The following is a 288358-nucleotide window of genomic DNA, read 5'->3' on the forward strand; positions in this document are numbered from 1 at the left end:
GTCAATCGTGGATAGTCTAAGGGGAAAATGTTGGGGGTTAGGGGTTGACACTACTGAGTCCAGTAATGAGTTCCACACTTCGAGAACTCGATTGTTAAAGTCATATTTTTTACAGTCAAGTTTGGCGCGGTTAACATTAAGTTTGAATCTGTTACGTGCTCTTGTGTTGTTGCGGTTGAAGCTGACAGGCAGGACGTTGCAGCATATGATATTGTGGGTAATACTTAGATCGTGTTTTAGGCGTCGTAGTTCTAAGCTTTCTAGACCCAGTATTGTTAGTCTATTTTTGTAGGGTATTTTGTTTCGAGTGGAGGAGTGAAGGGCTCTTCTGGTGAAGTATCTTTGGACATTTTCGAGGGTGTTGATGTCTGAGATGGGGTATGGATTCCAGACAGATGAGCTGTATTCAAGGATGGGTCTGGCAAAAGTTTTGTAGGCTCTGCTGAGTAATGTGAGATTGCCGGAGCAGAAGCTGTGTAGGATCAGGTTAACAACTCTAGAAGCCTTTTTGGCGATATTGTTGCAGTGGGCTTTGGCACTTAGGTCATTTGATATTAGAATTCCAAGGTCTTTTACTCAGTGTGGGTTGGCTGTGATATTTTGTTTATTCAATTTATATATGAGGCTCGGGTTCTTTTTGCCAATGTGGAGGGTAGAGCATTTGTTGGTTGATATTTGAAGTTGCCAGGTGTTAGACCAATCTGAGACAAAGCTGAGGTCTTTTTGGAGAGTAGATGTGTTGTCCGTGGTGTTGAAAAGTTTTACATAGTCGGTGAAAAGAACACAGTTGCTTGTGATTTGATTGCAGAGGTCATTGATGTAGAGAATGAAAACAGTAGGACCTAGTACGCTGCCCTGGGGAACGCCAATTTTGACAGGGACGGGGGAGGAAATGACACTTCCAATTTTGACAACTTGTTGCCTGTTTGACAGGAATGCAGTAATCCAGCTGTGGAGGAATCCTGAGATGCCATAGGATTTGAGTTTTAGGAGTAGTTTGTCGTGGACCACTGAGTCGAAGGCTTTGCAAAAGTCAATATAAATTCCATCAATGGATTTTCCTTGATCTAGCTGGGTATGTTTTTGCAGTGAAGTAGTTGTAGGTTGCAGGATAATTTCTTTCTGAATCCAAACTGTTTGTTAGAGAGTAGGTGATTAGACTCTAAGTAAAGGGTGATAGATTGATTTATAATGATTCCATGATTTTACATGAGACGCAGCATAGTGATATTGGTCTGTAGTTGTCAACAAGAGAAGGTTCTCCTTTTTTGAAGACGGGGATGACTACTGCTTTTGACCATAGTTTGGGGAGTGTGCTGGTCCCGAAGGATTTTTGGAAGATAATGCTTAGAGGTTCAGCTATAGCAGAAGAGAGCTTTTTTAGGAAGTATGCACAAAGACCGTCTGGTCTGACTGATAGGGAAGGTTTGAGGTCACAGGTTGCTTTTTGAACGCGGTCTACAGTAAAGTCTATTTGGGTTAGGTTGTTGAGAGAGTTTGAGGTGCGATTTGCAAAGATGGGGGACGAGCCATTACTGTTAATAAAGACAGAGCCAAAGAAAGAGTTGAAGAAGTTAGCTTTGGATGGATCATTGTGGTATTCTTTGTTGTTGGGTCCTACGAGAGGTGGAATATGTCTAGAGTCATTGAGTTTGTTGTTGACGAAGTTGTCTGCTCTTTTTATATTGTTTACATTGTAAGGAAGGAAATGTAGAAAATAAGCCCCCACCCATCTGCTAGAAGAATGAAATATTTTAGGAAACATTAAAAAGGCAGAATATTATACCTCCTTGGATGAGAAAAGAAGAACCATGCTGTTGGAAAGCAACCCCAAACCTTTGTTAATAGCTCCAGAAAGACTGGGCCATCCTATCTACAAGACAAAAGACCTTCAGCTCCAGGGTGATAGAATAAGAAAGAAAGAAAGAAAGAAAGAAAGAAAAAGAAAGAAAGAAAGAAAGAAAGAAAGATAGATAGATAGATAGATAGATAGATAGATAGATAGATAGATAGATAGATAGATAGAAAGATTCTGTCTCCTGATTCTAAAACTTCCTACAGATTTAACCTCTGCTAGCTGGGATGCTGGAGGAATGGGGATGTTTTGGAGCCAGGTACTTTTTTCGGCATTCTTTTTTTTATTAGAAATTTTATTTACATATAAAAATACATAATGACAATACAAAAAGATACAAACACGTAAAATTAAAAACATAATAGAAGCCGGCAAGCGTGAAACAGGTCTGTATAGTAATATGAACTATATACATTCTCTATAGCCCATTATAGATAGCATTCTTCTGACCATGGTTGTAGATTGCAACATGGAGCCTTGGGATGGGCGTGGGAGGAGCTGTAACGGCTACATGAGTCCAGAAGCTGGGCAGTAGAGTGAGGTAAGATCTGGATAGATGCTGTTTGTGTAAGTAGACAAAATCAAGGCAGCCTGCCTTTTTCTCCCCCTTGAACTACATTGTGAAACCAACTAACTACTGATTATAAGGATTAAGATCAGATGTCCTGAAATGCCTTGCGTTATAATGAAAGCTGAGCAAGGATTTGCTTGTGCCCACAATTGGGGAGGCACGATGATGCAAGAATAAACCCAACAGGAACAAGCCCAATGCTGTGAAATAAAAAGTCCAGCTTTACTTTGGTTTCCAATGAACTGACTCAGAACCAGAAAAATAACCGACTGAGCCCTTAAGACAAGTGGTTGCCCAGGGACTGGTAGGTGCAAAGCCAGTCTGAGCAGGTTGTACAGGGTGTGAATGGAAGGATGATTAAAAAGGAAAAGAAATCAGAGCTAGTTTTCTTTTTTCTTGTGGCTTTCAGACTTTAAAAAAAAGTCCTCTCTGCAATCCATATGATTTATATTGACAGTATCATTTGGCTCCTTGTGTATAAGATCAAAGATTGAACAGTTCAGTGATCAATTAACTCAGACTTTTGTTATTCTTCCTGATGAATCACTGCTTGCTTTAACTGATCACCCTTGCTCTGAATCACACTACACTAGACTAGCTTCCTTCTCAAGAAGAAAAATATGAAATAGAGAGGAACTCTCGCATCTCAGAGGCTGCAATAGTGGATCTCAGTTTTCTAATTCGGTATCAACTAGCCTTTCCCCCTCAATTTGGAATCCTTAAGAAAGATTGGATTTTAATTTCAATTTCCTGACTATAAACTCTGAATTGCAGGCACTGGTGTTTATTTATCTTGAGGGTATCAGGCAGTAGTGGGTTCTAAGACCCGTTGCTACTGATTCACACTCTCATGCAAGATGCTTCTGCACATGTGCAGAAGTGTCCTGGGTGGATGGGCGGAGCCTCACACCATCAGCGCTACCAGTTTGCAGCTGGTATCAAGTTGGGGTAACCAGTAATCTGCTTTGTTAACCTGGAAATTGTGTAGCTAGGAGACCGTTTTTAAAAAGCCATTGATATTTGCATGGTTTTGTCTTGTACCCACAAAATGTTCTTTAAAAGCAGAACAGATACATTTTACCTCTTGCAAATGTAGTCGCAGGCATTTATTGCCACAATCCCTGAAAAGTGCTGCCTTAGAAGTAGAACCAATACATTAATCATGCTACTTACCCCTCTTAGAACCTTGCACAGGATCTGTTCCCCCAAGAATATGGAGATAGAGCTTATGGGCATCTAGCCTCAGTTATCTACCTTTCTCCTCTGCCAGCTCTCGTTTCCGGCTGTTCTACCAGCTGCCTTTCTTCTGCACCTGCTGCTTCTGTCCTACATATCATTGCCAGGCTTGCCTATGCATTGATGCAAATGATGAGGTGTAACTGAAGCAAGAAGCCAGACACTGAGCGATAATTCCAAATGGAATGGAATAACTTGCCACAGCCAACTTGCCGTGGCCAAATCACCACAGCCAACTCATCGTGGGACAACTCATCGTGGGACAATTTAACAATTCTATCTAATAATTTAAAACAAACAAAAATAATTTTAATGTTTGCCATTTACATTTCATTCTGTCCCTTATCTTGCATCATTTCTTTAATGATTCTATTCTACTATTTCTTTGGTATTAGTGTAACTTTTGTCCTGCAGTGAGTTGGCTGTTGACGAGTTTTCCTGGAGTGAGTTAACCACTGCAAGTTGGCTGTGGTGAGCTGGACATGGTGAATTGTCATAAACCCAACTCAAAAGTGAGTTTCAACATTGCTGAAAAAAAATATGGATGTGTTTTCGCCATGCTAAAGTAAGCCAAAGTATTTTGTATTATATTTAGTCAGTGCTGCTGTCTTTTTAAAAAGCTATGTAGTTAGGAAATAAATCTTGTCTAAGTGAAGCAGGAAAAGGAATGGGAGAAATGCGGCTAAGAGAGAGATAACGGACCGAGTGATGTCTGGAATGTATTGAAGTACAGGAGAGCAGAGAAATAAACGGAGTTGCTTTATTCATGAAATGATGCATTTAATGAGAGTTATTTGTAATTACTAAACTTCTACCAGAAACCAGAACAGTAGGTAGCCCCTGTGAGCAAGGTGTCCTCTACCACACTATCCTCACTTGGGATCCATAAGATTCTTTGACTGAACAATCAAGGGCCTGGGCACAACTACAACTTCTCACCTGAATATACCTACTTGCTTTCCTAAATTCCTGAAGTTTGATTAGTAGAACAGAATTCTTTGTTTTTCGTTGCAATTTCTTCTATTTGAAATTTCTCCTCAATTGCCCCAAAAGTGCTTTTTTTAAAGAGGCAACTGGACTTTCTGGTTTTTCTTTGAAGATATTTGGCTTCTCTGGAAAAGCTTAGGAAGCTTCTTGGATGAGAAGCAAAACATCTTCAAAGAAAAACCAAAAAGTCCAGTTGCCTCTTGAAAAAGCACATTTGGGACAACCATGACACGGGTGACTGAAAATCTCCATAGACATTCTCCTCAGTTGTTTCTACTTATCCTATCTAAAGTCTGGCAGGAGGGGCATGCTTTGCGTCCCATTGGCTAAGCAGTGTCACCTGATGAGACCCAGAAAAATAGCCTTCCTGTTATGGAACCTTCCTGTGGAACATTATTTCATGAGAATTTGGCCCCAATTGTGTTGGCCTTTTCTAAGGCCCTCAAAACTTAGTAGTGTGCTTCAGCTCCCAGGTGTGTAAAAGTGTCCAATTAATGGCTTTGGCAATGGCAGCCAAATATCATACAGATGTCACATATGTGAGATGGGTGGCTGCAGAGGTGGGCTACTGTCTGGATGGGGGGTGGAGAATGCAGTGGGGCAGTGAAAATGGGGCTCCACCCCAGAGCACCCAATTTGCACTGAAAGATGTTGAAAGAAAATGCAGGGTGTCCTGCATAAGCCACGCCCACAATGTGGTAGTAAAATTTTTGATAGCCCTTCACTGGGTGGTTGTATAAATCAAATAAATACATAAATAAAGTGGGATTAGGGTGGAAAGGGAACAACTTGAATGGAAAGAACAAATGCCCCACTGCATTTTGCCACTCAATGGCGATATTTAGAGTGTGTTTTTAGCAGAACAACTCATAACTTAAGGTTTTTGGACACCAAGAATGGTCATCCTAAACAAGTCTGTAAGAAGTCTTCCATTTCACTGTACTGTTATTTTTAATTGCAGGGGTTTTCCATCATGTCTAACAATGTCCATTTCTCTCTTTCATATCCTTCCCACTTCCTCCTTTGTTCAACATCCAACTTGACAAGCTGGTAGGCTTACTCACTTCTAACAGTCTAGCTGGCCCTAATAAAGCAGCATCCTGTTATTTTACTCACATAGTCCTAGTTCCAATCTGAAGGTCTGCAGAACATTCTTATTGGTTCTCGCAAAGAAGAAAACAGTAAGAGTATGTTACTTAGTTATTTAGTTATTTAGTTATTTAGTTATTTAGTTATTTAGTTATTTAGTTATTTAGTTATTTAGTTAGTTAGTTAGTTAGTTAGTTAGTTAGTTAGTTAGTTAGTTAGTTAGTTAGTTAGTTAGTTAGGTCTAATAGCTTCCAGGTTCTTTGAACATATGCTTCATAGGTTAATTCAAATATTTCTGGTTTTTTTAATCAGATTTTTTCCCCATCCAAATAAGTACAGAAAATATAAAATATTTTTGCGCATGAATGTTCACAGATGCGTTGGATAAATTTCTATGTCAGTTTTAAAAGGTGAGGCAAAGGGCTTGCCCCAGGATGACAGCCTACTTAGCAGTTTTGAAGACAGGAACGTACAATGATATGCTCTACCTTGAGTCATGCAATTGGTGAACCAATGAAAAGATGGAGTTTCTGTTTCTGTTATTTTTAACCAGTCCACTGATGAACCAGTGAAACAATGCATTTTCCTTCCTCTCCCCCCGAGCCCCTTTGCTTTTAAAATTGCCTGGAAATAACTTAAACCCATGTTTTGTCAACATTCTGTGGCCTGCACTGGTTGTCGATTAGTTTCCCAACACAATTCAAAGTGTTGGTGATGACCTATAAAGCCTTACATGGCATCAGACTAGAATACCTACAGGACCGCCTTAGGCTGCATGAATCCCAGTGGACGATTAGGTCCCACAGAGTTGGCCTTCTCCATGTCCTGTCAACTAAACAATGTCGTCTGGAGGGGCCTAGGGGAAGAGCCTTCTCTGTGGCAGCCCTGGACTTCTGGAATCAACTCCCCCTGGAGATTCGAACTGCCTGCACCCTCCTTTCCTTTCACAAGACCCTGAAGACCTATCTATGTCACCAGGCATGGGGTAACTAATGTATCCCCTTCCCTGACCATTAAGAGTTATGTGTGGTTATGACTGTATAGTATTGATTGTTTTTTAAGATAGCGGGTTTTTAGTTATAGTTTTAACCATTAGATTTGTATTGTATTGTTTTATTGCTGTTGTGAGCTGCCCCGAGTCTTCGGAGAGGGGTGCATACAAGTCTAATAAATTATTATTATTATTATGTCAATACAACACAGCAAACGAGATCACTATGCATCACTATGTATATTTCATCACCAGTCAGGCGCTTCCCAAGCACCTATGGCAAGCCGATCCCAGTAAAGAGGCCTTTTGCAATTGACAGATTGAGATTTTGTCAATTCCGATGGTTTTCAAATGTCCGCTGAGATCCTTTGGCATTGCGCCCAGTGTGCCAAGTACCACTGGGACCACTTTCACTGGCTTATGCCAGAGTCGTTGCAGCTGGATTTTTAGATCTTCGTATTTCACTAATTTCTCTAGCTGCTTCTCCTCAATTCTGCTGTTCCCTGGGATTGCGATGTCGATGATCCATACTTTCTTTTTCTCCACAGTCAGGATGTCTGGTGTATTATACTTCAGAATTCAGTCAGTCTGAAGTCAGAAGTCCCACATTGCTCATTTTCGACCACTTTTTCGGGCTTATGATCCCACCAGTTCTTTGCCACTGGGAAATGGTAGTTTCGGCACAAGTTCCAGTGGATCATCTGTGCCACAGCATCATGTCTATGCTTGTAGTCAGTCTGTGTGATCTTTTTGCAGCAGCTGAGTATGTGATCGATTGTTTCATCTGTTTCTTTACAGAGTCTGCACTATTATTATTACTATTATTATTATTATTAAAAGCAGGGAAACAATAAAGGGGCAGGAAGGTGGGGTAGCAATAGCAATAGCATTTAAACTTATATACCGCTTCACAGAGCCTTGGTGGCGCAGTGGTTAGAGTGCAATAATTGCAAGCTGCTTCTGCTGATCACCAGCTGCCAGAAGTTTGACAGACCAAATCTCAGTAGGTTCAAAGTTGACTCAGCTTTCCATCCTTCCAAAGTTGGTAAAATGAGGACCCAGATTATTGGGGAAAATATATGCCTACTCTCTATAAACCGCTTAGAAAGGGCTGTAAAGCCCTGTGAAGCGATATATAAATCTAAATGCTGTTGCTGAGATTCGATCTGCCAAACTGCTGGCAGCCGGCAATGAGCAGAAGTAGCTTGCAGTACTGCACTCTAACCACTGGACCACTCTAACCCCTGTACCATCAAGGGTAGCTGGTGGCAGAAGTGGGATAGGGACTGCAAGAAGAAGAGGTTGCAAAGGAAAGGATTCCCCGTGTGCATATGTGTGTACACACTTGTGTGAGGATAAGAAGGTGTTTGTGTGGGTCAATAATGTACAGCAAGAAAGCAAGTGAACTCTCAACCCCCTCCTCACAATCATAAAGAGGCAGAACAAAATAATTTCATGTTTTTTTTCCAAGCACAAACCTGCCTTCCATTAGAATCCAATGACAGCTTGGCTTTTGGTATCTCTCCTAACAACTATCCCAAAGACATTTCTATAGGATTGGCAGCAAAATCTGGGATGAAATTGACCAATATTTGTTAACTTTCAGGCTTAAGTGACAAGGAAAATGGTGAATTTTCTCCCACGCCACCCCATGACCTGGTTTAATTCCCATCCTGAGCAACCACTTCCTGCATTGTCTTCACAGGTTCATCCAACAAAAGGAAAGAGATTGGTGCTTGCTTTCGTGACAGAAATGGCAGAAATAAGCAATCACAGGAGCCATCAATTGGGGAAAGCTGTAATTGCTGCCTGGATGGAACACCTTAGAAGCATCATTGGTAAAGCTTGAAATTTGGATAGAGATTACTGAAGCCAAATTTGCATTTCAAGCCTGTATCAGCATGAGAGACAAGTGCCTTGGGCACTGAAGGAATTGCCTTAGGACCACCTTCCTAAATCAGTGGAAAAGCTACAAATATTCCTGGTATGGGAGGTAGGGTGGAAAATCAAGTTTCTCCTTTTATATTCTACTGTTCTGTGAAGATATGAAGGACTCTTTCACCAGGTCAAACCATTTAGGGCAAAAAAAATACTCTTTATCATAATTATAACCATATTGCAGCTTCATGGGGCCGGGGGTGGGGGCAGAAAAAACAATAAAGGAGAATATTTATAGCTCGGGATTGAAGTGAGGGGTCCTTGGTACTCTCTGAGCTTGCTTGGGTTTTTTTTCAAATGTTTCATTATCATAACTAGGTAATGAACAATGCACTAGCACTGATGATGTTATCTAGTTAGGGTAATGAAACATCTGCAAGAAAGCAAACAAACTCAGAGACCACCAAACAGCAGAGGTGGGTTCCTCCAGATTCAGACCAGATCACCCAAACTGATAGCAACCCGGTGGTGATGCTTTGATGATGTCACGGAACTGATTCGGTCAATGCAGGTCCATTGGCAATGAAATCTTTTTTAACATGTTTATTTTTATGTGAAAGGTCCGCCCTTTGCTTGCAGCGCTGCTGCGGCATCCTTTTTCGTAAAAATAACAATGTTTATTTTTACGTGAAGACCTCCCTTTGAAGGAGCTGGGGAATCCCTCCCACAAAGAGATTCCGGAGGCGGAGCCTTGACATCACCAGCAGGTTGCTAAGGACGCCAAGGTGATCACCTTGGCGTCCTTAGCAACCTGCTGGTGACGTCAAAGCTCCAAACACCAAACGCGACTCCAAACTTTGCCCGAAGTTTCAAAAAATTTCGTGTTCGTGTTCGGCATACCGAGCATCGCAAAATTCAGTACGGACCCGAATTGTGCGGGTTTGGTTCGCCCATCACTAGTCGCCATCTTGTTTTTGGCTGTTTTTAAAAAATTCATTTTTTCCTGGTTTTTTTCCTTCTGGACTTGCGCAGAAGCCGAGTTTCCGGTAAGCAGTTGCCATCTTGTTTTTGGTGGACGGGGGTTGAATTTTTTTTTCCTTTGCCACCAAAAATACATGCACGCATAAATCATGTGCATGCCCATGAGGCACACCCATGTGGCATGAAAGATAGTGAAACAGAAATGAGGTAAATTAGAACCCACCCCTGCCAAGGACCCCTCCCCCCAAAACCCCCCCAGAAAAGAGGGCAAATAGGAAATGACAACTAAAATTGCTACTAAAAATTACAGGGATATATTACAAACCAGAAAAACTTTGTTGACCCCCTCCCTGCCCCAAAATTAACTAGAATGGGAATCAATGTTAGAGACAAGCAGATCCAATGATCAGTTAAGTCTGTGAGATCTGTCCAGGCTTGAAAAACTGACTAGGCACATAGACATCTGCAGCAAAGTGAGATGCCATCAATTTAATTATGTGTAGCATGTGTGGTGACATCAGAAAGCAACCTTCATCTTTCCATCTTTGCGTTCCAACATCTAATGTAAGTACAAGGCGTTGCATCATCTGATGCAAACTAATAAGAATGTATGCACGTGCAGCAGCAGACAGATGCTTTCCCAGGACATCTAGAAAACCAAAGTAATGTCCTGTTGTGACACCCCCCCTTGGGCAAAAAGATCCTTCAAGAGACATGGGAGCTAGGGTCAGAAAAAGAAATAGTTGACCTAGTTAGATGGAGGCTGAGGCTAAACAGAAGCTGGACAAAGATATTGGGACTTTCTGAAAATGCAAGATATATTTCCTAGCAGTACAGAATCTAAACCAGGGGTGGGTTCCTCCCAGTTCGGACCGGTTTGCTCGAACCTGTAGTGACTCACTGGTGACATCATGATAACATTACCGACCCGGTTTGTGGGTGCCACCATCTTTTTTTTAAAAAATCCATTTTTTTTTCCTGAGCATATTGTGGTAATATGTACAGTATATAGTTTACATAGCTACTATGTATTATAAGATAATTAGTTATTGGAACAATTAGTTCAATAGATTTGTAACATCAAAATAAGATGTGAATTTGATGAGCTGCGATTAATGCATAGGTTATCATAATGTTTGGATAACCTTGGATGGAGGAAAGGTATATTTTAAGAGGTTTATGAATATATAAGATGTTATATGTTTGGAGAGTCCTTTTGTGAAAGAAAGAGATACAAGAGCCTCCATTGAATGATTACAAAGTAAAAAGAAAAAAAATGTATATTTTTGATCCTGTGTTGGAAACTATGTATCGTTTCCTATTCTATGGTAGAGAAAATTTTAAAAAATATGTTTAAAAAAAAGTGCATGCACACCCATGAAGCGCTCCCACATGGCCTGGGAGGAAGCAAACTGGTAGCGAGGTAAGTTATAACCCACGCCATATCTAAACTTACTTACTTACTTACTTACTTACTTACTTACTTACTTACTTACTTACTTACTTACTTACTGATTTGATTTGATTTGATTTGATTTGATTTGTATGCCGCCCCTCTCCGTAGAGACCATCAACATTTCTGCTCTTCCATCTATGACCAATTCTGAATTCTTGGAACGGTTCTGACAGCGAAATGAAGCTTGGAATGCTGCTCTCTCCCACCAGCAGGCTTTCTAATTCTTTTTTCGCCTTCCTCTGCTATGCCTGAGTAATCAGAGAGTATCAAATCACACATCATACTTGTGATGGCCCGTGAACAATCCAAAGCCTTTACCGAAAACCAGAATTGTTGGTTATTCCGCCTTAATTCCTTCTTAGAGATAAGACTGCCAAATCTGCAACTCTTTGCTGCTATGTAGTGGTCGCCCAGATTTTTTTCTATCCACAGTTGGTATCTCTATTTATTTTTAAAATGTTTTTAAATTATTAGATTTGTTACGAATTGTTCTATTGCTGTTGTGAGCCGCCCCGAGTCTACAGAGAGGGGTGGCATTCAAATCAAATCAAATCAAATCAAATCAATCAATCAATCAATCAATCTGATGAGGGTGTATTCAGATGAGGCTTTGCCTTTCATCTTTAATAAGTATTTGGCATTCAAACCCTATTTAGGAATCTTTTTCAAAAGCAAAATTTAAAAAACAATCATGTTAAAATCAGAAAGTAAAAAGCGGACATTCTGATAAAAGGTTCCCCAACCCAGTGAAGGACTGCAAATTTTTTTACTACCACACTGTGGGCGTGGCTTATTTAGTGGGTGTGGCTTGCCAGCCATGTGACCAGGTAGGAGTGGCTTGAAGATCATGTGACCGGGGTGGCTTAAAGGTCACGTGACTGGCTTTAATGTTACTCACGTCAAGGGTTAGGGTGCCTGGCCTCTCCTTGCATTTTCCTATCTATTTACTATTTCTGAACATCCAAAATATACTATTTAATCTATGTATATATGCCATATGTGTACCTACATATTACACACAGGCACACATATCTACTATATAAACTGTATGTAGTATATACACACACATGCACAGCTCTTCTAAAATTATACACATTCAAGCTCATTTACTGCGATAGGAAAAACATACCCAGAGCCTGACTGTACCCGTAGGAGCCCATCACCGTCCCCGCCCAGTTTAACCACTGCTTGCTTGTTCTGCTTCTCCCACGCAAGTCAGTTTCTTCCATGGAATTACAGTGGGTTTTTCCCCCCTTCCCCCTCCATCAAGACACACAATGAATACATTTCTTCATGTGTATGTCCTAATCATCCACTCCCAACCGTCCCTGTTTCCTGTGACTAAATGGCAACAATCTGTGCTGTGGTTTCTTTCTTCTTTTTTTTCCTTTCTTTCATTTTATAATAGTAGCAAACAGGGAATCAAAGTGAAGCCAGCCAGCTCCTTTTTGACCTCAATTTCTGCTGTCATAAGGTTTCACCAAGTGCTCATCCTTCTGCTCGTCACAGCAGCTGTCGGTTTCTACTTAGAAAATGCTGACCGTTTCTCTCGCTGCTGCTGCTGCCTCGGCTTCTCCTGCATGCGTTTTGCCTGCCAACTTGAAAGGGTTTTTGTGTTTCCAGAGTCCTTACGGAAAAGTACAAACAGATAATGACCTATGTGTTCCCTTTTCTTGTTTATCTTCCTCCATCAGGCAAAACACGACCAAAGGCTTGTTTCTCCATGCATTCCCTCCTCTGTTCCCCCTCAACCCCTGCAGTGGGAATCTGCTGACTGCAAATTTGTATTGGCATAATGCAGATTAAGATCTGACCTTGAGCGTTTGGCCCACATCAGCTTCTCGGAAAACCGGGGGGTCCCACTGGCTTGTTTGTATCCGCCGACGGTTCAGAGTTGGGCCAGGATGGCAGACATGAAAATAGACCATAGTCTAATAGATATGGTAGTACAATCCTCTCTTGCCACAAGTAAGATTTTTTTTGTTTGGGTTTCTTTGCTCAGGCATAAGATCCAGTATGAAGAGCATCCACAATGTTGCCCATACTAAATACTAACACTCCTCAAATCCTAGTCTAAAATTGAAAGGATGAGACTGGCATAGGATTGCAGTTCTTGCAAGCTTGTCAAGAGTTTGTATTTTATGTATATATGTTTATTATTGTTTTGCTTGTTAAAAGCAAGTTAGGACTTCCTGCTTGCAGGGAGACCTTGGCTGGGATTCAGAGGCTTCAAGCTTTTGTCCCTTCTACATATTGGAATGCCAATCAACTCTTCTCTTTTTAAGAACATGCTCAGGAGGCAGAGAAGCAGCACAGTTATCTGCCACAATCTTATTTATTTATTTGTTTGTTTGTTTGTTTGTTTGTTTGTTTATTTATTTTTCTTTCCATCTATCTATCTATCTATCTATCTATCTATCTATCTATCTATCTATCTATCTATCTATCTATTTATTAAATTTGTATGCCGCCCCTCTCCGTAGAATCGGCGGCGGCTCACAGCAGTGATAGAAACAATGTACAATACAAATCTAATAATACGAAGTTAAAAACCCATAATTTAAAAAACATGCACACAAAACACCATACATAAATTATATAGGCCTGGGGAAGAGAAGTTTACGAAAGGCAAGGAGGGTGGGGGCAATTCTGATCTCTGGGGGGAGTTGGTTCCAGAGGGCCGGGGCCGCCACAGAGAAGGCTCTTCCCCTGGGTCCCGCCAAATGACATTGTTTAGTCAATGGGACCCGGAGAACGCCAACTCTGTGGGACCTAACCTTAACCTTACTTTGAAACCATTAGGTAAAACTGCTGGTTTTGAATAGTGGCTTTCAGGCTATCTTGGGGGGGGGGGGGGGCGGGAGGGAAATCTTACCAAATGGGCTTGGTTTGACTATATAATTTGTTTGTGCCCTAAGTCCAAAATTGATCAGCTGCTGCCCGGCCTTAATTCATAGAAGCATAGAAGTCATTTGGATTTGGTAGCTAAGGTTTGGCTATTAATGGGAAATTATTTCTCAACCTGACAAGAAGTGAATAATTTCTGTGGCAACTTAGATACTGCAGCTGGAAGCTCTGATTGATGCCAATTCATTAGTTCCCTTCCCTTTAGCTGTTGCCCAGATATAGACTCATTGTGGAGACTCAATAGCTTTATGTGTGAAGTGCAATATTAAAAGAGAGAGAGACAGATTTAAAACAGCTTGATGAACTATTGGAAAAAGACTTTGGGTGGCTTGATTCAATAAGGCACCTTTTGCCTCAGGTTGTAAGAGATCATATTGACACCACGAAGAGATGAATATCACAGGAATGAAAAGGGTGCCATTGTTTATTGTGGAGTTTTGGGTTTTTTTGCAAGCAGAGTGTTTAAACTTTCTTTTTGCATTTCTTCACAGAGGCCTAAGATTCCATTTAGCCTAAGAAAGGCAGGTATGTCTGCATGATAGCTTGCCCTGAAGAAAGAAAAGAGAATATTCTGGTAAGCTGCTGATTATCCAGTAGAAGCACCTGAGAGCTGAAGTGTCTTAAAACAACCCTATTTTAAATCAGCAACCATTTATCTTTTATCTGCCAAGTTGAATGTTTAATTGATAAGTTAATTTTGGGGAGTAACGCATGGGTAATAGAAGTGGTATGGTGACATATCAGCATTCTTGGAATGGATGGGGGTTGGAGGCTTTGTTTTGGAAAATTATATATATTGATAGGTTGGTTAACTGTTAACACACACATATCCTTCCCTACTCTGTCTAATGTTGGTGGAAAATCACATCTCCAGAACTGAAGGATGTCCCACCCAATCTTAATCAGAGATTATGGGAAGGGCAACATGAAAGAGGCTTGGGTTACATAGTTCCCTCTTTGCTTTGAAAGATAGCAAGAAAAAGAAAAATAGCTCAGTAACAGACGGAGGGAGTGTGAGTGGGCACTTTGAACCATGTGCTTACTTACATAGCAAGCTATCTGCGTAAGGGGTTGAAAACACAGGGGTGCTACACACAGGCAACCTGAACAAAAGTCTGGAGCACTTTTGAAAGGGAATATTCATCAGGAGTGTTATCTGTGGAAAATGGGAAACAGGAAAGGTCAGCTGGAAAGACTGTGTTTGCAAGAACCTCACAACAAGAATATAAGAGCAGGTATGAAGAGAAAGTCGCAGCAAAAGAGTAGCATTCTGATATGATCCCCTGCAATAAAGATCCACTTCAGAAAAGGCATCAAAAGGATTTTGCACCTCGGGGACTCTATAAAAATTCAAGCAGGAAGAAGGCAGGGTAGAGGAATGGCTTTCTAGAAATAGTGATCAGATATCTTGGTGAATATAATAGAGTAGGGTAGGGTAGAACAGTAAAGTACAGCACAGAACAGAACAGAACAGAATCAAATTTTTATTGGCCAAGTGTGATTGGACCCAGAAGGAATTTGTCTTGGTGCATATGCTCTCAGTGTACATAAAAGCAAAGATACATCCATCAAGAATCATAAGGTACAACACTTAATGATAATCTGGGTACAATTGCTTGGAATTCCACACCAGAATTCGACAGAAGTAAGAAGAATACTGCTTTCAATCCCTTTATCTCCAACTAAGAAAGATTTCTCCTAACTAAGAAAAAGTCCCCCAAAATGCTCTCACATAGCTGCATCATGATTTTCCCATTTCCTAGTCTTTTCTGGACCTGAAATCAAAATGGCCAGAGAAGACTGAATAATTTCTGCAGAAGCAAATAAAACCAACAACTCTGCCTCCAATAGTCTCAAGGGGCCAAAGGGACTCTGCAGAATTTCAACTCCCTACTGTGTTATCAACTATATTGTTGATGGAAGCATGATAGATCAGATTCACAGCCAAACCTGAGGAGAAGAGGGAAAATACTTTAACCCTTAGAGTAGCTAAAGAAAAGTTTAAATTGCCTCCGGTGTAGATTGAGAATGTGATAAAGGCAATGATCAGGAGATGTGGTACAAAACCAATTGCAAGGATCTATTCGTGTCACCATTAGGAGAATGTGGGTATAAGCATAGAGTTAGGTTTGGAGTAAAAGAGAGTTCAACTTTATGCAGAATCAATGAGACAATATTGGGCTTTATTAAACAATAAATGAAAGCAAGAAATCATTGTCTGGAAAACCCTAAGGCTGAACAAGTTATAAATTATTTAAATTAATAAAAAGAGCAGGTAAAAGTGCCAATCAAGTCCAGAGAGGGCCATTGTTACAAACAAAATTTGCAGTGCCATGCATTACTTACGATAGTGCATCTTTGTGGTAATTTTAACACAATCTATGGTATATTCTTTGTATTAGTCACATTTTACTTAAGGCCTTCTGCACCAGCAAAATAACAAGATTTTAAAGTAATAAAATTACTTTGCAAAGGAGAACATCACTTGCTATCTTGAGTGTCAGCATGTGTAGTCAAATGTTATGTTGCGTAGTCGCATGATTTATGTTCTGTCTGGGTTCCCCCAGACCTCAACACCAACTGGAAAAAACAGCCAGACACTCTGGTAAAAGCAAAAGTACTTTATAGCTTACAAAATAAACACAGAGGAAAACCTGTTCTTCCCAACAGACAGGCAGAGCAGAGTCTTGATGTCCAGACAATACAGCAAGCTTCTTGCTGGCACACCCACCCCAAGGTTTCAGTAGTCAAAGGCACAAACCAGGATTCCAAGACGCCAAAGTTCACAGCCAGGTCCCAGGACTCCCAAAGATAATACTCCACAAGCCAGGAAGGGTGGGTCTGCCTTTTAGCCTTTCCAGAGAGCACCACACCCAAATCCAGCTGTTGCCTCTTTAGTGCTGAAAGTACCTAGCCAATTGGTCCCTTCGCTGTGTAGCTCTTCTCTGTCGCAGATCAATTATGGCTTGTGCATTTTCCTCTAAGGAATCCAGGCTGCTTGCTGGGGAGAGCTCCCTCTGGGGGGACTCTGGCTGTCCTCCCTCCTCCTCAGCCTGGGATTCCTCCTCCTCGTCTACCTGCCCCTCCTGTTCCTCATCCTCCCCCTCTGAGCTGGAAACCGACAGAAGATCAGCCGTTCCCTGATGGGCCTCAGACGGAACCACAACAGATTTATGAACTAGGTTTTATACCTCTTAAGTCAATAACTTCTCTGTGATCATAACTCTACGGCCATATATTCAGATATGACAGCTCACCTGCTGTATACCTAGACCCAATTATTCACAAACCAGCAGAATGCCCAGAATTAAAGTCTTTCTGCCTGAAGCTGCATTGCACTCAAATGCAATGGGAACGTACACGTGTGAAGAATATTTGCTTCATTTACCACTTATAATTTATTGGCAAAAAATTAAGTTTGATTTTAAAAATCCCATTCTGGCTGGAATGTGCATCTGTTAAAAATCTACTATCTCTATTACTACGTCAATCATAGTTAACATGTAGAAGAATGGAACACATTTTTAGAATCACTTATGAAAATGCCATTTGAAATTAGAGCATGAAGAATAAGAGACTCTCTTTCCCTTCTTTCTTTTGCCCTATTAACTTGTTGTTTACACAACTTTACTATTTGCACTTTATACTAGTGTGGGGTTTTATTAAAGTTACTAATTTTAACAATGGTACTGTTTATTCTCCTGAAACAGCTGTATGAATTGTTGCATAGTCCATTGAATAAGGTTCTGGGATTTTTCTCGCTGTTCTTATATCTGCTAGGGAAGGAAAATTGGAATATTAAAATCTTAGATCATTGTTTGATTAAACAATCTTCCTTTATTTACAGTCTTTGAGAAAGTAATTCAGCTTTATAATTTATTTATTATTCATTTGATATGGATTTATTCAAACAATCAATATCATGTACATAAGCATTTTTTTAGTAACAGCTGAAAATAATACAAATCTGAGTGTAATTAGAAAATAATGAAACTTGTCTCTGGATAATACTGAATCTTCTTCAGATATGTTAAGTTGTTCATTATAGAAAGCATGCCAAATTAACCATACATTTATGGTTATTATTATTGTTGCTTGTTGCACAGTAAACCAGATGTTCAGACTGGATTTAGCATCTTCATCCATCTATTGAGTCTTTCCCAAGGACCTGGGATAGTCAGATGTTGATGTTTGATGGTGTTAGAGGTATTATGAGCCTTGGTGGTGCAGTGGTTAGAGTGCAGTACTACAAGGTACTTCTGTTGATCACTGGCTGTCAGCAGTTTGGCAGATGGAATTTCAGTAGGCTCAACGTTGACTCAGCCTTCCATCCTTCCAATGTCAGTAAAATTAGGACCCAAATTGTTGGGGGCAATATGTTTACTCTCTGTAAACCGCTTAGAGAGACAGTAAAAGCTATTGCTATTGTCATAGGACAGTGATGGCAAACCTTTTTTTCTTCGGGTACCATACCCATAATTCAATGCCCGGGAGGGTGAAAACAACTTCCCCTGCCCCCCGGATGCTCGCTGGAGGCCAGAAATGGCCTGTTTCCCAAAGACACTCTTCCCCCATCACCCAGGAGGCTCTCTGGAAGGCAAAAACGCCCTTCCAGAGCATATGTGTGAGCCAAAAATCAGCTGGCTGGCACACACATGCACGTTGTAGTTAAGCTAGGGCAACAGCTCGCGTACCAGCAAGATATGGCTCTGCGTGCCACCTGTGCCACAGGTTCTCCATCACTGATATAGGATATAAGCTGTTCTCAGTACTGTCACCTTTTGCAATTGACTGATGGTGATTTTGTCAATGCTGATGTTCCAGTTGTTTTGTGATTACTGTTACCTTTGGCATTTCTCTGCTTCCTTTTCTCATGGTCATTCTTTCTATTTGCAGGTCTTTGATTTATAATTATTATTATTATTATAATTATAATAATTATTATTATTATAATTATTATTATTAGTAGTAGTAGTAGTAGTAGTAGTAGTAGTAGTAGTAGTAGTAGTAGTATTAGTATTCGCTGCCCATCTCATGGTTCAAGAAGAAGTCATTTATTTCATCAAGATGATGTGGAAGCTGCAACCAATATTATTTATTATTATTATTATTATTTATTGGATTTGTATGCCGCCCCTCTCCAGAGACTCGGGGCGGCTAACAGCAATAATAAAACAGTGTACAGTAATAATCCAATACTAAAAATGATTAAAAACCCATTAATATAAAAACCAAACATACATACAGACATACCATGCATAAATTGTAAAGGCCTAGGGGGAAAGAGGATCTCAATTCCCCCATGCCTGGCAGCAGAGGTGGGTTTTAAGTAGCTTACGAAAGGCAAGGAGGGTGGGGGCAATTCTAATCTCTGGGGGGAGTTAGTTCCAGAGGGCCGGGGCCACCACAGAGATGGCTCTTCCCCTGGGTCCCGCCAAGCGGCATTGTTTAGTTGACAGGACCTGGAGAAGACCCACTCTGTGGGACCTAACTGGTCGTTGGGATTCGTGCAGCAGAAGGCGGTCCCCATATGTAATAATGGAACCAAACATGCTCCCCCATTGTGCATCAACTCCTTTTCTTCCATTTTTCTACTATTACTGTGTTACCATTGATATTAATTAACTGCTTTGCCGAGTATTCTTCTGCTTATCCAACCGGATCATTTGGAAAAGATCATGCTAAGAATTCCTTCCCCATCTGCTGGACAGGATGTGTGGGCTAACTGTTAGGATTTCTCTTTAATAGCTCCCACCACCACCACCACATTCCAAACTTCCTGAATAACTGCAGGTTTGAACCTAGGTCTTCCTCTGTCTTAGCATACTCATACTGGACCTCCTAACAGTGAAATTGGTTAAACTGGGTGGTGATAATAGCCACAATCATCATAGGAATCATGGGAATAGCCCAGGAATCATCATAGATGGAAAGGCTACATTCCATTTAGATGACGCTAAAGTAGCATCATCTATTGCTGATTACCGTATTTTTCAGAGTATAAGACACACCCTTTTCCTCCCTAAAAGAGGCTGAGAATTTGGGTGCGTCTTATACTTTGAATGTAACTTTTTAAAGCTTTTTCCCCAAGCTCTGACTAGGGGCTAACAATCTTCCTGGCTTCCTATTCCCTCCAAAGAAGGTTTTTTTTCACAGCCCTAAGTCTTTGCAGGCTTGTTTACATTCCTACTCCCTCTGAAAAAGTTGTGCTTTTCAACCCTAATGCGGTGCTAACGATTTTTCTGGCTTGCTGCATTTTTTTTTATTCCTACTTCCTACGAATCAGTTTTTTCTGACCTAAGTCTTTGCAGCCTTGTTTTCATTATTACTCCTTCTGAAAAAGGCTTGTGTAGCCATAACCAGGGGATAAAATAATGTGCTGAAGCTGAACAGACTAAGGACACTAGCCAGATGAATACTTGGTAGGTAGATCCCCACCACCACATTTTCCTCTCCCAAAACTAAGGTGTGTCGTATACTCCAAAAAATATGGTATGTTATCATCATTGCCTTTTAGATTGCAGGTAGACTCCATGGCCTATAGCAATAGTATTTAGACTTATAAACAGGGATGGGCTGCTGCCTGGATGGGGGAACAATGCAGTGGGGTAGCGAAAATGGAGGTCCACCACAGAGCACCCAGTTTACACCAAAAATTGTTGAAAGAAAATGTAGGGCATCCTCTTTGGGCAGCCTCTGCATTCTCTCCAAAAGCATTTACAAACCCCAATGCTGGCGATTCAAACTAAAGTGTCTAGGAAAAGTACAAGGAGATAAGATCTGGAATTAATTCTATGTGATCTGGGTTTCTGTCTCCCCCTCCTTTCCAAATGACTATAGTACTCTCTAGAACAGAGGTCTTTATAGCTGGTTGAAATTCACAAGTCTTAAAATTGCCAAGTTTGGGGACCCCTGCTCTAGAAAATAAAATGAATGTTTTAAACCTAATGTTTTGTCAGAAACTTTCATTTTGTTTGGTAGTCTGCAGGAAGGAGGGTTAAGAGTCTTAAGACTGTTATATGGAATGGAGCTAGATTGTTGCCTTTGATAAGTGATTGTTTTGTGAGTGGACATTTTAATCATGAAGGGACCTTTATGACAAAATGTGCTTTCAAAATTCTAAGTGAGAGGTTTCTGTCATTTCACTGTTCTATTGTTGCTCACTTCTAGGATGTGGGTGAATTCAATGACCTGCTTGTTTTGAGTCCATTGATATGGGTATATTTTTGAGGTCTTGGAAAATCCTTGGTCAAGTCACATGATTGTCAAGCCACTCCCACCTGGTCACATGACCAGCAAGCCACACCCACAAAATAAGCCATGCCCACAGTGTGGTAGTAAAAATTTTGGTAGCCCTTCACTGCTTATAAACCAGTAATACACCACATTATAGCCCTCTCTAAGTGGTTCACAGAGTCAGCATATTGCCCTTATTAATCTGGGTCCCCATTTTATCAACCTCAGGCAGATGGAAGGCTGAGTCAACTTTGAGCTGGTGAGGATTGAACTCCTGGCAGTTTGCAGAATTAGCCTGCAATACTGCATTCTAACTACTGTACCACCATGACTCAATTATAATAAGCCTGAAAAAGGATTCTTTATGGCTTTACAACTCTTCTGGACATCAACATCACACTGCACCTCATGGTTATGTGATTATGATAGGGATGCTTGATAACCCATTCATACTTACGACCAGTTGCCAAGTAAGCATGTGTTCACTATTTGCAATGTTCTCTGCTTGCTCTCCCCCCAGAAAATAATGGCGACCCCTACAGGGAAAGTTGCAAGCAGTAGTCACCTGCTGAGAGGACTCTCTCTCATCTTGGCTGCCTGTTGAGGGGAGCTGGACTCCAATGGGAGGAAAAACAGAGCTCAGATCCTGAAGATTTGAGCTCTATTTATCCATCCTGAGGAAGAGTTGACATTCTTCAATAGGCAGCCCTTTTAGTCAGCTACTAGAGACAAGGGGGAGGTAGTATCCAAGCATGATTTTCTAAGTGGAGAGGCAGCACAGTAAGGTAAGGAGCATGGGATGTCTCAAGTGGGTGTGGGAGGACCTGGGATGCCCAATGCAGATCCTGCAAAAGTGCCTCTTTCTTCAGGGGCTGAAAATAATGCTTGGATATTGGCAGGAAGGATTTACAATTCCTGAGCAGAGCCTACCAGAGCCTCCTATCCCCCAAAGGTACCTTACCTGGATTTCATCTACTTAATAGACTGTGCAATCATTTAATAACCACATCTGGAAGTGTGTGAATTCTAATCACTGAGCAAAGCAGTCACATGAGCAATCATATGATGTTTCTCCTAATAGCTGCTTCACGCAAGGACTCAAGATTCTAGTCCCAATAAATGCTGGAAGTGCAAAACAGCCATAGGAACATATTATCACATCTGGTGTTTATGCCCGGAAGCAAGAAAATTTTGGACTAGAACTCAGAGCTGGCTGAGAAATATTGGAATATAAATTAGAAACAAAACCAGAAATGTATTTATTAGGAATAATCAGAGGTCAACACAGCAAAGAAGACTATTATTTAATAACACACATGCTAACATCAGCAAGATTGGCATTCGCACAAACTTAGAAACAAGAAAAGACACCAAATGAAGAGATAGTGATTAAGAAAATGTTAGACTGCGCAAAATTAAGTAAATTAACGTATGAATTACAAGATAAACAAAATAAGAACTACTACAGAGTGTGGGGGAAACTGTATAACTGTTAGAAAAGAAAAAAAAGAAAAGGAATTAGTATTAAGGAAATATAATGTAATAAAAACAGAATTGTAAAATATTAATTATTATGCATATAGATAAGTATAAATGTTTAATGTTGTTTGTATGTTTGTTGGTATAAAATAAAAAATAATTGAAAAAAAAAGATTCCAGTCCCAATTGTGGTTTCTAGATGAGGATTTCCAATGGCTGCACAGGCACATCACATGAGTGCATTTTGGGTTCTTATGTTATAAACAAAAATTTTAGCCACCCTGTTGGTGGTTCTTTCACTCCTTCTGTTTGGAATTTCAGTAAAAGTGTGTATATCATAGCAATTATATGTTCATCATTTGTACCCAATTATATATTAAAATTTAGTTTTACAATGTTCAAAACCAGACATTCTTTTATCTACTTTCTAATAATTATAAGTGAACAATTGACAACTATATCCCTCTATCACCAGTTCATTCCTTGATTTTATTTTACATTCCTCTTGACAAAATTCTAGTATCTTGCGATAAATTAACCAGTCATATTTATCTAATATTTCTCTTTAATAAAAATGTTTCTTGTGCCTAAATCCACAAAGGTGTTTTGGGGGAACAACCTCGATTTGAATCTATTCTATGTTCTTACCATGGCATGTCTAACATAAGATTTTTTAAAAATCCACGTTAACCTTGACTCTATCGTTCCATAAATATTCACATCACCTGAATCCCAGTTCATGTCCTTTTAAATTACCTGACCAATGAAAAAAGCCTTTTCAGCAACAGTCACTCTGTCATCCAAACTAAGCAGCAAGCTGCAAAAAACAATTTCAAATAAACCCAATCCTTTTCTTTCCCTTGACTCTTATAACATCTTATATTTAACTTGTGTTTTTCCCCCTGCCATACATATTTAGATATATTCTTTTGCCAATATTTAAATCGCAGTTCAGTTGTCAAAACAGGTATTGTGTGAAACAAAAACAAACAAACATACAAACACCATCATGCTAGGCATTTTTCTCACAGAAATTCTTCCCAACAATGACAATTGTAATTCTTCAAATCTTAACGTGCCTTTTAACTTCATTCCATGTCTTATCAAACTAATGTACAATTAATATTTGTCACAGTGATACCAAAATAGTTTACCCATTTCTCAATCTTAAATCCTGTTTTATTCATCAATTCTGTTTTATCTTCTATTTTCACATATTTTGTTAACATCTTTTCCTACTTTTTGTTAATCTTGAAATCTAATAATCACCACATTTTTAATTTGTCCCTTAATAGTTCCTTTCCCTTTAAAGGATCTTCCAGAATCAACTTTAAGTCAACTGCAAACTTGATTTATATCTCTCTTGTAATTGCCCCAATTGTCTCAACTTGTCTAATATTTCAAGAACCAACATAAACAAGAGAAGAGAGCGGGCATGCTAATATTTTTGATTTTTGTATTTCACTGGGTTTTGTTAGAGCTTCATTAACACTTATTTGTGCTTTTTGTGAAGTGTAGATTAATGTTACCCATTTTATAAAGTTTCCTCCAAAATTCATGGCTCCTAAAACCTTGAACAAGAAAGTCCATTCAAACTATCAAAGGCTTTCTCTGCTTCGAAGAAAATCAGCATGAGTTGTTTTTCATTTTGTTGCTCCAAATAATCCAAAATGTCCACCACTTCTCTAATATTGTCCTTTAAATAAAAATCCACATTGTTACTCATGAATAAATTCTTGCAAAATTATTATCAGTGTCAGATAGAATTGTTGTGAATAAATTGTATTTATTCATTTATTTATTCAGCATTGCCAAAAAAGTATTAAGAGTTGTTACTTTTCCAAATCCTTGGAGAGGGGTGGCATACAAATCTAATAAATTATTATTATTATTATTATTATTATTATTATTATTATTATTAACCTAATTTTGTGAAGCTTTTTCTCTGGTAACGTTGTATTGCTAACTAGGGCATACAAAACCTTTGCCAGACCAATTCTTGAATACAGATCATCTGCCTGGAATCCACACTGTACATCGGACTTTAACACAATTGAGTGTGTCCAGAGGTAAAATACATGGGAAAATCCCCTGAGGAGGGGGAGAGAAGAGTACTCCACTCCTCTAGTCACCATAGAATCCTTTATGTGACCAGGCTTAAAATTCTTGCCTTGGACAATCTGGAACTCTGCTGCCTGCAGTCTAAGCATAGTACACAAAATTGGCTGCAACAACATCACACCTATCAATGACTTATTTGGTTTCAACCACAATAATACATGAGAAAACAAACTCAAGGTAAACCATTCCAAACTCAATTGCAGAAAATACGACTTCAGCAACAGAGTAGCCAACACCTGGAATTCTCTACATGACCCCATTGTTACAGCCTCAACCCCTCACAGCTCCAATCTTAAACTACCGTGATCCTAACCCCATTCCTAAGAGGTCCATAAAGGGGGGCATTCATAAGGGCACCAGCGGGCCTACTGTCCTTGTTTTACTGTTCCCATTTATCTTATTTACTTTCTTTGTTTATGTTTATACCTATACCTACTATTTTGTACATGCTTGACAAACAAACAAACAAAACAAACAAATATTGGTCTATAATAACTTCTTGTTAGGCAAAGTCAAATCTTGTTCAGTATCGTGTGTTAATATTATATTGCCCTTTTGTCAATTCTCTGGCATCTTTCCTCCCTGCAGTACATAATTCATCATGTTTTGTAAAGGTTGTAAAATTTTATCCTCAAAATATTTACAATAACAATCTGATAATCCCCTCAATCCAGGCTAGTTTTTGATTTAATATTTTTTATAGCTTCAGGAATTTATTTTAAATTTATTCATAATCTGTCTCTGTTCCTCTGTAATCTTCAATAAATTTTGTATCTTTAACTACTCATTTATTTTCTCTAGAGAAATATCATTTAATCTATATAAATATCAATTATATAAATGGAATGCTATTGACAAAATGCTTTTGTATGGTTGTATTATCCACTAATAATAATAATAAACCCTAAGGTGCTTTGGAGAATAGGTTGACTCCTGCCATAAAGAAGGAGTCAACCTATTCTCCAAAGCACCTGAGGGTAGAACAAGAAGAAATGGGTGGAAACTAAACAAGGAGAGAAGTAACTTAGAACTAAGGAGAAATTTCCTGACAATTATAACAATTGATCAGTAGAACAGCTTGCTTCCAGAAGTTGTGAATGCTCCAACACTGGAAGTTTTTAAGACTGGAAGTTGCATAACCATCTGTCCGAAGAGGTATAGAGTTTCCTGCCTAAGCAGGGGATTGGACTAGAAGACCTCCAAGGTCCCTTCCAACTCTGTTGTTATTATTATTATAATACAGAATATAATTCCAATAATCATGTTATTTTCTTTTTCTTTTTTAAATTATTTTGTAAATTCCCCTTTATTTTATTCCCCTTTGTCATATTATTAGCATTGATAAACATTATTGTGTAAATACATTTTTTTACTTATTTTATAATCTTAGGAAAATTCTTTAATTTTTTTCTCCTTATTTTATTCAAAATAGCTTGTACTTTCTCTTGACTCTTCTTTGTAAGTTCACTATCATATTGTATAAAATAACTCTACTAAAAGCTTTAATTGCATCCCAAATGCATCCCAAACCACTTTTAAATAAGTTCCTTAACTAAATTATTTTTTTTAAAAAAATCTTTTTTTTACAATGCTCTACAATTGCTTTTTTCTGTAGCAACATTTCATTTAGTCTCCACCTAACATAATTAGATTTTCTTTTATGAACCAAATTCACAGGATTATGATCTAAAAAAGTCTTTATTAATATCTCTACCTTAGTAACAATATTCTTTGAAGTCCAAATCATGTCTGTTTTTGAAAAGGATCTATGTCTTTCTGAAAAGTAGGTCTATTCTCTTGAATGGCCATTTTTATGGCTCCATATTTCAAGTGCCCCATAAAAAAATAAATTACAATTTATGATTTTGATAGACAAGATTATAGAAAAAAGTGAGTTATGTAATTAAAACTATAGAGAAAAAAATAACTTACAATTACACTATTAACTTTTGAAAAGAATATTGAATGCTTCTTTCTGTTTCTTTTTTTCTTTTCTATTTTTCTCCGTTTCTTTCCCCTTATTGCATTTGGTTTTCTCTGAGTTCTTTCTTTTTCTTTTCATTTTCTTACTTTATATTAGTTTGCATTGATTTTAAGCTTCCTTTAAAAAAAAATCCTTAATACATTTTTTTTAATGCAAAAGACTTTGATTGCATTCCATGACAAATTGGCCTTGGAATAGCCTTTCCCAATTTGGCACTTCCATATTTGCATTTGCTGTTTTTATATCTTGGCTTTGAATCTATTCTTCTGCACCATCCCGAGTCACCTTAGTTGAGATATGCAGTATATGAATTTGAGTAATAAATAAATAAATAAATACACTTTTTACGTGAGTCTCCCAAATCAGTCCAGATTTGTATTAGGAAACTGATTCTAGTACAATAGTCCTCCAGGTTCCTGGACTATAGCAATAGCAGTTAGAGTTCATAGTGCTTTACAACAGTTTACAGAATCAGCCTATTTCCCCCAACAATCTAGCTCTTCATTTTACCAATTTCAGAAGGATGAAAGGCTGAGTTAACTTTGAGCCGATGAGAATCAAACTTCTAGTAGCTGTCAGAATTAGCCTGAAGTACTGTGTTTTAACCACTGCTTCACCACAGCTATTCTCTAACTCTCCTCTTTCCCAGTAAGCAGTGCATTGCAATTCCAAGATAGCTATTGTTTTGGGAGAATTCTTACACTGTTGCAGATTTTATTAGATACAAATCTAATAAATTATTATTATTATTATTTTCAAAGGGGTGTGGGGGGGAATCCATAAATGGGGAGAGTAATGGGCAGCCAAAAATTTTACTGCCACACTGTGAGTGTGGCTTATTTTGTGGGTGTGGCTATATGGTCATGTGACCAGGTGGGAGTGGCTTAAATTATCATAATCATTCAAGTTAAGTTCTCGACTTACAACCTCACCAGTGTCGCTCACTGGGGTGACAATTTGCTTCGCATTTCCCGTGCTCTTCTTCTTGGGTCGCCCCCTGCCTCAGGCTGGGTAGCTAGGCGAACGGGTGCCGATCAGCTGTTGAGAAAAGAGGGGGGAGGATATGGCCCCCCCTGCAACTCCTGCTGGTCCCCCTGCCGCTTTCTGAGGAGGAGGAGAAGGATGGGAGGGGGGATTTAAAAATATTGGAAAGCTGAGGGAGAGTTACAAGGTTATTATTGTGGCACAATGCCTTTTCATCGCTTCGCAAGGGGAAAACGACTGCAGCCTAGACCGCTTTGGCGTGGTTTGGCTTGGCTCAGCTCTCCTTTTTCCCCTGCTGCTGCTGCTGCTGCTGTGTGTTCGTTTTTTTCCTCTTTTCTCCTTCCTGGCCTTGGGAGATGGCTGCATGAGGCTGTGAGGGAGCTAGGCAGAAGAGGGAAGCTCGTCCAAGGCCAGGAAGGAGGAAGGAGGAAAAAAGCAAGGAGAAAAGACGCAGCAGTAGCAGCAGCAGCAGCAGGGGGAAAAAGGAGAGCCCTGCCGAGACCAGTAATCCTGGAAATGACTGCTGTCAGTCAGCTGGAGCTGGGCATAGAAACATAGAAACATAGAAGTCTGACGGCAGAAAAAGACCTCATGGTCCATCTAGGCAGGCAGCTTCATTTCCACCGGTGGAACTGTGTTCCACCCCGTCCTGCCTGCTGTCCACCCCTGAATGGGAGGAATGAACACTTTCTCACATATCAGCAAAATTGGCACTTTCATATTTGCATTTGCATTAGGAATGACTTTTGCTAATGTATAGATTTAGTGGATATGAACTAATGCAGCTCATTTTTCAATAAAAATAAAAATAAATCAGATGAGTATTTTTAAAGCTCTGCATGAATATTTCTTAGATTAAGTACAACTGAAGAATCAGAATTTATTGTTGAGTTTATGCATTTGCAAGTAGTTCAATTTGGGTAGAGCCATGGTTTCCCTTGTAATTTATTTTTCCCTTGAAATTTAAACACAAGTGTCTTTGTTTAACAAATGTTTGGACATATAACAGCAATGAGGAAAAAGAAAAAATGTAAGGCCATTCTTTGCTTTTATGACTTATCACTTATCAACCAAGCTACCAGTTTCAGTAGTGGTAGCTTAATGAGGGCTACCTGTAATAGATAATTAAAAATCAAGGGGTTGAGTCAGGGGAGAGAAATAAAAGCTTGTTGTGGGAAAATAGATTATGATTTCCAAATTATATTCATGTGGAGCTCTTAATCTTTTATTTGTTTGTTTGTTTGTTTGTTTTGTTTTGTTTGTTTGCTTGCTTGCTTGTTTTTTTGTTTTGTCACATACGTATTTGGTATACAAAGATATAATAATTATTGTTCTGTCTGGGTTCCCCCAGACCTCAACACCAACTGGAAAAAACAGCCAGACACTCTGGTAAAAGCAAAAGTACTTTATAGCTGGAAAAAATAAACACAGAGGAAAACCTGTTCTTCCCAACAGACAGGCTATAATACTTTACAGCAGAGTCCTGATGTCCAGACAATACAGCAAGCTTCTTGCTTGCACACCCACCCCAAGGTTTCAGTAGTCAAAGGCACAAACCAGGATTCCAAGACGCCAAAGTTCACAGCCAGGTCCCAAGACTCTCAAAGATAAAACTCCACAAGCCAGGAAGGGTGGGTCTGCCTTTTAGCCTTTCCAAAGAGCACCACACCCAAACCCAGCTGTTGCCTCTTTAATGCTGAAAGTACTTAGCCAATTGGTCCCTTCTCTGTGTAGCTCTTCTCTGTCGCAGATCAATTATGGCTTGTGCATTTTCCTCTAAGGAATCCAGGCTGCTTGCTGGGGAGAGCTCCCTCTGGGGGGACCCTGGCTGTCCTCCCTCTTCTTCAGCCTGGGATTCCTCCTCCTCATCTGCCTGCACCTCCTGTTCATCATCATCTCCCTCTGAGCTGGAAACCGACAGAAGATCAGCCGTTCCCTGAGGGGCCTCAGACAGAACCACAACAATTATATGCATGATACTAGTAAAGGAGAAACATTAGAACAAGAGAACGGAAGGCACTCTGATGCACTTATGCACACCCCTTACTGACCTCTTAGGAATCGAGAAAATTCTTTCTTTCTTTCTTTCTTTCTTTTTTGGGGGGGGGGATATTTAAAATGCTTTTAGCTTTAGAAACTTGCATATGTCTAGCCAGCAATAAACATCTGGATGCATGATAAACAACAATCCAGTATCTAAGATAAGGCAATAGAGAACCATCCTGGAATAAATGCCAGTTATTTCTCTCAGCAGAGTGAAAAATTCCTTGCTAGAGTTTCTTTTCTGCTATTACAACCCAGCCAGTATTTCACAGCTAGCAGTTATGGCTCTAACATGCACTCTAACTGTACTTCCTTTTGAAAGGTAATACATTGCCTCTTTTCTTTTCTTTTTTCTTTTTCTCTTTTTTTAGAAATAAAACATTGCATTCTTATGGTTTGACTTCCTGCAAGGGATAATTTGCACTGCTGCTGCAGGATGGCATCCTATTACATAAGATGACAGGACAAACTGTAGTTTCTGCTGATACGCCAGGAAAGCCTTGTCTTTTCTGACACTGTCAGTTCCATCTGATCTCCAATGATCTCTTTGTAGTTAGTTTATAATTCATCAAACCAAGCCGAGCCATGGATATCCTCTTTAGGGTAAAGAGACCAAATCCTCTTTAGGTTTCCAGTCTGGGCCTGGAAAAAAATAAAATAAAGGATCCTATTGTGTTTGACCTGACATAGTCCAAATTGATCACGTGTCTTTGAAAACACCTACTGCCGATGGGAAAAGCTATCCTCGACTTCTTCCCTTTCCCTTCTTGGTCTCTCATCTCTAATTTCTCTGAATGTATGAAGTCACCCGCCACCCCAAACTGAAGAGCAATGGCCAAAAGTAAAAGGAAATCAGGATTGGGGATATGATCTACAGTTAAGATTAAACATATGACCAGCATAAAAGCAAATAAGGCTGAGTTGGAAAGAAAGGAAATTAGGAAATAAGTATTGCTGTTACTATTTTGGACCAGTGTTTTGGAATGTTGTTTTATATATCACACCTCTAGAATTAGCTCCTCCCAGAGATTCATACTGCCCCACTCTCCTTGCCTTTTAAAGAGTCATCTATGCCGCCTGGCTTAGGGTCATTTATTCGACTTCTATGCTGCCCAATACCGAAGGACTCAGGGTGGCTTACAACAATAATAAAAATACAATATAAATAGATACAAAGCGATAAAAAGAAGTTGAACATTATCTAAAACTAAAACATTATCTAAAACTAAAACCCCACAAAAAAGTTATTTAAAATGCATTTAAAAAGCCCCCTGGCCGACGAGTGTGCTGTATGTTAGTTGATTGAATGGGAATGAGTGTTTTTTTTTATATAATGGGGATTTTAGATTAGATAAGTGGGTTTTATATTAACTGGATTTGTATTGTATTGTTTTTTATATATGCTGTGAGCCCTGGAGAGGGGCGGCATATAAATCCAATAGATAGATAGATAGATAGATAGATAGATAGATAGATAGATAGATAGATAGATAGATAGATAGATAGATAGATAGAGAGAGATAGAGATAGATAGATAGATAGATAGGTAGGTAGGTAGGTAGGTAGGTAGGTAGATAGATAGATAGATAGATAGATAGATAGATAGATAGATAGATAGATAGATAGATAGATAGATAGATAGATAATGTTGCATTTTTTGTTTTAATCCTCTGGACACCATGTAAAGTCAGAATTGTGAGACCAGCAGTTGCATGTATTGTTCAAATAAATCAATATTAACCCTATTTATTATTATTTATCGATGAAACAAATTTATCACTCATATTCCTAGATGATTTCAGTGGTGAGCTAAGAAAATAAGAAGCCACTTGAGATCTATGGACCATGAGACAGTTGTCTAAGTATAGAACATGCTTGTAACTATTTTGGATAGACTGTGATATTTGCTACTATTTTTTGGTAGCAATATTTTGGAGTCTCCAGGAGTGACAAAGTGAGCCTGAGACTTAATGCAGCTACATTATGTGTAGCCAATATGTCTTCCCTGCTTCACATACCTTCTGTAATGGTGGATGAAACCTTTTCGCTGATAGGTGAATTTCTTTTCTGGCTGAAGATAGAGCAAGAACACGCTGTCCCAATCATGGCGTACTTGTCAGAACAAAGAGACTGTAAAAGTCTCTGTATCCCCACCCTTGGGAAATTCTGACACCAGCACGCCTCCCTCATATATCTATCAAGTTTTGTCCCTCATGGTTTTTAAATCTTTCAGGACAATTTTATTTCTCCAGGCTGTCAGTTCTAAGGTTTTTGGGCATCTGAGTTTAAAAAAAAGAGGTTGATTCAATACTATGGGTTTTTATTATTGTTGTATTTATCATTTTGAATACTCTTGTAGTATTACTCAAGAGCTGTGGTGGTGCAGGAGTTAGAACATAGCACTGCAGGCTAATTCTGTTGACTACCTGCAGTTCGAATTTCACTGACAAGGTTGACTCAGCCTTCCATCCTTCCGAGGTCAGTAAAATGAGGCGCCCAGATAGTTGGGGACAATATGCTGACTCTGTAAACTGCTTAGAGGGGGCTGGAAAGCAGTGTGAAGCGGTATATAAATCTAAATGCTATTGCTATTGTTGGTTTTCACAATTTTAACTTTTTGCAACCTGTCCAAACTCTTTTTATATATGCAGGCTATCAAATCAATAAACTAAATAAGTAAGATAAAAATCGCCAAACTACCTTTGGCTCTGTGGCTGATGATTGCATTCAGAGTGCAAGTTCCCTCTGCATGGGAGAGACAATTAAGCTTAGCCCATGTTTCTGTGTTCTTGGTTCCTCTTATTGCTCTATCCGCTTTAATGCTGATCATATTTGCTTCTTTTGGGATTGATTTTACTGTATATTCTTATTTTCTATTGTGAAATAAAAGCATTGCAAGCTGCTGCGTAGGCCCAAATTGTTCTATTTGTGAGAGATGCCTTTTCCACTTGAGGAAGGGGAGGGGAGACAGCAGTTCAATATTGGCTTGTTATCTGCAGAGCGCTCATCACATTTTGCAGTCAGATGCCATAAATCCTGCCAAACAAGCCAATTGCTATTGAGCCTTTGAATATTCTTAGAACTTTAGAATACACAAGGCCAGGACAAAAACAGACATGTTGAGTTATTGAAAGAACTCATGGGCAATGCCATTTGTAGCTTGATTACTGAAACCAAGAATGAGTCCCAAATGGGAAACTAAGTGAAAAAGCAAGAAAAATAGCAGAAGGACCTCACTTCCTTAATTCCAGACTCATATTTTTTTTTGGCCGGCTTGTAGGGAAGATAAACTTTCCTTGGAAGATTTGATAGAAAAATGGCTTTTTAACACAAAAGGAGGCAATAATACTTAGCAGCTTTAATAATACCTCTTCAAAGCCGATGCTGCAGTAATAATATAAGGGAAGCTTTACTTGAAAATGCCTAGAGTGAATTCTTCACTCACCAGGGAAAAGATAGACACCTCATCAACTATGTCATCTAAAAGTGGACTGGACAAAGCTCCAGAATAATATCCTGTAGTAAACAACCTTTCCTTGCCTCCCAGGAGATTGACAACATGACAGCCTTAGTTGCTGTTTTAATTCCAGATCCTAAAAATAGGAGGAGAAAAAAGCCTGTAAATTTTAAGTCACACACCAACTTTAAGAACGACTGGAGAACTGAGGAAAGCCAGCCAAAGGAAAGGCATTGGATGAAAACAGCTTTTTCTTACTAGGCCAAGGAATCATAGAAATAGAAAAGTAAACTAGGAATTAATTATTAGTCACTCTAACTATAATAAGGATCCCTAAAATTGTTTCCTTGTTTTTCTTTTAATCTAAATTCCACAATAGCAAGCAGAGAAAAAGAGTAAATCCCTGCCCACGTTGTGCTGCAGACAAATACATATTTATATGTCGAACTATTTTTTGCCGAATGCATACTACACTGGTAGAATTCACCAAACACGATGCAATGATGGCTGCCAACTTTTATTTATTTACAAAAATTTATCTATGGCCCCCACATTCTCTAGTAGCTCTGCATGGCTTGCTGTGATGTAATAAAAGCCAGAAATATTAAATTAGAAATATTAAAATTCTAAAACCTAATACACTTGTAACATGGAGCCAACAATGGGCCACCATTCCCGGCGCTACTGGAACGGCTGGGAGCGGGCGCCCGCATACACCCAGCACGGGATTCGGAGTCTCCTAGTTCACCAAGTTGGCACAATATGAAATATTCTATATTGGCTGACAGATCCAAATATGACTTTTAAGTCACCACCATTCTATTGTGGAATTTAGAAAACAGCAAAGAAACAATGGGGATTATTAATAAAATGGAATCCTTTGAAACCCTCATAATCGAAATTGGGAATGAATCCACAGTACAAGAAGAAAGACAAGGAGATTCAAGAAACTTATCTATTTCCCCAGGAGACAAACTATGAAACAAATTAAGGTTACTAGAGAGTTTGGTGAATACCATTGGATACTATCACTCAACATGATAAAAAAAGCTATCTGTAACCTTGCTGGTAATGGAGTGCCCAAACTATTCAAAGCAATTCTTACGTGTGACATGGACGCTAGCCAGAACCACTATAAACTGGGACATCTGCCCGACTGCATTCCTCTTTGGATGCAGTTAGAAATCAGACTTGTTGCCTCTGATATTAAAAAGGAACGAGACAAATTAATCAATAGTAACTCAATCAATAATTGGTTGCTATAGCGTTATATTTTACCCCACAGGAGGACTTTTGAGATAAGCTGCTGGGACATGGGCCGGGGATGGTGCCCTTCCTCAGATCTTGTTTCTTGACTTCTCAGAAGCCTTTGGATGGTCAGATTGATGATGCAATGTGGTTTTTTTTATTTATACATTTATTTATGTGGAATGTTTTTGCCTTTCATGAGAAGTATTGATGGCCCCCAAGATCCATCACCTTCCTCCCCCTAAGTTAAGAAAGTCAGCAGCTAGCACAATTTTTGATTGGGTTTAACTAGTGGGCAAGTTATGGTTTTTCTGAAGTTAGGGGATAGTGACTCATTCCCTTATTACCTCCCAGGTAGTTTTCTATTACCATGGTCTATATGGGTTTGCTTTTGAAGGTCACTGAAAGCTGCAGTTAGTGCAAAATCCAACTGCTCCCTTTCTGTCTGCACTGTTGTTACAATCACATTACACACAGTAAAGGGCTACCAAAACTTTTACTACCACACTGTGGGCGTGGCTTATGCAGGATGCCCCGCATTTTCTTTCAACATCTTTCAGTGCAAATTGGGTGCTCTGGGGTGGATTTGCTACCCCACTGCATTCTCCCCCATCTGGGCAGCATCCCACCCCTGATTGCACATATTGTGTGGCTTCACATTAGATTTCTAGGTGCAATTCAAAAGGTGTGGTTTGAATGTAATGGCTTAAAACCAAAACTCCGAACAGTGCCAGCTCCAACTTACCTTCTCAGGAGAAATGGTAGTGGTGCCCATTTTTACTGTTGAGGGAGGCTAAGCTACAAAATGTTTTTCATGAAGTCTATACTTTAGCAAGTTCCCCTGTATATCTTAAATGGTTCCCTTGGTAACAGCCTTCTTGGAAGCTAACAAAAGCTGAACTATTCTGGAGGATTTGGGGATGTGATTGTTCATCATGATTATTATGTTTTATTATGATTTATTTTAACTGTTGCTATTATTGTAGCATTTTGCTTTATGAGCTGCCTTAGAGCTTTGGCATTATAGGGATTGTGGGCTAAATTCATTTACGTACATGTGTGTGTATATTTATAACACTATTGTGGATGCTTTATTGTATTTTTTTATGGTTGGAAGCTGCCACAAGTTACAATGAATCAGTGGCATACTAATGTAATAATAAGCAAATAAATAAAATATCTGATTCTGGTCAACGTGAAGAGGTTTCGAAACACATGAAAACAATAAAATAAGCTCAACAACGGAATACCATATGCATACTATCTGAGTATTATAGACAACATCATCCATATGGATTTGACCACCTTTAAGAATATGGAAAGGAAGATATTTATTTATTTGTTTGTTTGTTTGTTTGTTTGTTGGATTTGGTTCTGGAGAGTCCTTTTGCATGGCCTATACTGAACAGATTGGTGCAGGTGGTCCTGGAGATAGCTAGGTACCAGCCAATATATTTTGTTTGTTTGTATGTATGCTGCCTTTTTAATTTTTACAAATAACTCAAGGTGATGAACATGTTCAACATACCTTCCTCTTCCTATTTTCCCCACAACAGCAATCCTACAAGATGAGTTACACTCAGAGATTGCTTTTATGATTAAGGTGGGACTTGATCTCATGATCTCCCACTTTCAAGGCTCCTATGCAGAGTACTTGAAATTGTCCTTGGAAGCCTATTCTAACCATTGCAGTGCTCACCACCCCTCTGTTGTATAGCACTGTTGGCTTTCACCATCCAGTAAACAGGCTGCTATCCTCTAAATGAATGGCTGCTTTTAAGTAGTCTTAAAAGGCAGCCCCAAGTAAAACACACTGAAGTAGTTTATCTATGAAATTCTTATGTTTTTAGTACTGGAAAAATAGTATACACTACACAGATGGCATACCACATTAACACAGCTGCCATGTGGAGCAATTTGAATTGCAAAGCTGACATTTTGATGGATGGGTGTGTTCATTTTTGTTGGAATTGCAATAGAAGGGAGTAACATTAAGGAATAATGGAAGATTTTTTTTTCTGAACATCTTAAAATAATGTGCTAGCAAAAGTTGATACGGGTTGATTCAAACTGCAATCCTAATTAGGAGCCAAGTTTTCATCTTTCCTAGCCACAAGTAGTATTGAAGCGTCTTCAAGTATGTAATGTTCTGGTGTTCCTCTTGGGACCACATTAGGAGCAGGAACAAAGAATGACTGTGATTGGCCGTTCCGTTTGACAGCCGACTATAAAAAAGGAGCTGTCAAATGGTGTTACCTCAGATCACTATTACTAGCTGTTTCCAAAGTTCGTTGTGTTAATAAATGTTATGTGTTAGCTCATAACATGGTGTCACCTCAGTTATTGCACCCAGCCTGGCTTGCCCTAGAGAGCAAAGGATATCAAGTATAAGTTTTGAGGGGTCCTTGATGCTTTCTGAGCTTGTTTGTTTTCTTGTAGATCTTTCATTACCTAAACTAGGTACATCATCAGTGCTAACAGTGCTAGGTAAAACATCTGCTAGAACAGAGGTCTCCAACCTTGGCAACTTTCTGAGTTGTGGACTTCAATTCCCAGAATTCCTCAGCCAGCCATGCTCATGGACTCAGCTAGTCCATTCTGGCTGAGGAATTTGGCGTCTGCCAGAGCAATGTTAGTTTATGAGTCCAACAGGTCAGAGTTAATCACTCAAATCAGCACAGAAGCCTTTCTGGCTTAAGTCAACCAAATAACACGGCTTAAGTGTCAGAGTGTCCAAAGATATCCAAAGCAAGCACAAAACCACGATTCATCAAAGTCTTTCTCTAAAAACTGAACGATAAATTCCCACAATGTCATCTGTAAAACCTCCCCTTTTTCAAGGCTGTGGCAGCGTCTTTCATTCCTAACACCTCTGACCTAGAGTCTGTTTCTGTGTTTGCGCAGCTGCTCTTGGTGTCCCATCATTCTCGTTACCCGGACATTGAGAATAGGATCGTTCATTATGTCCTCCCCATCTGATTCAGATGAAACTCTGTCTAGAGATCTGACCGGCTCCATTTCCCTCCCTGCCTCTCCAGCCCCTTCCTCACCTCTTTCTCCTTTTGGTTCACTGTCTGACTCCTCATCAAATCAGACAGGTCTTCTGTGAACGGATGGCTCCATCTCCTCTGAGTCAAAATCAGCAGCCAGAGGAGCTGGCCTAAAGCCAACCACAACAGTCACAAAACAAATGTCTTTTGAAAATTGAGCAAAGTCATGACCAGGTAGTAATCTGTCAGGTTGCTGTGACTTCAATATGCAAGTCTGCTGAACATTGCTAGTGAGCATATCTAAAGTTCTTCATTGGGTTCTCTGGCTAAAATTGAGATTGCAAGCATAAAACCAAGAAATAAAAGACTAATAATCAGCCTTTTTGCAAGATTTAATATTAGGTAACTGATTCTTAGTCCATCTGCTATTTGCCAGGCCTTTTTAAAAATGCATCTGCAATAGCTCAATTGACACCAGGGGAGAAATAATCAGGAAAAAGCAGAAGGCATCACAAGGTTCCAAGGCTTTGTTATAAATAATAAGAGCCATGTAGCTTCTCAGCAGAGAAGAGAATGATCATCTGTGCTTATGTACAAGCTTCAGGTTTGTCCCACCCCACCATCTGAAAGAATAACATCTGTGCAAGCAAGCGATGGAATTTCATTAAACTGAGCAAGCCCTGAATAACGGAGTAAAAGAAACTCTATTTTTCTAGATTGTGCAAACACTCCAAGAACAACAGATAGGCTTTAACTTACATCTGAAATATTTCTGCCCTCCCTTGATTGTGGACTTTTACAAAGAAATTGAAAACACATTTGCATGAGTCTCCTGCATGTTTCGAATAACACATAACGTGACTTTCTGAATGTCCCTAAATCACTGGTGATTATTTTCACAGAGGGCATGAAAGTTCCAGATTAAGATAATCTATTAGCCTACTTTTTGGTTTCATTTATACTTAATTTTAAAATCATGGTTTGTTGAACAGATTTGGCAACACTAAGCCTAAACGAAAGGACTGATAGTGTGGCTTAGTCTTAAACAAGAACCATGACTTTTTGTTAAGAGAACATCATCAAGTCAGACCGCAGCAGTGACTTTTCTGATGGCTGCCAGAAATTTTCAGTATAAACTCCATCAGTAGATTTAACTTGCTCATACAGTGGGGATGAGATTTGTCCTGCTTTGTATTTTTTTTAATGTAGAAAATTTCACTCTCAGAAGCAACAGTAGTTAATTGCTTTATACTATTGATTTTATTTATTTATTTATTTATTAAAAATAAATAATAAAATAATTTAATTAATTAATTAATTAATATGCTGCCCAACTCCTGAAGGACTCTGGGCAGCTTACAACAGGAAAGAGACATCTAAAAAGACAATTTGAAACCCCTTAAAAATCATACATATTTTTTCTTTTGGGGCCGGATCTAGAAGGTGTATCATTTGATCAAAGGCCAACTATTATCTCATAATATTTTCTCTGGTTGTTTCTCATCTTTCCCCCAACTAACCTCAGATTGTGCCCCCTTGTTCTTGTGTTCACTTTGCTATTAAAAACACTTCCCTCCTGAACTTTATTTAACCCTTTAACATATTTAAATGTCTTGATCATGTCCCCACTTTCCCTTCCGTCCTCCAGACTATAAAGATTGAGTTCATTAGGTTTTTCCTGAAAAGGTTTATGCTTAAGACCTTCCACCATTTTTGGACCCGTTCAATTTTATCAATATCTTTTTGTAGGTGAGGTCTCCTGAACTGAACACAGCATATAATAATAATAATAATAATAATAATAATAATAATAATAATAATAACAACAACAACAACAACAACAACAACAACCATTAGAACAAATGCTGTCAAAGCCAGAATTGAAAAATCAACAGACAATCCAAAGTGCAGACTCTGTAAAGAAACAGATGAAACAATCGATCACATACTCAACTGCTGCAAAAAGATCGCACAGACTGACTACAAGCATAGACATGATGCTGTGGCACAGATGATCCACTGGAACTTGTGCCGGAACTACCATTTACCAGTGGCAAAGAACTGGTGGGATCATAAACTCGAAAAAGTGGTCGAAAATGAGCAAGCAAAACTACTGTGGGACTTCCGACTTCAGACTGACCGAATTCTGAAGCATAACACACCAGACATTGTGATCGTGGCGAAAAAGAAAGTATAGATCATCGACATTGCAATCCCAGGAGACAGCAGAATTGAGGAGAAGCAGCTAGAGAAATTAGTGAAATACGAAGATCTAAAAATCGAGCTGCAACGACTCTGGCATAAACCTGTGAAAGTGGTCCTAGTGGTACTTGACACGCTGGGCGCAGTGCCAAAGGATCTCAGCGGACATTTGAAAACCATTGGAATTGACAAAATCTCCATCTGTCAATTGCAAAAAGCTGCTTTACTGGGATCGGCAAACATAATTCGCCGCTACATCACGCAGTTCTAGGTGCTTGGGAAGCGCCCGACTGGTGATGAAATACGAAATCCAGCATAGTGATCTCGTTTGCTGTGTTGTACTGACATAATAATAATAATAATAATAATAATAATAATAATAATAATAATATAATATTAGATTTGTATGCCGCTCCTCTCCGGAGACTCGGAGTGGTATTCCAAATGTGGAATGTAATTCTCTATCTATTTTGAATTTGATTGTGGAGATACATGATGACATGATGATGATCAAGAAGAAGAAAGAGGAAGGGTTGTGAAAACAGCCGCCTAATGTCAGCCAGATTTTAACTGGATCTTAAATGAATGTAGCACGGAACCCACCATTCTACTATACATAACACCGTCACCAGCCTGGGACTTGACCAATTAGTAACTAGTAATACTAGACTAGATAATTGTCTGGATCTCATCTTCTGCAACAGCAAAAGTGCAATATATGGCTTACAAATAATAGAACCATTTTCCAACAGTGACCACAACATGATAAACTTCAATCACAACCTAAGCCACACTAAGATCCACCCAATGAATGCGACACTGAAATTCAATTTCAAAAAAGCGAACTATGAACACATTGAAGCCCATCTCTCAACATTAAACTGGCAAACTATTTTCTCTAATTGCAACTCTACTGATGAACTCTACAACACATTCTTGCTCGAGATGAAAATAATTATCAGACTTCACATACCACTAACATCTACCTTAAACAAGAAAAACAACCTTCCCATCTCAATAAGAAAATTACAAAGAAAAAAAATCTCTCTGGCAGAAAAACAAAAAAGGACAAGTAACCAACTTCAAAAGTCGTTATAAAAGCACATGCAACCAAATAAAAGCATAATGTCTCAACTACCACAGCAAACAGGAGAAAAACCTCCTACACACTAACTCTAATCGAGCTTTCTACAACTTTGTCAACAACAAAGTTACGGACTCTAGACCTATCCCACCACTCAAAGGACCCAATGACAAAGAATACCACAATGATTCATCCAAAGTTAACCTCCTCAACTCATTCTTTGGATCTATCTTTGTTAACAGTAACAGCTCATCCCCCAATTTCATCTATCGCACCTCAAACTCTCTCAATGACCTAACCCTTATATACTTTACAGAAGACCAAGTTGAAAAAGCATTATGTGACCTTAAACTTTCTGTATCAGTCAGACCAGATGGTCTATGTGCATACCTCCTTAAAAAGCTCTCTTCTGTTATAGTTGAAACACTAAGCATAATTTTCAAAAAATCCTTCAGTACCAGCACACTTCCTAAGCTATGGTCGAAAGCAATGGTCATCCCCATCTTCAAAAAAGGAGACCCCTCTCTTGTTGATAACTACAGACCAATATCACTATGCTGCATTCCATGCAAAGTCATAGAATCAATTATAAACCAATCAATTACCCTCCACCTTGAAACTAATAATCTGATCTCTAACAAACAATTTGAATTCAGAAAAAACTATTCTGCAACCTACAGCTCCTCCACTGCAAAAACATATGGACTACTGCACTGCAAAAACATATGGACTACAATTTGAATTAAGAAACCTACAGCTCCTCCACTGCAAAAACATATGGACTACTCATCTCAAAAAAGGGAAATCTACAGATGCAATATATATTGACTTCTCCAAAGCCTTTGATTCAGTGATCCATGACAAACTACTCGTAAAACTCAAATACAAATTGTTGTGGTTCAGCCTGGGACCCCTCCGGGAATGGCTGATTTGCTGTCGGTGTCCGGCTCAGAGGCTGAGGACCAGGAGGGACAGACTGATGAAGAAGCTGAATCCCAGGCTGAAGATGAAGGACAGCCAGAGTTCCACCAGGGGGAGCTCTCCCCAGCAAGCAGCCTGGATTCCCTGGGGGAAGATGCTAGTGACTTCATAGATATGCGACAGAGGAGAGCTAACGAGAGAAGAACGCAATTGGCCAGATATTTCCAGCATTAGGGGTCGCAGCTGGGTTTGGGTGTGGTGCTTGGGAAAGGATAAAAGGCGGCCCCACCCTTCCTGGCTTGTGGAGTTTTATCTTGGAGATTCGTGAGACCTGTTTGTGAACTTTGGTGGCTACAATCCTGGTTTGTGCCTTGGACTCTTGAAACCTTGGGGGGGGGTGCCAGCAAGAAGCTTTTGGAATTGACTGGACATCAGGACCCTGTTGTAAAGTATTGTAACCTGTCTGCTGTGAAGACAGGTTTTCCTTTGTGCTTATTTTTTCCTGCTATAAATTACTTTTGGATTTTACCAGAGTGTCTGGCTGTTTTTCAGTGGGTGTGGAGGTCTGGGAAAACCCAGACAGAACAGAAATCAGGACCCATCCACAGCTGGATTACAACATTCCTGTCAAACAGAAACAAGTGGTTAAATTAGGATGCATCATATCTACCCCTGTCCCTGTTAAAAGTGGTGTCCCCCAAGGTAGTGTACTGGGACCTACACTCTTCATTCTCTACATCAATGACCTTTGCGATCTCATTACAAGCAACTGTGTTCTCTTCGCCGATGATGTAAAACTCTTCAATACCACCGATAACACAACTACTCTCCAAAAAGATCTAGACTCTGTTTCTGATTGGTCTAACACATGGCAACTCCAAATCTCAAACAGCAAATGCTCTGTCCTGCACATTGGCAAAAAGAATCAGAACTCCAAATACAAACTGAATAATCAAATTATCACAGATAACCCCCACTCAGTTAAGGACCTCGGAGTACTAATTTCAAAAGACCTAAGTGCCAATCCCACTGCAACAATATCGCCAAGAAAGCTTGAAGAGTTGTTAATCTAATCCTACGTAGCTTCTGCTCTGTCAATCTCACACTACTTACCAGAGCTTACAAAACTTTCGCCAGACCCATCCTAGAATACAGCTCATCTGTTTGAAACCCATACCGCATCTCAAACATTAACACCCTTGAAAATGTCCAGAGATACTTCACAAGAAGAGCCCTGTATTCCTCCCCCCATAACAGAATACTGTATGAAACTAGACTTACAATCCTGGGCCTAGAAAGTTTAGAACTACACCACCTTAAACATGATCTAAGTATTGCCTACAAGATTATATGCTGCAATGTCCTGCCTGTCAACGACTACTTCAGCTTCAACCACAACAACACTAGAGCACATAACAGATTCAAGCTCAACATTAACTGCTACAAACTTGATTGTAAAAAATACAACTTTAGTAATAGAGTTGTTGAAGTGTGGAACTCATTACCGGACTCCATAGTATCATCCCCTAACCCCCAACATTTTACCCTTAGACTGTCCACAGTTGACCTCTCCAGATTCCTAAGCGGTCAGTAAGGGGTGTGCATAAGTGCACTAGAATGCCTTCCAACCCCTGTCCTATTGTCTCTCCTATATCCCATATATCTTCTCTTCTATCCCTTTATCTTTCTTCTATTCTCTCTTTGATTTATCTTACCCTGTACTCTCTCTTCTATTCCTTATCTAATTTTTTCCTCCTTGAAGGTGTCCTTTACTACCTTCATTGTGTATTATTGTGTATTGCACAAAATTAATTAATTAATTAATTAAATAAATAAAAACTTTCAAAGGGAAAATTCCACCTTTTCTTTGAAGAGTTCAAAGTGGCATTTTGGTTCAGCCTTCATTTTATACATACCTGCAACAAGTAGGCTGATGCGAGCGAAAGATATTATCTGAATCTCATCTGAGGAGCTTCATGGCAAATGGAGATCCCAATATTGTAGTCACTACAGAACAATCTTTGCTATATAGGGACTTCAAAACTATCAGGTTCTCTCCCTCCCTCCCCCCTCTCTCTCACACACAATTTCATATTCAATGAACATTGTACACTCATTGAATTAATTTTTGAGTGGACATTTGGAATTGGATAAAATGTAATCTGAACCTTTTCTGATAATGGGATTTACCAGCTTCTTTAGGGCAACAATTTTACACAGCCTTTGCACTGGAGAAGTTTTGATAATTTTCCTGAGGAGTCAAAGGAAATCAAAAATCTTTCACTATTCTTGACAATGGATCCTGTTGAGCCAACAGACTACTTTGTTCTCCAGCTGTAATAATTTATTTATTGAAAATAAGAAAATTATTCCAGATTTTCAGGTACCGCTGGATTCTTCAGTCATAGCTTTTTTCTTAATGACTCTCCAAGTCTCCTTGGCTTTTCATCTGAGATTCAAAGTTCACCAAATATTTTTTTTTCTCATTTGTTTATGATCATAACAGTGGAATACACATTTTTTAAAATAATTTGGAAATTCCAGGTGGTACAAAGCAAACAGCGTGAAGCTGAAAAGGCACTGAGGAAGCAGTCTTCCAATAATTACTGGGTTGTCTTTAAGATGATGAAAATAAAGGAATTTAGAGGCAATTTCACAACAAGTTGCATTTTCACAACAATTTTGGATGCATTGGATAAGTGCCTGTAAACAAACCAATGCATTCTTTAAAAAGTGGTCTGTCCCTCCACCCCCCTCTCCCTCTCCCTCTCCCTCCCTCCCTCTTTCTCTCTCTCTCTCTCACACACACACACACATATCTATCAATCTAATAAAGACTGTTCTAACACTAGTTTATCAGTGTTCTGAAGTTCAGTAACATTCAGTGTTTACATCCTGTTCTTAAGACATGGTTAACATTATGAAGTGGGAAATAATATTATGTACAGAAAGCCATGGCTACTCAGAGAATATAGGAGAAGCTCAGCATCTTTTTCTTCATCAACATTTTAAAAACTCTGTCAGTGTTTTACTAACAGGAGTGTCTTGCTGGAGAAATTCCATTACTTGAAATCTCAGCATGAAATATACTTTGTATATGATCCTTAATATGCTGATTTTGGATCCCTGAAGCGTTAACCCTTATGACCGAAATGTTATATATTTGACTATATGAAATATTCATGATAGGCACAATCTGGCCAAAGCGAACAGGCTGAATTTTGCTGATTTGAGCTGAAGAAATTTGTGCAAGTATTTAATTCTTAAGAGAATTAAATTAAAAAGTCCACATGTCTCTGTATAAATGATTTGTGTTCTTTGAATTTTCTTGTTTTTCAAACCCCATAGGGAATATATATATATAAAATGAAGAAAATGTTAACTTATATAAAAATTGGATTTCTGAATTAGGGTCATATTTCAATTAAGGATGACTTTAATACGTTTATTGTATCTAATCCCCTTCCCACTGCCATCTTTTGAGAAGCCGAAAAAAAAAAAGAAAAAGGAGAGACCTACTATACCTTCTGTTTTTCAATTCTGGGTGAGCACAGGTTTTTTAAAATCCAAGAATAATCTTATTTTTCTTTTTGCAAATATACTTTTTTCATAGTAAACAGTTGTAAAGGTAATATAATAAATAAAAACTATGAAAACACTCGCATTTCAACATATGATGACTTCTTAACAATTCTGTGTCATGACATTTGTCTGCTTGTAGAAGTGCTCTTGTCTATGTGCCTATTCTCTGGCAATTTTCCATGTGGAATTAGGTGTGGAATTATCTTAACATTTTGATAACCTGGTATAGCGTCAACAAGGGGAAGCATGTATTATTATACAGACGTGGCCACATACTGCAGTGATGCTGTTTCTGGAACAAAACACTGCACTTGAATGAGTCATCCACAATTCCACCCTAACCCACTGTGCTCACCCACTCATGCAGTTTTGTGTTGAATGGCAAAATGAGATTGCTTGGAAGCTAACTTCTGATATTTTCTCTGTTGCACAGCACTAGTAATATTTCAGAAGGTCCAAAATGTGGGCATTTGATTTTAAAAAATAAATGGAATTTGACAATCCCACAAAGAGTTAAAGCCAAAAATGATGTGAATGAATTTCTTTCCTATGAATATTGTACAAACTATGTGTAAAATTGTGAAAACTTGTGTAAAATAACTTGGTTTCAGCAGGAAATGCCCTCTGCTAAATGTACTACACTGAATTGGTTATCTACTGCTGCAAATTCTAGTTATCAATGATTTACTTCTATGCTTGAGGGCCTCTAATGATACATAAGGTGCCCTTGTGCAGAATGCCATTTAACTATCCCCAAATTCAAAAATTATTAAATATAATTCTAATTATGTGATACAACAGCAAAGTATCCATGCTTGAAGGTGGGGAGGGGGGGTTGTATTGTTGCTATTGTGTCTCCTCTCTTTTTTTACTTGCAAATGGAGACCAATTCAGGTAGCACAATTGTGTGGTGACAACTTGCACACTAGATGGTTTATTTATTTATTTTATTTATTTGGCAAGCATATACAAAGTAGTAGGTATTGGTATAAACATAAGCATTAGCAAGGTAGGTACTGGTAAATTAGGCAATAGGACAGTAGGACAGGGACAGTAGGTACAATGGTGCGCTTATGCACGCCCCTTACAGACCTCTTAGGAATGAGGTGAGGTCAACTATAGATAGTCTAAGGTTAAAGTTTTTGGGGTTTGGGGAAAAAACCACAGAGTCAGGCAGTGCATTCCAGGCATTAATTACTCTGTTGCTGAAGTTGTATTTTCTGCAGTCGAGTAAAGAAAACAGATATATTATAATCCATATTATTACAGCCGCATGGATTTTATATGCACAATTTTGGAAGCAAGAAAAAAACCCAACTACTCTATCACTCTTGATTAAAATAATGGAATGCGCAGAAATGTCCAAACTAACAATGGAACTGCAAAACAAGGATGAGACAGATTTCTACAAAGCTTGGGATAAATGGTACCTCTGGTTAAAAAAAAGGAATTATCTAAAAATTATTCATCAAGAAAAATATCCAACAAAAACAACTTGAAAAAATAGCAATTTACATCACAAATCATAACATCAAATTGAAACAACAAACTGTAAACATCGATCGACACGAACTCCAACTTTACAAAGAAAATAAACCCCTAAATGAATTATATATATTGGCACTAAAAACTACATTCAAAACATATCGATAAAGCCTTAGGGTAAAACACACCAACTACGAGCTCAAACTACAGGCCGCAAATCATGAAAGACCCAGCTCTAACGCTGGTTTTCGCTTCTCTATCCCCCCCTTCTTTTACCTATCCCCCTTCCTTCTATATCTACTTCCCTCCCTTCACAACCCCCTTCTCCCACTCCCCAATTACTACATAAGTAGAGTGTAAAAAATGTACAATATGCATATCTCTTTTGTCTTTCTGTATTTGGTTTTTATTGTATATATTTAATAAATTTATTTTCAAAAAAAAGAAAAAAAAGAAAATATTTACTGACCCCTAGCATCCTGGACATAAACTGTTTCAACTCCTACCCTAAAAACGTCGCTACAGAGCACTGCACACCAAGACAACTAGACACAAGGACAGCTTTTTCTTGAACGCCATCACTCTGCTACAAAAAAAATTCCCTGAACACTGTCAAACTATTTACTAAGTCTGCATTACTATTACTGCTAGATTTTTTTCTCATCATTCCTATCATCCTTTTCCTCCCACTTATGACTGTATGACTGTAACTTGTTGCTTGTATCCTTAAGATTTTATTAATATTGATTGTTTCCTCATTGCTTATTTGACCCCATGGCAATCATCAAGTGCTGTACCTCACGATTCTTGATAAATGTATATTTTCTTTTATGTACACTGAGAGCATTTGCACCAAAGACAAATTCCTTGTGTGTCCAATCACACTTGGCCAATAAAGAATTCTATTCTATTCTATTCTATTCTTGTCTTTGATTTCCTCTGTATGCCAAAACTCTTATAATGGCTCCATCTTTATTGCAGAAGTGATTTCTAAAGTACCCAGTCAGTGGACTCAGGATCAACCCTTAGGTGACAAGACTGTTATGTATCTATGTAAATAGGACTATGTAAATAAGTTATATAAATATCTGTTTAAATCCGCTCATCTGCATAGCCACCTGCGGATTGGCCAAGCCGCGGATGGGAAAATCCAAATGGCTGTCAAAGCCGCACCTATAGAAAAACCCTTTAAATTTGGATACCTGTGCGGCGCGCCTTACTTTTTACCGTGATCTTCAATAGAGATACTGTTGCTTGTTACTTTGTTACACAGGCTGATTCCTAATAAAGATGAATCCGGCAGCCATGTGTCTTCTAGTTATCCAGATCTAACAAAGACGTACACAGGCATTGCATGAGCAACTCCTGCTCTGTGTAAGCATCTTGCCTGTGCTATATAGACACTGTTTAAGCCCACTGCTCATTTTCTGCAGCTGAGCTTTAATCTTAACCTCTGTCTCAGTTTGCCTGTTTACTTATGTGCTTTGCTGCTTTGGGACCCAACATTGACACATTACCCCATGCCAACTTTTGGCTTATAGCCAAGTCTCAGTGGTCTAGGAATATGTCCTTTCTAAGGCCACAGAAGGAAATACAATAAGAAATAGAGACTTTATTTGCTCTCCCTGGGGATGACTGGGGTGTGTGTGTGTTATTGCCATTACATGAACAGTCAGTTGATGTAACAATCAAACAATAGACAATCAGTAGATTTTTAAATCCTCAGCTATATCCAACTAAATAGGAAGTTCACAGATGTTGGTGATATACAATTCACCCCACCTCCATCAAATGGATTTGAATTGCTGAGACATGAATGTTGCTAGGTTTCACATTTTCAGTCTCTTAGCTTAGATTTAGATTATGCTTTCAATGATTGAAGCTGCCTTTATTTAATGTTCATTTACCAATTTTCCATAATACACACATTTTTATATCAGAAAATAGTAGCTTGAGAATGGCTTACTTCATTATTTTTCTACCCTTTCATTGAAGAGTTTTCTGGCAGACAACATGGCACCTTAAAACACAGGGAGTGGATAATATAAAGAAGGCACTTGCAGACAGACTGACTTAACCTGGACATTTGCCGCATCCTTTGGCTCCCAACAACAGCAAAGCTTACAGAAAATTCTGGGAACTGAAATCTCTACTTTTAGAGGATTTCCACACTGGGGAAAGAAACACTGGAATATTTTGTAGCCTGTTTGAAAAAAAGGCTACTGCTCAATAGAAGTCTTCAACACGCTTCCATCACAAGAAGACACAAAAAAGCAGAGTTGTATAAGGGCTTCAACTAAAGAGCAACTAACAGCCATATATAGCAATTGTATAAATTTTTGTTATTGCTATTTTGACCTCTTGAAATTATTATTGTCCTCAGATATGGCTTTAATAGCCATATCAAAATGTTGATAGCCAATAATTCAACAAGTACACCTTTTTCTTATAAGCACAGAGAAGTTATTGGAGCAGTTCTTCCTCAACATTTTAAATGATACTCGACACAAACTCCTGAGAACAGATCTCTTGCCATTGCAAGTCAATACAACCAAAAGGTTGCTATATGGAGGTTACCATATGAAAGAAAGAGAAGGAAAGGAATACTGTACAAGGCTTTGGTATCAGTATCTATTGTACTTTTTAAAAAATTTTTTATTTTATTTTGTCCAATACACAATGAGGATTTTAGTGGATATATATCTATATACACATAGTAAAATACATGATGACGGTTATAGAGGAGATACTCATAGTAAAATATATCTAAGAAATAATAGAATAGAAGATATAGGAATAGAATATATCAATGAAAGAATAGAAGAAGAGATATAGGAATAGAGGAAAGGTAAGGGAGATATAGGAGAGCAATAGGACAGGGGACAGAAGGCACTCTAGTGCGCTCTACTTCTCTGTGGTTGCGTATGCGTAACCAGACAATTAAGGTTTGATGAATCGTCTGTTGTTCTTTCTTTAATATATTCATTTTTCTTTGTGAATGTTTGCTACATTCTGGTTTTGCTTTGGTTTGTGGTTTTATTTTTGAAAGGGTGGGTTGGGGGGGGGTCCTCATATGTATGTATATCCCAAAAGTGGTTTTTCAAGACACAACTGGACTTTCTGGTTTTTCTTGAGAAAGAAAAAAAAACAGAAAGTCCAGTTGCCTCTTGAAAAAGCCCCTTAGGACAACCATGACCTGGATGACTGAGAATCTCCATAGACATATATATGTATACTTTTCCCCCAATATACATACTTTAGCAAGTTCTTTTTCAAAACAAATTCCTTTTTCTGCACAATTTGTTAGCAAGGTATACATTTCTAAATGTGGTGGTGTGGAAAAAAGCAGTTTCAGTGATGAATGAATTGTTCCATTCCATTTTTGCCCATGAAATTCTCAAAGAATATAATAACAGATTCATATGCTGTGTACTTCAATAACACAACTAGTTTAGGAGTGCTGTAGCTATTTATGTATTTATTTATTTATTTTGTCCAATACACAATAATACACAATGAAGGTTATAGAGGATATAGTAGAGAAGAAATACGAGATATAGGAGAGACTATAGGACAGGGGACGGAAGGCACTCTAGTGCGCTTATGTACGCCCCTTACTGACCTCTTAGGAATCTGGAGAGGTCAACCGTGGATAGTCTAAGGGTAAAGTGTTGGGGGTTAGGGGATGATATTACACAGTCGACAACCCGATTACTAAAGTCATATTTTTTACAGTCATGTTTGGAGCGGTTAATATTAAGCTTGAATCTGTTGTGTGCTCTTGTGTTGTTGTGGTTGAAGCTGAAGTAGTCTTTGACAGGCAGGACATTGCAGCATATGATCTTGTGGGTAATACTTAGATCATGTTTAAGGCGTCATAGTTCTAAGCTTTCAAGATCCAGGATTGTAAGTCTAGTTTTATAGGGTATTCTGTTTCGAGTGGACGAATGAAGGGCTCTTCTATTTAGGAGGAATTGGAAACCTTCCGTTAATGTTAAGGCAAGTAGAGACTAAAATCCTGTATTTGTAACTATGAATTCCCATTTTGGGGGATTCTTTAGCATGTATCATCCATGATCCCTGCTTCTTGCCACTATCACTGCTATTTGATTTTTGTTTATCCCCTGCTCTGTTTGGTTTAGTACTGAGGAGACACAAGGTATTAAGTAGATGCTAGTAATCCTTTTCTTTGCTGTTCCTGTTCATATGCACAAATAAAGATGAGATGACCAGCCTATAAAAGTAGAAAGAGATATTAGGGTTACAGGACTGTCTTGCAGGCCTTGTCATGTCCTGGATAATACTGACCTCTGATAGCTCCTTCCATTGCTCCATCTGTTATCAATCATAGCAAAGCAAGAGAGATTGAGTAAAAAAAAATCTTACAGTAGAAAAGTTTTGGTCAAGACTGTTTACTCTGGCCTTATTATAGGTAACAAGGTGGCTTGGCGAATGTTGCAATGTATATATGCACATGAGACACAATCACAATGTTATCAAAGCGCAGCGTAAAAAACACTTTTTGATGTGGTGAGGAAAAGAGACATTTCAAAAACTCTGTTAGAAATTGCAGTGATAAGAGGCTGCGCTTGCTATTGTGCAAGACTGTTTCCATATAACACATACTTGTAAAAAAATCTCAGAATTGCTTTTGCACCCCAAAATCCATAATCAGCTGAATGAAGAATGTGCAGCAGGAGAACAGCAGACAACAGAGGAGGACTTCAGAAGAGCTCAATTGTCTGCTGAGTTCACATATCAAAGGCAGGAAAATCACTAAAATCAATTGGAAAAGCCATTTACCAGGAGAGGAAAGTAGAATTTATTTAGGGAGAGAGCTTATGTCATTTCTTATATTCAGGCAGAACACTTCCACTCAGCATGAGGTAGTTGTTAAACCTTAGGGGATCTGCCTAAGATCAGTGCAACAGACATTTGGGTTGAAATGTCACATATTTTCAAAACCTGTACTGTAGTTTTAACACTGCTTGCGTTGGATGGTTGCCATGAAGTGAGGCGTTTCCTCTTGGTACTGGCCAATTCAACTATCCTGGATAAGAACATGTAGTTTGTTTCCGTTTATTGCCTAACCAATCTCCCAAATACCTTCCTTGACAATGAGGAAGGGTTCTGTACATTATTTCAGAATGTACTACATGAGTATTTGGTAATTATAGTGTATTAAGTACAAATTCTAATAATATTATGTAACTAGTACCAAGAGTGCCACAGACTCTTCCAAATGGATCCTGGATTAGGTACACAAATGTTTGACTTTCGGGGAAAATAAAGAGAGAGGCTGGGCAGGCTGACAAGAGACATGTGTAACATGGCATATTCCAGGCATGTCTTATCTGTAGTCTTCTAAATGTACAGGATTTGGGATAGATTGTTTGGGATAAAAAAATCATAAGGTGACTACTTCTGCTTTAACCACAACAATACACGTTCGCACAATAGATACAAACTTAATGTAAACGGCTGCAAACTTGACTGCAGAAAATATAACTTCAGCAACAGAGAAGTTAATACCTGGAATTCACTACTCAACTCTGTGGTTTCTTCCCCAACCCCCAAAAACCTCAACTTTAGACTGTTTACTGTCAACCTCACCCATTCCTAAGAGGTTTGTAAAGGGGTTCATAAGTGCGCCAGCGTGCCTACCGTCCCTGTCCTATTGTCCTCATTTATCTGAATTTACATTGTTTATGTTTATACTCATACCTGCTATCATGTATACATGTTTGATTAACAAACAAACAAACAAACAAACAAATTGGTTGGGAATTTTGGAAACTGTAATTGGAATACATCTGGAAAGGATTAAGTTGTGGATTAATGTCATAAACTAGGCTGAACTGGAATAAATACTGTATAATAGTGAGGAGGTGGGGGGAGGAGGAAGAAGAAGGAGGAGAATGTCGTAACAAGAAGATTCTCAGGTCAAGCTTCCCTTTAACCAAAATAATTCTGCAATCCTATACATAGCAAAAAGTCTTCATGAATTGGGATTCACTTCTAAGTTAGGATAGTCCTGAAAACCTTTTGTGCTTTATGGAAGATGCTTCATTTCACAGTGACCTACAAATGCTAACAATATTATGACTATGGTACAAAGTTTGAATATGCCTTTTCTCTTAGCAGGATTGCCATAGGTCTTCTTGGGGTGACGTATAATGCAAAACTACTCTAAGAGCAATAAATAAATTATTGTGCTTTATCTACAATTATTATTTATTAATATGTATTTATATATATATTAATATATAAATATATGCATATATTATAGCTGAGAGATAGTTTAGTGTAGTGGTTAAGACACTGGGCTAAATACTGAGAGAACATGAGTTCTGGTCCCGCCTTAGGCACAAAGCCAGTTAGGTGATCTCTCTCTCTCTCTCTCAGCATTAGGAAGGAGGCAAACTACTTCTGAAAAAGCTTGCAAAAGAAAATTGCAAGGACTTGTCCTGGCAGCCTGCAAGAACTTGACATGATTGAATAGAAGAAAAAAAAACCCCCATCCCTATTATTAATCCATAAGACCAGAAGCAGAGTCTTGCTTGTGCAATTGAACTTTCTTACATTCTTCCTCCCCCAGCATGGCAAACAACAAAGAATACTCTTTTGTTTCAATCAGTACGTATTAACATTATTATTATAATTTCCTTTTGAACTTTCATTTTGTGCTACACTGCGGCAGGTGTTATTTATTTATTATAATAAAAGTTTTCTCTCTTTTCAGCTAAAAAGAGAGTTCTCAAGGTGGTTTAAATGATCAAAGCTTGGAAGGAAGATGATAAAAGCAAATGCAGGCACAAGTTGTTAGTTACAAAGATTTTACAATGACGTATTTGGAATGAAAAAGTTCAAGGAAAGGAGCCAAAAGTTGATGACTTTCTCTCTGATCAGCTAACGGAGTAGTTCTCTTTCTTTTCATTATCCTAACCCGAAGGTTAGGATAGTGTATTTGATGGCTGTTTCTTTTTCATGGAAGGGGTAGGAGGAAGTGCCCAGATGTCATCCTGTCGTTACATAGGCTGGATATCCCGCTTGGATTCTCTGGATTTGTTTTTCCATAGCTTTTCCTACCTGCTAGTTGGTTCTTCACGTTTGAGGAGGTAGTTGCAATTGCAATGGAGATGCTGTTGTTTCTTCTGCATTAGCACCACAATGTGTCTTCCCGTCAATCCCCAAATTAATTTTCCTAATAGGAAGATGCTCAAGGATATACTAGAGAAAGGAGGCAACCCTTGACTTTGTAATTATTATTATTAATTTATTTGTCATACAAATATAGTATTGTATTGTAGTATGTTTAACATAATATAAGTATAAAGTAGAGATAGAAAAGATAAAAAGACATTAGGACAGGGATGGTAGGTACGAAGGTACACTTATGCACGCCCCTTACAGACCTCTTAGAAAAGGGGAGAGGTCTATTGTAGATAATGTAAGGTTGAAGATTTTGGTATTTGGGGAGGAAACAACAGAGTCCGGTAGTGAATTGCAGGCGTTGACCACTCTATTGTTGAAATCGTATTTTCTGCAGTAGTTTGGAGCGATTTACATTTAGTTTGAATCTATTGCGTGCTCTTGTGTTGTCGTTGTTAAAGGTGAAATAGTCGCTACAGGGAGTACATTGTGATATATGATTTTATGAAGAACAGTTAAATCAGTTTGGAGGCGGCGTAGCTGTAAATTTTCTAAACAAAGTAATTGAAATCTGAAGGAGTAAGGTAATTTTTTGCGTGAAGAGGACATAACTTTGTTTTGTTTTTTTAATATAGGCTTACTACTTCACTCCTAGCTGTGTCCATCTACAGTAAAACTGAAAAGCTTAGAGAAGAAAGCTTCATAAAACTCCCAGACTAGAATGGGCCAAATTTCAAGCATGTGAAAGATGGAATCTTCCATTTAATAAAGGAATAGGAGCAAAGTTCATTCATCTATCATTCTATTCTGATTCCAGATCTGCTCTCTGGGACTTTGGATAGTGGGAAGAAGACAATGTGGGTCAGCAATATTTCTTTCCAAGTTTTAAAGGAACTTTTACCTAGATCTACTCAATGGATGTGTAGTCTGAGATGAAATGGTATCTTGTGGGCTCTTGGATAGTAGGGTGTCCTATTTCAGCACTTTTAAAGCAAACCTCTGTGCAGCTATGGGCATTGTTATTTTGGGAGGTGGGTAAGGAGAGTTAAACTTGATTTGTTTAGCAGCTAGGAGAATATGCAATTGAGGTATTTTTCAAAACATAACTGCAACTACATAAATAGTAGCTGGCCTTTTTTTGCACCTATGGCAAATCCTTTCCAGCAGCATAGCAGATGACACAAATGTACATATACCAGTACATCAAGACAAGTCAGTTCATACATTGTATTTTATATGATGCACATAAATAGATCACCAACAATCAAACCTAATGTGTGTAGAAGACAAGAGAGATGAGAAAGCATAACTGCAGGATTTGCACAACAGTAGCAAACCAAGTCTGTTCCCACCTACTGCCTACAAAAGTCATCTTTAAGGCCCTCAACTGAATCTCTGCTTTGAGTTGATTCCATAGTTGGGCAGAAGACACATCATGAGGTTATGTCTACATTGCTTGAAGATATTCTGAGGACAGCATACTGATTGCTCCTGAGGATCCTTTGAAGCTGCTTACAGCAAGGACATAAAGTTAAGCTGTTTACGTATACTCAAGATGGGTATTTTTCATCTTTCTTTGGTATTCAGCTGAGATATGGCCAACATTGCAAGGCAGTTCCTCCTCCTTGTTCCAATTTCAGTTATATCAAAGCGCTTATTGAACCTTGTTTCTTTTCATATCTTCAAGGGAGCAAGGATGTTATCTTCTGGAGAACTTACTCTGGTCTACCATCTAACAATAGAGGTCTGAATAGTGGGGGAGGGCACTGAGACCAATACTCAAAAGTAGATGTTCTGATTGGACCGTAACTTTAGTACCACCTTCATCTACAGATGCACCGAGCAGTATGCTCATGACCACACGTGCTAATCATGTAATCACAAAGATGGCTTGGCAGTATCGCTTCAACCTCAATCCCATCCATTGGCAAAGAACAGACTCTACATATCTTAATGCTACACCAAATTGACCTCATTTTATCTATAGGACAATCTAAATTTTATGAACAAATATGCATGGATTCTGCTATACAAGAGCTCAGAAAGCCCACACTGAAAGCACTAGCATCATCTAATTTAAATCAGCATTTTGTGCTCTACTGACAAATTTGACATTTGTTTCCCTATGATCCAGTTCTGTCCCTTTATTTTAATCAGAGTACACTTCAACTGCTTTTATAATTACAGTACTTCAGTGTCCTTGGGCTTTTTTTGGCATTGTTATATCACTAACAATAAGGTGTCAATTAAACTCTCCTCCCACCTTGTCAATTTCTTATGCAGTAAAGAACAATTGAACGGAGCGGGGGGAGACAAGTATTTATTGTCTATTAAAGAAATTTATTGGCCACCCAACTCACACAAAGTGACAGGATGCAGTGTACAGCAATGTAAAACCACAATATAAAATTTCCAAATTTCCCCACCTGCTCTCCGTTTGAGCAGTAACAGACACAATCCAACAAGCCACTTGGTTGGTTACATCTCCAACGTCACAACCATGTCTTCATAGTTCCAAGGCCCTTTTTGGAAAGTAACAAGCTGGAATGTGATTTTATTGGGGACTGATGTTCCACAGGGAGGGAACCACTACAGAGAAGATGCTTTTCCTTGGTCTCACCAATGTATTTCCTCAATAGATGATATGCCCTCCCTTAATAAATAGGTAGATGTAACTGGGGAGAGATGGTCCTACAAATAATGCAGCCCTACAATGCAACTTCTGCAATAGAGGTGTATATTGGGGTTTGCGCAAAAATATATGTGCATATTGGGGTTTGCGCAAAACAATGTGCGCTACTGTGTTTTGAAGCAACGGATTTTCCAGATACTCTTCAAGGCCGACCCACTTCACAATATATTACTCTTATAGAGTACATTATAATAGTCTGAATGAAAGTTCATATTGTTCCCCTTTGCGGAACCTGGGTGGGCGTGGCCTGCATGTGACGCATCCCACCAGGGACTGCCAGTTTGACACTCCTGAATGGTTTGACTGGAAAAATGGACGGTTGGATAAAGAAAATACTTGGCCCTACATGACCAAAAAAGCACCATAATGAAGATGATCAACACCAAGGGAAAAAAGCTTTGACCACACCTCAGAATGCGCCCATAGGTGGCAATGACAGGAAGAGTGATTTAATATTGCTGCGCCAAAATGAGCCCACCTTCTTTTTCATACTGTCTTGCCATGGGGAGACCCTGTCAGTTTAAGCAGGAATATAAAATGGTCACAAAAGACTGCTTTAATTCTGAGCTAGCGATTTAATAAGCCAGTGTTGTATAATCAAGTAGGGATATCAGAACTTGCCAGGGCACACTGGTGCTGACTGCAAGTGTAGAAAAGGAGTTTAAATCTGTATGTCCAAGGTAGCCCTTTGTCATTGTTCCTTGTGGCCAGCCATGGCATTCAAATGACATTCCTGCAGCTGTGCCTGGAAACTGCAGCAACTGCTGTTGCTAAGAGGCACTTTAAGCAGGAAACCAATTATCCAAGCATGATGTGTTCATTTTAAATAAATGAGAGGGAATTCTTGGGAGTGCATGATAGATTGCAAAGGGCTTCATAGACAGAGCTGCTGGGTAGGCCAGTTTTTGCTGATCTCCCAGAGGGCAGGAATTCCAATTCTCAGAGAAGAGGAAAAATGACTATTGATAACAATGCAAAAGTGTCATGGTTGTCTCTTGGCAGCAAATATCTATGGAAAGGGATGGGCCATAGTTATTTGATTGTCAGCATACACAGTATTTCATATATCATTGTAAGCATAATTCAGACCATATCTCTCCAAAATAAACTCAATTTTGTATGAAGCTCTTACAGATTGATACAACACCTTCCAAGAGCCCCTCCCACTGATCAATTTGAATAAATTAAAAAGCAGGTGCCTAGTAGTAATATCTTATCAGCTTCAAGGTAAAATAAAAGTTCAGTTCTGTTCATTTTTCATATTTATTTGCCAGCAGCTGAAAAACTGAAAATATTTCCTGGTCCCTTTCTCTAAGACATTTATACTTAATTACAGAAAAGAGAAAAAAATTAGTTGTCTCAATGTTTTGGAAGGGAAGCTATAGCATTATACCCCACAATGATCAGTTTTGAATGTAGTCTAATACAGATAATCCTCTTAAGTGAGACATTCATTAAGTGAATTTTGTCCCCTTTTATAACTTTCTTGCCACAGTTGTTAAGTGAACCATAGCAGTTGATAAGTTAGTAACATGGTTGTTAAGTGAATCTGACTTCCTTACTGGTTTTGCTTATCCAAAAGGTGCAAAAGGTGATCACATGAGCTGGGGACACAGCAAGTCATAAACATGAACCAACCGCCAAGCATCTGAATTTTGATCATATAATCATGGGGTGCTAAGGTCATAAGTGTGAAAAATATAGTAAATCACTTTTTTCAGTGCCGTTGCAAGTTTGAACAGTCACTAAATGAACTGTTGTAAGTTGAGGACTACCTGTAACTCATTCTATCTATCTATCTATCTATCTATCTATCTATCTATCTATCTATCTATCTATCTATCTATCCACCTACCTACCTACCTACCTACCTATCTATCTATCTATCTTACACACACACACACACACACACACATACATACGGTGGTCCCTTGACTTTCACGATGCTTGAAATGACACTGTGCTGCGGGCGGAGGCTACCGGAGGGTTGTGACGGGCCCACCGCAAGCCATCCCTGCTCCTCTCCCCTTGGGCGAGTTAGGGTGGTTTTGTCCACCCGCAAGGCTCAGCTTCAAGTGGAGCATACCAACGCTCCGAGAATTAAAGGGGAGGGATCGGGAGGCTGGGGCGGAAGTGGGATATACCACAGGTTTTGAAAATCCATAGTATAGCCCTTCCACAAAAGTTGGACCTGCGAAAGTCAAGGGACCACTGTATGTGTGTGTGTGTGTGTATTTTTCTCTGTAAAAACATTATACATGTACACATGTTTTTCCAACCAAAATATATATAAGGCCCTAGGTTGGGCCTACAGGCAAAAAGGAGCTGTGACGTTCCTTCAATATACCAGGGTAATCCAACAGAAAAAACATATAGCCCCTCCCTGGTACAAAGCTGAAGGGATTAGATCTAGTGGCCTAGAGGTTAATTCTCTGCCTTACAAGGCAGAGGCCCCAGGATCCCATCCTAGTAAGGGTATGGCTAGCTGATGAGGCCAGAACAAGGCTGAAATAGCGCTATCCTAGTCTCCCTTAATTTTAAAAATTCAGCAAAAGCATGTGATACATACATACATACACACACACACACACACACACACACACACACATATAGAGAGAGCAGCATTACCAGCAATAATATCATTAAAAAACCATGCATACATTACAATCACTCTGGTTCTAATTCCAGGCCTGCCAGCATTGTTTGGCAAATGGACCTGAAAAAGTGAGATCTGCAACATATCTTCCCTGCCTGACCAGGTGGGATGGGACAATATAATCAGGTCAAGACATTTCTTTAGGTACTGTAACTTGGTTCTACTTCAACTAAATCCAGTTCAGGTCCTACAAAACAGAAAACAAAGAGATTTGGTTCACACCAGTAGTTGCATAAAAGTGGCTCAAACAGAGAAACCTAAATGTGTATCCTAGTTTGAAATTGTACTTGTGTAGGACTAGCATCTGTTCCTACATGAAATTCTCCATTGCTGAACTGAGAGAATCAAGGTTATTTAAATTTACCTGAAAGAAATGCATTCCTGAATTTAAAATGATCCACACCTAAAGAGAATATAATACACAGAGAGAGGTAGGAGGGGGAGTGGGAGAGATTTTCAAAATAAACCAAGAAACCAAGAGTGCAAATATATTTGAAGAAAGAGAATGGATTGGAAATTAATGGGCTCCGCCAAACCTTGTGAAATCCAGAAGGCAACCATTGTCAGGGGACCCTATGGGATCAAAACTGCCTTGTAAGGGTAGCAAAAGGAGAGACACTTCGTGGACCACAAGAATTTGCAATTTCCTTGTTAGGTCCGAAGCAAGCTTTCCCAAATGACAGCCGTCCCCATTTTTGGGAGTCGCAAGCTGGGACAACAAGGATTTAAGATTTATGCTGGAATGGTTCATGGACAAGGCATTGAAATTGCTGAGAACTTCCTCCACGTGGATTTGGTTGTTGTTGTTTTTATTTCTTTAAACAAAGGGCATGATGGACTTTTCCTTGTTAAAAAGGAAATCAACTCTTTAATTTGTTTTTTCTTGTAACCAAGCAAAAAGGTGACAAAAATTACTTGCTACTTATTTTCCATTTCTATGAAAAATATTATCTTAGAACAATGTTTCTCAATGTTAGCCATATTAAGATGTGAGGATTTCAACTCCCAGGATACCTCACTCAGCCAGTGGTATTCTAGGAACAGAAGTCCACACATCTTTAAACAGCTAAAGCTGACCAACACTACCATAACCAAGTCCTGCAGAAATCTTGAAAAAGCAAGGTTTCTTTGAACCTTCCATTGATTTGAAATAATTTTATGTAAGAGGAGCTCATCTCGAACAGAAAACTATTTTAACTGAATGATAGAAATGTTCACTAAGACTAATAATTTGGCCATGGTGCTTTAGTTCTATTAATGTTAATTATATAGTTCTGCAAATGAATGGTGTAACAATCAAAATATTAATCATGCAATACCTCTAATTAGAATTAACCTATCTTCACAATGTGTTAAGGAAACATACCTAATGATGTATCACATTGCTGATTTAGATATGCTCATAGAGAGAGAGAGAGAGAGAGAGGGAGAGAGAGAGAGAGAAGGAACGAAAGATATAATAAGGAAACAACTTGCAAGGTTAAAACATTTTAAAAGTTTTTCAGGGTGATTATATGAACATATGAATTAAATATTTTGCCATCTGATTAAACATGCATGGTATCCCTGTAACAAAAGACAAAACAATGAAGTTAGGGTTTGTAATATGCCTGAACAATAGCTTTTTTGTGTTCCTGGTTGGGTGATGTATAGCTGGTACTGTAGGCTGCTAGATCTGGAATGCAAAACTCCTGATAAGCACTACATACCAGTAAATGATACACAGAAAAATCTGAACCCTTGATGTCATTTAATGGTTGTATGGATGTTTGCATCTTAGATCTGTATTTATGTAGCTATTTCTGGAAAAATGACATTGGACACTTTAGTGTTCTTAAAGCTGGAAATTTACCTTGATGGTGTCTACTAATCCTGTATTGTTCCCTGTGAATTATACAGAGTATGGTAAATGGAGTCAGTGAAAGAAATGTATCCATATGAATATGTCCCTTGAGATAATGTGATAGTAAGAATGTCATAGAAGATTTTAATAGGAAAACTGGCCTTTTTACACCCAGGCAATCAATAGTACTGCTTTCAGTCTCACATAGCCCTCTGTACCTAGCCTGGATACTTTCCATCCTAATGAAGATTTTGACACAGAAATGCCAGAAAGAATCCACCGTTATGGTAGGTGTTACATTACCAGTGAATATACAAGAAACTTGATTTGTTTTCTCCCATAAGAATTGCATGGATCATATCAATGATTTCATGGCCTAAAGTTTATTAAGATTTTGCCAATTTTCGGCACCAAACCACCGAAACCACTGAAAATCGGCGAAATCTCTTGTGCGCGAGTGTCCTCATGCAGGATTTGGCATCCTACACATGCGCAGAAGCCAAATATCACGCCGATGCACATGCACGGCCACCGGTCAGATGGTATAACTTTAAATTGGACTAAAATATTTATTTTATTTATTTATTAGATTTGTATGCCGCCCCTCTCCGTAGACTCGGGGCGGCTAACAACAATAATAAAAAACAGCATATAACAAATCTAATATTTAAAATTTCTAAAAACCTTATTAAAAACCAAACATACACACAAACATACCATGTATAAATTGTATAGGCCTAGGGGGAAGGAATATCTCAATTCCCCCATGCCTGGCGACAGAGGTGGGTTTTAAGGAGCTTACGAAAGGCGAGGAGGGTGGGGGCAATTCTGATCTCTGGGGGGAGCTGGTTCGAGGGCCGGGGCGCCACAGAGAAGGCTCTTCCCCTGGGCCCCGCCAAACGACATTGTTTAGTTGACGGGACCCGGAGAAGGCCCACTCTGTGGGACCTAACTGGTCGCTGGGATAACATGACCATTGAGGATCCTTGCAATTTTTTGCATAAGCTCCTTTTTGGAATCAAATCACAGGCTGATTTGAAGTCCATAAAGATTGCAAAAATGGAGATTCGGGGTGCATTTTTCAGTTACATTTTTCTTATGGGGCCAAACCGTGGTCCAAGATTGACTATTCCCTTGTAAACCATCCCTGAAAATATCCTCTGGAAGCCACCATGAGTTTTCGGAGAGGGGCGGCATACAAATCTAATAAATATTATTATTATTATTATTATTATTATTATTATTATTATTATTATTATTATATTATTATTATTATATTTTCACTTTGGACCCAACCCAAACAGTTTTAAATAAACATATTTTGAATATAATAATAATAATAATAATAATAATAATAATAATAATAATAATAATTTATTAGATTTGTATGCCGCCCCTCTCCGAAGACTCGGGGTGGCTCACAACACGATAAAAACAGTATTATACAGGCACAAATCTAATATTAAAAAACAAAACAAAACAAAAAACCTAAAAACCTTATCATAATTAAAAACCAAACAGCACATACATACCAAACATAAATTATAAACATAAATTATATAGCCTGCTTACTGTGTTAAGCAACGTAATAGGTCTGTAACTGTAAGGGTTAAGTTTGTTCTTATAGATTGCGATGGCTATGGCCTAATTCTACTCACACGAAAAATGTGCTGTGCTCTTAATATAGGTAAATAGGGCAGCATTGGAGCCCACCAATTTTTATTTTCCCTTAGCAACTCTGGAAGGATGAAATCACCTCCAGGAACTTTACCAGATTTTAACTGTGCAATGAGATCTTAAACCTTGGCTGTAGACACAGGCATTAGGAGATGCATTAGAATGTGGGACCATCCCTAGCTGCTTTTTAATAATTCTGAGCTGAACATGGATTGAAAGCAATTCTCCTAAATATCTGCTTCAAATCTGAAGAAATGGATAGGGTCCTTGTTGAATATGTAAATATTTAAATGTACAAAAGTTACCAAGAGTTCACATTTGCATGATAAATGTTGATTGGCTACCCTGTCTGAAGCGGGAAAAAGTAACAACTGTCAAACCGCGCCTGTTGCTGGGGGAGAAAGTATAAATAGTTAAAGACACCCACGCTTTCCCTCAGATTTTTCGTGCCTATTTGAATAGAGCACTCCTGAATAGAACTCCACAGCCTGCCTCCGGTGTATTTATTTCAGTTCTCTTTGGAATAAATTTGGCCACTTGTAAATTAGTTTCTTGCACCTCTTGGTTTATACAAGTGGATTGAGAGAGAAAGACAATCTGGTTGCAGGAAGTATGTTGTGGGAGTAATCCTGTCAGCCAGTTTGCTGTCTCCTCAAGAAACCATCTTGTGACCCATTTGTATTAATAAATTATTAACTTGTTTTCAACCTACCATTTTCAAGTAGAGTGGTTGGCAGTGTTTTCAAGGAAACCAATTATTTGGATTCCTTCCTGTCTGCGCTTATGCTTTTGTGACTATTTTGCAAAGGGATCACATGAAAGAGACAATTCTTTCAGTACTATCAACCATGGTATCACCACAAATGTTGGTAATTGAAGTAACTGCTCTACAAAACATCTCGTCATTCCTGATTGAGAAATTCCATCAGTACCAACTGAATAGAATGTGAACCCTTGAGCATTTCAATGAAAGGTTAGCCTGTAATTGGTCGTCTCACCTGTATTTTTCAAAATCTACATTTAAACATTAACAGATTTCTTTATTAAATCTTCAATACCATTCCATGGCTCCAATAAAATCAAAACTAAATCATCAGTAACCCCCCACCCTTAGTTCGAAAGTCTCTTTTTTAAAATTTTCAGGCCCAGAGAACATCCTTGTCTTGTTCCCTTCTGTATCTCACATAGTTTATATAAATTTCCTTTGACAATAAGATGCGCCTTCTGGGATGTATGCATCGGTTTGATTCATTGAATAAAAACTCCCCCCCCCCGAGTCCATATTTTCCAAAACTTTAAAAATAAAAGATCAAGTCATGTGATCAAAAGCTTTCTCAATGTCCAATCAATCAATCAATCAATCAATCAATCAATAAAGTTCTGCAAAATCTTTTCATTTATCAGCCAACATTGTGATAAATATTTTATAATCATTATTCAACATTGAAATTGGTATATAATTCTAAGCTGAAATTAAATCTTGCCCTTCCTTTAGTAATAAAGCAACATTTAAACTCTTTCTAAGATTCTGATATCCATGCAAAATAGCATTCATTGTGCTATAAATTTTAGTCTATAAAATGCTTATAATTTGGTAGCATTCAAAGGCTAGTTGCTTTCCTATTTTAATTTTTTATGACCTCTGATATTTCAAGAGATGCAATAGGCTTATTCATAGTTTGTTTCTGAGATTATGAAAGCTTTGGTAAATTTTAAATATTCATTATCTTTTCCAGGGGACTTTTTACTGTCTCTGATATAAATTTAAGTAAAAGTCATGGAAGGATTTCTAGATACTTGCATAATCTATTAAAACAGTACAGTATTGTCTTCCTGAATACTTCCTTAATTTCATTTTTCTGTTTTTTCCCATTTCTCAGTTTATATAACAATCATGTCCTGGTTTATTTGCAAATCTGAAGTTTTTCTGCTTTACTTATTTTAATTTAGTCTATTTCTCTCACAGTTGATATAATTGTTGGTGTAAACATTTAATTTGAGACAAAATAGTACAATGTATTGGTACTTTCTGTAAATTTTTCTTTTCTTTTGTTTTCTTTTTCACGTTTGTTGCAATTTAATAAAGTTTGAGAAAAGAAAACATAAAGATTACCCACTCACCCATACTATCAATTGCATCTCTACTCAAGGCCAAACAGAGTGATTGAACATTCTAGACCAGACTTGGACAAAATCACATAAGCTTACACATAATATGTTATTAGAAATTATAGGAAATATAAAGAAACAGTGATGATGAGAATTCATTTTGCTGGCAAGCAGCTACTTATAATCACTTCCAGGAGGAACTAAGTCCCAGACTGGAAAGGAGTAGCAAATGGAGTGGGTACTTATGGCCATTTATGTCATTTGCTTCTAGTTCCTCAACTTTGTCATTAAGGGTAATTCATGATGTCTTACAAAATAGACTGATGATTGGATTTGACATACATACATGATGTGTCAACAGATTGCAGTACCTGGTCCACTTTGAGCTTGATGTTTAAGATAGACCAGTCCTGGTTGAAATGTGGGCAGGAAACCTCTTGGGAATAATACCAAAAGTTAAATATCTATGGAGATTCTCAGTCATCCAGGTCATGGTTGTCCCAAAGGTGTTTTTTTCAAGTACCAACTGGACTTTCTGTTTTTCCTTTGAAGACATTCTTCAGAAACGTCTTGGATAAGAAGCAAAACATCTTCAAAGAAAAACCAGGAAGCTCAGTTGCCAGTTAAAAAAGCACCTTTGGGATCCAAAGTTAAACTTGACTGAGAAGTTTGGGGGTAAAAAAACCAAAACAAACTTACACATTCTTACCAAGTAAGCCACATAAATATGCTCATAAAGTCACCAAAAGCTGAATTTAGCTTAAAAGAAACTGTAGTTTATTTTACTCACTTTAAATCACAATCTCAGGTGATAAAGCAACCAATCTAATTTGTTCTATTCAAAGGACAAGGGGAAACCCAAATAATTTCTCTGCAGGACCCAAAGCACTGTTGTTGAGCATGACTACAAGTTGTTTTCTTACACTTAACGTGTCCTACAAATAGATATATGCATGCCCCATCTCCTGCTGTGTCCACCTGCACTGAGAACGCAAAGCTAAACATGCGCCGAGAAGCAATAGCGATGATATTTTTATTACTCCAATTAGTTAATGTTTATAAAGTATTCAGTGATACAGAACAATTAATATATAAGTCCTGAAGCCAAGACCCTGGCATGGAAACATTGGGTTTTGAAGTCTGATTAAAGTGTTGAATATTTTGGAGTTGTGTTGACTTTGGAATTCACTGAATGTTTTGGGGCCTCATGTGATCACTTCCACAGCCTGCAATAGAAAATTACAGAGGGGGGAAAAAAATCATTAGTGAAAATTGCTGGGCCAAAGCACAGCAATTTAAATTTAGATTTCTGGATTTGTAAGTTCAAAGATAAAAGGAGAATGATGGCTCATTGTTCCATGGACAAAGATATAAAGTGAGAAAACAAGTGCCCCTTGCTCCATTTCTGAATTACCAGAACTGTTTTGTAAAGTGTGTGTGTGTTTGTGTGTGTGCGCTCACATACACACGTTTGAACATGTTAGAGGACATTAAGACATTCCACTGATCATCTCCAACTAAAAGCAAACTCTAAAAGCTTAAAGAGTCTCTTCTTAAGAACCATTTTCTACTTAAGAACCAGAGCCCGGAAAAATTTCCCAGGAAATTTGACAGCGGCATGAAGGTCAGGCAAATTTCTTGCCATTTCCCCTTTAATCCCAGCCATCTTGGGCTTTTCTGGGCTGCCAGAGGAGCCTTTCGGTGGTGCTTAAGGAGGGTTTGGTAGTCCAGAGTGAACGAAGCATTTTCGTTTCTCTGGGTGCTTGGAGAGGGAATAAACCTCTGCCAGCGCCCAGAGAAAAGAAACACTCCCTTTGCTCTGGGCAGTGACTGTCCTCCTCCTCTTCTTACTCCTCTTCCTCCCACCCAAATTCTGAGCTTTTATTTTTTTCCTAATGGGTTTGCACGCATTATTTGCTTTTATATTGATTCCTATGGGAAAAATTGCTTCTTCTTAAGAACGTTTCTACTCAAGAACCTGGTCACGGAATGAATTAAGTTCTTAAGTAGAGGTACCACTGTGTGTGTGTGTGTGTGTGTCTATACACTGTATATATGTATGTGTGTGCGTATACACACACACGCACACATATATTAAGTAGAAAATGTAAACTCCAGATGGAAAGAATGCATAAATTAGATATGAAAGACTCAATGTTTCTCTCTCAAACATTGCAATTTATGTTGCACTAATCTTGAAGGTCTTCAGTAAATTGAAACTAGCCTATAGCAATTAAGGTTTTCACTCCAAATTGTTCTAATTACATGCAAACAAAAATTACTTTGTACAGCATAAGCAAAATCTCCCCAAAACAGATCAGTTTGCTCCAGTTACTTACCTTAAACACTACAGAACTGTCTCATCAGGGTGCTTACGGAAACAGAACATCACTCAGCTAAATGAAATAAGAAGTTTTAGTCTCAATTGGATTTCCACTTAGAGTATACAGTTGCTTTCTGGTATGATCAGTGTAATGATAATGGGGGGGGGGGGGCATCCTTTAGAATAAACAATCTGTTCAAACATCTGTCCCAGACAAGGTTCAGAAGTATTGTCTATTTGTAGGTCTCATTTTTGTTCAGACTTCATGACTTTTTCTTCCCAACTATACCACCTTTCTCTGAAATTCCTTTTGAAAAATTGCTTTACGACATCCTTTTTCCTATAATGTAATTCCATTTGCTGTAGCCACAAACTGTACACCTCTGGATTCAACCATAAAACATTACAGTGCATTATATCGCTAGGTTCACAGAATACATTAACTCCAATCCAAACATAACACATTATGGTTTATAGAGTGGATGAACGCTAGCTAAAAGACCTTGTGTGGAAAGCTCAGTGGAGTTACATGAATCAGAATAGACAATATTGTATTAGATGTATCAATCGTCTGCCTTAGGACTCACTAGCTTCAAACAGTCATATCACTTTTTTGGTCGTTTTTCATTAATAAAGCGTGCATAAGTGCATAAGGGGCGTGCATAAGTGCACCAGTGTGCCTTCCATCCCTTGTCCAATTGTCTCTCCTTATCTCATTTATCTTTTCTTCCTTTCATATATGATCTCCTATACTTTTATATCTTTTCTTCTCTCCTTTTCTTCATTTATATTACTACATATCTATTCTCTTCAATGTGTATTACGGTATGTATTGGACAAAATAAATAAATAAATAAATAAATAAATACATAAATAAATAAATAAGCTTGATCTGTATTGTTCTTGAAACTTAAGGATAATATAGATACTTGTGGCCAGTTCTTTCTTCATGCCAAAGCTTTTGCACTGAAATCATATACCATATATCAAAGCAAAGCAAACTCTGTGACAGAGTCAAATGCACACCTATTGTAAAAGAACAAAATTTGTAAAAATAGCATGTACACGGTGCCGGAAGAGAATTGTACTAGCCATTAAGAGCAGATGGCTAAGTAAACTGATTGCCTAAGAAGCTAAGGGACCAGGGTTAGGCGAGGGAAAGATACAGCAGCAGCATCAAATATTGCATGGCAGCACATTTAACACTGTAGCACAATGACATCAATACAATATGACAAGCAACGTAAGCTGAGTGTAATAGCCTGCAGTGGTAACGTACAGCAGAATAATCAGAGTTCATTTGAAGGTTGAAAGACTGACCGACTGAATTGTTTGGGTAAGATACTCTGGGATGTGGCTAGGCTTGGTCACTTAAAAGTAAATAGCTTTCCAGCCCTATCTACCTAGATCTCCTTCAAGTCACTTTAGAGGAGGATTAGGGGAGAGATAGAAAGAAGAAATGAAAAGGATTGGTGCTTTCAGAGTGTGACAAGGACACAACAGATTCTCCAGACGAAGCCACAAGTCTCCCCTTAATTAGGAGTAACATAAACCTTCTGATTGCATCTGAGATAAGGGAAACTACAAAGCATGGAGTCAAATACATTTATAACCCTAAGACATTGTACACAGCAAAACAAGAGGAATCTAGCTATGCTAACAAATCATGGGGGATGGGGTGGGGGTAGGTGGGGAGAGAGTATTTGATTCCTCTCATTTCGGGACTAAAGTTGCAAGAAGGTAGTGATGGACCCACTCATGTTTATCTTGTGCAATAATTAGTAATCCTTTCTACTATCCCCTTCTATGAACTCTGCTGAAAAATAAAATAACACAAAGACTCTAGAAAGAGTGCAGAGAAGAACAACAATGATGATTAGGGAACTGGAGCCTAAAACATATGAAGAATATGTTATGCAGGAACTGGGTATGTCTAGTTTAATGAAAAGAAGGACTGGGGAGACTTGATAGCACTGTTCTAATATATCAGTTATTGGAAGAAGAGGGAGTCAAACAATTATCCAAAGCACATGAGGGTAGGATAAGAAGCAATAGGTGGAAACTAAACAAGGAGAGAAGCAACTTAGAACTAAGGAGAATTTTCCTGACAGCAATTAATCAACAGAACAAGTTGGCTCCAAAAATTGTGAATGCTCCAACACTGGAAGTTTTTAAGATGTTGGATAACCATTTGTTTGAAGTGGTGTAGGATTTCCTGCCTAAGCAGGGGTTGGACTAGAAAACCTCCAGGTCCCTTCCAACTCTGTTGTTGCTGTTATTGTTATTATTATTATTATTTTGTGTTGTTTGTCTTGGATCTGGCTGGGAATAAACACTTTTCCAAAAATGTAAAAAAAAAACCTCAAAGACCAGTGTCATTCCATAAAAAATATGGGGCTACCTCTGAAGAGTGTTTGGAAACCACAAATTGTGCAGAACGCAGCCATGCGAGTGGTCATGGGCGTGCCCAGGCATGCCCATGTCTCTCCAGCACTCCGCGGTCTGCATGGGCTGCCAATTGGTTTCCGGATTCAATTCAAAGTGTTGGTTATGACCTATAAAGTTCTACATGGCATAGGACCAAATTTCCTGCAGGACCACCTCCTGCTGCATGAATCCTAGCAACCAGTTAGGTCCCACAGAATCAGCCTTCTCCAGGTCCCGTCAACTAGACAATGTCGCTTGGTGGGACTTAGGGGAAGAGCCTTCTCAGTGGGGGCCCCAGCCCTCTGGAATCAGCTCCCCCCAGAAATTCGTACTGGCACCACCCTTCCCACCTTTTGTAAGAGTCTTAAGACTCATTTATGTTGCCAGGCTTGGGCCAATTAGACCTTAGCCTCTGGTCAACGAATGATTGTATGGTTGCTGTATGAATGAGTGTGATTGATTTTAATATAGCTAGGAATTTTAAATAATTATGCAATTTTTAATTTAATTGGATTTATTTTTATTGTAATTTACTGTTTTTATATGTTGTAAGCCGCCCTGAGTCTTTGAAGAGGGGCGGCATAGAAATCCAATTAATAAACACCGTATTTTTCAGAGTATAAGATGCCCTGGAATATAAGATGCACCTTAGTTTTTTGGGAGGAAAATAGGGGAAAGAATCTGCTTACCAGGTATTCATCTAGCTATCGTCCTTAGTCTCGTCAGTTTCAGCACATTATTTTATTCCCTGGTTAAGGGCTTTTAAAAGAATTATTCTGAGAGTAACAATGAAAGAGCTTGCAAGCCAGTAAGAGCTGCAAACATCATTAGCACCTGGAAAGAAACGGTCTGAGCAAGTAGAGCAATGGAAAAAACTCTGCAAAGACTTAGGGCTTACATTCTTCGCAGAGTGTAACAATGGAAGAGCTTGGGTACATTAATAGCACCTGGTTAGGGCTGGAAAGAAATATCTGGAGCAAGTAAAGCAATGAAAAAAAAACCCCCCTAGAAGGACAGGGTTTGGAATACATTCTTGGCAGAGAGTAACAATCGAGATTCGACTACTGCAACGCTCTCTACGTGGGGCTACCTTTGAAGAGTGTTCGGAAACTTCAGATCATGAAGAATGCAGCCGCGTGAGCTACCATGGGCCTCCCTAGGTACGCCCATGTTTAATCAACACTCCACGGCTTGCACTGGCTGCCGATCAGTTTCCGGTCACAATTCAAAGTGTTGGTAATGACCTATAAAGCCCTACATGGCATTGGACCAGAATACCTACGGGACCGCCTTCTGCTGCACAAATCCCAGCGTCTGATTAGGTCCCATAGAGTTGGCCTTCTCCGGATCCCGTTGACTAAACAATGTTGTCTGGCGGGACCTAGTGGAAGAGCCTTCTCTGTGGTGGCCCCAGCCCTCTGGAATCAACTCCCCCCAGAGATTTAAATTGCCCCCACACACCCCATCTTCCACAAGATGTTAAAGACTCACCTATGCCGCCAGGCATGGGGGGGATTAACTCCCCCCTCTCTTCTGACTATAGCACTTGAGAATGGTATGACTGTTGCATTGATTGTTTTTAATATTAAGGGGGTTTAATTCTACTTTTATTAATTGGATTTGTATTATTGTTTACTGTATTTATTGCTGTTGAGAGCGGCCTCGAGTCTTCAGAGAGGGGCAGCATACAAATCTAATAAATAAAATAAAATTAAATTAAAGAACTTGCAAGCCCGTAAGAGCTGGGAGCATTGTTTGCACCTGCTTAGGGCTGGAAAGAAACTTACTCCGAGCAAGTTAGAGTAATGAAACAAACCCTGCAAAGACTTGGGGCTTGGAAAACATTCTTCACAGAGAGAAACAATGAAAGAGCCTGCAAGGTAAGAGCTGGGAAGATTGTTAGCAGCTAGTTAGGGCTGGAAAAAAAGCTACATTCAGAGTATAAGATATACCCTAATTATCAGCCTTTTTTAGGTAGGAAAAAGGTGCATCTTATACACCAAAAAATATGGTAAATAATAAATATGCCCCAAAAGGAATTGGATTCCCATCCCTGTCTTTAACATTTATGCTAGGATTAATATATAAAGGCTAGAGAACTTTGGTATATACCATATGCAATGGTCTGGGATATTTTCATAATAATTAAAATGATATGCCATGAAAGCTTTAAAAAAAGGCCAATCAAGAAATTTGGAGAATGTCAATAACCAAATATTTCTTAGCTAGGACCATAACAGGCATAAAGTTGAATCTTCCTTTGGCTGTGGAAAAGAGGAAAAGAAAATCACCAAAATTATGCCTGAGAGATTAATAGATTGGGAAACCAGCTTCACTGCTAGAAATGGCTCCATTTATGGTGTTATAGTAAAAATTCATTCACAGCTGAGCTTTGTTGAGTTTCCAGGAAGCTTCAGTCAAGTTTTAGCCTGCCAAGGAGAACCTGGCAATTACTTCTCAATCTAGCCTACAGTTCTGGAATTCCCTGGCAGTCTACTATTCAAGTACTAAGCGCCTGACCGTGATCTGCTTCCAAGGGCAGACAAGGTTGTGTCTAAATATATGAAACCCTTTGAGTTTGAAGTTTAGACCTGGAACTTCCTGTGAAATGAACATTTAAGAGGGCCCAACACAAAAGTTTTCAAACTACAGAAAGGCCTCTATTTGTGATCTAAGTAGAACCTATGGAAACATTTGGTACTTCCTCTTAAATTTCAATTATTCAATGTGAACTGAATCGCTATTATTATCAAACTAATAAATAAATATTAGAATTAAAGTTCTAATGCTGTGGTTATTGCAAATACGGCATATATAGGCATATCTCAGAGTTAATGACCAGCCTTACTACAAAATGTTTTAATTATGAACCTGTTTGATTAATTTTAGCTATTTATTTCCTTAATTTCACATAGATAAGTCATCAAACTTCCTGAGCCAATTTTTTTCCTTTGCTTCCATTTGCTTTCTAGTGGTTTGAATCAAATGCCTGGAATGACTTTTTCTTAGGAACTCTACTAAACATGCTGAAAATTCAATTTGGACACTCATGGGTGTTCTCATTTCCTGCAAACTCACTCCAATTCAAAAGGGCACTCTATGACTTCTGGGAGGTTTTTTTTTTCCAATTTTCCATTTGCTATGACTTCAGCAGCTAAGCAAAACATGTTCAGACCCTGAGTGACCGCAAAATCATATACTGAAGTAAACTTAATTCAATATATTTCTAGTTTTTAGATGTGGCCACTGCCTTCCCTATGCTGAAGAAAAAGGTCATATTGGAGGCACTATCATCTACCAATTATCAGAAAATCAGTTATCTTGGCTCCACAATATGTGCAATATAGTTGCCCAGTTGACACATTTCCATCATGTTATTTTATATTCTAATAAATCCAGTTACATGCTGGTTAACATCCAGGGAATAATATAAAGAATGAATAAGAATCCAGTAGTGGCTAATCTTTTCCCCCAAGGAAAGTAGGGCAGGCCTGTAATTAGTACTTGCAAGGAAATTTGAGATAAATAAAATTTAGACCAGAGGAAATGTTTATTAATGAGGTTTTTCAGGTACCTGAACAAGAATTTGCTTTTGTTTGTTTTGTTTCAGCAAAATCAGAGTATATAAAATCTTTAGCAAAATGACAATGGATTAAAAATTGGATTATGATGGACATTTAAGTACGGATGTTGTAATTTTGAAGTGGTCACTAAACATTTCTGCCTTTCATCACATATCATCTGTTATTACAACATCAACTTCACAAGTATCAGTGATGTCTGTAATCTGAAACCAAAGCTGTAGAGTTTACATAGCATTTGGGGGTGTCTCCTGCTCAAGTGGTTTTCATTGGTTCCTTTTTCTGAGTTGTACATTCAGGCTTTGGTAGGCAAAGGGTAGAGATAAACTCTCCTGACCAGTGGCCTAGTGACATGAGGTGGTCTCTGAACTTTATTATTTTGAAAGGATGCTGGCAGACTTTCCTATTACATTTCAAATTGTTAACTTTATACCCAGTCTCCCTGAGCCTAGATCGCATCGCAACAGCTGGCTGCAAAGCTTTTGAAAATTGCTCTGGTTACAATCCATGACTCATAACTCACTATAAAATTATAGCCAAGCAAGATGATCTGAACATTTTCTGTAACACCCAGAAGACCAGGCAACACCTGACTCAGGATGTCTTGTGGTCTTCTCAGGATTATGGTGGTGCGGTCATTCATCACAAGAAAGATTACTGGACCCAGAAATATCTGAGATCCGTGTCAAAGGTATTCATAGTTAAAAATTCATTATCCTTTTATTTTCAGATATGCCTGGAAGCAGCTTAGCTTTTTTCACAAAGGCAGGAGATAAACATCTTTACAGCACTTTCCTTCTTTAATTTTTTAAACTGGCACTGTCGCCTCAAGTCAAGTGCAGAACTTTCTCTGAATATTGCAATTATTCCCCACTATTATTTTGATAGGTAGTTAATTTAAAATGGAAGGCCATGAAAATTCTCTATCTTAGGCAGTCCCTAAAGTCAATCTGAACATTTTTTGTGAGCTATAAAAAGACGAACGTAAGAATAATCTCATGGTACTTTTGTTGCTCACATTTCAATGAGATGTGGCAAGCAGCTAATTAAAAAGTTCATTGTACAATTCTACATGCAGTAATCACTACTGTTTCTGTATCTCTTCACTGACATCTCTATTCTAACTTCCACCCGCTAAGAACATTTAGATAGATGAACTCAAATTAGGGTGAAAACTTTGCATTTTCTAGAAAATGTGATTCACTATAGAACAAGATGACAAAAAAGAAAGGGGATCCTCTGGAAATCCAATGGAAATCTTTGCTCTTGGAAATAACATGAACTATGGGTGGCGAGTAATGAAAGGATTAACCCTTTTTCTTGATTTTCTCCATTTTACTCATGTATATTCTTTTAAATAATAATTAAAAAACATTTCATGCAATACAGGTAGTCCTCAATGTATGATTACAATTTGTATACAATTTGTATGCCGCCCCGAGTCTTCGGAGAGGGGCGGCATACAAATCTAATAAATTGAATTGAATTGAATTAGCCTAAAATTGCTTACTGGAAGTTTGCAGAAGGATATCACATGACCCTGAGACACTGCAACCATCATAAATATGCATCTCATGGGGAGGTTGCAAGCGTGAAACTGTGAAAAACGGTCATAAGTCACTTTATTCATTGCCATTGCAATTTTGAATGGTCATTAAATGAACTATTGTAAGTCAAGGTCTACTCTATACAGTTTGGCCTTATACTTTGTCTTACATTTTAACTCTGCCCATCCCACCAGATCCAGAGGCAGGACATGGTACAGGTCCCACTGGCAAGAGAGTTTCACTTGCTGACTCCTAGGTGGTATGCTTTTTCTGTGGTAACCCACAATTTCTGGAATATTCTTATCTCTTTTAACTTTCCAAAAGTTCCTGAAGATCTGGTTGTGGCATGAGGTCTGGAAATCCCAGGGGACTGCTTAAATTTTGAGATGGCTCCAAGGTAATTATTATCTATCTATCTATCTATCTATCTATCTATCTATCTATCTATCTATCTATCTATCTATCTATCTATCTATCTATCTATCTATCTGATTTTTATGCCGCCCTCCTCCTTAGACTCAGGGCGGTTTACAACATGTTAGCAATAGCACTTTTAAACAGAGCCAGCATATTGCCCCCACAATCCGGGTCCTCATTTTACCCACCTCGGAAGGATGGAAGGCTGAGTCAACCTTGAGCCAGTGACGAGATTTGAACCTCTGACCTACAGATCTACAGTCAGCTTCAGTGGCCTGCAATACAGCACTCTATCTGCTGCGCCACCCCGGCTCTAATACCTCCTCTTCACCCAATAATTTTCTTTCAGTTTTGTACTTTTTATAATTTACATTGTTAATAATAACTCTTAATACTTGTTTGTGTATGCTTTTAGTTTTGTTGTATCTGTCCACAGTGATCTGTTTGCGAGATGGTCGGCTACATAAATAAGATAAATAAATAAATATATTTTGGTAAGTCAAATAATCATTCTTAAAATATTAAAAAACAACATATTAATGAAAACCAACTTTGGTTAACATACATGTGTCAAAAAACCACATTCGGGCTGTTTCAGATCTGATTTGGTTTTCGCAGCATGCTTTGTTCATTGGATCATGGTGTTTAGAATAATCAGTGATGGGCTACGATAATTTTCACTATCACACTGTGGGTGTGGCTTATGCATTTTATTTCAACATCTTTCAGTGCAAATTGGGTGTTCTGGGGTGGAGCTCCATTTTTGCTAGCCCACTGCGTTCCCCCCTGTCCAGGCAGTAGCCCACTCCTGATTATCTACTATATAAGGTGTATGTACACACACGCATGCACAGCTCTTCTAAAATTATACACATTCAACCTCATTTACTGTGATAGGAAAAACATACCCAGAGCCCAGAAGGGGAAAAAAACAAAACAGAACAAAACTCAAAATTTTACTACCGGTACTGCATACCTGACCGTACCCGTAGGAGCCCACCAATGAGAATAATCCACAATAGCATACGTTCATATATTGTGCTAAGAAATAAAACATGGTTTAAAAATTACAATGGTCAGATTGATATAACATGTTAAATCAAAAACAAGCAAACCACTAGTTTACTATAATGTGTGAGACCAATCTATATGAACATTTATATATCAACATAAAGACTGCCTCACTGTCACTCACGACACTGCAGCCTTATAAGAACTGATCTGAAACACATAAGCCATATTATATGGATATGAGTGAATCCCAGGATCAATATTCAGGCAATAAACCTATATTATGGTTTGACCTACTGGTATTAAGCAATCAAAACTCTGAAGTATCTATTGATAAATTTGTTTGTTTATAGTCATTAATCTTCAGAGAAATAGTATTAGACCCGTAGCAGAATCTTCACAAATTTAAATTCATGTTCACTCCCTACAAAAAATTGAAAGGAATGTTTTGAACAATCAAGGGACTTCGGGGTGTGTGTGTGTGTGAGCATTTTCCCCACCCCATTCAGATAGCAACATACAGTCAACTCTGGCTGAACTTGAAAACTAACTAGATCATCTCTACTTTGCAACTGCGTGAAGAATTGTTTTTTTAAAAAAATGCCAAGGTAATAGACTAGATGAGGAAGTTGAAAAAAAAACCTGCTGGAAAAAGTTTGCTTGTCTAAAAAAAAGCATAGCCCAGAGGAAAGATTTATTATTAACACCATGCAAAAAAAAAAAGAGAGAGAAGGAATATCAAATTTTGCCTGACTATGATTGGCTATATTCTCTAGTGCACATTTGCTGGATGAGTGTAACTACAGTAAGTACATGCTTCCACCTTAACAATAAATTAGCATAAGAAGCCTGGAAAGTTTATTTAATAAGTTACTCCCCTGCAATCCTCGTTACCTTGGAGTAACACTGGACTGCACTCTGCCCTATAAGATATATCTAAAGAATACAATGGAAAAAATGAATACTAGGAATAATTCAATAAATTATGTAAATTAGTTCTTTACAGCCCTAAGTAGTTTACTGAGTCAGCATATTGCCCCCAACAATCTGGGTCCCCATTTTACTGACCTCGGAAGGATGGAAAGCTGAGTCAACCTTGACCTGTTCAGAATCGAACTCTAATGAGCAGTAATTTAGCCTGCAGTACTGCATTCTAACCACTGCACCGCCACCACTCTAGTTAGACGCCAGATTCAAGGACACCACGAGGATGATAAGTGGATGCATATTAAAACCATTCTGACTTGCTGGCTTCCTGTTCTGACCCATATAGCACCATCAGCTATACAAAGGCAAGAATGAGCAAATAGTGAGAAAATACAGGAAAATTGTGAACAACTCACTCCTACCAGTGCATACTGGCCTTTCTCATTTATCAGCCAGAAGACTCAAACCCAGGAAGTCCCCACTGGTATTTGCACAGCATCTGTCCAACATCTTTAACAATCAATTTATAATGGAAAGCCAAATGGGTTGCTGAATGTCCAGACAAAGGTCGATACTGTCTATAAATGGTTCCACAAAAAAGGTGCCAAGCTTTGAACTAACAATGAACAATCCTGAAGAGGATTTGCACAGTGTAAATGGGGCATAATGCAGTGTGATTTTGGGATCTTATGTCAAATTGTAGATCACATTGTGACCTTATATAGAGCGCTGGTGAGACCACATTTGGAGTACTGTGTTCAGTTCTGGAGACCTCACCTACAAAAAGATATTGACAAAATTGAACGGGTCCAAAGACGGGTTATAAGAATGATGAAAGGTCTTAAGCATAAAACGTATCAGGAAAGACTTAATGAACTCAATCTGTATAGTCTGGAGGACAGAAGGAAAAGGGGGGACATGATCGAAACATTTAAATATGTTAAAGGGTTAAATAAGGTTCAGGAGGGAAGTGTTTTTAATAGGAAAGTGAACACAAGAACAAGGGGACACAATCTGAAGTTAGTTGGGGGAAAGATCAAAAGCAACGGGAGAAAATATTATTTCACTGAAAGAGTAGTAGATCCTTGGAAGAAACTTCCAGCAGACATGGTTGGTAAATCCACAATAACTGAATTTAAACATGCCTGGGATAAACATATATCCATCCTAAGATAAAATACAGGAAATAGTATAAGGGCAGACTAGATGGACCATGAGGTCTTTTTCTGCCGTCAGTCTTCTATGTTTCTATGAGGTATATACAGTCCATGCTTAAATGGTTAGCTGGCCTAGACCTGTGGTGGCGAACCTATGGCACATGTGCTGAAAGTGGCACACAGAGCCATTTCTCTGGGCATGGCAGCTGTTGCTTGTTGCTCTTCCGGGTTCCGGCATGCACATGCATGCTGGCCAGTGGGAATGCTGGAAACTGGAAGATCAGGTGACTGCCGCGCATGCCAGAAACTGGAAACCCAGCTTCCCAGCAAGCGCATGTGTACCAGGGAACTGCCCTTCCAGTTTCCGGTGCTCCCGTTTGTGCGCGCTCCCATTTTGCCACTCAGTATCAAAAAGGTTCGCCAACACTGGTCTAGACGTTGATGTTTGAACAGATTTTTTGAACATTTATATTTTATTATGTTCTATTAATCTGGGTGAAATGTTAATATATAAATGTTAATATATTTATTTAATTTATTTATTTATTAATTTTGTGGATTTGTATGCCGCCCCTCTCTGGAGACTATATTAATATACATCTAGTGAAATGTTAATAAATACTGTTAATAGTAACATTTCACCTAGATTAGCTCCAAATGTGATATTCCATGTGCTAAATAAATAATAATAATAATACTGGATGAGGGTTTTAGCCATGGTTAATGCATGTCTGGGGAATGCAGTATTAAGCTAAGAAAAAGTTCATGACATGTACTATCTTCTTCCTAGTCTGGGTTCATGCCAGTGCAATGCTATTATTTTAAATAAAGAAGGCAATTTGTTACTGATCTGAACTCCGAGTATCTGCTCCAGAAAGGTAGAGTCTAGTTAGAAAGTAGGTCTGTTAGTGAATCCATTTTGCACTTGGCATTTAAAAAATGCCGTAAGAAATCTCAGCGGTCAGTTCTGTCAGTAGTGTTGTCAGAAGATATTTACACCCATTTAAGTTCCTTGGTGCCTCAAATGATTTTCTTCTTCTGATTTGCCTACCTGCTGTTTTACTGTCGCAGGATGGCAAGTGACAAGAGGGGTGAGGCAGATAATAAACAGAAGAGAAATGGGTGAAGGGGCAATGTGGTAATGCTTGGCTCTTGCGGCACAGATAATTTAAAGTTATAGTATAGGTTTTTCAGATGCTGTCTTACCACTGTTCTTATAGCATTGGCTGTTCTTACTTCCAAAGAATGCATTCCTCATCTGATACCGGTGCCAACTCTGTGGAAGGATTCATACATCCCCCAAAATACCAATAACTGTCAAATGTCATTTATTTTACTAGATTGCTGGGAAATGTTCCCTGTTTTTATCTGTTAAAAATTATACATACTTGTGCCAACAATCATATTTTTTCCCAACACTTTCACACGCTTACTTTAATGTAAAAGGTAAACTGATGAAACTCAATAATTGGGGACATTTCCTTTGGGAGTATTTTCCTCAAGTTTACAAGGTTTCCTCAACTATTTAAACATGTTGCAAAAAGTAATAGATGTTTGCAATCTGGATTTGCTCCATAGAGCTGACTCTATTATCTCTGAATTAGAAAATGTCTCTCTCTTGACTATGATTAAAGTTTTCTAATATGTTTTTTTTTTTAAAAAGCCTCATTATCATTCTGCATCTATCATCAAAGTGAGTTTAGAGATGAGATTTATTAATCCTGTAGATTATTCCTTTCTATTTTAAGGAAAAAAAATAAACTATTGATAAATATGAGACACTGAAACCTATAAATCAATTGGGAGACAGTAAAACAGGTCATATTGTACATTGTGACATAACATCCAGACTTCAAAACTTGTTTTTTGTTGTCAAGTTTGAGTTCTTACCCCAAGGCACATCAACAGGAATTGACACTGGAAACGAAATGTATCTGTGATACGAATTTCTGTGAGTCCAGCAAGTTATGCTAATAAAGCCTTTTTGTGCCCTTGACTTATTATCCATGTAGTTTCTGGCAAGATTTTTGGGCCAAGAGAGAATGACTGATCCAAAATCATGCAGCTGACTGTGGGTCTTAGAAATACCGTACAATTTACAGTCTCCCAGTTTCTAGCCTGGTCCACGGTAACCGAAATTCATGGGAATCAAGATAGATTTTTGAATACATTCACATTTATTGTAGTTTGCAAATATATAAGCCAAGTGAGAAACTGCTTCTAGTCATTATCTCAACATCATCAACAAAGTTTTTGACTTTACTATCCCAAGCAGTCATGAAACTCTGAGGTTATACACAAATTATTTTGCTTGGTGGGTTACAACTCTTTACCACTAATATAAATTGCGTTGGTGATATTATATTTCTGCTCCTTTTTCCTCTATTCAGAATACCAAAGGTCCATTTCTAATCAGCAGCTGCCCATATTCATTGCTGGAACTGAAACACGAAGCTTTCTCTAGATCTTTCAATATAATTAAAGGCATATACTACTTCCATTCTGACTTTCTGCCTATGGCAGAAATGCAACATTTAGGTCATTGAGAGATACACTATATGAAAACCTTGTCAAAAGACATTTGTGCAATGTTAATGTTGTTATATCTTTTGATAACTTGAATAGATTGGTCGATGGGTAGGGACCTGGCATAGCTTTATAATGTGATATTTATAAGAAGACTGTTTTAGCAAGGACTTTTTTTGTTGAAATTTCCAGATGGAAGGCTTGAGCACTAGCAATCAAAAGGAGCCTCCTAGAATTTTATCTTTTCATTCTTAATGGATTTAAAAATTCCAAAGAATGGAAGAAACTATGCCTAGAAACAGCAAACTTACAAATGGAAAGCAGGAGGGACAAAGATTAGATACCGCACTAAACAACAACTAGATTTGTTTAACATGTTGCATGAATCCAACCAATTGCAACTTAATAATGTGAAGGTTAAATCATGATTTAATGAAAGGTAGGAACCTGGCAAAGAACAATTGCAAGAGTACAGCCAGGTGATTACACAGACTTCATCTAAAAGTCAAAAAAGATCAGGAGATATTGCAGCTGTTGATTCATTTTAAAATATTTACACATTCCCTTAATCCATCCACACTGCGCAGTATTGAACAACAACAAAAATTCCTTATTTGCCAAAGCTCCATTAAAGCAACAACTACTGTAGGTGATATCCCAGACTAACTCATGATGGGCCAAATTAACTCAATTTCTTCTTTGTGGAATTATATCAGCACTTTGCCCATTCAACAAAGAATATACAATGAAGAACAATTTGAAGGGGTATCATAGGCACTTTAGAATGTGCCTGGGTTTTTTCCCCTAGTAATCTTATAATTTACTGAGAAGTACAGTACTTTAATCTCACTGAAGAATTGGGAGCTGGAGTTGAATGTAGCTTATCAAGAGATTTAACTGATAATACCTGGTATATCTTGCAATAGCAGAAAGAAAGCAGAGAAACTATGCTGATACTAACTTTGGTTTACTAAAGTTAGTCAGTTTAAAAAAAAAACTGGTTCCATGTTATGTCCAGAATTGAAGATTATTTATTAACTGCCCTGTCATCAAGTAAAAAGGGCCATAAAACATTAAATACTTAATGGACATATTTTTCTTTATTATGAAGACTTTTTAAATAAAATTCTGAGTAATTTTACTATGCTGGTTTTAAAACCTGGATATCTCTCTTCATACTTTTATTCTGTGTTCATAGCACGAATGATGTGGGTAAGGCCTACAGCATTAATATACGAGTTAGATGTGTTCACCATGGTGTATGGAAGTAAAATAACAGAACCCTTAAAGTCCTATCATTACTGTATTATTTATAGGCAGCAAATGTCAGTTAAAACAGTGCTAAAGAGTGAAAACTTGATTCCATAAAACTTCAAAGGAAAACCATAATTGGTTTTCCTTTGAAGTTTTAAAATTGCTGGTGACAAAGAATACTAGATTTAAATATTAGATTTGTTACATGCTGTTTTTATTATTGTTGTTAGCCAACCCGAGTCTATGGAGAGGGGCGGCATACAAGTCTAATAAATAAATAAGTTAATTAATTAATTAATTAATTAAATAAACAAACAAACAAACAAACAAATCCTAGGACAGGGATCTGCAACCTTAAACACCGAAAGAGCCATTTGGATCTATCCATTTCCCACAAAAAAGAAAACACAGGGAGCCACAAAGCCTGGGCGTGGCAACACGTCACTCAATCTCAGTCACATGATGCCCCCTAGCCATGCCTACCCAGCCGGTCATTAGGGCAGACAACTGGTTGTTAAAAAACACCAGGGGCCACAAAACCCTTTTGACATCTCTCTCTCTTCCTCCCTCCATGTCTCTATCTCCTCCCTTTCTCCAACTCCCTCTCTGTATCTCTTTCTCTCTCCCGCCCTCTCTCTGTGTCTCTCTCTGTATGACTCTCTCCCACCTCTGATTCTGAAATGAGGGGTTGAGCAGGCCATGAGGCACTCTTGCATTGCCTTGCACCGCACAATCAACTTTAGTGCATTTCACAATGGGGAGATAGGGTCCCCTCCTCCTCCTGGAGCCCATTACAACAATGCAACCCTATTCCACGCATCCCTAGCAACAGGATGCGCCTACCACTCTGAGCCCAAAGTGGCAGGAGGTGAGGGTTGTCTTGAGCCAAATGTGGCTTGAAGGCAAATATAGGGCCACTTTACTCCTGCACTAGAGCTACGGCCTTTGCCTTGCCGGGTTCCCTCTCTCCCAAGCAGCTCTTTGGCTGAGCGTGGTGGGTGCAAGCTTCAGCCCCAAGCAGCAGGAGGCAAAGGACAAATGTGGCACAAAGGCACGTACAGGATGACCTCACTCCTGCACCAAGGCTCTGGCGATCCTCTTCCTCCTCCTTTCCTCTCACAACTCCCTTGCCGGTGGTCACCTGGCTGGGAGGATGCTTAGCAGCGGGAAGACCCTCCTCAAGCGAGTGGCAAGATTCAGTGAAAGCGCAGAAAAAACGCACATGGGGTGGGCGGCCACTCACTTGAGGCCGGTCTCCCTGCTTGTGCGCACCCTCTCGGCCCCACCACAGCCAGCCAGGGGATCACGAGATGAGAAGGAGGGGAAGGAGGAGGAGGGTTGCCCACTGTGACTTGTGCTCTTTCCTTAGCTAGCCTGGATTTCCAAAAAGTTGCCAAGAAGAAAGGAGTAACGAAGAGCCCCAAGGAGAACTCGCCATGTTTCCAAGAGAGAAAAGACAAAGAGACAGAGAGAGATACAGAGATACACAATCACACACACAGCTTTAATTGATAAATTTTGCCAGGCGGCGAAAGTTCCCTGTGCACGTTCTAAAGCCAGTTGGGTGCTGTGACCTGTCCCCCTTTCTGTCACCCCCTCTTCCTGAATCCCATTCCCATCCCAACAGTTGCCACGATAGTGAGGCTGCAGTGTCAGTCACAGCTGGGTAGGGCCAGTGTCTCGGGTTGGAGAGCAGGTTGCATATTTCCCCAAGCGACCAAGGCATACCTAGCACCAATAAGGGCTGGAAAAAGCTCCAGCAAGAATGAGGTGCCGAAGAATCAGCCCCAGTCACTTCTCCATTCCCCCGCCATTGCCCTTAACTTCTCAGGCTAGGCAAGTAGTGACTGGGAGGGGAGGGGCTGACAGGGAGCCACAGCAGAGGGTCCACAGAGCCCCATGCGGCTCCGTAGCAGCAGGTTGCAGGCCCCTATACTAGGACTATAAAACATTTCACTAAATAACTTCAAGCACAGTACACAGAAGCACATATTTTAAAATACAATCCTTTATGTACATCATTATCATATTGTCTGATAAGTATCTTGGGAGAAAGATAATCTAGCTTCAATTGCTTACATCGGCTATTGTTCAGGACAGTTGTATATTGACAAATTAAATTATTAAGGAGCCTACATTGTCAATACTAACTTAATTTTAGTTGCTTGGGATAAGCAAATGAATACAAATTAAAGGTGGTTTCATTCCTACAAATTAAAGATGGTTTCATTCCAGTCATTAACTCATTTAGGGGAAAAAAACCTCACTACTTTACATGGATTAAAACACGAGAACTGACTCTGAGAGATGAAAGGATTGTCTGGCCTACAGACAAGACAGCTACTAGTTGGTGAAAGCCCTGTTCTTTGCTGCTTCAGTTTAGCTCTGCACACCCTCTATTCAGCTTTACAGAATATTCAACAGCCATTTTTCCTGCAGTTATTGGCACAGTACTCCACACATACAAGAAAGTATAATTATGGTATGCTTTTATATGCTAAAAAGCAACAAGCTTTGAGCTTCTGGCTGTATACCAGCAGCTAGAAAATTTGATCTCTTCAGAAGGACCTGCTCTGTCTATGTTTATGGGTCTACATTTTATTTATAGTTCTGTTCAATGAAGAGAAACACAGAAATCAAAGAGATGTTTTGGAAAACTTTAAAGAACAATCAATAGGAAGAGGTACATGTGCAATCATCTGTCCCTTAGAGCTAATACATGCAAAGTGAAGTGATCCTTGTGTGAGTGTCTGTGGGAGGGAGAGACGGCGCAAAATTAAGCTAGAAGTCAAAATTCTGATTGTGCCCTAACAGCACTAAATATCTTATGAAAGCACTGTATAATTAGCTTCTAGGCAATGGTACAAGTAAATATGAAAGAGAGTAGCAAAACACAAAGGGGAGAGGGGAGGTTATATTAAAATGTAATATTTGCAATAAATGTAAGTATTTTAACAATCTAAATGAATGCTTTTATATAGAAGAAAGTAGCAATGTACATTTGTTTTTACTGTAATAATTACTTCTTTTTTGTTTGCACATGATTAAAAAAATGTAAGACAAGATCTAGAACTACTATATCTAAATGTTTGGCCCAGAAGAAAGATTGAACATTTCTAAAAATGGAACAATTGATCAAACTTGATTACTTGGGAACAAAGGATGGGGAAACTGTGCTATTAGTGGATGACTGAGCACTAGGACAGTACAGGAAATATAGTGTCATTACTCAACTTAAAACAGTTTCCTTTCTAGAACCAGTCCTCACTTTTGACTAAGGGTTAGTTCTTCCATTATATGAAATGAAGAGATTGTGTCAGGTAGTGAATACTGCATACTGTAATAAGTAAGTAAGTAAGTAAGTAAGTAAGTAAGTAAGTAAGTAAGTAAGTAAGTAAGTAAGTAAGTAAGTAAGTAAGTAAGTAAGGAAGGAAGGAAGGAAGGAAGGAAGGAAGGAAGGAAGGAAGGAAGGAAAGAAGTGTTTTTGCCACTTGATCTTTAGCTTGCTGGTGCAACTGCTACCAAGAGGCAAAGGTTAGTTCAACTGTCACCTCCATGTGGAATACAGAGGAGATGCCATCTTGTTTTTTTAACTCAAGATGAATACAATAACAATAATTAAGCCGCATAACATGCACAAAAAAGTAATTAGAATTCTTTATTGGCCAAGTGTGATTGGACACACATGGAATTTTTTCATTCGTGCATAAGCTCTAAATGTACATAAAAAAAGGATACATTTGTTAAGAATCATGAGGTAAAACACTTAATGATTGTCATAGGGTACAAATAAGCAATCAGGAAACAATAAATATTAATATAAATCATAAGGATATAAGCAACAAGTTACAGTCATACAGTCATAATTGGGAGTAGATGGGTGATAGGAAGACTAATAGTAATAGTAATGCAGCCTTAGTGAATAGTTTGACAGTGGTGAGGGAATTATTTATTTAGCAGAGAGATGGTATTTGGAAAAAATGTTCTTGTTCCTTGGTGTGCAGTGCTCTATAGTGCTGTTTTGAGGGTAGGAGTGAAAGTTTGTGTCCAGGATGTGAGGGGTCAATAAATATTTTCACAGCCCTCTTTTTGTTTTTTTTTGTTTTTTTAAATATTTTTATTTTATTTTATATGACTTACAAACATTTAGACATCAAACAATACAACATTAAACATTTACACTTAATATATTTACAAGATTTATTTTTTAACAATTCTATTTACTATACCTTTTTCTTGATTTCCACCCAGTTGTAAATTTTTTCCCACACTTTGTAATAGTCCTTATTTTGTTGGTTTTGAATTTCGTATGTTAATTTGCTAAATTTGGCGCAGTCTAATATTTTTTTAATTACCGTTTCTTTGTTTGGAATCTTATCCTGTTTCCAGACTTGTGCATATGCTAATCTTGCAGCAGTAAGTAAGTGATTTATTAAGTAGTAATTTTCTTTGCTATGTTTGCCTCTAATTATGCCCAATAAATACATTTCCGGTTTTATTTCAATTTTATAGCCTAATATTTCTTCCATCCATGCCCTAATTTGAATCCAAAATTTTTTTGCTTCGTTACATTGCCACCATATGTGGTAGTATGTTCCCACTTCTTTTTTACACTTCCAACATTTGTTACTAATGTTTACATTCATTTTGGCTAGGCGTGCTGGCGCATAATGCCATCGGAAGAACATTTTATAAAGATTTTCTTTATATGGTGTTGACAAAGTCATCTTATAATTAACTGACCATAGTTTTTCCCAGTCTTCTAGCTGAATTGCATATCCAAAGTTGGTCATCCAAGATATCATGTTAGGTTTAACAATTTCTTCAATGTTTTCATAGTTTAATAGATAAATATACATTTTAGTTATAAATTTTTTGTCAGATCCTGTCAATATTTTGTCTATTTCATTTTGTTTATTACATATTCCAAATTGTACCAAGTCCCTTTTATATCTACTTTGAATTTGATAATATGGAAGCCAATCTATTACTATACCTTCCTCTTTAAGTCTTTCTCTAGTTTTAAGACTTCCTTTAGTGTTTAATAGGTTCACAGCCCTCTTTTTGACTCTTGCAGTATACAGGTCCTCAATGGAAGGTAGCGTCTCACGGTGGAGAGCAAGTTGCATATCTCTCTAAGTCAGTGTTTCCCAACCTTTTTTGAGCCGCGGCACATTATTCACACTTACAAAATCCTGGGGAACATTGAGCGGGGAGGGGGGGGCGAGTAGGGGGGGGCTAAAAAGTTTGGACAAAAAACCCCTCTCTTCCTCCCTTTCGCCCTATTTCTCCCCCCTCTTTCTTTCCCTCTCTCTCTCCATCCCTCTTTCTTTCTTCCTTCCTCTCTTTTTTGCTCTTTCTCTCACCCTCCTTCTCTCCCTCTTTCTCTCTTTCTTGCTTTCTCTCTCTCTCTCTTGCATTCATTCTTTCTCTCTCTCTGTCTCTCTTGCTATCTCTTTTATTCTCTCTTTTTCTCTCCCTTGCTTTCTCTCTCTCTTTCTCCTTCTCTCTTCCTCTTTCTCTCTTGCTTTCTTTCTCTCTCTTGCTTTCTTTCTCTCTCCCTATTTCTTGCTTTCTCTCTCTCACACACTCTTTCTCTTTCTGTCTCCCTTGCTTTCTCTCTTGCTTTCTCTCTCTCTTTCTCTCTCTTGCTTTCCTTCTCTTTCTCTCTCTCTTTCTTTCTCTCTCTCTTCCTCTCTCTCTTTCTCTATTTCTTGCTTTCTTTCTCTATCCCTTGCTTTCTCTCTCTCTCTTGCTTTCATTCTCTCTTCCACTCTCTCTTGCTTTCTCTCTCTCACACACTCTTTCTCTCTCTTCCCCCTTGCTTTCTCTCTCTCTCTCTTGATTTCTCTCTTGCTTTCCTTCTCTCTCTTTCTCTCTCTCTCTCTCGTGCACCACGCCAGCAACAGAGAGAAAGAGAGAGAGAGTGGAGGGCGGCTTGCCGGTCCGCGGCCCCCTTGGCGGCCCCGCATGGCCCCAGCGCAAACTCCACCGTTGCCTCCACCTCCGCCTAAGAAGCAGCAGCCACATTCAACCCTTCGCCCTCCCAGGTGTCCATGGCGCTCAGCGCCCGGCCACGTGCCACCTCCGCCTCCCGGTACCCCGCCCGACTTCTACCTGCAGGAACGGGTGATGGGGCGCCATGAAGGGCGGCACTTGGAGGCCACCACGGCACCGTTGTTGTCATCACGGCGCAAAGCCACACAGTCCCGGATCGCTTGCTTCTCCGGCCAGCAAACCGGCTGCCTGGGAAAGCGGCACGCTTTTTAAACGCGCGCTTTTCAAACGCGGTGCTTTTCCTGGGCAGCCGACTTTGCTGGCCGGAGAAGGAAGCGATTCAGGACTGCGTGGCTTTGCGCCACTTCAAAAATTTCTGCGGGGGGGAGGGTTCCTAATGGCTGCGCGGGCGCACGCCCATGCAGCTTAGAAGCAACAGTGGCCGGCGCCCTCCCACCGGGCCCCAAAAGCTCACTTCCCGTCACCGCCAGGGAAGCTCCAGCCAGGCCGGGCTCGCAGCACACCTGACCATGTCCCGCGGCACACTAGTGTGCCGCGGCACACTAGTTGGGAAACACTGCTCTAAGTGACCGAGGCATGCCTGGCCCCAACAAGGACTGGAAGAAGCTCCAGCAAGAATGAGGCACCGGAGAATCAAACCCAGTCACTTCTTCATCCTCTGCTATTGCTCTTACCTTCTCAGGCTAGACAAGGAGTGACTAGGAGGTGAGGGGAAGTCAGTGATGGGATCACCAGACAGAGAGCCATAATAGGGGGCTCAAAGAACTACATGCAGCCTCAGAGCCGCAGGTTGCAGACCCCTGGTCTATCACAAGTACAGTAGTACCTCTACTTATGAATTTAATTCATTCTGTGACTAGGTTCTTAAGTAGAAATGTTTGTAAGAAGAAGCAATTTTTCCCATAGGAATCAATGCAAAAGCAAACAATGCATGATTGGGGAAAACACAGGGAGGGTGGAGACCCTGTTTCCTCCCAGGAGATTCCTAGAGAGGCCCCACAGAGGCTTCTCCCCACCTTTTTTGGCCCTATTCCTTCCAGGAGATTCCTAGAGAGGCCCCACAGAGACTTCTCCCCGCCTTTTCTGCTTACAGTTTCAGAGGCTCGGGTTTGTAAGTGGAAAATGGTTCTTGAGAAGAGGCAAAAAAATCTTGAACACCCAGTTCTTATCTAGAAAAGTTCGTAAGTAGAGGCGTTCTTAGGTAGAGGTACCACTGTACTTGGCAAGAACTCAATAGGTAGACAAAAATGACAAAACCAATCTGAACATCTGGCTGACTCTGCAATGAACCATAATAATAAAAAAGACTGGCTCTGCCCTGAACTGCAAGCAATGTTGCACATGGAATGACATGGAACATGTCTACTGAACATTTCAAGGTTCTATACATCATTATACCATGAGTTCTAGACCAGCGTTTCCCAACCGGTGTGCCGCGGCGACATGGTCAGGTTCATTCTTCGCGCCTCCTTTTTCCTGCCTTCCTTCTTTGGGGCCCAGCAGGAGAGCGCCAGAAACCGCGGCATCGGGCAGGAGCCGGGGGACAGCTGCGAGTGGGAGCTCGGAGCCACCGGCAGCGCCCCGCCCAGCTGGAGTTCCCTGGCATCGGCGGCAAGTGTCCTTTGGGGCCCGGCGGGAGGGCACTGGCGGTGGGAGCGGGAGGGTGCCGGCTGCAGCGGCCACAGGCGGTCGCGGGGAGATGGGGGCGGCGAGAGGGAACTCCAGGGCGGAGGCACCGACTGTGGCGGTTGGACGTGCTGCTGGACGCCGTACATGCTGGCGCTGCGGGGCTGGCATATAGGGCGTCCAGCAGCACGTCCAGCTGCCGTTGTCAGGACTCCCGCTTGCAGTCAGCCGAGAGAGAGAAAGAAAGAGAGAAATAGCAAGAGAGGCAGAGAGAGAGAGAGAGAGAGAGAAACATAGCAAGAGAGGCAGAGAAAGAGAGAGAGAGACATAGCAAGAGAGGCAGAGAGAGAGAGAGACATAGCAAGAGAGGCAGAGAGAGAGAGAGACAGAGAGAGAGAAAGAGATATAGCAAGAGAGGCAGAGAGAGAGAGAGAGAGACATAGCAAGAGACAGAAAGAGAGAGAAAGAAAGAGAGACATAGCAAGAGGCAGAGAGAGCGAAAGAGACACAGAGAGAGAGAGACATAGCAAGAAAGACAGAGAAAGAGAGAGAGAAAGAGAGACATAGCAAGAGAGGCAGAGAGAGAAAGAAAGAAAGAGAAACATAGCAAGAGAGACAGAGAGAGAGACAGACAGAGAAAGAGAGAGATAGCGAGAGGCAGAGAGAGAGAAAGAAAGAGACATATAGCAAGAGACAGTGAAAGAGAGAGAGCAAGAAAGAGAAAAAAGCAAGAAAGAGATAGCAAGAGACGGAGAGAGAGAGAGAGAGCAAGGGAGAGAGAAAGACATAGAGGAAGGGAAGGAGGGAGAGATAAAGAGCAAAAAAGAGAGGAAGAAAGAAAGAGGGATGGAGAGAGAAAAAGGGAAGGAAGAGAGAGCAATAGGGAGAAATAGCGCGAAAGGGAGGAAGAGAGAGATTTTTTTTGTCCAAACTTTTCTTTAGCCCCCCTCCCTCAATGTTCCCCAGGATTTTGAAAATATGAATAATGTGCCGCGGCTCAAAAAAGGTTGGGAAACACTGTTCTAGACCACCCTTAAAGGGAGGGGAAGCCATCTGGATTGCTCACTCACCCTCAGCCCAAGGCCTCTCACAGGGTGAGGAAAATAACAGAGCAATGGTAGGCTGGCTTGAATCAAACAAAAAATGATATAAAAGAGTAAGTAAATAACTAAATAAATGTGCTTACATTAGACACACTCCTGGCTAACTGAACCAGGGATTTCATACAGTACAGCATCACAAATACTGCTTCATACTTGCTCTCACCCGAGGGTACAATATTTACATATCATTCTGGGCTTATGTGGCCCTCCCTCCATCCCTCCCATACTTGTGGTTCCAAAACAGCATGTACAAATAGATTTTTCTTTTTTAGTGCTGTCTCCCTTTTTCTTGTTCTCATCTAAAATATTGATTGAGAAGAGTTGCTGATCACATTCCATGCCTCAGAACCACAATATGTTAGCTCAGCAAGACTCTGAAATTCAGTTACTGGGGAAAGAAGGCATTGTATTCGGGGAGCAGGAGAGAGCATACTGCATAGAAACATTACCTGCAGACTTCACTTTCCCATCACCTGTGTGAAAAATACTTACAACAGGTTCTCTTTATATGGGGGGCTGCGGCATGAAGAGCAGCATCTGTTAACTGGCTTAATTATGACACTTGATGCTTTTGACTTTCTCAGCATAACAGATGTTTATTTTGCGGCTGAGTAAAAATGGGAGCACACTGACTAGACTTAATTCCAACGTCTAAGAGTGAAGATTATTGGCTCACTTCGACAGTAACCCGGGATAAGAATTGAGAAAGTCAGGTGAAGGTTTACGTTACAAATAACGTTACAAAGATCGCGCCAGACGGAATTACTTAAGGGAACAGTGAGAGAATTAGGTAATTTCAAGTCTCTGAACTCCATGATCTTACTGAGGCAATCTCTTTCAATGAAACCTATCTCTTTGCTTGCTTCAGTCGTCATGCGTATTCTATTAAGTTCCGCTGGGGCTTTGACCCTTTTCTAAGAAAGAAAAATAGCGGAGTTGCTATAGCCTCGGGAATAAATCCCACCGTGTGGGAAAAAATAATAATACTGCTTCTTCAGGGGGGGGGGGGGGGAACGGAAACGTCTCTTGAGGCACACCGCCAAGGAAGTCCCCAGGAGTGGAAGAGGACGGTTGCTCTTCCCGAGTATCTGTCTCTACCCAAACTTCCTTCCACAACTTATTCCGAGATAAGAGCGGAATTTGGCCGTGCGCAAGAGCCGCCTAGGACTTCGGAGCATGTGCGCATTTGCTTTCCTCCTCCCCGCTTTAGTAGAGAACTACCGATAAAGCGCTGGGTGAGGAAGTGGAATTGCAGGACTACTTGCTCCGGCTCCTCGCTTCCCCTTTGAGAAGGCGGGGAGGGGAATCTCTACTACCCCTCGAGGAGCCGACAGACAGCAGAGACCGCCCCACACATACACACCCAAAAGCACTTTGGGTGACCTCGGGGCCACGCGCTCGCCTCTTGCGCTTCCTTCCTTCCTTTTCGAAACCCGCGCAGACGCGGCCCTGGGCAACCCAAGGCCGCGAGTCCTCTTTCTCAGGGCGGGAGCTCCGGGCGCCTAAAGCGCGCGAAAGAAGCAGCCCTGTCGCTGTTGCTTTTGCTGCTGCTGCCGCCACTCTGCCCTACCGCTCCCACCAAGCCCGGCCCAGTCCAGCCCAGCCCAGACGAGCCTCCCGCCTGCGGGCTCCTCCTCCACCACTGACACCGACGCCGCCCATTTCCAACCGGCGGGCTCCAGGCTCCGCCTCGCCCCGCCGGCTGCCCGGTTTGGCTGGTTTCTGACTGTGCTTGCTGTTGCCGTTGCCGCATGCTGTTTCGTGCCGTTGCCGGAGGAGCAGGAAGATGGCGGAACCGGAGCCGGACTGCAGCGCGCTTTTGGATGAAGAGCTTTCCTCCTTCGTCTTCAACTATCTCTCCGACAGCCAGGTAGGGCTTCGGAGCGCCGGCTTAGTCTGGGTGTGTGTGTGTGTGTGAGAGAGACCCTCACCCTCCCTCCTCCTCCGTCGCCCGACACGTTCGGAACAGTCGCTAAATGGACCGTGGAGCCTCCAGGAGGGGAGAGCCTGGAGCGACAGGGTGCTAAGCTTTTGGGGTGCAGAGTATTCCGACCCCCCCCCCCTGCACCGACCGGCACATCTTCGGCTACAGGGACTTCGGAGCCCATGAGTCATTCGGGACCCCCAGCTCTGCGATCTGTCAAGAACGGGCGCGGGGGGGGGTGTTAAAAATTCCGTGCGCCGTGAAATTTGGCGCTGGGGGGGGTGTTCCTATCTGTCACGCTTCGCATGGGATGTTTTACGCAAGCGGGGTGCTTGATCCGACACGCACTCGAGTTTCGGGGATAAAGACGCCGCATGCCCGCATTTACTCTGCAGAGAATCCGGGGGGATGAGGGGTGTGTGGTTGCATTCAGACGCAACTTAGAAGTCTGGTGCAGAAGATCCCGAGAACAGCCATGCCTTTCCCCCCCTTTTTCTTTTAAGTGCTAACGGTGCAGACTTGCGACCTGCGAGGCAGGAGTGAGAGATCCCCTTAGAGAGCGCGAAAATGCGCGTTGTGTATATATAGGGCCTGCGTGCGTAAGCGTAAGGACTTTTAATTTTCCCCTAGCGGATCTTTTCCCCTCTCGCTCACGGGGAGAGGAAAATGGAGAGCTCTCGCTAGATTGCCCGGTGGGTCTGACACATTCCAATGCACCCAGGGCTGGAGAGCCGGGAGCGCGGCCCTTTCGAGTGCTTGGGTTCGTTCAAACGGCAGACGGAATGGAGGAAAGTAGGGAGGGAGGTTGTAGGTTGCCAAGCTTCCCCCCCCCGCTCCCCCCCAGGCCCCACCGCGCGGGAAATTGTTGGAAATTAGATAGGATCCGGCGGAAAAGAAGAAGAAGCGTTCTTTTTTGGAGAGGCTTAAGTTGAGGATGGCTCTGCGCACCCCTTTTCCCCCATCCACATTGCTCTGGAAACCCATCCGAACACTTTTCAGCACCACTCACACGTGGACGAGTGGATCACTCTGCTGGCGTCCCAGATAACGAGTCTTAGCTTTTGCAGTGGTGCAGAGCTGTTCCTTTTAACCTTATCCCCCCCCCCCCAAAAAAAAACCCCGGTTCCTCCACCCCCAGAATTATAAACTCTGGATGGAGGAATGGGAGAGGCGGAGGGTGCTATCCATGGGAAATTTAAGAGCAGGGTACAATGTTTATTTATCCCCCCCCACTCCCTTCCTTTGGGCTTGCTGTTGCTTTTTTTTTTCTTTTATCGTGGGGAGGCAAGATTGGCAGCAATTCAGTTTGACTGTGGGAAAACAAGGATAAATGGATGCTGACACCCCCCCCCTTTCCATTTTCTCTTAGCGATTTTGCTGGTGGGAGCACTTAATGTCTTAGGGTTGTATGTGTGAGTCATTGCTGATTATATACCCGCAGCTTTAGGGTGAGGGTGGTGGTGGTAATCATAGTTGCTTCAAATAAGCAATTTTGCAGATTGCTGCCCCTTTTGGACCTAGTTGCATGTCAAAATCAGATTAAGGCTTTTTTGGCAGTCCTTGCTGATCACGAGCGGGTTCCTGCTGGAAGGGCAGCAGGCTGCATTCCTTTCCATGAGGAGAAGCAGAAGAGCGAATGCTTCAAGACCATCATACATAGCTCAAACCCTGAGCTGTTGCAGAGTTTTCCATGGTTACAATTCCATGCCTCCCTTGCCTTCCAGGTTTCCCCATAAGTAGAAATGGCCCTAATTTTGGGAGTGGCATATAATAATATTCCTTCTTTCCTCCTGCCCTCTCTCAGGTTTCTTCAATTGATTAGAAAAAAGCTGAGGAAAATTCCTTCTGGTTTGGTCCTAGACCAGCAGGAATGGCTTTGTCTCAGTCACACCAATTCATCCAAAACATATTTGTGTTTATCTGGGAGACTGAACCAGGTTAGACCAGCTCCAAGCTTGTAGTCTGTAGTCTGAACACTTCGATTCTAGGGACAGTACTGGAGCTTTCCAGTTTGTCATGCAACACTGTTGGCTGGGAAGGAGGTGAACTTTTCACAGAATTAGATACAAAATGGTGACATCTGGATTAGAGAAAAAGGAAGAGAATATTTTGTAAGTAGGGATTTTTATCTTGCAAGGGGTTATTTAGGTGATGACAGATAAAGAGCTTGGAAATTCTCATGGATCAATATAAAAATGTGTTTGCTTTCAGAAAATACCAGCAACAAAACCCTCAGGCAGAAAAGTTAAGAGATTTGTACAAAACCCTCTGGTTGTGTTCTTATAGATGAAACACCTGATATTCTGCAGCTAGTAAAATAGTTGGTACAGTTAAAGGTGGAACTGTTTTTATAATGATAAAAAACCCTGAGATGTCTGACCTTGTATATTCTAAATTTGCAAATGTAAATGAAGGTACCGGAATCTGTATTATTTTTCATGTTGCATATGAAAAAACAACAACAACCCCAAGTATTTCCTGAAAATCTAACCATGTACAAAGACTATTTTCACAGCTATATATAATAAACAGCTATTTGTATCTAAGTAGCATCAGTACAAATATTGTAATTTAGAAGGTGCATCCCCAAAATACTTTTGGTAGGTTAATGTGTGCTTTTGGTGCATTATTAGAAGGTGTTGTTAATCTCTGGATTACTTTTTCTCTTCCCTTGTGGGTACACAAGGCTAAAGTCTGAATCTAAAGTGGCATGTGATTGCTTTGGAAATGATTGAAGTTGTAACTGTGGTTTGCACTTGTACTTTAACCTCTGACGAAACTGCAGTGAAGGCTCCAGCCTTGACTGCTGTCACATGCTTTGCTTGCAACTAGAAGTGGGAGGTAGTTCCTAGGCTTGCCTCTTGACGTCACTCTCCATTATTACTACAATACTGTACTGAACTTGCCTCTGCTTACAGATGGGCTGCTGAGTTCTCAATGAAGTGAGAAAGCTGCACAAGATCAGATTATTTTACGAGGCTAAAGTGTCAGGAAGCTCCGAGAGAATGAATGTTATTCCTCTTTTTCACTGAGTCTCTGAATTATTTCAGTTCTTTTCTGTTACTTACCATGAATGTCTTCTTCCCTTTTTTCCTTCTGCAGCAAACATTGCAGAAGGAAATGTATCTCAAAGTCTTGTGAATGTAGTACAGGAAACTGGAAAAAGTATTTAATTTTATTTATATAAATACCTTTTATGTCTTGTTGGAGAAGATAGTTCCCAAAATGACTGCATTGCAACACTTAGATAATAGAGCCTGCAGGCTGGTTACTCATTGGAATGGGCCTGCTGAGAACTGGACTGATACAGTTTATGCATTAACCAGCAGGTTGCATTCTGTGCTGCTAGTTTTTAGTTTGTACCTGATGCCGATGCAATTGTTATTGCAAGATTTCTGGAATTTTTCTGTCTTAGAATAATAAGAAAGGCTATTTCCTTTTCTATATATTATTATTTAAAGGAAAAATCAAAACACAGGCTGCCCTGGAGAATATTTCTTTGCTCTACAACATCTTGATAACAGCTCCATTAATTTATAGTTGGAAATGTAAAGTGTTTGATTAAAAAAAACGCTTTAGCTTCTGTCAGATAATGTCCAATGAATTCATAGATTTTTAATAACGGGTCTTTTGATTCCACAAGCTATTGCAATTGGAATGACTGTCTTTATTAGTTGAATGAATAAAAAGTGTAGGTTTTTTTTAATGAATGGTATAAAGTTTTCTTTAGGAGAACAATGTGATCTTTCTAAAAACTGTCTTGATTCATTGAGCAATGATTTAAGAGGAAGGTAAGGGACATCAGGTTCTTCACCTGTTTTACATATTTCAGCTCTGATAAACAAAACTATGGGAAAGCCAGCAAATCAAATTCTGGACTTTCATAGTCTCTGTTAGTGAAGCGTTCTATTTTTTCTTTTCTTTCTCTCTCTCTCTTTTGTGTGCCCTAGATTTTTTATTTGCATTCTTGGGAGTGACAAAGTTGTCTTTTATTATTGTTCTGATCAGTATTTCATTTATATACATATATACACTATGGATTTAAACTATATTTTGTTCTTCCATCCGGAATAAAATTTTTGTTTTGCCATTCCAAAATAAAGCATGAATTAGAAAATAGAGGAAGTAGCATTAATCAAATACAAATATATATTTTGTACTGACTAATATTTTCTTTCTGACTTAAAACTGAAAAATCACTCTACTGTATGTATCCAACCTCATGTGATCCAAACAACACCCAACTCATATAAATTTCCATAAAACTTTCTGGATTCTCTCAAATTCATGCAGTTTTCCTTGTCTTCAGTAGTTCTTCTAAAAATGCCTTTTCCATTTTTTATTGAACTATTTTTATATAATAAATTAGGACTTGGATGTCTGGTGATTTTGAATGGGGCTGGAATTATTTCATTTTTTAAATTCTAGAATATACTTAATGTTCCAGACAGGAAAGCAAGCAGCATTATATACTTAACATTGCTTGCTTTCCTGTCTTTGGCAAATGTCACTGCACATTGAAACTAACAGAGCAACAGTATATTCAGAAAACGTCATAGAAAGAAAACTCCTTTGGAGATGTATCACTTGTGTTCCAAAAGTTAAATCCTGTTGAAACTAGTGGGATTTATTTCCAGTTAAAAGTGTATATGCTTTGAATATAAAGCTGAAATGATGTGATTATGGAAAGGCAAGAGGCAGAATTTTTAAGCTGTGGAAATAATACCTTTGTGTGGCATTATATTTTTAAGTGAAAGTTAATCTAAATTGCTTTTCAACATGGATTCCACTCAGGGTGTAAATTTAGTGCCAGACAGCTGTATAGATCGGATCCATTTGTTTATTTTGAGAGTCTATGAAGTGTGGGCAGTAGTCAGCAGGCATCTTTCTCCACAGCAAAGTTATGCCAAGTTTTGCTGAACCAGAAATCTCAGCAGAATAATACTGTGAATTTAATCTTTGCAAGTTTGGCTTCTGGACTTCTTTTTATCAGAATACTTAATAAATGATCTTAATATTTATTTATTAGTAGCATTTATATGCCACCCAATTCCAAATGGATTCTAGGCAGGTAACAATAATAGAATAATATAAAACATAGCTACAATATAAACAAGAGCAAAAACACCAGAAAATATATTAATATCTCTACAAACCATACATACTCTCAATCATTCATGGCCATATCAGGGTCACAATGATCCCAGGCCTGCCGGAAGAGCCAGGTTTTAACGGCTTTCCGGAAGGCCAGCAGGGTGGGGATAGTATGAATCTCCAGCGGCAGTTGGTTCCAAAGCATCGGAGCTGCCTCATAGAAGGCCCTTTCCTGCAGTCCCACCAATGGACATTGTTTGGTTGACGGGACCTAGAGAAGGTCAACTCTGTGGGTCCTTATTGGTCACAGGGAAGTATGTGGTAGCAGGTGTCCTGTAAATAGTCTGGTCCTAAGCCATGTAGGGCTTTAAAGGTAATAACCAACAAGTTGAATTGCATCCAGAGACCCACGGGTAGCCAATGCAACTCGCAGAGACTTGGAGTAATATGTGTGTACCTTTGTACACCAATGATAGCTTGCCCAGCTGCATTTTGAACCAGTTGAAGTCTCCGAATGCTTTTCAAGAGTGATATATGATAATATATGCACCAGGTTGCTATTGGCTAGGAACTGATCATGACAGATGACTTTTATGATAATAATTATTTGACAATTTACCAAACCATGGATTTAGAAATGCATTGTGTCTAATAGTACAGCCGATATCCTTCAGCTGAGTAACTAAGAACCAAAAAATCTCCATAAAATGCATCAGGTTATAATAAATACAAATAGCATCATTAGATAAACTAAGCATAAGCATCATACCATGCATTTTTCATGAAAGCTAATCATTTGCAAGGGGGAAAATATTTTAAAATGACCTAGTCATTTCACTGGTTTTGGAGGTAGTTTGTGGCACTGAACACCAATATCTTCTATAGCCGGTGTTCATAACTCTTCATTTATGGTTTTGATGAAATATGTGATAACACCTCAAGGAACAGTTGGATGGGTCTGGAGCCAGTACCCTTGAGAAGAAACCATTCACCATACATATCTCAAAAAGCAACTGGACTATTTTTTCCCTCGAGGAAGAAGATGACAACATTTTACTTCATCAGTTTTGATAGCAGAGAGAATGGAAGGTTCACCACCATAATTGATGAAGCTTCTTGGATGAGAAGCAAAATATTTTCTTCTTCCTCAATGTTGTGCTTAGTTCTGGCCCAGCTCCTGCCCCAAGGACTGTGGATGTGGGGGAGACATCCACATGCTGCAGGCCTGTTTTACCTCCCCCCCCTGGTGGAATCTGCTGATGAAGGCTCCTCTGACCAAGAAGACATGAGTGACAGGGAGGAGGAGAGTGTGGCAGACAGCTCAGAAGGAGATCAATTATCTAGCTCCTCCTTGGATTCAGAACAAGAGTTAATGATACAGCCACACATGCAGAGAGCGATGCATAAGCAACAACAACTGAGAGATTATTATCAAAGAAAATGAGGCCACCTGTGGTTGGGTGGGGCTGTGGTAATTAGGGAGGCTGCTATAAATAGCAGCCTGTGGGTTTGGCCATTGTGGAGGATTATCTGATCGTTGTGTTTCGTGACTGCTTTACTGACTTGGACCTTTTGTGTGGTGATTTTTCCCCGCTTTGAAACTAAACCAGGGCAAAGTGTGTTTCACTTTGTGAAAAAAGAAGGACTGTGAATTGCCTCACAGCTGCAAGCTAAGTATCACAGAACTGATAAGGGACTTGTACAAATTACCAGTTTGTTTGGAGACAAGTTCTCTTTGCTATCCCAAAAGAGGGCTTGGTTTAAGTGAATGTTCATTATAAAGAACATTGTTTTGAATTTTCAAACGTGTGTGTGTGTCTGAAATTTTATCTGTGCATTTTTGGGAGGATTCTACCAGAGAGCTCGACAGAACACTCAAGAAAAAACAAACAAAAATAAAATCCGATTGCCTTTTTGTAAGAAAAGGCACCTTTAAGACAGCTATGACCTGGAAGACTGAGAATCTCCACAGGCATTCACCATAGAACTTTACAAATAGCCGATTGTCAGGATTCAGAATTGTCACCATTTAATTATCAGAAGGCATTTTTTATCTCCAAGACTAGGGATTGACTGCACTGGAATGACTCCAATTTAATTGTTTTGTACTTGCAATGATTGTTGACAGGCATTTTATGAACATGTCCAGGAGGAACAGCAGGGTCTGAATGAATGATAAGAAATGAAAAAGAGTGATTAATATTAGTCTAAAAGCGCAGCCTTATATGATGTGGACAACAACACGGCACTTTCAAATCATATGAAGAGAATATGGCTGACTGGGTTAACAAATGCTTTATGTTCATAGTTTTCATTCACTGAAGCTACTGCCGGTTTATATGGCCTTAAAAGTAAGAGGACAGTTTTACAAGGAATGGATATAGAACGTTTCTGTTAACCAAGGCATTTTAAACTGTCTAATTTAGAAACAAAATAGTACCTAATGTTGTATCTCCATAATCAATATTAACTGCAAGAGTTGCTGGGAATTGCGTGGTATATTGCTATGTATACAACAATGCTAAATTATAAATGCCAGTTGTTTATTTCATTGGCTTCTAATTTGTTTCAATCTAATGAGATTTTATTTATTTATTTATTTATTTATTAGTTGGACTTGTATGCCGCCCCTCTCCGAAGACTCGGGGCGGCTCACAACAAGTAAAAACAGTCACAACAATCCAATTAAATAAAATATTTAACGATTTAAGAAAACCCCATGTAATAGCAAACACACCATGTATAATTAACATGCCCAGGGGAGATGTTTAGTTTCCCCATGCCTGACGGCAAAGGTGAGTCTTAAGGAGTTTTCGGAAGGCAGGAAGAGTAGGGGCAGTTCTAATCTCCGGGGGGAGTTGGTTCCAGAGAGCCGGCGCCGCCACAGAGAAGGCTCTTCCCCTGGGACCCGCCAACCGGCATTGTTTAGTTGACGGGACCCGGAGAAGGCCCACTCTGTGGGACCTAATCGGTCGCTGGGATTCGTGCGGCAGGAGGCGGTCTCGGAGATATTCTGGTCCGATGCCATGAAGGGCTTTAAAGGTCATAACCAACACTTGAATTGTGACCGGAAATTGATCGGCAGCCCAGATTTATTTATTTAGTGTCTTAGTCTGTGCATGTATCTTATATTCTTGTTTCTTGTTTTCAGAATTATGCATATATTTAGTAAGGTACACTGATTTTCCAGATCAAAGATTTATGGGATGTAGAAATAATGCTAATCTGGTTAAAACCTATCAGCCTGCCATGAATTCAGTCAGAATGTAGAAAAAGGTACTGGTATCTATCAGAAATAAACCTGGATTATCTACATGACTCTTTTTCTGGCTTATTTGTACTTTTTCTTCACCAACCTCAGAGTGGAAAGAGAGCTGCTTCCATAGAAAGATTGAGGGCAATGGGTACATATTGATTGGCTTAGGTATTCAGATTTACGGAATGCAGACTTCTAAAGATTTATAAATGAAAAGTTGCATTGATTTAGTTTTTTTGCTCCTTTTTCTTTGCTCTGTATATGAACAATTTCTTTTGCATCTACATGAGTGTTCATATTATGGCGCTGGGCCTATTTTCTAATAACAGAAGGGAACTTTTTCAGAAGGCAGTAGGGCTCCCAATGCCCCACCTACACAATCCTCCCACTTGGACAGCCTTGTTCCAATATTAATTGGTGCAAATTTAAGAAGGGGCTATCAAAAAACAAATATATTGATTAAAATGTTGGCTAAAAGAAAGGGGATCCAGGACCAAATCTGTCCTCACCCATGGTAAGTCACTAGGTGACTTTGGGTCAGTCACTTGTTCTCATGGGGTTATTTGGTAAAATGGGAAGAGGGAGCATACCACCATGAATTCCTGCATGAAAGTGGGGATATAAATGTGATAAATTTTTTAAATAAATTCCTAAGTGGTTTCCTTACAGATCATGATAACAGAGTTTTAAAAGTTAAAAAAATGGAATCTTTCCTGGTAAATTGCAGTAAAACAATGCACTGGAAGCAAAAGTGGCCAATAGTATTGATAGCCTGGAATAATATACATATAAACATACATATTGGACAAAAAAACAAAATGAAAACAAGATAAACAGAATAGTCACAAGCAGGAAGAAAAAAAATGCAGTACAAGGAGTAGCAACTTTATTGCATGCTTGATTTACTTGTTTCTATGTACCTCTTAGAGGCAGCTTGTAGCCATGGTTTGAAGTAGTTGGCAACCTAACATAAAGATCTGGCTAAACGTATTGGTACCCACCTATTTCCCCCCAAACACTTTGCTTTTGATATATGACTTACCATATTATCATTGATTATATAACATACACACACACACACACACACACATACACAAATTATATAACATATAGCATTGATTATTAATTGAATCTCTAAGCACTATCTATAAGGTATCTTCAGAACCAGCTCCTTGCTGGACCTCAGGTCTTTAGCAACGGTCATTCCTATCTTCAAAAAGGGTGACCCCAGCTTAGTTGAAAATTACTGACCAATTTCATTGTCTTACATCATCTATAAAGTTATGGAATCAATCATAAAGCAACCCATCACCCTCCACTTAAAGACAAACAACCTACTCTAACAAGCAGTTTGGTTTCAGAAAGAAGTTGTCCTGTAATCTGCAACTCCTACACTGCAGAAACACTTGGACCACACAACTCGACCAGGGTAAAGCAATAGATACAATTTACATAGACTTTTGCAAAGCCTTTGCAAAGCCCACGACAAAACTAAACTCATACGGCATTTCTGGATCCCTACACAAGTGGATAGCTGTGTTCCTGTCAAACAGGCAACAAGTAGTCAAAATAGGGAGTGCTTATCAAACCCTGCACCAGTTAACAGTGTTGTCCCCCAAGACAGCATATTAGAACCCACACTCTTTCTGCTTTACATAAATGTAAAGTGTTCGGAGAGGGGCGGCATACAAATCTAAGTAATAAATAAATAAATAAATAAATAAATGACCTTTGCAATCATATTATAAGCAGCTGTGTCCTCTTCACTGATGACGTAAAACTTTTTAACACCACGGACAATACTGTTGCCCTACAAAGTGACCTTAACTATCTGTCAGAATGGTTGAACAATTAGCAATTCCAAATCTCAACTAACAAATGCTCAGTCTTACACATTGGCAATAAAAATCATAACACCAAATACAAGCTGGGCAGATATGACCTCATAGATGATCCTCACTCTGTCAAGGACTAAGAGTACTTATTTCAAACAAACAGCCCCAGAGTTTACTGTAAAGCATTGTCAAAAAGGCATTAAGAATTGTTAACCTAATTTTGTGAAGGTTTTTCCTCTGGTAACACTGTAGTGCTAACTAGGGCATACAAAACCTTTATCAGACCAATCCTTGAATACAGCTCATCTGCCTGGATTTTGTACTGTATATTGGACTTTAATACAACTGAGCAAGTCCAGAGGTACTTTATGAGAAGAATACTCCACTCTTCTGCTCACAATAGAATCCCTTATGACACTAGGCTTGAAATTTTGGGCTTGGACCCACCTTAAACTTCGCTGCCTATGGTCTATAGTCTGTCTGCTAAAACTTCGCTACCTGTCAATGACTACTTCAGCTTCAACCACAATAATACACGGGCAAACAATAGATACAAAATCAAGGTAAACAGCTCCAAACTCCATTGCAGAAAATATGACTTAAGCAATAGAGATCGATCCCTGTAATGCTCTACCTGACTCTGTTTTTACTTCCTCAAACCCCCATAGCTTCAACCTTAAGGATGACAGATGGGACGATGAGAAGCCTCATTTGGAAAGATCAAATCTGAAATGTAGTGTTATGCATCCTTATGCGTATTGATGAACCACTTATATACACCAAGAAAAATCAGCATCTGTAACTGCACTAGCTTTGCTGAGGAATGCTGAAATAAATTGTTTTGGATTGTAAATATGTGTAGGCATTTGGACAATAAAACCCCCAGTAAAACCTCTGTGTATGGAAGAGCAAGAAGGAAAACTGTAATCATTATTATATTGTTCTATCTCAATGAAATATAGGGAAGGCTTGTGATCTGCTTTCTAAGAATAACATATCCCCTGCAGCCTACTGAAATTCCTACATCTATAGTAATCAAGATGGTACAGGTAGAAACCAGTCCTATCATTCCTATAATTATATCAGATATAAAGTAATTCCACTAGATCTACAGCAAATCAAAGAGAACATTGGGACTATTCTCTGTACTGTTCTGAACAGAGAAAAATCAGACAAATTATAGTTGTAGCTCTTCCAAAGACACTTCTGAGGTTTTTCTGCCGTGATGCGGGGACAATATACATCCTTGTCTCACTCTCTTTCTCTTCTGAATGAATCTGTTTCTCGAAATTCACTTCTTACAACAGCCCCTTTCCATTTCAAAGTTTTTGCAGAAAAATAATCAAGCATTCTGACATATCCATAAGTCTTAATACATTCCATCGTCAAGATCTGCATAATCAAAGATTGCTGTACTATAGTCAATAAATGATGGATATCTTTTTGATACTCACTTGGTCTTTTCACTATCCATTTTCTGCTAATTGGTCTTGTATTCCTTTATCTATTCTGAAACTGCCTGCTCACTTGATATTTCTCATTTCATTCCTCTTAGTTTCTCTTTGTAAGAGGTTAAGCAAATGTCAAGCAAACTGAACTGATGAGGTATGCCAAAGTGGTTACTGAATGCTTATGTATCTGAAATCAAATCAGATCAAAATAATTTCAATCGTAGTTGAACTTGAACAGCTAAAATATCTTTTTATTCCCTCTTTCAGAGGACAAAAATGAATGTTCACTGATGTACTTTAGCACCCATTCATTATTTGCATTTTCTCAACACATGAAATGGTCTAGAACAGTGTTTCCCAACCTTGGCAGCTTGAAGATATTTGGACTTCAACTCCCAGAATTCCCCAGCCAGTGAATGCTGGCTGGGGAATTCTGGGAGTTGAAGTCCAGATATCTCCAAGTTGCCAAGGTTGGGAAACACTGGTCTAGAACTCAGCACAATACCAGCAATATCATTTGATGCTAAAAGCTAGGAATATAGTCCAACTCAAATTTGGGGTTCTTTTGTGATTAGAGATTAAAGACACCCCTTGCACACGGAAGTTTTATAAAACTAGAAATACATTATTATCCAAGAATCTTACCTATTTCATAGAGTAATTCCATGCACTTTACCTGACATGAAGCCTTGTATATAAAACAAGGTTAGAAAAAAATATCAGTGACTGGGAAAAACTTAATATCAGAAAAGGTAAGGAGCTTTAAAAATCAAATTATCTTCATTCAAAATGATTAATTCTTTAATAAATGATGTTGCTAGTGATGCTATTGAAGAACACTATGAATGCATAAATACAGATTTTGTTTGCCGTTCAGTTCTGTTAAATTTTTCCAACAATTATCCTCCTAAGGCATTCCTTATCTGAAATAGATGAAATCTGCATGAAGTGCCTTTAGCCTAGGCAGGTGGCTCAGGAATTTGCCCATTGAAGGGATTATTTATTCATACTATTGGATGTATGTACTGTACAGCTAATTACTTTAACATGCATTTTTTTTAAAAAAAAGATAATTTGCTGGGAAGCTACTTAATCAAGACCATCATGATTAACTCAAAGGAGTTTGCTCTTGTACCTTAGTTTGTTCATTTCCAGTCTGCTTACAGTAAAATTGATATGGCCTCAGAGAAAGACTAGTGAGAACTGGAGCTTCTCATAGAATCACCTTTGCTGGTAAGGCCAAAGGAGGGAGTTGAGGCCTTGTATAATCTATAACCATGGGGAAAGCAAGTGAGGCTCTACAGGTGCAAGAAAATCTAACTCCTCCCAGATCAAAGAGGTGCAAAATCAATTTTAGAAGAAGTCACTGACAAAATTCCATTATAGCTCAGAAAAATATAAGGCCCTGGCTGAAACATTTAAACACACTTCAGTGACATATAATAAAACTTGGATGTCAAAAAGTAAAGTTGTTGAATAGAATTATGACATGGCTAGATAGTCATGCAAAGATGGAGAAGTTCAGTTCGGTTCCCCAGACCCTTTCAGACTATGGAATTACAAAGCCCCCACTGTCTCACAGGGACAGATCATGAAATATTGGTGTCAAATATATAGATTAAACTTAGAAAATTAAAGAGGTTAGTGTGCCAGCTAAATCCTTTCTGGAAGAAATAAAATCAGAATATAGGATCAAGAGAATAAACAGATTCAGTACATTTATTTTATGTGAAAGAGAACAGGGGAAAAAAAGAAAAGAAAAGAGACATCATGCAAACTGAAACATTTTTTTAAAAAAAATATTTAAAAGTAGCTTTCATAGCAAATACACACTAATAAAAGATTAAAACCTTGACGTAAATGAAAGGCATACGATAAGTGAACCCAGATTTCCAATATCAAGTGAGAAAGAACAAAGAAGGATATCAATGTCAACAAATAGAGTTCCTAGGAATGTAAGGCGGGGAATAAAATCACACAAATATTCAAGAATAATCACATAAGACAATGATGGCAAACCCATGGCATTGCATGCCACAGGTGGCACATGGAGCCATATCTGAGGGCACACAATATGCATGCTGACCAGCTGATTTTTGGGCTTCACTTTGGCCATTTTTGTCCTCTCCAAGCTTCAGGAATTCCTCCTGAACACTGGGGATAGTGAAACATGGGCCAATGGGCCAACTGGAAGGCTTTCCTGAATCCTGGGGAGAGGGAAAAACAACAGCAGCAACAACCCTATGGGCCTACCGGATCTCCGGAGGTTTCAGTGGGGCTTGTGCACATGCACTGGGGGGGGGGGGGCAGCATGGGGTGAATGTGTGCATGCGCAGGAGGGATGGGGTTGCCTTATGGTGTGGTCACATATGCATACTATCATGTGCGCACGCACCCTTTTGCACCCGAGCCAAAAAAGTTTCGCCATCACTGATATAAGTGTAAAAAAGACAATGAGGTTTTTAAAAAATGGAAAATCTACCAAATCCCTTTATAAAAGGGAATTACAGATTAACAAAGTTGCAAAGAGATATGTTCAGAAACCTACTCCTCTAGAAATAAAGTCTGGCAAGCAATAGACCAAGATTTCAAATTGTTAGTTAAAGTGCTAATAGCTCTATATTTTATACAGCAAAAGACTGACTTAAAAAGTAGAAAATATACAACTACAGTGTTCCCTCGATTTTCGCGAGTTTGAAGTTCGCAAAAAGTCCATACCACGGTTTTTCAAAAATATTAATTAAAAAATACTTCGCTGTTTCCCCCCCTATATCATGGTTTTTCCTGCCCAATGACGTCATATGTCATCGGCAAACTGTTGTCCACCTTTAATAAATATTTTTTTAATAAACTTTAATAAATAAACATGGTGAGTAATAATCTAAATGACTGCTAAGGGAATGGGATATTGTAATTTAGGGATTTAAAGTGTAAGGGAAGGCTTGTGATACTGTTCATAGCCAAAAATAGTGTATTTACTTCCGCATCTCTACTTCGCGGAAATTCAACTTTCGCAGGTGGTCTCGGAACGCATCCCCCGCGAAAATTGAGGGAACACTATATATTGAAGAGTAAATATAAAAAATAAATTATTGAATGATTACATTCTTCATGTACACAGAGACAGACACACAAGCACTCCATATATTCTGACACTTATTATTATTATTATTATTATTATTATTATTATTATGTCAATACAACTCAGCAAACGAGATCACTATGCTGGATTTCGTATTTCATCACCAGTCGGGCGCTTCCCAAAAGCACCTAGGACTACGTGATATAGCCGCGAATTATGTTTGCTGATCCCAGTAAAGCGGCCTTTTGCAATTGACGGAGACTTTGTCAATTCCGATGGTTTTCAAATGTCCGCTGAGATCCTTTGGCACTGCGCCCAGCGTGCCAAGTACCACTGGATCACTTTCATTGGCTTATGCCAGAGTCGTTGCAGCTCAATTTTTAGATCTTCGTATTTCACTAATTTCTCTAGCTGCTTCTCCTCAATTCTGCTGTCCCCTGGGATTGCGATGTCGATGATCCATGCATTTATTATTATTATTGTTGTTGTTGTTGTTGTTGTTGTTGTTGTTGTTGTTGTTGTTGTTGAAAGGGACCTTACAGGTCAACAAGTCCAACCCCCTGCTTACGCAGGAAACTTGTTTCACAGCAGCCTGCAGTATGTTGGAAATTAACCAAATATGCAAAAACAAAGCAACCCAGTGTTAGTGTTTACAAATATGTCCTTTATTTCTACAGTTTAATTTCAATTCTTAAATTAGAGCTGCGTATGTGTAGAACTAAGCCGCTGTCACAAGGAGGAAGTAATTCTGCTTCAGCTTAATATTTTCCAGGCCAAAATCTTGGCTATTATAATGGTAAGAGTGCAGAAGCCTGTCCAAACTGTCCAAATAATTTCTCAGAGACATTGCTTTTCTTCTTTATATTCTTTCAGATTGTGATATTGGTTCTTGCAGAGCCATTTATCAAATTAGTTATTTGTTGTTTGGATGAAGTATTACTGTAAACTAACAATGTGGTTTTTCCTCCTTCACAGTTGTGTTCTAGCTCAGATTCAACAAATGCTTTCTGATAACGGATCTGTTTCTGTTCTGGCTGTGAAACAAAATCAGAACGTTTATTCTGGGTCTTTTTTTTTTGGGTTCAGTTTCTGTTTGACTTTATGGTTGTAGGGAGACAGTTGATTGTCAGATATTTGTCAAGTTTTTAAAAAGCTTAAATTCCCGCTAATTTAGAATCTGCGTTGCTTTCAAGAAAATTTAATGTTTCCTAATAGTACTTTTTCAACTTCAGCAATTGGCAAATGAGAAAAGTGAAAGAGAAGCTGGAATCAAAACCAGAATTTTCTTTTTCTTTTATTGTATCTGTGTATTTTTCTCCCACTTGCAGCCATCACTAAATAATTCACTCATCAGGATGTATTATATTTTGCTTGATCAAAGTATACAGGTTTTGATATAGGTATTAAAGGGAAAAATAACACCCAAAAGTTATTAAAGTTATAGATATGTGTATATAATATATACTATATATGGTATACAGGTCAGAAGCAAGACTGACATTTTGCAGAAAACTAATATACAGTTGCAATTGGAAGGCTAAAATTTATCAGCAGTTCCTGTTTCATTCCCACAACTTTCAGTAAATAATGGATATTTGAAGATTGCTAGCTGGGAAATGATCTTCAAATGTGGAAAAATAACAATTTAAATAAAAATTTAAACAAGGTAAATAATGATTGATGACTCTTTATTGATGACCTTTTTAGAGAACAGACAATGCTCTCTACTTATGAATAGGTTATGTTCCAAGAAGCTATTTGTAAATCTATTTTATTCACAATTCCAAACAAGCATCTATACGTATACGACATGCTGTAAACTAATATTCTTCTGAGTTCCAGGACCTTCTAGGCTGGACTTGTGGGCAGGTTTGTACATATTGGTGAATGTTCGTAGCTTGAAAATTTGTAAGTCATGTCTGAAGCAATTTTTGATTGGCAAGATTTGACTTCAAGGATCCTTGGTCTCCTTCATTTTTCAGTTTGACTGAGTACAGTAGTCCCTCGCTATACCGCGCTTCACCTACTGCGGCTTCACTTCATCGCGGGTTTCTGAGGAAGCCGATCGGCAGATTTAAACAGCCCGCCGAACTCAATCGGCAGGGTTTTTAAAAAAAATATATATCTAAAATTGTAAATACTGTACAGTATTTAAATACTGTATCTAAAATAAATACTGTGTGGGAAGGGTTTATAAACACTTAAAACAATGAAAACTTACCAAACAATTACAATATAAATACTTAAATAAGTACTATCAGTCGATAAATTCCCCATCGCGGATTTCACCTATCGCGGCCAGGTCTGGAACGTAACACCAGCGATAGGTGAGGGACTACTGTAGTTCAAAACATTCCCACCAGGCCATGATCAGAGGGCTAGGAAAGTATGAAGAAAAGCTGTTCCTTCTGTTTTACAGAAGAAATGGGAGCATTTTGAAGCAATTGTGAAGCATCTGAAAGGAAACATTCCCCTCATATCAAATGTTCCAACAGATTCTTTCTGGCTTTTTTTGTTCTGTCTGCCTCTATCTCTTATGAATGATTCAGTACTGTTCCTCATTAGTCCATTTTGGTTTATTGTTTGAAGACTGAACTGGCAGCATCTTTATTTGCTCATTGCTCTGACTTTTGAGGCAAGGTTTTAGTGATGTTAGTTTCTCACTTGCCCATGTCTATTTCACTTACTGAGTTTTTATATCTGATTTATGTGGCTTCTGTCTCACAGCAGTGACTCTTGGCAACATATAAGAAGCAAAGCAACACCCTTATAATTTGTTAACATGGTACAGGTAGTCCTCAACGTACGACTACAATTGAGCCCAAAATTTATATTGTTAAGTGAGAAATTTGTTGAGTGAGTTTTGCCCCATTTTACGACTTTTCTTGCCACATTTGTTAAGTGAATCACTGAAGTTGTTAAATTAGTAATACCACTGTTAAGCCAATTTGGCTTCCCCATTGATTTTGCTTGTCGGAAGGTTGCAAAAGATAAACACATGACCCTGGGAGACAGCAACTGTCATAAACGTTAATTAGTCATCAAGCATCTTAATGTAAATTACATGAGGATGCTGCAATGGTTGTAGGTGTGAAAAATGGTCATAAATCACTTTTTCAGTGCTGTTGCAACTTCAGTCATTAAATGAACTGTTGTAAGTCAAGGACTTCCTGTATAACATTGAAGTTTAGTCTAAAAGCTGTCACTGGGATACCAAGATATGTGTGTGATGGCAGGGGCCTCCCCTGCTCAATATTCATTCATTCATTCATTCATTCATTCATTCATTCATTCATTCATTCATTCATTGAGTCAGTCAGTCATTCATTGAGTCAGTCAGTCATTGGATTTTTATCTCGCCCCTGGGGTGGAGAAAAACTTCTTCAGAGGGAGTAGCAATGAAAAGAAGCCTGCAATCAGCACCTCGTTAGGGCTGGGGAGAAAAGCTTCAAAAAAGCTACATTCTGTGTATAAGATGCACCCAAATTTTCAGCCTCTTTTAGAGGGGGGAAATGTATGCCTTGTACTCTGAAAAATATGGTAATTACTGTCCAAAAACGTGATTGGGATAGTTTACAAATATTGTAAATGAATAAATAAGTATTAAGTGGATAAATATAACAATTTAACATAAAATACTATCACCCTAAATAAATAAAATTACTATCAATAAAAGATCAGTAAAGTGGTTTTATTTCAAGATAATAAAAGTTATTAGAATTATGATGGAAAGAATATGATCTGCATACCAGACGGATTATTGCAGGCTTGTTTGGAATGATGATTTACAACCGAAGTATCATGAAAATGCCTGTCCCTATTATTTATTACAGTGTGTCTTGAATGAGACATCTAAGAAGAAGGATACTTAGTCAAATACTCCAATCCTGATTTATTTAATTTCTTCTGCAGATCATAACACTAATTCTATTACTCTTTTCTTCTTATGCAGCAAACTCTGAAGGTAGAATATATAGAACAAGGTTTGCACAACATTATATAGCTTCTTTTTCCCTGGATGTTTCTAATAAGGGCCAGAGGCAGTAAAGAGAAAGAGATTCTGTGGTATGAAGCACATAAACACCATACGCCATAAATCAGGAAGTTAGTTTAGCTGAAGGGTAGTCTTGTGCTTCCAGGCTCTTCAGTTACTCATAGTGAGTAGGTGTGTAAATCTGACAAACATATCTGTGAATAATGTGCAGAGGCTTACAATACTTAGATTTCTGTGAAGTTAAAGCAAATGGACTTTGGAGACCTTAGAAGTATTTGTTGGATTTCTTGTGCAATTGCTTTATCTGCAGAGGCTGATCCATAATACCAAATCATGACTTGAGGATTGTGTTACTTTATCACAGTAGGGCCTTTTTCAGATGTGCAACAGAAAGTCAAAAGCAATGATTAGAATTTTTTTCTGCCTCTAGATCTTTCAGAATTACCTTAGAGGAGAAAGCCCCATTCAACAACTCCTTCAAAACTAAGGAAATATCTGATTTCAATCTTTCTCACAACCCCTTATGATTTTCCAAATCTGTTATTCCTCTCTCCCACTGTCCTTTGTCCTGTTGGTAAGTTGGAAAAAATATTGGGAGTCATACTATTAATTTAATAACTGAGGAAAGCATAACTATTTGCTACATTTCATATTGTAAGCCAAAGAACAATAAAGCTTGATGACACTGCTAATCTATATATATAAAAGCCAAATACCATTCACTCATCATGAAATCCTCAGAAGTGTAAAGCCTACAGATTTGAAAATTGGAACGTATATTCCTCTTGGCTTCTAGGTGCTCATTAAGAAAGGATTTTTCAAAATGATCATCAGATCACTAGTATTTCTTATATTACAGTGTTCCCTCGATTTTCGCGGGTTCAAACTTCGCGGAAAGTCTATACCACGGTTTTTCAAAAATATTAATTAAAAAATACTTTGCAGTTTTTTTCCCTATACCACGGTTTTTCCCACCCGATGACGTCATATGTCATTGCCAAACTTTTGTCCACCTTTAATAAATATTTTTTTTAATAAACTTTAATAAATAAACATGGTGAGTAATAATCTAAATGGTTGCTAAGGGGATGGAAAATTGTAATTCAGGGGTTTAAAGTGTTAAGGGATGGCTTGTGATACTGTTCATAGCCAAAAATAGTGTATTTACTTCCGCATCTCTACTTCGCGGAAATTCAACTTTCGCGGGTGGTCTCGGAACGCATCCCCTGCGAAAATCGAGGGAACACTGTATATTAATTAACACGCTGTAATGCTAAGGAGTTAGATGTTTTACTGTCTCTCCCCACCTGAAATTGCCAGTTGCCTTATATTAACACACTCTGATGCTAAGGAGTTACACATTCTACATAAATTTTCAAGCTTTGACTGTCAATTTATCAACTCGATCAGATAGTTTCATAGCGAAGCACGGGTATCCAGCTACTAGTAGTAATCAATAAGATACTTCAACTACAACATACTATAAAGCCTTCTCATTAAACCCAAATTAAATGGTGAATGAATTTTAAAATACCCAAAGTCCTGCCCATTTTCTCGGCCCCTCTTTTATCATTTCTCATATTTTTGTTTTATTGTTTCACTTTCTCTAATGTTAAACATAGGAGCAAATAGTTGTTACTTCTTTGGTTGTGCTCAAAGATTACAAAGGTCAAAGTGCCTCTTTCTCCTCTGGGTTTGGTACATGATAAGGCTTCTGAAACTTAAAGAAACAATAGTTTGTTATCTCAGCTCACAAGGTTTTTTTAAGACACTCAGAAATAGTGTGTGAGATTTTGGATGTTTGTCTCTCACCTAGTATGAATCAAGAAGCAAGAGATTCTTCAATCATTCTGCATGCTAATCAGAGAAGGGTGCAGAATGATCTCAGATATTAGTTTACCACTGTTAACTGCTGTTAAATTAAAAGGCAAATAATACTTGAACAGAAAATTTTCTTCTTTCAAACTAATAAATATTTGAGTTTCCTAGTACACGTTTTAATCAAAATTATAGTATTAAAAGAGAAGCAAAAGGAAAGTAGAAACCAATCAGTATCAAAATGGGAAGTTTGACATTTTGATGATTGTCCAAAATTTAGATTAGATTAGATTAGATTTATTGGATTTATATGCCGCCCCTCTCCGAAAACTCGGGGCGGCTCACAACAATTTATCATAAGTTATAAAAAAATAATTACTACCCATGAATTGAAGGAATCCTGCTCTGTAGTTTAATTGCTGTATATATCACCCATGAATTATTTGCTCCTTTGTTCTCCACTTTCTATACTTTTGCATAACTAGAAATGACAATTGTTACTTTCGAACCTTTCTTCTCTATATACAAGATAATACTGATTACTTTTCAAAGGTATACTCCCTTAACCTACTGTTTAAGCTTTTCTTTGGCTATTGGTATTTGAAAAATGGCAATTTCCTTCTGTTCTTAATGACATTAGTGAGGTTAACAAGGCTTTCATGGCCATGTTATACATAGTCAGTTAATTGGAGACCAGAAATGGGGAATTTGAAGACAGGGCTAAGTAAAACAAGTAAAACATTCAATACTGTATATGGCCTTGAAGCACTTGAAAATGTTCATGGGATTTCAATTTCATTTGGCAAAGATAATTCAACATCTTTCTCTCAAATGTTGACATAGTATGTCTCTTTGGAGTAGTTTCATTCTACCAATATTCAGGAGAACATAATTTTCTTACTGGATAAATATATCACTGCCCTTCCTTATTGCCATGCAGTTAAAAATCCCAATTGGGGTTATTATTAGGGGATGTCTTATTTTGGGGAAAACAGGGTAAGACATGGGTGAATTCCATTTGATGTTTTGGACAGGGTGTTATTTATTGATGTTCAGTGTTGGAAATTGGATGTTAGGAGAACATTCTACTTCAAATTCAAACTTCAAATTCTCCTTCTTCTGTCTGGTAGGATTAGGCATTGTCCACAGCATTTAGCAATGGTTCTGGTTCTCCTCTTAAGCTGTGTTCAGAAGATACTATTAGACAGTGAAGGGTTACAAATTTTTTTACTACCACACTGTGGATGTGGCTTATTTTGTGGGTGTGGCTTGCTGGTCATGTGACCAGGTGGGTGTGGCTTGATGGTCATGTAACCGGGGATGGCTTAAAGGTCGTGTAACTGGCTTAAAGGTGGCCAACTTGACATCACTAACGTCAAGGGTTTGGGTTAGGGTTAGGGCGCCTGGTCTCTTCTCGCCTCAAAGAGATTCAATTTCCATATCTATTACTGAACATCCAAAATATACTATTTAATTCTATATATATATGCCATATGTGTACATACATATTACACAAAGGCATACAAAAATATACATTATCTACTATATAAACTGCATGTGTATGTACACACATGCACGCACACGCAGCTCTTCTAAAATTATACACATTCAACATCATTTACTGCGATAGGAAAAACATACCCAGAGCCCAGAAGGAGGGTAAATTTTTTTTTCCTACCGGTTCTACGTACCTACCGTAGCTGTAGGAGCCCATTACTGCTATTAGGAGAATTCCTGATTGGCAACTAGTCAGATAGCTTATCTCTGCACTGGTCATATCTGTTTAAAACATCAAAGTGGGAGATATTAAGAAGTTTTGGAATAGAATTTTATCAATATGCTGATAATCTCCAGTTTGGTTACTCTTTATTCCCAGTTCTAAGAAATTAGTTGGTACTTTTGAACATTATGCAAGTTTAACAATTAGCTATATGAAATAGAACAAGCTGCAGTTGTATTCAGACAAGACCGAAGGTATGATTCATGGATTGTTTAGCTTGTTTTGAAGAAGATTGCATTCTTGGTGTTGGGAAGTCCCAACTGCTTAATGTAAGAGAAGTTGCTTCTTGATATGCAGCTATTGCTGAATTTAAGTATAATGGTGATGATGAGGAGTGGTTTGCTGGAAGGATGGCTAGAATGTTGATTTGGCCCTTTCTGGGATAATTGGGATTGGGAGCAGTTAGTCCACAGGTATCAAACTTGTTGCATCATGTTTCCATCATCTGATGTTTCATGATGTTTTTCCCATTCACGGAGCTGGAGTCGAAATGGCCTGCATGTGACACATCCCACCCATGGCCTGCCAGTTTGACACCTCTGAGTTAATCATATCTTAATTGTTTGTATGTATGTATGTATGTATGTATGTATGTATGTATGTATGTATGTACGTACATACTTATTTATTAGACTTGTATGCCGCCCTTCTCCAAAGACTCGGGGCGGCTCACAGAATACAATACAAAAAAAATATATGTACAAATCTAATAGTTAAAAACTATAAGCTAAAATCCCGTTACATTAAAAAGCAGTCAATTAGCTCAATCACATCCACACATAACATTTAATGGTCAGAGAAGGGGGGGCATGATCTATCTGCCCCATGCCTGGCGACCTAGATGGGTCTTAAGGATCTTGCGAAAGGAGAGGAGGGTGGGGGCAGTGCGAATCTTTGGAAGGAGCTGATTCCAGAGGGCCGGGGCCGCCACAGAGAAGGCTCTTCTCCTAGGTCCTGCCAGACGACATTGTCTGGTCAACGGGACCTGGAGAAGGCCAACTCTTTGAGACCTAATCGCTGGGATTCTGTTTTATCCCGTTTTGTTTATTGCGGTGTGCTCTGGGATACTTTATTTACAAAATATCTGGAATTTGAAATTGCAGAACTAATTAATCAATTGCTAATTCATGTATTTCATGATGTCTTTATTGAAACCTGCAGTGGATGCCAATTGCTTCCTGGACATAATTTTAGAAATAGGTGCAAGTCCACATAGTTTGGCCTGATTATCCCAGTGATTGCTTTGTGATGAACTTATGTTCATCTTCCAGCAGATGTGGTAGATAAATCCACAGTAACTGAATTTAAACATGCCTGGGATAAACATATATCCATCCTAAGATAAAATACAGAAAATAGTATAAGGGCAGACTAGATGGACCATGAGGTCTTTTTCTGCCGTCAGACTTCTATGTTTCTATGTTTCTATGTAGCATTTAAGAGTGGCAGAGAAGGATTATCTGAAGACACCCCTGATCAGCAACTTGGTTTTTTACCTGTATAAGATTTCTCCCCTATGTTGCTAACAGTCCATGGAATATAATTCCACAAGAGTTGTTTCTGGCAGCAGTTAGAAAATCTGTAGCAACTTATTTCATAGATTTTTACAGATAATCAGTTTGGAACTTAATGTTAATTTATATTTCAACTTAAATAAATCTTAACCACCTGAATTATTCACTTTAGTAGCAAAATGTCTAGAATCGAATACCAATTAAGGATTGACCAATTAGTCAATAAATTGAAGCAGCATCTTTTATTTTATGAATCAGTTAGTATCTTGTTGCAGAGATGACTTTATTTGTAAAATGCTCATTCAGCATTTTTGATGCTGGTTGTATATATCTTTTATTAAAATGATCGCTTTGGGTTTTTTCATTTACTCCATGGTATGTTTCTCCTTCACTGCTATTTTTATACTTACTGCTGCAGGAACTATTCCATAAATGCCACCGAAGGCATATTATTTCAGTTCGGTGGTACCAGTACTAATTTGACAGATATACCTTTAATTTTGGCCCAGGCCTTTTGGGTAACCATTTTCTCTGGAGAGAAGCTTCATTTAGTGTTGCATATGTATCAATGCAGAGAGAACAACTGGTGAAATGGCACACTTTTTGCTGCCTGCAACTCTTCAACTATCTATCTGCATGTGTTTGTGTGTGTGTGTGTATAAATAGAGATACCTTCCTTTGTGGCGCAGATATTCCAGCTCAGGCTTTCCTGATTTAGATTCTGTTCTTCAGCCAAGCTGCTTGAAGTGCTAGCTGATAGGTCTTGTGATTTGGTCTCTGGCTGACTGGAGTGTGCACAGGATAAGGTTTGCTCTGTGTTTTCCATAGGGATGCAGAAGATCTCTTGGTTACTTGACTGTTTAGCTATGTGATATTCCTGTTGTTGCCTTTTAAAGGCATTGGTCTGTAAGTAAAGGAAAATATATTCAGAGTTTTGATTTGCATGGCCTGTTGGCCTCTGTGAAGCATTCTCTCTACACACAAACACACTATCCTCTTTTTCTGTTTATGGCCAGATTATAACCGTAAGAAAAGAATTGCTGCAGTACATTTTTCAGCATCATCATGTTACCAGTGCTACTGAACTACGTAGCATGTGTGTGAAAAAACAGACTGAAATCACTGAGCTTATTATCCTATGATTCTGTTTGAGCTGAGGTCTTAATAAGAGAGTCATTCTATTCAGTGACTTGTTAACTTTTGTCCCTTTTCCGAATGGATTCATAAAATAATCTAAAATAGCTTTTCTCAGTTTTGTGAGAAATTGTTATTTTGTTAAAAAAAAAAAATTAAATAGTTATGGCAGCAATAACCATAGCACCTAGACTTATATACTATTCCATAGTTCTTTACAGGGGTTTACAGAACCAGCATATTGCCCCCAACAATCTGGGTCCTCATTTTATAGACCTCAGAAGAATGGAAGTCAGCCTTGAGCCAGTGAGAATCAAAATGCAGTTATCTTTTGATGTTACATAAATGTTAATTTATCATATGGTCTACATTAATAAGATGAATAAATAATGTAAAATAATAGCAATACATGCCTGAAGGTGAAATTCTTTTTTTTTAAAAGTGAGATTGGGTAAGTCATCTTTTTTTCCTCTTGAAAAAAAGACCGATTCAAAACAAAGCCTACATAATAACCTACATAATAGCAATTCACTATTACGTTTTACTTGAAATCTTGGCCTTTCAATGTTGTACTACAGCTCTTTTGGCTATTACAGATCACAATAAATTATTTTTATTCTTGATAAATTTCAATGTCTGGATATACAATTAAGTAGAACATACACATTTATGATAAGTGATCAGTATAATGCCACTGTCCTGACCCTTTATCAGAGTTTTGTGACAAAAATATAATAATAGTAGAATAACACAATTTATATAAATTGATGTTCTAGCTCTTAAATTTCATTTCTAGTAACTTGACATGGTACTGCAAGATACTAATACTCACAAGCAAAATATTATATTTGCTGCATTTTAAGATAAAAAGACTAGTTTAATAGTTTTTTTTAAACATAATATCTCTGATTTATGTAATAGGATACTTAAGCTTGTTATTCCAAAGGTCACATAGATAACTAATATCAATTTCATCTATTTTAACTTCTTAGCCTCAGTTAATTCTCCCAAGACTTTTAACAAATATAGAATTTCAGAGGCAGCAATGGTATCAGGATCAAAGAGACCAAATAACTAATACTTAAAATTCAATTAACAGTCTCAGAAGCACCCTTCCTGAGCTTTGAGATCTACTAAAGGTTTAAAAAAAGCTTTCAGCAGTTCAGAAGTGTCCAGGGTAATGTTATGAAGCCCAATTTTACTCCCCACCAAGATGTATTGGTTATTTATAAATTGGGTCTGTCTTAAAAACTATTCATAAGTGAAGGTGTCTGTTCTGTGAAATGTTAATACTGTAGCTATATTGTTTAGTGATTATAGAAATTTTTGACAGAACTGGCGGGCATTGAGTTTTGAGAAGGCTGATCTAGGTTATTTGCTGCAAAAACATATCATGCAGAATTTAATTTATGCCATGGCTCAGTTCCAGCATCCATTGTAAAGAGCAAGGATCAAATCAGAAATATTTCAAATAAATAGAGATGAAAGTATTCCTGTGTTAGAACAGAGGGCATTTTTCTCCCTACTTAATAAATATGTGGGACTTCTCATACATTCCCTCATACTGAGGCAAAAGCCTACTAGTTCCGATGGATATGCCCCTGGCTTTCTTAAGTTACCTTAGAAATTAAGTCATATGATCATAATCTCTTCGATCCTGTTTTCTTTCCCCCATGTAGCACCTTAACAGATGTAAAATGCTGAAGCTATACCTTCGTTCTCAGTAGACTGAATAGAGAGGCTAAGCAAGCCTTACGCAATCAGAATCCATCATGCGTACAGTGCATTAAATAGGGCAATAAGCTTTTTATGAAGTCTATTTCCACACTTGAATCTGGGATTTAATGCATGGTTGCTTAGAGAGAGACTGAGGATTTCAGAGGTCAGCAGGGCTAATTGCAAGGCTGAGAGCTGCTCAGGACAAGTGGGGACAGAGGTTACCACATATGCTAAGGGAAGTAAGCCAATCAACTGATGAACTAGTTGGAATCTCTCCTGCAGGGATCAGACTATAAGCTTTTAACTGTTTGAACTTACAGGGAACAGGGACATGTCTGTTGTATCATTCAGAAGGTGATCAGAAGGGTGAAGTTAAAAAGGAAGCCCCTTTTAGCCTGTATTCAGTAGATTGAGCACCACTTTGGAGTGGTGGTATAATACTACGGCATTGTCTACAGTCATAGATTGTGGAGAAAATACCTCGCTGTGATTTTTGCTTAAGGGCAAATGTGTCTCAATATCAGGTTGTTAACAAATTTATGTGGATGGGGAGAGGTTAATGTGAGAAAATAGGATACATATGTGGATCTGAGACCTACTTTAGAATCTTACATTTGGAGACTCTGAACTATCAAGTATATGTAACATATCAATTTTATATCTAGTGAATTATTGATTTAACAGACCGTTCATGTATGGCTTATCTCATAAGCGTTTCTTGTTTAAAAACACGGGTTCTGGTATATTTTATTTGATGTCATCCAGACTGGATTTCTTTTTGAAGAAATCTTTCCCTAAGGACAGATATGTTGGGCTACCTATTATGAATAGTCATACACTGAAGATTCAGCAGGAATTATGATTTAGGATAACCTTGTTCAAAGTTGTGGCCAGGTAGGCCTGCATTAGGGAATAGAATTGTCATATTGTCATTTCTTGTATAGTTCCAAGAATCATGTTTACTGTAAATACATAATTTATATTACAGTATATAAATATGTAGCATTCCTTCATTAAACCTGTTTCTATGCTTAAGACAAGGCACACTAAAGAACAAATCTTGAACATCACTAGTTCCATTATGTGCTTTGTGGTGAAAGAAACACCACTGAAGCTATTTTATTGAGGGCAGAGTAAGTACATGTGGTTTATCAGGAAAAGGATTGACTTTTCAAAACATATGGGGGCACGATGGCTCAGTGGTTAAAGAGACTAAGCTTGTCTTCTTGCAAGCTGACAGCTTGGATGTGATACCCAGCGTTGTGTGATGGGATGAGTGCCTGTTATTTGTTTTACAAACCTAGCAATTTGAAAGCATGCAAATGTGGATAGATAAATAGGTACACTTTGGTGGGAAGATAACAACGGAAAATGAATTTATTACCATCATCTTTGTGAACAGCTGCTATCCAAGGCAGTTGCTAAACAAGGATTACCTGTACATGATTTCCAGTTTCCAAGTTTTCTGCACAGAAATCTTATGAGGTTAAAAGAAAATGATTGGACCTAGCACATGCATCCTTCTACTCTATGCCTAACCCCATGTTCTACTGAAAATCATACAAGCTGTCATATAGTTCAAGAAAATATGGAGGTTAGCACTTCTTTGAAATAAATGTAACATCAACAAGGATGGGTGCCCTGAAAGCCAGATAGATCTTTGACATTCTTTTCAGTGAATTGTTTTAAAAAAATGGAATAACTCCCAGTAGAGAGACTGGTAAAAAGATTGCTGTGTGGTCCACTAAGTATAGACTCTTAGGTATATCCCAGTCACTTTTTCACTCTAATTTCTTCTTTCTTTATTTTACTTGACAATCTTCAGCTGTCTTGTGAGAAGTGATGATGTTGTCATAGCAACCAACATGACTGCAATCTTGTTATGCTGCTCCCATGCAAGACACAACCATAATCTAAAAATAATAATCCCTGCTCATTTCTGTGAAGAACTGATCTAGATTTTGTCATAGGGTATGAAAAGCAGATGTTTAGAAAGAGGTTTTTAAGTGTTCAGTTGAATACTAGAATTAGTAATTTTGGCAATACTTTAGAATGTCAACTTCAACTCAAAACAAAGTGGCAAAATGATAACGCATCCCAGAGTTAACAATTGTCGATAAAAAGACAAAAAAAAAAATCTGGATAATGGATATGGCAATATCTGTAGACAACGGAAGAGAAGAGAAAGAACTGGAGAAGTAACAAAATACAAAGACTTGCAAATACAAATAGAATGGCTGTAGTAAAAGAAAGCAAAGATAGTAGAAAGAGTAATAAGTGCCTTTAGTGCAATCAAAAAGATTTGAACACCACTTGAATTAAATTGGCATTGACAAAATCACTATCAGTCAATTGCAAAAAGCAACTTCACTTGGAACCACTTATATCCTTATGCCACCAAACAATATCTGCTAAACTAGATTCTTTGGAAGAATTTGATAGGTAAAAAAAAATTCAAAATCCAGTCTAAACATCTACCTCATTGTGATGATGATGATGATGATGATGATGATGATGATGATGATGATGATAATAATAATAATAATAATAATAATAATAATAATAATAATTCAGAAGCTTCTTGGGTGAGAAGCAAAACGTCTTCAAAGAAAAATAAGTAAGTCTAGTTGCATCTTGAAAAAGCACCTTTGGGACAACCATGACCTGGATGACTGAGAATCTCCACAGATATTGTTTATTTAGGGATGTTTTTGTAGATAGTCAAATTATCTGTATATTTATTTCCAATTTCCTTATTGCTGTATTGATCATAAAATATTTATATTGTTGTGTCAGTCTAAAGTAATCCCATAGGTATCTAGAATTTGCAAAAGAATTATCTTTCTTGCCTCCCATCCTGCTCGTTATATGCCAACATTTTTTCCCTTAAGCATGGGAAGCAATTGCTTTAAAAGAACTCTTTATCCAAGTGGGAGAAAAACTGTGTTTTTTTTCAAAGTAGGTTTTCTATAAATGATTAATCACATGGGTGGTTTTTTTTTATTCTTCATTCTCTCCTAGAAGGTGCCATTTTTTAACTGTCCCTGAGAGAATCATAGTGCTAGGAGCATTTGTAGCAAGATCAGTGCAGCAGAACTAGGGCTTTTTAAAAATATCTCTAGTTGATGTCTTTATTAGACCAGAACTTCCCATGCGCTAGACTGTGATCATGCAAGTCTCTAATTTTGGAACACCTGGAAGCAAAAATACCATGTATCGGCAAGAGGGTGTCTGCAGGTGCAGTTATTGAAACAATCCACTTTAAATTGGATTACCTTACATTTATTCCAAAATCATGAGTTACATTTCTTGCTCCCATTTTAGACCTAGGTAGTATTTGGGAGATTGATTGACATACTTGGAATTTTAAGGACATCTCATATTCTTGGTCACAAATGACTTCCGAAGTGACTTCCACATTCATCAAACGTCAGCTGTGCTAAGGTAAGGTGACCAGATTATAACTTTGGAAAAGCGGGATACTATTGGGAGTGGGGACGGACGATGGATGACTGAAAAATCTCTACAGACTTTTACCTCAACATTTGTTTTTGTGTATTGCTTCCCAGTCTGGCACTACTATCAATTTATGATCTTTCCTGTTTCTTCGGAGAGGGGCGGCATACAAATCCAAATAATAAATAATAAATAAATAAAAGCATAAAACAGGACTGCTCCGGAGTAGTGAAATGAACAGATTTGTGTTCTAAAAGAGTATTGGGCAATTCTGATGGCTTGCGTCCTGTGTTGGATTTTGAGTGAGGGGCTACTTCTAATCCTACCATTCTGCTTTTGTTTCAAATTTCCTGTCTTGAGTGGATTACCAAATCTGCGTTTCTAAAAGCTGGCCTACTCAGTTTCTGCTTGGGACAGGGAAACTGGGACTAGGCTGGTCCAATCTTTCTCAATGGGCACAAAATATCTACTGGGGGCTATTAAGAGAGACTGTGTCTGCTTTCTGTCTTTAAGAGCATGTTTCTTCATTTCTCCTTTAAGGAAATATAATATTCTGCCTTTTTAATATTTCCCAAAATATTTCATTCTTCTGGAGGGTAGGTGCTGACTTTCTAGTTCCTTCAAATTTTACTCAACAAACCCAATTTAAGGTTTGTTTTTTTCTTTGGGTGTGTTTTCCAAACAAAGATCTGAACACCAGCCACTTCCTCTGAAAATACTGTAAATCAGGGGTCCTGTAACTTGGCGACTTTAAGACTGGTGGACTTCAACTCCCAGAATTCTCCACCAGTCTTAAAGTTGCCAAGTTTGAGGATCTCTGCTGTAAGTATAGAACAAATTTTGGGACAAAGCACTCTTGGAAATAAAAAATAATCCTGGCCTGTTATTTTTAAAAAGTAACAAATATGAAGAACCTGTTGTGCTTTAGCATATTTTTTGGGGTGGGCGGAAGACAGACAGACAGACATATAGACGAAATATTATTATAAAATTATGGTTTAAAATTAAGTTTTAATTTTATAAAAGGTTCTTGGATATTGCAGGGATTCACGTAATCTGTAATTGAATGCATGTTCAATTTCATTATTCTATTTCTTCCTCTTCCTATGTAGAGTAACCTTTTGGGTCATCAGTTTCACAGCATATAAACATCTTGGCATATTAACAGCTACATCCAAGAAACAAAGTTTTGCTTAGTTATAACCAACAGTCAACATGTGACATCCCCCCCCCCCCCCCCCAGTCACTACAGGTCTTATGGCCAAGGTCTGGGCATAGTCATCCATAAAATGAATGCCAAATTCCCCAACTTTGCATAGCATTAAAACCTAAAGGCTATATGTTTTTTTTAACTTTGCATCACCTTTCTTTATGCTATTAGATGTCCCAGGGAAAGTGTTTTCCCTTCATGAATCATGCAAATGCTCGTACTGTAGTAATATTTTAAAAATCAGGAGTGCTTTGAGGGTTAGGAGAGAAGAAAGGTAAAAGGAGGTTAGACTGTAATAAACATGGTATAGCTGTGTCTTCCACTATAGAAATGGTCCAAGCAAATTAGAAGGGAATGCCTTGCAGATGTTTCTCCTGATGTCCTCAATATTTTCTGTCTGAGGCATTTACTACATCTGTCAAATTTGAAGTCAACTATGCTTTATAAAATAAAGCATCTCTATGCAAATATATATGTTTGTCATATGGCAATCCTACAATATAAAATTTGCAAGCACAATTAGAATGCAGATGCACTACTTTGTTAAACATCAGATTTAGTGGGGCTCACTTAAGGCAGAACTTTCTGCAACACAAGCTATATATATTTGAATATTATAATATTTTGCCTGTGGAAGAACATTTGCACTTAGATATGCAAGCAGCAGCATGTATATCTATATATCTATACAGTATACAGTATTTTCCTCTTTCTATCGATGTGTGTTGTAATGTTCTTGCTGTTGCCAGTGCCATAATAGTTTGCAGCATGATTTAATGAACAGCTTTGGGAATTGGTTCCAATTCCATCTTCAATCTGACACTGTAATTAGTGCCACCTGCTTTCTTTCCTTATTCCTTTTCTGTTATTTAGCAATTGAACAAGCAGAGGAGAGTAGGGTTCTTAGGCAGACTTTTAAAACTAAGGTTCCCATAGGGCTAAGAAAGGAAATGTGTCTACAGAAAACATGGAAGAACTACAATCCTCACGAGTGGTTTGACAATATGAATATGCGCTTCGCTGAAAAGCCTCTGAAGATATATGATTTCTTAGGGACTTGCTACAATTTGATGAACTTAGGTTAACGTAAAGTTTGCGTTAACAGAAAACAGGCAAATACAAGCCCTACTTCTGGTTGGAGTTCCCACAAATATTATTGCATTCCCCAGAACTTTTTCAAGTTTGTTATCAAAAAAAGTTTTTAATGTGATAGAAAAGATTTTTAAAAATACTTGGGGTGGAATCACATTAACTATATTTTATCAATGTAATTTAAAATGATATAATTTAAGATAAGTAAAACTTAATTTTTACGTGGTCCAACATATTTTCTTATTTTGGTCTTATGTACTATTTGAAATAGTCCCCCAAAGTTTCTTGAGATCACTGACTATGGTCCCTGGCCAAAAATAAGTAGCAAATCTGTTACCGGTTACTGAATTTTAATAAGGTAATGTGACTTGCAAAATGAATGACATTGCTCAAAATTTGTTCCTGGGCACCCAAAGTCTTTATAAGATGGGCAACCCTATAAACCGAAATAAATAAATTTAAATAAATAAGCAAACCAGACTTTTTCATACTAAGGTTATTGTTAATGTCAAATGTGCATTTGCAAGGAAAACATGAAGGGGACTGCAGTGCTGGCAGGAAGAACTGAGAACATTAGTTGCATTATACTTCAGTCTCTGAGGAAATGGTTTGAGCATGCTAAGTTTTAAATAAATGTTGGGTATGGATAACATCTTCTTAGCATTGGTTTCTTGCATTGAGGCATTTGTGAACTCCATAGAATGAGGTTCACCTTTCTTGCAGATCTTCAAACAGAACTGGGCAGCAATCTTGTACGAGTGCCCTACTTAGAATTTTCTGCATTTAGGAATGGGTGGATAGCCTAAATAGGCAAGTCTTCTCTCCCAGATTCTGTAAAACTCAACATAAAACAGAATAAAACAAAACCGTTAAGCAAAGCTATATTTAAATCAGACATTTATCCAAGAACTGAGTTGTCAGCTTTTTATTAGCTTTGCTCCTGTTTCTTTAAAAAACTGCAACACAGAAATTGAGCTTATGTCCTATCCTTGAAGGTATAGCAACACACTCACAGTCACGTGATTGCAATTTGAATAATAATAATAATAATAATAATAATAATAATAATTTATTAGATTTGTAAGCCGCCCCTCTCTGAAGACTCAGGGCGGCTCACAACAATAATAAAAGGCAATATAACAGTAGAACAAATCCAATATTAAAAGAAAAAGATATATAAAACCCCAACAATTAAAACCATACAACACATACATACCAAACGTAAAATATAAAAGCCTGGGGGAGGTGTCTTAGTTCCCCCATGCCTGGCGATATAGGTGGGTCTTGAATAATTTATGAAAGACAAGGAGGGTGGGGGCCGTTCTAATCTCTGGGGGTAGTTGATTCCAGAGGGCCGGGGCCACCACAGAGAAGGCTCTTCCCCTGGGACCCGCCAAGCGACATTGTTTGGTCGACGGGACCTGGAGAAGGCCAACTCTGTGGGACCTTATCGGCCGCTGGGATTTGTGTGGTAGAAGGCGGTTCCGGGGGTATTCTTGTCCAATGCCATGTAGGGTTTTAAAGGTCATTACCAACACTTTGAATTGTGACCGGAAATTGATCGGCAGCCAGTGCAGGCCACGGATGCTTGGTAACCAGCTCATATTTGTGATGGTTGTGGTCATGTGATCATGATTTTCAACCAGATAGTTTTGGAAAAGCAAGGCCAATTGGGGAAGCTGAATTCACTTAATGATTATGGTGGTTAGTTTAAGAACCATGGAAAAGTAGTTACAATGGGTCTGCTCATGTGATGACTTGCCTTACAGCCACAAAGATTTACAGGGGAAACTCTAGTCCAAATGAGGGTTGTAAGTTAAGACCTGTCTATACAGAGCACACAGGTACTATTAAAAAGGAATTATTGCATATACTTGTGGATAAGCCCATCCACAGAGAAATCCAACCCAAAGTCTGGGGTATATTTTGGCACTTAAAATAATGAGCTTAGCTGCAAGAATGTGCAGTAAATTATCATAATAAGATAGGATCAAATATATATGGCTGCCAGCTTTTGGTGGCGGGAAGTGGGTTACTACTAGCGTCTAAACCTAGAGAACCAAACACAGAAATTAAATATCTTAATAAATTTAATATAGTGTGTGGATGTGTGTGAACAAGTAGTTCTCATGACAACTATGAATTTTCCTGTCCCAATTGTCAAGTGGTGTGGTCATTAAGTGAGACATCACATAACCATGGCTTATGACCTTCCCTGGTGGTTTCCCCATTGATTTTTGCTTGTTGAAAGCAGACTGGGATGGTTGTAAATGACCACAGGATGCTACAATTGTTATAAAGGTGAGCCTGTTGCCAAGTGCCTGAATTGCAATCATGTAACTGCGGGGACCACTGTGACAGCTATTAAATGCGAGGAGCATTTTAAATGCGAGGTCATTTTTCAGCACCAGCATAACTTTGAGTGATCACTGAATGAATGTCTGTAAGTTGATGGCTCCCTGTACCGAAATGGGTTTGAAGTATTATTCTTGTTTGAGCCCCCTTATTATTGCATAATATGCAGATGTTTGAGCCCCCTTATTATTGCATAATATGCAGATGTTTGTCTTAATAGTTCTGTGCCATGTAGAAATTCAGGTGCTACGGTTGTTTTTCATACCTATCAAATGCATTTTATAACTCCTAGTTAAGGCTTTAAGTATTAACATAGGATTTGCCAGGTTGTACCAGTGCTTTCCTTCCCTACTTCCTTGATCAGAAATTTGGGTGTGTGTATATGAATGAGTGAGGACAAGCAGGGACAAGGTCAGACAGGTACTGAATAGTAGCTAGTCATGTGAGGCCAAATGTAGTCTTGTTACAACCTAGTAAAATATTAGCACTGAACATTGTAAAACTCTTGAACTTTCACCTAGAACTAGTTGCTCTTTACTCTGTAGGAACAAGCAAAACTGAAAACTATGGCAGAGTTTGAAAAACAAGTAAAAACAAACAGAAGATGAAAGATTCGCATGTTGGGAAGCTCTTTTCTTTGTAACGCGTTCTGTTCTTTCCATGATTGACATTTAGACATGGTGGAAATGATTGTGACATCTTTTTCAGAAGCCTTGCTGTTTGAACGATATGAGAATTTGCAGACAGTGAATGAAAAAGCAGGCACAAGTGGTTCATTATTTCTGCAGTGGATAAATTTCTTGCCCAATGTGATTATGCCTTGCAGGATAGAAGAGTTTGCTCCCAATCTGAGTGTGTTGAATAAAGAGAGTACGGTAATAGCTTCAAAGGTTAACCAATGCTGAAAGTGTGAATGGTGTTCGGGATTGCTTTTAGTATTCCTTTTGTTTGTGGTTACAAATCCCCTCACTTTTTTTTTTAAAGTATGTTTCTCATCCTGGCTGGAATAGTCTGACCACTGCAGAGATTAACTCTTTGGAGACTTCAAAAACTGATCCCAAGGAATCTCTCTTTGCCCCCTGTTTCCTCTTAAAACTCATCACCGTTTAATACAGCTAAATCTAAGCTGTTCATTCTTGCTCCCATTCCTTTTATAGCACAGGCTGCTTGTCTAAGAAAATTCAGTAACCTTTTCTGTCCCATTTCTTTCCTTCTTTGGCTGTCCTGTTTGCTTGATGCCCTGGCACCTATTCTCTCTTTCCATTGTCTGCATCTAAGGCTGTTCCTTCCACTGCAGACACAAATAAAAGCAGTAAGAGAGGAAATGGATCCCAACAAGTGCTTATCAGCTGTGTAGTTCTGCCTGTCTCCTAGAGTATAATTGGAGACCAACAAAGAAGATAGAGGATTCCTCTATTATTGATATAAGCTTGGTTGCCAGCACTTAAGATAGATGCCAAGTTGCAGCCCATTTGGCATTTCGGATTCAGAAAACATATTTTTTATTGCAATATTATACCATCCCCCCTTCCTAACATCATTAAAAAAGATTTGACTTGAAGCTTAGTAACTGGAAACTACCTTCCATTGTGACATCACCATAAGAAAAATGAATTAGGATTCATTTTTGTTTTGTTTTGACAGAACTGAATGCAGAATTTCATATAAATATGGATTTAAGTAAATTGTATCAAACAGAACGATGCTTCTGAATAAAAATTCAGATATATAGATTTGAGCTTGTGACGTATCTTTTTATGTCTCAAAACCTACAGAATAAATAATTTACAGTATTGTTTGTGCCATAAGATGCACTTTCTACACACACACACACCCAAATGGGTGGATATGTCTGTGCGTCTTATGGAGCGAATATCACAGCCAGGCGATATGCTATAAACATTTAAACCAGGTCAAGAACTATGGGAATGATACTTTTACCCCAGGAAACAGGGCAGCAGATTCTGTTTCTTCTAAATTCTACACTGCCGGCCTGCACCTGGAAAGGTTTTAAGAACAGTCAGAATGTCCTGACCCTAAATAATAGGATCGGTCCATGCATGTTGAAAAAAAGAGAAGACACTTTTGTGTGGAGCTTCTCCTCAATGGCTATATTTACGCATCCGTGGTCTCTTCTTGGTTATAGTGCAGAGATGATTTGTCCTAATTTCTTCAATTTTTTAAAAAAACTCCCCCAGCCTAGCTTTCAGTTCAGACATTTCTTAGTGATGTCCCACCTCTGCACTAACCACATCCAACCCTGCATATGTTTTGATCTCTCAAGCAATGCTTGTGCTATTGAGATTACTCATCCCTTGACTCAAGCCTATAGCAATTTTAGGTTTTAGCTTTATTGTGCTATTTACAATGACTGTCTCAAAAAGATAATAGTATGATTCTTTAAATGTTAAAATCAGCCTTAAACACAAAGTATTTGCTGAGTAATCCTAATTTAATAACAAAAACAACAATAACAACGAGTTGGAAGGGACCTTGGAAGTCTTCTAGTTCAATCCCTACTTAGGCAGGAACCCTACACCACTTCAGACAAATGATTATCTGACATCTTCCTAAAAACTTCCAGTGTTGGAGCATTCATTACTTCTGGAGGCAAACTGTTCCATGGATTAGTTGTTCTTTAACTGTAAAGAAATTTCTTAGTTCTAAATTGCTTCTCTCCTGGGTTAGTTTCCACCAATTGCTTCTTGGCCTTCCCCCAGGTGCTTTGGAGAATAGCTTGATTCTCGACATACCCAGTTCCTACAACCATTCTTCCCTATGTTTTAGACTCCAGTTGCATAATCATCTTTGTTGCTCTTCTCTGCACTCTTTCTCAAGGCCAACTTTTTTACATTGTGGTGACCAAAACTGAATGCAGTATTCCAAGTGTATTCCAACCTTCAACAGGTACCTTGCAGATATTTTAGTAACTTAAGTATAGGTAGTCTTCAACTTACAACAGTTCATTTAGGGACCCTTTGAAGTTACAACGGCACTGAATAAAGTGACTTATAACTGTTTTTCACACTTACAACTATTGCATCATCTCCATGGTCCTGTGATCAAAATTCAGATACTTGGCAAATGTCTCAGATTTATGACAGCTGCGGGGGTCCTGGGGTCATGTGATCACTTTTTGCAACCTTCTGACAAGCAGAGTCAGTAGGGAAGCTAGATTCACTTAACAACCATGTTACTAAGTTAATAACTGTTGCAAGAAAAGTTGTAAAATGGCGCAAAAACTCTCTTCATAGATGTCTCAGTTAGCAACAAAAACTTTGGGCTCAATTGTGGTTGTAAGTTGAGGACTACCTGTAATTTTGTTTTAAGAGAACTCTTACTTTAAGAAAAAAATAAAAATCTGTTCACAAAAGTAGCCGAGGTTTGTTTTGCACCTTGTTAGTTGGTTATATAAGTTGCAAGCAGTCAGGAATGTGCTGCTTAGCAGGAGGTCCGTAACCTCCTGAGAATCTTTCATAATTCTTCCTCCACCTAGAACTAACCAGTGGTAGTCTGCCTTGGGTTGTTGGGGGTCATTTTGAACTCAAGACTGCTTTGGGGTCTCTGAGGGAATTACATTTCAGTGGAAGAGGAAAACAGTTTGTCTTCAAGCTTCAGAATTGAAATGTCACATTCTGAAATAAACGAAGATCAGGTTTTAGTTTCAGGTTGAACTTTTAACTGAAGCTCATATCTCACTCAGAGCCCTGCAATACGTTTTTGAAAGTGAAAGCAATCTTAGTTGTAAAAAGGGGCTTGGCTTCCATTATCTTCAGATTGTCTCTTGCTTGAAACTGTTAATTGCTGTGGATTTTGAACATCCGTTTTTCATTTTCTTTTGCGAAGAAAATAGCATCAAGGGCATGTGATCTTTCAAAAATGGTCTTCTCAATACAGCATGGACCAGAGCTCCAAAATCTTGGGCTGTGTTTGCATTTGTCAGCGTATACATATTTTAACCTTCTAGCTCTCTTCCGTCTACCAGTCAAATCCTTTTTTCCTCAAACATCTGGATCCCCATGTAACCAACATTGTTTACTTGGAGCCATGGGAGAATTTTTGGAGTGGGAAAATTTTTGGAGCATGCGTAGCTGCATCTTTGCTTTGAGGCAGGAGGAAAGGTTGCTAAACAAAATGTGAAGTTTACAAATGAAATGTAATGTAATTTTGTACGGTCTACAAATTATTATTTATATTTTCTTCCCAGTTTTCTTCTCAGCCATCCTAGAGAGCCAGATGAATATTTTTTTGTAAAGCAATTTGGAAACAAGAGAGTCCTTGTGGTGTTTGCAGCAGTGGTGTTTATCTCATTGGAAGCACAGGAAGGTTTTTCTTACTGGGAGAAGTGAGACAGGTTAGTTGGAACTGACTGTACCACCAGTGTTTAAGCCCCCCATTTTAAAGCCAAATGGCCATTCCTATTCTCTGCCTCTGTTCCTGAGCTTTTAGAAACAACTGCTCTGCCAATTCTTAATCTGGTTATTGTCTTGTCATTTCTATCTATCATATGACTATAACAGGGTTGAATAGAATAACAGATTTGGAAGGGAGCTTGGAGGCCTTCTAGTCAATCCCGCTGCTCAGGCAGGAAACCCTATACAAGTGATGGTGAACCTTTTTTGGTTTGCATGCCAAAATGGGTGTGTGTGCGCGTGCTAGCATGTCACGTGCCCACATTCCTTCCTTCTCTCCCCACGCATGTGCATCCTCTCCATGCTGCCCCACCCGCGCATGCGCACAGGCCTTTCGGAAGCCTGGTAGGCAGTGGTGGGTTCACACCAGTGTGGTCCAGAGAGACGCATCGGTGTGAATCCACTGATTTTGGCATTTTTTTTCCCTAGTGTCTCCGTGTCAGAAGAAGCTCTCCCACGACCAGCCCATCTTAATGCTGACCTTTACTCTTCATCCGAAGCCCAGCTGAGGGCATCTTCTACACGGAGATGCTGAGGAAAAAACCCGCCGAAAATCATTGGGTTCAATACTGGTGCAGTTCTCCGGACCACACTGGTATGAGCTCACCACTGAAAAAAAGATGCCTAAATCGCCAAACCGGAAATGCATTTTTCCTACTTCTGGTTTGTCCGTTGAGGGATATTTTTTTGCCTCCGCGGCTTCAGGGAAGCTTCCCTGAAGCATCCAAAGGAAGGACCTGCCTTTTCAAGGACCGAAAATCTGCTGGCCACATGCATGCTGGACCTGAAACATAGAAAAGTCTCATGTGCCTCCATATGACTCCGCATGCCACCTGTGGCGTGCATGCCATAGGTTCGCCATCACGGCCCTGTACCATTTCAGACAAATCGTTGCCAATCTCTTCTTAAAAACCTCCAGTATTGGAGTACCCATAACATGAGGCAAGCAGTTTTACTCATTAATTGTTCTGTCAGGAAATTTCTCCTTAATTCCAGGTTGCTTACCTTTTTGATTAGTTTCTATCCATTGCTTCTTATCCTGCCTTCAGATGCTTTGGAGAATAGGTTGACCTCCTCTTCTTTGTGGCTGTCCCTTAGCTATTTGGAACACTGCTGTCATGTCAGCCCTAGTCCTTTTCATTAAACTAGACATACCCAATTCCAGCAACAGTACTTTGTGTACTGTTATTTTAGCTTCCAGTCCCGTAGTGGTCTTTGTTGCTTTCAAAGTTAACTGCTTTGTTTCCTACTTTTCAGGGTGTTTTTTTAAATCCATTCCCAAATGAATGTGAAATTGTGAAATTGTCTCTCTGGTGGACCGGTATGACCTAGCTATAGTGAACATCTCATTTTCTCCTATATTCATGTTAGTGATGCAGATTTCAATTCTGGTGAATTTCAGATTTCTTTTGTTTTGGTAAATCTTACACATTAATCTTTTTTAGCTGTCTTAATTTCTTTGCCTTAATTTATTTACCGGTCCCTGTTTTTACTTGCACTCAATTCTCAGAAAGCTTATATTGTGACATGGATTTAATATGACTTAAATTTTAATGATAACCATAGGAATCGTTTCACATTTTAAAAAAATGAAAATATGGAAACAATTCTCCATTCCACTCACTTAAATCAGTTAGTATAATTATGTGAGGTGTTTTTTAAAAATATTTTTAATTAATCTTTTGAACAACACTGTCTGCTTAACTATGTTGTATATATCAACACTAGAAATGTATATTCATGTGGTTGAAGAGTTCACTCTGTAACTCTTACTTTAACATCTATGCATTTGTTATCATCTTAATATAATAAAAAATTCTCTTGTAGCTGTTATGTTCTCATTAAACCCATATTTTGGGAGGACATCCATAATTAGTTACATGCTAACTTGTATTGTCTACTTTGAAATAAATGTTTTTGCAAACAACTTTCTTTGCAATCTTAGACAGTTTTATATTAACATGCCAGTGGTCAAGATATTAAACTTTAACATTAAGCTTTGTAAGGGTGTGGTGAGGTCAGTGACGTATGTTTATAGGAGACAGAAGGGCAACAACTGAAAGTTTCTTTATTACTGTACTTCTGTGTAATTTGTGCTTGTTATCCAAGGTATCAAATAGCATTGCAGCCTTTCCAGATAACAAGGAATTGATATTGAAAGGACAAACTCAGGGAGACACTGATTAAGACCTGTATTTATAATTACACTGAATTAATATAATAATTAATCTCTTACAGTTACAGGTTATTTATCAATTCGATTTCTATGCCGCCTTTATACAAACGAATAATAAGGAAGTGCTCTGTAAACTTTCATTCCTTGCAGCATCAGCTTGGAAATTATTCTTTCCCAAAGTACTTTTCTTCAGGAAAAACAGACTTCCTATTATGCATTTTAATCCTCTTTCTCTTGTTAGGAGTCCCTTGATCCTACACCAGAGGCTAAGAATGGTGACTTGTTAAACAATGTCATGTTGAGAGAACTATTTTTGGCATAGAAGTAGACACATAATAACAACAACAACAACAACAACAACAACAACAACAACAACAATAAAAACAACAACAACAATAACAACAACAATAGAGTTGGAAGGGACCTTGGAGGTCTTCTAGTCCAAACCCCTGCTTAGGCAGGAAACCCTACACTACTTCAGACAAATGGTCATCCAACATCTGCTTAAAAACTTCCAGTGTTGGGGCATTCACAACTTCTGGAGGCCAGCTGTTCCACTGATCAACCGTTCTGACTGTCAGGAAATTTCTCCTTAGTTCTAAGTTACTTCTCTCCTTGTTTAGTTTCCACCCATTGCTTCTTGTTCTACCCCCAAGTGCTTTGGAGTATAGGTTGATTCCTTCTTCTTTGTGGCAACCCCTGTGATATTGGAACAGTGCTATCATGTCTCCCCTGGTCCTTCTTTTCATTAAACTATCCATGCCCAGTCCCTGCAACCCTTCTTCATATGTTTTAGCCTCCAGTCCCCTAATCTTTGTTGATCTTATCTGCACTTTTTCTAGAGTCTCAATATTCTTTTTACATCGTGGCGACCAGAACTGAATGCAGTATTCCAAGTGTTACCAAGGCCTTATAAAGTGGTATTAACACTTCACATGATCTTGATTCATAAGATGGAGTTATGTTATGAAATGCTGTGTGAGTCTGTAGCTTTCACCCAGAAATTCCTTACATGTATATGGAAAATGGGTGTGTAACTGTATATGCAGGAAAATATCTGTGAACTTTATTTCCAGATAAGAAAACAGGTGCCCAAATGTTGAGATGTGACTCATACATATCTACTTTTTAATCACATGGGATAATGGAAAAAGAACTATCCTTGTGCCCAAGAAAGCTGGCTTTGTGGTTGGTTTCTTGGGTAATGCCCATTCGTTACCTTTTAAAAACTTAATTCTAATTGCAAACAATTGTTAGTGATTTCTAGAGTGATTGAAGTTAAGCTGCTATTATTCAGAACACCAACTTTTCCTGTGTTTGTTGCTTCTTTTTTCCTTTTCTGCACTGTTCCCTTTTATTTAGTCTATGTGATCCAAATAGGAGAGCTAACTATATTTGTCTTTGACTTCTTGTTTGGCTGGCATGTGTGTCATGAGATAAGAGCATTCAGAACAAAGATATCACTATGGGATAGCAGGTTTCCTTAGCCTGTAGTCTAGCAGGTGCCCTCAGTTGAACCAATGTGCTGGAAGTGTTGGCACTATTAGACAGTATATGCCTGGAGTTCCCATCGTCTGGCCCTGCCTCAATTGAATTCCATGCCAAATGCTAAAAAGTATTTGGGCTAAACATTCAACTGAGTCTTGTTTAAGAGCTAAACATATTATTTGGTAGTGGTGGAAGAGCTTAGTCTTGAAAAAACTATAATAGTTTTGGAGGAAGATATTTACTACTCATTTATTTGATAAGATCTATTTGGCTGTGGTAAAGGAGTTTGAGTAAACAGCCCAAGTAATTATTGAAATTGTACATATATGGTTGGTTTCTCATGGCAGTGCACAAGGTATTGAATAACAACAGAACAACAGAGTATATTTGTTTGTTTGTTTGTTTGTTTGTTTGTTTGTTTGTTTACTTATTTACTTATTAAAATTTATATGCCACCCAACTACTAAAGGAATCTGGGTGGCTTAAGAGCAGAGTACAATATTAAAAACATCCAAAATGTTAAAACAATTTAAAATCCATACATATCATTCCATCGCGGATCTCACCAATTACAATTGCGAGATCAATGGCCCCAGGGCTGCTGGAAAAGCCAGGGATTAACAGCTTTTTGGAAGGCCAATAGGGTGAGGACAATCCTAACCTTCAGAGATAACGGATTCTAGAGATCTGGGGAAACCCTGTGGGCTTGCCAGCCAACACTGTTTAGCGGACCTGGAGGAGACCAACCTTGGGATCTCACCAGTCACTGGGAGTTGTATGGCAGAAGGTGGTCTCAAAGATAACCTGACCCTACATCATGTAGGGATTTAAACGCAATGACAAACACCCTGAATTTGGCTTTTTTGGCAGCTGATGTATACCGTTGGCTCATATTTAAGTGGTTGTCCACTAGGACTCCAAGATCCCATTGATTTGGCTGCATTGAAATCTTACTGGAGAGAAAAACTTCAGCACACGCTAAACCTTAATTGGAGACACAATATTCTCTGTTTTAAACTCTCCATATTTAATCACTCAGAATAAGTACTATTCAAAAGTTTATTCATATTTTAATGGCTAATACAGGTTATAATTCCTGCCTCTTTCCAATTTATTAAAAATTATGATTGAAAGGTATTAAAATGATCACTCATCCATGTTAAGTACATTTGAATATTTGCATCAAATGAAAATTACATTATAGAATTACTGAACTTTGGGTCATTTAATCTAAAAGGCAGTTTCATACATGATTCTTTGGTATTGAGCTGTAATGAACTCATTGAAACTGTGGGCCAGATAAACATGCATAGAACAGTTCTGAATACATATTTATTTATTTATTTATTTATTTATTTATTTATTTATTTTATTTTATTTATTGGGTTTGTATGCTGCCCCTCTCCGTGGACTCCATGGACTTAGAGATACCACAACTGGATACCCTTTTCTGTTGAAAATCTCCTACAATCCATCATGACAGGTTACTTTCTACAGGAAGCTCTGAATAGGTCTGTAATACAACAGCTGCTGTTTTTTAAAGTCAAATATCCCTCCGAAACTCACCTTGAAGCTTCCTCTATCAGCTTCAAAAGGTTGTTCGTGTGTTCCCATTTCCTATTATTGAATTAAGAACTCTAAAAGTTGTTTTAGATGGTCTGTAATATTTAAATTATGTTTTAGGTGAGGCTCCAAATTTTGAATTGAATTTGAATTAAATTGAATTTTCTATTGAATTTCCACTAGTGTCCTTGTCAGTCTTTGACTTTTGTAAATTTGCTTAGCTTAATTTACCCATTGCTTCCAAGCTGTTGTTTTAAAGTATAGTGCATTACTTTAGATACCTTCCTTCCATTTTGCCGTAATTGTTCAGCAGCACTAGTTCATACATGCATTTGGTAATTTCCCTGAATGAAAAGAAACAGCCAAGTTCCTGGTAATTGCGAAATTCACTGTAATATTTAATCTGTATATCTGTATCCTTGGGTTCAACAGCCTTGTGTGTTGGCAAAATCTCCTAAGAACTACGTTGAGTATAATAAAGTTCTATAATCCCAAGATGCAGGAGAGGTTGGTTGCTTGCTCAATATAAAAGGTGCCTCCTCCAACAAACACCAACCAGTTATGCATCAAAGTAACTTTAGAAATTTTGTCATGCTCTTTATTTCTGGGTAAACTTTGGAAGGGAGTGTTTTATGATGATGGTGTCTATAGTGAAAGACTCTTTATTTCTGTGACTGGAAATTCAGTTGTAGAGCAGTTAAAGGTGTTGAACAACCTAATCTTCCCCATTTGGTGTTAGATTGATTGTGTGCTTGTTTTTTTAATATTCTGGGGTTGTTTTTTATGAATTTTTTAGCTTAAAATTGTAATTGGATTGGTGGGTATTGGATTTGCTATTATGTATTGTTTTTACTTTGTTGTGAGCCGCCCCGAGTTTGCGGAGAGGGGCGGCATACCAATAAATCTAATCTAATCTAATTAAGGAGTAATGTCATTTTATGAAATACTACAATGGCGTTAGTGAAGCAAAGAACAATATGATTATCGAATCTGCACATTTGAAATAAATAAATTCAGAATCCTATCAATATGTATACTGTATGTCACTTTGAAATAGGGGACTTAACCTGTATGAACTCTTCAGATCCTAGGCCACAACATTTCTAGATATTCTCTTTTATTTTCTCACTATTGTCTAGTTCTCATTACAAGCCCAGAAACCCTCCCATTTCCAATTAATTTCCCCTTGCACTTTAATTAATAAGATATGTTGTATCTCTTGTGCTGTTCATTTTGATCTACTGTTTAATAATGCAACATTTAATAATGTACTTTTTTCTTCTTTTTCCTTTTATTTAAATCCCTTTCCCTTCTTTTGTCCTGTATCTGGTTCAGCTCTCTGGATTAGCAATAAATTGTATTTAAACCAAGCTTATGTTTACATTCTCTTTTTTGTAGTTAAGGCAAATGTATCCACTTAGGGAACACTAAATAATGAGCTCAGTAGGAATGCAGCAGCAGAGAAAAGGAGAATGAATAGCAGTACAGATGCCTGAACATTCAAAGGAATGGGAAGAAGAAAAAATTGGGAGCCATCACGATAAATAGAGTCCTTATAGAGGGGAGGCATATAAATGCAATAAACTTAAACTTAATCTGGTAAAGGAATAGAAATGGGAGAGTATTCAGAACAGATATTTGCATAATATTGTGTAATAAATTCAGAATGTAGTTCCCTTCTTTGTCATATTATGTAAATTTCTTCCTTGTTTTCTATGTTGCATGTGAAGGCATGGAATGATGGAGGGAATTTTCTGACTTGATAATTTCTTCTCTATTGCCTCAAGGAGTCAGTTACCAGTAATACAGTATTCATTTCGCTAATAAAAGTATTACTTAGTAGTAAAATGGGAAGCCGTGTTTTTAATTGGCCTTTCCTATAGTACTTAAAAATGGCTTTTAAAAGGGATTTTATCAGGACCCATATCATAATAATGAATAATATTTATAATATATACATATATGTGTGTAAATCCTCGGTCCACTGCATCTCAGGTTTGGTAAGTATTTATGTAACAAACTCTGCATAAGTTTTCAAATGTTTTTTTTAAGATTTACTCATGACAAAATTCAGGAATTCTAACCTGCTATTGTATTTGTGGTTTAGGTTCCTGGAGCTGTCTGTTTACAGAAAACAGCTCTCAAACAATGGAAGCTCTGTAACTTACAAAGGCAAGCTTTTGATATTTCCTCAAAACCAATGGTTTAACTATTTTTGCATCACAACCTTTGTACAGTTTGTGTTGCCACCCATAACTATAAAATTCATATACCATAGTTAGAATGGATACATTTACTACACAAAAAACTGTCAAATACAGTAGTATATCATCAGGACCTGTTACCAGAGTGGTATGATACTTTTATACTATATATAAATTTTAATTCTTGAGCTATAGCTGGGTAATATATAAGCGATTTACTCAGCAGCTGTGTTCATATATAATACTAATCCAAAGTCATAATCATATTATGATTAAAAGAATGTAAGAACTCAGCCAATCTTTGTTGTTAACAAAGGTTTTTAAAGGTAATTGCTGTAATTCCTGAACATTATTATTTATGGTGTCTTCCTTAGAAATCTCATGTTTATGGGATTTGAATTATGATTACTTTATTTCTGTATTATTACAATTATATTTTCTTTTACAGTATTTAATGTATTTTTCTTGTATTTTGAGCTACTTATGGTTGGAATGACTGAAGCAGCATAAAAGCATTCATAAACAATGTAAATAAATACATGCATGGAATTCTTTAGTGATTGTATTTAAAAACATGAGATATTCCAGGTTTAGGAACCATGCAACAGTTTAGCTTCTAGACTGGATATGAAGGATGGCCAGTTCTTTCCAAGAGTTACCTAGTCATTTGTAATATTTACAGTTATAAATATTGATACTGTAAAACAGTAATTTTAATTAATTTATTTTACTAATTCACCAGTCACTCTGTCAAAGAACCTGGTCCCACCATGATAAAAGAAGAAAAAACCCAACCCAAACACTCCTTGATTCCCATTAATATTCCAGAATATTTATATATTTTGAGGCATTCTATTACAACAATTATCAATTACAAGTTTTAAAGACTTAATTAAATAGAGATCTAATATTCTAAAGACTGTTTTCATACATAAATGTAAAAAGATTCTCAATAGTTTTTGTTGCATATCTACTGATTGTCTGTACAAAGGACTTGATTTTTATGTGGGTTTTTTTCCTGGGTGCCTTTGTTTCTTTGAAACACTTCTTTTTTTTCCTCCAGCTAAAATTAAGTATGTTTTGTCCTTGAGGTTTAAAGGACAGATCTTTTAGTTTAGAAAGAACACTGATATTGCAGTGTTTCTCTATATACTCCCAAATAGATTTTATCAAATATACTTCCCCTGAATTCTGAAGGTGGTTTGGAAGCCTTTCAGATTAACAGATAAAGTCTACAACTTTGCCCATTTGGTTTCATTCTGTGACTTTATACGTGTGTGTTTTTGTAATAGCTTTCCTCCATTATTAGATGCAACATCTATCCTGGAATGTATATGTTACTGAGCTAAACAGGCAAAATTCTCTGTTGAGGATAAGCAAGAACACTTCATTTTTTATGTAACAGGTTAGATGCAATATAAATTCTTAATCCTGATAATTACAGAGATTTCCATGTGGGTCTTGTTGAAAAATTACCGATGAAAAATCTTGGGCTTGATGGGAGCGGCCCACCCTCCCCCTCCCCTTGTTTGTAATTTACTTTTGCTTAATCTAAGTAAATCAGTTGGGTAGTTGAGCACCTTCACGTAAGCAGAAAGTTTGCTGTTTCATCCTAATTTTATGATATGAAAAATTTCTTTCCATTCCCTTTGAGCCTTCCCCCACCCCCAAGCAAATTGTGCAATGGTTGTATAGTATATCATATACAATTGTGAGTGTTTGGGTATACAGTGATCCCTCGAGTATCGCGAGGGTTACGTTCCAAGACCCCTCGCGATACTCGGTTTTTCGCAATATAGTGGTGTGGAAGTAAAAACACCATCTGCGCATGCGCGCTCTTTTTTCCATGGCCGCGCATGCGCAGATGGTGTTTTTACTTCCGCACCTGGGAAGACCCAGGGAAGGTTCCTTCCGCCGCCCAGCAGCTGATCTGCTCGGCAGCGCCGCAGCAGCGAGGAGCCGAAGATCCGGGTTTCCCCGCCGCCCACGCAAAGGGGAAACCCCAATCTTCGGCTTCTCGCTGCTGCCGCGCCCGCCGCTTGTCCGCCCGCCGCTTGTCCGCCCGCTGCTTGTCCGCCGCCTGCCTGCCCGCCTGCCTGCCGCTTGTCCACTCGCCGCTTGTCCGCCGTTTGACTGCCTGCCGCTTGTCTGCCGCTTGCCTGCCCGCCGCTTGCCTGCCCGCCGCTTGCCTGCCCGCCGCTTGTCCACCCACCGCTTGCCTGCCCGCCGCTTGTCCGCCCGCCGCTTGTCCGCCCGCCGCTTGTCCGCCGCCTCGCTTGTCCGCCCGCCGCTTGTCCGCCGCCTGCCTGCAGCAGCAGCGAGCAGACGAAGATCGGGGTTTCCCCGCCGCCCACGCAAAGGGGAAACCCCGGCTCCTCGCTGATGCGCCCGCCCACCCGCCGCCCGCCGCCCGCCAGCAAGAGGGGGAGAGATAGAGAAAGAGAGAGAAGGAAAGAAAGAGATGAGAGAGGGAGGAAGAGAGTGTGAGAGAGGAAGAAGCAAGATAGAGAAAGAGAGAGAGAAAGAAAGATGAGAAAGGAAGGAAGAGAGTGACGTCATCGGGTGGAAAAATCAAGATATAGCGTTTCGCGAAGAACGAGATCGCGAAAATCGAGGGATCACTGTAGTATTCTTTTTTCTTGCTTTACCATGCCGGGAAATCATTCCTCTTTCAAAGATATTGTTGGTTGAAATGGGTTTGGTGACACTGACCATAAACAAGGAGAACACTGAGCCAAATGTTTTGTTCTTTTAATTAATAAATTTATCTGTTTTCAATAGTCTTTGGTTTAATAAGTATATTGCCTTGCCAAAAACGACTGAACATCCTTCCCAGGCCAAAGCGGAAGCTTATTTTCTAATTCATTCTCTTTTGTTTCCATCTGTTCCCCCATTTAATAACAATATCCAGAATGATCCTAATATAGAGGGTAGATATTTGGGGAAAAATACATCTCTTGGTTGCTAGGTAAGTGGGACTGAGCCAAGAAAATGTGTCTTGCTGGATTTGAAAATAATCCCTGGCACTTGATTTATTTCTGAGTGCAATTTAAAGTGGTAATGCTTAGGAATTGGATAACTTGAGGAATTGGCTTTCTTTTTATAAAGATCTAGATACCTTTTATAATAAATTTAAATTGGCTGTTAAGAGAAGTGTGTTGGAGGAGGAACTATTTGGGCTATAGTGCTTTAGTTCTGAAATGCTTTCTGCAGAAATAAATTGTTTAGCGTCTACTGTTGTTCCCTGTAATCTATATTGTGATTTTACTTCTTCAAATGTTTTACAATTCTTTTATCAAACTATTAGCTATCCTAAGATCTTATGGTGCAAGGGCAGGAGTTTCATTTTGAAGTAACCATCCTTAAATAAAACATGTTTTATAGTTGCCATGTAATTATCACATGATAACTTTGCAGGGATTTTTGTGGATGTTAAATTTTTTAAAAATATAATCTCTTAAGAATTGTATATAACTTGTACTAAAATCTAAACGTTCCAGCATAATTAGCAGTGTACTTCAGCACTAAAGTGGGAGTCATAGATATACATAATGGGAAGGCAAGCAGGAAGTATGCAATATATTAAAGACCAGTATTTGCATAAAACCTATCCTTGCAAAATGGAATTCTGGATTTTTTTTTTCAAATAATAAGTCTAGAACATTTTTTTTCTATTCTAAAGAAATAATCAGAATATTCACACAAAAGTTTATACTTTGGTTGGTCTTTTCAGATTTGGGCTTCTAGGAATCTGAGAATATATCTGTGTGTGAACTCAGAATGTCATTGAGGATTTTTCCATTGAAAAGTGCCAGATACATTTCCTTGACAAACAAAGTGTCTGCAATGGCTGGTTATTTTTTTTTAAAGTACAGTATAGTTAACCTAAAGGTTAGATGTATTCAAACCCTTAAATGGAGCACTGTTTAGAACGAGTTATTTGTGTTGTATTATACAATTAAATCAGTCACTTTTAAGTCAGTGTACTTAACTATAAAAACACAAAACGAGTAGTTAAACATATAAATTAATATGTACAATCCAGATTTCTGAATAGTCCTCCAATTGAGACTCCCATGATATAATGCATGTTCAAATATAGAAAGAGAGATAAGCTTTTCAGACCACTGTGTAACTGATATAGAATGAATGTCCTTTTAACCTTGTAGTGTCAGGAATTGGATTTTGTTGTTTTTAATCATGAAAGTATGCAATGTAGGTTGTTTTCGCCTAATTGATTCTAACTGGCACTGTTGCAAGGATTAAGGAAAATATTGCATGGCTGCCCTGTTTAGGGATGGCAGTTCCGACAGTCCTGGTTATAGTTATAGTTCATGTGACCATCACTTGCAATCTTATGCTGGCTTTCCCAGTGAATTTGCTTTTCAGACGCTAAGTGAAAAGATTGCAAATGAAAATCTTATGACTTCAGGACATTTACAACCAGTTTTAAATGTCCAGCAGTTGCTAAGCATACAAATCATGGTCATGTGACTTTGGGAACCCTGATAGTCATAAGTCTGAGGACTGATCATAAGTCACTTTTTCAGTATCTTGCAACTTTGATGAATTACTAAAATAAATGGTTGAACTGCCTGTATCTATTTTACCATCTTACTGTTAATATCAAAAGAAGATGAATAGGTATGAAGCAAATGACTTTTCCCAGAATGCAATAAGTGAAACGTCTGTCCAAAAGGGAGCCATTGTAATTCAAGGCCATACCATTTAAACCAATGTTGCATTTTGAGCATTATATCACCATTAATTAGTTCAACACTCTAATTTCATTCAAAAAGGTGCACAGATATCATTTGTTGAATTAAACATAATTTTTTCATCAATAGAATTGTGACATATGGTTCCCAACCAAGACATCGAGTCTTCCATTAATTTTAGTCAATTATGAATACCAGTTTATTATTATGTATCTCTGTTTATTATGCTGTAAATGTATAATATAGTGTATTAATATAATTGCTTATAGATACCTACTGTATTATATACAGTGATCCCCCGATCATTGCGAGGGTTCCGTTCCAGGACCCCTCGCAATGATCGGTTTTTCGCGAAGTAGCGCTGCGGAAGTAAAAACACCATCTGCGCATGCGCAGATGGTGTTTTTACTTCCGCCGCAGCAGCGAGGAGCCGAAGATTGGGGTTTCCCCGCCGCCCACGCAAACTCCTCGCTGCCGCTCGCCCGCCCTTCGCCCGCCCACGCCGCTCGCGCCGCTTCCCAGCTGAGTCCTGAAGCCAATTTGCTTCAGGACTCAGCTGGGAAGCGGCGCGAGCGAACGGCGTGGGCGGGCGAAGGGCGGGCACGCAGGCAGGCGGCGGACAAGCCGTTCGCTCGCGCCGCTTCCCAGCTGAGTCCTGAAGCGAATTGGCTTCAGGACTCAGCTGGGAAGCGGCGTGAGTGAACAGCGTGGGCGGGCGAAGGGCGGGCGAGCGGCGGGCGCGCGGGCAGGCAGGCGGCGGACAAGCTGTTCGCTCGCGCCGCTCGCTCGCGCCGCTTCCCAGCTGAGTCCTGAAGCCAATTCGCTTCAGGACTCAGCTGGGAAGCGGCGCGAGCGAACGGCGTGGGCGGGCGAAGGGCGGGCGCGGCAGCAGCGAGGAGTTTGCGTGGGCGGTGGGGAAACTCCTCGCTGATGCCCGCCGCTCGCCCTCCCGCCAGCAAGAGGGGGAAGACCCAGGGAAGCCGCCCAGCAGCTGATCTGCCCGGCGCCATCTACGCATGCGTGGCCATAGAAAAAAAGGGCGCGCATGCGCAGATGGTGTTTTGACTTCCGGGTTGAAAAATCGCGATTTAGCCCGTTCGCAATGATCGGGATCGCGATACCCGGGGGATCACTGTACTTAATATTTTATAACGCACATACTAAATCCTCTAGTACTATAAGGGGTTTGAACTGCTTAGGGCTGTCAGTCTGTATTTCAGATCCATTATCTAATTAGAAGTAGTCCTCGATTTATAACCATTCATTTGCACTGACCATTTGAAGTTACAAAGGCACTGAAAAAAGTGATTTATGACCATTTTTCACACTTACAACTGTTGTAGCATCTCCATGGTCCCATGATTTACATTCGGATCATGGACAACTGACTCACATTTATGACGGTTGCAGTGTCCCAGGATCACGTGATCTCCTTTTGCGATTTTCCGGCAAGCAGCCAGTGAGGAAACCAGATTCACTCAACAACCTTGTGTATAGCTTAACAACTCTGGCTAGAAAGGTTGTAAAACAGATAAAATTCACTTAACACATGTCTTATTTAGCAACAGAAATTTTTGGCTCAATTGTAGTTGTAAGAATAGAATGGTGACTTTGGAATCTATTTCTTTTAGAAAGAGAATGGTCTTTACTATGCCAAGTAGGAGTTCTTCTGGAAGAAGAAGAAAACATACCTAACGATGGGTAGAAATCATGTAGGTTATGTAGTACCAGTTAATTTTCCCCAGCTAAGATGAATAACTTGTCCTTACTACGGTTCCTTCGAAAGTATTGCAACCATATTGAAATAATACAGTGCTCGAGCCCAGCATACGAGGCAGGCAGATAGGACTTTGTACTAACTTTCAGCAGTGAGCTTTATGTTGCACAAATCCTATCTTTCCTGTCTTGGAGCCAATTCATGTGACTGCTTGTCTCTCTCCAAGGTGACTTTTGCAGTGAGATGGAGAGTAATCTGGTTAATAAATCCAGCACACCATCACATCATTCACCACCATACAGTACTGTATAAGATTATTTTTTACAATGCAAGCAGAATGCAATAAGAGAGGGGAGTGAAATGCAGTGAAAGGCTAGCTTGGAGTCCAGTTTTCAGTCCAGAGAGAAGGCCCTGCACAACTTGCTTTTATCTGTCAACTCATTTCTGCTGGTGCCTTTAGCTGATTCCTTGAAAACCCTGAATAATTTTTCACTGGGTATTAGATTCAGCATCAGATTGCTTTTTTATATCGGTCATTATGCAAAGGCACTCTGAGTTAAATCTATCTTTACTTGGTCTATCTTGGAACTGAATATCACTTTTTTGTCTCACCGCAGTGTTGCTGTACCTCTAACTCATACAGCAAAAAGCTCCCACAGTTGATGTGTTCTTGGTTTCCTGTTTGTCTCATGTCCCTAGTAATTATAATGGTAAGACTTTACTGAAGCTGTTGTAGATGGAACAATCTGGTGTGACTAATGTTTGAGGGTTTTTTTTCCAACGCTATATAATGAGCTTTCTCAAGCTGCTGTTGCTGTACTTCTTCCTGGTTCTTTTACATAATTCAGATTGGGTAACATATGTACTATAAAATAGCTGACAGACAGTATGGATCAACTTTTTTCATAACCACAATTAATTATGTGGTCTTTCATTCTTTTTCTCAAACACAGAAACTCTAGTCCACTACTACATTTCTTGGAATAGGTTGCCATTGAAGGCCTTGTCAAGAGACTAATATTTACTCATGTTTGTAAGTTTTTTTAAAAGCTCAACAAACAATAAATTTGAAATAAGATCAGAATCAAATGTTGTGTTGCAAGGTGCTTTTTGTCTTGCTTATAGTTCAACTAGAATCTAAAGACAACACAATTTTGCAAACACATACCAGAGATTTAAAAAGCTCTCTTGCTCTCTCTCTCACACAAACACACACACACACACACACACACACACAAACACTGCAATTCCTATTTATTCCAGCCAGAGATGTACATATACAGTATTTTGAAGATTGACTCGTTATTTTTGTAGTATTTCCTGGTACTGTTTTTTTTTCTTTTAAACCTGAAGAATGTAGGGTCTCTTTAGCAGTAGGATTTGCTATGGAGAAGCCTACAAATAAAACTGTGGTTCTCATAGTCAATAAACATTGTTCTTCTTTGGACTACAACTCTAGATTTTTTAGCAGGCATGTCAGTTTCTGTAATTCCAGATGACTTTTCTATCTCTCCTGTCTTTTATTACATTGATTCTTGAGATCGGCTGACTGAGTACTCAGATAAGATGGTAATGCAGCTTATATGGTGCTCTTGAAATATATAATTTAGTCTGCAAATTTTGGAGTAATTTTAATCCCTCCATTTTTGGGGAGGGATTAAATACTCATAATCCATTGTCCCCTGGCCATCATGATGATGGGAAGAAGAAAAAAAACCTCTACAAAATATAGCTATAGGAAACTTAAAATACTGTGGCACCAGGTGTAAGGAAACTGAACTGTAGGGCAGCTTGGGTCTTTTAACAGGCTCACTGCCCCATTATACCATGTAGCGCAATGGTTCTCAACCTTCCTAACGCTACAACCCTTTAATACAGTTCCACATATTACGGTGACCTCCAACCATAAAATAATAAAATTATTAGGAAACTCAGGGGTGGGTTCTAACTTACCCCGCTGCCGGTTCGCTTTCTCGTGCGCTGTGTGGCCACGCCTCATGGGCGCACGTGTGCTTTGCATGCACACACAGTGCTGATTTTTTTTAAAAATGCAAAAAATAAATAAATCCAAAAACAAGACGGTGATGCATGCACAATGCCAGAAATTCAGCTTCTGCATGTGCGCAGAAGTTCCCATGGTACAGACTTTTTTTTACAGTAGTCTATTTGCATATGGGTGGGCCCGCCTGGATACGGATAGAGGAGCAGTGTCTCAGCTCCTAAGGCCATCAGAACTATGTGTTTTCCGATGGTCTTAGGCGACTCCTGTGAAAGGGTTGTTTGACCTCCAAAAGGGTTGCGACCCACAGGTTGAGAACTGCTGACCAAGTACCTACAATTTTTAGCCTAGTGGTAAAGCTGTTCCAAGATCTAGGGAGCTTGGGGTAATGAATCCTCTATATCAGTGGTCCCAGTCTTTTTTTATCCATGCCCCACCTAAGTATCTCACAAATCTTGATGCCCCCCCCCCATGACATATCATTCTTCCTATTCAAAAGGTGAACTCTTACTCTTGTGGCGGAAGCCTAAAAGGCTATTAACTTCATTTAAACAAGGTTCCAATTGCCCCTATTAAAAATCAAATTCCCCCCCCCCCCCATGGGGCGTAGGTCCCACATTGTGAACTAGGGCTCTAGATATAATACAAGGAGGGATCCTTGGTGCTTTCTGAGCTTACTTGTTTTCTTTCATTAGCCAACCTAAGTAACATCATCAGTGATCAGATCTTGCATGTCTGCAACAAAACAAGCATACTCAGAGATAACCAAAGACCCTTGATGTCAACCCTGAGCTGTAGATATTCCCCTTTATTAGATATAAAACAAGCATAACTAGTGGTAATGAATGTTTGCAGTTTAAGCCAACGCCTTGATATCTTCAAAATGCCCAGTCAGACCGTTCATATTGAGAATATGAATTCTGAAGAGAATACAGGTTAGGCATCAATAATATGCTGTGGCAGGTACTAAAGAATTTCAGATGCTGACATCAAATCTAGTTTCTTCTAGAAAATGTCTTGTTTCTAGATCTAGGTCAGTGAAACAATACAGTCTGTAGGCACAAGCCTCTCAGGTATCTGCCTTGATTATGGAAACTTCAAAGGAAATATAAGTACTGTACTTGGTAAAATGGATATGTTCAGCTATCCCTGTTGCAGTATTTCTGCATCTCAGAATAATGAATGAAAATCCTAGATATATACATCTGCAGAACACTGCATTTAGTAGATTATTGGAGCTAATAGTTGAGGTGAATGTTTCAATTTCCTGAGTTAGCTTCATGCTTCATTTTCATAAGGGTTATGAGGATTTTTGTAGCAGGGCATTGAAGTGGAAGATTTCTGTGGTTGGTGGTGACTTCTTGCAATAAGTTGTAGTTGGATGCCAGAGGAGTTTGGTTGGCTAGTTAGTAGCAATCTTTTCACCCTGAAACATGCATAAAATAAACTTGTTGGTATCCAGAAATTCCAGAAGCAACTGTCTAGTAGTTTGTGTGTATATTTGTGTGAGTGTGTCTTAAAATCAGTGTTGACTCCTGGCAACTGTCTACAGTTTTCTTAGTGAGCTTTTTTTTCTCCAGAAGTGGTTTGTTATTGTCTCGGTCTTAGGGCTGAGAGAGAAGAAGTGACCGGCAAGATCTCCCAGATGGCTTCATGCCTTAAGGCAGGACTAGAATTCAGTCTCCTGGTTTCTAGCCTAGTGCCTTAATCATTATACCAGGCTAGCTCTCTGTCTAGTAGTTACTAGACAGGTACTCCACGAGATGAAAATAGATGTCTATGAGAAATCAACAGATTGCAGAGGAGATTGTTAGCATAAAATAAATATAGAAAAATATCCGTATAATCCAATGGTCTGCTTTTATTCTGAAACCATTTTGGACTGGGGGCCTTTGGGTTTTTGAGGAGAACTAAATGAAAAGTGTGTGGATGTTATATGTTGTGCATGAATGTGTTTGTGCATTATTTCTGCTTGGTTACTCCCTTTACTTGGCTCCTTGGGCTAATAAGTGTAGGTAGCAATAGCAGCTAGGGGTGAAAAATATTCTAGGCATCTGCTCAGTAAAGTCCTCAGAATTGGACTGTACCTAGGCTGGCAGTGAATCAGGAGTTTGTTTGGGTACCTGGGAAGTGTTTCATCCTGATACTCCTGTAAAGGTGGACAGGATGTTTGGGTATGCTAACCCAGCCACCTGATCTTTGTTCCTCCAGGCTGGTGAAGGCCACTTGGGAGGCAACATATAGTTGGGTAACTTGAGGGAGAAGGTGGTTCCAATAGCCTTGAAGGAAATAGCTCTATGTTCCTGAGGGAGCCAGCACAGGCCATGTGTGAATTGAAGAAGACCACAGATGAGTTAGGGGAAACATGGGAGGGCTGGCAATGGATAAGTATGTGCAGAGGTATGTGTGTGCTGTGGGCAGGAGTAACATACCAGAGCAATTTGCAACCTTTCTGGACAGCTTCCCATTGACTTTGCTTGTTGTGAGAAGTTGTCAAGGATCATGTGATAGCAACTCCATGGTATCAGCTGCACGGCTCATGATATTGTAATCATGGGCCAGGCATGTGAGCACACAGATTACGATCACAACTCAGGGGATGCTAACAAAGGCTGAAATTTTGAGACTGGTTGTACAGCCATTTTTCAAACTCACTGCAACTTTATTTATTTATTAGATTTGTATGCCGTCCCTCTCCGGAGACTCGGAGCGGCTCACAACAGCAAAGCACAGTACAAATCCAATTATTAAAAAGAACAGTTAAAAACCCTTAATATAAAAGCAGTCATACACCCCAAACAATCCATACATAAAGTGAAACTGCCAGGGGGGATCAATTTCCCCATGCCTGGCGGCAGAGGTGGGTTTTTAAGAGTTTGCGAAAGGCAAGGAGGGTGGGAGCAATCCTAATCTCCAGGGGGGAGTTGATTCAAGAGGGTCGGGGCCACCACAGAGAAGGCTCTTCCCCTGGGTCCCGCCAGACAACATTGTTTTGTCAACGGGACCCAGAGAAGGCCAACTCTGTGGGACCTAATTGGTCGCTGGGATTCGTGCAGCAGAAGGTGGTCCCGGAGATTCTGGTCCGATGCCATGAAGGGCTTTTTAGGTCATAACCAACACTTTGAATTGTGACCGGAAACTGATCGGCGACCAATGCAGACTGCAGAGTGTTGGTGTAACATGGGCATACCTAGGGAAGCCCTTGATTGCTCTCGCAGCTGCATTCTGCACGATCTGAAGTTTCCGAACACTCTTCAAAGGTAGCCCCATGTAGAAAGCATTACAATAGTTGAACTTCGAGGTGATGAGGGCATGAGTGACTGTGAGCAGTGACTCCCGGTCCAGGTAGGGCCACAACTGGTGCACCAGGCAAACCTGGGCAAACACCCCCCTCACCAAAGCTGAAATATGGTTTTCTAATGTTAGCTGTGGATTGAGGAGCATGCCCAAGTTGTGGACCCTCTCTGAGGGGATCAATAATTCTCGCCCCCCTCCCCCCCAGAGTGATGGACAGATAGATGGAATTGAGAGGCAAAACCCACAGCCATTCCGTCTTATCAGGGTTGAGTTTGAGTCTCAGACCCTATCAGCCTCCAGGCACCGGCTCATCACTTCCAATGCTTCGTTGACTGGACATGGTTAGAATGGTTGCTGAATGAATGGGCATAAGCTGAGGACTATATATTCTCTACTGAACCAAGGTGAGTCAACTTGCCCCTTTTTCTTATACTCCTTTTTCCGCAAGCCTAAAATGTCATTTATCATATGCTAAAACTTTTGCATACCTTTGCCAGCTTTATCTCTCTTTTCCTCTACCTTGGCATTTCCCAATCTCTCAGCAACTTTCAATATCATCAGTCACAAGGTTCTTTTGGACAAACTGGAAGCAATTGGGGCAGAAGGAACTCTGTTATAGTGGCCCCCCTCTTCTTTTTTAGTCCATTCCAAGCAATGTTGGTGAGAAGTTGAATCTAGAATCTGTGGGGCGCCACAGGTTTTGATACTTTGATCATCTTGTTTAATATCTACATGAAATTGCTGGAAAATATCATTTATCAGTTGAGAGTCAGGGATCATCAATCCCTGACATTCAGTTGTTCATCTTGGCTCTTGACTAGCCATGTGATGGTGTCATAAGTACATAAGCAGTGTCCTGCTGGAACAACCCGCTGGCCTATTTAATCCATTAGTCTGTTCTTATGATGGCTAACCTACTGCACAAGGAAACCCACTATTCACCCAGAACCCTCCTGGTTTGGACCGGTTCACTGAAATTGGACAAAGACAGGCATGATGATGACATCACCGAACCATATTGGTCGGTGCTAGTCCATGGGCGCTACCATCTTTTTTTTTCTCCTTCTCAGCATGCATTGAAGCCAAGTTCTGGCACTGTGCACATGGTCACCATATTTTTTTCAGCTTTTAAAAAATTATTATTATTATTATTATTATTATTATTATTATTATTATTATTATTGTCATACTGAAGTCACACTGTTGTCACTAGAGTCACACTGCTATCAAAACTATTAGCCATTGTTCTCTTTTTTAATATAAGGATTTTATTAAGGATTTTGATTACGATAGTAAATATGAATACAAACTCAAACAGGAAAAAATAGTAAAAAGAATAATAGGTGCAAAAAAAAATAAGAGGAAGAAAAAGTATATGATAAAAAGAAAAGAAATATATAAAGAAATATAGTTGTGTATACACACACACACATATATAAAATTATAGACAAATTTAATAATATATTAAATAATCCTTGTAATGTTATAGGAAAATATCTATCAATCCCATATCCTATTACTTATCTATAAGCAAATCCGATAAACATCTATTCAATCCTGGTGTCTGTAAAAGTTGCCAAAACTTTATCTTAAAAAAAGACTTATTTTAACCTCGATCAAATAAATCTATCTTACATTACTTCCTTTTACTTCTGACAGATTTATGTATTTATTTATTTTAAAAAATTATGCCATCTGTCTTACCTTAAGGCAACTGGATAGTTTACAATCTTAGTCTTAGTCTTTAATTCCTTCAATTCCTTCTTTTTTACAAAGACATTCAAGGTTTAACAAGGCTGCCTTATAGAAATAATAATCAAACATTTTCCCAGTCACTCTTGTTTTGTCATTTGTATTTCCCCTTTATTTTTTAAAAAAACAATCAGGGTTTTTTGTACATTTTTTTGTACAACTCATTTTCTTGTTCATTGTTTGTAGCTCCATTTTTGGTGCTTTGACTTGTCAAATAAAATTTGCACTTCATCTGTCATTTCCTCATTAATGATTTTTGGACATAATCTATCCATATAACCAGAAATCTCTACTGACACTATTGACATTGTAGCTATTAATTTTTGCCTTCATTCTTCAAAATGAACTTTAATATCCCCGATGATATGATGTTTTGTTAACTGATGTCATAAAAAGGTTTGCATTTTTTTCTTCTGCTACCTTAGAATCTTTAGTCTTCTCTTCTATCCACTTTCTAAAATTATAACATCGTTTATTTTGTTATCAGCTAAGATAATAAAAATAATTGTAAATTGCTCAGAGTCATGTGATAGTAAGATGGGCCACAAATAAGTTAAAAAACAAACAAACAACAAATCTGGTTTCTATGAGAAGCCATTTTTTAATAGTTAATTCCACAATCTTACCCGAAAAATCAATATTTCAAATTTAAATTGACCTTTAATTTGTTTGTAGGGATCTACCTGGAGCCCATTCCAAGTAGAGATTTTGCACACAGGTTCAATTTCTCTGCCTTTCTTGCACTTTCCTGACTGGGGGTGGGGAGGAGTTTTATGGGTGGACTACTGCAATGCTTTCCACATGGACCTGCCTCCTAGAAACCGCTAGGTCCAAAATGCAGTGGTAAGAGTTATGGAAGCCGCCCCGAGTCTTCGGAGAGGGGCGGCATACAAATCCAAATAATAAATAATAAAATAAAATAAAGCTCCCTGGATAACTGGATTTTATTTTTATTTATTTATTTATTAGATTATTATGCAGCCCCTTTCCAAGGACTCAGATAATTTGAGCCAGTTATTATTGCCCAATACAGTCTTGGAAATAACATTGGAGGAAGAAGTCTTGCACTCTGAAGGAAAGTGAAATAGAAATCTAATAAATGAAGTGAATTAAAAGAATGAATGACTAGCTCTATGAATGATCCTGTATCAAACAGAAGTATGGAATCTTCTGGTCCATTTATTGCCTTGCTAATTTCTAGATCTGATAAAATGTCCACAAAAATAAACACAATATATAATTTATGATACAAGATGCAATGCATCTAGCCAAACTCAGTAAACTTTATTTGGATAAAGCTTATAGTGTTCAATATCTCAGGCCTTAATGTTTAGAATTGGCTTAGCTTTAGACAGCTTCTGTTTTAACCATGGTTTCTCTTTGTATTACAACATACTTAATACATTTTGTATAATAAAAATCATGTAGTCCCCAGCTGATTTGTTTGTATTAAGATTTTATAGTAAATCAAGTTATTTTTCAAAGAATTTGCTGTCAAATCTGTTTTAAGTATAAAAACCTATTTATAGCTATTCTTTTCTTTATAAAACATCAATATTTATCATCTGCAGCTTATTTTCTGCTTGCAGTTAGATTTGAGGGCACCTAGTGGGGGAGCCATTCAGAATTTTCATTTTGGCTTGTGTGCATCTTTGCTTATACATATTTAAACTCCTAAGGGCTTTGTCTATGTCAGTTGCAAACTCCCTTTCCTTTTCTCTTTTATCAGATTGACTGAGAAGCCCTGGCCAGCTGCTTGCTTTTATCTATGCATACTTAATTTTGCATCATTACTGGTGTCATTGGAAGTCTTACCGAAGCATCTTGCTTCATTTGGTCCCACATCCAGTAGCAAGCATGTTAATTAATTTGGATCCTATATTTAGATGCTCAGACTAAGAAAAGGTCATTGTTCTGCTAGTAGAATTTGCTACAGAATCATTGTGGGATTTTTCCCCCCTTCTTGTTTTTCTTCTTGGAGCCATTGTTCAAAGCAGCTTTTAGAAAAGTTCCATCATAGTCCACAATAAATACCCTGAATGTTTGGTATTCAAGAAAGTAAAGCCTATCTAAGAATTTGAAACACTTGGTTGAGGGATCATTCAGTTTGGCTAATTCTTTTGGAGAACTGGTAGCAGAAATTTTGAGTAGTTCAGAGAACCGGTAGTGGAAATTTTGAGTAGTAAATACCATCTCCAACTGGCTCTTCTGTCAACTTGCAAAGCTTTCGAGTTGCCATAAAGAGGAGGAGGGAGATCTGATGGAGCTGCATTCCACAAATGCCTTCCTTCTGATTATATCCTAGGTTCCCAGAGTCAGCAGGAGGGGTGTAGTTTTTACTGCCCACCAGCCTTGTCCATTGGAGAATGTAATTTATGATGTGCCCAGTGAGGAGAGGGGGGACAGGGTCAAGGGTGAGATCCGACAGCTCGAATCTCATCCGAGTAGTCTTTCCCCTGCCATGCCCCCCAAGCTACTCCCACCATTGATAAAAATGTATAGTAAATACAGAAAATTGAAATATAGATATACAGTGATCCCCCGTTTATTGCGTCCCCAACCATTGCGAACAGGGTACTTCGCTATTTTTCAACCCGGAAGTCAAAATACCATCTACGCATGCGTGCCCGTGGGCACGCATGCGTAGATGGCAACCGGGAGATCAGCTGCTGGGCGGCTTCCCTGAGTCTTCCCCCTCTTGCTGGCGTCAGCGAGGAGTTTCCCCACCGCCCACGCAAACTCCTCGCTGCCGCCCGCCCTTCGCCCGCCCACGCTGTTCATTCTCGCCGCTTTCGAGCTGAGTCCGGGAGCGAATTCGCTCCCGGACTCAGCTCGAAAGCGGCGAGAATGAACGGCGTGGACAAGCCGTTCCTTGCCGCTTGCTATCGGCGCTTTCGAGCTGAGTCCGGGAGCGAATTCGCTCCCGGACTCAGCTCAAAAGCGCCGATAGCAAGCGGCAAGGAACGGCTTGTCCACGCCGTTTGTTCTCGGCGCTTTCGAGCTGAGTCCGGGAGCGAATTCGCTCCCGGACTCAGCTCGAAAGCGGCGAGAATGAACGGCGTGGACAAGCCGTTCCTTGCCGTTCGTTCTCGGCGCTTTCGAGCTGAGTCCGGGAGCGAATTCGCTCCCGGACTCAGCTCGAAAGCGGCGAGAATGAACGGCGTGGACAAGCCATTCCTTGCCGCTTGCTATCGGCGCTTTTGAGCTGAGTCCGGGAGCGAATTCGCTCCCGGACTCAGCTCGAAAGCGCCGAGAGCCAGCGTCCCCCGGACCCCCAACCCGGGTTTGGGGGGCTGCTAGGAAGCCCTCCATGCCGGCGGCAAACAGCCGCGCCGCCCCCAATCTTCGGCTCCTCACTAGCGCTGTGGGAGTAAAAACACCATCTGCACATGCGCAGATGGTGTTTTTACTTCCGCAGCGCTACTTCGCGAAAACCCGCTCGTTGCGGGGGGTCCTGGAACGGAACCCTCGCAACGAGCGGGGGATCACTGTATTTAAAATATATCTGTACAGTGTTCCCTCGATTTTCGCGGGTCCGAACTTCACGAATAGCCTATACCATGGTTTTTCAAAAAAATTAATTAAGAAATACTTCATGGTTTTTTTTTCTATACCACGGTTTTTCCCGCCCGATGACATCATACGTCATCGCCAAACTAATAATTTTTGCAAATAAATAACAAAAAAAATAATTATTGCTAATAAATTATTATGTTTATAAATATCAGGATCACCAAGTGTCTTATTCAATGGTGAGTACCAGTAATAATGGTGAGTAAATGGTTGTTAAGGGAATGGGAAATGGTAATTTAGGGGTTTAAAGTGTTAAGGGATGGATTGTGATATTGTTCATAGCCAAAAATGGTGTATTTACTTCCTCATCTCCACTTCGCGGAAATTCAACTTTCGTGGGCGGTCTTGGAACGCATCCCTCGCGAAAATCGAGGGAACACTGTATTTCCATTTTCTGTATTACTTTTGCCAAGGTTTGGAAATATTGTCAGTTTTATTGCATGTTCAAGGTCAGAGTCTGTGAGAAGATATAGTGCGATTCTCAGAGAGATATTCTTCAGTGAAATACTGCAGTTAATTCTTAGCAATACTTAGCAATACTTGGGTCAGTTCTGTCTAAACTAAAGAACTTTTGCATCTTTAAAACAATTCATATTTCATGCAGCTTAGCACCCACCTATCTATGGATCAATTAGAAAAAGTTGAACTTTGATAGAATTTCTGACTTCCAAGGACACTGTAGTACAGCCTGAGAGTCAACATAGCCTAGAGCTACTCTAATGAATCTCTACTGAATTTAGGTTAGCATCTAAGTCTGATGTCAAATGGTATGGGGAAGGTCAATGGGGGTATAGTAATTACCGGTTGCCATATCTTTCAGACAAACTTTGGTGGGAATATGTGGAAATAAGAACAGAATAGCAGTCATGGTATATTCCAGTTCATGGAGTGAAGGGTGAGTAGGGCAAAGAGGCATGAATCCTGGGTTGAAAGTTTAGTGGCCAATTGCTACATATTGCTTCCTTTGGAAAATTGGAAATTTTCCTTCTTAATTTTCTGAAATGTCATTTAATTCCATAAAGAAGTCTAATGAGTTGTGATTTAGAACCATAATATACTGATCAAAAAAATAAATCTGAATTAATGAAATATTCTCATTGAATACTTCGTTCTGTACAAAGTTGAATGTACACAACAGCATGTGAAATTGATTGTCGATCAGTGTTGCTTCCTAAGCGGACACTTTGATTTCATAGAAGTTTGATTTACTTGGAGTTATATTATGTTGTTTAAGTGTTCCCTTTATTTTTTTGAGCAGTGTATATAACATGCTGTAAAATTCTGGTGAATTTTTATTTGACATATCTTATTAGGAATTTAAACACTTGAAATCTGGACAGATACTTTACAGACTTTTCCCATTTACAGTAATTATTTTAATTTAATTTATAGGCCACCCAACATAGTAGATAATGTATGTTTTTGTGTGCCTGTATGTAATATGTATGTACACATATGGCATATATACATAGCATTAAATAATATATTTTGGATGTTCATTAATAGTAAATAGATAGAGAAATTGTATCTCTTAGAGGCAAGGGGAGGCCAGGCACCCTACCCCTAACCCAAACCCTTGACGTGAGTGACTTCAAGTTGGCCACCTTGAAGCCAGTCGCATGACCTTTAAGCCACCCCTGGTCACATGATCGGCAAGCCACCCCTACCTGGTTACATGGCTGGCAAGCCACACCTACAAAATAAGCCACGCCCACAGTGTGGTAGAAAAAAGGTTTTGCAGCCCTTCACTGAATCTAGTACATGCTACTTTCTAATGAATAGAACTATAGTGCATTCAGCATCTGCTACTTGTCACTTAAATTTATACTCCAGGCTTATAGGATTCTGGAAATATTTTCTATGTGAGTTTTTAATAAACTGAGAAAGTGAAAGTTTCTGAAAAATTAAATTTCTCCTCTCTAATCAGTTTCCAGAAAGCTTTTAATGACTACAAATAATCTAGCTTTCCCTAAGAATAAAATAAACACATCTTAGCCCAAAACCAGTTGGTAGGGCATCTTATTTAGACATCTATTGTATGAATATTTGTGTCTAGACAGTTTTGGATGGTAAGATGAATAGATATGTTTGTTGGTTTGTATGCATACTTTGTTTACCCACATTTAAACTGGGCCACATTCTAAAAAAATAGCTAGAAATAAATCATGCTGCTGTTCTTTCTCTTGAAATACTGTTGTGTACTTAGCAGAAATAATTTGTACTAATTTGATAAAAGTTTGTAAATGTAATCATAATCAAGTGAATAAGTAGTCATTTATAGGTTTTTTAGAACCTGATCACTGATATTCTCCACTGTGTTGGGGAGAGAATCCAATGGAATGAGCTGTTGCTCCTTGCTTCCTCTTGAGGCTGAGTCAATCACTTCCTGGTCACGCCTCCCTTTACTGCACATGCTCCAGTTTTGACTCAGCCTCCAAGAAATAGGACATTCTGTTGAACTCTAATTGGATTTCAAAACTATAAGATTGGTTTAAAAGCAGCTTCGGCTTTTTCAACAAAGCCGGCATGAGAAAGGAGGAAAGTAGCAAATTCGGAGTGCAGGGTCCCCACGGCTGACTTCTCGGCTTAGCCTGGCACAACAGCCAGCCCCACAAGGAAAAGTAGTGGCCAACAGGCAAAAGCCCGAGAAGTGGGGACTTCCCCAGTGGCAAGGCGTAGGATTCAAGAATGACTTCCCAGCTTAGTCTGGCATAGCAGCTGCACCACCAATCCAAATTGCTAGCATAAACTTGCAATTTGTTGAGCAGAGGGGGAAGAAGAGTTCCTTAATCCAAAGCAGCAATGGCAGATCAGGGAATACCGGCCTGAAACCCATATCAACAAAAAACAACCCCAAATCATGAGCCAGCCACTAAGGCAGCTAAGGGGAAGAGAACCGCTAAGGAAGCAAAGCTACAGCCCTGCGTCCAAAAGGACCAGAAGAGCTGAAGAAAAGAACACTTTACAGCATTCTGTAAGTGGTTTACTGACTCAGAATATTGCCCCCAACAATCTGGCTCCTCATTTTACCGATTTCAAAAGGATGTAGGTTGATTCAACCTTGACCCAATCATGATCAAACTCCTAACAGTGGAATGCAGACTTAGCCTGCAATACTGCATTCTAACCACTGCGCTACCATGGCTCAAGATGGCCTGAAAGCTAAATAATGCCTTATTTTTTAGCTTCAGGTTTTAATTTTAAAATTATTGTAACAGTGTGACTGGATTGGTACATTTTTACATTTTAAATTAAGTGATACAGGCAGTTCTCGATTTATGGTCACATAAATAGGAGTGGACTTTCAATTGTGGTTCTATGTCAACACCACCTGACTGGACCTGATTTTAGAAATCTTACAATAGTTAATAAACAAGTCATCATGATTGTTAAACAAATTGTATATAAACAAGTTTTATCCAATGGCATTTTTGTCATTTTCTGCAAGGAAACAACAAAAAACGGTCCAATTATGATTATGTGACTGCAGCATGCTGCAGTTGTAGTAAACCAGTTGCCAGTTACCAAATACCCAAAATTTAATCATGTGACCATGATGATGGTGTTTAGTTGTTGCTTCCAGAGACGTCATTAGTAACTTTTATGTAGTCGGTTGTAATTTCAAGTCGTTGTTAAGTGATCAGTCATAAATTGAGGACTATCTGTATGCAAACATGATGATTAGGACCAACTATGGAAAGCTTTTCTCCAATTATTTATTTCTTCAAAGCAATTATTTATTTATTTACTTATTTATTTATTTATTCATTAGATTTGTATGCAGCCCCTCTCCGAAGACTCAGAGCGGCTCACAACAATAAAACAGTACAAATCCAATTGATTAAAACCATTTAAAAACCCTTAATATAAAAAACAATCATACATCTCATATAAACCATACATAAAACAGAAACGGCCCAGGGGAATCAATTTCCCCATTCCTGACGACAGAGGTGGGTTTTAAGGAATTTACGAAAGGCAAGGAGGGTGGGGGCAATCCTAATCTCCGGGGGGAGTTGATTCCAGAGGGTCGGGGCCGCCACAGAGAAGGCTCTTCCCCTGGATCTCGCCAGACAACATTGTTAGAAACTTCTTCCTCCCATTTAGTGGTGGGTTGCTACCCGTTCAACCAGGTATAGTGAACCAGTAGCGGTGGCAGTGGGAGCCTCCACCCACCCATCCAGATGTTATCAAAAACCGCTCTGCGCAAAACTGTTGCGTGGGGGCAAAGCGCCCACATGCTCCTGTTCCTAAATTCATAGCAAAGGTAAGCAGAACCCACTACTGCTCCTATTGTTTTGAATTCCATCTTCATCCTTCTAAATCTTTGTATCCTTACAATTTATAATTGATTGGTTTTTAATATGATTTGATTGCTCATATGTACCAAGACTTTCATTAAGCATTGTACCTTATGATTCTTGACAAACTTTTCTATTATGTACACTGAGACCTGTCCAGCAAGATGAATTCCTTGTGTGGCCAATCACACCTGGGCAATAAAATTCTATTCTATTCTATTCTATTCTGAGTAAAAACTAAGGAAATCATAGCTGGCAAGGGATATGTTTTAGATATGTGCAGTTCACATATTCCTAATCAATAGAGAGGTCTCTTAATTATTAACAGCTGTTCAAGTGCCTTTATGTGTATCTATCTTTTCTTCAAAAGTTAAAAAATGGCTCAAAAAGTGTACAAATATTAGAAAACAAGGATAGCAAGAATTGCTATTTAAAAGGCAACTATCAACTTGCAATGCGCTCTCCATAGGGCTACCCCTGAAGAGTGTTCAGAGACTACAGTTGGTCCATAATGCAGCTACACAGGTTGTTGTGGGTGCACCTAGGTAAACACACATTGCACCAATCTTTCATGAACTGCACTGGTTCCTGATTAGTCTCCGGACGCAATTCAAGGTGTTGGTCATTACCTTTAAAGTCCTACATGGCTTAGGGCCAGACTATCTTTGAGACTGCCTTCTTCCACATAGTTCCCAGCAACCAGTAAAGGGCCCACAGAGTTGGTCTTCTGTGGGTCCCATCAGCTAAACAGTGTTGGATGGTGGGTCTGTGGGGGAGGGCCTTCTCTATGGCTGCCTCAGCTATTTGGGACCAGTTACCTACTGAGATTCGGACGACTCCCATCCAATCAGCCTTCTGTAAAGTTGTAAAGACCTGGCTTTTCTGACAGGCCTGCGGTCATTGATCTTATGGTGGTAACCAATGAGATCCGGCCATGAATAGTATGCAGGGGGTTAATTGTATTGTAAATTGTTTTTAAAATTGTTTTTAAATGCTTTTGTACTATTATTGATGTTTTATATTTTTGCTGTGAGTCGCCTAGACTTCCTAGGTGGCTCACAGCAAAAATATAAAATTTTGCTCCTAGGGACTTGGGTGGCATAGAAATGGGAGGGAGGGAGGGAGGGAGGAAGGAAGGAAGGAAGGAAGGAACTTTTTATCTGAAACGTATCATCATATCGTATCAGGTCCTGCAGATCATACTGTATCTCATTTGTTTCAGGATTTTTACCCTTAGGCATGTGGTAATTGAGTTCTGTTTTAATTCACATTCCTCTCATATTTATTCTGGAGTTGTGAATGATTAACCTTCAGTATGGTGTATCTTCTTACAAAATACTATAAAGAAAAGCAATAAATATGGGAAAGACAAATGGTTGTGAGGAATAGGGTAGTCTATATGAATGTTGTCTTAAATCCAGTTAGACTTTCCACATTTTTATTACTCTGACTTCTTCTAGATATTGGTACTTAAAGAATATAAAGTCAGGGTTTTATTATTTCCGTAGCATTGACATCTAACCAAATCTCTAAATCAATGTGTTATATATCATAAAATTCAGTTTTTTCATTCCTACTTTCAAATAATGGTTGTATCTTTATGTGATGTCAGTGCTTTGTAATTAAAATAGTATACAGTGATACCTTGTCTTACAAACTTAATTGGTTCTGGGACGAGGTTCTTAAGGTGAAAAGTTTGTAAGATGAAACATTGTTTCCCATAGGAATCAATGGAAAAGCGATTAATGCGTGCAAGCCCAAAATTCACCCCTTTTGCCAGCCGAAGCGCTCATTTTTGCGCTGCTGGGATTCCCCTGAGGCTCCCCTCCATGGGAAACACCACCTCTGGACTTCTGTGTTTTTGCGAAGCTGCAGGGGAATCCCAGAAGGGGAATCACAGAATTGCAAAAACGAGCGCTTCGCTGGCAATGGAAGTCCGGAGGTGGGGTTACCCAGCGAAGGAAGCATCAGTGAAATCGCAGCATCGCAAAAACAACAAAGTCCTCGAAACCCCACCTCTAGACCTCTGTATTTTTGCAATGCTGCGATTTCACTGAGGCTCCCCTCGCTGGGAAACCCCACCTCCGGACTTCCGTTACCAGCGAAGCACCCATTTTTGTGCTGCTGGTATTCCCCTGCTGGTATTCCCCTGCAGCATCACCAAAACATGGAAATCTGGGGGTGGGGTTTCCCATGGAGGGGAGCCTCAGTGGAATCCCAGCAGCGCAAAAATGGGTGCTTTGCTGGCAACGGAAGTCCAGAGGCGGGGCATCCCAGCGGCAGCAGTGGGTTTGTAAGGTGAAAATAGTTTGTAAGAAGAGTCAAAAAAATCTTAAACCCCGGGTTTATATCTCGAAAAGTTTGTATCACGAGGCGTTTGTAAGACGAGGTATCACTGTATTGTGGAGAGAGTATTAGAAGAATCTAGTTAACACATATTCTTTTAAAGGCATTGGTTTTAGGTACCTTACATATTGTAGATAGATGGGAAAGAATTAAAAATATTTTGGCCTACAGGGAATAATGCCTACTCTGCTTGTTCCTGGGCATGTTTCCTTAAATCTTGCAATAACTGAGTTGAAATAATAAGTGCCATGTTGGAGAATGTGTTTGGTCATGTAAAACAATCTGCAGAGATTTTCCACTGGGATGGAGTAAAATAGGTTGCAGCATGTTAAGTAATTGAAGGAAAGAGAACCATAAATTCCTTGATAGCAGTGTTTCATATTTGAATTGGAATATGTGAGGTATAAATAGTATATTAAGATATAAGGCTGGTGCTCTAGAAGTTACAGAGCTGTCAATATAACATCTGCTTACAATTCATTTTTTAAAAATATAACCTTATTGAAGAAATGTTTAAGATGAAAGCAAAAGAAAGAAGGAAATTAAAAAATAATAGTGAATAACTAAAAATGGAAGAAATATATGCTGTAAACTACCTAGAATTGCTTCATAAGAAGATGGAGAACATATAAATGTAAGCAATAAATAAAATTACATGTCAGTTACTTGTATATACGGTAGTTCAACTTCAAATTCTTTAATCATCTTCTCAATTCCAAATGTTCTGTTATCTACCATAAATCTTTATCTTAACTGTTCATATGAAAACTACTGAACACAAAATCCCTCTGCACCCAATTGCTCTTTTGATTTCGCCTTATATTCTCCGTGTTTCATCTTTAACAACTCCTGAGTATTCTTTTCCTATTGTTTCTTTCCAGTAAAACACTTCTTGTGTTGAGACTCATAAAAGCATTTTTGGGTACAGACTGGGTTTATATCTGTTCCATGTTCTCAATATGGCACATCTAATATAATGGTTTTTAAAATCTACATTAACATTATCGTACTACAGATAACCATGCCATCTGAATTTTAGATCATGCACTTCTAATTCACAAATTCTCTTATTTCTTAAGCAAAATCTATTTTAGTAGCTAAAATGAATTATGCAAAACAAGAATTTTGAATTTGCAAATAAGCCAGAAAAATGGTTGGCTTATAAATTGAAGAGAAGAGAAAATCATGATGTTTGCAGTTTCTTAAAGCAGCTGTATTGAGATATAATTATTTTAAGAGTTTCATATAAGAATCACATTGTGTACCTCTTTCTTGTTAAAAGTGTTTCAAGTACAGTTTTTTTGGCCCAATGAGGTTAAAAAAGTTGTACCATTTCTCCCAAAGATACGGTAGGTGGAAAATTTCAAAACAAGGTGTTCATATTCCATTTGACAATTTCATTGTTCAGTGTCTCACGTGTTATAATGAGTGCCCACAGATAATCATAATTCTGTTATTACATATGTAGGTTATTATAACCAATTATTAGAGTAATTTATAAAATGAGTTTTTCCATTCTCATATTTAAGATGGAATGACATTTCTTAAATGTATTTCATGGGGAAAACCCAAAAGTTGCCAGAAATTTAATATAGGGATTAGTGGACAATTTATCTGAAAATATGCTTTAGAACACTAAGAAAATCTATATAAATAAAAGAAGATGAGAAAAATAGAGTAAATATTAATGAAAAGATTGGGATATCACATGTATTTGACCTACAAAATATTCAGTTCTAGAATATAGAGTCTGTGCAATTTTTAATGTATTGACTATTAGGCCTACTATGAATAGATATAGCTAGCACCAGAATCTCTCTATACTCTAGTGAGTAAAGTAGAAAATTAGAACTTGGATTACCTCAATATTTTTCTACAGATATGATATTAAGAACAATTACAATTTCTCATTAGTGCTGAGACCTAAATTAAGTGACTCACACAAATGTGTGCTTTAGAAATATATTAAGTGTTCTCTTGAGAGACATTAACATGATTATTGTAAGGTCTAGTCCATTATTCACAATGTGTAAATAAACTGTTCCCTTATGGTTAGAGAAATTCTCTTGTAAATTAATATATGGATTAAAATAAACAATACGCTTTATATTCCTAATTGTTCTGGTGTTATCCCCATTACAAGTTTATAATAAAATTTTAATAATACCCAACAACTATGATTCCATTGATGAAAACTTGTTCTACTCTCCATATTGTCTGATCTTTTCATGCATATGGAAGGGTATTTCCTGAGAAAATTAGATGCAATGAAACCTAAAGAGTTTTTAAAAATATTTTTTGGGCTTTGTAATTTGGAGTAAAGTGTAATATATTCTGCAGTTCTTGGCTCCCACAACTGGAATTTGTTCACATATGATACCCAAGAACTACAGGTTTTCTATTATAGTTTATGTTAATTTAATTGGTTAGCTTGTTCAGTGTATAAGATTGGCAATAAGATTCATAAAGTATGTGGGGTTTTGGGTGCTCTTATTGTGTTGTATTAAGAGAAAATCATTTGGAGATGATTTTATTTTCAATTTTTTGCCATTAATGGAGAGGATGCATATATTATAAGGCAAGATGCATATGGGTTTTTTTGCTAAAGGAATCCAAAATTGCACCTTGGATATATTGAGTTGCTGAATTTGAATTGTCCACATTTAAAAAAAACCTAAAATCACAAATGTACCTGCTTATTCAAGAAATAATTCGAATTAGAAACTTTTTTCTTGGAATAGTAGTTTTGTTATGAAGGTAATTTTCATGGTGGGAGGCAGGTTATTTTCAAAAGCAGTACTTCACAGTTGGAAACTGCGCATTCAACTCAATAAATTATTTGCCTCAGTGACGAACATTTGAATTAGCTCTAAAAAGAGAACTTAATTAAAGCCAGGTTAGGGAAAGTCCACAGATGCCATAAAAGGGCTATATTGGACTCAGTGGAGCAGCAAACTGTTGATCAGATAAGAAACTGGTGTCAACCACTTCTGTAATACATAAAGAATGTTAGACTCTCAATATATACCAGATCAATCTTTGCCCCCTTTACCCTTAATTTTCTGCCTTCTTCCATCCATGTAATGGAAGAGGGAGGGGGGAGCTTTTTTGTAGAGAGAAAGGTTAATGCTACTGGAAGAAAGGAAAACACTATTCAGGTTGCCTGAGATGTTGTCTGTTTTAAATTTGTTAGGAATCCTTGCCATTTATAACAATGTGTTGCTTCGCAATGTAGATATTTCAAGACATTTACCTGTATTACTGAGTCTGTAGCTGCCTTCATCATGGATTGCAAAGATACTTGACATTATATGCATACAAAAGTATTTTGATGCCCATCTAAAGTTACTGTTAATGTGCAAGACAGAGGATACTAATAGCTTTCTGGTCCATTCTTAACAATGTTGAACTTTGCAGTCACCTTAATTGTCCTTTGCGATTACTAGGATGATAATTTTTTTCCCTTTTCTGTCCTAGACTTTTTTTAACAAGGGCCGTCCATAAGTGCACCAGAGTGCCTTCTGTCCCCTGTCCTAATGTTTCTCTTTTGCTAGTATCATGTATATAAATATTACGTCTTTGTATACCATCAATACGTACATGACAAAATAAATAAATAAAATAAAATAAACTTATCTATCACAACTGGGGATGCTTCTATTTGAGTCACATTTACTGTATGTGAAAAGAATTGCTCAATTCTGAAAGACTTGGGAATTTCTGCCAAGTTCTTTAAAGTTAGCTTCAGGCATCTGGAGTACATTTACAGGCGTAATTTTTTTCTTATTATACATTTAGATCTGCAAACATTGTTCTAGCTATTGTGCAAAGATTGAGAGATTTGACTTCTCAGGCAATGCCGAAGCTTCAATTAGGAGTGGTTGGATTTGTGTAGAGCTGCCCCATGTGGTGACTCGTTGAACTGCATATTTTTCTCTCTGGAAAGGCAATTTAGGACACTCAGTCCTGAGGCGACGTTGTTGTCAAGCAAAATTTGGAAGCTTCTATTAGGAGCAGTGCCTTTTCGTTTCACTTTGGAGAATGACTTTCCATAGTTAGAGAAGGCATTTAGTATCAATGGCAGAATCAGCCCAATACAGTTTGATGCTTGAGGTGAAGGAGAAAAAATCCCCTCTGCTATAGCTCCAGCAACAGACTGGCACTTGAATGTTACTGCTTCACCAATGGTGAAACTCAGGGGCAGCACATTAGCATAGAATTGCAGACAGGTTGTTAAAAAAAATATTAAAAAAACAGAGGGGAAAAAAAGGGGTAGACTGCCAAGATTATTGTCCTTCAAATGATACCACTGTAGTATTTGGCACTGGGACAAGCACCTCAGTTAGTCAAGTGAATTTACTTCAGCTACTATGTTTTTTTTCTTTAAAAAATTAATTTAATGATTATTGCTATTTCATACTTATCTTCAGCTCCTGTAAACTTGGAGGATTTCCTATCTTTCCTCACTTTATTTGCAATTTTGCATCATCTTTTTAAAATATGTGTCAATATTTTATGGCATAATTAAACTGTAATTCATAAAAATACAAAGAACATTGATGATGATAATTTATTCCCCTCACTTCATTCCTTTCTGTCTGTGGCGCTTGCCATCTTTTATATTTTATTTATGTTATTATAATTTCTTGGATTGTTATGAGCTGCCCAGAATCAGGTGGTATACAATTTAATAAATTAATATTAGCTTCATATCATCGTTCTCATCATTATCCAATAGGTCCAAAATGTGTCTTGACAAAACAATTTCTGATTTAGTTAGAAAATAAATTTAGTTGTGTATGGTGCATTCCGTTTAATATATGATAATTTTCTTCAACTGGAGGGCTACCTTTCTATATTTACAAATCTCAAATTGCTAATCATGAGTTTTTTAATTGGAAAACCAAATTGATTTCATGACATTTTTAGAAATACCTATGCATAGACATACACGTGTACATTTGAAGTTGAGAAGATGCTTCAGAGCACAAGGGAGCACAAATATAGCAAGAGTTTGTAGCTAATTAAAGCAGGTGTATTCTTTTCCAGAATTGTGCGACTGACTTCTACAATTGCTTTACAGTCCCAGGAAAGGATTGTTTGGTTTAAGGAGTTGAAGGTAAATGCTATATGTATAATCTAAAACACTTTTTTTTTACAGTAAATCTAAAATACTATACTACCTTAAAGTATACCTTCATGCACAGAGATTTTCTGTAACCTCTTTTCACCTTTTTATTGCCATTATGTTCTGTAGCACAGACTGTAATGCTCCACTGATTTAAAGGGTCATTAAAAGTTCATAGATGGTTAGATGATTAGTTCATCGTGAGCTTAATGAAGCTCAATGCAGGTTCATTGTGGGTGTGCAGTACCATTATCAGTTGCAAATATTTAATCATTTTTTTCAGATCAGTTTGATTGGTCACCTGTTTTGACTATCCTGTCTAAATGCATTTAAAATCAGTATGAGTAGGGCTTATATTTGTCACAGTTTAATTCTATTGGTAGCTTTCAATTTAGTTGTGAGTAACCTTTGGTGAAATAGGTCCCTGGTGTCCCTTATTTTATCTGGTAATAGGTTTGTAGGAACTATGAAATAAATCTGCTGTAGTATTTGGACCAAGAGCTCTGATAAATACTTTAGTAGTACTACAACTATTTAAAATCCAGGCTATGTACTATTGTAATCTAAAGATGTAAAGCTCAGGGCAATAAACATGCTGTTTTTAGAATGTATTTTCCTTGTTTGGAGTGAGAAAACTGAACAGGATATGCAACTGTTGGACTTTTAGGCACAGTTTTCCCAGCCTTTCTTGAGAATGGGATTTTAAGGGACTGGGGAGAGATCATATGACAGGATAAAAATACTCTGAACGAGGAGCAAAAGCCCCGGAGCTCATTGCATGCTTGAGAGACTGACCTTGTTACTAGCTTCAGTTCTTGACTTTTCACCCTATATGTTCAGGGCATTTTTTTTCCCAACTCCAAACATTTCACATGGTTTTACTGAGAACTAGCATCATCAAGCATTTCTGAGAATTAGCACACCTGAGATAACACTGAGATAATATCCATAAGGATTACATACTATATTTGATTTCAACAAAGATTTGGCAATGTATGATATTCTCATTAGCAAGCTAGTTAAATGTGGATTAATTTTCCTAACAAGCAGATGCACATATTTCTTGACAATCCTACTCAACCAACACCCATCAACAGTTTCTCATCAAACTGGGAGAAAAGTATCAATTGGGATGCTACTAAATTAAGTCCTGGACCTTGAATTCTTCAACATTTCCATTAATGACTTGGATGAGAAAAGAGAATATCTCTGATTGCAGAAGATTTAGAAAATGTTTGAAATGTTTAACACTCAAAAGGAAGAACTAAAACATTCTTGACAGGTTAGAAAAATGGGCTGAATATAAAGGATTGAAATTTAACAGGGACAAGTGTAAAGTTCTTAATTAAGGAGACAGAAAGGTAAAATACAAAAGAAAAGCGGTATCTGACTTGTCAATAATACTTGTGAAAAAGATATTGGAATAGTAATCTATTATGAACTGAGGATCAAATCAATTGATGAAGACAGAGACAAATGAAATTTTAAGCTACCTTAAAAGAAACTTAGATTCTAAGCCACAGAAAAGAATTTTTAAAAGTTATTCTGACTTGATCAAATCCAGTTGTTTGTTTGTTTGTTTGTTTGTTTATTGGCTGCCCATTATACCACAATTTAATTCTGGGTGACTTACAATCATAAAACATAAAAATTGTATACACTAAAGACATAGCTGGGGATGTTAAGCTTTAAGAATAAAAGAGGTAGGGGGCAGATTATCAGGTAGAACTCAGGAGTTATGTTTTTCTATTACCACTATTTTGGAACTGAACTCTCTGCCCCCAAAAAGATTTTGTTGGTGCTGACCTTGCTTGCCTTTTTTGTAAAACATTAAAAGTTTTACTCTTTTGGTCTCTTTGCTCTTAGGTCAGGGAATGGTATGAGGATGAACTTATGCAAGAGAATTGTTAGTAAATGGATTTAGGCTATCATTGAACAGGTAATAAATGATCATATAAGCAAGCAAAATTTTGCTTCATTCATTTGCTTCTTTTAAAGAAGTGGAGTGGATTTGAAGAGCTGCATTATTTTATTCATGTATTTGTTTGAAATTATCCGGGCGATTATTGGCCTTATTCCTTTTCAGCCTGCTGCTAGGCTTCTAGTTGGTATCCTTCTTCAGCTTTCCAGGCATGCTGGTTACCTCTGTGAATAGGAACAGATTTATCCATCATTCATGCAGGTGCAAGAAAGAGAGAAGAATTTGAAAAACCAGAGAATAAATATCCTTGTGGGATGTACAGTAAGAGTTGCCGATTCTGTCTTTAAACAGTTAACTAAGTTTCAGGTGTTGGCTTTTAAAAAAAAAAATCCTTATTTTAATGCTTTTGCGGTAATTTGATAGATATGCTTGAATTCTTACAAGTCAGGCATCACTTCTGCCTATTTTGTTCTTAGCCAAAAATATGAGCAGGTTAAACCTATGGAAACCAAAAGCTATTGCCTTATTTATTTATTTGTTTGTTTGTTTGTTTGTTTGTTTGATTGATTGATTTGTATGCCGCCCCTCTCCGAGGACTCGGAGCGGCTCACAACATAAACGATACAAATCCAAAACCAAAACAATTTAAAATCCTTAATATAAAACAATCATACATCTCATACAGACCATGCGTAAAGCGGAGGCAGACCAGGGGAATCAATTACCCCATGCCTGACGACAAAGGTGAGTTTTGAGGAGGGTGGAGGCAGTCCTAATCCCCAGTGGGAGTTGATTCCAGAGAGTCGAGTACACCACAGAGAAGGCTCTTCCCTGGGTCCCACCAGATGACATTGTTTCGTTGATGGGACCTGGAGAAGGCCCACACTGTGGGACCTAACCAGTCGCTGGGATTCGTGCGGCAGAAGGCGGTCCCGGAGATATTCTGGTCCGATGCCATGAAGGGCTTTATATACATATAAATATAATATACATGACCCTTCAATAGACTTACTGTATATAAGTGCTTCTCAATTATTTTCTGTTATGCCCCTCTTCTAGGAAGAAGTAAACATTTCGCACCTTCCCAACTTTCCGCCAGGATGGTTGTTTGCAATATTTGGCACATTTTCGCTGAAAAAAAATACAAGCGGCTTATCACCATGATTGGGGTGTAATGTGTTTAAGTGACACCTTAATTTATTTGGCCAACATTTTTAGACACAGTAAACACACCAGTCTTTTCCTGTCTTCCATTGTAGCCACAGTGAAACCAAGCGCTACATACGCTTCATCATCCTCGTCTTAGCTTTCGGAAGACTTATGTTTGTCTTGTTATCTCTGTCTCTCTCCTCCTTTCTTTTCTTTCCTTGTAAATATTTTTCCATGGTGTCTCTTAAGGGTTTGTTATATGCACTTCATATCTCCTACTCTGTGCTATGTGCTATTGTTAGGTGCAAAAAAACCCTACTCCCTGCGGAAAAAAGCATGTTGCCTGGGGTCACGTGCGCCCCCCCCTCTCGGCATTGCTCCACACCTCCCCAGGGGGCTCCATCCCACTATTTGAGAAACCCTGCCATATGTTATTATATATTAACTGCTAATCTTTAATTCGCATGGCCATTATCTTACAAGTTCACTGGAGAATTGTAAATTACATTTGTTTTGCCAAACCATCGTATCTTTAATTTTGCAGCAAATCTATATAGTGTTCATTTCAGAGGTGAAAGGATGATAAACTCTAATAAATGTTTGAAAATGTTTTTAATCAAATATTACTTTGATGATTTTTCTGAATGTTCATAAAAGTGGGTCTGGTTTTATTTTGTTATACTTAAAGCCTTCTCGCCACTCAGATTGTTTCGTCATACTTTATACTATTGCTATTCATTGTATATCTCATTGCTGTGTGAGGGAAAATAATATCAAGTTTATTAGAAAATATTGCTAGGGTTTAGAGACACCTTTGGGATTTCAACAGGATGATCTTTTTGTGTGTGTGTGTGTGTGCTGTTTGTTGTTACTTTTCTATCAAGGCGATACGTTTAGGATTGTCAGATGTTGCTCAAAAGAGAGAGACAGTTGAGTTGAAAGATATGTATGTAGTAGCCTAATATACATATTTTCTCTACTGGATGTAAATATTTGACTTTGTTAAATTTGCCGTAGAAGTGAAATGTTAAATAATGTAATGTGTATTTTCTTATGAATACTGTATAACATACTAATAATTTTACAGCAATTATATTCTGACTTTTTTCTTAAATATTCAGAACAAGGGCTCCTTGATTTAAATCAAACTTAATATACTGTACTGATACTTTTTGCAGTTGGTAATATTCTAGGTTCTATATTTTACTGTATTATTTTTGCATTTCTAAACCAGTGGTTTTAATGCAGAACATCTTTAGTTTTGACTAAGAACATCAAATGCCATGACAAGAATAAAAAGAACATAATGTCAATGTAATACTGATAGACAATTCTAGATCTTGTTCTAAACTGGTAGATGCATTTTTAAGAAAGTCATGTACAGTATGTCTCAGGAGTACACCCTCTCACATTTTGTAAATATTTAAGTATATTTTTTTCATGTGATAACACTGAAGAAATGACACTTGGCTAAAAGTAAAGTAGTGAATATACAGCTTATATAACAGTGTAAATGTGCTGTCCCCTCAAAATAACACAGCACCCAGCCATTAATGTCTAATCTGCTGGCAAAAAAAGTTAGTACAAACCTAAGTGATAATATCCAAATAAGGCCCAAGTAGCCATTTTCCCTCCTTGGTGTCATGTAACACATTAGTGGTACAAGGTCTCAGATGTGAAAGTGGAACAGGTGTTAAATTTAGTGTTATCACTCTTACTCTCTCATACTGGTCACGGGAAGTTCAACATGGCACCTCATGGCAATGAGCTTTCTGATGATATGAAAAAAACAAATTCTTGCTCTATATAAAGATGGCCTAGGCCAGTGATGGTGAACTTTTTTTCCTTGAGTGCCAAAAATGTGTGCACACATGTGATAGCAGAAATGTGCATGCCCACACCCATAATTCAATTCCCCCATGTGCTCCGCCCCCTATGAATGTGCACACGACCACCTCACATGCTGCCCTGCCCCTCAGGCACCCACATACATGTGCGTGACCCACCGCCACACCCAATTTGGGGCTTAGCAAGCCTCTCTGAAGCATCCGGAGTCCAGAAGTGGCCCCCGCTCCTGGTGGGCCTGGTAGGCTCATCTTTTACCTTCCCCAGGCTTCAGATGCTTTCTTGGAACCTGGGGAGGGTGAAAACAGCCACCTTGCCCCCCCCCCCCCCCCCGGCAAAAAATGTCCTCCCGGAGCCTCCATGCGAGCCCTGTACATCCAAAACAGGCTGCATGAAGACTTCGGGGAGGGGAGGAGTGGCATGAGTGGGGCCAGCTGAAAATTTGGCCAGCAAGCATATGTGCGCTGGAGCTGAGCTATGGCCATGGCTCGCATGGCCGCAATATTGACTCCATGTGCCACCTGTAGAACCTGTGCCATAGGTTTGGTAGCACGGGCCTAGGCTACAAGAAGATTGCCAAGACCCCGAAACTGAGCTGCAGCACAGTGGACAAGACCATATAGTCATTTAACAGGAGAGGTTCCACTTAGAACAAGTCTCGCCATGGTCGGCCAAAGAAGTTGAGTGCCCATACTTAGCGTCATATCCAGAGGTTGGCTTTGAGAAATAGACATATGAGTGCTGCCGGCATTGCTGCAGAGGTTAGAGGGGTGAGAAGTCAGCCTGTCAGTGCTCAAACCATATGCTGCAAGCTGTAGCAAATTGGTTTGCAAGGCTGTCATCCCAGAAGGAAGCCTCTTCTAAAGATGATGCACAAAAAAGCGCGTAAATTGTTGCTGCAGTCAAGCAGACTAAGGACATGGATTTCTGGAATCTTGTCCTGTGGTCCGAGGAGACTAAGATAATTTATTTGGTTCAGATGCTGTGAGGCGTGTGTCGCGGCAACCAGGTGATGAGTATAAAGACAAGTGTGTTTTGCTTACAGTCAAGCATGGTGGTGAGAATGTCATGGTCTGGGGCTGCATGAGTGCTGCCGGCACTGGGGAGCTACAGTTCATTGAGGGAAACATGAATGCCAACATGTACTGTGACATACTGAAGCAAAGCATGACCCCTCCCTTTGGGGACTAGGCCTTAAGACTCCAAACATACCTCCAAAATAACCACCATCTTGCTAAAGAAGCTGAGGGTAAAGGTGATGGACTGGTCGAATATGTCTCCAGACCTAACCCCAATTGAGCATGTGTTGGTTATCCTGAAACAGAAGGGAAAGGTGCGCAAGGCTTCTACCATCCACCACCTCCGTGATGTCATCATGGAGGAGTAGAAGAGGATTCCAGTGGCAACTTATGAAGCTCTAGTGAACTCTATGCCCAAGGCAGTGCTGAAAAATAATGGTGGTCACACAAAATATTGACACTGGGCCCCATTTGGACATTAACACTTAGGGATGTACTCTCCTTTGTTGCAAGCAGTTTGGACCTTAATAGCTGTGTATTGCATTGTTTTGAGGGGACAGCACATTTACACTGTTATACAAGCTGTATACTTACTACTTTACATTGTAGCCAAGTGTCATTTCTTCAGTGTTGTTACATGAAACGATATACAGGGGGTCCCCAACTTACGACATTGATCCGTTCCTACGGGGCGTCGTAAGCTGAATTTCGGTGTAAGTTGGAACATTCTTGATCTTCCTCCACTTCGCTCTAATGCCCGAGTGGGAAAAGGGGGCCGAGCCCCCCACCCTTCCCACAAATTCGCACCCACCCACTACTGACCAGGCTGCGTCGCTGCAGCCTCCGAGGCCGCCCACCGCAGAGACCCCCTCGCCCAAATGGAGGCGGCGGTGGTGGCTTCGAGGGAGCAACAGGTGGTCCTTCCCCAGCACTGCAGGCAGGCGGAGTGGGCAGAGCCTCGCACACACCCGCTCAGGAGGCCTTGCTGCCCTCGGGTTGCCACATCGAGTAGTAGTACTTTAGGTGACCACCACGAGTAGTAGTACTTTAGGTGACTAAAGAAATGCCTGCTTGCTAGAAGATTCCTGCCAAAACTTGGGGCGTGAGGGGGAGTAAAGAGCATGGCAGCTCGCTGTCTCCTCCCCCCGCGGGAAGCTTGCCAGAGGGCATTGGGGAGCCATTGTGTGATGTGGCACGTGACTTGCGAGGCCTGCTTTGTGGGGAGGGGAGCAGGATAGAGAGGTAATAGAAGCATGGAGCTGTTCTGCCGGGAGATGTCGTAACCACGATTCATCATAACTCGGGGCTGACGTAACCTGGGTACTACCTGTACTTCAATATTTACAAAATGTAAGGGGGTGTACTCACTTCTGTGACATACTGTATATTATTTTATTTACCGTATTTTTCAGATATAAGACGCACCTTTTTTCTCCCTAAAAGAGGCTGAAAATTCAGGTGCGTCTTATACTCTGAATGCAATTTTTTTTCAAAGCTATTTTCCCCCAGCTCTAACTAGGTGCTAACGATCTTCCCAGCTCTTATCTTCCAGGTTCTTTCATTGTTACTGTCTGTGAAGAATGCTAAAAAAACCATAAGATAATACAATACTGTATACAAATGATTGTATAGACGTCATACCAGTTCTGGCTGCAATTCTTATTTGTAATGAATTTTCATCTGCTAGAAATATCTACTCATTTAAGATGCACAAAACTGGCACATTTGGCTACATTTTTATTCATACTTTATTATGACTTTATTTAATACTTCATTTAACACAAAGAAATCAGAAGTATTTTGAAATTTATTATGGGAAGTTTCCTTTCCCCACCAGTCTTATATCAACAGCATCAGATTAAACTGCAGATAGATGTATGGGCGTGAAAAATAGGAGGAATTCAGAAACAAAAATTGAAGCTAATTAATCTTTGGTAAAGCATTATTTTTTTTCCAAATTATTCCCATGTTTGTTTAAAATGCTCTGATTTAACTTTGTTTACTTTTCAGCTATGCTTCAGTTCCATTCCTTATTTCTTAGGGAATATTCCACTCCCTTTCCTCCCCATGAGTGCTGTAGATTTAGTTATCTAACAAGTTCTTTCAAGTTTTATAATTAATTGTAACATCATTATTTTGTTTCTTATACTAAGGAAAATATTAACTTCTTTCCAAGTTAATGGAAATGTTTTCTTGCTCTGATAGTTTGATGTGTTTTTACAGCAATTCTATTTGTACATAGAGATTATAGGGGTAGGCCCATTGTGTCTTCGTTTCTCACCATTAGTTCAAGATTAATTACAACTTCTTGCCTGTAATTGTTGGTAACTTATTTGAACTTCATTAATTAATGTTTTCTAAAGAACAAAATCCTGATATTATCATTTATGTTATTGAAAGATCAAGGATTCCAATAGTTTGCTTGTTGTATGAATCACAACAAAAACATTTCCTTTATATATAATTATCTACTTGTCAGTTGTAATAGAGAAACGAGAGTAGAATGTTATCACTGGTTTATATCAGTGAATAGGGCTTGATAAATTGTAACATCAAACAAATTTCTATTAGCTGTAGCATCAGTCTGATTTCAATCAAATTGTAAGGATCTGTTACTATTGGGAAACAAAAAATTATGTAAAATTGTAAAGTATTTGTAGTCAAATATGTTGCATGTATGGATAGTCCTTGACTTACAACAGTTTGTTTAGTGACCATTCAAAGTTACAACAGCACTGAAAAAACTGAGTTATGACTGTTTTTCATATTTACAACCTTTGTAGATCATGTGATTAAAATTCAGAAGCTCAACAACTGGTTTATATTTATGACCATGGTTGTGTCCCAAGGTCATGTGATTTGCTTTTGCGACCTTCTGACAAGCAAGGTCAATGGGGAAGCCAGATTCACTTAACAACCGGGTTACTAATTTATCAACTGCAGTGATTCATTTAACAAATAAGGTACGGAAGATCATAAAATGGGGTAAAACTCATTTGACAAATGTCTCATTTAATAACAAAATATTGGGCTCAATAGTGGTCGTAAGTTGAGGACTGCCTGTATTGCTCCTAGTAATACCTATCATCACAAACCATCACATACTTATTTTGTCAACAGAAAGGATACTGCAAACATTTGTTTCTGATGTCCTTTCTAAATGTAAGCTGGTTTCACAAGACCAGGAACTAAGCTAAGTGAAGGCCTTAATAAGACCCATGTGGCTCTCAAAATTTAAATTTTAGAAACTTTTGGAACGAACTATGGATGTTTCTTTCACCAGCCTATGGATGAATAAGCAATGGGAACCCATATAGGAGCTTTCTTGGCACCCAGGGAACCTTTCTTTCCTTTCCATAGCCCAGTGGGACATCATTCTTCTCATCTCCCTCCACCATGTCAAATATTTATGCTTGCCATTGCAAGCTGGGCTGCCTCTCCAGTCACACTCCTGGGGAGTACTAGTCACCTCTTCTGAGGCCTTGACTATAAATATCACACTGTCAAGAGGAGTAGCCTGACAAAAACACGAATCAGCACAACACTTATCCATTTAAAATGACATTTTGTCAAATGCCATCACAGGGGTTGGCATATTTCCTGGCAGCATTGACCTTCATGCTGACTGCCACATGCTTTGCTCTCTCCATCTCTCTTGCTTTTCCCAACCATTATTCTTCAGAACATCTTTCATTTAACTACTATTTGACAGCTTCAAAATACTCTAATCCCCTGTAATTTTAACTCTCTCAATTAAGAATAATTGTCTTGTAGACAGCATGCACAACGCACAAAGAGATTAACTTTCCCTGGAACCTAGCAAATTCCCCAGTAAAACCTCTGAATTGGGCCTGCAGATACCCAAAATAAATTTGGCCCAGATTACTAGATAATCCCTGGAGGCTGTTATTAAGACTGAAAGAGGCAAAGAAGCAGTAAAAATATACATATGTTTCAAGAATCACATATTTATTTTTTATGATATCAAATAACTTTAACCAGAGACGTTTTTCTCTCAGACATAAAAAGGCTTATGAAGAAAGAACAGTCTTAATTTTGAAAGCTCAGTGACAGAATTTTCCAGATTGTATCTTATTTTTCACAAAAGAACAAGAATTCAACTTGAAATACTTTATCGTAGCAAAAATAGGGGAAGTCAAATTTCTTCAGTTCACTTTGCCATGATATTGTAAGGAGATATTAAGAAATGCTGGACAGCAGAGCTGGGGAAATCCATATCATTTTGAATATTGCTGTACTACATCTCACAGCAACCCTAATCTGCATGGACAATTAGAGATCATTAGAAATTAGAGCACAGTAGTTCAGCAATATTTGGAAGGCTACTCTGTGCTGTAAAGGAGTAATGTTTTCGCTAGGAGAGAGGAATGATCTTTCAGATATCAAAAAGATTTTGTTCTATATTGTTCAGCACATTCAGAACTAGCTATGTAGAATCGCTATTGAATGTTGGTATGGGGGAATCACTCATCAGAAAACCAATATTTCGAGATGCAGTTGCAGCTGTCAGTACAGTAACATGAAACATAGAAACATAGAAGATTGACGGCAGAAAAAGGCCTCATGGTCCATCTAGTCTGCCCCTATACTATTTCCTGTATTTTATCTTAGGATGGATATATGTTTTATCCCAGGCATGTTTAAATTCCGTTACTGTGGATATACTGTTCTCCATATGCTTGTGGAAAAAATTGATTGAGGGATTGTTTCCCCCCCCCCCCCACATATTATTATATAAATATCCAATGTAGGTAACAGTTACTTTAGAATAGATGAAATAAGCTTTAGGTACTACAGTAATGATTGGGTGAGATATAGTAATGGTAAGTAATTAAGATAAAACTTTGGTAGGAATAAGTAAACGCATGTTGAATAACTATTATTAATCATTTAGCAATAATTAGCACCGATTAGATCTTGTTCAAAGGGAATGTATTTTGGTACCAAATATAGGAATCAAACAGCAAGGGATTTGTATCGTCTTTACACTTTCCTTACAAGTTTCCTAGAAATATTTAGTTGCAAATGCAGAAATTTTTGTTTTGGTCCAGGTTAAATCTCTAGTTAAATCTCCAGCAATTTTGCACTTAAGAGAGGATGATTAGATGCCGTTTAAAAAAAAAAAAATCAATGTAACATTTCTGTGGACACCAAAACTAGTACCAATAGTATAGCTTTATTGCTAGTAGTGAAACTAGCCAAATTAGAAAAAGAAAAAGCCAAATCAGTCAGTTTGGTTGATCATGCTTAATACAAGCCCTTGAGGAAATGTAGCCATTGAGAACAGTGGGTGCTCAGTGACCAAAGAATCTGAGTGCTTGCTAAAGGAGAAGGGATAAGCAGAAAAGAGGAGACTCTACCGGTGTTTCTTATACAAGAATATGGCTGTCTGGAAGTAAAAGAGGAACACTTTCCGAGGGGCGGATTTCGGAGAGTGGCTGCCTACAAATCCAATAAATAAATGAATAATAATGAATAAATAATAAACACTGCTGCCTTCCAAGTATTACTCCAAAAATGTTAACAGATATCCTGTTTTCTATTATTATTTTTTAAAAGAACATTTTGTCTCTAGCAAAACATTTTCGTTCAGTTATAAACATGGGGACTTTATAATCCCATTGGTTACCTCTGCTGAATGTAAATATTGTTTCCCTTAAGTGGTTGAAATATGCATAATTGAATTGATGCCCTTTCTGAAGAGATTGTCCCATCAGAAAGGTCAGTAATTCATGATGATAATAATAGAAAAAAAATATCTCAGCACACCCATAATCTGCGTTGCTTACAGTGTGTAATTACAGATTTCTCTGATAAATCCAGATGGTTCTCATAAAATCTCCTTGCATGGGGCTTGTTTTTTTGGTGTGAGGGAGAGAGGCATCAATTTTCTTTGACTTTAAACCTACAAACCTGCTTTCATTTGTCCACCCATCATTCCTGTGAGGTTTGAAGTGCCTCCCCCCACCCAACATACTACATAGGGATGAAATGGCATCACTTTCTTCTCTGAAGCTTCTTGGTAAATCACTTCACCTTGCTCTGCTTAGTGGTACAGCTACAGTTCCCAAATGTGACTTGCTAATTCGAAGCTTTCTTGACAAGGCTGATGCTGAAGTTATTTTTATCCCTTAATGCCATTGATGGAGGACTTACTTATGAGTGGGAGACTCTGAATCAATTAGGATGAATCATTTGCAGAAGCCATGCTTTTAATGAGTGGCCTAATTGGTTGTGTTTTCTGTTTTGTGTCCCTGGTGAAATCGAGCACTCTATAGCCATTCCAATAGAACAATCCTAACTTACCATCACGACTGAGAATAGCAAAGAAATGTTTGAATCGCAAGCCCTTCACAAAGCATCTTAGTAGCATTTATGCAAATGACAACATAAATCTAGTCTTCAAGGTTTAAAATGGGATTAGGTTACTGAAAAGCTGCTGTGGTCTGTCCTTCCGGCAGCATTTTTTTTTAGCTGCTGCAGCAGCTGTTAAGAAGAAGCTTACTGCTTCACAGACTAACCTCCCATTTGTTCTCTATTTTCTGCTGCACTGCCAAAAATGTTTTTTTAAGATGCTACCATAACCAAGGAACCAGTTTCAGAAAAGTGCAAATTTAGCTTTATTCTAGCTGTACAGTCTGCTTCGATTTTGTGATAAGCTCCATTTCTTCTGCATTCAATATTCATATAGGTCATTTTCAGAATTTGGAAAGCAAACTCTCTTTGCACTGAGGTGAATCATCCTTTATAACAGCGGCAAACCTTTTTATGATTGGTGTCGCAGAATTTTTTTCCCCCTTCCTGGAGAAGGGCAACAGCAATTTGAGTAAAGATGCAGAGTGGGCAAACCTATATCACATAGGGATGAATCTTCATTTTTCCATTAATTTTGGGAGATTCCTTCCCATTTTTGTGTTTGGATTGCTCTCAGAAATGTCCTACAGTTTTTATGCACTTTCTTAAACCCAACATTTTCAGAGACTTTGAGCAAAAATAGGGCTCAGGAGCCACAACTTACTCAACCCAGCTTTATCTTAAAGTTGTTGTTTTTTTAATCTATCCATGGAGCCATAGAAAACTTGCAAGAGTTTTTCATCTACTCATTAATAAAGGATTTTTAACAGTGTTTTAAAGGTCTCGATTGAAATCAGTGGTCTCTTTGTAGGAGGGTGGGTATTTTCAAGGTCGTCTCTGCTGATGGCAAAACATGTCATATCTTCCTCCCCAAGACACAACATAATCTAGAAAATTAAGTTTTAAAATCTGTTCTCTTGATGGTGAAGGATAATTTTAAGGTTGTTTGTTATGTTGGAGAAAGAGCGTTTTATGAAGGACTTGCTGCAAAAACAGAAACAGAAACTGGGAAAAGTATGAGGAATTATTTTTTTCCCTTTTATTATGGGTATAAATCACAAATATAGGTTTTAATATTCAAGAATTAGATTGACTACCCAATAATAGTTCTTTAGAAAAAACATACTTTTTAAATGTAAACCGCCCTGAGTCCCCTGGAGAAGGGAAGCCTAGAGATCCAAATAAATAAAATAAATAAATAAATATTGTATTTCAAATGCATCAAAATGGCTGCAGATTACACATGCACATATTCATTAGTAAAAGCAAATACGTTTACTGTACATACATAGGGATCTAGTGTACAAGCGAAACCAGTAAACCAGAAGCATGTCTTGCAGATTAAGTTGCAAACCCAACAAGAGAATGGCTGTTGGTTCACAGTATTTTTTGAATTGTGGACCATGTGGCTCAGAAAGACAGCATGACAACAGTGCTTTAATCATTCCATTGTGACTTCATGTGGCTTCATTTAGCCTCTCCAAAAGTCCCTCTGGGTCTTATGCAAGCAAGGCTGTCTGGGTAAATGATGTCTGTAGTACATAAGGAAGCAAGGAGAAACCACCATTGAGCAATGAAACAAGCAAACAGCGGAAAATATCTCCAGTTAGTAATGTAGCGGCAAGCTACGTCTTCAATATGCCCCTGGCTTCCTGCTACGTTCTGTGCCCAAACTTGGAACCCAACTTGCAGTCCTGCGTTACATAATTTGACAACCAATATTAATGAAAAGTTGTAGATAGAGCCTTTTAGCTCTTAATTAGGTCAGTAGTCAGTAGTCCAAGTGGTGCAGCATAATCTGTATAACAATCAGCTATTCATAAGGAACATAGCCATATCTAAGAAGAGTTAGAAGGCAGCAGACGTGGTAGATAAATCCACAGTAACTGAATTTAAACATGCCTGGGATAAACATATATCCATCCTAAGATAAAATACAGAAAATAGTATAAGGGCAGACTAGATGGACCATGACGTCTTTTTCTGCCGTCAGACTTCTATGTTTCTATGTTTCTAAGGCTGTTCCGTTTCTGGTGCTGGCCTCTTTCATCCATATACTTCTGTGTGAACTAACCCAGCATTCATTCTGTACTCTCAGGATGGCGAGGGATAGAAATACATGCTAAAATTTCACTTCCGTAATTGTCTGTCTGTCAAAAAGACAACTGTGTGAGCAGAGTGCATTGGATTTCAAAGTAACCCTGAGAGTTAAGAGTGTCACCCATTTAGAGCAAGGATCAGTACAACCTTTCATCTTTCCCACACAAAATCTCATGGGGAGAGCTCCATTTTTCTGATCCAATCCTAAAATTCACAAACTTATATCTATTAAGATGTCATCCACTATATTAAAGTCAGAAATTACTAGAAAATTCAGAAAGAAAACTTCCCAAGAGCAAACCACTACATTCTGCATTTTCTATTCAGACCTTGTTCTTACTGTCACAAATATCAAAAAAGAATTGTAATTTCAGTGCTACATCTAGCTAGACATTGCCTGCCTGTCTACTGTGTAAAGGGCTTTGCTGCTCGCAGATCAATGTCTTGGTTGTTTTTTATTTAATTTAATCAGCCATTTTCATGACTGTTTATCAGTTATAGGAAATGCATGTTTAAAGAAAGGCTTTAGGATAATATTGTGATGACTTCATTGAACAGGAATGGCCCCTCTGCTATGCAAACAGAGAAATGTAGATGTCTTTGTGGCTTCATTAATAAATCACAGTTTGAGGCTTAGAATATTTTATCATGGCTAGATTTGACATTTGACAAAAGCAAATCCAATGTTGGGTTGTCCCTGAAAGAGATTCCGTAACACCCTAACATAACATTTCAATTATATATGAAATCTATCTTCATGGTATTGTCGCAGAAAAGCATTCTCATTCCCTGTTCTTTTCCAGAGGAATCTGTGTATTGTATACCAGTGTTTTCCAACCTTGGCAACTTGAAGATATCTGGACTTCAACTCCCAGAATTCCCCAGCCAGCAGTCGCTGGCTGGGGAATTCTGGGAGTTGAAGTCCAAATATCTTCAAGTTGCCAAGATTGGGAAACACTGCTGTATACTATTTGATTGTTGACTTATTTACAGAAGAATAAATTACTATTACTAACATAGCTCTCCAGTCTAACCATATAAGAATTTTGTAATCTGATTACCTGAGATCCTTTGAAATGTTTTTGACAGAATTTACATTTACTAAAATATTTATAAACCATGCTGATATCTCATGATGTCAGCTCTTGGATGTTTTTCATTTTCTGCCCCCTTTCCAAAGAATAGTGACCTGAGGATCCAATCCAATAAATGCCATTTAAGTTTCCTTAGTAGATTTTTTTAAAGGGGTGGGGATCTGATTTTACTGAACTCTCATGCTGGGGTTGTGAGTGGTTTTTTTTTGCTCCAGTGCACATGAATGAAATGTCTGGAATGAAAGATGGTTCAGAATTCCCAACCATTATTCTGGCCGCCTTCCAAGGCCCAGTGGCTGCTTTTTCTTGCAATCTCCTGGGTAAAATTAGAACAAAGTTCACTTCTTTCACAAGCAGTAAAAGGAAATGATGAACGGGGGACTCAAGATACATTCCAAGTGCAGACTCTTCCAGAGTAGAGTCCTGTACTATCCACCTGCCTATGTCTCTAGATAGAAAGAAAAATCAGAAATGTTCTGCCGGGCTCTATGGTATGAGTCTCCTGAAAATTCAAGGGTAAAAATTTCAGACACACACACACACACTTGAAAGTTCAAACACAATGTTCTTTATCACAAAATTCAAAAGAAACAAAGCACCCTTTTTGTGTTGCAAAGAGCACTCTTCCCCAAAACAACCTTGTAGGCTGTACAATCCCCTTAATCAGTCCTTAAGTACTTAGCTAGCAGCTGTGAAGGAACGTCACAGCCCTCCTTCTTCCACGAAGTGCGACACACACACTTTGCTCTGCTTTGGTTTCAAAGTTGTGAAAAATCAACAAAGTCCGGAAGCAGCAAGGCACGGTCCTGAAGAAACAACGATCAGATAATCTTCCACAACAGCCAGGCCAGCACGCTGCTATTTATATCAGCAGCTCTAATTGCTGGAGCCCCACCCAAACACAGGTGGCCCCTCTTATCTCCTGTAATATTTCTTCAATTGGTCTCTTCTCTGCATAATTCTGCGCCTGCATGGGTCTAACACTTCCTCATCCGAATCGACCGAAGATAATGGAGATTGGCTTCCTGGGCTATGTGCCAAGCCCCCTTCTTCCAAGTCACCCACACCTTCTTCTTCGTCCAAGGAAACTGCACTACCTGACTCTGTCGGCAATAAAACAGGCCTATGACATGTTGATGTTTCCCCTGCATCCACCTCCACATTCCTTGGGGCAGGAGCTAGGCCAGAGCCAGCCACAACAAGAAATATTACTTATTCTGCTTTTTGTTAAGTGTTTATTCTTCCAATGCATGTGGACACAGATGTGTATTTCTTCACATTTTTAAAGCACCGAAGGAAGAAAACTACTCAGAGAGAAAACAAATTTTGCTGCCTGAAGCAGTCAAGTATAAATTAGCCCAGTTCATGGCTGTTATTACAGGTGTATGAGGCTCAGGACAGGCTTGGAGAAGATTCCTGAGCCTGAGGCCATTAGTCTAACACTGATGGATCATGATTCACTATTTATCCTTTACATGACCTGGGTCATATCAGTGACAGCAACCTAATTTCCTTTAAAAAAAATGATGTTCAAAGCAGTAAAGAGAAATCACAAATGGTTGTACAGAACCAGGATAGACAAGAAATGCATGCAGTAAAACATGGCTACTGTCTTATAGAATAAGGCTAAGATTGTGATTTAATTTTGAAATTGTTAATAGAGACCGCCAAATTTAAAGAACTAATTATATTGTAGTTATAAATTATGCTGCTAATTACTGAAAACCAAACACTCAAATTATTGTCATCAACATCAGTGGAGCAGACAATTGTTTCTATTGACTTTGGATGGATGGATTTTTATAGTCAGTAACAAAAAATACTATTTTAAAAAATTCCCAGGTGACTGCTATATTGGACTTAAACAACATGACATTGCCAGGATACCAGCTGAATCTTGCAGCTGATCTCAGCATGCAGTAGCCCAAAGAGGCACTGGATTGCAGGAGTTTATTTATACCCAATTCTGTTGGCAGTGAGAACGCATCATGACTGTAGAGATTATCAAAGGACATCCTAAGTGCTAATGTCAGCTGTGCCTTGTGATTGCAATTTAGGATTTCTTCCCTTGTGACATATCAAAGACAACTGAAGAACTCACATAGTTGTAAAAGTCTTCATACATATAATATAATGGCAATGTATTTATACGTTTTTATTTATGTATTAAATTTATATCCTGCCACAACCACAAAGTTTTTTAGTTGCTCATTAGAAAAAGCAAACATAATATACCACTATAGTATCTTCTAAACCAGCACATATAACTTCTACAGCATTCTAAAATAAAATTAGATAAGTAGATGTTAGGTAGGTAGGTAGGTGAGTAGAAATATATAGGCAGACAGATCTGTAAGGAAGGCAAAGTATAATATGAAAACATATATATTGCACAATCCAGAAAGAAGTACTATGACTGTACTCTTAAGTACTACAACAGGTGTTGAACAAGTGGAAAAAATCTCAAGGGTTGGATTAAGTAGCAAGTTAAGTAAAGTATAACGTAATCTATCCTAATCAAAGTGGGGCAACTTTTGAATTCTTACTATATACAGTAATTTACTAATGTGGGATTAAGTGCTTATCTTGCCATTCATTATAAGTCAAAAATAGGTTGCAGCTCCTTCATTATTTTAAGGCAAAACGAGTATAGTTATTTTTGGCATTATATTCTCTGTTGCCAACATTTTGAGGAAAATTCTGCTTTCTAAGGACGTCTTGAGGGAAAATGGGAGAAAGTAAGAGGTTGCATGAATGATTGAAGATAAAATATAAAATCTGACCATTCTTTTAAGGAGATTATGGATCAAAGGTGCCCGGAAATACAGAATATGATTCATATACCTGTTATTCTTATTTCATTTCAGAATGCTGAACATCTCTAATTCTAAAGTATATCCAATATTTTGCTAACTTTTCTTGATCAACCTGAGTGCAGAAGGGGGTCTCTAGTCCTTTTTTTAAAAAAGAATAGAATTCTTTATTGGCCAAGTGTGCGTGGACACACAAAATTTGGTTTTTGGTGAATATGCTTTCAGAGTAGATAAAAAGAAAATATAACATTTGTCATGAGGTACAATACTTAATGATTGACATAGGGTACAAATAAACAATCAGGAATAGTCTTGCACAAATTGTACTATATGTACTGTATAAGTATAGAGTCCCTCTTCCCTAAATGTTGATAAAGAAGAGCAGAAACTAAATAGAAAAAAAATGTCCCTGACATTTATATTAGGGGGTGTGAACCAACAGTTCAAGAGAGTGACGGTGAGTAGGCCCAGACTTCAGTTGGTACCCTGGCAAATCCTACAATCTCTATGCAAGATTGTTGCATGCATGCCTTATAACAAGAATACGAATACATTTCCCTCTAAACTGCCACAGTTTGATTAATGATCATTGAGAAATCATGTTGCTTCTAAACTAGAATTTGTTCAGTGTTATGGTATTTACTTTCACATAAAAAAGCTTCAATTACTTTTCTTTCATATTGAGACTCTGTTAAAGCACAAGAGCAAGCTAAGCTGCTTTTCTTACTCGGTTTGCAATGCCTGCTCCCCTAATCTTCAGTGAATTTATTAGAGAGCTTCTGAAATTACCCTTGAGTTCAGTGATGAGGAACAGTGGTGAAACATCAAGGCTATTTTAATCAGATAAGTATGCATTTTGGTGATTATCTCTTCCATACTGGACAGAGTTCAGATGCAACTTTTTTCCATATTGCTTTCAGTTTTTATTTGTCTTCCGTTTTCCTTGTCCCTCCAAGATCTTCCTTCATAATCCTCAGGCCAAATGCTTTTTCTTGCCCTTGATGTTCACAGAGAAGAAGAGGACTAATAGTTTACAGTTATGGGACATTGCCTCATGCAACACTGTATGACAAATTGAATTGGAAAACAGTGACAATCCTGTTTTTTTGCAAGAAGCCAACTGCAATCTAAGCTCATCCTAGATAAGATAACCAAGAATGCTGATGGGGAAGAATAGTATTCTGTCGCTTGCATTTCTGTAACTATGAAAAATGATGGTTTTTCTAGAGATGCTTGGAAAAATTCAAAGCAGTTGGTTTTTCATGTGGTTTTTCACTTGATCTTGTGTTATGATTAGACAGTGCAAAATAGTTACATTTGTTTTCCCTCTGGTTTAGCATTGTGTGTGTGTGTGTGTGTTAATGTATTGAACAGTGATTTAAATGCTAGTACTGGTACTGGATTTTATTTTATTTTTTTAAAAAGCCAAATGCTGAGTCTTCCTTGCTGAAGTCACTGAATTTGGAAGGAACACAGCAAAGTTGTGGATCAGGAAGTTATTCCTTGTTGTTATGGTTTGTCAACCTTAAAATATTTGCTGTGAACAAGAGAGCTTCATTGTTGAAATAAGAATTGGACATAGTTTTCCAGTGTGGACTAGTGAACTGAATTAGGATGAGGGTTTAAGGATTCAGATTTTCTCTTGCAGAGATGAAAATTACTTTAACAATTAGCTACCCATAACTGTGGTGTAAAAATACCACTCTATATAGCTAGCTTAATATAATTTTAAAAATAATCATATTCTCCCCCAGAATCAAATAACAGCCAGCTATCAGCAGTGCTATACAGTAGAAGTTTGCACAAACCATTATTCAGCAGGCCTCTTAATGTTAAAACAGTTCTCCTCTCCCTGCTTTCTCTTCAGTCTGAATTTTCAAAGGTAGAAACCTCCAACATAACCCATGACTTATCATAAGCTTAACATTAATGGTGCAGTGCAGCATTACTCTGCCCTTGGTTACTTGCTTTGTGTTGAACGTTAATGCAGTTGTGTATGCCTTGAGAATGTAGTAGACGTAAGGCTGGGTCTCAGCTGCTCTCTGTGATTGACTGGATATTTTTAGCTCAGTTCTTAGAGCGTAGATTGCCTTATGTGCGCCAGCCATTGATTTTCCTCTATTATTCTTGTGTTTTGGCTAGGTTTGAGGAGAAGGAAAAATTACAATGGATTGTTAAGCCTTATTGAATAGGTGCCTAGAGAAACTTGTTTCTGTACAAAGAGATTGTCACCAGGGACAAGGAAATATTGAAGTGTGAAGGGATTGCCTGCCACACCTTGAGTGTGCCAGAGCTACATTTAGGTGAAGGATGGAGCTTTGAGGGGAAAGGTCACAGGAGGAAAAGAAAAGCTAAAAAAAATAAAAGCCAGAGAGAATGGAAATCATTGTTATGTCTACTGAACCAAAATCATGAGCTTCAGATGCTTCCATGCTTCTTTAACGACTGGGCTTACAAAGTGCTATTTAAAAGATTATGAACCATTTTAAAATTTCAATATTTTTGCATAAATATGACCTAACACAGATCATTTTTTCCACATAAGTCCTAAAACTAGGTAAAGAAGACCCAATTAAACAAATGAGTCCAAACATTATATTTGTTCATTTATTTATTGAGGAAAATTATCCAAAGTTACATATTTGTGTGCAGCAAAAATACGTAAATGTTTGCTTTCTGTAATTAAAGTGCCTTCCTTGATCAGCAGTAACTGCGTTGAAACATTTCCCAATGACTGTTGATCAGCCCTGCACATCAGCTTGAAGGAATTTTAGCTCATTTCTCCTTATAAAGCAATTTTAACTCAGAGACATTGATGTGCTTCATTGCTTGAGCTGCCCACTTCATGATCTTCCATAACATTTTAACAGGATTAAAGTCAAGACTTTGACTTGGCCATTCCAAAATATTAATTTTGGAATGCTTTGGAATTAATTTTGGAATGCTTTTCTGCTTTGGCCATTTTTTAGTCATACAGATTGGATCTTATTGGTTGTTGCCTTGCTGTATAAGCCACTTGCTCTTGAGCTACCACTCATAAATTCATACATGTCTTTGAATTTCCTAGTACTGTTCAGAATTTATTTATTTATTTATTTATTATCCATTCGTTCGTTTGTTCGACTTCTATGCTGCCCAATCCTGAAGGACTCATAGGCCACCAATGATGGCATGTCCTCCTGGTGTAAATCAGGTTCAAACCATGATATTGCCACTATCATGTTCACAGATAGGATAAGGTCTTATGGCGGAATGCAATGATATTTCATCAATGCAACATTTTTCATTCAAATTAGAAGGAAAAGTTACATTTTCTGTTCTCTCATGGCCTTTTGCTTTAGCCATGTGGTTAACCCTGACAATTGCCAATGCAATAAAGACCTTTAGTTTTTTTGATGTTACTCTGGAGTTCAGGGAGACCTCTTATTCAGAGGTGGGTTCCTCCCAGTTTAGACCAGTAACTTGATGGCCTGAGTCTCTGGAACCAGCAGCGACCCAGGTCTCCCATGCCCCAAGCCAGTTCTCTCAGCAGCGCCATCTTGTTTTTTGCTTCTGCGCATGCACAGAAGGTTTTTTTAATAGTACTGCACATACGCAGAGGGTCATTTTCGAGAAGAAATGCACTCAAAATGTGCATTTCCATTGCGATGAGAACCAGTGGGGATGGTAAGTAGAACACACCCTGGCTCCTGATGTATAGCACATTTTGCTCTTGGTATAATTTGGGTTGGTCAACCACTCCAGGAGGATAACAGTGGTATTGAATTGCCTCCATTTATGTACGATTTGCCTGGCAGTGAACTGGTGGACACCAAATTCTTTAGAAATAGTTTAGTAACATTTTACAGCCTAGTGAACATCAACAACTGTTTTCAGAATTCTCAGGAATCTCCTTTGTTCAGGGCCATGACTGTGTGTGTGAAGATCAAGAACTCTCTAAATAGAGTTGGATCGCCCATATTCACATCTGATTATTGATTGAAACAGCTAACTCTACAACTAGCCTTTCAAAAGAACTACTGATCCTTAGAGGGTCACATACTTTTTGCATACAAGTATTAGTAGCTTTGAATCATTTCCTTCAATAATTGAACAAATATAATGTCTTTGATTCATTTCTTTACGTGGGTTCTTTTTATCAACTTTTAGAACTTGCGTGGAACACAAATCATGTTTTAGGTCATATTTATGCAGGAATATCAAAAATTAAAAGGGATTATCAACTTTTAATCACCAATGTAACTACCTGGAGGACCCTTTAATATTTCCAATATTTCCTCACTCCTCTTGTGGTAAGATTGGGTTTTTTGTAAAATTTATCAGATGCCTATCTTACCCCATGGTAACTCATATTATTTTTTTAGGGCCACATTGTGCTTTTGAAATTGTTTCCCTTAAGAAACCAAAAATGTGCTGGGACACTAGGTTTTCTGGAGCAGTAGTTCACTTTCCCTAGCTGTTTATACTGGGAGTTCTAGTCCAACACATCTGGATGTCATCAGTTGGAAGAAGACTACTCTAACACATATTTTTGTGGCCCAGGGCTTCCTATTTATTATTTATGTTATTTAATTAAATGTACCCCCTGCTCCTCACTTCTTTTCAGCTTGAAAGCTATCCAAAGCATCTAAAATTCAGCTAATCAAACCAATGGTGTTTCTGCCCACATTCTTAACCATTGAAAAGGATATGATACAGAAGATAACAGAAAGGCAGAGGGGGTAGGCAAATGGAGCTAACGCTTATTTAAACAACATTTAAAAAATAATAATATCCAATTGAAAAATATCTCAGGATAAAGAGGATCAGAATCTTTTATTGTCACTTGCTACAATTTCTCTTTTCACCTAAGGCAGTGGTTCTCAACCTTGGGGTCGGGACCCCTTTTGGGGTCGAACGACCATTTCACAAGGGTCGCCTAAGACCATGGGAAAAGACAAATTTCCAATGGTGTTAGCAACTAAAGCTTCTATTCTGCATCTTGGAACATATTTTTACAATCCAACCAATCAGGTGTTTACAGGGGGGTGTCCCTCTGACCTCTTGCCAATCAGCTTAAAGATCTGTTGGAACAATTGGCGCTAAACTTATAGTTGGGAGTCATCACAAGATGAGGAACTGTATTAAGGGGTCATGGCATTAGAAAGGTTGAGAACCACTGACTTAAGGAGTAACTCTTTTTTTTTTTTTTGGTGGTGGTGGTGGTGGAGGGGGGGAGGAACTTGTAATTCTGTTTAATGCATAATGTAACATTGGAGTAAGCCATTTTTAATTTGAAAGATTATGCTAAAAGGTGGTTGGAAGGGGCTCTGTTTTTGTGAGCAGGCATAGACTTTAAAATGTCATGTAATCTATCACCAAAACCTCCTCCCTTTTTTTTCCCCTCCCTGAAAAAGAAACTATCAGAATTATTTTTAGGAAGTTTCTGTCTCCTGAGACTAGGAAACAGTGGGAATCTATTTTTAAGAACAAGAATTGTTAAATGTTGAATCTCCATAATGTTATAGTCATGTGAATGTAGGAAATACAAAACTAATGAATTTTGAGAAAATTGGCCAAGTCTGCAGCATTATTCCCAAATGGAAAGTCTAGTAGTTAAACGAAAATATTAGTAGCAAGCATTTTACTTTGTTTACTGTAGAAGTTTACTGTCCAGGCTTATTTTAGGGCAAATTCATGAGTAATGAGATCAAGAGGAAGAATTATAATTTTACAAAAAATCAAAACTCCCCCCCCACCCCCGTCACTTTGAATGCAAATTTAAATAGGCCAGAAGTATGCTGAATTAGGGCATGGTTATCAGTTTTTTTTAAAAAAAATCATGGGGTTTCAGATTTAGAATAGAATAGAATTCTTTCTTGGCCATATGTGATTGGACAACAAGGAATTTGTCTTGGTGCATATGCCCTCAGTGTACATAAAATAAAAGATACATTGTCAAGATTCATGAGGTACAACACTTAATTATTATCACAGGAGTCAAATAAACAATGGGGGAACAATATTAATAAAAATCTTAAGGATACAAGCAGCAAGTTGCAGTCATAAGTGGGAGGAAATGGGTGAGAGAAATGATGAGAAAAAACTAGTAGTAATAGTAGTGCAGACTTAGTAAATTGTTTGACAGTGTTGAGGGAATTATTTGTTTAGCAGAGTGATGGCGTTCGGGGGGAAACGGTTCTTTTTTTACTATATTTTTTATATGTTTTATATTTTTATGTTTTCTGAGCTAGTCTCCAGATTATTGGCATTTAAATACATGGAAAATATGACTACTACTGTTTGATTACATTTATTCACTTTAATAGATGTCTAACAAAAATTTTATGTTATTGTATTTTTAGTTGCAAAATCACTGCGTTTCTTAATTACTTATGTATTAACAATATATGTCCCTTGGAATTAACAGGTAGAAAATAATCTATTTGCTTCAGGCATGAAAAATAAGTCTAACATTGTAGGCAATTTCTCAAAAAAATCTAATTGCCGCTAAGTTATCCAGTTTACTTTCCCCCACATATATTTTGTATATGCACATGAAGTGTCTCCCAGTTTTAACACAAGGTTTCTCTACTGCTTTTAGAAGTGAGGAAATGATATGCAGCATGGATTGACCAAATGCATTGTTTCATAACAAGATCAAGCTTTTGTAAATCCAAAGGTTGTAGTAAGGCATTTGTCCTCACATATCCTCTTTCTCAGTCCAGTTAGACAAAAGGGTAGCAGCATGGTTGGCAAATGCAGAAAAGGTCTTTGAAAGTTTGCATACCACAAATTGCTCATCTCTGTTTAAAGCTTGCTTTAAAATGCCATTGTTTTTCTAGGGCTGTCATTTGTAGTTTCTCCACTACGGAGAGTCTTAGGGGATTAGTGTGATATAGACTGTTTATATTTGTACATTTTTATTGATCACTTTTTCATGCTGTTAAACTCTTTTCAAAAATAATAACAATTGGAGAGCAGGCTAAACCAACCTATATAAGGAAATGCAAAAGTCCTCCATTTTCGGAACTTGAAAAATCAGTAATAGCTTACAATTATTTAAAGGGTTTTTGTTGTTGTTGTTGTTCTGAGAAGAGTTGCTCTTTTTGCACTCCTTTTCATGGGGGTGGTAGGTGTTAAATCAGAGGCTAGAGGCCGATGAAGAGGATAACAGCTCTTTATTTAATAAGCAGGAACATCTGAAGTCACCAACAAGCGGCCAAAACCACACCTTATATACATTGTTACTAGCGCAGGGATTGGTGACAATGTTTCAAGACTTCGCGCTGGAGCTTCCTATTGGTTGAGCTCGAAGGCTCCTTATTGGTCGGGCCCAGGCTTCCCATTGGTTGTGCTAGCAGGCTTCTTATTGGTCGCCCTGCTCCAATCATCGATCACCTTTATTCTAGCAAATTGCAAACATAACAGTAGGAGTGGTAAGTTCAGTGCCCCAAAACATTTACTCACTATTCTTTTTTTTTCCCCTTCACCTTTTTCCTTCATAGTATGAAGTCTCCGGTGAGGAACATCTTTACTCTGATTTTCCCGAGATTGATTTGTCTCCGCTGGATACCAGTGACTTTGACTCAACCAATTGCTTCAGCGAGTTCCAGTGGTGGTGTGAGCACTCTGAAACGGAATCCAGTCAGTACAGCACAGATGACTCTGACCTCTTTCAGGTACCCTATTATTTTATTTGTTTGTTTCTTTATTCAGATTTGTATGCTGCCCAACTCCCAAAGGGCTCTGGGTGACTCACAACCTAAAAACAAAACACACAACGTAATATTAAGACCCCTTTAAAAAAATTAAAACAATTTAAAACCAACATTTAAAAACAGTTAAAATAATTAAAAACCATGCATGTCATTAATGGCAGGATCCTGATGGTATATCATCAGAACAACGGCCCCACACCTGCTGGAAAAGCCAGGTCTTTACGGCTTTTTGGAAAGCCAGTAAGGTGGGGGTAGTCCAGATCTCAGGAGGTGAACTGGTTCCAAAGAGTCAGAGCAGCCACAGAGAAGGCCTTCTCCCGCGGACACCCTAGCCAACAGTGTTTAGCTGACAGGACTCGGAGAAGACAAACTCTGTGGGCCCTTATCGGTCGCTGGGAACTGTGTTGTAAAAGGTGTTCTCAAAGATAGTGTGGACCTAAGCCATGTAGGGCTTTAAAGGTAATGACCAACATCTTAAATTGTACTCGGAGGCCAATCGGAAGCCAGTGCAGTCCGCAGAGAATTGGTGTGATGTGATTGTACCAACAGCTCTGGATCAGTTGTAGTCTATGAACGCTCTTCAGGGGTAGCCCCATGCAATAATCTAACCATGAGGTGATAAGGGCATGAGTGATCGTGAGAAGACCCTCCTGATCCAAGTATGGTCGCAATTGGTGCATTATTATCAAGAGACTGTCCTGTTACAGAGGAGAGCCTGCAATGCAACAATGATTTTCCCCTTCCTTTAATCTAATCATGAGGTGATAAGGGCATGAGTGATCATGAGAAGACCTTCCTGATCCAAGTATGGTCGCAATTGGTGCACCCTAGGGTCCTAGAGTGTGCTTAGCTCCTGAAAACCTAGGACGTATGCAAAAATTACTACCAAATTGTAATTTCAAATGTGAAGGAGTGGAGAGAGAATGTTTAAATACAAGGGAAGTAATCATGTTAACTGTATTTACTTTAAATCTTGATTGAGTTAAGCAGCCTTTCCAAGTTGCTGATTACCCCTGCAAGAAAACTGCTACGGGCAAAAATGCAACTCACTTAACAACTGCAGTTTGGGGCCAGTGACTGTGATGTTAAGCAGAGCAGTTGTAAAGTAAAACATCACAAGACCATTCCTGACTTAGCAGACATTCATGTAGTGACCTTTTCAAGTTACAATGGCATTGAAAAAAGTTACTTATGACTGGTTCTCAGACTTTCAATCATTGCAGCTTCCTTGTGGCCATGATATCAAAATTCAGACCCTTGACTCCTTCACGTATTTATGATGGTTGCAGCAACCAGGGTGGTGTGATCACCATTTGCAGCCGTCCCAGATGGCTTCCAATAAGCAAAATCAATAAGGGGAAGTTGGATTTCCTTCACTTAACAACTGTAGTGTTTTGCTTAATAATGATAGGGAAAAAAAGGTAGAGTGAATCATAGAGTGGAGATGCCTATTTCCATCAAGGGCATGAGAGATGTGTAGAAAACTGGAAGGAAATATAAAATGGGGGCTAAGACGTTCATAAGGATCTTGGTGTACTGCCTTTTTTTCTGAACAGAGCTCCATGTCCTTTGTAAAGAAAGTACATATTCTGAGATACAATTTTGAATCCGGTATTGCCATGTCAATTTTACATTTTGCATTTTGGTCTGCGCTCCTTTATTTTAAAACCCAATAAGTGGTTACTACATCAACATTATCAGGTGATGCCTTTGGTTGGAGAAATAGAGGACAGACTTCCTTGATAGACATTGGACTTTAGATCATGCCTCTAAGGGCAAATCTGACTTGCGCTAAGACACGTGTGGGATCCTCCCGGTTTGGACCAGATCGTCCACACTGTTAGCGACCCACTGATGACATAATTTTGGTGTCACAGGTCTTGTTCTATCTGTGCTGGTCCATGTACCCTGCCATCTCTTTTTTCGGGGATTTTTGTTGTTGTTTGCATGGCTTCTCCTCATCCTCTGCTGTGAAAAAAGCCCTTCCATCCACCTCCGTGTTAATTCCGACCTTTATTTCTTCATCCGAAGCACAGCTGAGCCGCTCCTCAGCTGTGTTTCGGCCTGAAACCCCCTTCTGAGCATGCACATAAGTGAAATTGCACGAAAGAGACATGTTGCGATGCGCACCAGTAGTGAAGGTAAGTGGAACCCACCCCTGCACTAACCCTGTCTACTTTTGAGTACCAAAGTAAATTTTTCTGTGTCTGGATATTTCAAACTTGATTGCAGCTGTCCTGTATAACTTCAGCTGATTGGATGAATTTTGGTTTAATTCCTCTCAATGTAATGTTCTTGAATGAGAATATACAGTAGTATGTTATTGCACTGTATATGTAATTACACTGTAATTGCACTGTATATCTAATTACATTGTTACAGCACTGTATATGAGAAAAACCCAGCTGTTTTAGGAATTCTTTCAAAAAATAATTTCACTCAAACAAATTTAAAGAAAAGAAATTCCCTTATCTGTCTATATATAGCTCACTCCTAGCTTAGTTATGCATCTCTTTTAACAGGAACACCTGGGATATTCTACTTAATGGCTTCCTAAGCCTATTAATTCCTTATTGTGCAGACTGGTATTTTTTTCCCTTCCTAGATCAGTATAAGAGAAATGAGGAAAAGTGGCTGTGGATGGGGAGGGGATCCAGGCTATTAATATATTTTCCGCACATGATTAGTGCTCCATTAATTTGCACTTGGTTTCTAAATGGAGCAAGTGTAGTAAAGCTAATGAGGAGGTGGAAGAATAGGACAGAGCTACTGAGCCAATCATCTTGTGATCTATTATTGAAGGGAAATTACAGGACGGTGCCTGGTGCATTCAGCTTTTTTATTTATTTATTTAGCTGATGGATTATTCTTCTGTAGGTGGGAGCACTAAAGGAGAAGGACGCAGAGAAGGCTGGTGCAGGGGGGGGCATAGGTTATATGACTTGAGAATGTTAATTTCCATCCTGCAGCTTGATTCCCCAGCTTCAGCATCACCTTAACATCTCTGAGCACGTAGATATTTATAGATGAGGCTCCCTGTGTGTTGCTTCCACAGTACTTTCTAAATATATGTTGCCCCATTATACAAATAATGAGTTAAGACATGTTGCTGGGTGGATGGAGCAATGAGCCAGTGTGGATTAAAACCATATTACGTATCTAGGCTTATGAGAGGGGTTTTTTCCTCCCCCACAACTCATAGTTTCCTCTTCCCTTCTTGGTTTTCACAAAGTGGTGCAATATTTCACATTGGATACATTGTATTCACACTACAAATAGTACTCTTATAATCAGGGCATTTTGTAAGTGATTGGAACAGGAGTCAAATGAAAAGTAATGCCTTTAACCACCCTAACATGTATAATTTAAATAGCAATATATGAAATGGAAGTAATCCCTGAAATGAGCTACTTTGTAATCTTATATTAACTTCTTCACATAATCACCACTGTTTACTGTACATTGCTGCCACTGATAAGCAAGCTTGATAAAGCCATGATGAAATAACTCAACATGTTTTCTCTTCCACTACATCCTGATAGACCCCTCAGCCTCTCTGAGTCATCACATGCCCACAAAAGTGTTCCTTAAATTTTGGGAAAAGATAGAAGTTAAGTTGTATGACACCATCTTGGATTGTATGCCAGATGGTATAAGATGATAAGATGCAGCTTCACAATTGTCTCTTGGTCTAGTGTTGTCATGTTGCAGCAAAATTCCCAAGTTCTGTTTGTTTCAAAGCTTTCAATGTTGCAATGTAGCACTATGAGTTAATAATGATGGTAGCTTCAAGGAAATCCATGTGAATAGCCCCATTTGCCAGATCTTGACTTTTGAAGGGTTTTTTTCCATAAGTGAAATCTTCTGATAATATGTACTATTGTATAGATTGATGATTCATTTGTGGGTCATAATAATGAGCCCCATGTTTTGTCAGATACCAAACTGTGAAGAAATCCCTCAGTTTCATTCTTGTAGCAAGACAATAACTGCTGGCAAATTTCAACTCTTTTTTTTTAAAAAAAATATTTTTTATTGAATTTTCCATTAAACAACACATACAGCATACCGTTCAAAAACATAATCGAAAACATCAACACTTATAACTTACAACAATCAACGTAAAACAAAGCAAAAACAAAATAACAAAAAAAGAAAAACACAAAAAAAACAAAATGGTAATACGTACATATTATCTGAAAACTTATTTCATGTTTCTTGGATAATAAGAAGGGATAGGGGACCAAAGACAAAAGTTTAAGTTTCATTTGTCCTTTGGCTAATAGTGCATTATTGGTGTTCCATCATTCTTTTGGTTATGTAAGATTTTAGCTACCTGTTTATTATTTATTTACCGCCTTATGTTGAGGTTATCTTTGTTGTTAGTAACTTAGAAGTTATTATTTCTATATATATAAAGTACTTATGTATGTATATTTAAATTTATTGTAATTTTCCAAATGAAATAATAGATAGAAAGGAAACGATAATCTTATTCTTATCTATCTTATTATTTAGTTTCCCTTCCTTTGGCTAACCAGTCATAGACTTCCCTCCAAATTTTATAGTAATCGGTGTCAGCACATTCTAGTATTTTTTTAATGACAAGTGATTCACTTGTCAAATTTCAACTCTTAAAGCTCTCTCAATCCTCAGCCTTTGAGGAATCCACCTTGCTCAAACTTTCTGATTTTGAAGAGCATCAATAATTGGACCTCACACATTCCTGTGAAATATCAAGCTTGACAATCATTTCACTTTGAGTGATCTGCCAATTGTTCTTAATTAGTTAATCAAACTTTCTCATCTGAAACTTAGTTGCCGGTACAAGTTGTCCACTTTGTGCATGATACTCACATCAGCTCTTTCTAGTTCACCATGTTTGCAGTCAGGGAAGGGCTGCCCATTGCCGATACTACTGGTGCGGTACTGGGGGTGGGCGTGTCAGGAGCATGTGGGCGCATGCATCGGTGCGAGATTTGGTTTTCTGCACATGCGCAGAAGCCATATCTCTCTTTTAAAAAAAACCCCAAATATTTTTAATTAATTTTTAACAAGTTTAATATACACACAACATAAAACAGTGCATAGTGAAATGTGCCCATCACCCCGACACACACACATACCCCACCACCAATCAGGGGTGTTTCTTATATAATCCACTTTGACCCAAGAGCAATATATCTATTTACATATTATAGAGAGATTCCAATTTATTTCTTGTAGCTTGGTCTCGGATTCTAGTCATCATATATCGTCTTACCTTGTCCCACCGTCCCATCAGTTGTCTCAATTCAGTTTCATTATCCAAATTTATCCTTTTATCCATAATTTCAAATTGAATATGGTCCACCATATACCTATACCAATTTTGCATTGTCCATTTTGTCGCATCCTTCCAACCCAAAACTACTACTGCCTAAGCGCTTTCTATTGCTGCTTTTTTTATTTCTCTAAATTCTCCCATCGCATTTCTTTTAACTAGTACTACCATTTCCTTAGTGATTGTCCATTGTATATTTAGCATTCTATTAATGTCCTCTGGCACTTTTTGCCAAAATTCCTGCACTATGGGGCAGAAGCCATATCTCACGCCGACGTGCATGCCCACCCACCGGTCAATTTGAGCTGACTGTGCAGCTCCATTTTTCCAACCGCAACTGCATACCTGACCGTACCAGCTGCAACCCAATACTGTTCACAGTATATTTTTTGCCCAATGATGCACTTTATGCATTTATTTGATTCAGTTTTTGATGTCACACGACTCTAACGGACTCTGGGCAGATCACAAAATTAAAAACAAAACACTACCGCCACAAAACAAGTGATTAAGAATTTAGTAAATAATATACCTTTCAGCTGTGGCAAGGGGGGCGTTTGTCCAGGTTCGCCTGGTGCGCCAGTTGCGGCCCTATTTGGACCGGGAGTCATTACTCACAGTCACTCATGCCCTCATCACCTCAAGGCTCGACTACTGTAACGCTCTCTACATGGGGCTACCTTTGAAAAGTGTTCGGAAACTTCAGATCGTGCAGAATGCAGCTGCGAGAGCAATTATGGGCTTCTCTAAGTATGCCCATATTACTCCAACACTCCCCAGTCTGCATTGGCTGCCGATCAGTTTCCGGTCACAATTCAAAGTGTTGGTTATGACCTATAAAGCCCTTCATGGCACCGGACCAGAATATCTTCGGGACCGCCTCCTGCCGCACAAATCCCAGCGACCGGTTAGGTCCCAGAGAATCGGCCTTCTTCGGGTCCCGTCGACTAAACAATGTCGTCTGGCGGGACCCAGGGGAAGAGCCTTCTCTGTGGGGGCTCCGACCCTCTGGAACCAGCTCCCCTCTGAGATTAGGATTGCCCCCACCCTCCCTGCCTTTCGTAAACTCCTTAAAACCCACCTCTGTCGTCAGGCATGGGGGAACTAAAACATCTCCCCCTTGCCCATGTTGTTTTGCCGTTTGATTGATTGACTGTGTGCCTGTTTTTATATATATTGGGATTGTTTTATGAATTTTTTAACTTAAAATTGTAATTAGATTGGTGGGCATTGGATTTGTTACTATGTACTGTTTTTATTATTGTTGTGAGCCGCCCCGAGTTTGCGGAGAGGGGCGGCATATAAATCCAATAAATCTAATCTAATCTAATCTATACCTTCCATACAAGATAATTATAAGATGGCAATCGGGACAGCACATAATAAACATGAATTGGGGGAAATCCATCCACCCTTTCCTCAAGGCCAGGGCAAATTATCAGTACTCATGTCAGCAGTCATCAATATAAACAATCTGCCTTTGCTGATGAATTTCAATTGGAGGGACTCTTTCAGCAGACAAATATCCAATCATGATGAAAGTACACTGAGTATTTAATACAAGATTCCATTTCATGAATAAATAGCAAGATAATCTTTTCTCACAGCAACTTCCCACTGAGTGAAAACAGCAGATGCTAAAGAACATGTCACCACTACTAACATGTCAGTATTGCCATCTATTGGTGACCTACAACATTTGAGGCATTACTTTTCATTTGCTCCTCCTACCTTCAGTTTTCCTGTGGCTAAACCCTGTACAGTGCAATGTGTTGTAACATTAACATGATGTGTCCTTCAATTTAGTAAACATAATAAAGAAGTTGTATATTGTGAATATTTAGTACACAGGCTTAAATGGTCTCCTAACTCACACACAGGTGACTCTGAGTGACTAGCAAGATTAAAATCCTCACTCCATGGCAGCAACACAATCCAACCAACTATTTATTTATTTTTTTAAAAAAATTATATGGCTATCTATTCTACTACGGAAAAATGTAAGAATTAAAAGGAAATCTCTCCATTACTGAACATAATTCAAAGATTCCCTGGGAGTAGGGAACACATTTCCTGCTACACTTTGAGTCATTGCAGTAGTCAAACCTTATCATTTCTATTATTGCCTGGCAGGCCATTGGGGAAGAAATTTAGTGATAGAATGAAGCCTTGCCAATAATCTAGTGATGCATACATTTTGGAACACTGAGCATTGTCCAGTCAGTGAAGCAGTTGAAGTGATGTGCCGGTGTCTGGAGGCTGTTGGGGCCTGGATGGGTGTCAACAGACTCAAACTCAACCCTGATAAGATGGAGTGGCTGTGGGTTTTGCCTCCCAAGGACAATTCCATCTGTCCATCCATTACCCTGGGGGGGGGGATCACTAACCTCCTCAGAGAGGGTCCGCAACTTGGGCATCCTCCTCGATCCACAGTTCACATTAGAGAAACATCTTTCACCTGTGGCGAGGGGGACATTTGCCCAGGTTCGCCTGGTGCACCAGTTGCGACCCTACTTGGATCGGGAGTCACTGCTCACAGTCACTCATGCCCTCATCACCTCGAGGCTCGACTACTGTAATGCTCTCTACATGGGGCTACCTTTGAAAAGTGTTCGGAAACTTCAGATAGTGCAGAATGCAGCTGCAAGAGCAATCATGGGCTTCTCTAAATATGCCCATGTCACACCAGCCCTCCGCAGTCTGCATTGGTTGCCGATCAGTTTCCGGTCACAATTCAAAGTGTTGGTTATGACCTATAAAGCCCTTCATGGCACCGGGCCAGGTTATCTCCGGGACTGCCTCCTGCCGCACGAATCCCAGCGACCAATTAGGTCCCACAGAGTGGGCCTTCTCCGGGTCCCGTCAACTAAACAATGTCATTTAGCGGGACCCAGGGGAAGAGCCTTCTCTGTGGTGGCCCCGGCCCTCTGGAACCAACTCCCCCCAGAGATTAGAATAGCCCCCACCCTTCTTGCCTTTCGTAAGCTTCTTAAAACCCACCTCTGTCATCAGGCATGGGGGAACTGAGATATTCTTTCCCCCTAGGCTTCTACAATTTATGTATGGTACGTTTGTATGTATGATTGGTTTTAAAATAAGGGTTTTTAGCTGCTTTAGTATTGGATTGTCGCATGTTGTTTTTACCACTCTTGTTAGCCGCCCTGAGTCTACGGAGAGGGGCGGCATACACATCCAATAAAATGAATGAATTTTGTGGTAAATGAATTTTGTGGTAAAAATTGATGGGACTTTATTTTCCCCAAATAGGTGCCACAGGTGGCACGTGGAGCCATATCTGCTGGCACATGAGCCGTTGCCCTGGCTTATCTTCAATGTGCATGTGTGTGCTAGTCAGCTGACTTTTGGCTTGCACAGAGGCTCTGGGAGGGTGTTTTTGGCTTCCAACGAGCTTCAGGGGGATGGGAGAGGGTATTTTTACCCTCCCCCGGCTCCGGGGAAGCCTTTGGAGCTTGGAAAGGGTGAAACACGAGTCAATTGCGCCCACTAGAAGTTGGGAAGCAAGCTGTTTCCATCCTCCAGAGGGCCTCCGGGTGGCAGGGGAAGCTGTTTTCACCCTCCCCGGGCATTGAATTATGGGTGTGGGCACATGCACGCACTTTCTGCACCTGAGGGAAAAAAGGTTTAACATCACTGATCTACTGACTGGATTTGATGGGTCTTTATGTTTCCCGAGTAGGGTTATCAGTTGGTATAATATTATGATCTACTGAGTTGATTTGGGGCTGGCAAAGTGAAGTGTTCTATGGAAACGGTATATTAAATCTGTAGTCAAACTGTAGTCAAAGATATTGACAAAATTGAAAGGGTCCAAAGACGGGCTACAAGAATGATGGAAGGTCTTAAGCATAAAACGTATCAGGAAAGACTTAATGAACTCAATCTGTATAGTCTGGAGGAGAGAAGGGAAAGGGGGGACATAATCGAAACATTTAAATATGTTAAAGGGTTAAATAAGGTTCAGGAGGGAAGTGTTTTTAATAGGAAAGTGAACATAAGAACAAGGGGACACAATCTGAAGTGAGTTGGGGGAAAGATCAAAAGCAACATGAGAAAATATTATTTTACTGAAAGAGTAGTAGTTCCTTGGAACAAACTTCCAGCAGATGTGGTTGGTAAATCCACAGTAACTGAATTTAAACATGCCTGGGATAAACATATATCCATTGTAAGATAAAATACAGGAAATAGTATAAGGGCAGACTAGCTGGATCATGAGGTCTTTTTCTGCCGTCAGTCTTCTATGTTTCTATGTTTCTAAACTCATTTCCAAACTGCTTTCCTTGAGCCAAGGTTCTATTAGGCTTTCTCTAGCTCCATTCAAATGTAGTTTCATCCCTTTGCCAGCTCTCCCTGGTGCCATTCTGGCCCTGATAGAAGTGATGCCTATTTCTGCACGTTAAAGCTAAGCAGGAGAATAATAAAAATAAAATACAAGCAGAATTCCCTGATTCCCTTTTGCTACTTCACTACATTTTTCACCTACAAAGGGCTAATCAGACTGTACATTACTGGTGCACAGACTACAGGTCAGTAATTTTTACTCAGTAACAACTTGGAAAGGCTGTTGCTTTCTTTTCCAAGTACATCATCATTTTTTACAAATAGCAATGAAAACGTTACTGACCCCGTCAACTCAGTCTTTTGGGAGAGGGGATTAGTGAGGAGGAGGTACTTCTGCTGTAGTAAGAACAGTTGCTGGATTCTATTATAGCATTTAGAGAGTTTGGTTTTTATTTATTTTCATGGAGGTTCTAGAGAGAGTTTTAATCATCCCTTTTCAATGGAATAGCAATTCTAAAATGCATTCAATAAAAACAGTGTAGAAATGTGGTAATTGGAGCCCCTCTGGTTACTGCTGAGTGTAATTACAGTAGGAGGCCTGACCAGTTGCAATGAAGCTTATCCAAGCAACCTCTAACTGATCTGCAGCAGAATCTTAACTGTTGTATATGCAAACAAGGGATGCAGTTTTAATTTCCTGAAATGGCTGAAAGTTGTGGAGGAATGAATGAGCAATCCACAGTCCCACAACATAGATACAACTGGTAAGAACAACAGCCTTGCTCTGGATGTGCAACAAAGCTGGTCTGGATAAGTACAGAGAAAAATAATCTTAAATTGGCATGTTAACACAATAGTGCAAATATATAGGTGCTGCTCATGAAAAAAAAATGATTCACTCATTAATAGTCAGATGCTACAGTTTCAATTACCCAGACCTTGCCATTTACCAGAACATGTCAAGCCATAGGACTTGGGCAGAAGCTTTATCTAACCCAGTGTTTCCCAACCTTGGCAACTTGAAGATACCTGGACTTCAACTCCCAGAATTCCCCAGCCAGCAAGTTGCCAAGGTTGGGAAACACTGGTCTAACCCCACCAGAATGTTCCAGGTAGGTTTTCCTGCTATATACTGACAGGAAAGGGGTTGCTCACTCTTACCCACATACAATCTTAGCTTATCTTGCTTTGTTCAGTATCCCACTCAATCCCTCCTTGATTAAGAGCCCAGACTAGCCAGGACATTGCATAAGGACCTAGCAAGATGTGTGTAAAGCTAACATTATTGCTATTTAGTTCCTACAAGAAAATCTATCTATACGCTGATTCCTGTAACAATTTTTACAGTTATATGGGTATTTTCACTTCCTAGGATAGAGCCTCCTAAAAGTAATTGAGAAGGGGCATTTAAATTAAAGAGTGTAGGGGAAGTGCTTATGTCTGGGCAAGTTGTGTTGCATACTGTAATAGAGTTATTTAATGTACATACTACTTTTTATTATATAGCATTAAGAAAATGGAAAGAAAAAAAAACATTTGATTGCTTGCATTAAGCCTTTTGTTCTTGTTCCAAAGGTGAAGTACGGTATATTAATGTATACAAACAAACATAACTTTAGTTCTTTTCTGTTCCTTCTTTTAATATAAATATCAGCTTAGATTCCAAGACCTGCCAGACTAGTTGTACTAAAACTGCTCATTCATTAAGAACTTTAAAAAAGACACAGTGCCTTCACTTTGCAGCTTTGTGCTGTTCTAAAAACTCCAGAATAATTGACAGACCATCATAGCAGGATATGTATTTTTCACCCACGAAAATATAAACAGAGCAAGCCTTTGTGTTTTATACAGAATGAATTCATAGAACACCATGAAAAATATCCTGTTGATGTCCTATCTAAAAAGGTATTTTGCCAATATTAGAAGGAAAATATCTTCTCAAATAATACTGCATTCTTGTCCTGAGCTGTCATGTATAACATGACATAGGGGTGGATGGGTTTAATGCAGTGGTGGGCTACAAGCCGGAACGCTAAATTGTGTTTGCCGCCGTGGCTTGTACGTTCTTGCGGGACCAGCACAATTTTGCTGCTGCACCGGTGGAGGTAGCAAAATCGCACGGAGCCGAAACACGGGTGCAATTTTGCTACATCCACAGGGGCAGCAGTAAAATCACGCTGGTCCCGCAAGAACTTACGAGCCGCCGCGGCCAGCGCAATTTAGCATTCTGGCTCATAGCCCATTACTGGTTTAATGATTTCACTATTATGGAGTAATTAATGACTGCAGATAGGCCAAAGATATGTCTAAAGTCACTGAATACTTTTTACTTCTTTAAATACAAACTACTGGTACATATTTAAATATCTGAAATCAGTTCATATGTTTGGGCTTGAGAAAGACCCACAAATGATTATACAATATCTACAGTATATCTGTAAAAAAAATATGCTACATATAAAATTCATTGTTGAAAACAATCCTATATCAGCTTATAACAAACACACTTATCAGCAAGAAGGTTAAACACTAAATGCAGCTACCTTGCATATCAATTTTGAATTAATAACATCAAAGAGCAAGACTATATCATGTTTTTGGATGAGATCTAACTGGATTCAACTATGGTATCTAATGTTTTAAACAGTTAAGCTTTTCCTGTGTGTGTGTGTGTGTGTGTGTGTGTGTGTGTGTGTGTGTGTGTGTGATATCAGTGCTTCCAACATTCAGGTTTCAACACTTAATGTGTTGTGTCTCTAGAGCATTCTTTCCATTACTAGCCTGGTAGGCTGAGGGTCAACTACATATAACTTGAACATGTGATTATCAGCTATGTCCAAATGAGGATCAGAACAAAGGTTAGAGTAGAATTATTCATTCTGTCCTCTTCTGCAGTTCCATCTGAGAATGCAGGAAAAGGGGGTCTGTAATTTAGATTGTCCAAAATTATAAATTAATTTGTTTGACTTGATAATTAATGAGAAAACAGCGTAGGCTGACAATCTGAATAGGGTATAGAAGTTGGCTAAAAGCAACTGCATTTCTTGTGGTAAATCCCTGATCTGTATCTGATTTGAATATTTGCTTATATTTGGTATAATATTGTTATTTGTTGTGTTTTTAAGCAAGCTTGCTATCTAAGCACGACTCACACATAGTGAATTTTATCACAGTTGACTCTGTTAACCCATTTTCATGTTTGTACAACACACTGAATTTTAAACACCAAACAGTCTGGAATTTTTTACCCCAGGCCAAGATAAAATGTAATTGGCTACTTTATATCTCAGGGCTTCATGTGAGCACAGCTATAGCTTTTAATCGTAGTATAGGAATTAAATGCAAGGGTAGGATGTATTGTACTTGAATTAGATGTTTTCTTTACTTATCCTTAAATAATGAAACACCTTGATGGCTGTATCTCATTGCAGCATAGAATAATGCAAGTATGTTAAGACACTGGTTCTCCACCTTTTCTTTACCATGGACTTCCTTTAAATACCTTTTATGGTCACAGAACATGGTCACAAACCCCCAATACTTAACTCAATACTTCAGATAATAACATTTCTTCAAGCCTTCATGGATCCCCGCAGAGGCCCATTGACCACAGGTTGAGAACCATTTCATTAAGCAATGAAATGCTAGCTAGGTATTACTACATAACAAGGGAATCATGACATAAGGCAATGATGACGAACCTATGGGAGGTGTGCCACACGTGGCACATAGAGCCATATTGGTCGGCACATGAGCTCAGGTCCAGCCAGCATGTGTATGCCGGCCAGCTGATTTTTGGGCTTTCTGGGCCCACTGGGAGTTAGGAAACACACTGTTTCCAGCCTCCAGAGCAGGTGTGGAAGGCCCTTTTTTTGTTCTCCCCAAGCTCCAGAGTCTTTCTAGGAACCGGGGGAAGGTGAAAATGCTCCCCTCCTCCTCTGGAGGCCAGAAACTGCCCATTTGCTGAGTTCCGTTTCGACCAGAGGTCCCATATTTTTGCTCTCCCCAGACTTCAGACCTTTTCTAGGAGCCTGTGGAGGGTGAAAACAGCCTCCCCCCAGAGGTCCTTTGGAGGCCAGGTATGGCCCATTTGGAAGTTGGGGAGGGGGAAGCCATTTTTATCCTCCCCAAGCTCCTAGAAGCCTGGGAAGAACAAAAAAAACAGGCTTTCCTGTCCAACCAGAAGTTGGCAAACAGGCCATTTTCCACCTCAGGAGGGCATCCGAGTGGGTGGGAAAGGCTGTTTTTATCCTCCCCAGGCTCCTGGAAAGGCTCTGAAGCCTGGGGAGAGTGAAAACTAGGCGTGTCATGGCATACTGAGAGCGCATGGAATTATGGATGTGGGCACACGCATGTGATTCTGTCTCCATGCTCCCCCCAAACTCCCCCCTTTCGGCACACAAACCAAAAAAGGTTTGCCATCACTGTCATAAGGCATATAGAGTTAGCTACAATATTGCTTACTAACTTCCAGTTCAAAACACTCTACAATATAATTTCACAGCTCCAGAATTTTTAATTTTGGGGGGTAAATTCATTTTTTCTAAGATCTACAAGTTCCTAATCAGATATATCTTATACAGCTATTATATTTGGATAGCAACTATGCAGCAACAAAGATGCGGAGAAAATTCTAATTCTTTGTGATCTTCCATGGATTCTTTAGATTTTCACAGCCCAGATATGGCAATCCTGAGCTCATCTTGCTTGGAAATTCAGATTTACCAGTCCTTTTCTTGACCTGCATAGATTCTAAGTAATATCTGTTGGAAATATGTGAAAGCTGTTGCATAGTGCTGCATCCATGTGTCTTATTACTTCAGTTGAATTTGAACACTTGCCTAATTTTCCCATTGAAAGTTGGAGTCAAAAGTGCCTGAGTTTGACTGGATTTTGTGCACTGATGTAAAATGAATACTTTAGTAGCTTCCAATTTTATTGCTATATGAAAGATTTTTCCCAGAAGTGAAAAAATATTATATTTCAGTACTGTCTAGCTACAAAGGCTAAACAACTGGAAGTTCTCCAAGGCCCCTTATAGATTCATTCCATTCCATTCCTACTCTATTGCAAGTTGTAATTTTTAATATAAATTAAAAGAAAGAGTAGAAGATTGAAATGCCATCTATTAATTAAGGGGTAATGTTTTATTTGATATCAAGAAGATATTAATCTAATCATAAGAAAAATTTAATTAGAAAATATCCAATGTGTTCAATGAGAATTAATGCTCATTAAATTGCTTAGGACATCATAAGCTTTTTAATATTTTCAAAAATGATAATATTTAATGTTTTATAGATAGAAATCTTTACTTCTAATGTTCTCACATTAATGCATAAATTTAGGATCTTATCTGGGGTTTCATAAACTGGAATAGATCAGATTCATTGCCTTTATGTCATACATTTTATGTTTTGAGTCCTTTGTTTTCCTTAGCATAAGAATTGTGGTAACTATCTGGAATAATAAACTTCAACACAGGTCCTCTTTGAATTCAAACTGAGTTATGGTTGACTCAAATCCTGACAATACTGGCAACCCTGTTTCTACAGATGTTATTATATTAATTCTATGATTTGGCTTGTCCTATAGTTATTATATTTTGGGCTAGTGTTAGTAGGATTGTAAATATAGTGTGTGATCAGTCACTGTCTATTAAAGATACACACACACACATATATGTCACATGTTTTTGCTGAATTTGAAAATTAAGGGAGACTATATTTAAAATATCAAGAATTGTGATTGGGTCAAGAAAGGGCATGGCTAAAAGAATGACTATACAACATTATAAGTAGAAATCTCCTGAATTTTTTATAGGCAATGTTTGTCAGCATTTGAATCATTTTATAGACCAAACTTTAGAGCCGTATGATCAAACTTTCTGTTTACCGTATGTTTAATGTTAGGCATGTATTGAATATAAATAAGCCACGGTATTATCAGTTTCTCTGCCTGCCTTTAAAAGAATATAAAGACATCTGGCTATTCTGTTGTGTGTAAATAACTAGAATATGATCACAACTGAGTTTGTATCAGAAACCCTGTGTTTGGGAAACATCTCTTCTTAATTTCTGTTTTTCTTCTATGTCCTTCTGACTCTTCCCCTGCAGATTATCGACAGTGAGAATGAAGCTTTGCTGGCAGCTCTCACTGAGACACTGGATGACATTCAGGAAGAAGACATGGGTCTGGCTGCCTTCAAAAATATGGACGAGGGGGACATGCCCAACAGCGGCTACACCTCTCCCATCCCCTCCCCCAATCCTGCTGCACCAGTCACGAGAGGGCCTCCTGTGGCCCAAGAGGTTGATGAGCTGTCTCTAGTAAGAACCACTTCCTACTGTTTAAGGTGGATTTGGATGCACCTCTGATAATCCAGCTGCATGGGTATGATAGGAAGCAAAGGTCTGAATTTTTTCATTATAGGCTTACAGTTATAACAGTACAAAAGCGTTATATCTATTATTGTATACGTATACATGTGCCACATTGTTGCTCTCATTCGATCTGCTCCATAGTAATCTTCATTGGGAAGAATATGATTGGGATAGAAAAAGGAAGGGCCTAGAGCTGGCTAGCGCATGAAAACGCATAAGCACATCACAGTCTGGTCCTCCATTTAACGACTGGTTGCTTAACCACTTGAAAATACCAAAACGAATGCTTTACGCCCCACAAAGCACTTCTGGCCTTCACAAATGTGCCACAGAACTCCACCCTTCATATCACATGACACCCATTTTGGCTGTTTGACAACTGGCTTGCCCTTACAACCGGTTGCATTGTCCCCTGATCACATGACTGCAATTTGCAATATTTTCTGGCATTTTTTGCTAGTTTCCGGCAAGCCCTTTCAGAAAAAATGGGTTTGCACTTACGGCTTTGGCATTCACTTAATGATTTTGATCCACTCAACAATTGTAGTGATTTGCTTAATGACCACCACAGAAAATGTTATAAAATTGTGTCTTGTCATATACTTACAACTGGAAATCTGGTCCCAATTGTAAGCAGAGGATTCCTTTCAAATACTATCTGTTCTAAGGATGCTCACTGTTCAACATTTTTTCTCACCTCTCACATTTTTCCTTTCATTACACTTTCATGTCTGTTAAGGAGATGTACATGATTTTTTAAATTGTGACATTTTCTTCTTCTGGGCAGTCATGATATAGAGCAAGCTGCTATGCAGCATCTAAACCACCAGTTCTAGTGCAGTAATTTAATAAATTGTTCTGAGATTTCATAGTCTCGGCTGATAGTTGCCTCTGGCCAATCGTAGCTGGTCTTGGAAAGCAAATGAGATAAAAATTGAACTAATTAGTACTTGGATGAGAGACCATCAGATATCACTGAGAAATACAAGATACTATACGCTGTTGCATGGTTATGTCCATGAAGTCATCAGAAATTGAGTTTAACTCTTTAGCTCACATAGTGCCTATATAATTTCCAAGAGTCTTGAAACATGCTTCCTGTAAAGGTACTTGTTTTCCCAACTGACATTTGTGGGGAATTTGAGTTCTTAATCGAGGCACATACACTAGTCCTCCTTTGAGATAGCAGAATAATCTGCAGTTGATTTTCAGGGGTTTCTATTCCTTAGTATATGGTATTATCAGCTAACCAGAGGTGAGAACAAAGAAAATAATATGATGGATTGCAGCCTCTCTGATAATAGAAAATACTGCTGCTTGTAATCCAGGTATCACTTAACAAGGAAAGATCATTATGGAATTCTGAAAGTTCAATGCTCCATAATGTCCTTTCCCAAAATATGCCTATATAGGACAGGAACAATCTTCATTTCAAACAGAATCTTGCACAGGATACCAGGAACAGATTCTAGCCTCTCATCCCTCCATCCCATTTACCTGTTATCTACCATTAATGAATTTCATAATTTCTAAAAGTGTTATAGTGGCATCTAGTGGTAAGAAGCACACATTTCCATGTCACAAAACTGCCTGTGTATGTTTCTATATATGTCTCATATATATGATGTATACGTTGCAGAATTGAGGAAATGACTTTTTAATGTTTTGTCATGGTAGAAAGTTTATAACTAGAGGATCAAATTAGTATTGCACTACATTATATATATTTTTAAAAAGCTTTAAGAATTTAGTATTGGGAACTAATGGAATATTTGTCATTTGTTTAATTGTTAAGGAGAGTATTGAGTTTTTGGACAATCCTTAAAGAGTTGTTTCTGCTGCTATATTCCCACCAGAGTCAATGGTTGGTTAAGGTTTCCATTTTGCCTTCAGTGAGAAAATGGGGAATTTTAATTTCTATTTTTTTAAACAGATATTCTGGGCCTATAATCAGAAAAAAAGGTTATCAGTTATTTAAAAATAATATTTTACTCAGATTTTGGTTTTTTTTAATGGAATATAATATCTGCTTTATAGACAGCGTTTTAAGCTCACCTCAAACTAAGAAAGAAAATGTTTCTTCAGATTGCTTCAAGAGCTGTTGAATTAATTAATTGAAACACTTGTTAGAATGTTACATCCAATTAATTTCTTTGGCAGGACTTCCTGATTCATAATAAAATTAGTATCTGAAAATAAGCCACAAATTAAGGTAGATATTCAAAATTTTCAGAAACCAATTTAATATTGCCAACCATGAGTCTGAAAACCTATTGGTAGCTTTTTTGAACCTGGTTTCTCTGAATGTGGGAATAGCATCTTTTCACAAACTGCTATTGAACATATGTTCTCTCTCTTTGCAACTTAAAAAAGGAGTCAGAATTTTGAAATTTTCACACTGGAAAATATTCATTCTCCAACCCCAATTTCTACATGTTTGTCTGAAGGACATAATATGCTACGTGCTTGCATTTAGCTTAGCTTAGTTAGTATTTTAAGCTACCATTAGGTCAGTGTTGAAATATAATTCTACCTTAACCATTATGGCAGGCCCATAGCATAACCATCCTATTTTGTTGTTTTGGAAAGAACTTCCAAAAATGTTAGGAAGTTATTTTGGAAAGGTTTTGCAGAGTGTTTTGAAATCATGACTTCTAGTAAATTTAAAAGTACTAGGAGAATCTGCCTTTCTTGTAAGGCAGTGGTGGAGAACTATGGCCCTTTTTATGACTTGCAACTTCCACTCCCAGAATTCCTGAATTCTGGGAGTTGAAGTCCACAAGTCATAAAAAGGCCACAGTTCGCACCCCATTATAAGGAGGTCTTTTCAATTTTGCTAGTTAAACTATTTCCAAAAAGTTGCAGGATCTTTATGTTGTCAATATTTTTTCAGGGCTTATTGAGATAATATATAATTGAGATAATATATAATCCAATTATGTATGATAAATTTTATTTCTTCCACCCATCAATGAAAGCTTGATGTGCTTTTAAATTATTATTATGGTAGATACACAAAAATGTGAAATGACTGTTGCCAGTTATTTAGCTGGTGTTAGCTTGCATATGCACCAAGTTCTTCACATGAGCTTGATGCATATGATCCTTATCTTTTTTGGTGGGTGTCAAAGAAAATGATGAAATACTACTCGTGGGAAGGGGACTTCCTTTTTTCTCTGTCACTTTCTATAATGGGGAATATCTATGAAACCGTTCCAAATTTTTGAGAATTTATTTTTATATGGAAGAAATAAGATGCTCTTTGCCAATGAAAGCCGTTTCCAATGAAACATAGCAACTCAGCTACCAAGCATCTTCTGTCTTCTTACCCTTCCCTGACAGCCATGATAATTAATATGTTTTTGATTTTGATACCCTTCCTAACATATGAAAAAAGGAGGTGGGTGAATAATGCCAAAATCATTATGTGGGGGGAAAAGATAGACTATTAAAATAAAGTATTTAACTAATGCTTTGGATCTCCACCTCACTTATCCTTTGATTGTGTTTGAGTGTGGTAATTTAGGGAACTTAAAAAGAAGCGACAACTGTTCAGTTATGTAGGAATTTCGACTTTTTCTTTCACCATTTCCCTTTCTAGCTAAAGAAGTTGCTTCTCTCGCCGTCCAATGTGCCTCCAAGCTATGAGGTTCCAAAAGAGGGGAGTATATGGCGTCAAGGGCCTCCTAAATCCAGACCTCAGCGATCATGTGCGAAGGTATTGTTCTTGGCAGCTATAGCTTTACATAACAGTGGACTATTTGTATTTATATTTATTAGATTTGTATGCCGCCCCTCTCCGTAGACTCGGGGCGGCTAACAACAGTAAAAAGACAACGTAAACAAATCTAATATTAAAAAATCTAAAAACCCCAATTTAAGAGATCAGTCATACATACAGTCATACCATACATAAATTTTATAAGCCTAGGGGAAGGGAATATTTCAATTCCCCCATGCCTGACAACAGAGGTGGGTTTTTAAGAGCTTACGAAAGGCAAGGAGGGTGGGGGCAACTCTGATATCTGGGGGGAGTTGGTTCCGTAGGGTCGGGTCCGCCACAGAGAAGGCTCTTCCCCTGGGTCCTGCCAAATGACATTGTTTATGTGAGATGGAATTTTTGCCAGGAATATTACACAGTTGTCATATGTTCAGATCGCTAGCTCTGTATTAGTTGCGCTTATTGGCAGTGACTTTCCAGAGTCAATTTCTAGGTGATGTAGTCAGTTTTTCCCTCTTTATTTCAGCTTAACTTTCCAGTGAAAATAGGCCAAATATTTTTTTGCCACCGAGAGCTCCTATGAAGGTTTCTTCTTCCAGGCAAACCATCATAGCAACTAGTTGCTTATTTCTTTCAAAATCTTTAAGAATGGTGCTGAGAATGTTGTTCTGCAAGATAATACAATTTTTTCTGTTTGATCCACTTGAAGATTAAGGCATTAGAATGGCAGACTTGTATAAGCCATGCCAATAAGATAGAACTTGGATCCTTCTGCATGTAACTGATGTGTTATGTGTTATGAACACAATGTACAAAGCGATAGAACCGTCCAGTTGTTAAAACCAATTGTTCAAAAACACCCAAGAGGCCATTAAAGGTTTTTCACTTGGATGAAGGAAATTGTGCGATGCATTAAATAAATGAATTTGGATTGCATAGGGAAAGATAAAGAACATGGGAAGACAGAGTCTAATGAAGCCTGGGTTATATTATGCCTTCTGTGCTTACTGTCATGTTTGTTATATATGTCACATGGACAGAAAATTGACTGAAGAATCTCTGCAATCTATACTATACCTCTGAAATCTTTAAAAAGCTTTTTTTAAATATATTTTTTCCTGCTAGCTCTTTTGAAAATTTTCTGTGTTCTACTCTTTTGAATAAGTTTAATGTGTCTCCACAGCTTATATCTTCCAGGGTTTTCTGTTTCCTGACACACGCAGGTAGATAGATAAGAAACAAAGATAAGAGCTTGTTCAAAGTAAATTTTTATCTATTCTGTATTGTGCACAGATGATCAAAGGTCTTTCAGGAAATCTGGAAAAGCATTAAAACATTAATCCTGATACTGGTTTGTCCATATTTCCAAAGACTTACAACACAATACAATTCACAAAATAATACAATCTGTTTTTCCCCTACAAAGCTTATGTTTCTTTTTATTTTCTTATTATTTCATTAAAGTATAGAAAATTGGCTGACATTTTAGTATAGAAGAAGAGGTTGGAAGAATACTATATTTAAGGATCCTCCTACTCTAATCCAGTCTCAATGTCTCAGATATATTAAGCTGTTTTTTTTCTATATATTACATTCATCTATACAAATAATTCTTTTTAGGAGGGAAAATATTGAATATAGGTGTTTAAATGTATTTTACTTTAAGATTACATATATTTCTGTCTTTTTCTTGATATTATTTTAAGTCATTTTCATTTTTATTGATCGTTTCAATTAAAATGAACTTAAAAGAGTGGCTAGAAGGACCAAAAAGTATATGGAATTTCACAAACTGGAAATTAGCACTCACAGCACAGGGGTTACTTACTGAGTTAATGAGATTCTCCATCTAGTTTATATCTTTGTAGCTGCTGAAATTGGTATGTGTATATATAGCTGAGCTGCAAATACGAATTATGCATCACAGATAAATGATTTGTTTCTTGCCATTGCCATCATGTCTGGGCAACTTGAGATGCTTACACGCATGTGTGCGCACACACACGTGTGTATGTATGTGCTATTAAACACTAGGCACATTGCCTTTTGTTTTTAACCATAGTCCCAGGCAAGCCCAAAGTCTCCTAGCAATGATATCGCATCCCCGCTGATCCACCTTTCAGGCAGTATATTTATGCACACATCTTTCACTGCTTTAGTTTTCTAAAAATGAAAGTAAAGGAACTTTTCCCCTTCAGCAACTGAGTCTTCCCCTCCCCTCCATTATATGCAGCCTCTCATGCCATCCAAATTGCAGGATTGGAATTTATGCAATGAAAACGGTGAAAGGGAAAGTACTCCTATGGCTTGGCACTTTATCAGCTGTGCCCAGTTTCAAAAGGCAAAGAAGAGAATAAAAAGAAGCCAACCTGCAATGTAAAATGCCATGGAACTAAGCCTGTGATGAAAGATAACCAATACCTGCAGCGAAGGGTGGATAATGACCTAATCTCTTCTCTGATTCAGGGTGGTTTTTTTTTTTTTTTTAAATCACCTTAGGGATCAGAATGAAAGTCCAGCCCATACTGTGCATAAATGCATATAAAAACTATATTTTTCAAATATAACTAACAAGTTCAAAATACTATAACACACAAAAGTGCAAAGAGGGGAAGATTGTTATCCCCAGTAACAAAAGAAACAATATATAAATGCAAAAGCAATTCTTGAGGGGCTTCTATTATGTCTTTCTTTCTATATTAGTCCTTTAAGCCCATATTTATGGATGTGAAACCAAACTGGTCTCTATATCTGGTGCTTAATAATGACTTCAAACAGAATAGAGTACCAAAGCTTCTGTAGAAATCATTTGGAAAAAATAGTTGATTAGAGCGTCTTTGAATAAAACATCCTGCAAAATAAAATATAACTCTTACACCATTAAGTCCAGTTAAGGAACAGGACAATTTTCCACTGTGCTTACAGAGTCTTTAGGTAAAAACAGCTTATATGATTAAATCACTGGAGTTATGAATTTCATTTGTGATTTTAATATGATGGTTATATAAGTTTGATGTAAGTCAGTGATGGTGAGCCTATGGCATGGGTGTCACGGGAGGCATGCGGAACCATATCTGCTGGCACGTAAGCCCTTGCCCTAGCTCAGCTCCAACGTGCATGTGTATGCTGGACAGCTGATTTTTGGCTCTCACAGAGGCTCTGGGAGGGCATTTTTGGCTTCTAGAGACCCTCGGTTATTGGTTATTGTTATTTCAAGCACAAAGCAAAGTCATTTGCACAATAATTTGCACAATGTTATATAAAACATAGACATCTTGGTGGGAATAGAAGCCAAATTTAGAGAAATAATAAGCAGACATCAGAAAATCAGATCCCGCAAGTTCTCTGGAAATAGAATAGAGTATAATGATTCTGTCTGTTAAATTACTTGTTTTTGAATTAAAGCCAGAACCTTCTGTCATTTAAGTCATAGAGAAATGGCACTGAGAATGATTCTTCCATTGTTTTATTACCTAATATGAATCTATGGCATTTGATATGGATGGGGGGAGGGGGGAGGGAAACCCCATAAAATGTTATCTAACTAGTTTAAGTAAGTATAGTTAAATTAAGTATTTTAATTAAATGTAGTATAATTAAGTATTGAAACAGCTATTTTAGTGATGTGAAATATATAAAGATTTGAATGATCTCTGCTGCAATATGCTTTACCCCCTAGAACAAAGAAATGAATACATTTTTGGATATAGCTTAACTTCTTTTTTTCTTTGCTTTTGAAGGTGGAAGGTGTCCACGACAGAAAGTCAACTTTTCCCCAGGCTCAGAGCCGGAACTGCACCGAGCTTCATAAACATCTTACTACAACCACCACCAATAGACACTGCCCACACAGAAAAAACAGTGGGCCACTAGAGAAGTGTCATGCTGACAATATTAGCACCTGCTCTGCGCCCCAGAGACATTACATCCCAAACGAACAGGATAGCAATTTAAGTCAAGATGCATTGAATTGTGGTGACAGTGAAGCCCCTCCTCTCTCTTTCTCCGAGAAAGGCACTGGAGACAAGGAACTTCATGCTGCAGTGGAGCTTATCCACTACATGCATACTTATTGCCTTCCTCCAAGAAAACTGCCCACCACGCATCACAGCTCCTCCAAAAGAGCAAAGCCAGACCCACCGCTGCAGCAGCTGCCACTCTCTGGGAATGACAGCTGCCCATCCGGCCCTTGGCATTTCTCCATGCACTGCAAACAAACCCGAACTCCGCTTTCTGAATTCTCCATCCTGAAAGAACTGCTTGCCAGAGAACTCCCGTGCGATGTGAGTAAGCCATATCGATTAGCAAAGCCTGTCTACGCCTCCTTGGCCAGGTCACAGCTTCACAAATCTTCAAGAACTTCGCCTCACAATACCGGGAGGGAATCTACGGATGGATACAATAATCCCGCCACCAAAATAATGCCCGAAATGAAAACCGAGCTGAGACAGATTTTCAAAGTAGAGCCCAAGGCTGAAACTGCAGAAGAGGATGGTGCAAAACAAGGGACTTCCCCACTGGGTCAGGGATCCTACGGAAAGTCAAGCCGCAAACCGGACACCTCTATTTATGCAGTGCGCCGCTCTAAAAGACTCAACCCTGAGCTCAGTGTTTGGCAGTCTTTCCTTGATAAACCTCCTTTAGATCCTAATGTGTCCTCAGCAAATGCATTCACTTCAGTAGAGCCTGCTTTCTGCTCCTCTTTGCAAAACTTTGATACAGAAGCACCAGCAGCGGAAGTAGAAGTGAGTGGCGCTGATGAGATGGACGGGGGGTTCCAGAGTTTCCCAATGGAATTGCAGACCCCTTCACCAGAAAGTTCTAGGGAAAGCGATATTTATGCCGCAAATGAGAGTCAGTGCTTCACCCCCTGCCATCAAACAGGTATGTAGGAAAGGAGAGCCCAGCCATTCTCCTGTACTGTTTCAACATTTCTGAAAGGGAAAAATAGGCTTTAGCGTGATAATAGAAAGCAGATTACCAGTTCTAACATTCTTCAATGTTACATCTGTGATATGGTCCCATATGCTCCTGGTTTGTCTGAATATCTGAAATATTACTGAAAAGAAATTTCTTTCCCCAAACCCTCAAACATATGATCACTTCCTATAAAATTGTGTATTGAAAAAGTGGTGGCAAAGAAAACGTTTGGTTTTAATTGAATTGACCCAGGTCTGACAAGAAATAGATTATAGAAGCCCAGTGTGCTTGATGTGAGTCACACATTGAGGGAGAAACAAGAAGCTTCTGAACTGTTGTGTTCCAATTGTGTCATAATCCATCCACTCAGGACTCAGTCATATAGGGTAGGAAAATAATTCCTCCTATGTCTGTTGCTAAATTAGGGACAGACATGGGGAAAACTGAATCAGATTACTATTTCAGCATTGAGGGAGATGATTTATTCTTTTCCGTATGATGTTTCCCAAAGCTCCTCTCCTCTCTATTAATCATAGAGAGGCAACCAGACAATAAAATTCAGTGTGGTGTGGTGGATCATTTCAATGTGAAAAACTGCATGAAAGAAGAATTAATCTCCTCTCCTTCGTCTCCAATACAATTCATCTACCCTGGTCTGGTTTCAAGTTTACAAAATAGAAGATAAACCGTGTACCTTCCATGGCTCACCTCATTCTCTCTTACTAATCCAGTTTATGGGCAGAGATATGGCCAATTCAATCATTCTGCTTTTCTCTGTTCTTTGTTTCAGAAGCACCACGGTGTCTGTCATTGCCCTTGGCACAAACGTAAGTGCAATACCCGAAATATATCTTGTGAAAGGATGATCTCTGTAAGTGTCATAAGCCAGAAGATCTGGCAAATGGCAGTCTCAGACATTTTCCTATCCTGATAACCAAGCTGTGTCTTCAGTACTGTCTGGTTGATAACTATCCTTAAATTAAGCTGCTTGTGTACTAAGAGGACTTCTGGTGCAGGAGCTTAATGTCAAAATAATCCAGTACTGGGTAAGAACTTCATAGTGCAGCTAAAGATTTTATAGAAAGGGATGTGCAACTCACCCAAGAAGGACTCAAAATGGCTCGTGTAGAGCATAAAGCCCCATTAAGGATACTGGAACTACTGATATATATATATTTGTTTTCGTAGATTTTCACGGGTACAGGTATGACGGTCTTGGTATATTCGGGTTTCTTCCCGTGTAGGATTTAGAAATTTCTGGTGACGTTTCGACGAGGTCCCACTCATCATCTTCAGGCTGTTGCTTCTGTCCTCACCAGGAAGTTTCTACACAGCAGGGAATTGCTGAGCCATCAAACCACGCCCAGCCACCAGTATTTATAGAAGGAAGGCAGCTCAGGTCTCGCTGTGTTCGCCCTAGAACAAGGACAGAAGCACCAGCCTGAAGATGACGAGTGGGACCTCGTCGAAACGTCACCAGAAATTTCTAAATCTTACACGGGAAGAAACCTGAATATACCAAGACCGACGGTTCCTATGATAGGGAAATTTTAAGGGGAGGAAATGCATGGACATATAGATATTAACCTGACAGTGACATGTCAATGTTTATCTAAACCTTATTTCTGCATATTTCAATAACCAAAGCTAAGGAAGAATGAGCTGTTTGAAGGGAGGAAGACCAAATGCTGAAGAATTTAAATGATATAGGATCACTTCATAGTGAGGCAGTTTTCTTTATGCAGAAAATCTCATGTTTCTCCTTTCAGAAACTTGTCCATTGGTTTGTCAAAAGTCTTTATTCTGGAGACTAGAGGTTAAGTAGAAGGAACCTGAAACTACAGTATAACTTGCTTTCTTCTAGTTCTTCATGAGGATTACATTAGCTGGGAGGGGAGGGGGGAGTGCTATTTTAGTAATAGGATCTCTGCTATGGTGCTAATGTTTAATTGCAGGAATGCCTTTGGAGTTTGTTTGTTTGCTTGCTTGCTTGCTTGCTTGCTTGCTTGCTTGCTTGCTTGCTTGCTTGCTTGCTTGCTTGCTTGCTTGCTTGCTTGCTTGCTTGCTTGCTTGCTTGCTTGCTTGCTTGCTTGCTTGCTTGCTTGCTTGCTTGCTTGCAGATAAATGGAAGATTTTGATTTTATTTTTTGTTGTTTGTCATTTGTGAATAAGCAAGACACTCCTGGCAGCCATTTTGTGACTCTACCAGCCACATGTTCACAAAATTTCAAACAAATTTAAAAGTTTGTTTACTTGTGAATCCTTGTAATAGAAGGGTGGGCTTCCATGTATAAAAATGTCAAGGGAACCTGAACAAACAGTGTATAAGTTTTCAGGTTGGGTTTTATTAGTTTGTGTTTATTTGAGACCTTTTGGTGTTTCAGTGGGAGTTAAAAGAGTTTCTTCCTTTCAAGTTTGTCAACTTCCCTGCATAATTATTTGGAGATGACAGTAGCCCATAGTTATTTGGAGATGGCCCATGTTCATTAGCTACTACAAGATGGGTGTCCATTTTATCTAAGCTTTAAAAAAAAAAAAAGCCATTTAAATGACAGCTATGAGATTGTCCACCCCATGTGACATTTTATTTTCAAAGCTCCTTTCTATTTCATTGTGTGAATTTCTCATTTTTAATGGTTGCCTTGGCGTTTTTATAACCATTTCATTCTACTCTTCTCATTTTTAGAGAATCAACACTCGGGAAGCGCAGCTTTGATCAAGTTCTGACTGTAGAGCTGTGTGGCACTGCAGGTAAGGGCAGAATTTAGATTAAGTGTTCATTATTTTAAAAGACCCAAAAATTGTACCCAAGAGCAGATTATCAGATAGTAATTCCTGCATTTAATCATTAAGATGAAGGAAAAGGAATCTAGGCACCCCTAAACCCTATTGGATTTTCCCTTCCTTAAAAAGACGACTGCAGAGCAGGACATCCTTTGAGTGACAAGTATTCTGGAACCCCTATAGCTATCTTATAAAGGCAAAAGACAGAATGTAACCAGCAGTCATATCCTCAGATCAACTCTGCGATTTGAAGACTCAACGAAGGGGTGGGAATGGTTTAAAAAATAGACCTAACTCCTATTGCAGTGATGTATTTTTACTCTCATGGTCTTATACTGAAAGAGTTTTATCCTTTTGCTTCCTTGGGGGAGATAAGGTCTCACACCACCAACTACTCCTCCATACAAGCCTTCGGAAGAGGACCTATATAAGCCAGACATTCACCAGAGACCAGCACAGAAGAATGTTGTCATCGCCAGCTCTGAGCCACAACCAATGATCAGTCATAGGCCAATTTCCAGAAAACATCAGAAAAAGCAACCAGTGCGGACAGAGCTGTATGCCCACCTGAGTCGGTCTGCTATTCGCCCTGCTCACTCTGAGCAACACGGGGTGTTGAAACGCCCTTTCTCGCGCTCTTTTGGTGATCATGATTATTGCCAAGTCTTGAAACCTGAGTATTCGCTCCAGAGGAAGGTGCTAAGGTCTTGGGAGCCCCTGAGCCATATAGAAAGCCAACACAAGAGGCAAGTGCCTGACGTTCCCTATCAGGAGGAAAGCAACAAGAGTTTTGATAAAAGCTCAGTGAAGGAGGGCAGCAAACAGCTGAGGGACCAAGAAATCAGAGCCACTTTGACCAAACACTTTGGTCTTTTGGACAGTGCCCTGGATGATGGGGAGGAGGCTCTGTTCTTCAAAACCCCTGAATATGATACTGTCTTTGAAGACAGCTGCAGTGAGATTGGTTCTCCCTTGGAAGAGGAAGAAGAGGAGGAGGAAGAGGAGGAATACTACATGACTCCATTGGGTTCCAACAGAGGTCTGCACAGTAGTGCTCTTTCTAGGACCAATTTGCACTATTGCTCCCGAAACAGATCTGATTCAGAGTCTTCCTGCTGCAGAAGTAGGTCTCCCGTCAACCAGCAGGTTTTCAGGTACATTCATTTGCAATCAGTAATGTTTGGGGGAAGGGTCTGAGATGGTCACAGTCATTTGCATAGGTTTGCATCGTTGATTGCATCAATTCAGAGTATTGCACATTAAAACTTCATACACTTTAGTTACATTCTAAAATAATGCAGTGCTGTAAGAATGGTGGCCCTTCAGTCAGCCTGGGGGAGTATAAGACTAAATTTCTAGAAATTTCTCAGGCAGGGTTACAGCTTTTTCCTTATTCTTGATTTGCCATTGCAGTGGGGACTACATCTTATAAGGCTAATTTAAAAGACAGTGGGCTAAATTCAAAAATCCTGTGAGCAAAGTACAGAAGTGGGAGGAATTATTTTTTACTGAATTAGTTCCTCCTCCAGACCTTGAGAATCTACTCCAGAGGATTGACGGACCTATTAGAACTGCACCAAAAATAACCATGGGAGTTGAAAGAGAAATTGGGGAAATTTGCCTTTGTTCCTTGATTCAGGAATACCAACTTCTACCAGATAGATAGTATTCCTGAATTGGAATGAGACCTTCCATGCAAAGGAGGTTTTTGAGAACCAATGGGAAAAAAGAGATACCCTGTTCAGACGGATAGAAATAAATGTAAGATTATTTGTAAAAAGATTTAAGGACAAAATTGTAGAATGACTATGCCTAAAAAGATTATATCTCCAGATTTATTTGGATAGGAAATCTGTCTTCAGTCACTTATGCCCTCATCACCTCGAGGATCGATTACTGCAATGTGCTCTACTTGGGGCCACCCTTGAAGAACGGAGAGGGGCGGCATACAAATCTAATAAATAATAATAATAACGTTCAGAGATTGCAACTTGTCCAGCATGCATCTGTGTGAGCCATGATGGATGTACCTAGATACACCCATATCAGTACAAGACTCTGAGAGCTTCACTGGCTTTCTATTGGTCTCTGAACACAATTCAAGGCGTTGGTATAAAGCCTATATACCTATAAAGCCTACATAGTTTAGGACCAGATTATTTACGGGACCGTCTTCTGCCTCACATGTCCCAGCGACCGATTAGGTCGCACAAAGTCGGCTTTCTCCAGGTCCCATCAGCCAAACAATGCCGGCTGGCAGGACCACGGGGGAGAGCCTTTTCTGTTGTGGCCCCAGTTCTCTGGAACCAACTCTCTCCCAGAGATTCATACTGCCTCCACTCTCCTTGCCTTTCGAAAAGCGCCTAAAACAAATCTATGTCGGCAGGCCTGGAGGCGTTAAACCATGGTCCTCCGCTCTGGCCACTAGTATGTATGAGTGTTGATTGTGTGTTGTTTTATTGGGATAAACATTTAGTGTTGCTATTACGTATTGGGGTATTTTTTAATTTTATATTATATTTTTATTGTTGTAAGCCGCCCTGAGTGCTCCAGGAAAAGGGCAGTCCATAAATTTAATAAACAAGCAAATAAATAAATAAATTTTCAAATTGTATGATATTTAATCATTTACATTTGCTTACCTCTTAGTTCCAAAATTTGATGGCTGCCTGGCCACCTTTAAAAAATATTTAAATATTTGGGAATATACAATAGCCCATGGTGTTTTGTATTGATTATAAAATGGGTGAGACAGTCCCTGCAAGCAAGGAGTATGTTTCTAGGAATAGTTTCCCTGATTAAAATTCTGACTTCTAAGATTGAAAACAATTGGAATCCATTTGGTTCTGTATTTCTTGTTTTCCAATAGACGTGAAAATGGCAAGCGTTGTCAAGCAGGAAATATGAGCAGCCAGAGACTGATGGAGAAAAAGAGAGAAAAAGCCATTGTGAGTGACCTATGAGCTCTCAATGAGATTTGGGGTGAATGAAGGGGAAGTGGTAGGGTTTCCAATCTGATCAGATGATTCCTCTTTCTGAAGCACATTTGAATTTTGGGAGACAGGAATTTCTGTTCAGGAAGGGGTAATACAGGAAGTTAGCTGGTTTTCCAAACTCTATTACTCTGTGGAAGAGGAAGTGCATGTTAATGAACGATAGCTATCCCTCTGCCAAGAACTCAATCTGTTGCCAGTTACTTCATTTTATTCCCTTCCAATATATTTCTTTTATAGATAGTTTTGGCAGAAGGCAAACTATCATTCATCAGCATGCACTTCCACAGAGTAATAGTGTTTGGAATCTCGAAAAAGACATGGTATCATGTTTTTAAAAATCATACAAATAAGAGGAGATATATATGCATTTGTTGAAGTTGGGGAAAAAAAGCTGCATTTGAGGCTGGTCAAAATTGAGGCTGGTTTGATATTCTATATATCTTTTAATCAGCCAGACACAGATTCATTTTGCAAAGTTAGAGCTCATCTTTTTCTGTTGAGAAGATTAAAGATATTTAGGTGAGAAAAACATCTCCTATCAAAGCACTTTGTCAACTGGTTAAAGAAGTTGTCTGCTTCATGTCCATAGATTCCTAGTATTAGTCTTCCTATACGGGCATCCTTCATGTAATTTAAAATGTTAGAGATGGTTCTTATATGAATGATTTGACATCCATACATGATTGCTGCCCATGCAGTATACGAATCTTTTCAGATCTGCTGGTGAATGGGAGGCCTCATCTTGAGGCTGCGTTGAAAATCAGAAATGCTTCAGAGATTTGCAGTATGATTTCCTATTCATTCAACAAACCTGGTCTTCTTGCTCTGCAAAACTCTTTTTTTTCACTTAAAAGAAATTGTATGTCAGATTTAGTTTTAGGCTTTTAGATCACTTCATAGAACAATTTAAAGCTCCCTATGAAAAAAGGGACCTGCATTTTTAAGCCAATAATATAATTTAATAGATTGTCCCAAAGGCCAGAAACTTCCATCAGACATCCATTACTGTGACAGGCTTGGCAAACATTTAAAAAATCAACAACAAAAATATTACCTCTGAATTAAATCTTTCTAAACTATTCCTGTACATTCATACATTTTCTAAACTACAATTCCTTTCTTGGATTTTCCATCCATTCTTTTCACACATCATTTTTAAAAAAAACTTGGATTGATAGTAAAAAAAAAAATTTTCTGACTAATGTAAGTTCAAAACCAAATGGAACAAAAGATTTCAGCTCCTGTCAAAAATATGAAAAAGTACTACTTTAATAGTAAAGTGAACCTGGAGATATCAAGAATTTATCAGTTTAATGCACCAGGACAGGCATGAGCAATTTACTCATGTCAATAAGAGCTGCAGAGAGCTGTGGTGGCACAGTGGTTAGAATGCATATTTCAGCCTAATTTTGCCGACTGCCAGCAGTTCAATTCTCACCAGCTCTATCCGTATGAGAGTGATAAAATGAAGACCCAGATTGTTGGGGCCATATGCTGACTCTGTAAACCAGTTAGAGAGGGGTATAAAGCACTATGAACCAATATATAAGTCTAAGTGCTGTTACTATTAAACAGGGAGAAGGCCGTGTAGTATACATCCAAAATCTTGCCAGCAGTATGAGCTCTAGTGAACTGAAGAAGCAATTTGAAGTGTTTGGAGAGATTGTTGAATGTTGCATTTTGACCAAGAATAAAAGGTGAGTTTTCTTTATCTTATATTATATCTTAAATTCACTCTGGCTGAAATAATGAGTATTTGTAAATTAGCTAATTTACTCTATGATTAAAATTAAAATCGGAATCCAAAGTTCAGTAGCTGGATCATTCTTGTTCTTTGGGAAAACATCTGTTCTGAGGCCCCTGTGAACATAAAGGTTAAGTAATAATTGAACTGGTGTAACTATTAAGAAGTAAGTTAAATAAGTTAAACATTTTGTTAGTTAAATATGCATAAGGATTGCAGTGTGAAACTCATTCTTTCCTCAGTTGCATCATATTTATTTTGGCTAAGAAACTGCCATTAAATTCCCTCATCATTTAACAGTGCTGTATTGCAAAGAACAGGGGTGTCAAACTCCCGGGCCACAGGCCAGATGTGTCATGCGCTGGCCATGTCCATGCCCAGGTTAGTGAAGGGGAGGGATCACGATATGTCACCATTGTGATGACAAGAGTTTGACACCACTGGCATAGAAGGTGCAGCACTTCTTGAACTTTACAATAGACTACTACTTAGCATATGCATATGCAATTCTCCGTACTGAAGGAGTGGGTCCAGCAGTCACATGGGTTGCTCCTGTCCAATCCGTTGGAACTGAGCCTAGTATTAAAAAAGACTGCTGGATCCGCCCCTTCCCCAGAATTCGCTCAGTTCGCATCCTCGGATGTGTGTGAATGCTCGTTCCTCTCGATAAAACACCTTCCCTTCGATCTCTCTTCAATAGCAAGTAAGATTTTTCCATTACTCAGCTTGCCGGCAGTTTTTTTCTCAGCCCTACAGGGCTTTGAGTTGGGGGAGAAGTTAGCGGCTCAGCCATTTGCGGTTTTTCCCTTCGTGCTGCAGCCGCGGCCGGTTTGTTAATTCCGGCCTTGGAGGTCCTGCCGTGAGCAAGCTTTATTTTTTTTCCCAACTAATTAAGGGCTATTTACCTCCCGCGGTGTGGGACTTGTTTTGTCTCCCGGGCTTAGTCGCTCCTATTGCAAATAACGGAGCAGTTATTTTGGCGCCAAGGCTCTGACGCCCAGTAAGTTGCACTTTCGGTTCTGCCCTAAGGGGTCGGCCATTAGTGCCTACAGCCCGCCGCCTGACCCTGGAGTCGTCGCTTTGAGTTCCCTCGGGCCTATTCTCCACGGAAGTGGCCTCCAACCAGTGTGCCTTGGTTTTTCTTAAAGTTAAGTTAGTGAGGCCTGCCACGCTGCACTTAAGGACAAGAACTCTTGGTATCGCCCAGGATTGCCTCTTAAGGCGCAGCTGCTCCTGGGCCTAGGAGCAGGGTCACCTATCCTCTTGGGAATTCCACAAAATAATTCTTCTCTCCCCTATTTTTTGGCTCAAGCCTTGTCTTCTGTAATTGCTCAGACTATGGCTTCCCTTCCCAAGAGAGGCACTACCAAAGGTTCCAAAGAGGTTAGGCCTACTGGTAATCCTTCTGAGCTTCCCCAGGCCTCTTCCTCCTCTTCCTCAGGCTCTCAGTCTTTAGCCAAGCCCACTAGGGCTGAGAAGAGAAGGGACCTAGCCCTACAAAAAATACATGATAAATCAGCCAAACGTTTTAAGGTGCAGGCCCAAGTGCATATCAACCCTACCCCCCCGGAGGCCTCTAACCTGCCTCCCTCTGGGGTACCTGTGCTATCCCTGGATGAGCCAAACCTAAATCCACCCCAACCTAACCTATGGGGTTTAGGTCCAGAGGAGCCAGATATTACCGAGGATTTCCCCCAGCCAGAACCTGTTCAGGGCCTCAGGGATCCTCAGGCTTTTCCGGCTGATATTTCTTCCTTGCCACCGGAGTTTCAGTCTATCTTGACTATTCTGACTAACACTATTGATGCTAGACTCTCATCTTTAAATGTACCTCCTCTGTCTCATCCTCCCCCTCGCTCCTCCCGTCCCGTGAGTTCTTCTCCTTCCTACAGAGCCCCAGTCATGGAGGTCTCTGACTCCTCTCAGGAAGAGGATGAGGACGTGGATGCAGAAGAGGATGATGACCCCTTTCAGCGTCTGTCGGAGGATGAGGAATCTCAGATTAAGATTCCAGCCCCAGCTGCTATTTTCCCTTCGCAGCTTTTCAAATCTCTCCTGCTAAAAGCTAGAGTATCCACGGGGCTAGCCGGGCAAGAGAAGCAAGCTACTCCTTCCACAGACCCCCCAGAGGAAAATCTTCCTTACTTCATGGAGGAACAGGAAGACAATGAGGTAATTCCTATGCCCAAGTTGTTTAAGGATGCCTTGCTTAAACAGTGGGACCACCCAACCATAGGCTTCACTCCCACTCCCAAGGACAAGAAGCTCTACAAGCTCTCCCCCTCCTATGAGGAACTCCTAACATGTCCCAGGCCAGATGAACCAGTGAAGACGCTCCACTCAACGGCTGCCATGCCTGGCGAGGCAGAGGAGGTCCTCCGGCCAGAGGACAAACGACTTGAACAAATGCTCAAAAGAAGTCTCCTTGCAGACTCATGGGCCATTAAGAGTGCTGCAGCGGCATCCTTCTTTTCCAGAGCTATGCTCTTATGGCTTCGTCAGCTCCAACTACACCTGCCTCCAGATGACTTACGAGGCCAACAGGATTTCAACAAAATTTTCGCAGCTGCCCAATATATAGCAGATGCTACTCTCCAATCTTCCAGATTTGCAGCCAGATCAGTAGCAGCCTCCACAACGGCCAGAAGGCTTCTATGGCTCCGCCCTTGGCAGGCGGGGGTAAGACAGAAATGGCAGTTAGCTATGGGTCCACTGAAACGTAACCTCCTCTTCGGAGATCTTCTGGACCCTCTCCTTACGGAAAACGCAGACAAGAAAAAGGTCTTGGGACCTACCACCAAGAAGGCCCCGAAACCGCAGTCCTTTCGGCGCACCGGGCGTCAGCAGGATCAAAGCTTCGCATTTCACAAGAGCCCAGGTCAGTATTCCCCTCGCTTTCGATCCCAAGCTAGAACCACCAGGGGCAGAGGGTCCCGCTATCAGAGAGGATCCTCTACTACCAGAACTTCCAAAAGAACCAGATGGTAAGTTTTCTCACCTGCCTATAGGCGGTCGCCTAGCCTGGTTCTCTTCCGCCTGGCACCGCTCTTGTAAGGACCCCTGGGTCATTGACACAGTGGAAAGGGGCCTAAGGTTAGAGTTTATTTCTTCTCCCCCTAACCGTTTTATTTCTTGTCCCTCTCCCAGTTCCTCTCCATCTCGTATTCGAATGGAGGAGGCTATTTCTCATTTGTTGACTATTAGAGCTATTCAACCGGTCCCCTCTCTCCAGAGAGGTTTAGGCTTCTATTCCATCCTCTTCATGGTCCCTAAGACTTCTGGAGGCTGGAGAGCCATCTTGGACCTAAAGAAATTAAACCGCTTCATTAAATATAGAAAATTCAAAATGCACTCCCTATCTTCCATTTTATCAGCTCTTCATCGAGGAGACTTTATGGTGTCTCTAGATCTCACTGAGGCCTACCTCCATATCCCCATTGCCAAGGTCCATAGGAGATTTCTGCGCTTTGCCTTTCAAGGCAGGCATTTTCAGTATAGAGCTATGCCTTTTGGGCTCTCCTCAGCTCCCAGGGTTTTCACTAAACTCTTGGGATCCTTGGCGGCTCATATCCGGGCCTCTCCCATTCATATTTTATGTTATTTAGATGACATTTTAATTCATGGTAATTCCAGAGCTGGTGTAGCTGCAGACCTCTCCTCTACCATGTCGGTTCTACAGAACCATGGTTTTTCCATAAACCTTAACAAGAGTCATCTTGATCCATCCACTTCCATCCTGCATCTGGGGACTATCATTAATTCCGAAATATCCCAGGTTTTTCTCTCCAATGAGAGAAAACGCAGCATTTTGGATCTCATTGCTCGCATCCTGCCCCAGCAATCGGCCTCCATTGTCACCCTATCCTCCCTTTTGGGTAAGATGGTGTCATGTATTGGTATTGTTCCCTGGGCCCGCCTTCACGCCAGGGAACTTCAATGGCTACTATTACCATTTCAGAGATCAGGCCACAGCAACTCGAACCGACGCATCACCATCCCACCGACGGTTCGCAGATCCCTCAAGTGGTGGACTTCTCCAGCCCTAGACAAGGGATCCCCCTTCCGGTGTCCCGACCAGTTTGTAGTCACCACAGATGCCAGCCTCTCGGGCTGGGGAGCCCACGCCCAAGGTCTTTTAGCTCAGGGCACATGGTCACCGGAGGAGGCTTCCAAGCCCATCAATTGGCTAGAATTAAGAGCCGTGTCTCTAGCTCTAAAGCAATTCCAACCTCACATATCCAACCAACATGTGCTGATTCTCACCGACAATATAGCCACCAAAAGCCATATTTGCAGACAGGGAGGCACAAGATCCAAGGCCCTCATGAGGGAGGCCCTGAAGTTGGGTCTTTGGGCAGAGAAAAATCTCCAATCGCTTCTAGCCGATCACATCTCGGGGAGCCTCAACGTCCAAGCGGACTGGCTCTCACGAGCCACCATAGATCCAGGCGAGTGGAATCTCCATCAGTCACTGTTCCACCAAATCTGCCTCAGGTTCGGCCATCCAGTGTTGGATCTATTCGCGACCAGAGACAATACCCAGCTTCCCCGCTTCATCTCCAGGTTCCCGTCTCCGGGAGCGGAGGCAGTCAATGCCCTCAGGAGTCCTTGGCCTCCAGGCCTACTGTATGCCTTCCCTCCAATTCCAATTCTGCCAGACGTGATCAACAAAATCCTCCTGGAGAAAGCACGTGTAATCCTGATTGCCCCTCACTGGCCTCGCAGGCCCTGGTTCGCGGACCTTCAACAACTGTCCGTCCAGGACCCCTGGCGACTCCCCGCTTCGGAGGATATGTTGCGGCAGGGGGCCTCCTTCCATCCGGATCCAGAGTGGTTCCACCTCACCGCCTGGCTGTTATCCGGAGGGACTTAGACCTGCGAGGGTATGACCCAGACACAGTGGAAATCATTCTGAAATCTAGAAGGGGGTCTACCAATCGGATCTACGACCATACTTGGTCCAAATTTCATCAGTGGTGCTCGCAGGAGGGCTTATCCCCCCTGTGTCTTCCCATACACAGGATAATCGCCTTCCTTATGAAAGGTTTTCACCAAGGTCTCTCTACCAGCACCATCCGCCGCCATCTGGCCGCTATCTCTTCCGTCTTGGCGGGGCCTCGCAGGCAGCCCCTACGCTCCCTTCCAGAAATCCAAGAATTTCTAAGAGGAGTGGCCAATCTCAGGCCTTCTAAAATCCACAGATATCCAACCTGGGACTTGCCACGGGTTCTCCACTCTCTTACTCAAGCACCTTACGAACCCCTGAACTCTGCGTCCCTCAGGTACCTATCCTTCAAGGTAGCATTCCTGGTGGCGATTACTTCCGCCCGACGCATATCTGAGTTGGCAGCCCTTTCTATCAGACAGGACCTCTGTCAGTTTCATCAGGATAAGGTGGTTCTGCGGCTGGACCCCACCTTTCTACCCAAGGTCAGTTCCATGTTCCACAGATCTCAGGATATCGTTTTACCTTCTTTCTGTCTCCAACGAGAGCATCCCCTGGCGATTAGATGGCACACTCTAGATCTCACTAGAGCGCTAAAGATTTATATCCAACGCACAAGATCCATCCGGAGATCTGAAGCACTCTTCATAGCCTACCATCCCAGATCCTTGGGATCCAGAGTGTCTTCCACAGTAATAGGTCGTTGGATCAGAGGGGCCATCTCAAAGGCCTACGAGACAGCTTCCCTCTCCATTCCAAGGAATATTACAGCGCATTCCACCAGAAGTGCTGCCACATCTGCCGCTTGGGCGACTCAGGCTCCGTTGGAAGAAGTCTGCAAAGCAGCCACTTGGGCCTCGCCAAATTCCTTTATAAAACACTACAAGATTGATTTGTACGCATCAGCAGACGCTGCCTTCGGAAGAAGAGTACTCCAATCCGTTATCTCTCACGATAGCAATGTACTCCCACCCTAGGGACCTATCTCTTGGGTATGTCCCATGTGACTGCTGGACCCACTCCTTCAGTACGGAGAATAGGCGTTGATTGCTTACCTGAACGCCTCTTCTCGTACGGTGAGTGGGTACAGCAGTCACTTCCCTCCCTTGTGTGGTCTTCTTTACCTTCTATTCTAATTTCTTATAACACATGAGAGTTGAACATTAAAGAGCTTCACTACTGAGCCTAGTCTACGGATTCGCGAATTCTGGGGAAGGGGCGGATCCAGCAGTCTTTTTTAATACTAGGCTCAGTTCCAACGGATTGGACAGGAGCAACCCATGTGACTGCTGTACCCACTCACCGTACGAGAAGAGGCGTTCAGGTAAGCAATCAACGCCTATTTAATTCTGTTAAATTCAGAAGCAGATTGATTTTGGAGTAGTTCAATCCAAGCTTGAAAATTTTGAGCTCAAAAATCTTATCTGTTTCAACTGAAACTATCTGTTTCAAGTGAAAAACTGAGCATGCAAGTTAAAAGATATCCTTTGTGTGTGTGTGTGTGTGTATGCACATACAGTTAGTCCTCGACTTAACAATAGTTCATTTAGTGACTTATGACCTTTTTTTCACACTCACAACCAATGCAGCATCGCCATGGTCACATGATCAAAATTTGGCTGCTTAGCAACTGACTCATAGTTGCAGTATCACCTTTTGCAGCCTTCTTACAAGCCAAGAACAGGGAAGCCAGATTCAGTTAACAACTGTGTTACTAATTGAATACCTGCAGTGGTTCACTCAACAACAGTGGCAAGAAAAGTCGTAAAATGGGGCAAACCTAACAACTGTCTCACTTAGCAACAGAAAATTTGGACTGAATTATAGCCATATTCAAGGACTGCCTGTATACTGTACATACATACATGCATACAATGTTATTTGTTTTAGTGGGCAAATCATTTTTATTCCGTGTCTCTTGTCTGTTGCAGATTTGTATTTATATAAACAGGCAATATAGCAATGCATGTTATATTGTGTAGGGGGAAGGTCAATGTTTTGTAGGCTAATGGCTGTTAACTTTCCTGAGTGGTGTGTAAGTGGAAATAAAAATAATAAATAGCCTGTCGGGAGTGTTCTCTTCCAAGGCAGCTGGGAGATGCCAATGTAATCACTGCAGTTTGATTAATAGACTCTTGGATCCTAATTCCTATAAAGTTTGCATGAGATTTAAACGAGACGCTCTGAGCTCCTGTTGGAGAGACATGGAATAAAAATGATGACAAATAAATAACACCGCTCTGTTGGCTATGTTGGCACTCCCTCTTTCATTATCCAGGGGAGATAAATACGGTGTCATCACATACCGGTGTTCTGAGCATGCTGCCTTGTCATTGAAGAATGGTGCTTCTCTGTGGAAAAGAAATGAGCCATTGTTCCAGCTGGCTTATGGTGGCTTTGGACACTTCTTTTGGACCAGATTTACTGATTTGGGTAAGTCAGCAATCATCTTGGCCTGTTTCCTCAAAATGGATCTGGTTTGGCAAGCGTAGTTGTACTGAATTGGATTCATATACTGCAGGGTTCCTAAAACCTTGGCAGCTTCAGTTCCCAGAATTCGCCAGGAGGCATCCCTTTCCTTATTTATTATCAAACAAAATTATATGGCCATCCAACTCACACACAGTGATCCTGGTATGGATATTAATGATGGTGGACACTAAAAAATCCTAAACATAAAGTCTACACAATCCCAATAATCATTATTTATACATTTTATTATCTATATTTAATATTTATTTACTATTTGATACATTTATTTCTATTTATTAGCATTGTGCTTTCTTTATGCAATCAGAGATAGTGAAGAGGATATTCTCCTGCCAGAGATGACTGAATCAGAATACCTATCTTGAATCACTCACATACACCAGTCATACTAATCCACTGATTATTTAACTACAGATACTGAATTAACGAGAATTGATCAGATATATGCAACACATTAAGCCATGAGTCAGTATTTGCAATAATAGCTGGGTTTGTGCCCATACTTTATTAAAACCAAAGAAAGCAGATTAAACATTCCAAGGATTTTTATATTTGCTCATTTTCACAGACCACAAAATTTGATTTTAATTTATTTTCTTCCATTTTAATTAAAGCCCTCCTCCTCTGAAAGGGGCAGACAGCAACTATTGTAATTGAAGAACATTTAAATTAATCAACCAACTGTAATCATAAAAAATAGCACCCAGTTATTAAATCAAATATAACGCAATCACCCAAAATAGCAATATAATTGGGAGGAATGAATTATCCAATGCAGGCCATTTTTAACAGCTTCCAGACAGATTGTGGCCAACCCTTTCTCTTGAAAGACAGTTTGGTTCCCTCAGCCAAATGGGTTGTGGCCCATCATATTTGCTGATCAGCCTCTTTAGTGTCCTCTACTCATGGTCATTAAATCCTTCCATTCCAGGAGGAAATGGAGATTTAGAGGTTTTCCATGTGACTTGGAAACTTTAGCTGTAATATAAACGACTTAGCTGATCTTCTTGGGACCATACAAGTAGTCTGTCATTTATTCCTCCCTCCCTCCCTCCCCTTCCCGTCCTCTTTTTGACAGCATTTATCTTTTCTCTATAGCAGATTCCAATACAGATGAGTCCTCTCCAACTCCAGTAAAAAGCAAATATGAGACCATGGATTTTGACAGCCTGCTGCAGGAGGCCCAGGAAAGTCTGCATCGGTAACAGCCTTAACCTTTGAGGAATACCTTAATACCTCAGTCAAGGCACTTCCAATATGTTTACGTTTTCAAGAAATGATTAAATATATAATGAGAGAGAGAGACTGCTGACCCTTTAAATTGATGTTTACATTGAACAAGCTGCTTCTGTCTGTGAGTTCCCATGGTGTTGATGTTCCACTGCCACAAGTTAGTATCTCTGCTTCTGATTGGTTGTGTTAGGATGAGCCTGCAAAAGCCTTCTGTCCTCTTCTTGTCCAATCCCCTTTCTCTGACTGGTCCCATTTCCGCCGTGGAGTGGCAGCTGTGTTCACCATAACTTTTATTTCATTTTTGGTCTGTAGTGTGTGATTATGAAATTGTTAATTGTGAATAGAATCAAGATTGTAAACTAATTTTTAATAGAAGAAAGAAATATATACTTATAATGTATTTATGGCTCAGATGTACTGTAATTCAGATTTATTGTACCGCTTCCTTGATTTTTAACTATGCACTGTAATGAGGCACTTGCCCCTCAGCAGATGCAGCCTTTCCAAGATGGTTCCCTTCAGTGAGTGGCTCCTCTGAAAATCGTAACAAATCTGCTTGTCCTTGATTAGCCTGGGGGTTATTGAATGGCAGTGTGGATAAACCATTATTTCCATTTGTCTGGACTGAATGCTGGGATCTCCACTCCTTATTCATTCGCTGCATGATACATGGCAATCTCTGATTCTGCAGTCCAAAGCGGGCTCCAAGTATTTTCCTCAGATGGCAAAAGATTAAATCAAGTGAAAAATGAGAAGTCGACAGGGTATATTCTCCTCTCTTCTTTCATGCTGAAGTGATAAGATGTCCTCCTAGCCAAGTAAATGATACATGAGAAAAGCCCTGCTAAAGTCTTATCTGATCAGCATCCTGTTTCCATGGAGCCACCAGATACTTTTCAGAAGCTCACGAGCTGCCCAAGAAAGCAGTTAATCTAGTACAAGTCGTAATCCAATGCCATTGCTGCTGAGTTGAGACATATATAACAGCCATTATAACCAGTAGCCATTGGCCTGTTTATTCTACATGTAAAATCTCTTGTGGGATAAAGAAGATTGGAAAGTGAGCCAGAAGAGTTAAGGTTCCTAAGCATTAGACTCCACCATCAGAATAGCCATTGTTTCATGACATTACCATAAAGTCACAAAGGTAGAACCGCTTATTTAAGTCATATCTCCAGTAGCCTCAGGAACAGGAATAGATTTCTGACCATTCAACCAAAGCAAAAGCTCTTGCCTGATGGATAACCTGGGTTTGTTTGCAAGACCTAACAGAAAAATGGTCAAAACCATCCTTGCACCTTGACCCCATCAGCAGAGTTTCTCTGCCCCACTTTAAATCTGCTCTCTGCCTGAGTAAATTTGAATAAGCCATACTATATAATATAGCCAGTAGCATACAGTAACTGTATTCTTTTATTATTGTTGTTCTATATATCTGTCTACATATTCCTTTCTTTTGATTTGCCTATGGCTTAGAACTCTACTCATTGATCAGCTTTTCCTAAATTCAAAATCCAGAGAAGGGGATCGACTGTGTGTAACGTAGGCTGATTTAAACAAATGGTTTCTGGAGAAAGAGGCTGTTTGACGAGGGTAAATACATATAGAGACCTCATGCTCATACAGTACACTATACCAAATGCATCATTTGCCAGATGCAATGCAGCTGCTCTTGTGCTAATTCACTTCCAGCAAAGGCTGGGGAGACACTAAATAAGCAATAGGGACACCAAGAGAGCACTTTCGAGTGGGGACCAAATAACATTGCGAAGTCCACCATCAGTCACCATATCCTTATTCTGTTCTTCACAAAGATGAGACCGATGGGGTTCAGCCATCCCATGTAGATAAAATACAACAGCCTTAATTCTATCAGTAGTTAGATTCTCTTCCCTTAAGGTCTCTTTAGCATCAGCACATATTTGATTTGGAATCAAAGGACAAAAACATTCTGATTCTGACCTAATTCATGCTATCTCTAATTCATGCTGTCCCAAAGTCTGTTTGTCTGAATTCTCTTGATAAGGACTGTACATATCAAAAGCACCATAAGATCAAGGAATTTCTTATCCCAGCATGAATGTTTATTTCTGGGATGCGGATGGTGATCTAGAGCTTTCATAATAACAATCCTGATTTCATATGGCAGCTAATATAATTTCCATGCTACTTGTAAAATTCACTGTCGCAATATTTTGGCTAACAATGTCACTTTTTAACATCTCTGTTTAGGAACTTATTAAAGGATTACAAGGCCATTAGATCTTCTTGTGATCAGTCCAGAACAAAGTCTGGCCAAGATGAAGTATCTGCTATTGACAAGTGCCTCATTGTAGCTTTGCCTTTTCTGTCCTAGTATTTCCTTACCACAATGATGTTTACATGTGATTGCTATAGAGCTTACTGTAGAATGTACATAGTGACACATTTAGGGTGGGTAGGACTGTCCTGTCCTGTGCTGTACTGATGTTTTCAGAGAACAATCAAAGAACAACAAAAATAATAATAACATCCACCCCAGCAACTAGTAAGTGGAATTCTTCCATCTCCTGACTTGGTTACAAAAGATATCAAAAAATTCAGAACTAAGGTTGGTCAGAGAGATGGAAAATGCATCAAATTTTAAGCGTGTTGAAAGTGTTGAATGCAGCTTTAAAGAAAGAGTTAAAACAGTCCTTCTGCTATTTGGAAGGTGCTGCTTCTAGCCCAAACTAGCTTGCAAACGTGGCTTATCTGCTTTTATATCTCAAGTTAATTTTCAGAAGCTGGACTTGCTAGTGATATTAGGGCATGCAAGACATGCTCTTTGAAAGGAAGGAAGATCCTGTAATGCACATAGCCTCTCGATCCTAGCTGTAGGGAGAGGTGCAATAAGTGATCTTTGTTTTGCCTGAAGCCTATAAAAATATATTTTTTTGTGCGAGAAACTTCACTAGGACTTTATGCAATATGCACGTATGTGCACAAACGCACACATGAATGAGAGGAAGACAATGGGGACATTGAGCCCTTCAGCACCTGCAAGTTCAGCAGTGTTGAATGTAGAACCCGAGTGGGATGGTTTGCAAAGCACGCACATTTGTCCTGGTTACAGCATATCAATACCCGCAGCTTATGCTAATTGCTATTGGAAGCACAGCTAGTTTGCATCACCCACACAGGGAGCAACGTGTGAAAATCTTTTGATCATATTTATTCTTATGGTGACTTGGGAAGTTGTAGTGTGTTGACAGAAGAATTTTAGGCAAACTCCTGGATCAGAGTACAGGAAGAACAAATGCCATCCCAAATCTTTTAAAGCAGAGCGATACACCAAAGTTTGTATGAATAAATAAGTAATGCGTTAAACTTTTGGTATGTAGAGCATTCGACTACAGTGCTCCATAAAATATTGTAAAGAATAATAACGAAAGGCTATTGAAGAACAGCCAAGTTCCATATGACAAAGGAAGTGATAAGATCAAAAGTATAAAATGCCCAGCTGTGTACTTCTGTCTCTGAATATCAGAGTACCTGAATAATAGACTTGTGATCCACTAAACCAAACTCAGACTGTCATGCTGCCTCCTGATTTTGTTCCTTGCCTAGGAGTGTGAGAGATCCCAATAGGCAACTGCAACAGTCTGTAGTTACATTGGTGAGTCAACAAATCTACAACACGACCCATTTTTCATGCAGTAAGAGAACTATTTGGTTTCCTTAGGACAAGGAATTAAGATGAGCGTTGTATCTTGCTCCAGCTACCCTTGCTGCTAATGTGTTCTGGCAGATTCCTCCTAAGGGCAGTTATATCCAGCACATTTTGATTCTCCAAGGCTAAAAATGACTGTCTGCTGCCTCTCAACTTAGGAGATTCATTTCTGAAGGCATCATGTTCCTTGCCCCTTTTATAAAAAGTTTGCTGCTGGGGTCCTTTGTGTAAAGTTTGCCTAACATTCTTCTGTCCTTGTTTTAATTATATGCATAACGCCAACACCCCCATGTTCATGGGGCAGGCCTAGCCATAACGATGAGCTATAGAACAAATCAAGATCTTGTGAGAACACATGAGAAACCAAATAAAGAAGAATCGATTGTCCAGGGTTTTTCGGAACAAAAGGGTGTATTAAGAAAGGCAATCATGAGGGAGACATTTATTTTTTTAAATAGGACTATATATGTTTGTAAGTGTGAGTGCGTGTGTGTATGAGAGAGAAAGAGAGAGAAAAATCCCTCCTAATTTTATTTTATATTTTTTAATTATTATTAATTTTTTTTTTGGAAAATCAGGAGAAATACCTTAAGGATAGGAATAAACCACAAGCCATTTATTTTCTCTCGATCCTTTAATAACGATCGCTTTATGTGAAACACGTCAATATTGATAAGTCAACTGAAAACTTTGGCAGAAGTAAGACAGCAGTGTTGTAAAGAGACTGCATAAGAAGAACTGGATTCTGTATCTTATTTTCACTGCCAGTTATTTGAACAGTTGTCTTGTTTTCCCTCTGACCTATTCTACCTCCATAAAACTGGTATAGGCTTTGTCTTTGTTTCCGTGGTGAACAACACTCAGTTTTCTTAGTAGCCCATTCAAAAAGCCATACAAGAGTCAGTATGAGTGTGTGCATGGCTGTGTTTAATGTGGCATTAATTTACTATGTGAAAATAGAAAGCAGTTTAGCATTTCCTCTGTTTATTTTTACAAGATAGTCCATGTGTAATATTCTTCACCAATGTAAGCATACCAAGCACCATTTTCATTTCCATGTTTTCTGAATTTTTTTTTCTTGCAAAGAACTATTTTTTTCTCATTTGTGCAATTTGATGGGTTTTTTTAAATAATAAATCTCTACAGTAGATCACTGGTTCCCATATAGCATTTGGGAACGGCCCTTCCGTGATATTTTTGTGTGTATTATTTCAGGTAGCTTTTGTTCTGAAGAAGGTGTTCACCCTCCTTATCAAAAACAGCTAGGGGCTTATTATGCATTCTGCATTGTATTTCTGATTAGCTGAAGAACGTGGCCTAACAGTGAGCAGCAGCAAAAGGGTATTATTAATTTATTCTAAGACAAATCCTGTAAGAATGTAATATATAAAAAAAGATGTTTTAGGGCATATGTTGAGCAAAATGGCTTAGATGTCAAAGCCTGTGTGGGAGTTCACATGATGAGCTGAGTTTCCTTATTATCCTCATGCAGGTAGTCCTTAATAGTTCGTTTAGTGATTGTTTGAAGTTACAGTGGTATTGGGAAAAGGGACTTATGACCATTTTTCACCCTTATGACCATTGCAGCATCCTCATATGGTCATGTAAACAAAATTCAGATGCTTGGCAACTGACTCGTATTTATTAGGTTTATAGTATCCTGGGATCATGTAATCAACAACCTTCTGACAAGCAAAGTCATTGGGGAAACCAAATTTACTTAGCAACTGTGTTAGTAACTTAACAACTACAGTGATTCATTTAACAACTGTGGCAGGAAAGGTTGTAAAACGGGGCAAAACGCACTTAGCAATTGTCTCACTTAGCGATATAAATTCTGGGCTCAATTATGGTCATAAATCAAGGACTACCTGTATACGGAAACCAATAAAGTTAGTTTTGGGAAGAGTCTCCGTGAATATTAGGCCAGGTTTTAAATGTCCCAGGTGTAATATTTAAATCTCACTTATGTAAATCTCTATTATTAAAGGCATCATGTTGTCACTCTTAAGATTAAGCCCAGGTAATCCTGAAAGCACGCCCGTATGATCTGCATCAATCCTAGGTTCATTTGTCTATGAGAATCATGCATCAAGTCAGCCTATGAACCATTGTGTGCAGAAAGCTGTACAGAAGTAGAAGCTGACCCATTTTTCAGTTGCGTTGCCATTGCTGCAGGCTTCTCAAATCATTTGGCAGCTTTGGAAAAGACTAGACCTCTCCATCTGCACAGAACTCTGCGTGCATCAAAATGCACCCGGACCAGTCCAGAACGGTGCTGCATTTTGAGCAGGGTCATAGCACCACTGAGAAGCAGATTTCTTATAATAGTTTTTTTTTCTTTTTTTCCATTTCCTCATGTGTCTGATACCGATTGCGAGACAAACCACTGGAAAGACTAATTTTAGTACAGGAGTTGGTGCTTTAGAAAGCATTATTTCACACAAAGATGAATTCATGCCCTTCTTTGCCATGTGTGTTTATGTGTAGATGTAAGGCAGAGCGTGTGAAGGAGGCTAAATTGATGCATTTTTTAGAGAAAAGTGTAAGAATTTCACCTAAAAGAGGGACACATTTGCTATGTTATTTATAATAAAAATTATAAAATAAAGATTTTACTGAGGGTTGTTTTTTGTTTTCTTTTTCTTTTTCTGGAGAACACTGCTAATAATTAGAAGGGCCCAATTCTGCCATGTTTTTACAGGTATTAACTAAGTGGTAACTTACTTCTGGGTAAGTAAAGGCAGCAGAATTGACCCCTTTGTAATATATACAATCAAGTTTTTAGTTTGATGTTTTAAAAGAGTAGTAGAAGATTTTAATATTTCACTTATTTTCCCCCCAGTCGTATTCTGTTTTGTCCTTATTTATGTAATATACTTTAACCTTAATTGGCATACATTTTATGCCTTTTTGTTATTGTCATTTTTTAAATAAATATTACTTTCTAGTGTGATTTCAACGTCAACCTTCTAAATAAGAGAATGTTTTCTTGTATTTTTACATTGTCAGATTCTATAGTTTCGTAGATGATTTAACCAAATTGCTCAATGTATTCTCTATATCTATCTAGTGAGTATATAAAAGTTCTATTTTAAATTATGTAAATACTTCAGAACTGGCTTCTTTTTGAGACTCCCCCATTGCGGAGTTAATTGTTTACATCACAAAGACTGTAGAATCTCTACATTCATGTACTGTAAATAGTGAAGTGATCTGCCTATAAATAAATAAACCATAACAAATATACCATAAAGTTCATTGTGTTTAGTTTGATTGTAATTCTGTGTGGAATTGTACATACGCTCAATGAGTGGTTCAAGTCATACATTTCTGCATTGGTTAAGCTACTACCTATGGTTTGCAATATACAGAGCTACAATGTTTTATATGACTCCAGTATGTTCAGTAGAACTTACTCTCAGTAAGTATAAGATTAACTGCTTAATTTTAAGGCCTGTGGTTATCCTGACTTTGCTCTCCAATTAAATGTTTTTATGTTGAGTGTTTTTACTTTCGTGACATGCGAGAATCACTGCTTAATTGTCAGCTTAACAGAATACATATTAATTACACTCAAAATTTTGATTTACCTCCAGTCTCTTTTCTTTCATCATTTCTGTTTTTGACAACTTAATAATAGGGCTCATGTTACAGCTTTGCACCGTTGCTGATGATAAAAGGTATAGGCCTGCAGGCCTTCTAATTACTCTGAGAAATTAGTGAAATGTTGCTGATCCTGTCAGATGCATTCTTTATAAATGTGTTTTTTGAAAATTTATTGGTTCACAGATCCTGAAGCAGTGGGCTGGTCTTACATCTTCTCCAGTTAATTACACTATGGCCTAGAATAAAAGATGAATTGAATTTACCCCCTAACTCAAACACTTTGGGTTATTCTGCACATTCCTATGGAGTCATTAAGTTCCTGGATTCCCCTTTACCTGGGACATTTAAGTTCTTGGATGATAGGTGTAAGCGAGTAAACAGGACTTAATTATTCTGCTTCTTTAAAAACTTCTTAATTTTGGTAAAATAAATAATTCTAAAATTTTAGCTCTAACATTTTAATGTTAGAGTTGTGCTATTTTTAAATTTTGATGTTTAATTATATATTGTTCACAGTCCCTCTTTGAAATGCGAATGAATGAATGAATGAATGAATGAATGAATGAATGAATGAATATTTCTTTTTTAAAAATTCTATAATGGTAAATAGGGCAGGAATCTATCTGGTATTATCACTCTTACTGCAAATATGGAAACAAATGTTCTTCATACCATAGAGAGACTTGGTAAAATATTGACAAACCTCAAGGCATCTGTTCCTGGAACATGCTGTATGTTGATTCTAGGTCACGAAGGAGAGAAATGGCAAATTTGAATAAAGGTATTCAAATACCTTTCAAATTAGACACTTTCAAGTACCTAATACCAGAAAGCACAGAATAAAAACTTTAAAACATTTAAGGAAAAACAACAGCATTTCTCCATAATAATTACTTTCAAATGCATGGAATAATACTTTCCAGCTGACCCTACACTGCAGACGCTACAATGAGGGAGTAGTACTTCCAAGAGGGAAAGTTACATAGAGAATATGGTAACTATGGTCCCTCACCTTCATGCCCACTTTTCCTTTCCCTAATGGGAAATTTATATCTATCAATCAATTGATAGATAGATATAGAGACAGTGGTGGGTTGCTACCGGTTCACACTGGTTTAGCAAACTAGTGGTGGTGGGCATCACCCACCTGCCCAGATATCATCAAAAATGCTCTATGCATGCACAGAAGCGTTGCACGCGTGTATTTGCGCACTCACGTTCCCAAACTGGTAGAAAAGTTAAGTGAAACCCACCACTGTATAGAGAGAGATATAAATATAGATATAGAGGGATGGATGGTTGGAAAATACTATTAGTTTTTCTTCTGAAATAGGGATGTTTTCCTGATTGTCATCCTGCCACTTCTTTTCTAAGGCACTCTTCTTAAAAAATAGCAATTAAAATGAATGTAACAATATCCATTCCTAGTTTTGATAGTTTTAAATCAATCAGTAGTGGGTCACTGTAGGGAAAGTCCCTTCTAACCATTTTTCCTAAATAGCATACTGAATCCAGTGCACTAACTTTCAGGTAAAGCCCAGCAAAAAAAAAAAAAAAATAGATTAGAGAATGCAATGTGGCAGTCATGGTAGTCCCTTATGTAGAGGCCTTCTATAACGTTAGCCAAAATGTTTTCTATTCAACTACAGCACCCCTAAGGACTGTGTTTCTTTTCAAGCAGCTTTGCTTATGTTTGAAATTGATATATAGCCATGGCATGCAAGCCATAGGTGGCACGCAGAGCCATATCTGCTGGCACACGAGTTGCTGCCCTAGCTTCAGCTCCAGTGCGCATATGTGTGCTGGCAGGCTGATTTTCGGCTCATGTGGAAGTTCTGGGAGGGCATTGCCTCCAGAGGTCCTCTGGGGGATGGGGTAGGTACTTTTCATTCCCCCACCTCAGGCTCCAGGGAAGCTTCTAGACCTGGGGAGAGTGAAAAATGGGCCTATAGGAGGTTTGGAAATGAGCGAGTGGGAGAGGATGTGTGTGCATGCATGGGGGTGGGGCAACGGGGGAGTCGTGTGCATGCGCAGGGAGGGTGGGGCAATTGGGGGCATTGAATTATGGGGGTGGCCAACCGTGCCTGTGATAGCGTACACGCTTGTCTTTTGGCACCCGAGGTAAAAAAGGTTCTCTATCACTGGTATCAGAGGAAGTTTCCTCCCAATTCAGATCAGACCTGCTGGTGATATCACAATGATGTTATGGAAAAGTACATGGACGTCACCATGTTTTTTAATTTAATTTTATTTTATTTGGAATTTTTTTTGGAATTTTTTTCTTCTTCTGAGAATGTGCAGAAGTTGAGTTTCTGGCACTGTGCATGCAGTCGCCATCTTGTTTTTGGCTTTATTTTTTTGAAAAATCTCCAGATTTTTTCATGCATGCACGCGCACCCACGATGTGCCCCCACGCAGTGCGGGAGGAAGTGAACCAGCGGCGAGGTGAATTAGAATCCACCCCTGACTGATATATAATATCCAAAAGTAAATAAGTCATAGTGTTGGAGATATTTCAACATGTCTTCAATTTTTCAAATCTCTTAATATAATTTTCTAGGTCATTCTCTACAATGGATATAACCAAAATTCCTCAAAATTATTCATATTATTCAAATTATATTTGAAATATAATTCAAATCAATATGGCTATCTTTAACACAAAAACATTTATTCAAATATTTATTTGGGTGTATTAAATATTCTTTCAAAAAGAAATCAAAAGCAGCTATGGCCAAATTATGTATTTTAATGTATACTTGTTTTTTTTACATTGCCAACAAATAAATTTTGCAATCCATCCTTTCTGAGGGATCCAATAGTTACAGAATAAAATAATTTGATGGATTAATTTCAGACACAATTCCAAATTGTCAAACTTAACATTTAGCAGATATTCCAACTCTATACCACAATTCATATGAGTTGATTATTAAAGGGGTTTTTTAATTCAATTTTTAGAAAGTTTTAATTTCACTAACAGTCAAAAAAGCCTCCCTTAGGCAGCTTGAGACAACTATCCTGTTTAATGCATATTCAGAAATGAAAATATGGTTATGTTGATTATACTGCCACTGATGTGTACCAGGTAAAGAAAATTATATTTATAGTGGTTGAAAATCATTAAAATAATAATTACACAGAAATTATTCATCCAGATTTTGACCAAGCTTTGACAGAATATCTTCCCATCTATTTTTAAGTAAACTTTTCCACAAAGATAAATATTAAGGCATCACAACTTAATTTGCAGTACATTTTAATCAACCCCAGATAAGTTTGGTTGCACATAAGCCAGGCAATACACATATATACATAATACATACATACATACTTACAATTTAGTTAAATTTATAGGCTCATATATCTATATGCTGACTTAGATATTGCTAGAATCTTAATGGAGAGATAATAATTTTCCAATACAGCTCATAGAGGTTGTTCGAAGGGAATTGATACCATCCTCTCATAGGCAAATATTTATTGATCTATTCATTCATTCTTTATTCAATTCAGCATATGAAATAGTACAAGTAAAGAATAAGAGGATTCTGGCCCTGGGACTTTAAATTAAGTACCATCTGAAGCAGCTGTAGTACTAATCAGGATGATATGTTGGAAGGTTATCAGATGTAGCTAGGGTCACTTGAAAACCATAAACCTGAGTTTCCAGACTAAAAAAAAAAATCTCGATTCAAGGTTATTTATAGGCTTCAGTAGGTACAAAAGATGGAATTATTTGAGAGTGGGCATAACAAAAGGATAGGTAAGAATGAATACCTTCCATTTTGGATGTGAAAGTATCCAGTACTCTGGACCCAGAGAAAGAGTACAGACACTTTTTTTATTTTCTGGGCACGTTACTTAATTAACAGATTGATTGACCAACAAGAAGACAAGGTATGGAATGTAAATAACATAATGCAAAATATAAGAAAGCTAAGAAATGTTGAGTACTTATTGCAATTAGTTTGATCTGTTCTGGGATGGCATCGCAAACAAAAACCTACTTTTCTTACCAAAAGAAAAGGACCGGCCAATTAATGGGGAATAAAATGGGTTAGTAGGAAGTACTTTAGAAGTTGAGACAATTAGTTGCATTTCCAGTTAAGAGAGCCAACTTTTTTTAACATCTAAACAATTAGATTTCATTGCAAGCTATACCACAATGTCACTTTTTTTCTCCAGTCCCTGGCAGACCTCACATCTTTAACAACCTTATGAAAGAAAAAAAAACCCAACCCCAGAATATTTGAATTTCTCTGTAACAACTGACAATCCTCCATTGATTGTCCTCAATGGAAATCCAAGATGAGTCATAAGAACAGGTGAGATGGATAATCTGTCAACTAGAAACTATGTATTTGATTTAATTAAAACAACTCAGTTCAAATCATTTAATGAAAGTATTTTAGCTGCAGGCCCAAGGGCTTCAATGTCCCCACCCCTAATACATTCAAGATTAGAGGGAAGGTTCCAACTTTCAAAAAGTAGAACTAATCTTGTAATTCCTTTGTTCTCTATGCAAAATTTTTATCAAGCTACTTCAGATGAATACTGGGGCTTTAAATTTTAGAGAGAAGAATTATTAGAGAGAATCAGAATTACGGCATAGGAGAATTCACTTGGACACTGGGTCCCAAAGGTAGAGATAGACTTACATTCTAAGAAAAAAATCCAAACACCTTCAGAATAGATCAAATAGGGATAGATTCCAACTGAGAATGGAAACATCACTGCTGAAGTTCTGATAATCCACCAAGCGTAAGAGATATTGAGTACAGGTGCAAATCATGCTAAGCAGTATTGACATTAGGCAAAGGGTGTTATATGAAATCAAATCATGACTTGATTTGATTTAGATGAGTCTTAGTCATAACCTGAAACCATGGTTTACATATGAGTTATTTACCTAAGGGAAGGCTGCCAAGATGCAAAAATTCATATGATCAATATGAGTGATCATCTAAAAGCCATTTGGATTTTTTCAATTAAAATCTGCTCTCACTAGCTAAACTATGGCTTTACTTATTTGCATATAATTAATATTTATGTCATCTGATTTAAGTGACTTAAAGCAAATTGTATAATAAATAACATTGCAGTAAATTGCAACTACAAAAAATACAATATACTTTTCAAATATATTTATAATAACCATTAGTACAAGTTACATTCTTGCTTCCTTCCAGCAACTATTATCCAGTATACATCTATAATTAACTCAGTGAGAAAGGGATGTAGGAGTTGCGCAGCAAGATGCAATAAAAATGTCAACCCAATAGGCAGCTGCTGAAAAGGCAAAGTTCATGTTAGAAAAGAAATTTAAAAATAGAACAACCAAGATCCAAATGCAGGAATCAATAAATTCCTTGGGCCTTTTAAGTGTTCTCAGAAATGGAAGTAGAAGTTTACTTTAAACTGTTGAAAAATAAAAGAATGCATTGGCTGATTACATAAAGACAGCCAAGAAGAAGCATTGCAAAATTGAAACACCAAATACAGTGGTACTTCTACTTAAGAACTTAATTTGTTCCATGACCCGGTTCTTAAGAGAAAGGTTTGTAAGTAGAAGCAATTTTTCCCATAGGAATCAATGCAAAAGCAAATAATGCATGCAAACCCATTAGGAAAGAAATAAAACCTCGGACTTTGGATGGGAGGAGGAGGAAGACGAGGAGGAGGACAGTCGCTGCTGAAGGAAGATGGTGAGGTGAGAGGAATCAAAAGAATCCAAAACTTTAAGGCTTTAAAAAAAAGAGGGACTCTGAGGCGGCGAGAAGAAGCATGCACCTCCCATACACCCGGCACGAGGCTGCCTCCCATACACTGCGCCAGAGAGAGAAACCCAGGTGGCCAAAGGGGGGAACCTCCTGCTGCTTTGACCGAAAGGCAGCTGCTGCTGCTACCTTCTTCCTCTTCCTTCCCATGCTGAACGGCTCCCCTCTCCTCTCACTCGCTCACTTTATAGCCGTTGCCTTTCCTTCACTGTGGTGACTCCTTAGTTTGGCTGAAGCCAAGTTGGCTGGCCAGAGCAAAGCACCACCTTTTGCCTTTCCGCGCCCAGTCACTCTGGGAGGCAACCTCGCACTGGGTGTATGGGAGGCAATGCAAGGGAGGTACCACAGTGAAGTGGTTTATTCCCTCTCCAAGCGCCCAGAGAAAAGAAAATGCTTCATTTGCTCTCAGCTGCCCAGAGCAAAGGGAGCGTTTCTTTTCTCTGGGCACTGGCAGAGGTTTATTCCCTCTCCAAGCGCCCAAAGAAAGGAAAATGCTTTGTTCACTCTGGACTACCAAAGCCTCCTTAAGCGCCACCAAAAGGCAACTCTGGCAGCCCAGAAAAGCCCGAGATGAGCGGGATTAAAGGGGGAATGGCAGGAAACTGGTCGGATCTTTGTGCTACTCTCAAATTTCCTGGGAATTTTTTCTGGGCTCAGGTTCTTAAGTAGAAAATGATTCTTAAGAAGAGGCAAAAAAATCTTGAACACCTAGTTCTTATCTAGAAAAGTTCTTAAGTAGATGTGTTCTTAGGTAGAGGTACCACTGTATACAGGAAATAAGTGGATATTGAAATAATGTAATAAAAACAAGAAGAGAATGCTGGCAAGGAAAAACATTACATGCTCAATTTCTATGCACGATCAAGTAGAAAATGGATAAAGATAAAATCTGGCAATAGCTTACAAGACGAATACTGTATTTAAAAAATAATCAGAAGACTTAATTCTGACTACTCAAATGCAAGTTATTCAAACTAATGCAATTAAGGCCAGCATTGAAAAATTATCAAATTAAAAGTGCAGATTGTGCAAAGAGGCAAAAGAAATAGAAGATCATATATCAACTCATGCAAGAAATTTGCACAAATTGATTAAAAGTAATGATATAACACAATTGCCAAAATGATTAATTTAAATATCCGAAAAAATTAACATGTGCCAGTAATGAAACATTACTGGGAATATAGGGTTGAAAAGGGAGTAAAAAAAATGAGCAGGTTAAAATATTGTAGGATTTCTGAATACAAACTGATCTTGGCTCATAATACCAGATTTTACTGTGCTTAAAAAAAAAGAAAGTGTAGATAATTGATGTAACAATAACAAGAAATAGTACAATAAAGGACAAATTATTGAAGAAGATTACAAAGTATCAAGATCTAAAAATCATAATTGCAAGATTTTGGAATAAACCAGTCATGGGGGTTCCGAGACTTATTAGCACACTGGACTCTGTACCAAAAATATATTGGACGCCCTTAGAAAATCTATACTGTACATTGAAAATATTTCCATCTGTTAATTACAAAAGTTACCACTGCTTGGATCCACATATATACTACATTGATACATTATGACATCATAAGAAGAACTTGATGCATATAAAGACCAACACCATCTAAACAACATTACAGCTGTGATTTTCAATAATTACATTGAAAATAAAATAATAATCTCTTATTCTAAATCCATTTAAAGCAAAGAGGCTATCTGAAAAGAATACACCTGTTCTGGAAGGAAGAACATTCAGAATTATTATTTTTTAAATAAAGGCTAGCAGATAAATGTCAATTTTATAATACAAAATAAAGGATTCAAAGAAGCAGAATTGGAAGAACTGCAAAAAATAAATAAAGCTCTGAAGTAGCACAGAATGTAGGGGCAGACGAAGGGGAGTTGGCAGATAAAACCAGCATAGGTCTTGTATCACTTTTATTCCCAAACCAGGCACCTTCTCATCTGCCTTCGCCTGAGAAAGAACAAAACTAAACTATAACTAAAAAAGATGAACTGAAACAAAAATAGTATATTTTATGTACACTGAATGCATATACAGTATACCAAGACAAATTCCTTGTGTGTCCAATCTCACTTGGCCATAATTCTATTCCATCCCATTCCATTCCATTCTGTTCTAAACTGGAAATCTAGAACGGCACAAAAATGACCATTCAAGGTTGCCTCCATTAAAGCTTGTTCCAAAGAAACAGTAATAATAATAATAATAATAATAACAACAATAATAATAACAATAACAACAACAAGTTGGAAGGGACCTTGGAGGTCTTGTAGTCCATCGCCCTGCTTAAGCAGGAAACCCTACACTAGTTCAGACAAATGGTTATCCAACATCCTTTTAAAAACTTCAATGTTGGAGCATTCACAACTTCAGGAGGCAAGCTGTTCCACTGGTTAATTATTCTAACTGTCACGAAATTTTTCCTTAGTTCTAAGTTACTTCTCTCCTTATTTATTTTCCACCCATTGCTTCTTGTTCTACCCTCTGGTGCTTTGGAGAATCTTCTTTGTGGTAACTCTTGAGATATTGGAGCACTGCTATCATGTCTCCCCTGGTCCTTCTTTCCATTAAACTAGACATACCCAGTTCCTGCAACCATTGAATAAGTTGGATAAGTATTAAGAGATGCCAACACTGTAATATCAAATATAATTATGAGTTCACTGAAAGAAGCAAAACAACTAATGTATATTGCAGTGGCAGCTATAACTGAATATTTTAGATGCGAAATCAAGAGAAGAGAAAAGCAAACAATGTACCACAAAAATGTGAGATCAGCTTGAAAAATGAGATCAAAATGTTAAGATAAGATGCAACAAACTAGAACAGATGAAGAAAACTACATCTCCAAAATGCTTTCCAGAACAGATGTCTTCTTGCAAATAACAGGTTTGCTTAGTGTTAACCATAGATGTGGGATATTTTCCCTAATAGATTATTGGCTAAATCTTAGTCTGGAAAGAGTAAAATTTTATTCCTAGGAGCCAGCAGTGATTAAAAGTTTAGGTCATCCTCTTCATGACAATAGACTTAGCTGTCATTAATTGGACAATCTAGAAATATGGAAATTAAATGAGTCCTAGATGTTTATTTTGTCTAATAAATTAATTTTGTTACTTCTTCAGCATTTTATGACACAGTATCTGCTTCTAATGTCTATAATGCTCCAAAAATATATGGGTATGCAATATATTTCAATATGTAAAAGATATCAGAAGGAAATGGGAAAGTCTCCCAGTTTTGGTGCTAATTTGGTGCTTACAGTGGATACGTTGCAGTTCACTAGGCTATTTGATCACTCTATCCTTACCCTATCCTAGAGTTTAAAAGCATTAAAATATTTTTAATGAGACAGCAATTCTATCCACTTTTCTTATTCTTCGTAGTGAAAAGCGTTAATCAAACGTAGGGCATTATTTCTATTCTGGCTTTCAGTAAGTACTTGATTTAGCATGGTATTTTCAACTACATCCATTTCTTATTGAGATCAGAATTTTGACAACAAGGCATGCTATGATATTGCTCAGTTCATGTAAAACTTTAGTCTTAATTTGGAAGGAAATCCTATGTGGAATTATCATAATCTATAAGAAAGCGAATTGATATCCATAGAACAATAGCAAAGCTCTCAAGAGACAGGTAAAATTCCTGCAGGAATTTTAATACAGTGGCACCACTTTACATTCAGAGGGAATGCCTTTTTACAGAACAGCTATGGAATAAAACATCCATTGCAAATTATCTGCTTTGCTTCCTTTTTGCTATTTACTTAGAGTGGAAGATAAGAATAGAGAACAGCCATGAGGTGAGCTCATTGTCTTCATATAACATATTATGCAGGGGTTGTTTTCTTTTTTTTTAGTGTTTATTGTTTCATGGAGCAAGGCAAATAACCTTTTATGTGGAAATGCAGGTCAGGATGGTTTCTTAGTTTGCGTTTTATGTCAGTTGCCCTAAATTTGTAATCCAAAGCACAGACTTTAAAACAGCAAATATTTGATTATGATAGATGAATGTGATAAAGATGTTGGAGAAGGGCCCTATTCAAGTCCATTCATGGCAATACCCTAGAAATCCTTGGAGTGGAGACTCTCACTCAGCCTAACTAATAGGCTTGTTGTAGTAATGACAAATTTAAATTTAAAGAAAATCATTATCTTATACGTCAGAGACAAGAAAGGGCATACATGTAGATGAAATAAATGAATACATAAAATGTACCAATATGTCCTAGTGGAACTATCAGTCCCAAGAACAAAGAATAACGTATGGAATTAATCAAGAATAGTTTACTTTACTGTTCTTCACCTATGACCAGAACTTGCCAAGTTCAAAAAGCTCTTTGCATAACTACAGATATATTCTGGGAATAGCTATTTTAACCCTCTTCCTATTGATCAAACTTTCCAAGTACTGCTGCCTCTTTGTCTTCTGGGAAGCATTGCCTCCTTTCTGGAAATCCAGACTGCACTCCACTCCAGGACCACTGTTTAGTATTTATTTGTTTGTTTGTTTATTTCCATTTATAAGCCTCCCATTTCTTGACGAACTCAGGGCAGCGTATAACAATAAAATAACATATAAAATTTAAAACAGCAATATTAAAAAACATTCATCCATCTATCATTCATAGGTACTGGCCAGAGCAGAGTGTTATTGCTCAATGGCCCCAGGCCTGCTGGCAAAGCCATGATTTTAAGGCCTTTTGGAAGGCCAGGAGGATAGGGATTGTGCAAATATCTGGGGGTTGGGGGGTTGGGGCCACCACAGGGAAGGCCCTTCCCCATGGTCCTTCCAGCTGGCATTGCTTGGCTGATGGGAACCAGAAGAGGCCAACTCTGTGGGATCTAATCTGTCGCTGGGACATGTGAGGCAGTAAGTAATCTGGTCCTAAACCATGTAGGGCTTTATAGGTGATAGCCAACACATTAAATTGCCTTCAGAGACTAATTGGAAGCCACTCCCTATTCAAACAGGGGTGTAACTGCTGTACTAGATGAACCTGTGCAAAGGTCCCCCTAGCCACAGCTGAGAGATGTTCCTCTAGTCTCAGCTGCAGGTCTAGGACTCCCAGATTGTGGGCCCACATTGAGAGGGTCAAGATTTTCCCTCCCAGAGTAATAGATGGGCAGATGGAATAGTCCTTGGGAGGCAAGACCCACAACCACTCAGTCTTGTTGTGGGTAACCTTGAGCCTATTGACACCCATCCAGACCCTCTCAGCTTCCAGGCACCAGCACATCACTTCCACTGCATCACTGAATTGACATTTGGTGGAAAGCTGAGTGTCATGAGCATACTGCTGAAAACTCACCCCATGCCATCGGATGATCTCACCCAGTGGTTTCTTGTAGATGTTAAACAGTAGGGGGGGGGAGGACCAATCCCTGAGGCATCCCACAAAGCAGGGGCCTAAGAGACGATTTCTGTCGCATTACCAACACCTACTGCGACCGACTGGAGAAATAAGAGAACCACTGCAAAACGGTGCCTCCCACTCCCAGCCTCTCCAATCGGCACAGAAGCATACTATGGTTGATGGTATCGAAAGCCACTGAAAGGTCAAGAAGCACCAAGATAGAGGAACATCTCCTATCTCAGGCCCACCAGAGATCATCAGCATGACCAAAGCAGTTTCACTGCTATATCCAGGCCTGAACAGACTGATAAGGGTCTAGATAAATGGCTTCATCCAAGACCGCAGAAGATGGAGTACCACCACCTTCTCAACAACCTTTCCTAACAAGAAAAGGTTGGAGATGGGCAATAGTTTTTCAAAATAGCTGGATCCAGGCAAGGCTTCTTGAGGAGGGGGCACACAACCACCTCCTTTAATGGGGGTAGAAAGTACTCCTCCTCAAGGAAGATTTGTTCACCGCCTGGATCCAGCCTCGTGTCACTTCCCTGCTGGCTGAAATCAGCCAGCAGGGACACGGGTTCAATAAACAAGTAGGGGAGCTCCCAGCTCCCATGGCCTTGTCCACTTCATCGGGCATCACCAGTTCAAACTCAACCCACACAACTGGACTAAGACTTGCCCCAGTCATCTCTGTCAATACTGCCCATTCGGAGCCCAAGTCTGTCCGAAGCTGAGCAAATTTATCCACAGGAAACTGACTAAATTCCTCAGCTCTGCCCTGTAAAAGCTTGTCCACCCCCACCCACCCACCCCCGTATCACAAAGGGTGCAGGTCACCCTAAATAGGGCAGCTGTGTGTGATTCCGCAGATGCAATCAGGGCAGAAAGTTGAGAACATTTTGCTGCCTTGATCACCACTAGACAAGTCCTAATGAAGGCTCTTAACAGTATCCGGTCAGATTCAACATCTCTTCTGGCATTTATCTCCTGGAGCTCCTTGGTAAACCAAGGAGCCTTCCTGGATCTACTGCCAAAGATAGGTCGCAAATGTGCAATCCGATCCAGAGCCCCCGCTGAGGCCCTATTCCAGGCCATTACCAGGGACTCTGCCATATTGTATACAGTGATCCCCCGCTCGTTGCGAGGGTTCGGTTCCAGGAGCCCCCGCAACGAGCGGGTTTTCGCGAAGTAGCGATGCGGAAGTAAAAACACCGTCTGCGCATGTGCAGACGGTGTTTTTACTCCCACAGCGCTAGCGAGGAGCCGAAGATTGAGGACTCAGCTCGGAAGCTGCACGGGTGTTTTAAAAGGTCTCCGCCGGCATGGGGGGCTTCTTAGCACCCCCCCAAACCCGAGTTGGGGGTTCGGGAGGTGGTAGGAAGCCCCCCATGCCGGCGGAGACCTTTTAAAACACCCGTGCAGCTTCCGAGCTGAGTCCTCAAGCCAATTCTGTTCCCTGCCGGCCCGATTGAGCGGCCGGTGGTCTCCATTCAGGGAACAGAATGGAGCGTTCCGCGGCGGGGCTGCTAAGGGGGGGGGAGACGAGCCCAGCCCCGTGACATTTGTTTTCCTGCCGCCGGCAGCCGAGTGATCCTGGGCTCCTTCGCAACCTCGGAGAGCTTCCTGGGCATGAAAGCTCACGAAAACCAGGAAGCTCTCTGAGGTTGCGAAGGAGCCCACGATCACTCGGCTGCAGGCGGCAGGAAAACAAATGTCACGGGGCTGGGCTCGGTTATCCCCTCGGCTCCCCTCCTACCAGCCCCGCCGCGGAAGGCTCCATTCTGTTCCCTGAATGGAGACCGCTGGCCGCTCAATCGGGCCGGCAGGGAACAGAATGGAGCGTTCCGCGGCGGGGCTGCTAAGGGGGGGGAGACGAGCCCAGCCCCGTGACATTCGTTTTCCTGCCGCCGGCAGCCGAGTGATCCTGGGCTCCTTCGCAACCTCGGAGAGCTTCCTGGGCATGAAAGCTCACGAAAACCAGGAAGCTCTCTGAGGTTGCGAAGGAGCCCACGATCACTCGGCTGCAGGCGGCAGGAAAACAAATGTCACGGGGCTGGGCTCGGTTATCCCCTCGGCTCCCCTCCTACCAGCCCCGCCGCGGAAGGCTCCATTCTGTTCCCTGAATCACTTTGAATCCAGCAGCTTCTGCTGGATACGGGCGGTGGGTGGGACGAGCGGTGAGGAAGCCAGGGGCTGTGGCAGCTCGCCCCCCCATCGCCTGTATCCAACAGAAGCGGCGGGATTCAAAGTGCTGGGGTGGGGGGGGTGTCCCGACAGCCCCCCACCCCAGCACTTTGAATCCAGCAGCTTCTGCTGGATACGGGCGGTGGGTGGGACGAGCGGTGCGGAAGCCAGGGGTGTGGCAGCTCGCCCCCCCATCGCCCGTATCCAGCAGAAGCTGCTGGATTCAAAGTGCTGCTGGGAGCCGCAGGCGAAAGGAGCTCGGGCGAAATGACTTGGAGGAATGTGAAGCTGAAACCGGCCGGTTTCAGCTTCACATTCCTCCAAGTCATTTCGCCGCTCGTGTCCTGGCTAAACCGGGCAGCTGCAGCCAACGCGCGCTACGATATTCCGGGCTAGCCAGGCTCAGTGACGGAAGGCAGCGGCTTGGGCCGAGAGGAGCCGGCCTTGATCCGCTGAGCCTGGCTGGCCCGGAAGATCGTAGCGCGCATTGGCGGATCAAGGCCGGCTCCTCTCGGCCCAAGCGGCTGCCTTCCGTCACTGAGCCTGGCTCGCCCGGAAGATCGTAGCGCGCGTTGGCTGCACCGGCGGCGACATTGCTGCCGGCTTGGCTTCGCTCGCCGCTGCAGCCAACGCGCGCTACGATCTTCCGGGCCAGCCAGGCTCAGTCACGGAAGGCAGCTGCTTGGCCCGGGATGCTGGGCCGAAAGGAGCCGGGCTTGAAGATCGCAGCGCGCGTTGGCTGCGGTGGCGAGGGCTTGCAATGGAGGGTGGAGGAAGCGGCCATGGGAGGGCGAGCTGCCTCAGGGAGGAGGATCGGGCGGGACCAGGTGGGGGCTGGAATTTCTCCGCCAGGGCGAAGGGCGGGCGAGCGGGTGCTGGGGAGGGCTTCTCGCCCTCCCGACAGCAAGAGGGGGGAGCGAACGGCGTGGGCAGGCGAAGGGCGGGCGAGCGGCAGCGAGGAGTTTGCGTGGGCGGTGGGGAAACTCCTCGCTGACGCCAGCAAGAGGGGGAAGACCCAGGAAAGCCGCTGCCATCTACGCATGCGTGCAGGGCACGCATGCGTAGATGGTATTTTTGACTTCCGGGTTGAAAAATAGCGAAGTACCCTGTTCGCAATGGTTGGGGACGCAATAAACGGGGGATCACTGTATAAGCAAGTCAGGTATTTCCTCAAGTGCCCTCTGAAACCTTTCTGGGTTCATTAGATGTCTGAGGCAGAACCACCTAATTGGTTACGCCTGCCTGCGGTGGAGGATTGGTGTCATAAAGTCAAGCCATAGCTGGAAATGATCTGACCATGACAAGGGCGAGTTCTCTATAACTCTTAACATCAGATCATAACTCCACTGCCCCGAGAGAAACACCAAGTGTGTATCCCCCTTTAAGAGTCAGACCCTGTACTACCTGGGTTAGGTCCATGGTTACCACGGAAGCCATGAACTCCTGTGCCAATTCCAAGGATTCACTGAGCAATGGTACCTAAAAGTTCCCCAAGACCATGAGTCAGGAGAACTCGACCGCCAGCCCAGCTACCACCTTGAGTAGCACAGGCATGGCTGTTGCCATGCAGCTGGGAACAGTATGAGTAAGAAGTGCTGCAGCTGCCCCCCATAACTGTATGTGGTACTGGACTGTATTAAGACTGGGCTAATATCAAAATCAAAGGACATACTCTATATTACACTGGTGAAATCACATTGGGAATACTGCTTCCAGTTCTGGCACAATACAAAAAAAAGTGCTGAGGCCCTAGAAATAGTTAAAGGAGAAGCAACAAAGATAATAGGGTGGGTGGGTTGTGGCTAAGTCCTATGAAGGGAATTAGGTATTTTTAGCGAGGAGAAGACTGAGGTGAGACATAATAACAGTCTTCCAATACTGGAAGGACTGCTACAGGATAGTGTATTCTCAATTGCACTTGAAAGTAGAAAAGAAGGCAAGGCAAGGTGAAAGCAGTTCAGAGGAGGATTTGACCTGTAAATGAGGTGAGAACTATCAAGCAATGGGACAGCTTGGCTCCCTCCATTAAAAGTATCAAGAAAACACTGGACAACTTAATAGCCAGTCATCAACACCCTAATCAACTGCTAAAAAGCCACACATGACCAGATACCACATAAATACCAAACACGGAATAGCTCAAAACACACACTCTGCTAGACAAAAATCCCCGGAGGAAGGGCTCCAGCATGAGTCCGAAAACCTGGAAGACAAAACCTCTGGTCCCCGTGACCAACCCAGATTGGATGCTGCAACATTATCCTGAGACATGTATTCGCCTTCATTCATGGACAGCCATTTGTTTGAGATGGTGTAAGGACTCCTGCCTTAGACAGGTATTTGGATGAGATGATCTTCAAGGTCCCTTCCAGCCATATGATATTATTACTATCTAGGTCAGTGATGGCGAACCTTTTTTTCCTTGGGTGCTGAAAGAGTGTGCGTGTGTGCTATTGTGAATGCGCTAGTGCCCACACCTATAATTCAATGCCTGGGGGGGCAAAAACAACTCCCCCCACCCCCAGAAGCTCTCTGGAGGCAGGAAATGGCCTGTTTCCCAACTTCTGGTAGGGCGAGTAGGCTCGTGTTTTGCCCTCCCCAGTCTCTAAAGTCTTCCTTGGAGCCAGGGGAGGGTAAAAATGCCCCCCTTCCCGAGGCTCTCTGGAAGCCAAAAATGTCCTTCCAAAGCCTCTGAGTGAGCCAAAAATCAGCTGGTCGGCACACACGTTGCACGTTGGAGCTGAGCTACGGCAACAGCTCGCATGCCAGCAGATATGGCTCTGCGTGCCACCTGTGGCACTCGTGCCATAGGTTTGCTATCACTAATCTAGGTGATTACTAAGAGTTAAAACAATTTGATGACACACAATCAATCAATCTCCAGGAGCCTGCCAGCCTAATTTCCTATAAATAGCACAGCATATATGTGACAGAGAAGACAGAGGTGGAGACAATGTAGAAAGAAAGCAACTTCTGTCACCAGGTAGTCTTCCTTGTGTAGATCAAAGATCATATGAATGAGCACACCCAGATATCACTTGAAACTGCACATGAGTGCTTTCTTCACATTATGCTGTTAGCATAAGTTAGCATGTGCTTTGCTCAGGCTTTGCAGTTACAGATTTCTGGATAGGCCTAGAAAGTTTGGGGAAAGTTCATGTTCTCAGGAACAGACAGTGTTGTATGAGATCATGAGAAGGGATGGGAGTACTATCTGGCACCATTAAACACATTCTTTTACCTGGCTTTCTCACAGGTTTCCTGTAAACTATCATATACCTGCAGCCTTATCTATGATATGTTGGCATGCTTATGAATTACAGCATCATGTAGAACTGCGCATGTGTATTAGCTGGATTAGGTCATAGAGAACAGAGTATTATAAAAGGGTGCTGTGTGAAATAAGTTAGGATAAGTTCGGATAAGTTTGCTTCTTTTGGTTCCTTTGGCTTCATGGCCTTTTCTACTAATAAAACAAGGCCCTTTGGCTTTTTTCACCCTGCAATGATCTTTGTCTATCCTTGAATCTTTCAACCAACAAAACAACATCACCATCAGATCCAGTTCCATTATTGTTGCTTGTTGACTTTTCTTGTGAATTAACAGGTTTCAATTTTAAAAAATCCTAATACTGTTATCAAAATCTTGCCTATCTGCTGACATTATTGAGGTCTGTCTGTCTGTCTGTCTGTCTGTCTGTCTGTCTGTCTGTCTGTCTGTCTGTCTGTCTATCTATCTATCTATCTATCTATCTATCTATCTATCTATCTATCTATTTATTTATTTATTTATTGGATTTGTATGCTTCCCCTCTTCAAGGACTTGGGGCGGCTCGCAACATGTAAAAAAATCCAATTAATATACTAAAAAACTTTTTAAAACTCTAATAAGATTTAAAATCATTCATTCCCACTCACACAGCAAAACATACTACACTCGTCAGCCAGGGGCCTAGGGGATAATGGCCCCAAGCCTGGTGGCAAAAATAGGACTTTAAGCTTTTACGGAAGGCGAGGAGGGTGGGGGCAATGTGAATCTCCGGGGGGAGCTGATTCCAGAGGGCCGGGGTCCTCACAGAGAAGGTTGTTCCCCTACGTCCTGTCAAACGACATTGTCTAGTTGACAGGACCTGGGAAAGGCCGACTCCATAGGACCTAACCGGTCACTGGAACCTATGCAGCAGAAGACGGTCGCAGAGATAATCTGGTCCGATGCCATTTAGGGCTTTATAGGTCATAACCAACATTTGAATTGCGTCTGGAAACTAATTGGCAGCCAATGCAGTCCATGGAGTACTGGAGAAATATGGGTATGCCTTGGAGGACCTATAACCACTCTTGCGGCTGCATTTTGGATGATATGAAGTTTCAGAACACTCTTCAAAGGTAGCCCCATGTAGAGAGCATTTCAGTAATAATAATAATAATAATAATAATAATAATAATAATAATAATAATAATTTATTGGACTTGTATGCCGCCCCTCTCCGAAGATTGAACCTCAAGGTGATAAGGGCATGAGTGACTGTGAGCAAAGACTCCCTGACCAAATAGGGCCACAACTGGCACACTTGGCAAACCTGGGTGAATTCCCCCCTCGCCACAGCTGAAAGACGGTGTTCTAAAGTCAGCTGTGGATCGAGGAGGATGCCCAAGTTGCAAATCCTCTCTGAGCGGATCAGCTATTTCCCCTCTAGGATAATGGATAGACAGATGGACGAGTCTCTGGAAGGCAGCACCCACAGCCACTCTGTCTCGTTGGGATTGAGTTTGAGCCTGTTAGCACCCATCCAGACCGACAGCCTCCAGACACTAGCACATTACTTTCACTGCTTCACTGACTGGACACGGTAGAGATGTATAGCTGAGTATCATCAGCATACTACCAATAACTCACCCCGTGCCCTCGGATGATCTTACCCAGCAGTTTCATGTAGATATTAAACAGCAAGGGGAAGAGGACCGACCCCTGAGGTACGCACAAGGCAGGGACCTAGGAGCCTACCTCGACCCCCCCACTAACACCGACTGCGACCGACCAGAGGTAGGAGAACCACCGTAGAACAGCACCTCCCACTCCCAGCCCCTCCTGTCGGCACAGGATACCATAGTCGATGGTATCGAAAGGCGCTGAGAGGTCAAGGAGCACCAGGATAGACCCCCATCCCAGGCCTGCCAGAGATCATTCATCAGCGTGACCAAAGCAGTTTCCATGCTGTAGCCAGGTCTGAATCCTGACTGTCGGTGGCCTAAATCAATGTTTCCCAACCTTGGCAACTTAAAGATATTTGGACTTCAACTCCCAGAATTCCCCAACCAGCGAATGCTGGCTGGGGAATTCTGGGAGTTGAAGTCCAAATATCTTCAAGTTGCCAAGGTTGGGAAACACTGGCCTAGATGATCGGCTTCATCCAAGGACCGTTGGAGCTGGAGTGACATATGCATGTGTATGAGACAGCGTGACTGTATGTTTTATTTCAGTGGCCTTTGGTCTTTTCCTAAGGTTCTTCATGTCATCATCCCCATTCACCAAATTGTTCTTCATGGCACAGAATAAAGGAAGAATAACCTGGCCTCCTACTTTTCTTCTTTATTCAGAGAGAGAGAGAGAGGGAGACAGAGATGCAGACAGAGAGGGAGGGAGGGAGGGAGGGAGGGAGGGAGAGAAATAATGAAATGCACATAAGATTTTTGTATAGATATAAAAAAATCTTGCCTGCTTTTTATATCTCGCCCCCTGCTTTTTCTTCAGTTTGTTCCAGCTATCTGTTTCGATGTGTGATGTTTAATTAAACATCAAGCTATATTTGTTTAATTAAATTTGCTCTTAAATTTAATTTGCTGTTTTAAAGTCAATGATGTTTAATTAAGGATCAAGCTATGTCGGGGGGGGGGTTTGCCAGCTGAAATGAGTGGTTTCATTTACGCCTACTCTGAGCTACAAGGACTGACTGGGTATGTGCTAATGGGTGAAAATTACCCATCGCAATTTTCCATCATTTCTGACTTTTAAAGTAAGAAAAAAGATACAGGGCCATTTGCCTAGCTCCCAAAACTAGAAAAAGCTTATTAGGAATGCTTTAGCACAGTGATGTCCCACACTCATAATGCAATGGCCTGCTAATGTGCACAACCTACACACACACACACCACGCATGCACACAGGCCTCACTGAAGCCTCCTGACTTCCAGTAGGCCTGTTGGGCTGTTTTTCATTCTCCTCAGGGCTCAGGAAAGCCTCAATGGCCCAACGGGTCACTTGGAATTTTGAAAACAAAAGGAATTGAAGTTGCCCTACTACTTACCGTCAGATAGTTGCAAGCAGGCCTTGATCCAGAGCTCTGTTATCAGCCACACAGGCCTTCAGGAAAGCCTTCCCAGCTGCAGAAGAAATGGGCTGAGATGTGAGAGACTTGTCTGCAACTGTTCAAAGCCTGAGAGGTTTCTGAAGACCTTTGACAGCAAGGAGGCTGAGGGTGAGCACACAGATAAACTTACAGATGGCCTGTGGGTCCATTTTCGCTGTGGGGAGAGTGGAAACGGCCCAAAAGGCTGAAAAATCAGCTGGCCAGTGTGTGCATTCACACTGAAGCTGACATAGGGCAAGGTTTGCCATCCCTGCTTTAGGAGACTTGATAAGAACTGCAGCCTATTCCCAAGTGCAGTTAACTCAAATCCTTCTTGAGGGGGTCATTTCCGGAACACAGTTGATAGCAAAAGCTTTGACAAACATATTGAAATCATCACTTGCTACATTCATATTGCTTCAGAAATAATCAGTTTTGCATGCTAGTGTGAAAAAATCGTGATGGTACTTTATATCCTCATTCTCCAAAAATAAGACATCCCCTGATAATAAGTCCAGTCGGGCTTTTGAGGACATGGGAATAAGGCCAAGCACTTATTTCAGGATTCAAAAAAATATAAGACAGGGAAACATGGTAGTGCACATATATTTTTGGGAAAACATGGTAGTGCACAAGAAAATAAATAAGACATACAGTGATCCCTCGGTTAGCGCGGGGGTTACGTTCCAAGACCTCCCGCGCTAACCGATTTCCGCGTTATACTGGATGCGGAAGTAAAAACACCATCTGCGCATGCGCGCCCTTTGTTCCATGGCCGCACATGCGCAGAAGGTGGAGCGACGCAAGTTCGGAGGCTGGCAATGCAATGGTGATTTTTCCGGGCTCCTCGCCGCTACCCACAGGGCAGCGCTGGCGGCAATGGCAATGGCCTCCCAAAATGTCAATTTTCTCTTTAATTGTGAGTATCCTCCTGGTCTTTTTAGCGTCGCCGCCTCCACTCCGTGTGCAACGTTTAGGAGGCATCTTCCAACAAGTCTGAACAAGTTCCAACAGTTGCAAAGCTTTTTTTTGCGTTTGCAACGATTGGTCGAGATTTTGGCCAATCAGCAATCAGTATGACATCATCGGGCGGGAAAAACCGTGGTGTAGGAAAAAAAACGCGGACTTATTTTTTAATTAATATTTTTTGAAAAACCGCGTTGCAGCGTTTCGTGCTAATCGAGAACGCGCAAATCGAGGGATCACTGTATAACTCTCTGTATCTGCCTATAGTTGTTGTTGTTGTTGTTGTTGTTGTTGTTATTATTATTATTATTATTATTATTATTATTATTATTATTATTAATTAGATTTTTATGCTGCCCCTCTCAGTAGACTCAGGGCACTTCATTTGTGGCTCCAATGCACCTCAGAATTGTTCTATCAAAAGGAGTTGTGATCTTCCCACCCTTTTCCTACTATAATAAAATTCTTATCCTGAATCAACACAATATTTTTCAACCTGGAGATTTCTAACTATGTTGAACTGTACCTCCATCATCCATATCCATTTTTTCCACAGTCCTGAGATCTGTGCAACTGTTTTAAAATTTGCCTTTAGTTTTCTCTCTCCTGCGTTTTGATATGTGTACATTAATAAGAATTACAGAATATAGAACAGCTAACCATAAACCTTTGTATAAAACTAGCAAAGCATTTTCTTAAATTCTATTTTGCCAACCTTATCAAAAGTAAGTTTACATCAAATGTGGCCATGAAAATTTGCTTGAATGGTTAGAAATAATTCTTACAGCTTTTATTGTTCACTTGAATATAAATTGAAAGACACCACACCCTTGGATGTATAATTACTGCATATTAAGCCACCCTCTGGCGATGAAAATAAGTTTGGGTGAAGATTAGCATAAAATTAAAACATTTTAAGATGTTTGTTGTGGAAATACTCAGTTCATCTTTAATTATTTTTTACCTTAAAATATATGCTATTTCTCATTGCTTTCTAAATGACATGGCTATTTATTTATTTCTAAATGCACCTATAAAAGGGAGTGGGCTGAACGGTGGCCACAGAAGACCTCAAAGGAAAACTTCTATGAAGTTTCCATAAGTTTCCAAAATATATTATATTAAAATGTATTGATGCAAGATGTGTTGTGTACAATGTGGTTGCAAGTGAAATTCTCTTGCACAGTGTCTATGGCAGTCTTCTTTTATCTAGTACTCTCCAAATTATAACACATGCTGACTGGAAATTATGGAAGTTGCAGTTCTAATATAGCTAAAGATGCCAAATTGGGGAACTACCAGGCCTTCTGTTCCATACTGTAGGGCAGTGATGGTGAAACTTTCTTCCCTCAAATGCTGAAAGAGTGTGGGTGTGAACTATCATGCATACGTGAGTGCCCACACCCATAATTCAACACCTGAAGAGGGTGAAAACAGCTTCCCCTGCCCCCGGAAGCCCTCTGGAGGCCAGAAATGGCCTGTTTCCCAACTTCTGGTGGGCCCATTAGGCTTGTGTTTTGCCCTCTCCAAGCTCCAAAAGCTTTCCTAGAGCCTTCCCCTATTCCCCCAGAGGCTCTCTGGAAGCCAAAAACCCCCTCCCTGTGCGAGCCAAAAATCAGCTGGTCAGCAAAAACATGCACGCCGGAGCTGAGCTAGGACAACAACTTGTCTGTCAGCAGATATGGCTTTGCGTGCTACCTTTGGCACCCGTGCCATATGTTCGCCATCACTGCTGTAGGAGATTCAGTAGTCTGATGCATTCACAATTGGAATAACCAGTATGCCCAATAAAATACAACACAATACAATTCAAGCTCTTTGAATGATAAACTAACCTTCAAGAAACATGACCCAAAAGCCCCTTTAAGCTTTTACAGCATTTTATTTCATCCCTTTTAAAAAGCCCCTTAGGTACACAGTCCTATTTCCTCATCTTCAAATGCACATTTTCCAATATTGCATAAGAAGTTCACAAACATAGGTAGAGTCCACAGATCTGACTGTACTCTGAATCAAGCCAAGAGTTTCTTGCTCTGGTTGTATTTTCTTATCATGAACTCGGAGCATATTTGGACTCTTGCCCAGAGCCTTGGCTGTTCCAGTTGTAAATTACTGTTACACTGACCAGTGTTCTCTCTAAATTTTTTTTGGGGTGGGCGGAAAAGTATAGTGTCTGAGCGACAGTCCCTTCGGGACTGGGCGGCACAGAAATAATAATAAAATTTCCCTCTCGGCTTCTGGGCAGGTTTGGAAAACTCTGAGTTGATGATGATTTTTAAGTGAGCGATTGCTCACTGCTCAGCTTAGAGGGAACTATGACACTGACCCTCTGCAAACATAGCATTCTTAATCTCAGGTTCACACCAGGTTGAAAAATCTGTTGGCACACACAATACATAATCTAAAAAAAAAAAATCAAATAATGTTTTTCACAGAATACTGCCCCACAGAGGAGCACTCAAATATAACTCATTGTGCTTCCTTGCTACATAAGCCTGAACAAACAGGATAAATGACTAAGCATGTTTTAGCAACTCCAATCTAAGCCAACAGATCATGTTGTTGGTTATACTGGTATAGCCAAGGGGACTTTTAATTTTGTTTAGAATTTCAATTTCCAATCACTTGGTTGTACCAATAAGATGGGTGGCGTAGAAATTTAATTAATAAATAAAATTTCCAACAAAACCAAGACACAGTTATAGAATTACATCCTGTTATTTAGATTTTGCTGATACTGTAGTTTCCACACTTCATAAAGCCAACACCCACCTTTTGAGGAGTTAATTATTAAGATTATCTGTATACAGTAGTTTCCTCAATTTAGTAGCTTTCAGATATGTTGAGATTATAACTCCCAGCAATTCCAGTTTGTTTGTTAGGCTTTTGAGATTTTTTGGAATAATACCTGGAAAGCACCATCTTAGGGAACTAACCAACCGAATGCAGGAAAATAAATGAAGTATATGTTGATAAAGACTGCTTTATTTCATTGATTCAGGTATATTCAGCATCATGGTTTTACCCCCTCCTTGATTCTATATACAGTGTTCCCTCGATTTTTGCGGGGGATACATTCCGAGACCGCCCGCGAAAGTCGAATTTCCACAAAGTAGAGATGCGGAAGTAAATACACCATTTTTGGCTATGGACAGTATCACAAGCCATCCCTTAACACTTTAAACCCCTAAATTACCATTTCCCATTCCCTTAACAACCATTTACTCACCATTATTACTGGTACTCACCATCGAATAAGACACTTAGTGATCCTGAATTTATAAACATAATTATTTATTAACAATATTTTTTTTATTATTTATTTGCAAAATGTATTAGTTTGTTGATGACGTATGACATCATCGGGTGGGAAAAAACGTGGTATAGAAAAAAAACCGTAAAGTATTTTTTTAATTAATATTTTTTGAAAAACCGTGGTATAGGCTATTCGCGAAGTTCGAACCCGCAAAAATCAAGGGAACACTGTACACATTTTTGAAGAAGTTAAAAGTACAAACTTTTGCTGCAGACCAAACACAATTTCTTTCCTAAATTGAAACTACAATTGAACTTTGGAAGGAGATGGACAGGTGGGGGCAATCTAAATTGATGTAAAGCAATATGAATAGAACAAAATAGTATATTTAGCAAGATGAAAAAACTTAGTTGAGGGTAGGAATGAAGATGGGCATTTGTAAAGCTGTGAAACAAGTTGGAGGATCAGTATCTATTAGAAAATGCACTACAGAAAAACCACTCCTCAAGAAAGGGGAAGTTTGAAGATTCTAGATCACTGAAAAACTTATTTATTGGGATAATTTTGTTATCACAACGGAATTCACAATGGAAAGAGAAATGTTATCCATGGGATTAGTATGCTTACAAAGGTAGAATACCGTGAAGTCCATGGTGGAAAAACTGTTTAAGACTGCTGTGTGCCTTCAGAAGGAAGATTACTAAGAGGACTGCAATTGATCATTCACACTTCAGGGAACTGAAACATTTTCAAGCTGACATTTCCTCTTTCTGCAAAATTTATAATCATTACATATAGCTTTCATCTATCATTTTTGAAAAATTTTAGTTTGCACTGAGCAGTCAGTTCTCTTTTTCTCTGTGCCATTCCCTTCTTTTCTCAACTGAGTTGTTCCATTTTTACATACCGTATGTGCTCTATAAAAAGCATGTATGCTAATTTAGTTTGCTGACTTATTAATTATGCTATTCTTCGTAGAATAGTTCAATTAATTCTGATTTATTTTTTACAGAATCAAATCTAGAGGACTGCAGCTAAATGAAATCCAAATGGTTGCTACTATGTAAGCATCAACATTATGTAATATGTAACATTAAGGTGACTAGCTGCAAAAATCCAGGCAACTACTGGATGGCGGCTGTTTTTTAATATGTTTTTATTACAATTTATAGAAGTAAAAAACCGTAATATAAATTAATAAAAATATAAAAAATAAGAATGGAGAGAAAAGATTAAAAGAAAAATATAGAAACACAAACATTTTGAAATGAAAAAAGTATAAAGAAATCACTAGCAATGCAACCAATATGAGTAGATTATCACCTTTCTCTGAAACCACAACAAAAGTTCTCTTATACTAAGAATCTCCTCTCTTAAGAAATTCTTGGAGCTTCATCTCATTATTGAATCATAATCAGTAAAATTCCATTGTTGCCAGAAATAACAATAAGTATAGTTTAATCAAATAAGCAATTTTCTACTTTATATTTTCTCCTTTTGGCACGTTAACAGATCATTGTGTCTGAAAATATGAAAAAAATCTTCTTCCCATATATAATCTCTTATCTATAAACAAATCTGGCCAACAAAGACCATTTACACACACACACACACACACACACACACACACACTCATCCATATACATAAATGTCTTACAGCTTGCCATTTTTAAATCTAAATATAAAATCAGACTTAGTTTCAGTTTTCTTCAGTAAACTTCCTTTTCTATAACCTTTAAATGCAGATTTATGGCAGCAGACAATGATTTTTCAGTGCATTGTTTCCAAGTATTCTTGAATTCTTCTGAAGTTAGAGTATTTTGTTCCATTTTGTACTGGTGGATTTCTTGGCCTTTAATTATAAATTAAAATATGGTAATTTTTCATCATGAAAACAATATAGGAGGTTAGTTTTTGAGGAATATTATTTATCCATCATCTTTACAAAGTAATTACAATGCAAGAAATAAGTTGAAATTCTATAGCCCTCCACCGGTTTACCACAATTGGCTACTGGAGAATAGAGAGCTCTGATTTGTTTTTCAGATTAGACAAACACACACAATTTTAATTAAACATGATGTGGATAACAAATTCCCTGTAACAAGCATTATTCTCCCAACACGGAAGATCATTTATCTAACTTTTCATTTTTTATTTAAGGTTTAATTGGCCAATATTTCTTCATAGCCCATACTGTGCACATCAAAATGGTAATGTTACTATATAATATTAAACTGAACCCAATGGTGTTCCCTTCCACATAGAGAAGGTGTGCCTGGGAAGGGGATTGCTCCATTCCAACCCACATCTCTAAATGCCACACATTCATTTTAGGGAGCAGGAAACAAACTCCCAAAGCCCACTTGCAGGTGTAAGCAGTGTTCCCTCTAATTTTTTGGGGGGGTGGGCGGAAAAGTATAGTGTCTGAGCGGCAGTCCCTTCGGGACTGGGCGGCACAGAAATAATAAATAAATAAATAAACAACAAACAAACAAACAAAAAACCCACCCTGTTTTGCCTCAGAGAATTTCAAAATAAAATACTGTACTGTGTGTCTATAACAGTGAGCTCATAATAGGGCAACTCTATCAATATCAAAATGCCACTTAAATAGTTGAGCTAGTTTCAAACTAGATTTTGATTTTCTTTCTCTCTTCCTTACTCCCATTCTTTTTCTTTCTCTTTTCCTTCCTCTCTTTTTTCTATCTGTTTCTCTCTCTTCCTCTCTCTCTCCTTCCCTCTCACTTTTTCCCTCTCGGCTTCTGGGCAGGTTTGGAAAACTCTGAGTTGATGATGATTTTTAAGTGAGCAATTGCTCACTGCTCAGCTTAGAGGGAACTATGGGTGTAAGTGCAATTTTCAAAATTAAAAATAGAATTTTAATTGTTCAACTTTTAAAATTTATTCAACTACAGTAACTTTAAATATTAAAATGCAAATGAAGAATAGTGAAAGAAAGATAAACAAACAAACAAACAAGTAAATAAATAGCAATTTAAAAGGAAATCTGCAAGAGAAAACGTAATGTTCCAGCTATGAGATGAAACTCATCTGTTGAAAATAACTCATTCTTTTCCCAAATAAAAGAGGCTGGCTGGACACTTTGAAACTAGCATTACCCATTTTAAAAAAGATTTCAGAGGCAATTTGATGTCAATTTTGGCACAGTCGGAAATGCAAATAAAAGCACCAATGCAGTAGAGTTTCATAATTCATCTAGAGAAAATAGAAATGTAGACATTAAAGCCCCACACAGAATTATAGAAAATGAACTGTAGGCTTCTGTTTATCTGTTTTACTTTTTCCCCCTGCAAAAACAGCCACAGCTTAAGCATCTGTTTCCCTTTTCCTCAATTTACCACATTGAAAATTTCAGAGTTTAATCATAGTTTGATTAGCAATAATATTAGACTTTTGCTTTTTTCTAGTCTCAGTTCACAGAATAAATGGAATGTGAATCTAAGAAAAGAGAATACCCTGAAAATTGTTTTAGGACAGGGGTGCCAAACTCAAGGCCTGCAGGCCAGATCTGGCCCATGAGGAGATTAGGTCTAGTCTGCAAGGCTGGCCTGTAATGGCGGATGACCATTCTCTATTGCCTCGAACTGGCCATCTGGGCATGCACAGCTCGTTTGTTTCATCAGGCCAGGTCCCACCCCTCCCAGCCTTGCCCCACCAACTGCACCTTGCCTGGTCCTGCCCCTCCCAGCCACACCTTGTCACACCTTGCCTTGACTCTTCTCGCCCGGCCTTACCTGGTGTTGCCTTGCTTCATCTTTGGCACTCATCCTGGATCAACCCTCCCAGTCTTGCCTCCCCTACAACAGGTGCCCCTCAACATGAACAACACTGAATTGGCCATCCTCACCCAGTCATGTGACCACTCAGCCATGCCCACTTGGCCATTGAGGATGACCATAATGCTGATCTGGCCCTCGATGAAATTGACTTTGACACCTCTGCTTTAGGAGAACAGGAAAGTATCATATAATACACTGCTCTAAAAAATAAAGGGAACACTTAAATAGCACAATATAACTTCAAGTAAATCAAACTTCTGTGAAATCAAACTGTCCACTTAGGAAGCAACACTGATTGACAATCAATTTCACATGCTGTTGTGCACATTCAACTTTGTACAGAACAAAGTATTCAATGAGAATATTTCATTCATTCAGATCTAGGATGTGTTATTTGAGTGTTCCCTTTATTTTTTTTTGAGCAGTATATATATGAGGGGAAAAAACAATAATAACAAGGAAATGTTAAGATTATATGTGTTTGTAATCCATACCTAGAAACGTGTTAAGCAGGATGATAAGGGAAATCTGAGCTGTACAAGCTGTGATTAGGCAGATTAAATTTCTGCTCTTTGTGTCATTAAAAATTCTATGAATGTGAGGTTTACAGTATGTTCATCAAGCAAGCATTGGTAAATGAATAGACTTGAATTATGGAATCTTTTGTTATTAATTTTTTCATCACATTGAGAATATGAAGGAAAGCTTGTATGAGAATCAGTGGAATTCTTAGTAAATGGCTCAACATTGATCAGGGAGTAAGACAAATTGTATCATATCTGCTTAAATATACTTACAACAAAGTGTAAAGAATACTTGCTATTACATTAGGGTTCCTGATCTTGATTCTTGAATTTACGTGTATTTTTATACACAGACTATGCTGTGTTGTTGACTTAGAACAGTGATGGGCAACCTTTTGAGCTTGGGGTGTCAAAATTCGCCAAAAAACCCAGCATAACTCGGGTGGTGTGTCACCTTGAGAAAAAAACCATAATTTTGTGCTAAAAGTGTCTGGTAACCGATTCCAGGCACTTCAAATTTCCTGTTCATAGTGGCACTCCCTCTTGATTCTCCAAGCGGCACCTTTCTAGCTTCTCAAGCTTTGACCTCAAGTCAACAAACAAGCTTCGCCGAGTCTTACTTTCACTTTGCAGAATAGTCCCCGGACTCTTTTTTTTAAAAAAAACTCCTGCAGGAGAGGGCAGGGCGCCCTTGCCCCAAAGACTCACTGAAACGACGAATTCTCACGTGAATTGCAGGTTATTTCCAGAAGCCTGGGACAGATATCCTTGCAAAGGTTTGACAGAAAAAGCAAACAAAGAGCAAACTTCAAAAGAAGGGAAAAGATGGGAGGGAAGGAGGAGGCAAAAGGAGGAAGGGAGGGAAGAAGGAAGGAAGGAAGGAAGGAAGGAAGGAAGGAAGGAAGGAAGGAGAGAGAGAGAGAAAGGGGCTCTTTGGAAGGAACAGGTTTCGTTCTAATGGAAAGAATCGGCTCACCCAATGAAAGGGAACGCGAAGCGACGATATTTCTTCATCTGGAAAAATGGACACCTGACTTCCTTAACGGCCGCGTGTCACTGAAAATGGCTATGCGTGTCAGTGCTGACACGCGTGTCATAGGTTTACCATCACTGACTTAGAACCTAAATGATTGCAGTGAGAGTGATGTAATGCCATGAATGCCAAAATTGGGGATTTTAGATTAGTTATCTAGTTTTAATAAATTGGATTTAGCTATTCTATTTCACTGTTTCATTGTATATGTTGTGAACCGCTCTGAGTCGTCTGAAAGGAGCGGGATATAAATCAAATAAATAAGTAAGTAAGTAAGTAAGTAAGTAAGTAAGTAAGTAAGTAAGTAAGTAAGTAAGTAAATAAATAAATAAATAAATAAATGTGTTTTACCAAAAAAATGAACTGAACAAACAAGTATATATGAATAGAAAAAAATATATAGCAAGTCAATGGTCACAGGGCGACTGGGTTTAATTTAAACAGGAAATGTATTATGATTTGCAAGGAAGACAACTGACTCAGTCAGATAAGATAATGGATGCATTTACACCTTTTTAGTATTTACAGTAGCAAATATATTGACAAAAGTTTACAGGTACTATAAGGTAAAGGTTCCCCTCGCACATACCCGCTAGTCGTTCTCCGTCTCTAAGCCGAAAAGCCAGTGCTTGAACATTAAATCAGATTAACACAGTTGGAAGGGACTTTGCAGGTCATCTAGATTCTAGACAACCCCCTGCCCAAACAGGAGACGCTATATCTACCTCTACCTAGGATCGAATTCACAGCCCCCTTATTGCAAGGCAAGAGCTCCACCTCCAAGCCACAACAGCTGATTTGATTAGGACAAGGATGGTAGGCATGCTGGTGCGCTTCCCACCAAGGTGGTCCCTATTTTTCCACTTCCATTTTTACATGCTTTCAAACTGCTGTCGAATTTGACAGAAGCTGGGGCAAGTAACAGGAGCTCACTCCATTAGGCGGGGCTAGGGATTGGAACAGCCAAAATGCTGACCTTTCTGATCAATAAGCTCAGCGTCTTAGCCACTGAGCCATGCATTTACAGGTGTAAACAGCACATTTGTGGTGTTCAGCCATTATCATGTTGCCTCCTATGTATCCTTCCTAGAGAATGTCCTCCTCTAGCTCTCCTGCTTCTTCCACTTTTCACTCAAGCTCCCTCCCCCATTTCTGGGCTTATCAAGGGAGAGTGAAAAGCGAGGAATGGGTTGTATTTACTGTAATGTTGTTCAACATTGTTTGATTTTTTCCTGGAACTGCTCAACTGAACACCTACTGCTTCTTTGACTCTCTCTCTCTCTCTGAGTCTTCAGCTCACTCGTTCTCTATTACCAGGGCCTTGACAACAATAGAAATCCCTTTATTCTGTTTTGGATCTTGGGTGAAGATGTCATCTCCAGCCTATTGTGGTCCTCCTTCCTTATATCTTGCATGAAGATACAATTTCTCTACTGTTGTGGTGTGAATCGGGGGGCAGGGGGGGACTGGAATGGTGGCAGAGGGCCAGCTGAGAATGAACATCTGTGATAGGTTGACTGTGACAAAGGGCCCTGGGGTGAAGCAATATGACATGATCAATTGTTCCATTCCATCCTAAGACCCACTACTGAATTATAGGACTAGTGCAGGGGTAGGCAAAGTTGGCTCTTCTATGACTTGTAGACTTCAACTCCCAGAATTCCTGAGCCAATCATGCTAGCTCAGAAATTCTGGGAATTGAAGTCCACATATCATAGAAGAGCCAACTTTGCCTACCTCTGGACTAGTGAATCCCCCTTACACCAATAGAAAATTACACTGGCATGAAAAAATAATGTCCCTATTGCATTCTCCACCTTCCTTCTACTATTTCAGCTTTTTGCCAGTCACATAACTTCTATCCAAGGTCAAGGTAACTAATACATATTACACAATTTGAGGCTGCTCTTGGACAATGTAAGAAGAAAAGAGAAAATACTGTTTTTACTACAACTAAGGACAAATTGAGCCTGTCCCTCTCATGGGCTTGGGATGAAATGAAGACATTTAATGGAAACATGGCAAAAGAAAGAAATTTCCAGGTTAGATGTGAGCCACAGATCAACAAACTGAGTTCATAGTTCAAATTGAACTGGTGAATCATAGTGTGTAAATTTACTATTATTTATTTGATTTGTTTCGTAAGCTTCCTGCCTCAAGAACAGATTGGAAAACCATTTATCTGGAATGGTATAGGGCAGTGATGGTGAACCTTTCTTTCCTCTGGTGCCAAAAGAGCGTGCCCGCATGGTGTTGCACATACACAAGTGCCCACAACCATAATTCAATGCCTGGTTCCCCACTCCCTAGAGGCCCTCTGGAGGCTGGAAATATCTCTTTTCCAACTTCTGGTGGGCCCAGTAGGCTCGTGTTTCAGCCTCCCCAGGCTCCAAAGACTTTGCTGGAGCACTCCCCATCCCTCCTGGAGGCTCTCTGGAGGCCAAAAACACCCTCCCAGAGCCTCTGTGCGAGCCAAAAATCAGCTGGCCGACACACTCATGCATGTTGAAGCTAAGCCAGGGCAACAGCTCACATGCCAGCAGATATGGTTCCACGTGCCACCTATGGCACCCTTGCCAAAGGTTCGCCACCACTGGTATAGGGTCTCCTCGAGCAGAGGATTGGACAAAAAGACTTCCAGGGTCCCTTTCAAATCAGTTGTTTATTTATTGTCTCCAAATTTATTTTTAATGTGCAGCCCAGTTTTTCCTGATTATCTTCCTCTTTGATACATGACTTGTATAAACAGGATTGCCAGCCGACATGAATGAACTAGCTGTTCAGTTTAACAGCTGTATCATCTTGCAGTGTCATTTCATCTCCAATCACTGATTACCAGGCCAGAGTGGTTAATCACATGTATTTCATTTTCTCTCTTAATGTCAGAAAAGTCATATGATATCCTGGGAACATTCACCATGGGTTGTTTTTCACTGAACAAGCTACCTGCCTTAAGGCCCACAGTGTATTCTTATTCCAATGTTTTGGCAACCATCACACTCACTTCATGAGAAATGCCTCTCAAACAAGTTTTACGTTTTGCTGAACAGCAGAATATCACTTTGATCTGAAAATTCCTTGTAAACAATTATTTATATAGTGATTGTCAGAACTAAGCTTCTATATTTTAGCCGCAGGATGGAATACATATCCTAAAAGGAATATTTCTATAAATACCGCTTGCAGTTTAAGGGGGTCAGTCTTCCTAGAATTGCAGATCCTCTTCACACTCATGTGGACTGTGATGTTAAAACAAAAAAATATCCCATGTTAGCAAGTAGAATCCTGGAATACAGTATTGTTGTATCCACAGAGCTGTTCTGATATACAAGTTATGGAACACAACTATCGAGTATGTGAGTGCTGGAGATATGATGCAGTTGGGCAGTTTCCACATCCCCTATACCCGTGATGGCGAACCTATGGCACGGGTGCCAGCAGTGGCATATGGAGCCATATCTGTTGTCATGCGAGCCATTGCCTAGCTCAGCTCCATTACACATGTTGGCACCCACCAGCTGATTTTTGGCTCACACAGAGACTCTGGGAGGGCCTCCAGGGAGTCAGAGGGTGTTTTTGCCCTCCCCTAGCTCCACAAAAGCTTCTGGACCCTGGGAAAGGTGAAAAATGGGCCTACTGGGCCCACTGCAAGTCAGGAAATGGGCAACCATGGGCACATGGAGGGCTGTTGAATATGGTGTGGGCAAGCAAACATGTGCAATAGCACACGTGTGCATTATTTTGGCACCCAAGGAAAAAAAGATTCACCATCACTGCCCTATACAATCTTCATTGATGTGTAGAAATTACCCCAACTGTTTATCCATTAATTTCATAGCATTCTGGATAAGTAACACAATACTTGTGACCACTAATTGAGTAGGCAAGTGAATCTGGCCTATCTGTAGGACAAAGGAGGCAGAGGTGGGGGAAAAAATTAATAGCTACAGGTTTGACATTTGAACTCAAATAAAAGATGAGTAGTATTAGAGCATTTCAACTTCCCAGGACACCGCATTGCATCTCTTGTAACTTGTTGGAAAAGAGCAACACAACTGAGCCAGGTTGCTAGTCAAAATATTTCACACTATTTCAGAAAATCTCAAGAAACACCAGGATTTTAAAAAACATTACAGGTAATCTGTTTCAAAATAACCCTGCCTAGCTAATCAGAGACTACCGATTAGTCTCTGATCACAATTCAAGGTGTTAGTTATCACCTATAAAGCCCTACATGGTTTAGGACCAGACTATTTATAGGACGTCTCCTGCCACATACCTCCCAGAGGCTAATAAGATCACACAGGATTGGCCTTCTCCAGGTCCCATCGACTAAGCAATCCAGGTTAGCAGGACCGTGAGGGAGGGCCTTCTCTGTGGCCGCCCTGGCTCTATGGAACCAATTCCCCCCACCCCAATGTCCATATTGCTCCCACCCTGCTGGCCTTCCAAAAGGTGGTAAAGATCTGGCTTTGCCAGCAGGCCTTGGGGCCATGAATATTATATCTGTCACGGCCGAACTGTGCATGAGTGGTATGCATGTATGGTTGAGTGGACTGTTGTATTTGTAGGGTTTTAATAATGGGGTTTTATTGTTTTAATATTCAACTTATTTTATATTGTTCTGTATTTGTTGTATATTGTTGTAAGCCACCCTGAGTACCATTGGGAGTGGCAGCATAGAACTTGAATGAATGAATGAATGAATGAATGAATGAATGAATGAATGAATACCCTCATCTTCTCGCCTTCTCATTGCCATTTAAATCCCACATCAGTTTAGCCACTCCATTGCATCAGATGAAATGAGGAGCTGCCTGTTAATAAAATGTGTCACATAATTTGACAAAGTGCTACTGGGCTAGTCATTTTTTATTGCAAAAGCTTTTCTCCTAGAGTTCTCTAGCATGTTTCTTAAGTCATGGCTGGTGGAGATGTTTTCTTCCATTACACATAGCACACCCTTCGACTCTGTAGATCAGCGGTCCCCAAACTGCGGCCCGCTGAGGCCATTTGCCCGGCCCGCGTACGAGATTTTACCATCTATATACTGTACTAAGTTCCCGAATCTCACCTCCACTCTGCTGCTGAGCGTCTGGCGACGGCAAGGAAGAAGAAAGCCAGGGGGCGGGGAGGAAAGCACCCTATGGCAGAGCAGCAACAGTTCCTCTCCCTAAAGGCGGGAAAGAAATTGGTCAATTGCTTTCCTCCTCGCCCCCTAGCTTTCCGCCTCTTCCTCCTCCTCCAGACGCTCAGCTGCAGACCGTCTTGGTCCCTCCAGTGCCGCTTTTTTGCACCGGTGAGGTTTGCGCGCGTTTGGGCACTTTTGCGTTGGGGGGGTCTGCTGCGGAGAGGGAGAGAGAGAGAGAAAGAGTGTGAGAGAGAAATAAAGCAAGAAAGAGAGGGGGAGAGACAGCGGGAGAGTGCTGCTATTTTGCTTCTTCGCTGTCCCACGGGGAGCCTGGAAGCCCTGCAAGAGCGTCTGGAGGGGACAGTAAAGAAGCCATCAGGACCCCCGCGCACTAACTTGTTAACGGCCAGATTGCGGGGAGGGGAGCTTTTCCCCGGCCAGGCGACGGCGAGGCCCTCCCGATGCTTGCCCGCCGCCCAGGCCCCGCGCTTGGAGCCGGGGGCGACAGGCCTAACCTCGGCTTACTTGGCCCCGGTGCGGCCGAAGCGCAGGGCGAAATAGGCGGCGGCGGCGGCGGCTTCAGGCATGCCCCCAAGCTGAGCTTCCTTTGGCTTCCTTCGAGGCAAAGCTGCAAAGCTCACCTGCCGCCTCGAAGGAAGTTAAGGAAGCTTAGCTCAACGAGGACCGGCTGTTGGTCTCTTGAAGCTGCCGCCGCCACCACCCACTCCAGAGATCCCTTCGCCCGAACGGAGGTGGAGGCGGTGGGCTCAAGGGACCAAGAGTCGGTCTTTCTCGGCGCTGAATAATTGCAGCCTCTGAGACTGCCTCCGCCTCCAGGTGAAGGGATCTCCTCGGTGGGCGGCATCGGAGGCTGCAGCAACGCAGCTCCGAAAAGGACCGGGTGTTGGTTCCTTGAAGCTGCCGCTGCCGCCGCCGCCGCCGCCCACTGCGGAGATCCCTTCGCCCGAATGGATACCCAAATTGTGAACCCGTTTTGACAGGGGTAATTCCCCCCTCCAGAACCAAGGATGGACAGTCAGTATAGTCTTTTCAAGTCTTATTAAGCTCATCCGGCTGGTCTCTGGCTACTGATGCTGCTGGTGGCTTTCTATTATTTTCTCTCTTATTCCATAATAAATTGTGGGTATCACGGGTATACTCAGAGTATAACTCAGAAGACCAGAGAACACATTTTCTCTCTTTCCACGTGCGTGTGTGGGGGAACCGTGGATTTGAGAGCCTTTTGTGATGTTTGTTTCTCTATAACTAGAGACTAAACTTCAGCAGATGTGCTGAAGAATCAGGCTATTATCCACTATGTTTCTGAAGATCTCTGCTATGCTTGCATAAAGCTTGCAAGATTTTGGGAAACAAATATGATTTTACTTTTAAATTTAAGAACATAAAATAGGTACCTAGTTGCAAATTTATATGGCATTTAGCCTACTTTAATATTCTTGAAAGTACTACGTTTGTCATGTGAAATCTAAGGAGTGTCTGTGTATAGCAAAAGGCTTCCAACAAGAAGGAAAAAGTGGTTTATTAGGAAACTGCCTGGCACCACAAGGTGGGTTGACTATTTCACCTTTATATGTCCAAGTATGAAAGATTTCATTGTGTAATGTAAAAAAATGTCTCTCTAAAATACAAGTGGCTTTTTGCATATAAAATAAAATCACTTATAAGACTATAACCAGCTCTAGCTTATAAGACTCTGACCAGCTCTAGTAGAATTGCTCATTTAAAATAAATGTGAATGTGTTTTATTTAGCTACATTTTTCATCCTTAACTTTTGATATGACTAGTTCATTGATCTAATTGCCATAAAAATTATCCAAAATATGTAGAACATCAATGGGTATACTGTACTCACAAGACTGAGCTTTCTGGAGTCAACAAAAGTGCCTGACATGATTGAGAACACAATTATGGTTCCCAAGAATTCTTATTCTGAAGTTATGAAGTAATGCAAATATTTGCAATAGAATAACAAAGTTCTTTTTAACTAACTAAAATGAATTATTCAGAAGAATCTGTACTTCATCCAAACCTCAAGAATTGGTACTTTTAAAAAAGAAATTGGCTAACATTTATTCAATTCCATTCATTCATACCAAACTATATTTAATATTTTCCTTTTTGTTAACTAGAAATCTTTACAAATTAACTAATTCAAATCCCATTAGCAGATAAACCTACTTTAAATCAATACCACTAGTTCATTTAAAATGGTACTTAGTAATTGAAAAAAGAGCAACTTCTGGCTGTTTGCTAAATCCTGAGTAGACTTGGCTATCCTTCCAGGGTAGCATTTAAATGCTTATTGCTTGAAGGAAATATATACTGGTTTAAAAATTTAGAGAGAAGAGCCAGCATGTAAACTGTGTTTGTTTGGCAGTTTGAAACCATTTTTGAATGCAAGAGATTTCAGATTAACCTATTGCTTAAATAAATTTAGAGCCTGCAGCTATTCATATGTGACACATATAACATTGGCAACAGATTAATAGGAAGGATTTTTTTCTTCTTTCAATTAAGCTTCTATAGTCAAGTTACTTTGTTTTACATAGCAATTGTCCTGCTTGGACGCACTGTTTTTCACTGTGCTTATCTAGTTCTTATCTGAAAGAATACTGATACAAGAGGCAATGACAGTTTATTTCTTGATCAGATTATTGCAAAACCTAACAGGAAGTGGTTAGTTCAAGGTTGACTTCTGTATCTAAGGGAGGTCCAGCACTATAACACTGGGGGGTTTTTTTACAACAAAGTAATTGCTGTGAGCCACCCCGAGTCCCCGGAGTGGGGCGGCATCCAAATCCAAATATAAATAAATAAACAAATAAACAAATAAATAAACAAACAAACAAACAATTCAAATTGGTTTTCTCTTGCTTTGTTGATTTGCTATTGCCATTTTCTCTCATTGGCTGTATCCATTGTGACAATGCTATTAAAGCAGGTAGTTTAAATTTACTTATGTTAATTGTAATACCGGTAATTGAACTTTGGGTCAAAGGAACACTAAATCCAGTGAAATCATTAACTTGATATTCTTCCACAAATGGCTACTGGAATTATGCACACAGAAACAGATAATATTTTACCCTTTCCACTAGCCTCTTTCAAATGTAGCTTAAGATCATTAAAAAGATATTAAATTGCACACCGGGGAACAAGAAAGGCAATACAAAATTATTAAGATCTACTTGGAGGTTAAGAAAAAAAAGACTTAATCATTTGTCTCACCATTATTTTATAATGTGAGTGTTATATCACAGAATTAAAATAAACCTGACTTTGCCTATCCTTCATGAAAAATGTGAGGCCTACAAACTTAGAGAAGGATGAATTACTTCTGAACATAAGTTGGTGGGGTTTTGTTCCTGCTTGCTTTCCTATTTTTCAAGTCTGAAAAACCTTGGAGAAGGTTGGTTTGACTTTTTGTAGACAAGTATTTTTATGACAGTTAATTAAAATGGTATCATAAAATTGGTTTTTATTGCTTATGAATAGCCATTTTCCATCCTGAAACTAAGCTTATGCAGGAAAATATTAGCTGTAGCACTTGGACTTATATACCACTTCACAATACTTTATAGCCAGCTGAGGGCTTATAGAGTCAGCCTCCCACAGTCTGGGTCCTCATTTTACTGACCTCAGAAGGATGGAAGGCTGAGTCAACCTTGAGCCAGTGAGAATCAAATTGCTTTGCAGTCAGCAGAATTATCCTGCAATACTGCATTCTAACCATTGTGACACCATATTTCTGTTTGGATAGAGCTGAAATGGTTTCCATAAACAACATAATATCTGAGAAAAATATGGTGATCATAAAAACTGCAGCTATTCTGGCTATGATCCTATTTATCAAACATATACATTTATTTCATATTTTATATATGCAACCAACATGTTTGTCAATTCTGTATAGTACTAGAACAAGTCTTGTGTGGTGAAGATGTTTGGCCTAGAAACCTATAGATGGTGAATTGTAACCCCCTCTTAGGCATCAATGGATTGTTGTGGATAAAATAGGAAGATGAAGAGGAAACCCTTGAGGTATGTGTAAAAAAGGTGAAAAAATAAAATCTTACAGAATTATTTTAATATAGATTGAGATAATGTATATTAAGTTCTCTGAATGTTAAAAAATAAACGTATATGTATATCCATATTTTTTAAAATTCAGTTACAGTTTAAAATAAAGGGATTTTCTCCCTTTGCAGGGAAAGGAAGTAGGGTGGGGTTTTTTTTGAAAAGTTAAGTATTTTTAAACTGAGCTGACTATTTTAAAAAACAGTAAAATACACTGAGTTCAGGCATAGTTTGTAGGCCTCACATTTTTCATGAAGGATAGGCAAAGTCAGGTTTATTTTAATTCTGTGATATAACACTCACATTATAAAATAATGGTGAGACAAATGATTAAGTTTTTTTTTCTTAACCTCCAAGTAGATCTTAATAATTTTGTATTGCCTTTCTTGTTCCCCGGTGTGCAATTTAATATCTTTTTCATGATCTTAAGCTACATTTGAAAGAGGCTAGTGGAAAGGGTAAAATACTATCTGTTTCTGTGTGCATAATTCCAGTAGCCATTTGTGGAAGGATATCAAGTTAATGATTTCACTGGATTTAGTGTTCCTTTGACCCAAAGTTCAATTACCGGTATTACAATTCACATGAGTAAATTTAAACTACCTGCTTTAATAGCCTTGTCACAATGGATACAGCCAATGAGAGAAAATGACAATAGCAAATCAACAAAGCAAGAGAAAACCAATTTGAATTGTTTGTTTGTTTATATATATATATTTGGATTTGGATTTGTATGCCGCCCCTCTCCAGGGACTCGTGGTGGCTCACAGCAATTACTTGGTTGTAAAAAAAACCCCAGTGTTATAGTGCTGGAGAAGTCCCAGGTTCTAAATCTCCCTTAGATACAGAAGTCAACTTTGAACCAACCACTTCCTGTTAGGTTTTGCAATAATCTGATCAAGAAATAAACTGTCATTGCCTCTTGTATCAATATTCTTTCAGATAAGAACTAGGTAAGCACAGTGAAAAACAGTGTGTCCAAGCAGGACAATTGCTATGTAAAACAAAGTAACTTGACTATAGAAGCTTAATTGAAAGGAGAAGAAAAATTTCCTTCCTATTAATCTGTTGCCAATGTTATATGTGTCACATATGAATAGCTGCAGGCTCTAAATTTATTTAAGCAGTAGGTTAATCTGAAATCTCTTTCATTCAAAAATGGTTTCAAACTGCCAAACAAACACTGTTTACATGCTGGCTCTTCTCTCTAAATTTTTAAACCAGTACAGTATATATTTCCTTCAAGCAATAAGCATTTAAATGCTACCCCAGAAGGACAGCCAAGTCTACTCAGGATTTAGCAAACAGCAAGAAGTTGCTCTTTTTTCAATTACTAGGTACTATTGTAAATGAACTAGTGGTATTGATTTAAAGTAGGTTTATCTGCTAATGGGATTTGAATTAGTTAATTTGTAAAGATTTCTAGTTAACAAAAAGGAAAATATTAAATATAGCTTGGTCTCAATGAATGGAATTGAATAAATGTTAGCCAATTTCTTTTTTTAAAAGTACCAATACTTGAGGTTTGGATGAAGTACAGATTCTTCTGAATAATTCATTTCAGTTAGTTAAAAAGAACTTGTTATTCTATTGCAAATATTTGCATTACTTCATAACTTCAGAATAAGAATTCTTGGGAACCATAATTGTGTTCTCAATCATGTCAGGCACTTTTGTTGACTCCAGAAAGCTCAGTCTTGTGAGTACAGTATACCCATTGATGTTCTACATATTTTGGATAATTTTTATGGCAATTAGATCAATGAACTAGTCATATCAAAAGTTAAGGATGAAAAATGTAGCTAAATAAAACACATTCACATTTATTTTAAATGAGCAATTCTACTAGAGCTGGTCAGAGTCTTATAAGCTAGAGCTGGTTATAGTCTTATAAGTGATTTTATTTTATATGCAATAAGCCACTTGTATTTTAGAGAGACATTTTTTTTACACTACACAATGAAACCTTTCATACTTGGACATATAAAGGTGAAATATAGTCAACCCACCTTGTGGTGCCAGGCAGTTTCCTAACAAACCACTTTTTCCTTCTTGTTGGAAGCCTTTTGCTATACACAGACACTCCTTAGATTTCACATGACAAACACGTAGCACTTTCAAGAATATTAAAGTAGGCTAAATGCCATATAAATTTGCAACTGGGTACCTATTTTATGTTCTTAAATTTAAAAGTAAGATCATATTTGTTTCCCAAAATCTTGCAAGCTTTATGCAAGCATAGCAGAGATCTTCAGAAACATAGTGAATAATAGCCTGATTCTCTAGAAATTCTGTTTTCTCTTAAGCACATCTGCTGAAGTTTAGTCTCTAGTTATAGAGAAACAAACATCACAAAAGGCTCTCAAATACACGGTTTCCACACACATGCACGTGGAAAGAAAGAAAATGTGTTCTCTGAGTCTTCTGAGTTATACTCTGAGTATACCCACAATTTATTATGGAATAAGAGAGAAAATAATAGAAAGCCACCAGCAGAATCAGTAGCCAGAGACCAACCGGATGGGCTTAATAAGACTTGAAAAGATTATACTGACTGCCCATCCTTTGTTCTGGAGGGGGAAATTACCCCCGTCAAAACAGGTTCACAATTTGGGTATCCTCCTAGACTCACAGCTAAGTTTAGACCAACATCTGACAGCTGTAGCTAGGGAGATCTTTGCACAGGTTTGCCTAGTGCACCCATTGCGACCCTACCTTGGATCAGGAGGCTCTCCTCACAGTCACTCATGCCCATGGATAGATTATTACAACACACTCTACATGGGGCTACCCCTGAAGAATATTCGGAGACTACAGTTGGTCCAGAATGCAGCCAGTCGAGCTGTATTATACCAATCCTCCGTGGATCGCACTAGCTCCCGATTGGTCTCCGGACTCAATTCAAGATGTTGGTCATTACCTTTAAAGCCCTACATGGCTTAGGGTCAGACTATCTTTGAGACTACATTCTACCACATATCTCCCAGTGACCAGTAATGGCCCACAGGGTTGGTCTTCTCTAGATTCCATCAGCTAAACCAGTGTTTCCCAGCCTTGGCAACTCAAAGATATTTGGACTTCAACTCCCAGAATTCCCCAGCCAGCAAATGCTGGCTGTGGAATTCTGGGAGTTGAAGTCCAAATATCTTCAAGTTGCCTAGGTTGGGAAACACTGAGCTAAACAGTGTTGGCTGGTGGGTCTGCTGTAGAGACCTGGCTTTCCCAGCAGGCCTGGGGCCGTTGATCTTATGATGATAACCATCGAGATCTGGCCTTATATGGTATGCATGGGTTTTATTGTTTTATCTTAATACTTTTAAAATTGTTTTTATAGGTTTTTAGTATTTTGGATGTTTATTTTTGGTTGTAAACCTCCCAGAGTCTCTAGGGAGTAATAATAAAAATTCCCTAGGGAGCTCAATAAAAATTGAATAAATAAATAAAATTGAATAAATAAATAAGTCCAGGTACAACAAAACAGGAGCTAGTTAATGACATTGCTTATACATAATAATTGGTGTGCTTATTTTTTCCCTGAATTTCTGTACAAAGGACTGCTTTGAAGTCAAGATAGTGAAGTTAAGTTGTGTTTCACATTTGTTTGAATCTTTCTGATTGGGTATGCTTTCTGCCTCAAAATAATGAGAAATCATTTCATTGTTTTTGGACAATTGAACAACTGAATTTTGAAGAATGCTTCAGGAGCCATAATAAGGGAGGGAGGCTGAAGATAAGTTTAGCTTCATTTTTCAAACAATATGTAAAAACATACACAATATGTATATACAGTATGTACATATTACCATCACCCCAAATTTGTCGACGTACATGGGTAATATCTCTTACATACAACAGATATAAATGTGATTCATTCATTTATTGATAAATTAGTAAAGAATATTTTTCAGAAACTTTGCTTCATTAATTTACTTATCTTCTCTACTGTTCTTGACTTATAGCAAAATTGAATCTCAATGTTTACTGAAAACATATACAGTATTAGCTTAAACTCTGTTTGTGTGTGTGTGTGTGTGTGTGTGTGTGTGTGTGTGTGTGTTCACTTTCTATCTACTTCAGGATGAAGGCCTCTTCCACATATTTCAAAGCTATATGGTCCTGAGCTTTCTTTTGTACTGCAGGCCTAATATATTCTCAAAGTTTTTGAATGAAACTTGACTCCTTAGTACTTTTTGGCATATGTTTTCTTAAAACGTTTTCTTGCCAACAAAAAAAAATGTTTTACCATATTCTTTTTCTAATGTATGCACAGCACATGAGTATGTTTATTTCCAGTTTATCTTACAAACTTGGAATTTCCTGATTGCTTCATATCATATTATATTCAAATCTGGCCTTGCTTTGCTTTTGGAAGTCAGCTAGGATCACTTAGGTACTATCATCCATAATTATATTTAAAATAAAAGATTTAAATGTGTTGATATTTTCATAGGAAATTATGAAAATGAAAAAAATAATATGAAACAATATAAAGAGAATGCTTTGAAAAATCTAAAGTTTAAAAAATTCCTTACTGTGGAATCATATATCTTTTGCATCTTGATTTACATTCCCTGGATAATAAGCAAAATATAAGTGTCTCTGCTAGTAGATAGCATTGTAAAATATTTATGTTCCTTCCTGTAAATGCAACTCTTGCAATCTATAATTGTAAAAAAAAACCCATACAGCTGAAGGCTGTGGACAAAAGTGTCCCCAATCTCTAACCAAAATGAAATTCTTATATTACATCTACTATTCTTTTGGAAGAACCAGTAAAACATGTTTCCTTGGTATATCTTTTGTAATAAGATATTAATAATAAACACCTTAAATTACTATCCAATTTATATTAAAAATACATTTTTGGATTACCCCAGAATATACAAGGTTTAAAAATGCTTAAGTTTTTAAATAGCATATCCACTTAGTCCAAAGCAATCTTACAGCTTTAAAGATGCTTAAGTTTTTAAATAGCATATGCTCTTAGTCCAATCCAGGGATGGGTTCTAATTTACCTTGCTGCCGGATCACTTCACACTGTGTCTCGTAGGGGCAGTGCCAAAAAATACCTGTCCCCTCCCCAAAAGCCAAAAATAAGATGGCAACACATATTCAGTTCTGGAAATTTGGTTTCTGCGCTTGCGCAGAAAGAAAAAACCAGGAAAAAAAATTAAATTCTCCCAAAAAGATGATGTCCACAGACCAGCAGCAAGAGAACCAGTTCCATGACATCACCAGCATGGTTATCACTGGTTTGAGAGAACCAGGAAGAACTCACCTCTGGTCCAATCAGTCCAGTCATGAGTTAATCCAATGCAATCTATTGTGTAGATATATTGTGAGAATCCATATATGTTACTTACGCTGAATGAAGTAAAGCAGCAGGCAAATAAACCTAATAAATAAACAAACAAACGAATGTAACAAAGTTTGAAAAACCACGTAAAAGGATTGCACTCTTCATTCTTTCTGAACATGTAGATTCAAACCTTGAAAAGGCAAAAATGAGCTCTGCATTCTTATTAATTCCTCTTCATTCCCATAACTGGCCCTCTAACAGAATGAAACTGTTTGCCTCATTGGACCCTCCAGTCCAGAAACTACTATGTTTTCCCCAAACATAAGACCCTGTCTTTTTTTTTTTTGAATTCCGAAATAAGCTCTTGACCTTATTTTTCGAGAGGTCTTATTTTGGGGTGCATGGAGCAAGATGGGGCTCCTCTTGCTGTCTTACCTGATTTCCAACTCTCTCTCCCCCTATCCCTAACCAGAGGAAATTACGTGGACTGGCTGCACATGAGTTTAAATATTTTCTGAGAGGGCTTATTTTCAGAGGAGAGTTTATTTTTGGGAGATATCTTATTTTTGGGGAAACATGGTATCTAATATAAGACTTCCCATGTGTTTAAGGATTTCTTTGTTGCCACCTTCATTATTATTAGGTACATTAGGAGTGGGGAAATTTTTTTTTCAGTTGTCTGGAGCATTCAGTGGAATTTCAAAAATTATTTTGATAACCTATATTTTGTTGCTTTCGGGTGCATTCAGGTCATTTAAAAGTTTATATTCCTTATTTCATTTGTTTCATTATGTTAATTTACAGGATATTATGCTACCAATATTCATCAGTGTTGATCATTTCAGCCGTGGATTCTGAGCCCCTTCTTTTGTGCTTTATGTTTTAATGATATACTGTAATTTAGATTTAACAAGTGCTACCGTGTTTCCCCGATAGTAAGGCAGTGTCTTACTATCTTTTTACCCCCAAAAGCCCCACTGTGTCTTACTTTGGGGGTATGTCTTACATTGTCCCGGGCACCGGGGCCGGCTCGTCTTCGGGCGCGGGGAGCTGCCGGAAAGGAGGCGGGCGCCGACCTCGACGTTCGGCGGGTTGCGGGGAGCATCCCCTCGCCGCTCCCGGCAATGTTTCTCGGCAGGGGAGGCCAACTCCGCGGCGACACGGACGCTCGGCTGGCTGGCTAAAGGCAGGTCAAGGGGTGGATGGGCAGTCAAAAAGGGTGAGCGGCCGCCGCTGTGCCCTCCTTCGCCCGCCTCCTTTCCGGCAGTTCCCTGCGCGCCCCTCGCCTTCGCTCGCCGCGGCGCCACCGCCTCTTCCCCTGCCGAGGCTCAGCTGCAAGCGGCTCTGAGGCGAGCGGAAAGGAGGCGGGCGAAGGAGGGCGCAACTCCGGCCGCTCGCCTCGGAGCCGAGCGGCCTCGCTGGCCGCTTGCAGCTGAGCCTCGGCAGGGGAAGAGGCAGTGGCGCCGCGGCGAGCGAAGCGAGGGGCGCGCAGGGAGCTGCGCCCTCCTTCACCAGCCTCCTTTCCGGCAGCTCCCTGCGCGCCCCTCGCTTCGCTCGCCGCGGCGCCACCGCCTCTTCCCCTGCCGAGGCTCAGCTGCAAGCGGCCAGCGAGGCCGCTCGGCTCCGAGGCGAGCGGCCGGAGTTGCGCCCTCCTTCGCCCGCCTCCTTTCCGCTCGCCTCGGAGCCGCTTGCAGCTGAGCCTCGGCAGGGGAAGAGGTGGTGGCGCCGCGGCGAGCGAAGGCGAGGGGCGCGCAGGGAGCTGCGCCCTCCTTCACCAGCCTCCTTTCCGGCAGCTCCCTGCGCGCCCCTCGCCTTCGCTCGCCGCGGCGCCACCGCCTCTTCCCCTGCCGAGGCTCAGCTGCAAGCGGCTCCGAGGCGAGCGGAAAGGAGGCGGGCGAAGGAGGGCGCAGCTCCGGCCGCTCGCCTCGGAGCCGAGCGGCCTCGCTGGCCGCTTGCAGCTGAGCCTCGGCAGGGGAAGAGGCGGTGGCGCCGCGGCGAGCGAAGGCGAGGGGCGCGCGGGGAGCTTGGAAGCAATGTCATCGCCCCCCCCCCCGCAATACCGTTTATACCGTGTTTCCCCGAAAGTAAGACATATGTCTTACTTTCGGGGTATGGCTTATATAAGCCGACCCCCCTGAAACCCCCCATATGTCTTACAATCGGGGGGGTCTTACTATCGGGGAAACACGGTAGTACTGATT

General features: G+C 39.4%; 2 protein-coding genes and 1 long non-coding RNA gene across 4 annotated transcripts in view; 2 read left to right on the top strand and 1 right to left on the bottom strand.

The window, feature by feature from the left end:
- Nucleotides 1-65979: 65979 nt before the first annotated feature.
- Nucleotides 65980-92364, bottom strand: LOC139160952 (uncharacterized). Its single transcript, XR_011558046.1, has 3 exons — nucleotides 92177-92364; nucleotides 67236-67292; nucleotides 65980-66122 (listed from the first exon to the last, which is right to left on the bottom strand). It is a non-coding gene; the product is annotated as an uncharacterized lncRNA (long non-coding RNA).
- Nucleotides 92044-242005, top strand: PPARGC1B (PPARG coactivator 1 beta). Of its 2 annotated transcripts, none has more exons than XM_070739449.1 (12): nucleotides 92044-92683; nucleotides 194005-194178; nucleotides 209959-210171; nucleotides 213827-213943; nucleotides 217687-218830; nucleotides 219657-219693; nucleotides 221553-221617; nucleotides 222027-222804; nucleotides 224520-224598; nucleotides 226222-226343; nucleotides 233614-233768; nucleotides 234927-242005. In XM_070739449.1, the coding sequence occupies exons 1-12, from the start codon at nucleotides 92600-92602 to the stop codon at nucleotides 235028-235030; spliced, it is 3072 nt and encodes a 1023-aa protein (XP_070595550.1). In that variant the 5' UTR covers nucleotides 92044-92599; the 3' UTR covers nucleotides 235031-242005. The 2 variants fall into 2 exon arrangements, with proteins under 2 accessions (XP_070595550.1, XP_070595549.1); XM_070739448.1 differs by having other exon boundaries at nucleotides 92045-92683; nucleotides 234924-242005.
- A 34752-nt stretch (nucleotides 242006-276757) lies between these two features.
- SLC26A2 (solute carrier family 26 member 2) overlaps nucleotides 276758-288358 on the top strand; it is a 15964-nt gene continuing 4363 nt past the window's right edge. The window contains exon 1 of the mRNA XM_070739442.1: nucleotides 276758-276927. The gene's annotated coding sequence lies outside the window, so the exon portion shown is untranslated. The remainder of the gene's footprint in view (nucleotides 276928-288358) is intronic.

Source organism: Erythrolamprus reginae, chromosome 2, assembly GCF_031021105.1.
Source record: "Erythrolamprus reginae isolate rEryReg1 chromosome 2, rEryReg1.hap1, whole genome shotgun sequence".
NCBI classification, from domain to species: domain Eukaryota; kingdom Metazoa; phylum Chordata; class Lepidosauria; order Squamata; family Dipsadidae; genus Erythrolamprus; species Erythrolamprus reginae.

Excerpts from the sequence above, each read along its gene's own strand:
- PPARGC1B (XM_070739448.1), top strand. The coding sequence starts at position 92,600 with ATGGCGGAACCGGAGCCGGACTGCAGCGCGCTTTTGGATGAAGAGCTT. Across the intron at positions 219,694-221,552 it reads TCATTGCCCTTGGCACAAAC|AGAATCAACACTCGGGAAGC; the intron begins GTAAGTGCAATA and ends TCTCATTTTTAG. Across the intron at positions 224,599-226,221 it reads AAAAGAGAGAAAAAGCCATT|GGAGAAGGCCGTGTAGTATA; the intron begins GTGAGTGACCTA and ends ACTATTAAACAG.